Source organism: Mus caroli, unplaced genomic scaffold, assembly GCF_978045245.1.
Source record: "Mus caroli unplaced genomic scaffold, Mus_caroli_1 scaffold_1, whole genome shotgun sequence".
Taxonomy (NCBI): domain Eukaryota; kingdom Metazoa; phylum Chordata; class Mammalia; order Rodentia; family Muridae; genus Mus; species Mus caroli.
The window spans coordinates 82,633,905-82,921,112 of NW_028227256.1; the positions used below are offsets into that span (position 1 = coordinate 82,633,905).

At 47.1% G+C, this 287,208-nt stretch overlaps 5 protein-coding genes, 3 non-coding genes and 2 pseudogenes across 10 annotated transcripts; 4 read left to right on the plus strand and 6 right to left on the minus strand.

The window, feature by feature from the left end:
- Positions 1-262: 262 nt before the first annotated feature.
- Positions 263-127,815, plus strand: Armc9 (armadillo repeat containing 9). 3 transcript variants are annotated; one of them, XM_021162963.3, is made up of 25 exons: positions 263-347; positions 2,347-2,434; positions 4,054-4,182; positions 6,588-6,758; positions 8,615-8,770; positions 14,383-14,475; positions 16,324-16,348; positions 17,740-17,897; positions 21,015-21,113; positions 32,443-32,477; positions 35,723-35,834; positions 37,785-37,877; positions 41,068-41,158; positions 43,136-43,259; positions 45,056-45,195; positions 46,646-46,722; positions 49,273-49,347; positions 54,961-55,051; positions 61,154-61,209; positions 93,474-93,578; positions 101,125-101,240; positions 106,081-106,217; positions 110,895-111,021; positions 124,198-124,370; positions 125,499-127,815. In XM_021162963.3, the coding sequence occupies exons 2-25, from the start codon at positions 2,384-2,386 to the stop codon at positions 125,519-125,521; spliced, it is 2,457 nt and encodes an 818-aa protein (XP_021018622.1). In that variant the 5' UTR covers positions 263-347; positions 2,347-2,383; the 3' UTR covers positions 125,522-127,815. The 3 variants fall into 3 exon arrangements, with proteins under 3 accessions (XP_021018622.1, XP_021018629.1, XP_021018645.1); XM_021162970.3 differs by having other exon boundaries at positions 110,898-111,021; XM_021162986.3 differs by lacking the exons at positions 124,198-124,370; positions 125,499-127,815 and adding an exon at positions 118,177-118,508.
- A 26,170-nt stretch (positions 127,816-153,985) lies between these two features.
- On the plus strand, positions 153,986-158,095 carry B3gnt7 (UDP-GlcNAc:betaGal beta-1,3-N-acetylglucosaminyltransferase 7). The gene is made up of 2 exons (XM_021173258.2): positions 153,986-154,422; positions 155,891-158,095. The coding sequence occupies exons 1-2, from the start codon at positions 154,412-154,414 to the stop codon at positions 157,071-157,073; spliced, it is 1,194 nt and encodes a 397-aa protein (XP_021028917.1). The 5' UTR covers positions 153,986-154,411; the 3' UTR covers positions 157,074-158,095.
- A 13,969-nt stretch (positions 158,096-172,064) lies between these two features.
- LOC110305082 (large ribosomal subunit protein uL29 pseudogene) lies at positions 172,065-172,406 on the plus strand (annotated as a pseudogene).
- An 8,384-nt stretch (positions 172,407-180,790) lies between these two features.
- Positions 180,791-181,336, minus strand: LOC147006078 (large ribosomal subunit protein eL29 pseudogene; annotated as a pseudogene).
- A 17,596-nt stretch (positions 181,337-198,932) lies between these two features.
- On the minus strand, positions 198,933-208,097 carry Nucleolin (nucleolin multifunctional protein). Its single transcript, XM_021159647.3, has 14 exons — positions 207,876-208,097; positions 206,760-206,876; positions 205,637-206,132; positions 205,235-205,417; positions 205,052-205,138; positions 204,733-204,874; positions 203,705-203,829; positions 202,419-202,542; positions 201,805-201,959; positions 200,962-201,085; positions 200,641-200,762; positions 199,804-199,930; positions 199,249-199,472; positions 198,933-199,133 (listed from the first exon to the last, which is right to left on the minus strand). The coding sequence occupies exons 1-14, from the start codon at positions 207,891-207,893 to the stop codon at positions 199,057-199,059; spliced, it is 2,121 nt and encodes a 706-aa protein (XP_021015306.1). The 5' UTR covers positions 207,894-208,097; the 3' UTR covers positions 198,933-199,056.
- Positions 199,606-199,738, minus strand: LOC115032407 (small nucleolar RNA SNORA75). Its single transcript, XR_003838080.1, has one exon. It is a non-coding gene; the product is annotated as a small nucleolar RNA SNORA75 (small nucleolar RNA).
- On the minus strand, positions 200,434-200,513 carry LOC115032417 (small nucleolar RNA SNORD20). Its single transcript, XR_003838095.1, has one exon. It is a non-coding gene; the product is annotated as a small nucleolar RNA SNORD20 (small nucleolar RNA).
- LOC115032415 (small nucleolar RNA SNORD82) lies at positions 204,943-205,011 on the minus strand. The gene has a single exon (XR_003838091.1). It is a non-coding gene; the product is annotated as a small nucleolar RNA SNORD82 (small nucleolar RNA).
- A 21,379-nt stretch (positions 208,098-229,476) lies between the features above and the next one.
- On the minus strand, positions 229,477-232,553 carry Nmur1 (neuromedin U receptor 1). The gene is made up of 3 exons (XM_085833647.1): positions 232,524-232,553; positions 230,487-231,381; positions 229,477-229,865 (listed from the first exon to the last, which is right to left on the minus strand). Exons 1-3 carry the CDS (start codon positions 232,551-232,553, stop codon positions 229,477-229,479), a joined length of 1,314 nt encoding a protein of 437 aa, XP_085689773.1.
- Positions 232,554-269,148: 36,595 nt separating this feature from the next.
- On the plus strand, positions 269,149-272,171 carry Tex44 (testis expressed 44). Its single transcript, XM_085842517.1, has one exon. The coding sequence runs from the start codon at positions 270,328-270,330 to the stop codon at positions 272,098-272,100; it is 1,773 nt and encodes a 590-aa protein (XP_085698643.1). The 5' UTR covers positions 269,149-270,327; the 3' UTR covers positions 272,101-272,171.
- Positions 272,172-287,208: the final 15,037 nt, after the last annotated feature.

The following is a 287,208-nucleotide window of genomic DNA, read 5'->3' on the forward strand; positions in this document are numbered from 1 at the left end:
ACAAACCTAAATTCATACGGGAAAGACAAAAGTGTCTCTAATACTCCCTGGAAGACTCTGTCGTAGGTGGAAGTGTGGTGCTCGGATCTTACATAGGCAGATCTGAGTTATTGTTCGTCTGCAGTCTAGACTAAAATCACCCGCACGCCACACGCCTGTACGGCCTCACTTCCGGTACTCACCACGTAGTGGTACCGCCCACTCTCCCTCCCAGGATGCTCCGTGTCGTCTTCGCCCAGCAAGATTGGCCGAGTCGCCTCACGTGACTTCGGCTAGCGGTAGCGGTTGCCCGGGTGACGGCAGGCGAGCTGGCGGTCAGCAGGAGTGAGCGCAGAGCCCCGCAGCAGGTAAGCACGGCCCTCCTTGCGGCTGCACCCTTGACTCAGCCCTGCGATCTTCGCCTGGAGGGCTCACCGTGTCGAACCCGGTTCCTTCCTGGCCAGGGCCCGAGGCGGCCGCTTGAGCATCCCATTGCTTACCCCCTCAGGAGCCCCCGACTCCGCTCTGCTGCGGTGGGGTGGACTTGGAGTGGCCCCGGGCCTTCTCGCTGAGCATCGGCAGCAGGATCTCGTGGCCTGGGGCATTTAGGTCTCTCTCTGTCTCCCCATAGTTTTCATTAGTAGTCTTCCTTCCCAACGCCCAGGACACTCTCAGACTTCACTGAATCTAAATGGAAGCATGTTACTTTCAGGACAAATTCATCTTCTCCTTATCCAGCCAGCTGTAGGCCTGAATCTCTCGCAGATGGAGAGATGGCATCGTCACCGCATGCCAAAACACTACGAACAATTTACTTCTTTCTTCACAAGGTAGATCCTTAGCCCGGAGGTTGTTTGATCTAAGTTAACTGAACTAAGGAGACAGGACATCCATCCAACACAGAGGGTTCAAGGGTTGCTTTGAACTCTCAAGAGATATACACTTGCTGACCAAGCCTGATGACTTGGAACGCCAGGATCCACACTTCGGAAGGAGAGGCCCAACTCCTGCACATTCTCCTGCAATATCAGCATAGATTTAATCCTAGCTCTGGAGAGACTGTGAGTTTGCCCATGAGGTGGGGAACTGTGCTAGTTAGGGCTTCTCCTGCTGTGATGAAGTAGTATGACCAGAAACAGCATAGGGGAAGAAAGGGTTTATTTTGCTTAAGATTCCGCATCTTTGTTCATCAAAGGAAGTGAGGCAGGACAGGATCCGGGTCATGTGAGCCGATATGGATGCTAAGGCCATGGAGGAGTGCTGCTAACTGGCTGTCATCCTATGTACATCCTTATAGCCTCCATGAACTCAGAATTCCGGGCACCCTGCCACATTGCCTTAGTCTGTGTGGTTCCTACCTTCCCCTTTCTTCAAACCTTTACTCTGTTTCTAATGAGATGGTGACCTGGGCTTTCGCTTACATTCTCTTCCCTGAATCTCTTTCCATCCAGCTCCAGGCCTGTCTGGACCAGACTGTCTAACAGGCATCTTGGGGCTTAATGCCACACAACATGCTTGCCTTGAGTTATGAAGGGGATTCTGATGCAGGAGCATCAGTGAGAGGACATGGGAGTCAACCAGTGGGGAGTTCCTCTGGGAATCCACAGCACAGACGACTGGAGAGTAATGGGCCAGATGAGGTGTTTTCCCAAGTCTCTCTGAGTGGGTACCTTTAAGCAGAGACCTAACAAGATGTAGATGTTTGCAGAAAGAGCAATCAAATCAGACAGAACTGTGGATATGCAGGTCCCTGAGGGCAGGTATATTGTGGGCATCAGGGAGTTTCCGCTTGGCAGTGTGGTTCGAGTCAGCAGATGAGTGGAGAGCTACCAAGGGCTTAGAGAGATGGGCCTAAGGAGTCTGCTTCCATCTGTAGGTTCCCAGAAACACTTCCATGTGTGGGGGTCACAGGCATGTGTGCATGACACCCTTCCCTTCCGATTGCCAGCATTTCTGGTGGAGAGCCACATAAAGAATTTGATCGGACCTCTACTAAGGGGACTCAGATGAGTGTGCCAGATTCAGGCCTTGGCAGCCTGTTCCTTTCAGGACAAGCTAGAGGACAGTGCCCTGCCTCCCAGCTCCTGCCTTACCTCCTTGACTCTCGTGACCAGACCTTCTTTCTGCATCTTGTCTCCTCTTCCTCTGGGACTTTCATACACTAGTAATCCAGGCTTATCTCTGTGATTGAAGGACTGCTCATTAGTTATCTTAACGCTACCTGTACCTTTAAATCCCCCTGGTCATGTGACCTCCCATTGCCCCACAGTCACAGGTCCTGGGGATTACTGTGTCCACCACAGCCACCCACTTGTGATTTCACAGTGGCTTAAATTAACCTTCGTTTTTTGTTTTTTTGACTCGTAGAGGTTTCTGCTGTGAGAATTACCAGTAACCGTTCACCATGGGGGATGTCCTGGCTCATGAGTCTGAATTACTTGGATTAGTGAAAGAGGTACTTACATGAAACACAGTCACAGAAAAGCATTTTTTTTTAAAAGATTATTTGTGTGTTTATGTTTGTATGTCTGCTTGCATTGTGTGTGAGCGCCCACAGAGACCAGAGTGGGGCACTGTCTCTCCTGGAGCTGAAGTTGAAGGCATTTGTGAGTCACCCTCTGTGGGTCCTGGAATTGGAACTCAGATCCCCAAAACATGTATTTTAAAATGTAGTGGGACCGGAGTGATGGCTCAGAGGTTAAGATCACTGGCTGCCCTTCCAGAGGACCTAAGTTTGATTCTCAACACCTACATGGGGACTTAGAGCCTGGAGAGATGGTTCAGCGGTTAAGAGCACCTAGGGCTGATGGGGAGACCCAGGTTTGGTTCCCAGAACCCATGTAGGGTGGCTCATAACCTATAGCCTTGCCCCAGGAAATGGTTGACTTTTATCTGGAATCCGTGGGCACGTGCTTTCTATATGTACTTGACAAAAAGATGTACATCTATGGCTGGATGTTTCAACATGTGTATTGATTGACATTCTGATGTGATTGCTGATCAGGCTAATTAAGTACACCTATCCCATGTTTCCTCCCGTTCTTCTTTTCTTCCTCTGACTGTGTTAAGAATGCTCCTAGCAAATTCCAAATGTGCTTCACATTGTTGCTATCACAGTGTGATTAGCTATAGCCACCATATTGGCTGTTAGCTCACAGGCTTTACTCATTTTGCATAATTGAAATTTATCCTTTGGCCAAAACGTTGTCTCAGCTTCTGGCAACTGCCATTGTGCTGTCTGCTTCTGTAAGTGTGATTTTAGAGTCCACGTGTATGTATAGTGTTATCCCTCTCTGCCTGGGCTATTGCATGTTCATGCATCCATGTTACCAGGACAGGATTTCCTAAGGTTGTAATCTTAGTATGTAGCACATTTTCTTACCCACTCATCTGTTGATGGATATTTAGGTTCGTTTCATGTCTTGGGTGATTGAATAATGTTGTAGAAATACTTATGGGTGGATAGCATTTGTAGAAATACATTTTATTTTCTATATAGACCCAGAAATAAGATTGCTGGGTCATAGCCTAGTTCAGATTTTGTGTTGAATGACTTGTTATGCAATATATATTACACATATTATTATTATGAATTATTATTATTATTATTCTCCCTATCTTTACTTTTCTAAGGAACCCCCATTACTTTCCATCCATAGGCAGGTTGGTCTCCATTGTCACCAGCAGTATAGAAGGTTCCCTTCCCTCTGCTTCCTTTGTCACTGTTAGCACTTGTCTTTTTGAAGACTTATTTTATTTTATGATTTATGTGTTTGTGTGCATCTGTGTGCATTCACATGCACGTGCAGTGGACACCAGGGGGTTGGTTCTTCTGGCTGTGAGCCTCTTGATCCTGGCGCTGGGAGTCAGAGGTGATGGAAGAGCACCATGAGTTGACCCATCCCCAGGTCTTGTCTTCCTGATGGCAGACATTCTCATGGGTGTGGTTTTGAGCATATTCCTGTAGGTCTTTTGTATGCCTGCATTAGAGAGTATGTGTTCAGGGTATTTGACCTTTGTTTAATTACAGTATTTGGGTTTTATTTTTTTGTTCCTGAATTTCCTCTTTTTCAGTATTTAGATTTTGCTGAATTTGAAGACACCTTGAAGACATTTTCAAAAGAATGCAAAGTAAAAGGAAAGCCACTGTGTAAGACTGTCGGTGGGTCATTAAAGAAGGACTCCAAGCCGCTCGTGATCCAGGTAAGGCCTCGCCTGGCTTCAGCTGGGAAGACTCTGATGACAGTCAGAAAACTGCAAGTTCTTTCATGTTAGATCAAAATAGACCCAAAGCTATCAGAGGAATGCACTAAGAACCACAATGTATGTATCACATTAAGATGGTCACTATCAAAGAACAACAGAGAAGGCTGGAGAGAGGCCTCAGCAGTTAAGAGCACTGGCTCCTCTTCCAGAGGGCCCAGGTTCAATTCCCAGCACCCACATGGTGGCTCATAACGATCTGTAAGTCCTGTTTCAAGGGATCTGACACCCCCTTTTGGCTTCTGCAGGTACCAAACATGCACATGCGCATGGGGCCTAAACTTACATGTAGGCAAAACCCCCTCCAGTAATGTAAAAGTTTTCAGTTTTATCCATCTTTGCTAACATGTATTCTTTTCTGGTGTTTGTGTGTGTTCAATATTTATGCGTCTTGGTTATCCAGTCAATAGCTATAGATAATACTGTATATTATACTATAGCATACACCACTCTGTCATCATGCCCCACTGATAGAGTTCCCAGACAAGTAGCTTGGAGCATAAGAGGAGGATGGCGGCACACGCCCTGTCCGCAGGACTCAGGACTGAGGCAGGAAGATCGGGAAAGCAAGACAAGGGAATCCAGGCTCAGTGGGTAATAAGCACACTTGCTCCCAGCCCTCAGGACCTGAGTTTGAGTCCTGTGATCAGGAGTGGGAGAACCAACTCCCAAGGGCTGTCTTTTGACCTTTACATACACATTAAGGCACATGTGCCAACACACCACACACATGCACATACACTTACAGACACTGCCTTGCTAAATAGATGTAATTAGAAACTCAGACCACAAAAATGTGTGCAGTAGTAATTAAGCAAAATTTACTAACTGACGGTTGCCTTAAGCTGCCATTCTTAGGCCGCGTTCCAGCAGCACCCTGTGCTCTCCGAGATTAGTGCTGTGTATGCATTCTTACCTTGGTGACCCCGGCTAACAGGATCAGTGTGCAACCAGAGGTACAGTGGGTTGGTTTATGCACAGAGGTTATTTTAAAGCAGGGGCCATTTCCATGTACAGATGTAATGGTAAGGACATAGCAAATCTGTGGTTTCAGATTTACAAATGTAGAATCTAGAATAAACTGTAGATGGACCATTTGGTATGTAGAGTCTGCCAAGACATGTTTGAAAAAGTGTCATGACTCTAAGCCTTAAAATACCAGGTAAGTCTACACTCACCTCGTCCACACAGTCACGGAACTCTCGGCCTCCCCAGAGTGCCTGGCAGGGCTCTGAGGGGAGCTCGGCAGAGGGGAGCATGGGGCTGAGGCTAGCCCAGCAGCACAGCCCTGGGCGCAGTCACTTCACCATTGTATTCTTCCTTCACAAGAAAACGAGGTGCCTCTGACCAGGTTCCCCCAGACAACTGGGGGGCTGTGCATGGCTGCCTGTGCTTTGTTCTGGCAGCGCCCCCCCCACCCCCACCCAGTGGCTAACGGCTGCCCTCAGCTTTTCCAAGCTGGTTTGGAGGACGCAGAAACTCATTATTGGGCTCCCTTTAAAAAGTTGTGGGTTTGTATTAAGTGGATGGTAGCAGCTCGGGGTAAGGCAGTATTCTGAGACAGTTGTTCTCCACTGTGGAAGTTTGTAGCACTCAAAGGAGACTTGAATACATTCTCATGCCCATAAATCCTCCAGCCTCAGAACTCTGTTTTGAAGACCTTAGCATTTCATGCTCTCAGAGAGCCCAGGTTGGATGTTCAAAGGCTGGAAATCTAGGAGTTGTCACAGGGCTTGCCTACAGAACCTCTGGGAAAGAGTGTGTAGGTATCTAGCATTAGTGGGTGGTGAGTTTGGGGTGTTGGTAGAATAAGCATCCATCGTATTTAACTATAGAGTTTTTTTAAAGGCATTTTTTAATTAGATATTTTCGTTGTTTACATTTCAAATGCTATCCCCAAAACCCCTTATGCTCTCCCCCACACCCTGCTCCCTAACCCACCCACTCCCTCTTCCTGGCCCTGGCATTCCCCTGTACTGGGGCATATGATCTTTGCAATACCAAGGGCCTCTCCTCTCCAAGGGCCAGGCCATCCTCTGCTACATATGCAGCTAGAGACACGAGCTCTGGGGGTACTGTTTAGTTCATACTGTTGTTCCTCCTTTAGGGTTGCCAACCCCTTTAGCTCCTTGGGTACTTTCTCTAGCTCCTTCATTAGGGGCCCTGTTAGAGTTCTTTTTTTTTTCTTCTTTGGATTTTCAAGATAGGGTTTCTCTGTGTAGCCCTGGCTTTCCTGGAACTCGCTCTGTAGACCAGGCTGGCCTCGAACTCACAGAGATGCTCATGCCTCTGCCTCCCATCACCGTGCCTGGCTTTGACCTGAATCCTTATGTCTTCTTCCGCAGAGGGATTTGGTGGCAGCATTTGACAGTGGAGACCAGAAGGCGTTCTTTGACTTGTGGGAGGGGCACGTTCCTAGCTCCGTCAGAAACACTGACTCCCTGGCCCAGAAGCTGGAGTTCTACCTTCATATCCACTTTGCCATCTACCTTCTCAAGTACTGCAGAGGCAGGCCGGTAGGCTGCTTAGGGTTTGGGTTAGTCTAAGCTAGCTAACAGGCCTTCACGGAGTTCAAGGAAGCATGGGTGTAGGTTTGTGACCATTTTATCATGTTGCATTTTGTGCCCCGAGAAATGATTTTTGGCTTCATTCTCAGAAGATTATTTCCTAATTTATATGGAGATTTTGTCATTTCTGCCATCAAAGTTGTTTTCCTTTTAAATACCTCAGGTGTTTGAGTCTTGGAGACTCATCCGAGTAAGTTGGCTTTATCGGGTAACTCAGTGTGTCTGAGAGAAGACCTAGACCATACATTTCGATGCAAGTATTGGGGAAGTAGTGTGCCTGTGTGTAGAGAAGGCCTGTGGGCTTGAATTTAGCATCTGCTACCTTTCCCTAGGTCGGCTGGAGGTATGGATAGCGAGGCAGACAGCTGGAGTGCTGAGCCCACACGGTGGATGAGCCTCCAGTTACAGATGGAATAGCAGAGGACTGAGCTGGCATTAGATCACTCACTCATAGGAACACTGCCCTGTAGCAGTGAATTAGTTAAACAGCTTTGGCTCCTGGTGGGGGCTCTGGATTCAGGAATGAAAGACATACACACATGCCAGTTAAATTTGATAGGCCTTGATTGGCTCAATGGTTGGGCACTTTTAAACCTCCCCGCAGCTAGCAAACACTCCCTTCCAGTATATCTGAATTAACACCCTCCTAATCTGCCCTGTTACCTTCTGGGCAGCCCCCCACTCCTCCCACCCCCACAGGGCTGCTTTCCCTCTATACTACATTTCGGCCTTCTCACCCTCCTCTCCTTCACGGTGTAGTCTGTCCTACGCCCCTCTCATGGTGCTCCTCTCCTCCCCCCAACCCCCTCTCTGTCCTGAGCCAGGAATTCTAAAGTCCCTTCTCTGTTTGCCCTGCTCAGCCATTGGCTGCTGGCATCTTTATTTACCTATCGGAACCAACTGGTGGCAGGGTCCCTCAGTATCTTACGTGCAGACATTCCTATAAGCAGTTTTGGGGACCAAAATTCACATTATAATTTAAGCAGCATTAGGCCAAACCCACTTCACTGCTCTGAGTTCCTGTGGGAACTCATTGGAACGTCAGGGCCACAGTGGAGGGAGCAGAGCTGAGGGAGCCCCGACATGGCCATTCTTGGAAGGCCGCTCCTCTAAATGACATAGTGAGCAGGGCAGACTTCCTGTGCTGCTTGTTTTTGTTGTTGTTTTGTTCCACCTTATTTCTGTTTAAACCTTTTTCTATTTGATGTAATATGAAAGTCAGCCTTAACTATTTTCTAAGCCCAATGCTCAGGAGAGAACCTCATAGTACAGGCTGAGTGAGATGGGGAGAGGAAGGTGAGATCTGTGTGGTGGGGAAGAAAGTACCCAGAAAAATACCTGCGCTAAAGCCTCAGTGTCTTCTCAGGACCAGAGAGGAGGGACTCCCCAAACTGGGCTGTGCTTGGAACAGTGATAGAGGCACGCATGGTCCATCCTTAGTTTCTGTGTCAGGAAACTACAGAGATGTGTCATTCCCCTTTAGAAACATAGGAATGCAGACAGATGTTTGTGTCTGGAAAGCAGAAGTGATGGGCACATCTGATAGGCGAGGTGATTGTTTCCAACACTGAAAAGGATGTTTGTGGAGCTTTTTAAGGATGTGAGAAAATGGTACTAGTGATATAAAATACCAATTGGTCCTCTGGCATTCCTGTCCAAAGTGATGTTAGACACTGGAACAGTGTGCCTGTTGGGCCGGGTGGAGCTATGGGTGATGTGGCTGGGACCTAGGAGCCTCACAGACGGACGGGGTGAACAGGAGGACTGAGGCCAGAGACCCTGAGCACATGCCTTCCTTCTTCTAGGACAAACAGGAGCTAGATGAGAGGATTTCTTATTTCAAAACCTACCTGGAGACAAAAGGGGCAGCGCTAAGCCAGACTACGGAGTTTCTGCCCTTCTATGCCCTCCCCTTCGTGCCCAATCCGATGGTCCACCCCTCATTTAAAGAACTCTTCCAGGTAAGCAGCTGCCTGTGGAACTTGTCACAACCTGGGCCACATTGTTGTATTGGTGGTTTCTGGATGATGCTTTAAAAAAAACTAAGGGGGCTGGAGAGATGGCTCAGCGGTTAAGAGCACTGACTGCTCTTCCGAAGGTCCTGAGTTCAAATCCCAGCAACCACATGGTGGTTCACAACCATCCATAATGAGATCTGACCCCCCTCTTCTGGGGTGTCTGAAGACAGCTACAGTGTACTTAAGATATAATAATAAATAAATCTTTTTAAAAAACCCAAAAAACTGAGATTTGTTCTCACTATTATTTAATTATAATTCATATAGTTATCATAATTTATATAATATTATGCTGAATGGTTAGATAGCAATAGCATTTGACTTACTTTTTTAATCTTGTACTAGCTGTGGTTGTATTTCTTTTTTTTTTTTTTTTTTTTTTTGGTTTTTCGAGACAGGGTTTCTCTGTGTAGCCCTGGCTGTCCTGGCACTCACTTTGTAGACCAGGCTGGCCTCGAACTCAGAAATCCGCCTGCCTCTGCCTCCCGAGTGCTGGGATTAAAGGCGTGCGCCACCACGCCCGGCTGTGGTTGTATTTCTTGCTTATATATATATAAACCTGTAAGGGACATAGCAAGACATAGAAGCAGGCTAGTTAGACATTAGTAGTGGCTTGCAGAAGGAGATTGAGTTGTAGTTTCAGAATGGAAATAATGATGTATAATCTGTAGGACCTGAACCACATGTTGACATAATCCTCAGTAAGATGCACACACTTATGCACATTTGTACACACCCATGCACACATGTCAAATTGGGTTTTTCAAATATCATAAATAAAATTGACTTCGGGAAAGGTAAAGTTCTGTGGGTTTTAATGTGTGCATAGTTATAACCCCTGTCTCCACCATTAGGGAACGGAATTGTGGCAGTAGTCATTCCTGAGAGCTGCCTCGTGTCCTCCCTTTGCATTTTCCTCTTCCCCCACCTCTGTGCCAAGCAAACACATTTTACTTCAAATCAGTGTTCAGGTAGTTTGTTTTAACAGACTTTCCTTGTGCTGTAATTTGGTACATAATTGTTGTCATAAACACTAAGGCCTGCTAACTGACATTTTTTTAAAGATTTATTTATTTATTATATGTAAGTACACTGTAGCTGTCTTTAGACACCCCAGAAGAGGGCACCAGGTCTCATTACAGGTGGTTGTGAGCCACCATGTGGTTACTAGGGATTTGAACTCATGACCTTTGGATGATGCTTTTAACTGCTGAACCATCCCTCCAGCCCCTAACTGACTTTTTAAGATACATAGCAGTCATACTGCTTATACTTTATAAGAGTTGAAGATCTGATCCACTTATGTTTAAACCTAGCTAACGTGCATCTCTCTTACTTGCTGCTATTTTGGAGTAGCTTGCCTGTCTGTTGCAAGGTGATTTTTCTTTTCTTCTGGATTTGAGGTTGTATAATTTCATTTTAGTGTGTCCAGCATCAAATACCTGATTTACTTTGGGTTTATTGAGCTTCCTTGATTTGCTGCCTGTGTCTTGGAACAATTCTGGAAAATTCTGTTTATATTTTTTCGTGTCTTGCCTCTCTTCCGTTTTCTTTATTGTGTTCTCTGGACAACTGATCAGTTGGCCATGACTCTTTCCATTATGTCCTCCATGCCTTTATTTTTCCATTTTAAAAATTATGGTAAAGACACATGGGATAAAGTTCACTAATTTGGCCTTGAGCGAGGTTTTCTGTCCTCTGTCTGTATGAGGGTAGCCATACATTTCCTTGGTTTAGCCTCTGAGTATAAAACCTTAGATGCTTGCCTGGCTTGCTGTCCCGATTGAACAGTGGATTTTTCATCCGACTCTTTACTGAGGGTGGAGCCCTCTGGGTCGAGGGTTTTCCACTCTCAGGATTCTTACTCTTGTCATTTGTGGACTCTGCGGTTCCTTTCTTGTCACTCAGAGATTTTAAATGGCCCTCATTTTATCAGCGTGCTTTGTTTTTGTTTTCAGTTATTTTCATTTTTTTGTTTGTGTTTTGTTTGTTTGTTTTTTACATTATTTGTGTTACAGTATCAACTGGAAAGGAAATTTCTTTGTTGTTTTTATCCCCTTGAGACAAAGTCTATGTAGCCCTGGCTCCTGGATGTCCTGGAACTTGCTATATAGCACAGGCTGATCTTGAACTTATAGAGAGCCACCTGCTGCTTCTTCCTCCTTCTCCTCCTCTTTGTCATCTTTCTCCTCCTCCTCCTCCTCCTTCTTCTCTTCTTCCTCTTGCTCCTTCTTGTCCTCTTCCTCCTCCTCCTCTTCCTTTTTCTTCTTCTTGACAGGCTCTTACTGTGTCATGTCACCCTGGCTAACTTGGAACTCATCATGTAGAGTAGACTGGCCTTGAGCTCACAGAGAGCTCTGCCTTCCCAGTACTATGATTAAACTGTACATCATGGACTGGAGAGATGGCTTAGTGGTTAGGAGCCCATATTGTTCTTGCACAGGACCTGAGTTCAAGTCCCAGCATTCACATCAGACAGCTCACAATCACCTGGAACTCCAGCTTTAGGGAGCTAACATATCTTTCACTTCCTTGGGCACATACATAAATTTACATAAATAACAAAAAGAATGTAAAAAATGTGCATTACCAGTCCAGCTAGTCAGTTATTTAATTTTTAAAGATTTATTTATTTATTATATGTAAGTACACTGTAGCTGTCTTCAGACACTCCAGAAGAGGGCGCCAGATCTCGTTGCGGATGGTTGTGAGCCACCATGTGGTTGCTGGGACTTGAACTCCGGACCTTCAGAAGAGCAGTCGGGTGCTCTTACCCACTGAGCCATCTCACCAGCCCCCCAGTTTCTTTGTAATGATCATAATGTGTCTTCTGTAAACTCAGTTTGTCCGTGAACATCTTTTTGTAGAAATACTTAGGATGCTTATAATTACTTCAGAGAACATTCCTGAGTGCCTATTCATGCAGGAGACTAAGTTAAGTAAGCTTAGCTGGTAAAGATTTAGGGAGATAGAAGGCTAGCCTGGTGGTACAGACTGTAAACCCAGCTACTAGGGAGAATGAGGTGGGAAGTTTAAGGCCAACCTGGGCAATTTAATGAAATCCTATTATCTCAAAAATAAAGGAAGCCGGGAATGTAACTCAGTGGTGAGCCCTTGCTTAGCATGCAGAGCACCATAGGTTCAGTCACTGGGAGACTGGTCTGGGAGAATTGAAGTTTACAGGCTCTGCAAGGAAAACAGAGGAAGGTCATGGAGGTGAGCCCTGGCCCAGACCGCACATCCATAGTAATCCAGCAGTGTATCGTTCCAATGGTGATTTTGAAGGGTCAGAGCATTTAGTGCTCGGGAGACAGTCAAGCAGCCACAAGTTGACTTTAAAGTCTGTGTTCTGCACAGGAAGAGACGGATGAGTGGCTTTTCCCGGCTGTTCGTCAGAGCTGGCCCACTTCTCCTGGCTCCCCACACGTGTCTTCCAGACGTGTGGGATCAAGTGCTCATCAGAATCAGAAAGTCATCTTCTCAAAGCTGAAAACAGTAGAAACAAGAAGAGCAGTTAAGGGGAAATAGGGACTTCACGCCTGGAGAGTGTGTATTCCTGCCTGCCATGTTGGTTCCAGAACATTGTCAGAAGTAGCTGAGTGGAAAGTGCCTGTCTGTGGGCTATAGGAAATAGTAACTGACACCAGAACGGTTTCACTGGCTTACGGGTCCCAAGTACTTCTTTTGGTTTTGTGAGAGAGGGTCTCATGTAGCCCAGGCTGGCCTTGAACTTAACATACAGCTGAGATAACTTTGAATCCTCTTGCTTCTACCTAGTGAGTGCTGGGATTACAGGCATGCACCACCATGCCCAGTTTTATGCACTACTGAGAGTCACATCTCACATGTGTTGTATGCTAGATAAGTACTCTGAAGTCCTCTGCCACCTGAACCACGTTCTCAGCCCTTGTTTTGATCGTTTTTAAGAGATCTTGATTGGGGACTGGAGAAATGGCTCAGTTGTTAAGAACATTTGTTGTTTTACAGAGAATGTTTCAATTCCTAGCACCCAAATGCTGATTTACAACCATCCCTAACTCCAGTTTCAGGGCATCCGGTGCCCTCTTCTGACCTCCACAGCTACCAGGCCAGCACATGGTGCATATACATACACATACAGGCAAAAAATTCACACATCAAAAAAATTGGATAGCTGGGCGGTGGTGGTGCACGCCTTTAATCCCAGCACTTGGGAGGCAGAGGCAGGCAGATTTCTGAGTTCAAGGACAACCAAGGCTATACAGAGAAACCCTGTCTCAAAAAAAAAAAAAAATTGGATAAACCTAATTTAAAATAAATTTAAGTGGGAGTTATTTTTATTTGAAGAATAGAAATAAAATGATCTCAATAAAGTTCGTTATCAGCCTGAGTGCTCCTTTCAAGCCAGACATGGTGGTGCCTGCCTGTTTTCCCAGCACTCACGAGAATCAGAAGTTAATAAAAATGAAAAAAAGTGGGGGGTGGGGGTGAGGCTGGAGAGATGGCTCAGCAGTTAAGAGCACTGACTGCTCTTCCAGAGGTCCTGAGTTCAATTCCCAGCAACCACATGGTGGCTCACAACCATCTGTAATGGGTTCCAGTGCCCTCTTCTGGTGAGTCTGAAGACAGCTACAGTGTACTCATCATATATATATATATATATATAAATAAGTAAAAATTTAAAAAAAAGTCAGAAGTTCAAGGCCAGCCTGAGTAACATAGCAAAACCTCAGCACATATGAAAGTTAAAAAAAAAAAAATATATATATATATATATATATATATACACATACACACACACTTACATAATTTATTTATTTATTTATTTCTAGAAAATCTTTTTCTTTTTATTTATGTACACTGAGGCTGTCTTCAGACACACCAGGAGAGGGCATCAGATTCCATTACAGATGGTTGTGAGCCACCATGTGGTTGCAGGGAATTGAACTCAGGACCTCTGGAAGAACAGTTAGTGCTCTAAACCACTAAGCCATCTCTCCAGCCCCAATAATTATGTATTGCCATACTTTCTTTTTCACAATTTATATAAATTTTCTTTCTTAGTAGATGTTATTTAAGATAAGTAATTTATTTTCAAGGGTAGATTGAACTAAAATTGTGTCACAGTGCTTGCTGTGACATGAGGTCACAGCCTGTACCATGTCTTTCTTCTTGTCTAAATGAGGCCTAGAAGGGCTCCCTTTCTTTGGGGGTTGTCTAGCAACTTAAGGAATAATTGTCTACATCACGTCTGCCATGGTATGCGTGCCCAGAGTGCACTGAAATAATTTTGATATTCAGCCTAATATGGCTTCCTATCATACTTGTGTTTAAATCCATGAAATATTCCAGTCATATGCAAGCTATTTGACCTGCTGTGGATCCTTGGATCATTTATAGATGAATCAGTCACACATTGGAAAACCTGTTTTCCATCGTCTCCCAACCCTGGCAGGACACTGCATCTGTAACTGACAGGCTTATTTAACCTACGGCTACAGCTTTGGTGGTACCGTGGCTATTTAGTAAGCCGACATCTTCTTCACTTGTTTAATTTTATTTATTTTTTTCTCCAGGATTCTTGGACTCCAGAATTAAAGCTGAAGCTGGAAAAGTTTTTAGCTTTAATTTTTAAAGCCAATAACACACCAAAGCTTTTAACCATCTATGTATCCTTTTGAAGTGAGTGGGACCCCTGGGTGTTACAGCAGGGGCACTGACTGGCCTTGAGTGCTTTGCATTGTCAAGCTGTCAAATGAAGCATCCATGGAGGCTTTGCCATGACTGGAAAGGCCTTATGTGTGTGTGCATGTGTGCTATGTGTGTGTCTTAGTACAGATGTCTGCAGAGGCCAAAAGAAAGTGTCAGATACCCTGGAGTTGGAGTTTCAGGAGGTTGTTTAACCACTGAGCCATCTTTCCAGCCCTATCGTTTTTTGGTGTCACCAGCCTAGAAACTGTGTCTAGGCAGAGAAAACAGAAAAAAAAAAACAATCTGTCCTGTTGAAAAGATCTTCTTGGGGACGGGCATGGTGGTGCATGCCTTTAATCCCAGCACTTGGGAGGCAGAGGCAGGCAGATTTCTGAGTTCCAGGACAGCCTGGTCTACAAAGTGAGTTCCAGGACAGCCAGGGCTACAGAGAAACCCTGTCTCAAAAAAACCAAAAAAAAACCAAAAAAAAAAAAAAAAAGATCTTGGAAGAATTTTTCCTTTTCAGAAGGCTACTGAATAATCTGGAAGCCCTGAGGTCACAATGTTTGGACTTGTCATTCAGTTCCAGACTTCTTTTTTTTTTAAGATTTCTTTATTTTATTTATATGAGTACACTGCAGCTGTCTTCAGACACACCAGAGAGTGTATCAGATTCTATTACAAATGGTTGTGAGCCACTAACTATGTGGTTGCTGGGAATTGAACTCAGAACCCTTAGAAGAGCAGTCAGTGCTCTTAACCGCTGAGCCATCGCTCCAGCCCTCCAGACTTCTTCTTAAGCTTCTATGTTGTATCATTTACATACTATAATGTTTGCCTTTCATAAGTGTCAAACTCATTGAGTTTTAGAAATTGGACATTGTTATAATCTACTTCCACTGGGGACACTTGACAGTACAGAGGAACAGTGTCACAGCTATAAATGGGGACCATTCGAAGAATTGCAGTTACCCACCCATAGGAGACTGATTAGCCACCAGTTATTAGTCCAAAAGGCCATGTGTCTTTTCCTAGTGGACAGTCATCTACTCAAAGCTATTTCATGCTAGGCTAGAGGATCTGCACAAGGCCTGGGTTTGATTTCCCCAGCCCTGGAAGAAAATAAACAGAAAGGAAAGGAGAGAAAAAAGAGAACAAAGGTGACTTGTGCTGGTTGTGTAATTATGAATGTACAGAAAGTCACTGAGACATCACTCTATTTTATTTATTTATTTATTTTGGTTTTTCGAGACAGGGTTTCTCTGTATAGCCCTGGCTGTCCTGGAACTCACTTTGTAGACCAGGCTGGCCTCGAACTCAGAAATCTGCCTACCTCTGCCACCCGAGTGCTGGGATTAAAGACGTGTGCCACCATGCCCGGCGAGACATCACTTTAAATAGGCCCTGCACAGACTGTCCACATGGAGCTGTTAGCAGAGAAGGAAGAAATACGTGAGCAGGACAGACACATGGATGAAGGATCGGAAGCCAGGCAGCCCAGCTCCGGGTGCAGCCTGAGCCACCACCGGCCTCCCCAAGTCTGTGCCCTTGGGCTGAAGCTTTAGGACTGCAGTGACCACCTTAGAGCTATGAGCTCAGCATATTAGGAAGTTGGGGCAGACAGGCCAGTGTGGAGTCTGGGAGGTCTGTAGCACAAGGTTCTCACGGAGGTCACTGCTGGAGCAAGTGCTGGCCGGAACTGAGCAGCATGAGAAACTGCTCTCTGCTTCCCTGTCTTGAGCAGCCTCTTCCATCCGCCTCACAGCAGGAGACACCCTCCGAGCTCTGTGCCCCAGGCCATTTTCCTGAGCTGACTCCTTACCCAGAAGGAGAGTGGACCTAATAGCAAAGGTGAGCTGCCTTGACTACAGCTTTCATGAGATCAGCTTTTCCAGCTCAGCTTCTAAGCTGTGGGAGTGGAGATGGAGAGAGTTTGTGGTCTTGGAGAGATGAGGGCTTTCATAGTCTAAATATTCAGAGTGTCTTGTGACCCTGCTCGGTGTAGTTCCATGAGCCCACTCCTTAAGGATGGCTGGTGTGTCAGCATGTCCAGTATATGAGATAACAAAGAGATAGAAAAACAGAGAAACGGGGAACAGCCAAGTCACAGCCCAGAGACAAGGACCTGCCTTGGTTCAGTACAAGCACACAACCAGCATGGGGCAGGGGAATTATTTAATAGCGCAGCTTCCATTTTTATAACATTGAACATAATTCCAGCTTTGAGTGTTTACATAAAATAGCATTTTTTCCATGGGCAATAATTTTCACCTGAGCATTTTGTCTTTCAGTAAGGTAAGAACTGGTTGACACAGCCTCAGAGGCCTCAGTGGCCATGCCTTGCCGTGCTTGGTCTTGCCTTAGATGCTCTGTTTGGAAATGCCTTCAGTTGTTGGGAGATGTATTCTACCATGTGTTTTCTTTCATTGGTGGTATAGTTCCAAGTTGCTCTGGGGGTACTGGCTAGTTCATATTGATGCTCCTCTTATGGGGCTTCAGACCCCTTCAGCTCCCTGGGTACTTTCTCTGGCTCCTTCATTGGGGGCCTTGCTGCACCAGTATCTGATACCCAAACATAATTGGCACCCTGTTTTTTTCCTTTGAGGCAGTCTCACTTTGTAAACCAAGATGGACCTAAACTTAGAGATCTACTTGCCTCTGCCTCCCAAGTGCTGAGATTAAAAGCATTTGGCACCAGCATGCCTGGTAACAGATGACATCCTTAATCCTGATTGAGCATATGGAACTTGCCCTGCCACTTCTGAAAATACACTATCAACCCACAGTTCTATTGCTGCCGCTGTGTGCGTGGGTCACATTCATGTATCGATGGGCATCTAGGCGGGCTCCTTTTTTTATTTTGTTTTTGCTTGTTTTTGACTGAATGGAATAGTAGTAAACATGGATAAGCAGGTGTTTCTGTGGTGGGCCAGAGGCCTGGAGGTGTAGCTCACGAGTGGTATAGCTTAGTCATAGAGAGTTTTCAGGGAATCTCTATCCCATTTCCTATAATGGCTGCTCGAGTTCCCAGTCCACTAGCAGTGAATAAGGGTTCTTCTTCCCTTATCCTGGCCAGCGTTTGCTGTCAGACTCCTTTCTTCTGATGGTCACCACTTCTGTGGTGCTGGGACAGATTGTGGCCAAGGGCTGGGCAGCCTGGGACAAGAGCACGGTTATTTGGCTTCTGAGTTTGCTGCCGCTGCAGTCCTTGCGTTTGGCTTCAATGCCGACTCTCTTCCTAGAACTGCTGCAGCAGCTTCACCAGCAGCTGGTGGAGGCTGAGCGCCGGGCCATGACCTACCTGAAGCGGTACAATAAGATCCAAGCTGACTACCACAACCTCATCGGTGTCACAGCTGAGCTGGTGGACTCTCTGGAGGCCACAGTCAGTGGCAAGATGGTAAGGAACACACCCTTTGTGTAGAATTGTGTTCAGAGGAAGTGCATGGAGCCTGGACCACATTGCTGTGGGGCTCTCACCCTGTATTTCACAAGGCTGGTGTGCAGCATCCATGCTAACACTTGCAATGTTTTACCTGTCTTCCAAACACATGCTCTACCTTGCTGTCAGTTTCTGCCTTTGTTTTTATTGTTCTTTTGTTTGTTTGGTTGGTTGGTTTTTTAATGTTTTTTTTTTTTCTTTTAAAACTTTATATATGGGGGGCTAGAGAGATGATGGCTCAGTGGATAAGAACACTGACTGCTTTTACAGAGGTCCTGAGTTCAATTTCCAGCAACCACATGGTGGCCCACAACCATCTCTAATGGGCTCCAATGCCCTCTTCTGGTGTGTCTGAAGACAGAGTATACTCACATATATTAAATAAATAAATAAATAAATAAATAAATAAATAATTTTTTTTTATATGGGCCCTTCATAGTAGTGGTACATACCGTTTGTTTGTTTGTTTTTGTTTTTGTTTTTTCAAGACAGGGTTTCTCTGTGTAGCCTTGGCTGTCCTGGAACTCACTCTGTAGACTAGGCTGGCCTAGAACTCAAAAATCCGCCTGCCTCTGCCTCCCAAGTGCTGGATTTAAAGGCGTGCACCACTACGCCCGGCCGGTACATACCTTTAGTCCCATCACAGAAACACATAAAAATACATAAATCTAAAAAAAAAAAAAAGGCCAAAACATGAAAGATGCATTCTTTTTTATTTTCATTTAGATTGTACGTGTATATGTGTTTTGCACATGTGTGTTTATTCACCATTTCATGCCTGGTGCCCAAGGAGGAAGAACAGGGGCCTCAAATCCCATGGGGTTGGAGTCCAGGCACTTGTGAGCTCTCTGATGTGGGTGCTGGGATCTGAACTCAGATCCTCTGGGACAGAGAAGCAAGTGCTCTTAACCACCGAGCCACTTCTGCAGCCCACAGCTCGCCTAGAAATGTGAGCTTATGACAGAAAGTTGAAAGAAGGCAGAGGAAGACATAGTGCCTTCACCATGGTCTCACCCCTCCTTCAAGATTTATTTCATGTATGTGAGTACACTATCGCTGTCTTCAGACACACCAGAAGACGGCATCAGATCTCATTACAGATGGTTGTGAGCCACCATGTGGTTGCTGGAATTTAAACTCAGGACCTCTGAAAGAGCAGTCAGTGCTCTTAACTGCTGAGCCAACTCTCTGCCCCTTCATCCCCTTTTTTGATATTGATGCTAACATGTTCTCGTGTGTGATTGAGGTATATTTGTGTGCATACATGCAGTGTAGACTCCTGCACCCAGTGTTCCTGTGTATCACAGTGTGTTGATGGTCTTTGCCCACAACCATACCTCACTTCCTTTAGCACATTTGTAAAGAAAAGGCATTCGTGGATCCCACCTATCTCATGCTGCAAATGCTTGCTCAGGGTCCCGCCGTGAGGATGACCCATTCACAGATCTCCAGTGATGGAGCTGGAGACCTTTGCCTGCTGTGACAGTGCTGCAGTGAGGACTCTTACATAATCTGTATCGCTCCGAGTGCAGAAAAGATCCTGAACATGGATTGCTAAGTCACTGTTTTGACTTATGTTGTCAAATTACTCTCCTAAAAATTATCAGGATACCTGTTTCTTAACACTCAGCAACACCATCCATGGTTGAACTTTGTATGTAGGTGGATAGGGTTTAATTTCAGGCCTTGGGAGGCAGAAGCAGAAGGATTGTGAGTTCAAAGCCAGTCTGAGCCTTCATGGCAGGAAGTCAGCATCATGTCATGCACTTGACAGCTTATTGATCATGTCTGCATCCACTCCGCCAGCGATTCATCAGTATTGGGCCCGTTTGAGGCCTTATCCCTCCTTAGTGTAGGCTAGGCAGCTGGGCATCTTTCATCTCATAGACGGCTCAGGAATGGAAATGCAGGGGTAGGGCTACTGAGCTCCTCATGTCAGGAATCAAAAGCTGGATCCCTGATCTTCAGATTTGAGAGTGTCACTCTTGCCACGACATAAGGCTGCCCACTTACTCTATGCCCTGCATCTACAGAGAAGCTCGAGAAACCATTTAGCTTCCATGGCAATTGAACTGCACTGAGTGAAAGGCACAGATGGGGTAGCCTGTGATCATACCTGTAGTCACTTTTAAGCATGGTTTATTAATTTTTTTATGGGCTGTGCATCGGTTGTTTGCCTGCTTGTATTTAACAAGAGAGGGTTGGCTCGCCTGTGACTGGATTACAGACATTTGTGAGCTGTCCATGTGGGTGCTGGGAATTTAACTCTGTCCTGTGGAAGAGCAGTCAGAGCTCTTAACTGCTGGGCCACATCTCTTCAAACAAGTCAGTTATTTTTATTCTCCTAGGTCAGTCAGTGTGTGAACTCTACCCCAGAGCTCTGAGGGTTTGGTGGTTACTTTTCATTATTAACTTGACCTACTTTACAACCCTTTGGGAAGAGTGTCTCCGGGAGGGGTCGTCTGCATCAGGCTGGCCAACAGGCGCGTCTGAAAGAAGGGTGTTTTGAGTTAAGGTAGTTGATTGAGAAGACCCAGCCCACTGTGGGCAGCACCATTCCCCGGATCTGGATTTTGAACTGTGTAAAGTGCAGAGATTGAGCTAAGTAGTAAGCATGCAATTTGCATTCCCTCTGCCCTTGACTGGATGTGACTTGCTGCTTCAAGTTTCTATTAACCTTGACTTCCCCTCAGTGACAGGCTGTAGTGAGAGCTAAAGTAACCCTTTCTCCCTGGTTTTTCGAGACAGGGTATAGCCCTGGCTGTCCTGGAACTCACTTTGTAGACCAGGCTGGCCTCGAACTCAGAAATCCACCTGCCTCTGCCTCCCGAGTGCTGGGATTAAAGGCGTGCGCCACCACGCCCGGCTCCTACATTGCATTTTATAAGGTATTTTTTGTCACAGTAGCAGAAACTAGGACAAAGGGGACGATGCACTCTTTAGCATGGCCATCCATCCCATCAGTCTGTCTCCAGGAGATGCTGAGGTAGCTGCGGGCCTGCTACAGGAGCCGTAGATAGCAGAGGCCCTGTGGGCAGGCTGCATGGCTTTCACCTGATGCCCTCGTCCTTGCAGATCACCCCCGAGTACCTGCAGAGTGTCTGTGTCCGCCTCTTCAGTAACCAGATGCGGCAGAGCCTGGCACACAGCGTGGACTTCACGAGGCCTGGGACGGTGAGGTGCCATGAGAGACGGGGTATCCTGGGTTTGTCCCCCAAGACTTACAAGTGAAGTTATTAGAGAGAATGAAAGCCTGTGAGAAAGTGACATTCAGGAGCTAGAAGCTCCCAGAAGGAAAACAAAGCTATTTTTGAGGAGGTTGCAGCTGAGGTTAGCCCTTTGGGTGAGAAAGGAGAGGTGCTCTTTCATCTACCATGGCAGCTGCTCCTGTGCACTGAGGCCTGAGAGTCAGGAGGTACAAATCAAAACCTTGCTGTCTTTAAAAGAACTCTCGTGGTCTAGGGGGAGCACTCAGTACAGCGCTTGGTGTGCAGGCACCAGGACCTGAGTTTGCTCCCTAAGGCCTGGAATGTGTGACACCCCAGCGCGGGGAAGACACAAAGGCAGGTCCCTGAGGCTTGCCACCCAGACAGGCTAGCTTACTGTGAGCTGCAGGACAGGGAGAGAGGCCTTCTCTCCACAAAAGGTAGACAGTGCCTGAGGGTTAACAACCAGCTTTGTTCTCCAGCCTCTGCATGTACATGTCACATACATGACTATACTTACACATGCTTACACACATACAAGAGAGTTTGGGGTGAGAGATTGGGCTTAAGACAAGACTTTCCTTTTTAACTTTTTATGCAAATTAAAGGTTTAAAGAAAAATCACAAACATAGCAAGGAACATTGGCGTCTTCTTAACCAGCATGTATTTATTCTGTGATTCTGTGTGTGTGTGTGTGTGTGTGTGTGTGTGTGTATCTCCCCACCCCCATGTGTCTCCATACACAAACACAATAGGGTTTATAAAACATTTGTACATATTTGTCAGGCTGGTGTATATTTATTTTTGCTTTCCTGTTTTGTTGAGACAAGATCTCATGTAGATCAGACTGGCATTGAACTTCCTTAAACTCTGATGCTTCTACCGGCCAAGTGCTAGGATTACAGACATGGATACCACACCTGACTACAAAGTGTAGTTCTTTTCCTTTTCTTTTAGAGGTTTATTTTATTATTTTTAGTTCTGTGTAGCATGTCTGCATGTGGTTGTGTGCATATGAATGCATACAGGCCAGAGGTTTTGGATCTCCAGAGTTCTTGAGTTCTGGGAACAGAACTTGGGTCCTCTGGAAAAGCAGCAAGTACCCTTAACTGTTTGCCTTCGTCAGCCTCTCTCTCTCCTGTGATCCCAGCGTTAAAGAGGCTGAAGTAGGAAGGAGCAGGAAGTTAAAGCTTAGCTTGGACTCCACAGGGAACAGGAGACTGGCATGGGCTGAAAAGGGAGACCATATCTCCAAACCAAAGAGAGAGACAAGGTGAAGATTACTATTCTCTTACTAATCACATAATTATCAGCTCCAGTATGTCATCTTATCTAATTTGTCCACTCCACTTGTCAGCGGAACCTCTCCTGCTCGTCATAACCACTAACATAGGTCAGTGTTGTGTGCGTTGTCTGGACTCTGTAGCTCCTTTGCTCTGGACCGTTTCCCTGGTCTTTTCTTTGGCTCTCATTGTATTGGCACTCGGGGAAACTGTAGTCCTTTAGAAAAGCAGGCTACTCCCCTGACCTGTTTGCTGTTGCCTTGGGGGTGGGCTCAGGTTTGTATCCTGGGCTAAGTGTTTCCTGGGGAGTGACATGCTTTTCCTAGGACAGCACATCTAAGAGTACACAGTGTGGACTCAGGGATTCATAACCCTGGAAGGCTACCAGTGTCTCTAAGGACACCCTCAAATTTCAGGAGCCCACCTGCATCCTGGAGCTCAGACCTGCCTGAGCTTGGTCAGAAGCTGGGTGGGTGAGGTCCACTCTGGACAGAGTCCCTGACGATCCTCATAACTGGTGGATCAGTGCAACTTTGAAGTAGGATTCACACACATTAGAATCCTCATAAATAGGTTACCTGTAGTATTTTTTAAAATTTACACCATCCCTCATAATCAAGTAGGTTTAAAGCAGGTTATTGAAAGGCAAAGAAACATAAAATATAATAAAAACAAGACAAATAAAAGCCAGGGCAAGCCGGGCGTGGTGGCGCACACCTTTATTCCCAGCACTCGGGAGGCAGAGGCAGGCGGATTTCTGAGTTCGAGGCCAGCCTGGTCTACAAAGTGAGTGCCAGGACAGCCAGGGCTACACAGAGAAACCCTGTCTCGAAAAACCAAAACAAACAAACAAACAAACAAACAAAAACCAAAAAAAGCCAGGGCAAAGAACGGTCTGATAGAGCCTGTCATTGTCACTGTACCTCTGAACTGCTGACCCCAGGTTGTCCATAGCTTCCCAGCAGCCCATGGCAAAGAAGAGACTGTAGCTGCATGGCCTGTCATGCTGCTACAGCCAGAGGGCACAGTTAGGAAATTTTATTAGGTGATAATCTATGCATCTGAAACACTGTGACGTGTGCTGTCTGCACAGGCCAGAAAGCACAGTCAGAGATCAGCTCCTGAGACATCCCCCGCCCCCATTCTTGAAGGAGACTTTGTAGTACTTTTAATTTCTCTGTATGCCCTTTAAAATTAAAATAAGCCAGGCAGTGGTGGCGCACGCCTTTAATCCCAGCACTTGGGAGGCAGAGGCAGGCCGATTTCTGAGTTCGAGGCCAGCCTGGTCTACAGAGTGGACCAGAACAGCCAGGGCTATACAGAGAAACCCTGTCTCAGAAAACCAAAAAATAAAAAAAATAAAATAAAATAAAAAATGAGTTTTTCTAAGTATTTATACTTTATAATTTAAAAGCAAGTTAAATTTGTTTTTTACATAGCCCTGACTGTCCTGAAACTCATTAGGTGGCCTCAAGAGATCCACCTGCCTCTGTTTCCCAAGTGCTGGGATTAAAAGCATGTGCTACCACACCCAGCTAAAAGTTAATACCTATTAAAAGATCTATTCATTGTTTTAAAAAAGATTATTATATGTAAGTACATTGTAGCTGTCATCTGACACACCAGAAGAGGGCGTCAAATCTCATTATGGGTGGTTGTGAGCCACCATGTGGTTGCTGGGATTTGAACTCAGGACCTTCAGAAGAGCAGGCAGTACTCTTAGCTGCTGAGCCATCTCGCCGGCCTGATTTATTTATTTATTATGTATACAACGTTCTGCCTGCATGTAGGCCTGCAGGCCAGAAGAGACACCAGATCTCATTATGGATGGTTATGAGCCACCATGTGGTTGCTGGAAATTGAACTCAGGAGTTCTGGAAGAGGAGCCTTAACCTCTGAGCCATCTCTCCAGCCCCCAAATTTTAATATTTGTTTAATTAATTGTATGTATATGGTCATTTTCCCTGCATGTATTTTTGTGTACCTTGTGGATGCAGTACCCACAGAGACTAGAATAGGGTGCCAAGTTCCTAGGACTGGAGTTATAGACATTTTTAAGCCACTATGTGGTTGCTGATTAAATCCAGGTCTTCTGGAAGAGCGGCTGGTACTCTTAACTGGTGAGCCAGGCCTCAGATTCATCCGACGGACGGACGGATGGAAGGATAGATGGATGGATGGATGGATGGATGGATGGATGGATAGATAGATAGATAGATAGATAGATAGATAGATAGATAGATAGATAGATAGATAGATAGAAGGCTGGATGATAATCTAGCCACTGCTGCCAGCAGTTATCTGAATATTGAAGCATAGGGCTGTTTGCTTTCTGTTCTGTTCCCTGGAACAAGGATGTGGTCCCAGGTGGCAGATCAGTTATACTGTGCGTTTACTCAGGCACTGAAGAGCTGCTCCCCAGAGCTACTGGCCATGCTGGCTGCTCTGCACTCAGAGAAAAGCAGAGAATGGCTCTGTAGTCTGCCTTAGGACGTGGCCACAGGAGAGTTAGCATGTAGAAATCTTAGGAGCTGTCTGGGTTTAAAGATGTAAGCGTTAGCGATCTAGGTTTTAGGAATACACCTTCCTGTGAAGCCTGCACGATGAGGGGCTTCAAGCCAGGCCGTTGACCACCCACCTGAAGCCCACTCTGTTTGTAAAATTCACTGCACTGGTTTCCAGTCTGGATTGCTTCACACACACCTTTCTGGATTAGAATACAAGACAGAAGAACTGCTCAGAGGGTTTGCAGAGATCACCATCAACACTGGCAAAGCTCTCGTTGGAGAGCATGGGCTTCATTTGTGGAGAATGTCATCAGGAGTCATCATTTCTGGACAGCCTGCTAAGCCTGTATTGCTGCCTTTACCAGAGAACTACCACACGGGGGCAGCATAAACAACCAAGAGCTGGCTTTACTACAGAGCAGCCACATGGGGGCAGCATAGACAACCAAGAGCTGGCCTTACCACAGAGCAGCCACATGGGGGCAGCATAGATGAGCAGAAGTAACCTTTCTCTAGCAGGCTCTGTAGTTGACAGGAATGGGTGGGCAGGTGGAACACAGCAAGGTGTGCCCTGTCACATAAACTCAGTGAGTCATCCCTCTACTCAGAAAAGAGAAGCGCCATACTGGCAGAAGGCCTCACAGACTCCAGGAGAGGAGAGAGACTTTCCTGCCTGCCCTTGTCTGCTCATGCCCAGGCCACTGTGTCCAAAATGCTACCTTGTCAGAGCTGGCAGGTGGATGCAGTTGTTCCCAGGACTGGTGCTGGTGAGATTCTTGGTTTTGAGGTAGAGGATTCTCCTTGATGTTCTGTGACACTGAATCACGTGTGTCCTCTTGTCCTCATGTGGCTGGCCGAACTCTAGTTTCCCTCATCTTTGCCTTAAAGGGCCAGAACTGGGATAGGTAGGAATCAGAGTGTGTTATCGGCTGCCTAGTGAGAAGTCAGGGTTCTCCCCTGGGCACAGGAGAAAAGATGGTTTTCTAAGATTCTAGAAGAACATCCATGCCACATAATGGCCTTTTCATAGTAGCCAACAGTAGCCCCTGAGTACTGTGGTAATGGCATGGCACTATAGACAGTCTCACTCTGTAGACCAGGCTGGTCTGGAACTCAAAGATCTCCCTGCCGTTCCTCCCAAGTGCCCCCAAGGGATTAAAGGCTTGTGCCACCATGCCTGGCCTTCAATCTTTGTACAAAGACAAAAATGTGTAATTGCATCTTATAGACTGTATCCCTGTTGTCTTAAAAATATTTATTATTATCTTAATAATTATGCTTATGTGTGTGTGAATACAGTACCAAACATCATTGCTGGGGATTGAACTCAGATCTTCTTCCAGAGCAGAAAGTGCTCCTAAGCTCGGAGCTATCTCTCCACTCTCTGGGTCCCCATCGATACAGAATGCATGCCTAGTGCTCAGGTTACACAAGTCACCACCATGCAGTTAGAGGGAACCTGGTGCCAACTCATCCCTGAACGACCTGCTGAAGAGTCACTTTATCAATACAGATTAGGGCTATATGAACATTTGGCTTGGAAATCGCAATATAACAGTAAATTTGGCAGAACACAAACCTCTTCTTTCAACTCAGCTGCCTCCCATAGCTTCCCATCTGCCTGGGTTAAACACACATCCTCTAAACCTTTAAAAATGTGTACACTTAAGCTGCTCTACAGCTCACTCTTTAGCTTATTAGGACTTTTGTGGATGTTTTTATTGTTTTGAGACAGGATCCCAAGCTAGCCTCACACTTATCCTGTTTCAGCCGCTCCCCGTGCTGGGGTTCCATGCATGTACCCCCCTTGTCAAGCCTAACTACGCTTTTAAGGGCATTCTGTTCTTGTTAGTAAGTTTTTAGTTCATGTGCTGTGTAGAAGTAGTGGTGGTATTCAGTTTTTTGAAACAGAGTCTCTCTACATAGCCATGGCTATCATGGGACTCACTGTATAGACCAGGCTAGCCTTGAACTCACAAAGTTCTGCCTCCTGAGCACTGGGATTAAAGGTGTCCGGCACTTTGTAAAGTTTGAGGACAGTATCGTACATCCAGCCATTCCTCTCTGGGTGGAGAGGACTGGGTAGCCTGTGGCTGTGAAATTGCACGGCTCATCCTTTCTTTCTCTGCCATTTTACTCCAGATGATGAGTATACATGAGGCCAGGTGAGGGACAGTCCTTCCAAAGCTCTGCCTGGATAGGACTGTGTAAGAGGGTGACCGACTGGGTCAGAGATCCCTGGCCAATCCTCCAGTTGAAACTCGAGCCGTATTTCAAGTGAGTCTCAAGGCCCAGTAGTGACTCTCCAGGACTTAGGAGTCCATGAGACATTTTCATTTAAGTGCATCCTTACTTGGACAAACAGCACAACTGGGAACTAACCCTCTGTTTTCCCCATGTCTCCAGGTAAGGACGTGTTGGAAATGAGAGTTACTCTGTGATAGACCTCGAGGGGAAGCCACATCTGTGCTCTCCTTTGTTTTAGTCAAGTGTTGCAAAGGCTATAATGGTTGTCCCCCTTTTTCAGGGTGGTCTATTCAGTTGTTGAGGAATGGAGCCAGGCATGGCTCCTCTCCCTGTTTTGTGGCCCTTACTCTGGCAGAGCCTCAGCAACTGTAGTCATCTGCACTCCTGTGACTTCTCTAGGTCTTCACAGGATACCTGCAGTTGTCCACATGGCCATTCCACTTCAGGCTCAGTGTGGTGAGTCACCTGCTGAGATTCTGTCCCCTTGGTGCTGCCTCGCACACAGATGAATGTCCTGTACTCCCAACCACAAATCCATGGCAGTTCACACCGTTAGCCTTCAGTCAGTTGGTAGAACCTTTCCCTAGCTCCAGACACAGACTTCCTGACTCTTTCCACAGATCCCAGCAGGAACATTTGTGTGCCCACTATCCACTCTGCCCCGTTGCCTGTTGTGAAGAAAGATTCCTGGGAGTCAGCCAGAGCTTGGTCCTCCCTGTCACCCAGATGCAGTGGTCATCAGGAGCTGGCTGAGGGCTCTCTGCTGTGCTAGTTGCTGTGCGTTGCTGAGACTGTCTCTAGTTCTCTCCTGGCTGTGAGCCAGGGTCTCTCGGTGTCATGCTGGTCGCTCAGCTTTCTGGGTGTGTCTGTTGTTTATGTCTTTGTATCCTAGGAAGGATTCAGGTGTCTTAGAGGTAGCAGGTCCCATTTTACCTTTGCTCCACGACTGTCCTTACTTCAGGGTAAAGGGGTTCACTTTCTGTACATGCCCTCTCCTGGTTACAGAGTCACCCAGGGCTGTTCCCTCGGGTGCAGGTTGAGGCCTTGAATGTCCCACAGTGATTTGAACCTCTCTGGAAGTTTTCTTGGGAGGGTTCCATAGGTGCACTTTAGCACTGTGGAGGCCTGGCAAAAATGAGCCTGGCCTGAGGGGTTTGTCCGCCCCCTTATCCTCTGGGTGCCAGCCACTGAAGGTGTCGAGCCCCCAGCCTTTTTCTGCTCACACCTGGGCCAAGCACTTGTTCCCTCCGCCCTTTTTTGTGCTCACATTTTTCAAAAACAAATTGTTTGCAGACTAAACTTAGCCCAGAACAAGCAAACTCTGATATAGGAAGCGCACGGCCTAGTGAGATTCCTGGAGGGCCACGCTCCCTCCTGAGCTGCCCCTAGGAACACTCCTTGATGATCTTCAGGTCTCGATCACCAGCTGTCCCAGGCCTTGGAGCTGGCCTCAGGCAGCATCTGAGGGAAGCCTGAGCTCCAGGCCTTCCTGTGGCTGAAGAGCAGGAAAGGTGTGAAAGGTGTGGCATTGTCACCTTGACTTGTCAACAGAGCACCTTTGTCAGCCTAAGAATATCCCAGAGCTTTCACTGACCTGATCCAGTAGTTGACACCTCAGTTCATGGCTTAATCTACTGTGCCCTCCATCTGTCCCACCCAGCGTTCCCTCAGGGCATCCTCAGGTAAACTCAATGGCTGTGCACCTTTTATCTGTCTCAGCTGAACCCAGTTCTTTCTGGGCCTTGCTCTTTCAGTGTTAAGAAAGTATCCTGAAGAAAAAAAAAAGACTCTACTGTTCACTTCAGTGAAGGATGCTTTCTGGCCATGAAAGATTGTGTGCTCTCCCGTTTTCTCCCACTGGGCTGTTACTGGCCGCCTGTTGGGCTCTGCATGCACTCCACGTACTACAGTGCCCATGGCTGTGGATCACTGACTCAAATCAAGCAGCAGGAGCCGTGGTCATAACTGGCTCGAGAGCCTGCGGTGGACACCTTAGAGTGAAGCCTTGGGTTTAATCAGCAGCATCACACACACCAGGGGACATGGCTCATACCTACAGTCCAGCATTCAGGAGAACCAGAAACTCAAGGTCATGCTAGGTTCAGTAGTGACTTTGAAGCCAGCCTGGGCTACACAAGGACCCATATGTCAGAGTGGAGGCTGTCACACTGCAACGAGAGCTCCACTCAAGCAGCCCCCAGCACAGGGAGGAGCTTGGCACAGACAATCAGGGCAGGATACTGACCTGTTCTGCCTTCACTGGGGTCCCCACCCACAGTGACGCTCTCACTAGGCTCACAGGGGGGCACCACCTGTGTCCCATGGGTGGAAAGTGAAGTCTTGAGTCATTCAGCTAATGTCAGAAGACACTTGACTGCTCTGTGTTGGACTGGTTGGTGGTCGGCAAGCGGTAAGATGATTAGCAGGCCGGTGTGGCTGTGACCCTGGATGGGGCTGGGGCTCAGCTGGTGGAGTACATTCTTGTAACCTTGGTGCAATCCCCAGAACCACGTAAAACCAGGCATGGACACCTGCAGTCCCAGGACTCTAGCAGGTGAGGCAGGAAGATCATAAGTTTGAAGGCATACTTGTTTACATGTCAACTTGGGGTCCATCCTGGACTACATGAGACTCCTTTGCAGAAACAAAACAAAAGCAACCCAGAAAAATCACATAAGTCCTTGTATAGATGAGTTGCAACAACCGACAGTCTCTCAGACATCACCAGATGTTCTCTGGAAGCAGACTCACTCCCAGGTAGGAACTATTAGGGCAGCAGTTCTCAATGTGTGGATCATACATCAGACATTCTCCAACATCAGGTATTTATGGTTCACAGCAGTAGCAAAATTGCAGATATGAAGTTGTAATGAAATGATTTTATGGTTGGGGTTCAGGACACCCCAACACCAAGTTATCAGCACAAAGATTTATTTGCCCCAGAGGACAAAGGGCAGGGAATAAGACAAAGATAGGAGATAGAGGTTAAGGGAGAAGGGGAAAGGAACAAGGGAGTAGGGGGAGTGATATTTGTCCGAGATGGGGACAAAGGACTGCCTCTGGATAGTGAGGGGACAGATATGGCCCACAGCTTAATAAAGGTACAAGGGGAAACCCTGTGTTAGGATGAGGTGTTTAATTTTAATTAGGTATGAGCCAAGGGCAGGTTCTAACTCCTGGACTTCAGTACTTCTTTGATAGCTAAACCTTGGTAGTCAGCCTCAGAAGGAGGAGGCCTGAGGGAAGAGTGAATTTTATTGGGGGAATTAGGAATGAGTTGATATTACTGATTTTTTTTGCATTTAATGTGTATAGTAACATTGTAACAGCTCCTTGTTCTCACTTGACCCCAGTTGGCTTACTGCCTTCCCGCCCTGCTGTCCTTATTTATTTAATTTTATTTTATTTAATTTTATTTATTTTTGGTTTTTCGAGACAGGGTTTCTCTGTATAGCCCTGGCTGTCCTGGAACTCACTTTGTAGACCAGGCTGACCTGGAACTCAGAAATTCACCTGCCTCTGCCTCCTGAGTGCTGGGATTAAAGGTGTGCGCCACCACACCCGGCTTCCTGCTGTCTTTAATGTGTGGGGTGAGTTGTTAGGTGAGTTTTCTCTAGATGGCATCTCAAACCTGTTTCCAAACAGCTCAGTTAGTTATTAATAATAATAAGTCATTTATTTAGTCAAAACCCCAAAGGATTAAAACTGCTAACAGTATAGCTGCGTAGTAGACTGCTGACCTAGCGCTTGCAAGGACCTGGGTTCAGATCCCAGCACTGCAAAAACTATTATAGTCAGTCATGAGGCATTTAGAAGTGAGATGTGGGGCTGGAGAGATGGCTCAGTGGTTAGGAGCACCGACTGCTCTTCCGAAGGTCCTGAGTTCAAATCCCAGCAACCACATGGTGGCTCACAACCATCCATAATGAGATCTGATGCCCTCTTCTGGTGCATCTGAAGACAGCTACAGAGCTACAGTGTACTTAGATATAATAATAAATAAATCTTTAAAAAAAAAGTGAGATGTGGCGGGGCTATGGGGGTGCATGTCTTTGATCCAAGCTCTCAGGAGGCAGAGGCAGGTAGATCTCCAAGTTTGAGGCCAGCCTGGTCTACAGAATGACCAGGACAGCCAGGATTACATAAAGATGCCCTGTCTGAGGAGTGGGATGGGGGTGGGGAGGGACAAACAAAAAAGAAACGGAGCTCAAATCTGGGATCAGTGGGCTGTAAACTTGGCTGAGGGAAGCTGTCAGAACCAGGGTCATTGGCAAGACCACTTCCTCAGTGTCTGTGGGCTTTAGAGGAACTCGTGCAACAGTCTCATGCTGATTGGGTGTCTCTAGATGCCCAGTCTTGGGACATGAGAATGACATATTTTCAGAAACTCCCAAAGGAGAGAGTTCCTCTGTGTCCCTTACTGGCAGGAATTGGTGACACTTGATAGGCGTGTCTCCTTTCTTTCCTCTGCTTAAGTTTTCTCCCCTTGTCCTTTTAAGGTAGTTTCAAACAGCCTCAGCCATAAATAAAATGTCCACACCTAACAGATAGAAATAAACAAAACACACAAGCAAATAGAATCAGCAGGAATCCTCAATACCAGTCCAGTCCGTTCTCAGTGTCTGTCACATTTGGTGATTGTTGTCAGACGCGTGCCTCGTCTAGTTTGATTATTCCTCTGTATTCCTCCTATTTAACTCGGCAGTGCTCTCAGTGACAAAACATGAGGACATACACACACACTCCACACACACACACACACACACACACCACACAGGTCACGTGAGGCAGGGTGCCTGTCTGTAAAGGAGGTGACAAGCCGGCCTGCGCAGGGTGATGGGGTGAGGAGAAAGGGAATCGTCGTTTTTTTTCTTTAAACACCTGTGGAGTGGCATGTTTGGCTTGGCACAAAATGGCATTACCTTGTACTTAAAGAGAAATAGTTTACTAGGAAAAAAGAATGTAAAAATCCAAACCGCTTTTCTTCTTCATGGTGTCTAAAATTTGATGGCTAGGTGTGGCTAGGAGATCCCAGTGGTTTTCATCCAGTTTGACTAAGAGTCTCAATAGACCAAGGACAGCTGACTGACACAGGCCTAGTGGTGCATTCGTTCCAAGTAGTAGCTTTAAAATCATATATACCTTTGGAGGACACTGACCACATTGCAAATGGCTACTTATGTGCCGTTAGAGGGCTTGGGCTGATGCTCGGCTGTCAGCTTTTAACTCAGTCTGTTTGTTCCCCCCCCCCCCCCCAAGGCCTCAACCATGTTACGAGCCTCCTTGGCACCTGAGTAAGTAATCATTTTTCGGAATTTTCATTAATTGTGTTCTAAAGTTGTGTTTACTTTTATGTGCATGAGCGTTTTGCCTGTCTGTCTGCCTGTCTGTCTGTCTATACATAACCTGCATGTCTGGTGCCTGCAGAGGCCAGGAGAAGGCATTAGATCCCCTGGAACTGGTGTTACAGATGGTTGGGAGATACCATGTGGGGGCTGGGAACCAAACCCAGGTCTCCTGGAAGAGCGGCCAATGGAGCCATCTCTCCAGTTCCCTCCTTGTATCTCTATGTAAAACTGGAATTCAAAATAGGTTTACTAAACATTTCACTACATGTGAACATGAAAGGAAATACCAAGGATTATCAATTGTGCTGAACCAGAATCATCATTTAGCATCGATTCTTGTAGGGTGGCATGAAATAGCAAAAACAAACAAATAAACAAAAAACCCACAAAAAACAAGAACAAAAAACTGTTGGCTTAGTCCTGTGGTATTCTCTAGAAATGAATTCTATCTGTCATTCCACTGTCAGCAGACATTGAAGTGTTTTAAGTCCTGTATCTTCTGCTGGCCTACACTGAGATCACATCCTCAGGATAGCTTTGCCTATCCCCAGCTTCCCTGTTGAGATGAGTTAGGCTGTCACCATAGAGGTGTGTAACATGCATACCTCACCAGCTGTGTTGCAGGAGTGAGGAAGTGGAAGCCTGACCATGGTTAGTGCTCTGGCTTAAGCACTAGAGTAGGTTCTGGCTAACCTCTAAGCCAGCGAGCATACTCACCAGTCATCAGTGAGATGACTCAAGCAGAGGCAGCCACAACCTGCTTGCCCCCTTCCTGAGTCTCCCATGGTCTTGCCACTTAGTGGCAGTATTTCGTGATTCACAAGCACGCTAGCCTGGTTAAAATCCCACCTCTAGAGCCAGCTGTTGAGGTTGGACACTTCCTGTGCCACTGTACCTCTGCTTCTTTACCATGAAACAAGACGAGTGGAGTAACTACTGCAGGCTTGTGAGGAAGACGATGAGTATGCTGTGGGGACTGTATGTTACACTGATGGACAGTGGGTGTGAGCACTCAGGGTGTTGGCTAGCATTCTTAGTGACGTAAGGGCAGGGTCACCTGCAGAAAACGAGGGGTGGGTTTGTGGAGGGTGTTAAGAGGACAGGGGAGGAGGCATGAACCAATTCCTTGATCAGTGGACGAATACTGGGCCCCATGGTAATACTCCTTGGGGGGACTCATCCCCTTCCTTCTGGAGGAAGCCCCAGTTGTGGAACAGAGCCAAACGGGGCTTTGCAATTGCAGTAATCCTCTGGAGAACAAGGACTCATTTACACTTTACATTTTTAAAATTAGTACTTTTTTATTGCATGGCCCAGGCTGGCCTAGAATTTACAACTTAGTCCAGGCTAGCCTTGAACTTGTAGTAAGACTCCTGTCTCAGCCTCCAAGTTAGCTGCCATACCCAGCTTGTTATAATAAACATGAGATGTAAAAAGCTACTTAAGAATTCTCTTTTGAAATGCATTTACTTTTGTGTATGTTCCAGCTTACGCATGTATATCCATGCAGAGGCCAGAAGAGGGTATTGGGTCCTGTCAGTATTCTTTGTAATGTGGGTCAATCAAAGAAAGAGGGGTGCTGCGGAATGTAATCCAGGCTCTAAGGCAGCAGGAATGGAACCTTGGTCAGCCATGCAAAGATATTTTTATTGTTAAACAAAAGCTGTTTGGGGGGCGGGGTTGGGATGTAAAACAAGTTCCTCATCCCAGAGTCCCTAATCTAATCTGTTTTTCCTGAAGGAAAACCTCAGGCCTCTGCAACTTTAGTCCCATTGTGTAGTGTTTGCAGTGCTTAACAATACAAGACCTTCCAGGTGTGCCAGTACTGTCCCCTGACCAAGGTCATGCAAAGACTGAAAAGCTCCTTCAGAAAAACAAGTCCATAGATAACAGAAAACAATCGCTGATTTCTACAATGATTTCTTCAAGGTCGAGGCACTTCCAGAAAACTACTGTCACTGATGTCTACCCTAGTCACTGATGTCTACCCTAGTCACTGATGTCTACCCTAGTCAGTCACTGATGTCTACCCTAGTCACTGATGTCTACCGTAGTCACTGATGTCTACCCTAGTCACTGATGTCTACCCTAGTCAGTCACTGATGTCTACCGTAGTCACTGATGTCTACCCTAGTCAGTCACTGATGTCTACCCTAGTCAGTCACTGATGTCTACCCTAGTCACTGATGTCTACCCTAGTCACTGATGTCTACCCTAGTCACTGATGTCTACCCTAGTCAGTTACTGATGTCTACTCTAGTCAGTCACTGATGTCTACCCTAGTCACTGATGTCTACCCTAGTCACTGATGTCTACCCTAGTCACTGATGTCTACCCTAGTCAGTCACTGATGTCTACCCTAGTCACTGATGTCTACCCTAGTCAGTCACTGATGTCTACCCTAGTCAGTCACTGATGTCTACCCTAGTCACTGATGTCTACCCTAGTCACTGATGTCTACCCTAGTCACTGATGTCTACCCTAGTCACTGATGTCTACCCTAGTCACTGATGTCTACCCTAGTCAGTCACTGATGTCTACCCTAGTCAGTCACTGATGTCTACCCTGGAGAAAGTGAAAAGCAACTGTTTCCTTCTGAGGTTTACCCTAGAGTGATTCTACTAGCATTCCTATGACAGGGTTCCCAGAAATTGGAGTTACAGATGGTTGTGAGCCACCATATTAGTGCTAGGAATGGAACCTGTATCCTCTGTAAGAGCAACAAGTACCTATAACGGCTGAGCCATGTCTCTATCCAGTCAGCATGGGTTTAGGGAGTTGGACTTACGTGACTGACACAGCTATAATCACTGTACTTGGGAGGCAGAGGTGGAGGGTCAGCCTGGGCCACACAGTGAGACTCTGTTTGAACACAGAAACTAAAACAAAACCTAGTATGTAATTTTTTTCTTATTATGTAAGTAATTCATGCTTATTACAGAAAATTTGCATACCACTGAAATCTAAGAAGAATTAAATTTAGCTACATAAATACATCTAGCATTTCAGGCAGAGCTGATCTGGGTGACACAGGAATTCTGGGAGCTGAGTTGGGTGGCAGTTGGGCCACTTCAGGATCCTTCAGTCTAAGCAGGTGTCCTGACTGATTGTCGCTCAGGAGATGTAATGGCATGCCCGCCCTTTGCCCCTTTCTTCTCTTTGACCTTGCCGTGGTGCTGGGTGCTTCGCAGGAAGCTGAAGGATGTCCCGTTACTGCCCTCCCTGGATTATGAGAAGCTGAAGAAGGATTTGATCTGGGGGAGTGACCGCTTGAAAGCCTTCTTGTTGCAGGCTCTGCGCTGGGTAGGTACCTTCCCCTTGAAGTTAAAAACAAAAGGCAGAGAGGCCAAGCCAACACTGCTTTTCTTGACTGGCGACCTGGTAACTTGGCTGGAGTCACGTAACCCCTGTACTAAAAATCCCTTCCTGCTACCTGCCAACACCAAGACCTGAGGTCAAAAGCTGCTCACTGGCTCCAGCCAGGTGTGGGAGCACGAGCCTTTACTCCAGCTTACAGAAGGCAGAGGGAGCTAGAGATCTGTAAATTCAGGACCAGCCTGCTCTACACAGCAGGAGCTAGACCAGCCAGGGCTACATCATAAGGCCCTTCCCCCAACCCCAGCAAGAAAATCAGCTCCTGAAACAAGCCTTGGTCTTACTGTGTGACACATTCTATACTGTTGTCAAATGATGTCACCTTCATGTGTGATGTGGCAGCCACCCCTTGCCATCCAGCCCCTGCCTGGTCACATGCTGTATTCAACTTGGGGCCTGCATTTTAGTTAGAGTATGTAGGCAGGCCCAGCCAGTCACAACTCCAGAGAGCCCTGGGAACAGTTACTATTCAGTAGCCTCATCTGGGTTCCAATGCCTCCTCAGTCTGGGTTGACTGGTTGCAGCCTGGGTCAGTTTTCAAGCATTCCAGACCCCTTTGCATTTTCAAGTTATATGCCCAGAGTTCTCTGAACCACACTTTGAGAATCCTTTCTAACTCACCCCAGAGTAGTGTCAGGCTCCTTGGTGGATCCCCATAGTTCAGAGAACCCTGGGGCCAGAATTCTTCAAGCAGCCTAACTACCCTTGAGTAGAAATAGTCCTCACTGGTGCTTAGCATCTGGTGATGCATCCTAACCTGGCCTCATTGGGAACTATGAGGGATACTGGGGACCCAAGGGGAACCCTGCCATCTCTGCTTTGGTTTGTAAGGGCCTGTTGACCAGGTGGGTGGGCAGAGAGAGTGATCAACCAGGACTGCCCACCCTGGTCTGCTCATGTTACCACATCCACCCTGCTTGGCCACCCAGCTGTGATGCAGTCCATACACTCCCTGGGCTTCTTGCTGAGAAAGGGCTTCCCTTAGCGGAGGGAACTTTAATAATCAGATAATCAGGAAAGGATTGCTTTGCCTTTGTTTCTCTCCAGTTCCCATGCAGCCTCATGGCTCCATAGTCATTTCCCCAGGTGACATTCTAGGTAGTCCTTTAGCAGCCCCATCTTCTGTGGTGACCTGGTCAGTTAGCAGTTCCTCCCTCCCTCGGAAGGCCTTTCCTTCTTCCTGTCTGTGGTGTCTATTGGCTGTGGCCTGGCTTTTGCCAATGCTGCAAACCAGGATGTGTCAAGCACACCACATTGTCCTCAGGCAGAAGCCGATTCTGAACCACAGGGTGTTTATTTCCCTGGAAAAGCAATCACGTTTGCTCTTGTCAGGGACACAGCTTTCTCCTGTCCTAACACAGACTGCCGTGTGCAGCGTGGGCAAGGGCCAGGCCAGAGCCAGGAGACACAAAGACAGGAGGAAGGAGCTGTTAGCTGACCAGGTCACCACTGAAGAGGGATTGCTAAAGGACTGTGCCAAAAATGTCATGTGGGGGATTGCTGTGGAGCCACATACTTCCCTCCAAACCTTCTTCCTTATGGACATTACATGAATTCATATAGCAGCATAACAGATTGAATGCATTCCCAGATTCCAACCAGCTAGCCAACCTCTCTCCCATCTGTCTCCCCACCCTGTTGCTCATCTGCCCCTCTTGGATAGGGTCATTGGGAGTGTTCTACAGGCAGCCTGAGCCCACTCTTCGAACTAGAGTTTTCTCTGAACACTCCCTCCCCTCCCCACAGACACACACAGACATAGACACACACACATACATACACAACACCCTTTCTGCCCTGCTGCTTGATCATCTGCCTACTTTTTAGGGCCTAGTTCTTCCTGGGTAGGAATTTGTTGCTTCTGCTTTTTCTTTACAGCGCTTGACCACATCCCATCCGGGGGAGCAGAGGGAGACAGTCCTGCAAGCCTACATCAGCAATGACCTCTTGGATTGCCACAGCCACAACCAGGTGAGTAAGAGGCAGCCAGGCCTTGTGGTGGGGAGGCCCTTGGCAGACTCCAGGCTTGTCCACGTTCTGAGCTTGCCCGGCATTTCCTATTCAGCTACTTGAGGGTCTGTGTTCACCTCTTGACCTACTTCAGTTGAGGAGAAGATTCCCAAATAAGCCAGATGGCCTGATGCTCTCTCTGCCTCTTTTCTGTTAGTTTTCCTTTTCCCATTCCCCTCCTCCCACTTGAATGATGCTTCATCTTCAGAGTTTGTAGCTGGTGTTACAGTAGTGAGTTTTGTCAAATGCTATAATCTCTGTAGCCATGGAAGGATGTAATTCCTTCAAATCCACTGTTACTTGGTGTCTTGGTGTCTTGTTTTGGTGTTAGGGTCTCACAGTGTCCAGACTGGATTCAAATTTACTCTGAAGGCTGAAGATGACTTGACCTTCTGATCTTCCTTCATCTACAACTCCAAAGGCTGGCATTGGAGGCTTGTTGCCTGGGCCTGGCTTATATAATGGTGCTGGGGATGGAAGTCAGGGCTTCGCAGATACTCTACTAGACAAGAACCCTACCAACTGAGATCATCCCCAGCCCTGGTTTCTTTCTAGTTATTTAGTTATTTATCTATTTATTTTCTTGTTTCTTTTAAGAGGGAGTGGTTTAGAATTCTCTGAAATTAGCAAAGAACTTGAAGGGTGGGATGACTCCTCGGTAAGGCTGATGCTGGGTTACCGTGACTCCAAAGTGGATTGGCCTGTGCAGAGGGGAAACTGAGCTGTCTGGCTAATAATTTCTCTCTTAGTAATTCTCAAATTTAGGATGTGGCATTGCCAATCTGAAGGTCTCATTAAGATTTTACAATAGAGGGCCAGAGAGTTGGTTCAGCGGGTAAGAGCACTGACTGTTCTTCTGAAGGTCCTGAGTTCAGTTCCCAGCAACCACATGGTGGCTCACAACCATCTGTAATGAGATCTGACACCTTCTTCTGGGATGTCTGAAGACAGCTACAGTGTACTTACATTAAATAAATAAATAAATAAATAAATAAATAAATAAATAAATAAATAAATGTTTAAAAAAAGATTTTACAATAGACAGTGGCAGCGCCTAGCTTTAATCCCAGCATTTGAGAGGCAGAGGCAATTGAATCTCAACTTGAGGCCAGCCTCGTCTACAAAGAGAGCTCCAGGGAAGCCAGGGCTACATAGCAAGATCCTGTCTCAAAACAAAACAAACACCCCACCTTGAGCTGAAAAGATGGCTCAATTGTTACAGGTCAGGCTCATAACCAAAAATATAAGAAACAGTCACGTCCACAGAGAGAAAAGGATGCATGCTTGTGGTCAGCTCTGCCTCCTAACTCTCAGAGCACGGGGCCTCCTGTTCAGGAGCTGGGCCTGCCCACACTCAAAATGGGGATAATCCTCATAGGCTCCCAGAGGGCAGCCTGATCTGGAAGCACCGCACTGTAATAAAATAAATATTTTCCTTTTGCCAATCTCAGTTGTTGGATTTTTTCCCCTCCCCTCTACCTCTCCCTGAATCTCAGTTTTTTAAGAACAGACTGAGATGGGGCTAGGGGAAAGGTAGGTCAGTTGAGGTTCAATGCAAACATGGATTCCCAGTGCCCATGATAGAAAGAAGGCAGGCAGGCAACCTGGCTGGGTGCTGTGACATGTTCCTGTAATCCCAGTGCAGGGGAGGCAGGGATCCCTGGGGCTTGCTGGCCAGCCAGTCTACCAAATCAGTGTTTCGGGCTCCATGAGAGACCCTGTCCCTTAAGATAAGCTGAGGAGTGGTTGGTGAAGTCACCTCTGGGCTCCACATGAGTGCATTTGTGCAGTCTCTCGCGCACACACACAAAAAAACAAAATCCAAGGTTAAGAGTTAATGAGAGAGCGAGCTGTTTGAAAGGTTGTCCCCTGGGCTGTTGAAATGTCACTTCTGCAGTACATACTCACTGTGAACACTCTTCTGGCTGTGCCCTGGTGACCTGTAAGGTATCTGTACTGTTATGCTACAGTGGAAGTTTGCCTAAAGATGGTACAAGGACAGTTGGCATCTTGGGGGTGGCACGTGGCCCTTTCACTCAGCCTGGTTCAGTTGGAGTTCTCTCTATCAAGTACAGGCCACCATTCAGGAGCCTTGCGTCTCCAAACTTCTGTTGACTCTTCCTGGCTCATCTCTCCTGAACTGATGCTCTCTCTCCAACCTCCTCCTCTTCCTCTACTTCCCCATGCCCTCCTTTCTGAACACAGGTTTTTTTGAATACTCTTCTTCTAAGTTACATTCCAGCTACTGTTTTTTTTTGTTGTTGTTGTTGTTTTTAGATTTTGTGTCTGTGTGTGTGTCTGTGTGTGAATGTTTGCCTGATTGTACGTATGTGCACCATGTGATGCTATATCTGAGGTTAGAAGAGGGCATTGGATCCCCTGGAATTGAAGTTATTCATTGTTGATAGCTGGAATATGGGTCCTCTGCAAGAGCAGCAAGTGCTCTTAGCTGCTGAGCTATCCCTCAGCCTTGTTGCCATTGGTTTTTGAGAGTATTTCGCTATAGCCTAGGCTGACCTCAAACTGGAGATTGTCCTGCCTCTGCCTCCCAGGCACTGGGGTGACAGGCATGCACTTTCACTGTGACTTCCTGTCTGTGTTTTGGTAGCATCCTGCTGGTTTGGACCTGGTGTGCCCCAAGGCTGAGATACCCTATTAGGATAATACTCCCTCTCTGCCCCTGTGCTTCGAGGTCACAGAAATAGCATAATGCAATCTAGTCATTTTGTTTCTGTCTTCTCTTTGTCTGTCTGTACTGTCCCTGGCTTTGTCCCTAGCTCTTCACCTTTTGAGAAATAAGTGACAGAACTCAGGGGATTTGTCCTTGCCCAGACTGTCCTGTGATTTATCTCAGGGTCTAGAACTAATTAATTAGCTTTTCTCAGGGTCTTTAATCAAGTCTTCAGAATTTGTGTCTTTAAAAATAAATCCATTTACTATAGTCCTGGCATGTTTGACAGGGTCTGAATTAAAAGTGTGTTTCTCTCATCTGGAAAGCTATCAGCAATAGTAGCCACATGTGCCCTGCTGTTCTAGTTGCAGGGGATCTGTGTGGCTGTAGCCTGTTTTTCTTGTCAAACCAGGCAGAGGGGCATCTTTCACTTCTCCACTCCTGACCTCACTTTTTGTCTCTCATGGCTGTTCCCTGCAGAGGAGTGTGCTGCAGCTGCTGCACTCCAAGAGCGAGGCTGTGCGGCAGTACATGGCCAGGCTCATCAATGCCCTGGCATCCCTGGCTGAAGGTGAGATGATGTTTTCCTCTAAGCAGAGCAGTACTGGCAAAGCAACCTGGCGTCCCTGTAAAATGAATGTTTTCTAGTACTGCTTAAAATGGCCCAAGTCCCCCCATTTTATTTCTAACATATCTTGTGAAAATTAGTTCTTACGCCTGAGTATCTGTCAGAGCAGATTTTCTTGTCTTTGGAGTTTATTTTATAATACATAAGATTTTATATCTCGTATTTAAATTTTTTTAATTGTATGATAGGTAATACTATTTTGTTTTGTTTTGTTTTCTTTTGTTTTGTTTGTTTTTCGAGACAGGGTTTCTCTGTGTAGCCCTGGCTGTCCTGGAACTCACTTTGTAGACCAGGCTGGCCTGGAACTCAGAAATCCGCCTGCCTCTGCCTCCTGAGTGCTGGGATTAAAGACGTGCGCCACCATGCTCAGCTGTAATACTATTTTTTATAACTCCTACTTGCCAATATATGTTTGGTGAAACAAGTAAAGCTTATTCTAGCAAGCACTGGACCATTTCCTTCGGTCTTCAAAGGATTTGAAATTTTCAGAAATAATTAAACATTGTACCTGGTGGGAACACCAAGCACCATCTATCTCAATTCTGCCCAGCTATAGGCAGTAGGCATCTTTATTTACCAACCAGAAATAACTTGGGGGCAAGGTCACATAGCATCACTTGCATCTAATTGCAGACTCTCATCTCTGGTCTTGGGGGCCTGCACTTAGTATTACAGTACATATCGAAAGACCAAACCTCAACAAAGGGCCATTAGCAGGTGAAACAGCTCAGCTAGTGAAAGCTCTGGCTCATGCCTGGTGACCTGGATTGGATCCCTAGAACCCACTAACATGTCAGATGTGTATCCCAGCATTCCTAGGGTGAGATGGGAGGAGGAGACAGAATTGTTTGTAAGACAGCACTGTGCCAGAACAAGAGAGACACCCTGCTTCAAAATATGGTGGAAGGAATGACCTGACAGCTGAATTGTCCTACGTTCTCCATGTATATTATCCCTTGCCACTCACACTCCTCCATTCACAAATATATTCACTCAAACATTCCCAGGACAGTTTCCTTAAATTCTTACTTATTTGAGTTTGTTGTTTTGTTTTTGCATATTTGTTTGTTTTTCTAGACAGGGTCTCTCTGGGTAGCCCTGGCTGTTCTGGAACTCACTCTGTAGACCAGGTAAGCCTTGAGCTCACAGAGATCCACCTGCCTCTGCCTTCTGAGCACTGGGGAGTGTATGCCATCACACCCATCTGAATTTTTAATACGAATAAAAAGAGTTTTCAGGTTATAAATACATGATACTCAACAAGTTTATTTGATTCATTATTCCATTCATTTGGCAAAATTTATTATAAGCCATCGTATGCAAGCTTATGCACTGAGATCCATTCATCTAATCATCCTGTTTAAAATTAATATCAGTCAATGCAGAAACCTGCAGAAGGTTAGTAGTGGCTTTATACTTATTAAGGTGTCCCAGGTAGGGCCTCCACCTCCATCAGGTCCTGTGCATGTCTAAAAGGGACAGTGGAGTGTGGCAGAATCAGTTGTTGGCTAGCTCTCTGTGAAGGCCAGGGCCTCACAGCACAGCTCCATTCCTCTTCCTCCTTGGAGGGCCTTCAGGGTTAGATGTCACACACTGTGACAATGGTTTATGTCCAGCTTACAGGAAGAAAGGCTTTCTATAGGTTATTCTATCAGTCTATCATTGATTGAGTAAACTGTTCTGAGACAGGATTCCGTATGTATATACTGGCCTGGCCACAAACTTGCAGTCCTGCCTTGGTTCCCCCAGTACTGAGATTACAGGCATGCACCACTACACCTGACTCAGAAAAATACACTTTAATAGTTTCCTTAGAGCTTTCTTGTGTACCCTGTGTAGAGCTTTACTAGAAAGCAGACTTGGCACACATCAACTTAGTTCTTTACATCTTTCCTGTTTTCATCTCTGGCACATTACTAGGTCGCCTGTACCTGGCCCAGAACACAAAGGTACTGCGGATGCTGGAGGGAAGGCTCAAGGAGGAAGACAAGGATGTCATCACTCGTGAGAATGTCCTCGGGGCCTTGCAGAAGTTCAGCCTCAGGTGAGGACCACAACATTGGTCAGTCTCTGCCTTTGAGCTCAGGCTGGTGTGTGTGTGTGTGTGTGTGTGTGTGTGTGTGTGTGCCTCTGTGTGTGTGTTGTTGTTGTTGTTGAACCACCATTCACTTATTACTTAATTTTCATGACACTGTAGGATGCAAGTGGTATCTTTCTGCTAATACTTAGGAGAAGTTAGATGACTTTCTAGGCTACAGCTGGAAATTTCTTTCTAATCTAAGCTCTGCTGTTTAAGGCTGGTGGGGATTGAGGAAGGCATTACAGTGAATGTACCAGTACCTTCTTCTAGCTAGTATTGGGGCATTAGTGCCAGCCAGGTGCTTGGCTTAGGGGTAAACCCGCAGAGTGAAGTTGCTTCATGGGACCAATAGTTCTGTGGTAGTCTTGGTCTGGACCAGGCATGACTTGGAACTTAAGAGTCCCATGCTTTTTTTTTTTTTTTAAGTATTTTCTTTTCAAATATATGTTATTATGTGTATGAGTGTTTTGCCCGAATGTATGTATATGCGTGCCTGGTACCCTTGGAGGCACCAGTAACTGGAGTTCCAAATGACTGTAAGCTACCATGTGGTTGCTGGGAACTTAACCTGGGTCCTCTGGAAGAGCAGCATTGAGCTCTTAACCATTGGGCCCTCTCAACTCTTCATGTTCTTTTTGTATCAGATCTAGTGTGTGTCTTAGAGCAGCTTAGGTGTTCTAATGAGAGGCAGAGGCAGGGGAAGCTCTATGAGTTTGAGGCCAGCATGGTCTACATCGTGAGTCCCAGCCAGCCAAGGCTACAGAGTGGAACATTATTTCCAAAATAAAACTTTTATTTTATGAATATGACTGTTTTGCCTGTGCCTATATTTGTGCAACATGTGTGTGCCTGGTGTTACACATGTTAGAGGTCAGAAGAGGGCACCTGACCCCCTAAAACAGGAGTTACATACGGTTCTGAGCTGTGATGTAGGTCCTGAGAACTGAACCGAGATCTTCTGCAAAACCAACAAGTGCTTTTAACAGCTGAGCCGCCTCTGCAGCCCCCAGAGTCACCGTCACCAATGGAAAGCCAAGTTTTCACACATTTGCAGCCATCACAGCCTAACTGTAGAGCATATTTCCCATTTATTTACTTACATGTGTGTATTGTGGTGGTCAGAGGATGATTTGTAGGGATCCATTCTCTCCTTCCATCATGTGGGTCCCAGGGGTCAAACTCAGGTCATCTAGCTTGGCTGCAGGTGCCCCTACCCACAGGCCGTTTCACCAGTCCTAATTTTAGAGCGTTTCTATCACTACAGAACAAAAGTCTCCCACTAACTGTTGCCACTCTCTATTCCATTCCCAGCCCAAGACGGCAACCCATATCCTTCCTGTAGCTCTACCTGTCTTGTGCGTGTCCAGTTCAGGGAATCATGTAAGATTTAGAATCACGTGAGCCTCCCACCCTCAAACTGATTTTGTTTCAAAGTAATATTTCTGGGACCAGTTACCTGGATCATGTAAACCAAAGCTATTGATAATATCTACATATTTGAAGTAACAGTCTGCTAACTTTAGATATTGAAAAGGAAGTTTTCAAAGCGAGAGGCCTTCTTACTGCTCAGTCTCTCATGAAACTATTGTGTCCTTAAAGGGCAGAGAATTTGTATTGTCCCAGTTGAATGGGCTTCACAATAGGCTCTTCCCCAGAGTTTGTTTTTCATAGCTCCGTTTGATCCCATTTGCACCATGGACCACTCTTCCATAGAAAGTCCCTTGCCTGTTAATTCATCTAATAAGGTTGTTTCCTCTTAGGCGGCCACTGCAGACAGCGATGATTCGAGATGGCCTCATCTTCTGGCTGATCGACCTACTGAAGGACCCTGACTGCCTGTCTGACTACACATTGGAGTACTCTGTGGCTTTGCTCATGAACCTCTGCCTCCGCAGTGCAGGTGCCACAGCCCCCCAATAATCCATACACGCCCACATACACATGTCCTTGTACGGAGAACAGATGGCCAGAGATCTGCCCACATACCTACATTCCCAGTGAGCCCAGTAGAGCTTGCTTTCTGTCTCCCTCCTGGAAATCAGGACAGGGGTGCATAAAGCATTTTTAGCTAGATATGAAGCTAGCAGTCCCTTAAAGCCAACATACCATGTTAACCATGGAAAGAATATATATGCAGTTTTGTATGTATGCAGTGCCCTTCTGGTGAGAAAAGGAAATCCATTCACATCTTGTCTCATCTTGATTGCACTTCTCAAACATAAGAAGTTAAGAATTATGATCCCTGCCACTGAAGACAGAGGTGTGCTCCCAGCAGCCTCTGGGATTAAGTTGGTGGCAGGTTGCCTACTCATTATTCTCCATCTCCTGGAGATGGAGGTTCACATGGGCACCACAAACTGCTTCTCACCCATTGGGAACATAGCTCAGTTGGTAGAATGCTTGCCTAGCATGCACAATCCCCAGCACCACACTAGGCATGACGGTGCTGCCTCTAACCCCAGCACTCAGAAGGCAGAGACAGGTAGATGGGAAATTTAAAATCATCCTTGGCTGTACTACAACTTGGAGGCTGCTTGGGCTGTGTGAGATCTTGTCTCAAAAACAAAAGCAAACACAACCCCTCGCCCCCACAAACAACCTAAAATACTTATCTACTCAATGGAGATGGGAGTTTAGCTTCTGTTTACACACGTCAGCCCTCTCAGACACTATGTCACCTGCCATATGAGACACCTTAGAAGGTGTGCTTGGTCCAGCTGGGCTCTCTGCATCCCCTGGGGTCTGTGGGAAAGGAGGGCAAGAAGCCAGCTGGCTCAGCTGCTCGCCAGGTGTTCCCCACCTGCAGGGCTTCGTGCTCCAAGCAAGCACGTGCTGTTCACCGAGTGAGCGACCATTGCTCAGTCTTCTGCTCTAGGAACAGCCTGTGTGGAAGCCCCAGCTCTCAGCGTGCTCGTCGGATCCCCACCACCTTTTCCTGTCATCAGCTTGCTTGCAGTTTGGTGATACAGAATGGCCACACAGCCCGTCATACCCTGACTGTCGCCAAGGCCACTACCAGCTTCTGAGTTCTTGGGGTTTATGTGGGTTTACTTAATTCTTTGCTAATCATCTATTTTAGTTAGTTTGTTTGAGACTGGGTCTTTCTATGTAACCCTGACTGTCCTGGAGCTCCCTATGTAGACCAGGCTGGCTCCCAGTTCACAGAAATCCTCCTGCCTCTGCCTCCCTGGATTATAAGAACGCATCACCACCGAACCCACCAGCATAATAATCCACTTTAAAAAGGAGAGAACCGAGGCCTCAGAGTGACATAAGTGACCAGCTCAAGGTCACATATGGTTGGTGCTAACCTGTCTGACATGCATTTTATGTTGCTTTGCTTCCCACAGGAAAGAACATGTGTGCTAAGGTGGCAGGGCTCATGCTGAAAGTTCTTTCAGATCTCCTTGGACACGAAAACCATGAGGTACTCAGGCTGCTGGCCCTGTGATGGAATGGGGGACTGTAATGGTGACCTGGGTGCTCGTGACTTCTTATGCAAGAGGCTGACCTCTTATGCAAGAGGCTGGCTTTGGGCAATTGCTGCACTAGACATATATTTCTTCCTAGATTTGAGAGTCTTTTGCATGCGTGCATGCATTATGTGTGTGCGTGTGTGGATAAATTTACATGTGTGTGAGTGCAGGTGTGTGTGGGTGTTCACGAAGGCCTGATTTTGATGTTGGGTATCTTCCTTGATTGCTTTCCACTTCATTTCCTAAGGCAAGAACCATGAGAGTTCTCCTGTTCTACTAGTCTGGCAGCCCTGATGATCCCCAGTCTCTGCCTCCCAAGTGCTGGGATTTACATGAATACCATGCTCTGAACTCAGGGCATTCTGCTTCCATAGCGAGCATCTTATCTACTCTGAGCCATCTCCCAAGCCCTCCTCTGGCCATTTTTGTAAATGACTTACATCTTGTATAGTTTCTAACATTTCATGCCTCATTTTCTGGAGCTCTGCTCCCATTGAACTAGCCAGGTCCTTGTCCTGCCTTACTTTCTAGTATCATATATCCTGGCTGGATTCTTACACTTGTGTCCTCTGCTGTTCAATGTCTGTCTGTGGTTACTTGTGTCTTCAAAGTAGCTCTGATGGTATGTTTGGGTAAGCTTAATTTGCATAAAAGATATTACAACCTAGAGCTCATTTGTTGACAGCTGTCCCCTGGCATCTCGGGGCCATTTTTGTTGCTTCATGGGTCTCCTGTTCTCAGCTTCTCTACTGCAGCACTCCCTGGCTTACACCATGCCCTGGTACATATCTTATTTCTCCAGAGCAGGACTTTGATTGCTTTCAGCTCCACTACAACAGTTATCCTCAGTGACAGCTCCACAGTTGTCCTATGAAACCCTATACTGAGCTTCCATGGGATATGTGGCCCTCAGGGCTGCCAGCTCATAGCAAATGCAGGGCTCAGGTTGCCCTCCAGAATAACCCGATTACCACCACATTGTCTAGCTATTTTAAAATATATAGGACAACAAATTCACAATAGGTATTCACTGAATAGGTGCAGGTGATTCATCTCTCACTTCCTTTTGACAAATGTCTTTGCAGAAAACATAGCATCTTACAGTTAGCCCAGCCTGGCCAGAACCCTCTGGGTATCGAAGGCTGGCCTCAATCTTTTGATTCTCCTTGCCTCAGCCTTCAGAGTGCTGGGGCCTCAACCACAGTTAGACATGTCTTGACAGATGTGCCACGGGCCTCTTTCAGCAGACATGCTTGGCAGGACCCTTGGGTCAAGAGGAGCATTAGAAAGCCATGCATCTCTCCCCACTCCAAGCAGGCAGCTCTGGTCTAGTTCATTTCACATGCAGCTGCATCCCCACAGCTGCATCACCTGGCTGACACTGGCATCTTCAGCAGGTAGATATTAGATGGTCATGACAGTTCATGCTGGGCCCACTACATATTTCCCACTACAACAGCCAGAGAGTTTTTCACTACTTCAGTCCTGGCTTGATTGCTCTCTGAGACTCTTCTTCATTGTATTCAAGTCAGGCAGGTGAGTGCTACAGGAATCACATTCTTTCCCTGACTTAAAGAAATGCAAATGGCTTAGATCAAAGGAGTCAATTCTTGTCATCAGCTGCTGCCAGTGCATTTGCTTAAGAGCAATAGCGTCCTTGTCTAGTGTTCATAAAGCTCTGCCTTTACTCTCCAATGCAACATAAACCAGGTATAGTGTCCTGTAGGTTAGGACTTGGAGGTGGAGGCAGGAGAGTCAGAAGTTCAGGGTCATCATCGCTCTCATCATTTCAAGCTGAAGCAAACACGTCTCAGAAGGAAGAAAGAAAGAATACAAATACGTGTGTGTATGTTAGAAGCTGGAAGAGTGTTAGCTGTACCCTGTGTGAGGTAGCCCTGGTCTTGAAAGATGAGACCCAGAGCCATCAGGAGCAGATGCACATATTTGTCTGCAGCTAATATTTTTTGGAATATGGAAAAGAGGCTCTTGTCAAATCAAACAGGCAAGACGGCTCAGTGCCACAGTGATTGGATCACAGGACAAGCTTTAGAAGTGGGTCTGGTGTTAGAGACAGTGTATCCTCAGCTATGTCACTCTCGTCCAAGGACAGTAGCAGCCAGTGTGGGAAATCAAGGGCTCTTAGCAATAATGCTCAGCAAGCAAACTCGGGAGTAAAGAGCAGACTCCCTGGCGACTGCCGAGTTTCTGCTCTGAGTGACCAGGATGCTAGAAATCATGTCAGTCAATCAGTGACACACAGCAGGAAGGAGGCGGAGAGACAGGGTGGGGTTAGGTTTGGCTTCAGTTGCGGCGTCACACATGGAGGTGGCCAATGTTGAGAGGACAGTTGTTTCTAAACATGTGAATGTACATTCTGGGTTCTGAAGGATGGGATACCAATTCTCCCCTTACCTCGACTGTTCTTAAGTCTAACTTCTGAGAATTGAGTTGTATACTATTGGAAAACTCGCAAATGACGTCTCTTTTTGCTCCCCTTTAAGATCCAGCCGTATGTGAATGGAGCCCTGTACAGCATCCTCTCCATCCCGTCCATCCGAGAGGAGGCCAGAGCCATGGTAAGAAGATGTCGTAAGCTGGGCATGACAGGGCACGAATGCAGTCTCAGTACTTGAGAGGCTGAGGCAGGGGGATCACCATAAATTTGAGACCATTCTGAACTACATAGTGAGTTTGAGAACAGCCTGGCTCGTATGAGACCTTGTGAGACCTTGTCTCACAGAAAAGAAGAAGAAGAAGGAGGAGGAGGAGAAGAAGGAGGAGGAGGAGGAAGAGGAGGAGGAGGAGGAAGAAGAAGAAGAAGAAGAAGAAGAAGAAGAAGAAGAAGAAGAAGAAGAAGAAGAAGAAGAAGAAGAAGAAGAAGAAGAAGAAGGAAAAAAAAAAAAAAAGCCCTGAGCAGTTCACAGGGTCCTCCCAGGACCATGAGTCAGTCAGTACTCTGGGGAGAGGGCTACGTCCACTTCCTCCAGGGCAGATTCCTCAAAACTGGACATAAAGATCCACTTGTGGTTTTTCTCGAGAGAGGATCTGTTGCTTTCCTCGGAATCTCCCAAGGAAACGGTGAAAACTGTAAATGGTAAAAACCCAGTGTTGGGGAAGCTCTAGCAGGCTGATTTTTGTAATGTTGGAGGTGTTTCTTGGCAGCTTCTAAAACTGCCGTGCACCACAGTGACTGGGGAGAAGGGTTTTCCTTGCTTTGTTTCCATCTGTGCTTATATTAGAAGCTTGGCAACAGCGGCCGGGCAATGAGCGGCCGATGCTGAGAAGATAGTTGTTTCTAAAGCTGGCGGGCAAAACCACTACGCTTTGGCCTTTTTTCTGATGCCGTGTGAAACCAGAGTAGCTGTGTACATACTGAATTGTGGTGAAGGGATTAAATGTGTTCCACACTCAGAACACAGGAGACCACAAGAACATTCTGCCCATTGGTTTTGTTTGTTTATTTTTTTAAAAAGAGAATTACTAAATCTTTAGTTGTTTATCTAAAATCACATCAATAGTTAAACAAGACATGACTCATTTAAGAACAGTCTATATAAACACAGCCAACAATGGAACTAAATTGCTTTCCACATTAAAACTAACTAGTACTTGGGGGTGTCAGGATGCCTCCCTCAGTGGGTGAAGGCACCTGCCACCAAGCCTGACAACCTGAGTTCTATCCCAGAACCAGAATGGTAGACAAGAGCTAATTCCTGGGAGGGAGTTACCTCCTGGCTTCCACAGACATTCTGTGTACATGTACATGCACACAGTAGGTGCACCTACTGCTCTTTCTGGTACTGGGACAGGTACTTCCTCCTATTTAACCTGCTCAGAGGCCCCTGAAGGACTGACTATAGTTGTGTCCATTTCCCTACCAATGACTTGGGAGTAGACGTTTCTGCCTAGAGTCACACAACCAGGGGCACACCCATCCTCTGTTTGCTTCCAGATCTTTCCACACCTGTACTGCAGTATCTAACACCAGAAATTAAAACCTCTCCCCCTCTCCCTCCCTCTCTCTCTCTCCTGTTTCCCAAACTACCAGGGATGAAATTAATGTGGCTTTATTGACTTAAGAAAGCACTCTGCCACTAAGCCACGTCCCAGCACTAATACAGTCTGAGTCCAGTGAGAAATCTGGCCATATTAAATTGTCTCTTTTCACTCTGATACTGTCATCTCAACTGGGGCAAGCTGAGCATCCCTAACACAGAAAGTCCAGACTACAGGGGCCAGAGAAATGGCTCAGCAGTTCAGAATACTTGATCCTCTTCTTAAGGGTCCAGGTTCAGTTCCCATCACACACATTGGACAGCTCATACACACACATAACTCCAACTCCCTCTTCTGGCCTCTGGGCGCATCTGCACTCATGTGGCTGGCACACACATAAAAATTAAAATAAATCTGTAAAACCTGTGTATCATCTTAAATGTATACATGAGAAGAGAATCAATGATGAGTATAATTAATAACAAATTCCAATCAATTAAAAAGTGCAGAATCTAACATGCTTCAAAATTAGAAACTTTTAGAAATTTCATCCCCCGTAGTTTGGGGAACAGGAGAGAGAGAGGGAGTGGGGGAGGTTTTAATTTCTGGAGTTAGATACTGCAGCACAGGTGTGGAAAGATCTGGAAGCAAATCAGAAACAGACATGAAGCCATAGATGGAAAATTCACACCATGAAATAGTTTACCCACAAAACTGTTAAAAATGTTGTACAGTCAGGTAGGATCATACATGGTCCCAGCATTCAGCAGACAGAAGCAGGAGGATCGTAAGCCTGAGGCCAGTGTGGGCTCCACAGTGAGACTGTCTCAGGAATAACACCTGACTAAGTGTGTGTGTATCTGTATTGCATATTATGTAGTATAGATACAGTATGTAAATCATCACGAGGCTACATATTGAAAGTATGTGAAACCAAAACATAAATTAATTCTCTTTAGACCTGGATCCCATCCCTCAGATATCTTTCTTGTTATATGTATGCAGATATTCCAAAATCTAAAAATTCCAAACATTTCTGGTCTTGAGCACTCCCACTAAGGTAGACTTGGCCTTTGCACTGTGTACTCTAACTGTAGCTGGCTCAGTGCCTGACTTCTCTGCTTAGCACACTGTACCTCTAAAGCTTCTGAGTGGCGAGGAGTGAGTCCCTGTCACCCTTCCCAGCCCCATGTTTGTCCAGGGTTATCTGAGGTGCCAGGCCATTGGTTTGGGATGAAACACCAGGTTGTGTTGGTTATTTTTGGAGGCAGGGTCTCACTCTAGCCCAGGGCAGGCTGGAGCCCTTGGCCCTCCTGCCTTGGCTTCCTGAGTGCTAGGGTTACACGGTGGCATGTGCCACCACACCCAGAGAATACTGTTATTTTTTATGCCTTTTCATTTCTATAATTTAGATTAAACATTACCTACTATATGTGGTTTTAAAAAATATATGTGAGATTTTTCACTGGAGTGTTTGCTGTGTTTGCTGTGTCTGAGCAGTCCCCTGACTACACAGGGGCTGAGATATTTGCTTTCCACGTGCTAACTAAGCCAGGGATGTAAGAACAAGCATCAATTGAATTCAAGTGATCTATAAAGATATGGGCAGATCACAGAATTGCCTCTGCAAGAAAAGAGTTAGAACGAATTCTTTGTCTCTGGCTGTTCCTAAGCTCTCGGTAGCCATTGTGGTTACATGTGTTGGGATTGAGCACATGACAGTCTCCTAATGATAGAGAGCCCCTAACTCACCCTGGTGGGATGGAAGCTGGGAATAGACCACTGCATGGGACAAAGAGAGAACAGGTAGCCCTTCTGGCAACCAAGGACTAAGGCAGACTGTGGTTGGTGACTGTAGTTGGAGCCCAGTGTCTGACTGGCCCCACAGGAGCTGCCATGATCTCTCAGTCCTCTTTGAAGCACTCTGTCCTTGTCTCCAGGACACCCGTCAGCCTTTCCTCTCTTCCAGACTAGTCCTCAATGGTCTACACTCTCTACGCTTCCGTCCCAGCCTCCCATGGAATGCTGTCCTCCAGGGTTCTGGCTCAGCGCTCAGATCTCCTCACTGTACCCCCAGCGCCACCTCCTTTACTCCAGGGCTTCAGCTGAGCTCTTACCTGATTCACCCGTTCCTCCCAGACTCAGCAGTGCCATTTTACCACTCACTCACTCATTGTGCTATCTGCCGGACTAGATGCCATTTATTAGGTATAATTTGCAAAAGTGAAGTGCACAGCTCTTACATACAGTTGCATACAGGCCTTACATTTTGACAGACACAGACATCTGCATAAGTAGTACCAGTGATACATCTTGTCTTTGGGAGGCGTTGAGCAATTTGAGTGAGGTAGCATGGGACCTGACTCAGGGAGCTAGGATCACAATCCAAACTCCATCTGGTCAAGCTATATGGACTATCTTTGATTCCGTTACAGCTATTGCCTCTAGACCAGGTTATTTTACAAGAGACCATAGCTAGGCATGATGGCTCACATCTCTAATCCCAGCTCTTAGGAAACAGAGGCAGATAGATCTATATAGTGAGTTCCAGGCCAGCTAGGACTGCATAGTGAGACCTTGTCTCCAAAATAAACAAATCGATCAATCAATCAATCAATAAATAAATAAATAAAATTTTAAAATAAAATAAGGACCAGGACTGCATAGTAAGACCGTCTCTCCAAAATTAATTAATTACTTTAAAAATTAAAATAAATCAGGACCATATCAAGGACAGGAGTTCGGCATTTTAATGAGTGTTTTGCCTGCTGATGAGCCAGCCTCTCTGAATGCCAGTTGTTCTGTTTTGGGTTCATTTTTAGACGTGCTTCCCCTCTTGGTGCCAAGATAACCTTGTTTGATCCAGCACAGTGCATGCACACATTGCAGTGCTGTGGGGAAGGAGGAGAGAGAGATTACCCTGTGCCTACCTTAGTGTCTTACCTCCAGGTTTGCTTTAGTTCTCTTAAGAGTGGAAGGTTTTGGCATCATTGTGTCACAGTAGCACAGTGTAATAACTATCACTTTGAATGGCTTTTCTTTTAGTTTTATATGTGTGGATGCTTCACCTGCATGTATGTGTGTGTGCCACTTGTATGCCTCATGCCCAAGAAAGCAGGAGAAAGCACCAGATACCCTGGCTCTAGAGTGATAGACAACTGGGAGCTGCCATGCTGGCAATTAAACCTGGGTCCTCTGTGAGAGCAGTAAGGGCTCTGAACAGCCTAACTATGTCTCGAGCCCTATTGCTCTGTCTTCAAATTTTTAATTAGGCCAGATAAGGTGGCCTGTGCCTTTAATCTCAACATTGGGAGACAGAGGCAGGTGCATTTCTTTTACATTTAAGGCCAGTCTGGTATACATAGTGAATTTCAGCTACCTAGGGCTACATGGTAAGACCCTGCCCCCCCCAAACAAAAACCCACCCAGAAATGTAGTAGTTGTTTATTTGGGAGGTGGGGCAGCATGCACATACAGAAAAGACCCAGGCTAGGTTTTAGGCGTTGTTCTCCTGCCTTGTTTTGAGGCAGCGTCTCTTGTTTCTGCTGCTGTGCTTCCTACTGCAGCCTTACAGTCTTACTGCCTGTTGTCTCATGTAGGAGTGCTGGTACCACAGCTGTACTCTGCTGCACTTCACACGGCCTCCGGGGGCTGCATGCAGGGTATCGGGCTGGTGCTTTTCCATGCCAGGCTACCTCCCTGTCCCTCCGTCATGCTTTTTGATAGGATGGGCATTTCAGCTGTTTGAAGAAAGCTTCTATTTGTTCGAAACATGTGGTTCAGCTTTTCAAAGATCATAAATGACCCTAAAATTCAGAAGGCAGTGTGTATAAACTTAGGGGAAACGTGGGAAGGAAACCATCTCCCCAAAGTATGTGTTTCCCAAACTAAAGGCAGTGGTGTAAATGCCCCTGAGTGCCGGGATACAGGCATCTTGCGCTAGCTAAGGAGCTCTTCGGGTTCTTTCTAAGTGTATCATAATGTTATTAAGTCGAGGTAGTCAACCAAGAAGAAAACCATTTCACTGTGAATTTTAAAATGAATGTTTAATACCAAGTAGATAATTTTTATTTTTAAAAAAACGTTTCTGAAAATAAAAAAAAATACATTAGGTATTAGATGACACTACCTCACAGGAAGTATTCCTTCATATCTCCACCCTAACACGTTTCTTCTCTCCTCGCTGTGCCTAGGGAATGGAGGAGATCCTGCGATGCTTCATCAAAGAAGGCAATGCTGAAATGATCCGCCAGATAGAGTTTATCATCAAGCAGCTGAATTCTGGTCAGTTTTATCTTTGTCTCATCTTTTGACTTGGTCACATATGACAAAAAGATGTCCTGGCTTTCTCATGGACGGCTGTGAAACCTTGGGAGTCACTCAGGAGGCTTTTGAGTCAGATATGGGAGCGCACACTTGTGATCCCAGCACTAGAGAAGCTGAGCCAACATGAGTTCAGGGTCAGCCTAGGCCGTACAAAGAGTTTAAGGCTAGCCTAGACTACATAGCAAGACTCCATTTCAAAAAAGAAAAGAAACCTTTAAATAAAGCAGGGGAGCCAAGTTCAGCAAATGAAAGTTCAGTAGGACTGTTCGACCTGGACAAGGCCCCAGGTCTATATCTAGTGACACACACACAAACACACACACACATCCCCCACAGTGGGGAGATAGAGGGAGATAGCTCTATCACTGAAGTACTTGCCATACAAAATTAAAGACCTGAGTTCAATCACCAGCACCCGTGTAAGACAAGCCAGGCATGGTGACACACACTCGTAAGGGTTGGGAACAGGCAGATCCCTGAGGCTCACTGGCCAGTCAGCCTTGCTTAGGTCCGAGACACAGACACGGTCTCAGCAAGACAGACAGCTCCTATTGAATGACATGCAAGGTTGACCCTGGCCTCCACGTGCACACACACATACATGTGCGTGCGCATCCTCCCCCACGTGTGTAGCCAGTCAAGGCCAGATTGTCCAAGGTTAACATCTCTTATCACAATAGAGATCTCTTATCACAGGTGAGGTGTGTGGTCAACAAAGAGGAGTTGAGGCAATTACTGAAGGCTTCTCTACCCTTGTAAGATCTCTTTACGAGCCCCTCCTGTCCCCTCTTAAATCCTGCCCCACTGATAAGGGCAACTTTCCCAGGTCCTAAGGCCAGTTAGGGAAACAGGTGCCAGTCCTTCTAGCCCCATGTAGAAAATGTCACCACGTCACCATTCCAGAAAACCGTGTATGTGCCACCTGGCAGAAGGGAGGAGGCAGCTTGGTCCCTTTCTTCATAGTCTCCTCCATGGCCATGAAACACATCTGGCAAGAGAACCAGAGAAGCCCTGTGTGAGGGGTAGGGAAGCCCCTATCTCTTTCTGTGGACTCTTGACATAGGGGACCCTGGTACTCCCAGCATCTGGAGACCAAATTTATCACCCATCTCTCTGCATGTCTCCCCTGGCAGCCATTCAAGTGCACAGCTCCATTCAGCACACAACAAATGAGAGTGTCTTCATCTCTCCTCACAAGTGAGCCAGTCACCCAGCGCACCTGGGAAATGCCCACTGTGGCCATCTTCCACTCAAGGTTCCCAGTCTGGGCTTTGCCAAACTGACACAGTCACCATCCTGGGGACCAGGGGAGCTTTGAAATTCTCCCTAGGTGGAACACTAGTGAAGTCCAGAGGAAAATTTCAGCCTGGTACAGAAATATACAGAGTGTGCAGCCAACAACCACATTAGGGAGGTTTGTCCCTACTCAGGTTCAGAGCACGACTCCAGCCATCTATGAGGGTAGCCAGCACATACCAGCTCATCATGAGAGATAGGTCAGAGACACCAGCCAGGACACCAGGCAGGAACAAGGCAGAGCAGGTTCCTAGCTTCAGGCCCTGCTACTTACCAAGGGAGGGCCTTTGTGAGGCATGTGCTGGGTCAGGAGCAGTGGGGGAGATGGTTGTCCCAGGAGGAGGAGGAGCCGAGGCCTGTAAGGTTCTAGGTCATGGGGCTGGAGGGTTCTGGGTAGTTAGGATGCGTGAGCTAACAAGTTAAGATTATAGGGTTTGGGGATTGGAAACTGGACTGGGGAGTCAACGTAAAGAGTGCCCAACTGAGGGGCCTTAGGTAACATATGTGAACATAAGGAGTATGTAATTGGCGACAGTGGTAGTGTGCAGTGTGAAAGCATCTTCTCATGGCGGACTGGAGTGTGCTGTCCATGGGCAGAGAGAGGGTGTTGGATGATTAAAACTCACCCCAATTGCAAAGTGCAAGGCACTGTGTGGACAGCCAGCTTTCTGAGACAGTGGTGCAGGTCAGCAGGATGTGGACCTGTGCAAATAACACTGAAGGGACAGACTTTGTTGTCCCACTGGCTCTGGACCAGGGAAGTCAGTAGACTCACCCTTAGGATGAGGCTGTGTCAGCATGCATGTATATGCATGATGTATGTATGTATGTATGCATGATGTATGTATGTATGCATGATGTATGTACATATTATGTATTATATTATGCTTTACAAAAGAGGATTTATTAGCTTGGCTTACATAATTGGAAGCTAGGTTGTCTCCCAGTAATCATCCACCTGCTACAGAGGCAGAGAACTGGAATCCTCTGAACAAGAAAGACCCTAATCTAAGGCTAAAGGCCTAGAAACTTCCTAGAGCCATTGGTGTGAGTCCACACTGAGGAAGCTAGAGCAGTCATAGACACCTTTGCTTGGAAAGGATGGAGTTTGTACACGTGGCTGGCTTTTGCTCACCTTTACCCCGCCTGGGTCCCCAGCCTATTTGATGGGGCCACCGTGTTCAGGGAAGCTCTTCCATGCTCGGTTGCTGAGGTGCAGCCTCAGCATAAGGAGGGTCCTGATATGAGGGAGAATCGGAGCAGCACTGATTTCATTATGCTGGGAGACGTAGCGGATGCAAGCTGTCAGTTCAAGGGCTCTCTCCTTGCCCGAGGGTTCTCATCAGTCTTCTGACCTGAGAGCCTGAACCCAGTCTTTTATTTACTAAAGCTACGGCAGCAAGGCTTTGAGCATTGTTAATACTTTTTGTTTGTTTGTTTTGTTTTTTGGTTTTTCAAGACAGAGACAGGATTTCTCTGTATAGCCCTGGCTGTCCTGGAACTCACTTTGTAGACCAGGCTGGCCTCGAACTCAGAAATCCGACTGCCTCTGCCTCCCAAGTGCTGGGATTAAAGGGGTGCGCCACCACGCCCGGCTCAATACTTTTTTTAAAATCCTTAATTTTACATACATTTTATGAATTCTGGATCATTAGTCCCAACAGACACTAAACACAAAGCAAAAGCACATTTCCTTTTAGGCTTCTGCAGCGTGGTCTTCACAGGTAGCGGGCACAGCTCTTGTGGTTTCCTAGTACAGCCGACAGCAGTCTGTAGTAACTGTTTTCATGTAAAATCAAAAAGGTGATAGACTTAAAAAAGTTTTAAAACTTACACAAAGCAGGTATTGTCATCTCCCATCCTTCAAGTAGCTAGGAGAGCAAGTCCTAACTTGTTATATGCTTGTACATCATCTTTTAATTCTCTAATGCTTGTTTCCTACCCTAGCAATTCCATGGCCTTGTGTGCTCTCCTTCTGATACTATTTGTTTCTAGATTGTGTGCAAGCCTTCCTCCTGTAAGATAAACCCGTCCATCATTTGCTTGTTTTCTATAGACTCCTTCTTTTCCTAACCATGCCTTTTCTTCTTGAGACCATTTTAATTCTCTATCCCTGATGTCTCCAAGTTCACCCTGGCTAATTAATGCAGCAGCCATTGGACCACAGGGTACTTGTATCTCCTCATATAGTTCCAAATTCAAGGCCAACTCTCAAAATGAGCAATTTCTATAGAGGACCATGTAGGCTTTTATGGCCTCTGTGGTTATGTTGTCGAGATCCTTTCCCATGGCCCTAAAGACCAAGCAGAAGGCCCGTTCGTTCCTCACCCTCCCCAGCCTCATGACCACCTCCATTCCTCACTTTGAGAACCACAGCTGTTTCCTTTATCATGGCATGATTAGCTCTGAGGAATGGGGAAAGTGTATTCCCCAGAACAGAGACTGAAAGTGAAATAGAAGAGACCACAGATCAGCTTCAGGGCAACAGCAACAACCATCAGCACATGTGGGGGATCAATGGCCCAGCGATGCTACAGGGGCAGGAACTGTGTCACCTTCCCTTATGCAGCCATGCCAGACCCACACTCAGTTATTGTCTTACTGGCCAATTATCTCAGCCAGTGTCCTGCGTTAGTCACCTTTTGTTGCTGTGGTGAGTGAGATACCTGACAGAAGCATGTAAGGAGGGAGGGAGGGTTTGGTTTGCAGTTTGAAGAATCAGTCTTATCGCTGCAGCACCAGCTCGAGGGAGCTCAGCCCCGTTGCCCCTGCAGTCGGGAAGCAGAGAGAGGAACACTATTGCTCAGCTTGCCGTCTCTTGTCCTTTCGGGAATTCGGCCTGTGAAATAAGACTGCCCACATTTAAAGTGTGGCTTCCTACCCAGTTATTGCAATCTAGAAAATCCCCCACTAACCCGTCCAGAGATTTGTGTCCATGGTGATTCTAAATCTCATCAAAGTGACAGTCAAGATTGGCCATCAGTCTTCAGAGCCAGAAGTGAGCTTTGGTAATCTCCTAAGTAGCTCCTCATTCAGTTTGGTAATTAGCATCCCAGGGGCCTTCCCAGCCAGTCAGTAGCTATCTGTCCACTGGGAATAGGGTCTTCCACAGGGAGAGTGCTGCTGGAGTCTAGATGAAATGCTGAGGGAGAGACGATGGCTCAGAGAAGACTTTGTAGAGGAGAAAGTATCTCATATTTGGGCAATGTTGGCTATGTACCTGATCCAAGTGCCTTGTTCTGGTGTGCTGTAAAATCCTCTGAGTTATTCCCTTCCCTCCTCTCTCAAGCCCCAAGGATGTAGGCAGTATGATCCCCATTTGCCAAGTGAGGGAATGGCTCATTCTCTGATTCTGAGTACTATGGACTTGTGTATGTGTGCAGACTTCACTGAGCTAGTAATGAGCCTCAGCCTTTAAGAACACCCCTGCCGCAGCCTGTGTTCTACATAGACCTGCCACCTTAGGCTTGCTTACTCTAAGAGACCAGATAAGGGAGCTTGGAAAGCTTGGTTGTGCCCTCCAACCCCCAATGAAGAACTCACAGCATATGCATATACATACATACATGCGTACATACATACATACATATGCACACACATAAGCACACATGTACCACTGACAGTCTAAAGCACAGAGCCTTAGTGGAAAGGCAAGCCCTTGCATCTATGTGATAAATTTATTCCCCTACCTTGTGCTAGTGTCTGCCCCTGTTCCCTTTACATGAAGGCTAGGTCATAAGTCACATGGTGTGGAACTTTCTGACACCCTTAATCCCAAAAAAGTTCTGAGTTAGAAACCCTCTTTATTCAGGGGATGTTCTGTTCTTCCTTTCAAGTTCCGTCATGCTATCATGGTAGCTCTCTCTTCTAGTGCAGCTCTGTCCCAGTTTTGAAGGGAGTGCTCTTTCTCTCCCTTCAAAGCCCCATCATAGCATCTCTAGTGTAAAGCTATATCTCTCCTAGAGATTCTCCTTCACAAGACCTGCTCATGGTCCTTATGTGTCAGTCTGTCTGACTGTATCTGTCATTCCTGTTCCCCACCCCGCTATTAAAGCTCATCTAGAGTAGCCTCATGGGCGCTCCCTTCCCCAAATCTACATCTTTTTTTTTTGTTTGTTTTTGTTTTTGTTTTTGTTTTTCAAGACAGGGTTTCTCTGTGTAGCCCTGGCTGTCCTGGAACTCACTCTGAAGACCAGGCTGGCCTCGAACTCAGAAATTCGCCTGCCTCTGCCTGTGATTAAAGGCGTGCGCCACCACGCCTGGCTCCAAATCTACATCTTTTAGTTAGAACAACAGGGTTTAGAAAGCAGAACCACAGACAGGTCCCTGGGTCCTCTGTCCTCCACTTGTCACCTGTGATGAGGAGTGACTGTCAATGAAGCTGTCAAGAGGATGACGTGAAATCGCACTTGTTGTAGAAGCTAACAGGCTCCCTAGGAGTAAACGCTAGTTCATCTCCTGCCCTGCAGCTCCCTTCAATGTTGTGTTTATAAAAATATGAATAAATGTGTTCTGATAAAAAGAGTGTTTCTGCGGTGGCTAAGAATGGTGGCAAACTGTGCCTGATTCGGCCAAGAGAGTAACTGTGTGTGCCAGGGCGTGGTGAGGAGTGTGGAAGGAAGGGCAGTGGTCAGGGCAGCAGGGTGTCGGCCTGGGCTCAGCAGCGTGACTCTCCAGATGATGCTCGCATGAGTGCCCCAGCTGACGCTCGGTGACCAAGTAACAAGCTCTGTGGGTTTCTGATTAATTTATTTTTCTTCATAGAAGATTTACTGGATGGTGTTATTGAATCCGATGATGATGAAGATGAAGATGATGAAGTAAGTTAAAGGCTCTTGAGACAACACAGAAAGCTTTGCTATACTCTCCTGTGTCCCTTCTGAGTCCCGAACACTTGGGCAGAAGTGGAGTCCTCCTGCCTCTGTGCCTTTTCTTGAAGTTCTGGGGTTAGTGGGTGTGAGGTGGCTCTGTAACCCGCACATGAGGCCTCCTGTGCTCACCTTTCGTGGCCTCTCTCCAGGTGCCAGGCGTCTTCCAGCGCTCCAGCTTGAACTTTTTATGGTCAGAGCTGGGCTTTCCCACCTTAAGTCTCAGAACACCATTCCTTCAGTATTGACCTCAGCCGGCATGTAAGCCCAGCCCAGACTGGCACGTGAACCCAGACCTCGGGACACATGCACAGTTCACGGGTGCAGTGTTGTGCCTCCTCTAGATTCTAGAGGAAGATGGAAAGCAGTGCTTCTCTGTGAGTCTTTGCTCTGAAAGGTGGTGAGCCCTCAGCTGTCTCTGGTGACAGGAGACATGGTGCATAGGCTCATGATGAGATGCTCTGGAGGAAGGGGGCCTGGGGTGCTTTGGAGCTGACAGAACCAACCACTTTACAGTCCTGTGTTCATTCTTTTGTTTGTTTGTTTGTTTTGTTTTGTTTTGTTTTGTTTTTTACGAGACAGGGTTTCTCTGTGTAGCCCTGGCTGTCCTGGAACTCACTCTGTAGACCAGGCTGGCCTCGAACTCAGAAATCCGCCTGCCTCTGCCTCCCACTGTGTTCATTCTTTTGGTGTAGGTTTGCTGGCTATGACACACTGTCCCCTCATCTGTCATCCTCAGAAGTTAGTTGACATGCAGAGTCTCAGTGGGGTGGCCTTGAGGACAGTAACCTGAGGTCTGCAGGCAGGCCTCACGTGGCAAGCTTCTGTGTGACTTTACCTTCAGAACTAGAAAGGACAGACACATCATCCGTCATCCTATCATTCTTGTGGTGACAATGTGGCTTGTCTTCATTCTGTGCTTGGGGAACAGTTAGTGCAGATGGGAATACTAGAAGCGGCTTCTGTTTGGTATGGCACCCGCCCCATATATGGATGTGGGAAGAAGAATTTGTCGTTTCGGTTCTGTTCTGTCAGTTTAAAAAGTGCCCTGTAAAAGCCAAGTGTGTGTTCCCCACAGGCATGAATCCATGAGGCCATAGTTACTTAGGATCTGCCAGGTGACTAACTTCCCAACAGCCCAGTTCCCTGCCTGCCATTCCTTTCTTGGGCTGCAGGTGGCACTAGCAGGCACCCTTGCTTCTCTTCTGCCTGATTGGGGAAAGCAGCCCCAGATCTAGCCATCGTCCTCTCCACTGGGGACAGAGATCAGCCTCATGTCACAAGAAAACCTGCTGTGGTAAATCTTGGCTTAGCTGGGTCAACAGACTTTCTGTAAAGGGGAAGGTTGGTGGTGTGTTAGGCTGGGAGGGCCACATGGTCTCAGTTGGAGCCACTCAGTTCTGCCCTTTAACATACAGTGGCTGTTAGGAATCCTGGCTGTATTCCCCAACCATTTGTGGACACTAAAAGTTAGAAGACTATATAATTTTCATGTCATTTAATTTTGTTTCAAATATTTAAAAGCATAAAATTCATTCTTCTCCAACTAAACACAGCCACCTGCCTTCAAGGGCTGCCACCCCTTGGGTAGAGCTCAGCCATTGCCCTTCACTGGAGAAAGATGCAACCTTTGTGCTTGACCCTTGACCCTTTAACACAGATTGGAATTAATCATTTTATTCATTTTAACTTTTTGTCACCTTGTCCAAAAAAGGTTCCTCTCAAGTTCTGTTCTTCCCCCTTCCTGTGTCGTCTTTGGGGACTTCAGTGTTTCTCTGGTGTTTTGATGGTTTGTTTTATATTGTTTGGAGACCAGGGTCTTGCTCTGTAGGCAAGGCTACGCTTGATCATGTCTCCTCTTGTGTCAGCTTCCCAAGGGCTAGGATGGTCATGCATCCATGTGCTGCTTGTTCAGTTGTTTTGCCACTAGTCTGTTAGTTTTATATTGTAGTAAGAACTCGTTTGGTCCAAGCACGCTGGTCAATCACAGGGACTCGCATTTCCTTCCGACAATGTGGCAGTCGGCTACAGAACACACACGCGCTGAGATCTCTGGACCTGCTGTGGCTCCCAGGTTTTAATTTTCAGCAGTATCTTTGTCAGAGAGGGCATGTGCTGCCATGACACTGCAGTCAGGCCTGCAGAGGAGAGAGGTAACTTAGCTGATGCTTCCACATCACAGTTCCTGTCAAGGGTGTCAGGGTAGGTACTCTAAGTGGGATCCTGGAGGCAGAGACTAAAGCAGAAGCCATGGAGAGCTGTTCCTTGCCTTGCTCCTGTGGCTTGCTCAGTTGTTTTTATGCACTCCAGGATCTGCAGACTTGCCTATAGGCCAATGTGATGGAAACATTGTCTCAGTTGAAGTTCCTCTTTCTAGATAACTGTAGATTGTGTCAAGCAGACAAAAAAAGAAAAAAAAAAAAGAAAAAGGAAGAAAGAAAAGAAGAGAAAAGAAAAGCCAAGCCAAGCCTGGGGTGGGGGGTGGCACTTAAAGACATTTGTTACAATTTGTTACATTTGTTACAGTAACTAAGTATTGGACAATAAAAGGGCAGGATCAGGAGTAACATTGATGACTGGGGCAGCAGATCCTGGATGACCCTCAGTGAGTGACCTTCTCAGTGAACTGTGGGAGTCTAGCAGGGACCACCAAGGTCAGGTATCACTTTGTAACTGTTAACATTGCCAGGGAGGAAGAAGGTGGCAGATACTTCAATTCAAGGACCATGTCCAAGACTGCTGGGGGCACTGCTGCTGCTCCTTTCAGAGCGTGCTCTGAAGCACACAATCGTGCCTCTTACTTAGCAATGCAGGGATTTTTTTAGAATTTGACATTTAGACCCAATACAAAGGCTGAAGTCAGTGGCACTGTTTTTAGGCAGCTGCTTATTGATGTGGCTCTGCAGAGTGACCACACCTGATGAATTATGCAGCCTTGCCTAACACTGAGCTGAGAGCCACATTTGCAGCATTCTGCTTTCCTCACACACAGCAAGGTACCCAGATGCAAAATCTAGTTTTTCTTTCTAATGTCTAAAACTGCAACTGTTTATCTAATGTGGAAGAGGCTCAGTTATATTGAATATCCACCCATTTGTAACTAAAAACTAAAAATTACAGAGCTAGTGAGACATCTTCTGACGTATAGACCACGTAAGGAACACTGTAATAAAGACAAACATAGTTGGGTGTGGGATGCTAAAACTCAGGAAGGAAGCTGAGACAGGAGGATGTGGAGTTCAAAGCCAACATAGGCTACATAGCAATACCTTGTCTCAAAAAAATCATAAAGTTAATGTGAACAGTGCTTAAAACAAAGCAAACATATAAATCTACACGCCTGTGAGTTATAGGTACACTTATGTGCCCACACAGCAGAAAGGTGTGGAAAGCTACACCCTTCTTATTGACATTAGGAACTGCAAAGGGGAAGAAGAATGAGGAAGTGTGGGTGGGATGGAGCGAGGCCTGGGTCTCAGACTGTCCAGCACGGAGAGAAGGGAGGACAGAACAGGGCATGTGGTAGAGCAGAAGTCAACGGCATCTTGGGGTACTAGATTAAATGGGGCAAAGGCCACACGCCAGTGAACTGAAGAGCAGGCAGGCCACAGGAAAGTGCTCAGTATATTCTTCACACACTGTGGATGCAGGCAGGCAAGGGGGAGGATGAAGGTCGTTTGGTTTAGTTTAAGATGGAAAAAAACAAAACCAAACATCCACCAGCAGCTGTCAGGAGACTGGGGCTAGATACAGGTAGGGAGAGGAAGACCTCGGCCCACTGTTCTCGTTTTCTTCCTCCTCCTCTTCCTCCTCTTTTTTCTTCTTCTATGAAGGCAGAAAGGGTTCATCTACATCCCTAGACCAGGCCAGCCTCCAACTCACTGAGATCTGCCTGCCTCTGCCTCCTGAGTGCAGGGATTGGTGTGCTACCACACCCAGTTCTCACTGTCTTCTAAATTGCATCCTAGGGGCTGGGCCTGTGTCTCCCGTGGTTTGATTACCTTACACAGAGACCCTGGCTCAGTACTCAGCACCACAGAAGCTAAGCATTGCTTGGTGCTGTGCACCTGTAATCACAGCCCTCAGGAGGCAGAGGCAGATGCAGACACCAAGCACCCCAGTAACATAGTGAGTTTAGTGGTGGCCTAGAGTGCTTAAGACCCTGTGGAAAAAGAGCAATGGTGAATGGGGATAACTTGCTTCTTAGATTCTTTTGGCCCCTAAGGTTCCAGCCCCATTTACCTCTCTAGAGAACTAAAAGCAGCATTAGATCAGCTTGGACATGCATTCAGGAGAGTGGGCAATGCCAAGCAGTGGCTGGGCAAGGTTCAGGTGCTCCCATCTAGTGCATGGAGAAGTGTGTGGTGTCCTGTGCTTTATTTTTATGATTAACATGGGCATAATGTTATTCAAGGGCTGGTAGATCTCAAGGGCCAGAAGCCTGGTTCTAATGTCTTCACTCCCAAGGAGGTTTCCTCAGTACATGCTTAGATGGACTTACACATGGCTTTAAATGGAAATAAATGTCTTCCTGCAGTACTTGAGAAGATTGATTTTAAAACAAATGCTTTCTTCCTCTTAGCAAACTAGGTTTTAGTGCCGGGGCAGTCAGCCACGCACATTTACTTGTGGGATCTATGTAAATAACCCACGGCTTCCTTCCGTCTTATGTTCTCTCTTTATGTATTGAACAAATAGTTAAGGACCTTGAAGTAATCATGTTCTAGGAAATACAGAGGGATTAAAAAAAGATTCCATGAGAATGTGTGGTAGATCTGTGGTTTACGATCCCTCCACAGAGGAGATGGTGATGATCCTGAGCCAGAAGTTACTACAGGACAGCATTATCACATGGCAGCTTCTGCTCCAGCGCCTCTCTCAAGTTCCTGCCTGTGTTCTGCCCTGTGGTCATTATTGTTCCATTCTCACACATGAGCAGACACATAGGAAAAGGTCACTCTCCAAGTTCATGAAGTTAGTACGTGAGCAGTAGAGCTAGGATTCTTACCTAAGTCACCGTGAAGTGACAGAGCATAGCCCGGGGGCCTCTAATCAGACACACATAGATAGACAGCACATAGTAGAAAATAAACAAGCAGTCACAGGTCCATGAAGGGGAAGGAAATGGAAAGAGCTATAGTGGGAAGGGAGGGTTCGAGAATCCTGGAAGACAGAGGCTGGGTGGAGAGGAAGTACAGTGGGCTGAAGGCAGGCACACAGCGAGGACAGGGCTAATGAGCGTGTGCTTGATTCTCCACCAGCCCCCGCCCAGGAAAGCGTGCTGTTGCCCAGGTGTATGTGGGCGTTCTCAGAAACATACATAGGCACACACACACATATGTTCCTCTCTGTATGTTTTGGTGATCATTCATTTTGCAGATCAAGATCTAATGTAAACATTCAGATGTGCGTGTATGTACAGCGTGGCCTTTCCCTTTGTTAATATTCTTTGGAAGTCCTTCTGAGTCATCCGTGCAGCGAGCTGATGTGTCTGTCGCAATGAGGTGGACTTCAAGATGTGCTAGAGAAAGTATAAGCATCTCATTTGCTGGAGCTTTTATTATATGGGCTCTTGCTTGCTAGGTGAAGGTGTATGGGTTTTGTTTTCTGGGAGGGGAGGGAGTTAATTACAACAGATTTCTCCAGATTGATTTTTTTTTTTTTAGACAGGATCTCATGGTGTCCAGGCTGGCCTTGAACTTTGTAATTACCTGAAGGTGACCTTGAACTATCATTTCTTTGCCTTCTGCCTCCTAGCTGCTGAGTCTGCAGCTGTTGTGTCATTGTGTCCCTTTATGTTTTGGTTTTGTGCAAATTTCCTTCTTTTTTTAAAGAATTTTTGGGGGCTTTTATATTTCTTAAGACAGCTCTGTAATTTGTGGTTTTTAGAATTTTTTCCCATTCCATCCTAAATTATGTAATTGGCTCAGATATTGTTGCTCCTATCATTTCCTGTGACCTTTTTTGTTTCTGTCGGTTCTGTAGTGATGTCCCATTTGATAATGTGAGGCATCTCTCTTCTTGGTGTGTCATGCTAATGGCTTCATCAGTCTTGTTCATCTATTCTGAGAGCCAGTTTTTTTGTTTTGTTAGTTTTCTCCATTGTGTTTCCATTTTCTCTATCTCTTTCTCATTTTTAATTTCCTTCCTTCTGCTAGCATTGACTTGACATGCTTTCTTGTTTTCTGGTTCCTAGAGTATAAAGTTTCATGGACTTGGGGTCTTTATAACTGGACAGTTACAGCTGTGTTTCCCTCTGAGCACAGCATCTACAGTGGTTTGGTGTATTTGTCTCTAAGAATTTTCTAGTTTTATTTGTGATTCCTTCTTTGACCCATTGATTATTTAAGAATATTTTTTATAAAGCCCATCCTAAGAATTGGACCTAGTTCAGGGAATTAGCTCCTAGGGTCCTGCCATCCAGGGTGTGGTGCCCTCTTCCTCACCTATCTGTCTGTTCTCTGTGTGTCCTGAACCTCCTGAGTCATATGCACACCATGCATACCCTGGTGTGACATTACTGCCCTTTAGGTCCAAAGCAAAGGAGCCAATTGACCATGGCTTGAAACCTCAGAGCCAGAAAAAAGCTTGGCTCTTTTAGCCTTACTCTCTCAGGTGTTTGTCACAGACAAAAGTAAGGACAGGTCTATGTGTCATCGTCTCCCTCCCCACTGTCTGTGGTATCACCTGTCCCTGCTGTTCACTTTCTGTGCAAATGTCAGAAGTCTGATTGTTCCCGGATTCACCATGAGCGTCAACAGATGCAGGCAGAATGTTAAATATTCCACTCGAGTTTTGTTGCCAAGTGTTGAGGAGCACAGATGATCAGTCAGCCTCTGTTGACCCTGAGTATCTCCAGAGTGACCTGGGCACACATCTTTTTTTCTGTTGACTGTTGATTCCAATGCTGTTTGCAGCTCTGTCCTGGGTTCAGAGGCTGCTGTCATGGCCTCTGTCTCCTTTCCTGATAAACTTCCCCCATCAGTGCAGTGCAGTGCAGTGGGGTCACCACACAAGGTGTTTGTGTGTCTTTTAAAGAGTTTAGCACATTTTGTTTCCATTCTTTCTTTTTAAAATCTGAATAATTGTTTTCCAAATTATTTTTTTGTAAAGATTTATTTATTATTATACATAAGTACACTGTAGTTGTCTTCAGATGCACCAGAAGAAGGCATCGGATCTCATTATGGGTGGTTGTGAGCCACCATGTGGTTGCTGGAATTTGAACTCAGGACCTTCGGAAGAGCAGTCGGTGCTCTTACCCACTGAGCCATCTTACCAGCCCCCAAATTATTTTCTAACTTAAATGATATTGTAATTCTGTTCAAACATCTTCTGATGCCAATGGTTATAATAGAAATCTGGGAAAGAGGCCAGAACATATGGTGGTGTACACCTTTAATTCTAGTACTCAGAAGGCAGAGGCCAGCAGACCTCTGTGAACTTGAGACCAGCCTAGCCTACACAGTGAGTGCCAGGCCATCCAGAGCTATACAGCAAGACCCTGTCTCCAAATAAATAAATAATAAATAGGCCGGGCGTGGTGGCACACACCTTTAACCCCAGCACTTGGGAGGCAGAGGCAGGCAGATTTCTGAGTTTGAGGTCAGCCTGATCTACATAGAGAAACCCTGTCTCGAAAAACCAAAAAAAAAAATAAAAAAATTTAAAAAATAAATAAATAAAATAACACTTGGGAAAGGTAGCATTCATTATATTTTCAGGGATCTCTAGGGGTGTATGCAGGTATGTACAAGTTGGGGGATGTGAGTAGGGGTGCGTGTGGGGGGGTATGTATGTATGTATGTGTAGTTGTGTATATGTATGTAGAGGAATGTGTAGGTATGTGTGTGGGTTTGTAGGTATGTGTGGGGGTCTGTATATGTGTGTAGGTGTGTGTAGGTGTCAGTATATGTGTATAGATAGAAGTGGGGGATGAGGGGAAGTGTGTACATGTGTGGTAGGGATTGTGTAGGCATCTGTACAGGTGTGTATGTGTGTTTAGGTGTGTGTAGGTGTGGGTGTGTAGGGGTGTAGATAGGTGTGGGTGTGGGTGTAGATATATACATGTGTGTGTAGGTATGTGTACAGGTGTATACTTGTGTATGCACATGTGCCTGGCTACATAAGTGTACAGGTGTATATGTGTAGGTGTGTGTGTGTGCACATATAAAATAAGATCGCACTGAAACTTGGGACACACCTGACTAGGCGAGGCTGATGACCAGTGACCCTTATGGGGTTCCCCCGCCTCCATATTCCCGGTGCTGAGATTACGAGCGTGTTCCACCACACCTGACTGTGCTGTGTGAGCTCTGAGGGTTGAGCTTGTGCCCTAACACTTGTGCAGTAGACACTTGACTAAGCTATCTCTCCTACCCATGATTTCCATTGAAATTATTTTTAGATTTATTTATTTATGTGCATAAATGTTTTGCCTGCATGTGTGTATGTGCACCACATGCATACCCAATATTCCAGGAGTTCAGAAGAGGGTTCAGATCCCCTGCGAGTGGAATTCTGGGTGGCTGTGAGCCACCCAGATGGTATACTGACAACTGAACGGTGATCTCGGGTTGTCTGCAAGAGCAACAGTGCTCTTAGAGCAGTCAGTGCTCTAACCTGTTGAGCCATCTTTCCAGCCATGCCGTATTTCCATTTTTATTTTACAGCTACCTGGAGTATTTAGATAAATTCCCTCCTATAAATCAGCACCTCCACCCCAATTCCATGCTCCTAAAAGCTTGGGAATTTGAACAAATCAATGTTAAATCTGTGATGTGTGCCTGGGTGTTGCATCCTATGCATACAGGGCATCTCCATTGTTTGAAGGTCTTGTATTCTGTCCTTCAAGTTCCAGTCCTTAAACACCTGGTTCAGCGGGGTGGTGTTGTGCATACCCTTAATCCCTCCGAAGGCAGAGGCGAAGAATCTCTGTGGTCTACAAAGCTAGTCCAGGACAGCCAGGGCTGGTTACACTGAGAAGCCCTGTCTCAAAAAAACAAAATCAATCAGTCAGTCAATCAATAAATCAATAAATAAATCTCTACCCAGTCCATATGACTGTGTCACTGCTGACTCACTTCTTTCATGCTTCAAAACCAAACATAAATAAGTTCAGATGTGTGTCATTTAAGTATAATGGCCAAATTAATTGTATTAGCGTTATTATAACTTACCCAGTGAAGTTAAATCAGAATTAAATACACAGAACCTAGAAAGCCTCAAGCTGACAAGATGGCTCAGCTGGTAAAAGTACTTATGGTACAAGCCCAAGATGGGGCTAAGTGAGATAGAGAAAGCAAGTCAAAGATGCATAAACAATTGAAACTAAGGCCGAGCTTGCAAGAAGGCACAGTGAGTCAAGGTGTTTGTCTACAGGCCTGTGACCTGAATTTAATCTTCAGAAGCCACGGAAAGGGTGGAAGGAGGGAACTCTACAAAGTTGTCTCTCACCTCCACAATGTACATCATGGTATGTGTGCCAACAACAACAACAATAATAGTGCTGGTTAATTTTATTTAAAGATGGCTGTCAAGATGGCCCACCAGATAAAAGCCCTTGCCCCACACAGCCTGGTGGCTGGGTTTAGATCTCCAGAGTTCATATAAAGGTAGAAAAACAGAACTGACTTTCACATGAGCTCTGTGCACCAACATACACAAATGTCACACACATACAATAGTAATTATTTTAAACAAAAAAGACTAAGGTGAGGCTGGAGAAGTGGCTTATTGGTTGAGAGCATACACTGCTCTTGCAAAGGACCTGAGTTCAGTCCCTTCTACCTACAAAGAGCAGCTCACAACTGCCGTTAGCCCCAAGGACCCAGTACCCTTTTCTGGACCTGAGTTCAGTCCCTTCTACCTACAAAGAGCAGCTCACAACTGCTGTTAGTCCCAAGGACCCAGTACCCTTTTCTGGACTCCTTGGGTATTCACATGAGAACAAACCCACACACAAAACCACACATACACACATAAATGAAATAAAATCTTTTAAAAATTTTTTTCTGTCAGTGGTGGCACATAGCTTTGATCCCAGCACTCAGCTCTTGAGGAGGCGGAGGCGGAGGCAAGAGGATCTCTTGAGTTCAAGTTTTCTGTGAGCTACACAGAAAAACCCTGTCTCAAAAAAACAAAAAACAAAACAACAAAAACAAAATCTCTTGTGGGGGGAAAAATGCCATCTTCCAGAGATGAAGAACTCAGACAAGGTGACAATAAAAAATGACAGATACCCACATGGACCTATGAGTTGGCATAGTGACAGTGCAGAAGTTTTAGTGTCTTTGAGTCCTTCCTTCCTTCCTGTCACAGCCATAACCTGGAGGGATGTCCACACATGTGGCACTCTAGAACATCGTGCCCCTAGAAGGAAGGCAGACATCAACTCCTTTGGTGGTTCCTCTGAAGAGGCACCTGGGATGATCTTGGTGCTCCTATCTCCTGCTTAGAGTTCTGTTCTCGAAAACTCTGTCAGGTTTTGCTAGGGAAGCAGCTCCCTTCCATTCATCCTGTGCTCTGAGCCCTGTCATAGACCTAGTGATGAACCATGCTGTTTCTTCTCTTAGGGAATACAGAGCCCTTCCTCATTATTAAAGATGCCCGTACCCTGGCCTACCTTGCTAGATATGGAGGCTGAAGAGATAAGATTATAAGAAAAATTGTACGCTTTGCTAATTTAACAACACATTTTTTTTTTTTTTTTGCCCACCGGTTACACAATCAAACTTCTAGAGAGCCAAGCACTCACTGTCTCCAATGTTGCCTCTTGCTGGGGAAGCCAGCAAATTCACATCTCTCTTTTTCCATGACTCCTCTCCTCCAGGTCCGTGAGCATGAGCACACACTCCTGGGGAAAGGGGACCATGCTGGGCATTAGGGAAGGGTAGATCAGTGAGTAGAACTATGGCTAACCCTCCTGCAATCTTGGTGACCTCAGAGCCATGAGCATATGGCCAACAGCAGCACGGAAAAGCTAGACAATCCACAAAGCACTATGAGATCTTTATTCTTTTTAAATTTGTTGTGCATCATTACTTAGAGAAGAACTTGCATTGTCCTCTTGAGATATATTTCACCGACATACAACCCCTAGGTAACCTCCAAAGCAAGGCCAGGCCGGGTGGTTTTTATAATCTTTCTGTATGTGCAGGCTTCAGTAATGGATGACGAGGGGCAAAGGATGCAGGACGGTGCCTGGGCGCCTCAAGGTCTTGGTGTCTGCTAATCGTTGTCTCCATCACCACCATCATTGTTTCTAACCTGCCATGCTGGGCTCTGCAGAAGCACATGTGGTGTGGTGTTTCTGCAACCTATCCTCAGCACAGGTACCACAGAGAAGCCTTGATAAGGATGTGGTCTCCAAGCATTTAACGTTCCACATGATAATAGAAAACTGTAAGGTTCTGTAAAGCTACAGATTTGGAGACACACGCTACTGTAGGCTGAGGATGTAGCATGGCAGGTAGAGTGACTGTCAAGTATACACAAGGTCCCAGCACTGCATAGACCAGTCATGGAGGTACACACCTATAATCCCAGCTCATAGTGAGGTTAATGCTAGCCTTATCTACATGAGACCATGCCTACAAAAAAGAAAGAAAAAGAAAACTTGTTTTGTCCTCTTGGTACCCAAAAGGTAGAGACATGCCGTGACACAGGGGACCATGCAGAAGAGGGAAGAGCCTTGACTGTAGTTCCATTAGCAAAGCCAACTTAGGGTTGTTTGACTCATTCTAGGCAATTGAGTTGCTATGATAAAACATCATGACCAAAAGCAACTTACAAAGGGAAAGGTTTATTTTGTCTTTCACCTTGTAGTCCACAATCCAGGAAAATCTCAAGACAGGAATGTGGAGGCAGGAGCTGATACAGAGGCCATGTGGAAACACTGCTTACAGGCTTGCTCTCTATGGCTTGCTCAGCCTGCTTTCTTCAAGACCACCTACCCAGGGATGGCACTACCTACAGTAGGCTAGCCTTCTATATCAATCACTAATCACTAAAGTGCCTACAGACAGGCCTACAAATGGAGGTGTTTTCTTAATACATCTAAGTTTAGGCCAAGTCAACAAAAAATAACAGCACACCACAGTAGGTAGGTAGTTTCCAGGAATAAAGAAAAGAGCTGGGGTGTGTTCTGTTTTGTTCCGTTTCCAGGTAGTTTAGGCATTGGCTAGCCGGGAGGGGCGAGGTTTGCAGTTCCCCAGACATGAGAGCATTTAGTAGAGGCCATGCAAACATGGTCACTCTGTGACTCACACAGCCTACCCCTCTGAATGCTCCATCCTCACCTCCATGCAGGGCTTCCAGATCCTCTCCTGTTTATCCCACATTCTCCACCACCGCTGCCAGAGCCTGTACACTTATTACCATGGCAACTGGTCACAGTTCATCTTTCAAGACAGGATTTCTCTGTGTAACACTGGCTGTCCTGGAACTGACTCTAGACCAGGCTGGCCTTGAACTCAGAAATCCACCTGCCTCTGCTTCCCATATATTTCAAAAATAACTTTTTTCTCTGTGTAGCCCTGGCTGTCCTGGAACTCACTCTGTAGACCAGGCTGGCCTCAAACTCAGAAATCCGCCTGCCTCTGCCTCCCAAGTGCTGGGATTAAAGGTGTGCACCACCACACCAGGCTCAAAAATAGCTTTTATCAAAGGCTAAAGGAAGAACTTAGCATTTCCTTAGAGAAGGCTGGAGCTCCCCGCCTGATCTAAGTGGCTGGGAACACAGCTTCCAAGAGGACACCAGAAGGGCCAGTTGCAGTAAAGCATCCACAAAGTCAGGACCCACTCGGATCAGGACAGGAGGGAAGGAGTGAAGCATGCCGGTGTGGCTTCAGAGGGCAAGTTTCCTGAAGCCCCAGCCAGCTCAGTCTGTGTGTGTTCATGCACAAGTGTGTGCGCTCAAGGAGAGCAGAAGAGTTCCACTGGATTGCGTGGAACTGGAGTCAGGGATAGTTGTTAACCATCTTGCAGGTGCTGGGAATGAACCTGTGTCCCCTGGAAGAACAGCCAGTACCTTTAACCGATACAGTAAGCTAACTCTCTAACCCCAAGGGTGGAATAATTTTAAATGGGAACTACACCTTCCAGTCTAGCTAGAAGAGGAAATTAAGGGCCAGTTCCCTCCCAGTGGTCTGCACTCCAGGGCAGAGACAGTTGGGGACTCAGTCTCAGTTCCCCTCCAACATTTTCACCCATGCACAACCTGCAAGATTGTTCACTCACCTGAAGTTTCTTGAGGACATGTGTCCATAGAGCCAACTGTTAGACTTTCTCCATGAATCACGTCCACTGATTGTCACCTGCTGTGGCCAGCTTCCTTGGCATGGGGTAGCCTATGCTTTCAACTTCCCAATACTTAGCAAAGTAACACCTGTCCCATGTCTGTCTTACTCATGGGGCTTTGTCACTACCCTGTCAAGTCCTTAAAGACGCCATTGTTCCCCAGCTAAGGCTTTTGCCCCTTTCTGTACCCTTGAATTTCTGAGTTCATGTATTTATGCAGCACAGCTCCTGGGCTCCCAGACTATGACTGGGATGAACAGCCCAGCACACTGACTCATGGCCTTCATTTCCACTCTGGTTTCCATGGCAATAGACATCAGATGGCTCAAAACAAGGTGAGAGCCCGAAGGCACCTCAGGCTCCCTAGGCATTTACAGACCATATTCATGTCTGATATCATTTCTGTAGAAACCAGGAAAGCCCAATCAATGCTTTAAATGTTTTCTTTCTCTTATCTAAAGTTTTAAAGTAGTGAATGGGCTCTTCCCATTGCACAGATATTTGGGGATAATAGTACAGTCCGTGTGTGAATTACATTTATCATCCTAAAGTAAATTTTATTTATTCTTTGACAAGTCCATACATGTAAACAACATGATCATACCTACCCCCAGCTTACCTCCAGGTTCCCTAACATGTTCTCTTCCTTCCCACATCATGTTTGTCTGTCTGTCTTGTCTTTCTCTCCTTCCCCACTCCTCAAGTGAGTCCAGTTAAAGCTGCCTGCTGGAATGTTGGCGACCATGTTGGCTTGACCGTGTGCAGGTAACAGCTGTGGTGAGCTTATGAGCACCAAGGCTTCGTCGTGTGTGGAAGACATTTTACAGCCTGCCTCCTCATCCTCTGCCTCTTACAAGTCTCTCCTCCCCTTCCTCTCAGATGGTCCTTGAACCTTAGTTAGGGGTGGAGGATGATGAGATGTCCAGTTTAGGGCTCACAGTCACTTACTTACTCTAATAACTTTGACTTGTTCAGTCTCTGCATTAGCTGCTGACCATGGCAGAGGGAAGCATCTCTGGCCAAGGTTGAGGACGGGACTGACATACATACTTGGAAGACAGTTTGACAGCAGTTGTAGGTCCCATGCCCCCTGCTCTTCCTCCACTACCTCTCGTAGGCCTGTGACCTGAAGCATGGGCTTTTGACCAGAGTTACAGTATCAGGCTTGAATTCCCGCCTATGCAGCAGGCCTCAGATCCTACCCAACAGTGTTTGATGCCCCCATCACTTCTGTGCCACTGTTGTGTCAGCGAGCAGTCTTGCCTGACAGGTGGGTACCATAGCACACAGGGTTCTCCCTTGGGTAACACTCTTGGTGACTTTGCCCCAGCAGCTTCTGGCACTAGGGAAGGAAGCAAGCCTGCAGGAGGGAGTTTGGGGGTCAGTTCTCGTTTGGTTCTCTGTCTTGCAACCAAAGGGCATTGTGATTTTAGCAGTGGGGTCACACCACCACATACTGGTGAGTTGCCAGGACCATGGCTACAGCTCATGTTGTTTGAGGGCTCTCAGAACGCAGAAGTTATCCCATCAGCCAGGTTTCCATTAATAAACCATGTCTACCAGGGTGAAGCCTTGCCCATCCATGCAAGGTACCTGTTTTCAAACTCCTTTATTTGTTTATATATTATATGCATATGAGGTTTTGCCTGCATCTACTTATGCATACCATATCCGTGTAGTATCTACAGAGGCCAAAAGATGGTCCCGGGAGTATAGATGATTGTGAACTCTGCATCAGTGCCGGGAGCCAAACCAAGGTGCTCTGCAAGAATCTTAAGTTGTTAACCACTGAGCACAGCCCCACCCCTTCTTTGTTGGTTGGTTGTTTTCATTGTCTTATGTGTACAGATGCTTTGTCTACATGTATGTCTGTGTACCATATGCATGAGGTACCCACAGAGCCTAGAAGAAGATATCATATCCCCCGGAACTGAAGTAACAGATGGTTCAGAGGCACCATAATATATGGGTGCTGGGAATTGAAACTGGGATCCTCTGGAAGAGCAGCCAGTGCTCTTAACACCTAAGCCATCTCTCCAGCTTCATTTTCCAGTATCTTGTCACACTCATGTACACAGTATCTGTAGAGGGGAATTACATGACCAAGCTTCTATTAGTAGAAGCTGCCAAGCCCTGGTGTGAGCTAAGCGAGCTAGGCAGTACTCTGGGGGGAAAGCAGAGCTGAACAGAGAAACCCATAGGGACGCAGTGTCAAGGGGGATGGTGCTGTGAGGAGCAATAGAGAGGGAAGGACATGGGGAGCCGTGCTGTGGGCAGGGGAAGAATGGATGGCCAGGCATTCAGTATTCAGTAGAATACTGAAGCAGGAGAATACCGGTGTGTTGCCTTAGAGTAGTGAGAGGTGGGAAAGGCGTGGAACATAGAGCCTGATTACATAGCATCTTGAGAAGAGCATCATGGGCGGCAGTTGTTGTTTAAAGGCTTATCTTTATTTTTGTGTGAATGGCTGTTTTGCCTGCTTGCCTGCATATACACCACATGTATTCCTGTTGCCCCAAGGGACCAGAGAGATCGCTAGATCTCCCACAACAGCAGTTACAGACAGTTGTGAGCTGTTACGTGGGTGGTGGAAGGCAAGCCCATATTCTCTGCAAGAGCAAAAAATACTCTTAACTGACTAGCCATCTCTACAGCCCCGGAAATCATCATTTATTCTAAAAGAGGAAGGAAGCTGAAAAATATCAACTTTACTGATTTACAAAGAAAGTTAAAACTGACTACCACAAACTAGAGTTGCGCTTTCCCAGTATGTGCCGCATTTGCCAAGTGCCCTGTGTCAGCTGTGGAGCTGTCTGTGAGTGGCTTGCCTGTCCCTGTGCTCCTCGGACTGCTCAAGAGCCTGTGACTTTTCTGCTTGTTGTGACCATCTTCAGACAGGACAAGGGCCCGTGACTCACTGTCTGAAAGCACTTGCAACTTCCCTTTCATTTCCTCTTCTGTCCACATCCTGGCCTAAGCCTGTCTTCACTCTGTTCTGATTCCCAACATCTGCCTTCCCAGCCTGCCATGCATATGGACCCCAGACCATCTTCTCAGACGGAATGAGCCATGCAGGCATGCGATCACTTACTGCTTAACTGAAGGAACAGTCTGTTTGAAAGTTTTAGATAACTTTTATTTATTTGTATAGGTATGTGTATTTTGTCTTCATGTATGTCTATGCACCATGTGTACAATGCACATGGAGGTCAGAAGAGAATGTCATATCCCCTGGGACTGGAGTTACAGATGGCTGTGAGCCACCATGTCGGTTCTAGGAATTGAACCCAGGTCCTGAAGGAGCAGTCAGTGCTCCTAACCACTGAGCCATCTCTCTTGTACTTTCGTCTGTTTTTAAGATTTATTTTTATTATTTGTAATTATGCATGTGTATAGGCATGTGCACATTATGTGGGTGCCGGTAGAGAAGTGGGCTTACAGGCAGTCATGAGCTGCCTGACATGCGTGCTGGGCATCAAACTCAGGCCCTCTGACAAAAGCTCTGGAATGTTCTTCCGTGCTCTACCCATGCTGGTAAATGCTGAGCCATCCCTCCAGCCCCGACAGATCATTCTAAACTTTGCAGGAAGTACAAGGCTCATTCAGTGGACAACTGTGTTTCTGCTCTGTCCCTCTTCCCTACTGGCCCTTGTCTCCCCAGAATTGACTGCTTCTGTAACACGGAGCTATAAACTCTGTATGATTCTGTACTTTCAAGATTTTAATTTTGTACTAAATTTATCTATTGATTATGGGGAGAGGGTGGTACATATGCCACAGCATTCAAGTGGAGGTCAGGAGACAGCCTGCAGGAATCACTTCTCTCATTGCACCATGTGGGTCTCAGGGATTGAACTCAGGTCTTTGGCCTTGGTGGCAAGCATCCCTACCCACTGAGCCGTCTTACCAGCCCTTATGATATCTTTTGTTCATTCATTCATTCATTCATTATGGATATATTATGTGCCTCTGTGTGTGTGTGCGTGTGTGCACGCGCATGTGTGCCTGGTAACTTTAGAGGTCAGAAGAGGGCATCCAATCCTCTGAATTGTTATGAGTCACCATATGGCTGCTAACTAGACGCTGAAACTGGGTTTTCATGCAGAATCAACAGATGCTTATAAACACTGAGCCATTTCTCTAGCCCAGGTCATGACATCTTTATATTCCTTTGTACACCACTGTTTTGTGGTTTGCTGTTTGGTTTGCTAGAGATGGAGCCTGGAGCCTTGTCCTCTCAAGTGTTCTGCCCTGAAGCTGCACCTCAGCCCTCGTTTACCTTTACATGTGGCCTGAGCGGTGCACGTTACTTGCCTGCTTGCTGTTTCCACTCAGCACTTGGATTCAACCTAGATTTATACGCCATGACTTGCTGTGGTAGCCCATCCATATCTGCAATGTGGTTTTCTGTTGGGAGAAAGAAGCACAGGGGTCTGGGAGGTCGCTCAGAGGAAAAGTGCTATTTCGTGAGCATGAGGGCCTGAGTTTGATCCCAAGAATCCATGTGAAAAAGCTGAAGGCAGACTCTCATACACCTAACCCTGCCACAGGGGGATGGCTGGAGGGATGACAGGAAGACTCCTGGACTCCCTGCCCAGCCAGTGTAGACTACTTGACAAGCTTAGACCAGTGAGAAGGTGACCCTGTCTCAGAACCCAAGGCACACAATGCCTGAGGGAGCACACCTGAAGTTTACCTGTAGCTCAAATGCACACCTGCACACCAGTACACCTGAATCTATGCAGACACTCACACACATGCACCAGAAACAACGGTCCATCAGCTTCTCTTTCTGTTTCCAGGTTTTGCTGTGTGTGTGTGTTTGTTTCTGTGTGTACCTGTGTGGTTTGTGTGATGTGTGTTGTGTGTGTATGTGTCTGTATCTATATCTATCTATCTATATATATATCTATATATAGGTATATATATATGTCTGTTTGTGTGTGTTTGTCGGTATATGTGTATCTATGTGTGGTATGTGTGATATGATGTGTGTGTCAGTATATGTGTATCTGTTTGTCAGGTTGCTGTCTGATGTGTGTGATGTGTGTGTGTGTGTGTGTGTGATATCTGGTTGTGTGATGTGTATTTGTGTGATGTAATATAGGTCACATCTACACATGAAGTCACTGGCTTGGGTATGATAGTTTCATCCTTACTGGATCCCTCCACATTCTCTCTGACAAGGCTGGACTCTACCCTTTGACATGACTCCTCTATAAACACTGCTGTGTGCTACTGCACCCAGTAAGCTCTCAGGTTGCTCTCTGTTAGTCAAAGCAACCCAGTGAGACCCTCATCTGCCCCATTCGTTCACATGTATTATTAGCTTTGTTTTACATCTGTAAGGCAGGAGTAGAAATCATGAGCAATCTCCTTTTAGACAGTGCACCGATGTGTAGACCATAATGTACACAATGCTTGTTCCCTTCCCTTCTCTCTTATTATATATTGTGTCTCCTCCTCCTCCTGGAGCTCTGCAGAGCTCTAATCTAGAAGGCTCGGCCCCTTGGGACAGAGTTGAAGCCACAGTTACTGTTTGGAGCTCTGATAGACATGTTCTTAGCAGATCAGCTTGTGGCTTCAGGTTTCTGGGGTCTTAGATCTTGTCTTGTGTCATTTGACCAACAGGTCTGTCTCTCACCCCAAGTCCAGGGCAGTAGGGAATATGTGGACCAAGCACAAGAGAGAGCCCTCTGTACCCACTGAAACCCTAGAGAAGGGCAGGCCCATGGTCAATGTACTGCATGTAAAGTCAGTGGGTAGCAAATCTAAATAAATACAGAGCAAGGCATCTCATCTCTGCCTGCGTCCTGCTTGCCATCTGCCATCTGCCATCTGTGAGGCTCACCTCACTCAGCACCAGCGCTCCTGTCTGTGAAGTCTCTTTTCTAAGTGTCTGTGAGGAGGCCATGTCACTGTCGTCATGCTGTAGCTACTAAAACTTTACAGAGGAAAGACTTATTTTAGCTCATGGTCTCAGAGGGTTCTATCCACCATTGGTTGGTTCCAGGCTCTATCTGTTCAGAGCACATAGTGTTACAGAACGGCATGGCAGGCACACGAGCCTGTCACCTCACGGCAGAGGAGAAGCAAAGAGCAGTGAAGAGGCTAGAACGGGACAGAGCCTCCAGAGGCAACACCCCATAAGGTACTTCCTCCAACCAGCTCCCATCCTTGCCCCCCAAATAGGCCACTAGCTAGGGACTCCGCATTCAGCACATGAGCTTGTGGAGATACTTAATTTTCAGAGTACCACACTGCACATAAAGTGCCAGCCTAGGGTACATGAGCAGATGCAGACCATAGTCTGTTCATTCTAAGTCAGAGGGAGCCAAGTGGGAGACCGGGGTGGAGCCAGGCATGGGAAGCAGCCAGATAAAATGTTTAGGCTCTTTCATAGGTTAAAGGTAAGTCAGGGACTAGGGATGGGGCTCAGCAGAGAAAGTGCTTGCTGTGCAAGCCTGAGGACCAGAATTCAGGTCTCAAAAATCCATGTTAAAGCCAGGTAGATGTAACAGCCTGCCTGGAATTACAGTGCTTGGGAGGTGAAGATGGTACTAGGGACAAACGGGCTGTGTAGCCTAGCAGTCAGTGAGTCAGGAGACCCTGCCTAACTATATAAAGTACAAAGTAATCAAAGATACACATGTACACACATATGTGCAAGCATGCAGATGTATGCATACTACACATGTTCACCAGTGAAAGGGAGAAAGGGGGAGGCAGAGACAAAAGGAGCCATGGGGCTGGAGTCTAGCTGGCCCGAGGGGAGATTTACTTATGTACTTATGTCAGCCAGGAAGGTTTTCCTCTTCTTCTTTTTTTAAAATTAATTATTTATTTATTTCTGTGATAACTTTGAAGTTCATCTGAATATTATTTTAGAACTCACAGTATATCAAAGAATAGTTCTTAAGTTATGACGTTCATGATGACTGAAAAGGACATACCCTCCCAACGTGAGAAGTGTTTCCATTCTAAGGTGGCAGTTTTTCATACCTTGCCCTACTCCATGCTGTGGGGCAGGAAACCTCCTGACTTGATGTCTGGGGCCTTTATTCCCTCAGTCCCTCAATACCAGTGCCAGGCAGCTGGCTGGGGGTTCTTCATTCCACTCAGTTAGAAACTGTGGCTAGGATAAATACAGTTTGTGAATGTGCTGGCAAGCTGGCTTGGCAGGTAGAAGTGCTTGTTGCCAGGGCTAACAGCCTGAGTTCTGTGTTGGGACTCATGGAGTGTAAGGAAAGAAAGGGATTGTGGTTAGGCAAGGCGAAGCTTCAAGTGCTGGCCTTGAACCTCGGGTTTCCTTTTGCGCTGGTCAGCAGGCTGCAGGCAGGCAGGCGGGACGGGCAGGGCTCTGGTATAGGATCCTCAGCTCTTCTGTGTTACAGTTCTTTTGCAGGCCTAGGAAGCTGGCTTTCCTTGGCCCTTGGTGGAGGCTACCATTGTAGCTTCTAGGCAGACCAAGGTATAATGATTTCCCAGCCCTAGTCCATATGTAGCCAGTGTTAGAGCTACTGTATAGGTCCATGAAGCTGGGACCTCTTTACTCTTAACCTGCCAGTGACAAGGCTCTTGACCTGGAGTCCAAAGAGCCCTGGCCCTGGAGATGTGACAGCCCCCTGCAACTTCTCCCTGGCTTCTTACAGCCTCTTCTTGCATTTCAGCTCTCTGTCCTCTGTCATTTCTCTTGTGCCACCTCGTGCCCCAGACTCCCAACTCGTCACCTGCAGCTGCCTCCCGTCATAGCTCAGTGTGCTGACCCCTCAGCTGCCAACGCACCGTTCTGCCCTGTTTGCTGTTTTTCTTGATGACAGAAGCTGTCACTAAGCCTAATGTTGCAATGCCAGTGGAGACAGCACAGGAGTATGTCCTGGCTAGCTCACTAAGGGAGCCCTAACAGCCTGGCCAGAGCTTGTATTCAGCACCTTGTGCTAGGCCACTGTAAGGAAGTGTTCCCCTCTGGCCTGGGTGGAAATAAGTGCAGGGTCCTCAGGAAGTCCTTGAGACTTCTAGCAGCCCATGGTGGGGGTGGAACAGTGTTTTCACGGGGGTTGCATATCAGATATTTATATCATGATTGATAACAATATCAAGATTCCAGTTGTGAAGAAGCAATGAAAATAATTTTATGGTTGAGGATCACAGTATGAGGAAGTATTAAAGGTTGGCGGCATTAGGAAGGTTGAGAACCTCTGCTCTAGTACCAGCTGCCTGGACCAGCGCTAGCTGAGGCCACACCTTCAGGAGCTGGGCAGTTCAGTGTGATCATCCTGTAGTTTCTTGGAGTATCTGAGGAGTGACCCAGACAACGGGTACCGCATTAGTAAAATCTGCTTGGCTCTCTAGATGATCTGACACCGAGGGAGAATTTAATAGCCATCTAGGGAGTCATATTGCCTGTTCTCCACAGTCTTTGCTCTTTACAGGAAAATAATATGTAAGTACTTACAGTAAGCCTGTAAAGAATTTCTGATTGCCATGGAAGTGATTTCCCCCTGCTCGGGGGGAGCATTGTCTTTCTGTTTGAGGAGCTGAGATTGATGATGCTGCCCCGTACACGTCTGTCTGCACTTTGTGTGGGTTACACGGAGCTGTTCTAAGGCAGGCTCCTCTGACCTCATGGAAGCTTTTATGGTAGTCACTTCTGGTCCCGTCAAGCTTCCGAGTTACCCCTGATTCTGTATAGTAAATATATTCCTAGAACTCAGTTCTCCTATGGCATCATTAATAGCATCTCCATATTTCTTGCCATTTTTTGCTTAGAATTCAGTGCGGGGAGTTAGGAGGAGGATAAGCAGTTTGAACACCTGAAGCAGACTTGAAGTCAGAAATGTGAGGTTTCTACTGTGGCTGCTTACTAAACCGGTCCAGTTATCTCACTGGCCACCGTGAGGCTGGAAGCATTTTTGTAAATGAGGAAGTTAATGTAGCAACCAGGCGCCACTGTAAGCCCAGGCGTGGGCACAGGCTCAGAAGACAGCTACTCCAAGTAGACACAAGGCTCTTTGCGCTGGGGACACTGCAGATCCCAGCTCAGAGCCTGCTCACCTTGGTCCACCCTGCAGACTCTCCCATGTGGAGGGCTTTCCTGTGTGTTTACAAAGAGTGGGGTTTACGGCTCAGCCTGCTGAAAAGCTGTCTCAAGTTCAGACGCTCGTCAAACTCTTAATTCTTTCAGACAGCCAGCACACTAGAGGCTCTCACTTGTCTTACGGGAAACCACTTGGGTCCATTCTGCTGCCTGCACTCTATCTGGAAGAATCTGAGTTTTCAAATGCATTGAGTGGTCAGCCTCAGTTCTGTCTCCAGGCCAGCTGCTTAGTCTGGTTAGTCTGGAGTATTATGTATCTAAAGCCTCCAGTTAGGAACCTTGTAGTGTCACAAGATCATGGACCACTACGGAAGCCTCCTCTTAGAGCATCGAAATTCATCTCAGCTCAAGGGATTTTTTTTTTTTTAAGGTATTCTTAATTCTTGGAATAATTGTTATCAGTGTGCTCCTGTAACCTCATACATTCTCCTCCAGCATAGAAAGGCAGTAATTTTAGTAAAATTCCTCTAACAATGCTATTTAAGACCCACCCTAAAGAAGCATTTCCTTATTCAGCGGGCCTTTCCTTCCCAAAGTGGATTTTTAAGCATTCTCTCTTTCCTGTGGCTTTCACGAGTCTCTCAGAGACGCTCACCAGGTAACCGGTCCACCTGGATACATCTGGCAGTGAACTCACTCACGTTCCCAGGAAGAAGCCGCAACTGTGTGAAAGGTTTTACAAGGTTGATTAACTGATTAGACCTTTGTGGTTGTGAAGAGTTGGAATGTTGCAGATCCAGAGCAAAATGATCTGCTTCTTAGCCTCCTTCATCGCTATTCACTGCCCATCTGTGTGTCTGGTATAACATTATACCTAACAGGTAAATTCTATCGGAAGCTCTAGCCCCGGCCAACCCCCAAGATAAGAATGTCACCAGATAGTGGCTGAGACCTATGGCAGGGTTTTCCTGAATCTCTGTAACCCATCTATATATATTTAAAAAATGCCTTGATCTATGACTTTGTTCTGTTTTACAAGTATAAAGTCTCATGCCTGTGTCACAGCATGAGATCTGGGACATGTGATTGCCTGAGCACTTCACTCTTATCTCAAAAGTAAAACCCTTATCCCTCTGAGATGAGGTCGGTGCTTGCCATCCACAGGACACTGAAGTGTGGCTGCCCAGGACTTGAGTGGCACCAGCACCGCTCTTCCCTTCTAAATGCTGATGAACCACATGTGGAGCAGCATGTGATAGCTCTCACACACCCAAGCCATCCCTCTCACTGCCTGCCATATGTGCCTGGTTCATAAGATCCACACTCCAGCTAGTTTCCATCCACTTGACAGTCAAAAAAAAAAAAAAAAAAAAAAGGAGCGTGTGCTGCTTTCAAGCTGTTTCTTGTACGGGCTCTAGGTCTCCGAGCCTGTGGTAGGTTCTTCTGTAGCCTGCAGACTCTGGCTCCTCTGCCACCACTAGCTTCTAGAACATGCCAGAACTGTGGTCAGCTCTGGGTTTGTTAGCTTGTAAATGGAAAATAGATTTTTTTTCATACAATATATTTCCTTCCCTCCCTCTGTTCTCCCCAGCTCCTCCCCACCTCCATTCCCATTCCAGATCCACCCCCTTTCTGTCTTTCCTTAGAAAATGAGTATCTGCTGGGCAGTGGTGGCGCATACCTTTAATCCCAGCACTCACTCAGGAGGCAGAGGCAGGCAGATTTCTGAGTTTGAGGCCAGCCTGGTCTACAGAGTGAGTTCCAGGACAGCCAGGGCTACACAGAGAAACCCTGTCTCAAAAAACCAAAAAAAGAAAAAAGAAAGAAAAGAAGAAAATGGTTATCTAAGATAATAGTAAAATAAAATAAAATGTAACAAAAAAAAACCATCAGAATAGAATACAACCAAACAAGAAAAAGCCAGAGAAAATGCATATGGGAATACCATAAACCACAAACTCAGCAGCCACAGCATCTGTGCCAAGGACCTGCCAGGTTACAAACAACAACAAAAATGTGCTCTGACATAACACTGAGACAAAGAACCCCAAAATGCCATTGAGGTCTGTCTGTGTTGGACAAGGGATCTACCCTTAAGAGCCCTTTGTGTTTCTCCAGTGAGACGCCCTTAGAGAAAAAACACTTTTTCTTTTGCAAGTGGCTGTCCACTGGCGATAGCTTCTGAGTTAGGGATCAGGACTTGTGTCCGTTTCACATTTCAGTTCTTGGACTCCACCTGGTCAGTCCCATGCAGGCCTCATGCATGACGCTGCGGTCTCTGTCACTTAACACATGCATCCACTTGTTGTGTCTAGAAGGCCTTGTGTCCTTGGCCTCCTCCACCCTCTCTGGCTCCATGGCTCTTCCCACCTCCTTATCTGGCAGGGTTCCCTGAGCCCTGAGGGCGAGCATTTGATGGAGAAGAGGACATCCCTTTTCAGGCTGAGTGTTCCAAGGTGTTTTGCTCTGCGTCTGTTCAGGGTGTGGTCTCTGTGTTTGTCTTACATGCTGTGGGGGCAGCTTCTCTGAGCAGGGCATGGATTGTAATCTGTCTTTCTGGGTCTGAGTTACCTCACTCAAGATGAATTTTTTTCTCTAGTTCTATCCACTTACCCTCAGATTTTATTTTTCAATAGCCGAGTAATGTTCCATTATGTAAATGTACCGTATTTTCTCTACTCATCCCTTGTGGGACATCTAGGTTGTTTCCAGTTTCTGGCTGTTATGAATGAAGCAGCATGAACATGGCTGAACAAGTGTCTCTGTAGTAGGATGGAGCATCCTTTGTGTATATGCCCAGGAGTGTTAGAGCTGGATCTCAAGGTAGATCAATTCCCAGATTTCTGAAGAACTGCCACACTGCATTCCCAGCAGCAATGGATGAGAGTCCCCTTACTCCACCTCCTCACCAGCATGAGATGCCATTTGTTTGATTAACCCTGACTATTCTGTCGGTCGGTGTCAGATGAAATCTCAAAGTAGTTTTGATTTGTATTTCCCTGATGGCTAAGGATGTTGAACTCTTAAGTGTTTTTCAGCCATTTGAGTTTCCTCTTTTGAGAATTCTCTCTATAGATCCATACCCCACTTATTTATTTATTTGGTTGGTTGGTTGGGTTCTGGTTTTTCAAGACAGGGTTTCTCTGTGTAGCTGTGGGTGTCCTGGAAGTTACTCTGTAAACCTGGCTGGCCTCGAACTCACAGAGATTTGTTTGTGTTTGCCTTCCAAGTACTGGGATTAAAGGCTTGTGCCAGCACTGCCTGGCTATGCCCCGTTTTTTAATTGAGTTATTTGTTTTCTTGGTGTCCAGTTTTTTGAGGTCTTTGTAACATTTGTGGATATTAGCTCCCTGTGGGATGTGCAGTTGGTAAAACCCTTTTCCCATTATGTAGGCTCAGCTCTAGCATTGGCAGGCTGCTTTCTAGTGAGTACCACTGGTTCTGCTAAGCTGCTTCCCCCTCTCTGATGGGCAGGTACTTCTCAGAAGCCCTGCCAGGGACTGCTCTGGAGCTATACAGCTCCCCCAGCTTTTTGGAAGCAAAGGACTTAAGAAGTATCCTCAGTTAATAAGTCAGGGTTTTAAAGGAGGCAGCCAGGTGATCCCATTTACCAGATGTATAAATTGAGGCATCTACAAGAATCGTGTCTTCCTGAATTAAAACCTCAACATGGAACTGTAAACCAAGAACATTTTGCATGAACATTATGTTCCTAAGAACACAAATAGTATTTGATTTCATGTTGTAGTGGAAAAACTGAGGCAGGAAAACCTCTTCTCTGCCTTGTAAATCATCCATGGGCCCCTGGTTCTTTCTCTTATCGCATGCTCATATCATTAAGCTACAACTTAAGATAACTCACCTTGTGTACATATTAGTCACCAAATGCAGAAACTGGCCTGCTCTAGAAGGTTGGAGAAACTAACAATTAGCAAAGTCTAATTATAAAACACAGGGCTGGGAATGTAGCTTGGTTGGTGGAATACTTGTGTAGTGTGCACACAGCCATGGGTTCAAACCCCAACACCACATAAGCCAGGCACGGTAGTGGACACCTGTGATCCTAGCACATCCCTCCATGGAGGCAAGAGGATCAAGGCCAATGTGGACTACATGAAACTTTGTCTTTAAAGGGGGCAGGGCAGGAGGAGGCTGGAGAGATGGCTCAGTGAGAGTGCATATTGATTGCTCTTACACAGTACCAGAGTTGAATGTCCAGTTCTTGGTCGGTTCAGTGCAGTTCCCAACCACAAGTAACTCCAGCTCAAGGAGGCGCCACAGGCACCCACACTCTCATGAACATATAGATGTGTGCATGCACACAGGCATGTACACACACGCACACAATTCAAGTTTTTAAAGTACTTTCAATCTTTAAAAAAGCTTTTAACTTGTTCATTTAAAAAGCCAAAACTGACTAAATATTTAAGTGACTCTTCCTAGCTTGCTTTGCAATCATTTGCAATGAAGGAGTGCTGTTGGCAAGTTTGGGTACGTATAGGTTGATTTGCAAGTGAATGGGTGTTACATATGTTCTTGTTGTCCTGGGTAAAGCAATACTTCTGCAGGTATTGGCTGAGGTCAGCCCCGGAGTTTCTTTCTCTTTGAAATGGAATGTGGACTTTTGTTGTTTCTTAGTGTTTCATTTTCCCTCTTGGCGGGGAAGTGGTGTGTTACCAATCCCTCATGAAACTATGATTCACATGCCCATTTCCAGCCGGGGCCTCCAAGGCCTGTTCCCTGGAGAGGAGGCGAAATTGTACCTGGCTCAGATGCCTGCCCCTCACTAGACCGCAGAGCTCGCTGCCTCGTTCCCAAGGAGCCGTCACTTTCCTAAACAATCACGGAATGTACACATGCTATTTGATCCCTAAGGTGTTGCTATTTTGGTAAATTCAGCTCCAAGCCAAGCAGCAGCATAAATCCTACCCCTCCCAGAGGTGACCTCGGGCTAGGGGCTCATAGATAGCATTACCTTTGGGGAACTCCGAGTGAAATTTCAGGATGACAGGTCCTCTGGTGCCTATACCTGCCCCTGCTGTGAAGAATGTATCTGGGCCTGGGCTTAGCTTACAGCAGTGACGAAAAACTGTTTTCTGGGTTGGACAAACATGGATTCTCAACCTGTTAGTAGACAAAAACAGGAAAAAAAAAGAATGAGCCTGTGGATTCCAAGCTATAGTCTTGGCTTCCCTTCTTCACTCACTGCCGTGTGGAGCCATTGCAGATCCCAGGTCCTTAAGAGACCCAGGCAGTCCCCACTGTGCATCCCCAGAAACAGGCTTTCTGGCAGGGCATTGTGGACTAAATTAGAAAAGTCTGGACTGAAAGGACCTGCCCCCTGAAGGCCAGAAACAAGGGGAGAGTCACTGTGAGCCCTGTACTCTCCAGGCCCAAGTTCCCTCCTCCTCAGGCAAACAGGCAGCTTAGAGGACTCCCTAGTGAGTCACAGGAGGTAAGGAACAAAGTGCTAAGGAAATTTGAGGTGACCTCCTTAATGGTCCTCAAATAAATGGGCATCCACTCAGTTCTTTCTCGTGGAAGCTGATGGGGTGGTAGCCACTCAGCAGCCCACACGTGACCAAAGCAGTGCTCACGGCAAGATCTGGAACCTGTCTCAGTGCTGCTTCCGGCCTGCCTGCTCTTCTGTCAGCTCATCCCTAGCTGACAGTTCTAGTAATGGCAGACATCACTGGCTGCACAGCACACACAGTTCAGGACAAGCGGCCCAGCCTTAGAATCACACATGACCCTCCATCTGCTTTAGGAGCTGATTTACCAAGTAATGTGATCCATGGAAGACCAGGATGCTCCCAGTGTCAGTCACTGACAGAGAGAGGTGGTTTAAGGATGGGAAGATTTGCTTTGGCTCACAGATTCAGAGTTTCCATTGCTCTGGGCTGAGGTGCAGCAGAATAGCATCCCAGTGGGAGGGGGTGGCAGAGGCTGCATCCCTCAAGCCTTCCAAGAAAGAGAGCAAGGAAGGACCAGAGCAAAGCCTCGCCCCAGTGACCTCCTTCCAACTAGGCCCTGCTTTCTAAAGTTCCCAGAGCCTCTCCAAATACCATCTCCAGCACACAGTCCAGGCCTTCAGTCCGTGAGTGTATAGGGACCAACAACAACCCAAAATGGCTTTATTTGAGCATAGGGACCCACATTTTCAGAACAGTGCTTCTTTTTCTTGTTGGAAAGTTGAGGGGAACCAAGTCCAGCTGTTAGGCTGTTGAATGTATAAGGAATCAATGGTGGATGGATTGGTCTCTCTCAGGGAGCATTGTCACAGGGGCCCAGATTCCAGGAGGCTTAGCACTCCCCCTCAAGACTACACCACACTGGCTTCCCCTTGCCCTGCTCACTCTCAGAGCCAGCCAGCTCCTTCATATGCAGCTGATGCCGGTCTAAGCTGATTCATAGAGCTCTTGGCCATTTAACCTATACGGGATTCTCTGACGTAGAAGCAGCTCTTGGCAGGAAATGAAAAAGGGTGCCACACACTCGCCCTGTTCCTTTGTGTGTCCAGATTCTGTGAGGATTCAGCCAATCAGAAATACTCATGGGGAAATTTTGCATTTTATACTGAACACATAAAGACAATTTCTTTCCTTATCCCTAGGCAGTATAGTTACTGTTTACCATACTCTTACAATATTCTTTTGTCAAAAATTGGTTGGAAGCTAACCAGGTTCAATGACGTGCACTTGGTAATCCCAGCTGTTTGGAAGGATCGCTTGAGCCCAAGGGTTCAAGACTATCTATGCTGGGCAACGTGGGAAGATTCCAGACTCAAACAAACAAACAAAAAGAACCAGTAGAAGACTTGTGTAGGTCTGTTTCAGAGTCTCTTCTGATTTGTTAATTCTTTCTGTCCCTCTGCCAGCAACACACACTGTGGACTACTCTGGCTGTACAGTAACTCTGGCAGTCAGAGTCCTCCCCTCATGTTCTACTTCTTCAAAATTGTCTCAGCCTGTGGTTCATCTGTTCTTCCGTTTGCTGGCACTTGAAGATACGGCACGTGGCCACCACACCTGCTAAGAATGAAATCTTGGTTGATTTTTTTTTTTTTGGTCTATTTATTTGTTTGTTGCTGTGTGAGACAGGGTCTCACTATATAGCCCTGAACGGCCTGGAACTCACTATGTATCCCAGGCTGGCCTTGAACTCATGAAGGAACCATCTACCTTCCTGCTGGGCATTTATTTGAAAGTCATTAAACAAACTTTAAGAATTTCAAGGCTCACAGTTACAACTGGACAGACCTTGCTAGAAGGATGGGCTTGTGCCATTACCACTCACTGCTGGCCTCTGACACTACCCTAGCAGTGTGATAGTAAGTACGTAACTTACTAGTACATGGGAGTGGCAGCCTCTGCCCCACCTGATGTCTACTCACTGGGTAGTGGGGAACCTCTGCACTTCCCGACACAGATGAAATGCCCTCTGCTTGGCTTTCTCTGATACACCTCCTAGAGATATAGGAGCTTCATCAAAGTCTTGGAGGGCAGACGGCCTGGAGTCAGAGGCCCTCGCTGGCATGGTTGGATGCACTGGTCACATAATGTTTCCTAAGGTTTTTCTAAAACATGTCCGACCTCCTAGTGTCCCCTTTTTGCCCCTTGCCTAGAGGGAGCAGGCTTCAGAGGATTTTGTCTTCACCACTGTCATTCCAGTTGCTGGCTTCTTTAGCACCAAGGCTGACAGGTCTGGGGGTCTCCTGGACTCCTAACTCGTCCACTTTCTCTCCATTTCCTAGGGTCTTGTGTGCTATTTTATGTTGTGTTCAGGGTTTTAGTTGTACTTGACAACACTCTTGTTGGTGTGGTGTGGGTGTGGTGTGGGTGTGGGTGTGGGTGTGGGGGTGTGTCCCAGCAGGGGTATATCCATAGCCTCTCCCAGAAATAAAACCACCTTCTCTTTTTGCTGAGTCTGTGCTGTGTTATGTGTCTAATCCTTGAAATTCTTGTCACTGGCTGCTGCCCTAACTGTTGCTCTGCATTGAGTTCCTTCACCAAATCCAAGCCCGAGTCAGCCATAGGCAGTTTTTAGGTGCCTTGTTTGCCCAGTCCTGGGGCTTTTCATCTTCTTGCACTCCAGTGACACCTTCTCTTGCACTTGCCAGTGTAGTCTCCTTTGCCACAGGTTGACTTGTGAAGGTGGTGGACCTCAGAGTCACAATGCTGTGTGTGCATTTTACTGCAGCATTTTCCAAACAATAATGTTCCCTTGTTATCGTGTGTGTGTGTGTGTGTGTGTGTGTGTGTGTGTGTGTGTGTGTGTGTTGGAGCACACATGTGATGTACAGAGGCAGTGGATGCCTTTCATCACTCTACTCTGCATTCCTTTGAGACAGAGTCTCTCCCTAAACCTGGAGCTCCTTTTTCATCTAGGATAGTAGCCAGCAAGCCCTCTCAATCCTCTTGACTCTACTATCTTCCCTCCTGCAATACTGGATTATAGACAAGCGAGATTCTAATGACGCAGCTCTACATAGGTGCTCAGATCTGAACACAGCTACTCGTGGTTGCACAGCGAGCGGTCAACCACTACGCCATCACTCAGGCCCGTTATCTTATTTCAATGACTGAGACCAAAGTGCTGAGTCTTCTTTCGCCCTGTGAACACTAGGGAAGAACAAGCGTCTCGTGTACTGCCTCTCAGCCCCACTAAGACTTGTGTGTGTGGAAGCTCTTATGAGTTGTCTGTGATCCAATTGCTTAGCCTCTCACCTGCTCCTCTGACTGCCTCACGGCCCCACAAGACCTATGTATGTGAAAGTGTTTACCAGCTGACTGTGATCTCACTGGTGGCCTTTCACATGGTTCCTTGACCTCTCAGAGAGACAGAGATATCCTGGCTATGACAACTGCCAAGGGGCCCTTTAGACATCGTCCTGTCTATAGCTATCTATGGAAGCACTTCCTGGGAGCCTAGCTTCCTCAGGGCTTGTCCGGAAACAGAACTTTTAGATGCCTGATATAATTGTCATCTCAGGCTTATCGCCCCAGTCTGCTAACTTAGGCCTAGTCCTGGAGTTCTGTAACCTCCATACAATCTTATCTAGGCCTAGAATATTTTCAGCCTCTGAGACTTCGTACTGAATAAGCTCACCCCTTCCTAGTTTTTTTCTGAGCTCTGGATGACCGATTCAACCCAGCCATGCTGGCTATAACTCCTCTCCACTCTGATTCAATCCGGCTTCTCTTTCAACCTCTCCTGTATTGCTCTGCTTGGCCTCAGACTAACTCTAGCAATCTGTTCTAACCTTCTGGCTCCTTCTCATTCTCTGGCTTGTTCTGTCTCCACCTATGTCTAGCTTGTTCTCTTTTTAACCTGTACAATTGTCCTAGTAAAACTGCTTGCCTGCTTCTGTCTGCACTGCTCTCTTAAGCAGCTTCCCTTCCTCTCTCTTCTCAGGAGAGTTGGGCATGTCCTATTCTGTCAGATCTTTCTCTGATTCATCACTCTGTCTGCCACACAGATTAGATATCACTTTCAAACATGGGTGCTTCCTTCTATAAACTAACTTTACCTTCTTTGTTTGGGATTAAAGGTGTGTACTAAGGGCATGTATGTATTCCAGCTACAGGGATTAAAGGTATGTGCTAATCTAAGTACTGAGCCACACCATGACTAGAAAGGGTTTTTTCAGTAAATAGCACAATCTCAGGGTTCACAATGTGATCAAATATCCTGTAACAGTTGTCAGCTGTGCCCCCCTCACTTTTTTAGAGGGATTGTGAGCAGGGGATAGGTGGCTTCTGAGACCTGGTGGGACTTTATGCTGGCCTGAGACTTATTTCACGGCAACTGCCTGCTCACTCTGGGGAGATCGTGGCTGAGTGAGTGTCTAGAATTCTCACTCCTGTCTTCTTTGAAACAGGAGGATCATGACATCATGGAAGCTGACCTGGACAAAGATGAACTGATCCAGCCCCAGCTCGGAGAACTCTCAGGCGAGAAGCTTCTAACTACAGAGTACTTGGGAGTAAGTACACAAGCCAGAGGTGTCCTGAACAGGAGGGGCAGATGGACAGGCATAACAGAATGCCTTCAGTGACACAATTTCAGAGGAGCTTAGGCTTATGAAAAGAACCTTGTTAGCTGGTTGCTCTCAGTGGCCCTGAAGTGCCTTGGAGACCTGTCAGAGATGGATAGACCTGCTGATGTATGGAAGTGGAGCTGGGAGAAGTAGGTACAAATGAGCCTCCCAGGAACCTCTACATTGTCTTCAGTGTCATCCATGGTAACGGGCATCACCAGCCAAACCTTTTCGTTTCCACATGTTACATCAGTTTAGAAGCTTTCAACACATATGTAGTGGCTGAAGTTTAGTGGACAGGGAGAGAATAGACTGAGAACCAAGGTTCTCCTGCATGTTGGGCATGGGAGAAGGAAGAGGGACCCTTAAGGAGAGAAATCAAAAAGTGGAGCGGACTGCAAATAACCTGAAGAATGCAGTGTTTTGGAAGCAGACGAGTGGCCAATGGTGTCATCGCCTACCGTAGGGCAGAAGCTGCCCTCTGAGAGATCTTTGGTAGCTCTGGTGCTTAGCCAGCTCCAGGAGCCACTGGTCAGTGACCAGCAGGCTAAATAGGAAGGAATCAGGCGGGCTGGTGAGATGGCTCAGTGGGTAGTGGGTAAGAGCACCCGACTGCTCTTCCAAAGGTCCAGAGTTCAAATCCCAGCAACCACATGGTGGCTCACAACCATCCGTAATGATATCTGACGCCCTCTTCTGGTGTGTCTGAAGACAGCTACAGTGTACTTACATATAATAAATAAATAAATAAATAAATAAATAAATAAATGGAATCAGGCTAGGGATATAGAGCATGCTCTTAGCACACATGGGACCCTAGGCTGAACTGCCAGCTCCAAATACAAATAGGAGAATAGTCAACTAGGAACTAGTCCCCATGAGAAGGAATCTGCTGCTCTACCCACAAATGATGGCAGTGCAGGGCCACGGTGTCCCAGGTGCCAGAAAGCCTATGCATAGGCAGATAGGATGCTAACGGGTAAGCATTCAGAAGGGAGGAGCAGTTTCCAGGAATATGAACCAATCTAAACTGAAGCCCTGTGCTGGCTGGCAGAACATGCTGTTATCTTTCCAACAAGCTGTTGGTGCTTTGAAAGTAATGGTTTATAGTGCCAGTTGTGTGGCTTCTGAAGTCTCCAAATAGGTGAGCTGGAGAGGATTCCTTGAGGGGACAAGTAAAGCCAGAGGCTCAGGAAGGGGAAATGGTGTGGTCAAATGGCCTGATCCTCGGCTGGAGCAAGCAGAAGCAGAAAGCACCCACCCATGCCCACTCCCACCCCCGCTGGGCCCTCATGCCCTCATCAGGAGCTCGTCTCCATGGTAACCTGTTCTCATCTCTTCCCCATCATGTGAAGAATCTCTCCCAAGGACTGCACGGCAGTGTACACCAATAGAACCTGAGGTTGAGGGACAGCCAGAGGCCACCTCATGGAGCTCTGAGTCATGGCAGGGACGTGGGTTTCAAGCTTCATAAGTGCTGGGAAACTGTAGGGGTGCAGATAGGAGATGGACTCGGTTGATTTGTATGTCACCAGGCAGGGATGTGCTTCTTTGGTTGTGTGCCTACCTAGCATGCATGAGGCCCTGGGCTCTGTTCTAAGCACTGCATATTTGTTATCCCAGCACAAAGGAGGCGGAGGCAGGAAGACCTAAAGTTCAAAGTCATCTTAACTACATGTGAATTTCAGGCCTGCTTAGATGCTATCTCAAAAATATTTTAATAAACTATAAATAGGTAAATAAAACATATCAACTTAGATTTACACTCTGGCTGCTTTGGAAAAAAAAGACTTGGGAGAAGAAAGAAAAGAGAGCAGTTGGCGACTGAAGGAGAGAGGGCTAGCCTCTCTCTCCCAGTTAGGAAAGGTCTGCTGAGCAGCGCCCACTATTGTCTCCAGAATGTATCATGTACCAGAGGAGCTGGCTATGGGGCTCTGTTCCCACTCTTCGCTGCAGCAGTGCTAGGTAGAGGTCAGGAAGGGGCTCCAAGTTGCTGGCGGCAGTTCTGAAGTATTACTAGAGTTCTGTTTTCCTCGGGGAACGTGCTGGCTTCTCTGCTGGGCTGCATGATAAAACATGGTTCTTCAGAGCATTTGCAGGACCCTCTTCAGAAGCAGGTGACCGGGAAAATAGAAGAGGCCACTGGCCAGGGCTCCTGTAGGGCAGGGCAGAGCACCTAAGTCTGTGCTTCTAACTCCATAGCACCCAAATGCCAGCACAGAGATTAACTGTGACTTGGTCAGACATAAACCTAAAACGAGCCCTCAGTTAATTTTTTTGGCCACTCTACATAGTATACTGCTTTGGATAGGATCTTATGTAGATATAGTAACAGTTTGTAACAATAAAACCCAAGGCAGTGTATTCTGGGACTGCTGGTTTGGGTGAACTTACTGGGGGGATGCCAAAGACTGCTTCCAATTAGTAAACCCAGGTGACGGGCACTCAGAAACGGTTTCATTTCACCATAACCCACACTCAGAACCTCCACAATGCCTGCATGTCCCTTTCACTGTAGAGGGAATGGTTTGGGGTCCAACAGAAAAGTTCCACACACTCTTGCTTATCTCCTTGGTATCCATTACCAGTGTGTGAGCAGTGCGCAGTCAGAATGAGGACAGAAAGAATTGCTTATATAGAGGTGAGGACCGAGGGCATCCATTTCCCATGGCTGCCGAACAAAGGACCACACACTGGCTGGCTTAAAACAGAAATGCATTCTGCCACGGGCTCAGAGGGCAGAGGTCCAAACTCCAGTTTTGACGGGGCTGGGGCGCCTCCGTGCTCTGAAGGAGGAGCCTGCCTTGATTCTTCCAGCTCTTGGTGGCTCTAGGTGATCCTTGGCTTATGCCCACTTCACTCTGACCACTGCCTCCATCTTTGATGGACTTCTCTCTTTATGTCCTTGCCTCTCTCTCATAGAGGCACTCATCACTAGACTTAGGGCTCCCCTCAGTCACCCAGGATGACCTGTTCATTTCAAAGATCCTTAATTATATTTGCAAAGACTGTTTTTGCAAATAAAGTCCTGTTGACAGGTATCAGGGTCGGAGTGTGTGTGTTTTGAGAACTCTTTTGAGCCTCAGTACAGTTCAGCATCTCCTCATAGAAACACCTTTATTTTATTAAATCACACACACAGCTCAGTGTGGAGCTGAGCCACACATGCATTGCTAGTACTTCCACCATTCAAAATGTCCCTTTGCCCTTTGCCACCCAGATCTGTGACCTGAAATTACCAGCCTGATGGGGTTTGCCTTTCACAATCATGATGCATAAAAGAACTTAATGTCACGTCTCATAACTGCCTGTGCCAAATGAGGAAAACTAGCTGTATTAGTGACTTGTACTATGACCAAGTAGCTGACAAACACAGCTAAAGGAAGGAAAGGTTTATGTTGGCTTACGGTACAGGAAATATGGTTCATCTTGGCACAAGGGGAAAATATAGTAACTGCCACCACCTGGTCCATGGTACAGGAACTCGTGGCATAGCTCGTTCATGTTGTTGCCATCAGGAAAGGCCTGGAAGGGCGTTGTCCCTGGGTATCTGCTCTGCTAAGCCACAATGCTGCCTGTTTGCCCCCAGAGAGCTGTGTATCAGAGCACACAGTACCTCTGTACCCAAGAGGTAGGTCATGGCAAATGCTGAAGAGGAGAGTAAGTTACTCTTTCAAGCTTACAAGAGAATATCAGTGGTCACATTTAGCAGGCTGCTTGCCCATAATTCTGGTGAAGAAAGAGAATTCTATACAGACATACCTTATGTCTTAGTGACTCTTCAATTGCTGTGAAGAGATACCATAACCAAAGATACTTATAAAGGAGAGCATCTAACTGGGGGCTTGTTTACAGTTTCACCATGCCAGGGAGCCTGGCAACAGGCAGGCAGGCATAGTGCTGGAGCAATATCTGAGAACTTACATTCTGACCTGCATTCAGGAGGCAGAGAGAGACTTTGGAAACCTCCAAGCCCACCAACTAATGACCTTTTACTTCCTTTATCAGCCACTTATGCCCAACCTTTGCATTGCAGCTAATATCCTATCGATTGCTCAGTGAAACTGAGAGTGTGTAGCACTTTATCAGCCACTTATGCCCAACCTCTGCATTGCAGCTAATATCCTGTCGATTGCTCAGTGAAACTGAGAGTGTGTAGCACAGATCTCTAGTCTCCAGGAAGGGACCCTAAAGCCAAGAATGCAGTGAAGATAATGTCTGATTCCCATAGGAAAGCCCTCATCGTTGATAAAGACTGTGTCTGGACCAATAGAAAAGTCCTGTTAGCCCTCCCACCTGTTGACAGACAGACAGACAGACAGAGACTGTAAAGACATTCAGTCATGACTTAACTCTCTGTGACTATAAAAGGTCATGTCGCTCCTTCAGGATGACTTGAATCCATGGTCCTGAACCATGGTCATTCATGGTCAGAATAAATTATTTCCTTTAAAGCAGGGTTGTTGTTTTCCATTCACAAGCTGTGATTGTTTTTTTGACATCTACATTAGGATGAATTTGTAATGTTTTCTACTAAGAGATAAACAATGACAAGAAATATTTAACAAGGTATGTTTGGACAGAATTCTCTTAGCCCATGAAGTCCCAACGAGGAATGTCTCTTCTGATAAGGAAGGTCAGCTTTCACATGAAGTTTTTATCACTTGTTTCTATGAAGAAAAGCAGAGAGGTCAGAGGACATTCTTGCATCTGCTCTTTCTCAAGTGTCTTTAGCTCAAAATAACCCGTATGCCAAAGTGGCCTGTGTAAGAGTGATACTCGACCACCCTCACCTATGAGACTTACAGGCATTCATGTTTCCTTGCACAGGAAGTTGACATGGACAGACAGCAGCATCAACCAATCCCATGCAGGCAAAAGTCCTTCCTCTTGCAGATGTCGGCAAAGGCAGCCTTGTGAACACAGCACTAGGACCTCCCCTAAAGCCTTGAAGCCCAGGCTTCCTTGGCTCTGCACCTTTGCCTCCATGTCATCACTTACGTGGTGGTTGTCTCATCTGTCGGTCATGAGATGACTGACAGCTACTGCCTCAAATCTGTAGTAAAGTCAAGGGCCAGACACACAAGCCAGCTACACCCACCCCCAACAGCACTGTCCTTAAAACTCACTCTGGTGTCCTCCATTTCTAATGAGTCAAAACAAGAATCGTGACCCCAAGCTGCAAGAGAGTCTGAGCCGATGAATTGTTTTTAACTAGACACATTACTACCATGTCAATGGTCTGTTGTTGAAGAAGTGAATAGTAGTCAGCTAACAGGGTCTGTCACTTCCAAGTTGTTTTTTTATGTATACAGAGATGATGGATAGATGGATAAATGGATGGACGGACAGACAGACATTACATTTATTTATGCAGAGAGAGGTGGTATTTGTGTAGGCACATGCATATCACCGTGTACACACACATGGCGGTCAGGGGACAACTTGTGAGAGTCATTTCTATCCTTCCACCATGTAGATCATCGGGATCCAACTCAGGCTGCCAAGCTTGTCACTAGCTGCCTTTTCCCACTGGCCAGCCTGCCCGCCCTGAAGTACATCTAGATTTTCTTACAGGCATGATGGCACACACATCTTAGAACTGAGGACGCTGAGGCAGGAGGAGTGCAAGTTTAAGGAGAGCCTAAACTACATAGATCTTGCCCCTCCCCAGCCCACCCCCAAACACAAATGAGAGTTGAGGGGTGTAGCTCAGTGGTAGAGCACTTACCTGGCTTGTACTCAGTCAGGATTTCCTGTCTAGCAATGTAAAAAGAGAGGGACAGAAAGAAGACAAAAGCGCAGGGGCGCACTGTTTAGCTTTAGTTGAGCACTGTGGTTACTATTGTTCTGCTTCTGTTGTTGCTGTGAATTTTTTGATGCAAGCTCTCACCATACAGCCCAGGCTGGCCTAGCACTTGAGATCCTCCAGCCTTGGCCTCCCTGGTGCTGCGACTTCAGGCATGCAACAGCACACCTGGCCTGATCGGCCTTTACCACTGAGTAAACTGTGTAAGCCGAGTGCTGCATTATTGTTTAGCATGGCTAAAAACACACTTGGCATCAGGAGAACCTTCCTTCTCGCAGACCCTCCATCTGTAATCCAGATGGAAGCTGTTCTTTTGGGCACAAAGTAGAGCCACGCCCTTCGTTACTCCCTCCGAAGCTTCTCAGGCATCTGCCTGGAATTCAACTTGAAGGGCCCTGCCTAGTGGGTGGGCAGAGCCCAGGCAAGGCCACTGGAAGTCCCTCAGGTGTCTCTCAAGCCCAGCAGGTAGGAGGGAAACTCTGGCTTATAGAAATAGCTAATGAGTGGTCACTCTGAGTGCCAGATGCCTTGCTGGGTCCTATTTTCAAACATCTGAAAAGCAATTGTAAGTGATGTGTTAGTTGTCCCCTGTAGGAGGCACTGCAAGGCACAAGCTCCACGCAGCAGAGAGCCAGCAGTACCTCAGACTCTACTGGAAGGAGCCCTCGTGGCACTGACCCTTTCTCCAGTAGCTTAACCACTGGCTTTGTTTCAGTCTCACTAAGTACCCCAGGCTAGCTATAAACTTGATTCACATCCCAGGAGAAGGCTCCTTGGGAAGGCCCAACTTCTAACTAGCCTAGCAGAGGTCTCTGCCTCCCTCCCAGATACTAAAATACAGGCATGCCCCACTACACCAGGCTGGAATGTTGGCTTTTTTCTCCTCCTCCTCCTCTTCCTCCTCTTCCTGCTCTTTCTCCTCCTCTTTAAGTACCCCCATTTATTTTTTTAGATTTCTTTATTATTTGATATTCTTTATTATTACTAGGTATGGTGTATGTGTGTGTGTGCACACATGTGCTTATATGTGTGTTCATATGTGTGTGTGCATGTGGCAGTTACAAGTTGACAGCACATATCATTTGTCCACTTCCATCGATCTCCACCTAACACAGGATCTCTCACCAGACATGGAGCTCTGGAATCTGGCTGTTACCCCAGGCTTCCCCTGTCTGTACTTCCCAAGCTAAAATTACAAGCAAGACATCATGTCTGCCCATCTTTTATATAGGTTCTAGGGATCTGAACTGTGTCCTTGCACCAACCCAAACCTCCCCCCCCACCTTTGTTTGTTTGTGGGTTTTTGTTATTTGGCTTGGAGGCTTTTTGTGTGTTTGGTTTTTTGTTTTCTGTTTTTTTATTTGAGGTAGGGTTTCTCTTTGTAGGATTAGCTACCCTGAAACTAACACTGTAGACCAGGTGGGCCTTGAACTCAGAACTCAGAGATCTACTTGTCTCTGCCTCCCAAGTGCTGGGATTAAAGACTTTCACTGCTACCACCTGGCTTTGCTTTGTTTTGTTTTTAGACAAGAGTTTCATGTAGCCAGGCTGTGTAACTGAATTCTGATCTTCCTGCCTCCTAAGTGCTAGGAATACAGGTGCCCTTGAACCTGGTTTAAATAGCATCTTGTCCCTGGGCTCTTAGGGACCCACTGTCTCAAACCTGTTTCCTCCTTCCACCAGATCATGACCAACACTGGGAAGGCACGGAGGAAAGGGCTGGCCAGTGTGCAGTGGAGTGGGGATGAGCCCCTTCGTCGGCCAGTCACCCCTGGTGGCCACAGGACAGGGTGCCCAGTGTAAGTTCGGGATACAGGAGGCGGGAGTCTATTTTTCTTAAACTTTGCTTTGATTAATTTCTGTGTAATATGCATTAATGCATAATAAAGCATTCATACTGAAAAGCATTCTCTTTATTGTTTATCTCGTGAGGATTTTTGGAGGGAAAACAGTTGAGGTCCCATCTCTCCAATACACACTTGGGTTCCTTCCAGAAGGAGAAGGTGGGGATCTGAAATTCCCAGGCCACTTCCAAAGGCTGGTGTTGGCCAGAGTCATTTCAAAGGAAAGTTATCGAGCAATGGTGGGCTTACCTAGTTTGAAATCCTACCCTGTTGCTCATTCCTGTTGCTTATCCCCACAGGCTAGGACTGGAGTGTCACAGCTCTATTTTAGATGAAGTTCTCAAAGCAACTATGTGGCCTGGGGCATGCGTGAAGCCCTGGGTTCTATCCCCAGCACAGAAAAAAAAAAAAAAAAAAAAAGGAGGGAAAGCAGCCAGGCACAGTTCATTCTCTGTAGCCTGGCTTCTACCTCTTGACAGAAAAATAAAACTTCATTCAGCTTACCTGGGCTGAGCTGCCAGTCAAGAGTCCCTTCTGGGATCTTCATGACCCGTGTTTTCCTGTTTAGGGAAAACTATAAACAAGCATGTGTGAACAGGAGGTCATAGAGAGCTGGCTGAAAGCCTCCCATTACCCTCTCAGAGAGTTGTGGCCGTACCATAGTTTAACGGCCACACCATGTTTTCATTAGTGCCTGTCGCTGGACAGTTTGATTCTTTCCCATTTTACTGTGTTACCACTTTATGATAAACAAGGAAGCACTTAGCAGCCAATAGGATGGAAATACCTGTCTTTGTGAGCTCTGTGCCACAGCTGCCAGGAACACTAACGTCCAGCATCAGCTCTTGCCAAGTTTTGGCACACATCTGGAATCTGCGGTACAATACTCCAGAGCCCCCACCATAGATCAGTGCTCAGAGATCTGTTTAATTAGCCTCCTTGTGCTTCTTTGTCTAGGTTTTTATTCTTAATTATTGATACCCAATTTACTATACTGTCCTTTACCCTCTCACACATAACCAGTACTTTCAACCTGCAGGAAAACTGAGAGGAAAACCACACTAAGGAGATGGACCTCAGCATAGACCTCCTACAGACAGCTGTGGCAGCTGCCCTCATGCAGTCAGTGCCGTGTGCCGTGCACTGAAATGTCACGCTGTACCTATAAATATATGCAAACACTGTGATGATTAACAAGAAATGTATTTTTAAAAGAACAACCACGTTACCATGCCTGTAAGTTAACAGTAGCGTGAACTGCGTCAGCAAGCCGTTCTTGCCATTACATCTGTGGGGTTCTTTGTCTTGATCTTAAAAATCATGAAGGATGAGTATTAGTGAACCTAGTTTATAAACGTGATCCATTTGGGATAGAAGCAGGAAGAGGAACTAGAAAATTTCCATTGGACAAGCAAAGAAGGAAACAAATCTTTTTAATTTTTAGAAAAGAATTAAAACCCTGGCTTCACAGCCAGACAAGCATGAGGTAAGGACATTCTAATCAGAAGTGACCATGAATCTAACAAATTTAACACCTCACCAAGCGGCAGTGTTCACCTTGGGCCAGATGACCTGCTCTGTGGGAGACCCTTGAGCATGCTTTTTTAGCATGTAGGCTCAGCGGGCTCCCCTGCTGGAGGTCATATGTGGGAGGTCTTTGGCCAGGCTGGACCTGCCCACGCATGTGCACACATCCTGAATCCATTGTCCTACCCTCCATGAAGCAATGACTGCCCCCAAGTCCCTCTGCCAAGGTAGATTCAATAAAAAATTTTTTGAGACAGTTCCATTTTGTAGTCCAGGCTGTGCTCAAACTCACTATCCTCCTGCCTCAGCTTCCTCAGTGATGGGATTACAAGTTCACCTCCAAGTTCAACATTGTTTTCATTTCTTTGACCAAATGGGGTGTAAACTCAGTCCTAGGGACCCAAAAAAAAAAATAAGTGAGATGCGATTCAGAAGCACTGTAACAAGAAGAGGCAGGACATGGTAAGAAGGTGACAATATGCAGAAACCCCCAGCCTCCTGAGGGCCATGAATGACTGGTCAGAATTCCTACCTCTGCTTCTTGGATTTATACTCAGGGAACTTGATTCTCAGTTCACAACCACCAGCCCCTGTGTAACCCTGCCTTGCTTCCAGATAACCCCAGAGTCTTAGCACTCCTGGGGATTCTTGGTGAATGTGGGTTTCACAGATTCAAGAAGCTGGCGCTCTCTGGGTCAGTATGTGCAGGGGTATTTGTTACTACAGTGATTATGAAAAAAATATCTTCATGCCAAATATAGAAGGCTGGCTTCCAAAGTTATGGTAATCAGCACAAACAGTATTGGAAATGTGTAGCAGAATTAAGAATGGTTAGTGACATGGCAAGATCTTGACAATGTAACAGTGCATAGCTGGATGGAAATATACAGTGCATAGCCAGACTGGACTGGCCATTGGTTCCAGGCTCTTTTGTATATATTCGCCACCACCCCTTCCTTGAGACAAAAGCCAGGTGTGGTGGTTTATGCCTTTTTTGGAGACAGTTTCACTGTGCAGCCCTGGCTGTCCTGGAACTTCTATATAGACCAGACGGATCTTGAACTCACAGAGATCCGACTGTCTCTGCCTTCCTAGGGCTGGAATGAATGACATGCAGCACAATGACACAGGGTCTTATGGAGCTCAGACTGGCCTGGAACTGCTATTAACAGAGGATGCTTCACCTGGCAGTTCCCTTGCCTCCACCTTCCAAGTGCGTACCCACTTGCCTGGTTAATGCAGTGCTGGGGATCAAACCCAGTGCTTGCCGAATGCCAGGAGCCACATCCCCAGCCGCCTGTTTGCATTTTTAAAAAACACTGAAAAGACACCCCAGTTAAGTGGTCACCTGTGGGTACTATGGTGGGGACCATCTTATACAACCTTTGTATTATCTAAATTTTCATGATAAACTCTGGTTTTCTTGTCTAGAACAGAAAGCCTAAGGTAAACATGGGTACAAAACTCTACCCTCTCTCAGCCTTGCCATGGCTGTGCCTCCCAGACCTGACTCCTGTCCACACAGACCTAACTAACCCTTCTGGATGCTGGAGGCCCTCTGCTCTCATCTCTGCACCTAATGCTCCCAGTGCTCTGTCTTCTACTCCTCCAACTGCTCCTTCCTTTAGCCTCTCTGTACACTTGAGCATGTGGACCCCTCTGCCCGCGTCCACCAGCCTGGATTTCCTCCACAGCGCTGCATGCTCAGCCAGTGACTTCCAGGACCACGGGTGACTTAACCATTCCCAACACTTGGCACCTTTGGGGCCCACTGAGCCCTTGCAGGTACTAACCCAGCCCCTTCCCAGCGGCTGTCCACCCCTGTCCCTGCCACAGTGGACTGATCGGCCATTCCCGTTTCCTCCTAGATGCTATGCTCTGGGCAGAGTCTGTAGCCCTGATCTGAGGTCTTCACCCCCATCCTACTCCCTGATGGCACCCCAGCCCAGCTTGCACATAGTAGACGTGCCTCATAGCACCCCAGGCATCTAGGATCAGCATGAAGGTCAGCCACTGCCTAGGGGACTGACATTAACCCCTCCAACCCCCACAACAGGCCAGCCAGATCCCCACCCTTCACCGTTGCCCCTGCCTTCTGCCCTCTGGGCCTTTGTCTCTTGGCTTCCCATCCATCATTCCCTCTTGCCACCCTGTACCCATCATGACTAATGGAAGGATTCTTCTAGCACAGAATATCATTTCTCTCTCCCATGGGTCTCAATAACTATCTTTTCTCGTTCCTCTTTACCTTGCCTATAATCCCTCTGCTTCTTTCCCCCTTTAGCCCCCAGAAAACCTCAGCACAGCTAGATACTGAGTGGCTTACACACACACACACACATATATACACATATACACAGACTTCCTCAGACCTGTCCAGGCTGACCCACAGAGCCTCGAGTGCTTGCCTGTCTCAGGGACAGCTCTCCCAGTCCCATCTCTTGCCAAATCTGAGTATGGTGCGGCCAGTCTGGACCAGAACCTACCATCTGTTTCCACCAACATGGGGCCAGCACAGCAACACGAATCACTCCGTTAGAAGTTGCCTCTGCTTGCCTGCCTCTGTTCAGGGCTGGCATGATAGGATATCACAGTCAGCCTCATCCTTGGAGAAGAGGTTTGTGTCTTGTTTGATGGACACATCAGGGACCCTATGCAACCCACAGCTCTTAAGATTTCCTGATGTGTTAGCAGGTGGGAGGAGGTCCAGCTATCACCTCCCAGGGGGTTTAGCCAGATGGTGTCATCCCAGCACTTGGGAGAGGCAGGCAGGAAGATCCGAAGTTCAAGATCATTTTCAGCCACTGCATTCAAGGCCAGCCTGGGCTACATGATCCTATTTAAAATAAAAAATAAAAAAAAACAAAAACAAAAAAATACAAAAAAGCAGGCAGATTAAATAGTGCCTCAGCAGGTAAAGGTGCTTGCTTGCCACCAAGCCTGATGATCTAAGTTTAATCGCCAGGTTCTCCCATGATGGACTGCTCCAAGTTATCTTCTGACCTCCATATGTGTGATGTGGTGCACACATGCACGCACACACACATACATTAAATAAATAAATAAATAAATAAATAAATAAATAAATGTGACTTTTTTAACTTAAAAAGGCAAAACTAAACAAAAATGTCCATTTCCCAAAAGAATCTCAGGCACAGCCACTTCCTGCATCTTCTTGTAGTGCTACTCAGCAGTCAGCTATCAGTCAGTTATCTGTATTTATTGTTTGTTTTTTTAATGTTTTTTTTTTTTTCTTTTTTCTCTGCAGGCTAGGAGACCATCTCATTTCTCCCCAGAATGCCCAACAAGCCAGAAACGGCTGCTCGAGGGCCATGCCAGTCGCTCATCCAGATGACTACAAAGAGGGCAAGCCTGGTGTTGCTAGGTGTGGCACGTCCTCTTCATGTAAGAATGCTGTGGGTGCCAAGCCGGTCCTGAGCTCACGGGCTCAAGAATCCAAGAGATGAAACAGCAGACTGCAGGTGCATGCCTGCTCCTGGGAAGCCCTCTGGCCTCAGCCACAGTCCTGGATCCCAGAAGTCCACAGGCCTCCAGTCATGCTGCCAGATCTGGTGTCCTGCCCATCCTCCAAATCTCATTGAAACAATGTGTCTACCACTCACAGCTGGCAGCTCCCGGAACTAGGTTTTAATACAAGACCTCAGAGTAGCTATCTCAGCTTGCTCTCTGGCTCAGCCCACTTTCCATGACTATAGCAAAATGCCTGCCCCAGAGTGCTTTATTTTGTGTGTGCCAGGGTGTCTTTCTCTATCATTCTCCATCTTATTTTTTAAGACAGGGTCTCTCACTGATCTTGGAGCCCACTGACTCAGCTAGACTGGCCAGCAAGCCTCGGAGAACGTTCTGTTCCGACCTCCCTGGTACTGGGATTGCAGGTGGACACCACCGTGCCCTGGTTTTTATGTGGGTGCTAGAGACTGAACTCAGTCCCCGTGCGCTTTACCAAGTGAACTATCTCCAAAGCCCCTGGAGCTAGGTACTTTATTTAGTTTACAGTTTAGGAATCAGGAAATCTAAGACCCAGTGATCCCATTACTTCAACCACTAGTGAGGGCCTCTTGGCCCTCATTCTGTGTCATGGCATGGTAAATGGCACCACTTACATGCAAGTGATCCAGAGCCTATGGCAAGACAAGAAGCCAGCAGCCAGGGAGGGCCAGGCTTGCTCTTTGAGTTTATGGCAATTCCTTTTTGAGAGAATGATGAGATTCCCACAATAACTACATCAACACCTTCCCCTAGGAGGTAACGCCTCGTTGACCTAATCACCTTGCCCTAGACCCCACCTCTACAGGTCTCACCACCTCCACACTGCCAAACGAACCCTAGGGGGACATTCCCTACCTTATCTCAACCAGCCCAATATAGGCCTCTGACCAAGTTTCAGTATCTCAGAGTCTCATGCTGAGAGTTCCGGCCGGCCGTGTGTTAGAAGGTTCAGTGACATCAGAATGTGCAATGGGGCACACAGACAGCCCTGGGGTCAAAATGTGCTTTGACGCATCCGGTCAGTGGCGCTTAAACAGAAACTGGTGGGGCATAAAAGTATTTTTTTTTTAGCTACCATAGGAGAAAAAGAGCATTTTGAAACAGAAGCCTACAGAGTATTTCTTTTTTAATTTTCAAAAGGAAATTGAAAGGATTGTGAGCAAGCCAGATAAGACTCTAATCTCCATTCAAATAGGAAAAGCCACAAAGTAGCAAAGCAGATCTCAGGAAGAGAAACAGCAGCTCTGCAGTGGTTCAAGTCAAAGGCTCACATGCCCGGATTCTGAGGGACCAGCTAGTCACTGACCCAGGAAGGGCTCTGTGACCTGGGGGAGAGGAATGCTCAAGGGTCCTTTAAGTTATGGGGAACTTCAGAGCTTTTGCCAAGGCATTGGTTATTTGGCCTATGTCTGCAGTTGTAAGTCCCACTAAGTATACCTTCACCCTGAGGTATTAGCTTGACCATCCAGTGATGTCCACTGGTTCTGCTGATCCAAAGGATGAGGGTCTCTTTGGATGTACTTTGTTTTGCAGTCCTCGTACACACCCGGCAAGTGCTTTACCACTGAGCCACACCCCCAGCGCCTGGTCCTAGCTCTCGGATAGATGCCAAACCTTAGCCTGCTCCAAGGGCTGGGACAGTATTCCAAGTGTCAGCTCCTTACCTTGTCCCTATTCACTCAGCCAGCCTGCGTCCCAGGCTCCCCTCTGGCTTCCACTTCCGCTTCCGTGTAGGCTTCGTCTCCTTCGTCATCGGCTAGCCGGGCCTCTGGGCTGCTTCGTTGGGGCATTTGCTCTGTTTTTGGTGTAGACCCCACCTTTCCTCTACTACCCTTCAACCTGGCCCATCTGTAGTCACCTGGCCTTTGAGCACACTAATGCCAGTCCATCTGTTGGCCTGCTGCAGCTCTCATCAACCCGGGCCTGACGCACTGATGGCTCAAGCTCCCTGACCCCATCCTGTCCATTGCTTTGTCTATTCCCACTGGACATTAATTGGCCTGAGGAAAGTTCTTCCCCAGTTACCAGGTCATAACTTGAGTGTCAACCACACACTGGTTAGGCCCAGTGTGGTGGCACACCCTGGTCATCCTAGTACTCAGGCAGAGGTAGGATGGCTGCTGCAAGTTCCATACTAGCCTACATAACGAATGAGTATCAGGTCCAGCTATGGCTACATCCTGAGAATCTTACCTTTAAAACACAAGTGAGCAGATGCCAGCTCTCTCTGAAGTGGACTTGCCACAGAGGAGGTACACCGTCACTTAGGTGAGCTCCCAGAGTCCACAGTGTAGCATGTGATGGGGGAATTGAAGGGAAAGGTCGGCTGCTGTAGTTGCCTCAATAAAATACCTTGGCAAAAGCAACTTAAGGCTAAAAGGGGGTTTGCTTGGCTCACAATTTCTGATTGTAAATCACCATTGTAAGAGAGTCAATGAAGGGCTGGAGAGATGGCTCAGTGGTTAAGAGCACTGACTGCTCTTCCGAAGGTCCTGAGTTCAAATCCCAGCAACCACATGGTGGCTCTCAACCATCCGTAATGAGATCTAACACCCTTTTCTGGTGCATCTGAAGACAGCTACAGTGTACTTAGATATGATAATAAATAAATCTTTAAAAAAAAAAAGTCAAGGAAGAGGAACTGGAAGAAGCTAGTCATACAGTATGCATACACACTAATCTTCAGTTTGTTTTCTGCACTCTAATACAATCCAGGGTACCCCGCCCAGGGAATGGTTCCACCCAGAGTGGGAGAGTCTTCCTGTCAATCAGGGATTCTCTCACGCATGCCCACAGGCAACCTGATCTAGACACACCCATATTGGGACTCCCTGCCCATGTGATTGTAGACTATGTCCAATTGGTAACTAAAGCTAACCATCAGAGCCAGGCGATAGTGATGCACACCTTTGATGTCAACACTCAGGAGGCAGTGGCAGGCAGATCTCTTAAGTTCCAAGTCAGCCTGGTCTATATAGTGAGTTCTAGGCCTTAGAGAACCTATCTCAACCACCACCACCACCACCACAAAAACCTGGACTGGCTTAGATGGTTAGATTCCCGGCACTCACAGGGTGGCTACAACCCCCTATAAAGTCCAGTTCCAGGGAATCGGATGCCTTCTGAACTATAAAGGCATACACAAGCACACACATATACCTATAAAAAATTTTTAAAAAAGTAAAAAATAATGAACAACAAAGATCGACTATCACAGGAAGGATGGACTAAGAGCCTCAGCAGGGACTCACCCATGTCCTCTCTGCTGCTGTCATTATGCTGTCCCTGTAGCCTGACCCCAGGAAGCCCGGATCCTGGAGGTCTTTCCTGCCCTCGTGATACCCTTGGAAAACTGTGAGTGGAAGTATTCTGGTGCAGAACCTGCACCTGGTGTGTGTCTATTCGGGCTTACTCAGTGTGCAAAGCCTTTGTCTCCCTAAGTTCCAGCACACTGATCAGAGAGCACAGACACACCCAGCCATGGTCTCTTGGAGAAGAGGCAGAAGCAGAAAATTCCAGGCCCAGAGAGACTATAGACCAAATTACCTTTTACGTGCCATATCAGAGATGGTTTTCTTGCTTGGGTCAATAAAAAAAGTCTCTTGCTCTGAATTTGAGGGGAAATACAGAGCATGTTCCTTTATATTTAATATAAAGAAGAGAAAATCTAAAAATTAAAAACATTGACTAGGTGGTGGCAAACACCTTTAATCCCAGCACTGAGAGGCAGAGGCAGGGGGATCTGTGTAGGCCAGCCTGGTCTACAGGACAAGTTCCAGGACACCCAGGGCTACACAGACAAACCATGTTGTCATGGAGAGAGAAAGAAAGTGGGGGAGAGGGAGAGAGGGAGGGAGGGAGAAATTGACTAGTTATACCTCAGGATGAGGACGGAGGTGTTTTCTATGTGGAGACTAGAAAGACTGGACCAGCTGAAAAGAAGCTGGACTAGAAGAAGCAAGCCCACTTCCTGTCAAATTGCCACCCTGACAGTAACCAGGCCAGAGAATGGGTATATGACTTTGAAACAGAGACAACATGGGCCCATGTCCAGGCCTCCACAGAAGCTCTGTATAATGTCGTGATGCCCTGGCAGCCTGAATGTGGCCATGACCACTTGCTAGCCCTCTGAGCACGCTGAGGCCTCAGCCTGATGGTGGCTCCTCAGGCACATGAGTACCCTGTTCCATTTCTATAAATATAAAACCACCAGATTTAGCAATTTCAAGTACAGGAGACCTGGTTTTATTTGTTTTTAGTAAACAACTATGCTTCCCAGCTTTGAGGAGAGCCCAGGGAAACAGTCCTGTGACGATTGGCTTCCCCAGAGGCAGACTGAGAGGGGACTGAGGGATGCACAGGAAGGGGCAGAGGTTCCCACACTGTGCCCCCACACCCACCCGTCTTGAGGATCCCAAGATGTGGGGTCAGTAAGCCCAAGCCCATGATGACCAGGGCCCGGAAGCCGGCATGCACGAGTCTGGGGTTGTGCCTGTCTTGCCTGTGCACCCCAAGAAAGATATCCTTGGAGACTCCAGGGCAGGTGTGTACTGGGCTCTGTCTTCTCCCCAGCAGTTATGGATCACAAGCCAAGAGAGTGTTCACCAGCTGGACATCAGGAGTTTCACTTGGTTCCCACAGCAGCCCTCGGTTGGCCAAGAGAGATGACCCAGGACCCAAGCAGTGGACACATCACCAGGTAGGATGTCATGAGCCTGGTATTCCTCTTAGACATCAGGTCCCCAGGATCAACCCCCACAGGCTGGATATACGGTATCTTTTTTTTTTTTTTTTTTTTTCTTCAAATGTTTTTAGAGACGGGATTTCTTTGTGTAGCTCTGGATGTCCCAGCACTCACTCTGTAGACCAGGCTGGCCTCAAACTTACAGAGATCTGCCTGCCTGTACCTCCCAAGTGCTGATACATGGAATTTTAAAATTGAGGGCTCATGTGTGTCAACAAGTGAAAGAGGCTCCTCTGGGGTCTGACACAAGGCAAATATGCCCAGTGGGAATATCTGATGACCCGTCAGTGTGTCAGAGATCAGGGACAGTCAGGACCTCCTACCTGAGAGCCAGCATTGTCAGCCCAGAAAAAGATGTTCATGCTGTTGGTTTTGGTTTTGGTCTGGGTTCGGTTTGGATTTGTTTGGCTTAGTTTGGTTAGATTTGATTTTGAGACAGGCTCTAACTGTGTACCCTTGGTCAGCCTGACCATGACTCACGCCCACAGAGCTCTACCTGCCACTGAGGACATGGTTTTAAGAATTGTTAAGACGCCAAACCTGATGGTGAACACCTATAATTGGAGCCCACAGGAAGCTGAGGCAGGAGAATCAGGAGTTTGATGCCAACCTGGGCCACATAAAAAGATTTGGTCAGGAAAAAGGAAAGGGGAGGGGAGGGAGGGAGAGAGGAAAAAAGGGAGGGAGGGAGAAAGGAAGGAAAGGAAAGTCGCTGGGAGTGTTTCGGGGTGCAGCAGGCTCTTACAGGTGAGATAGACGGGAGAGAGATCAAACATGACGTTAGCAAACGGTTCAGGAATAAGGTCAGAGGCCACAGACAGAAGCTGGACCCTGGGACCAAAGAAGTTGTTTCATTCCTCTATTGCTGCTTCCTTTCACAACCTCAAAGCACCCCTCTGAAGGCCTTGCCAGCCACTTCAGACCTGAGGAAACCTCAGGGAGGGACCTACCTTGTCCCTTTCCTGCCCTCCAGGCCTCCTGGCCACACATAACCTACAGACAGAGCAACTTCAAGAGGGGGCATTCAGTCTCTAGCACTGAAATAAAGCTAAGTGGGTTGGGTAGGCATGGGCTCTCAAACTCCACTGGAGGAATGAGGCTGAGGCCTCATGGGCCGTCCTAAAAGACTGGGAGGTGCTGCCATCCACGCCTTCAATGAGCACCCTAGTGTCTGCTGGACCCCCTACCTCCAGTGGCATCTCGAGTAAACAGAAGCGCCTCTCTTGTGGTATCTGCAGTGCATGGCTCTACCTCTATGGCCAGTCTGCCATGGCCCTCCTGCCTGCTCTTAGAGGAGCTTGTCCACCAGCTCAGGGCCTCCTTGGCTCTGGGTTTCCTATAGTGAGGGTAGGATCAAAATTAAGGAACTTAGGGGGACAGTCCCAGTCTTAGGGGGACAGTCCTTGCTCACACACTAGCTGGGTCCTCTCCTGCTGTTCAGCCAAATCTGCCCCTCCTGTGCTGGGGCCTCTTTCTTCCTGTAAATGCTGAACTCATTTCCGAAGCTTACCACTCAGGACAGCCCTTTCCCCTAAAATAGCCATTCTCACAGTGGCGGGCCTCCACAAGGCTCTCCTGGAAACGCCCCTCACTACACCCAGCTGGCCTCTGAGCTTCCGCTGGGCACAGATGCCCCATGGAGTTGCCCTCATTATGCGAGTCACAGAATTCAGCTCTTTCTAGATGTGGGGGGTTCTATACAAGATAGGATAGGGTAGGAAGAGGGAAGTGAACACTGTCCCTTCTTCCCCTCCCCTCTGACCATTCCAGGAATATTATTTCCCTCCCAACCCCTTCTTTGCTGGCCTGGCCTCTCAGCTCAACCCCCTTGTGGATCTCAACAAAGCACCCTTCCCTCCTACCTAACCACAAACACAGGTCACACCCCTGACCACAGGCTTCAGGCAGCTACAGTCCTTCTTCCAGTGTCAAGGGGCCAGATGTGCTGTCAGATGACCACAGCTGACTGCCACCATCCTCAGAGATAGCTCAGATGGGTGGCTGCCACTGTGTCCCCATTCCTGGCTGTCAGAAGGCATTTTTGGATGAATACATAGGAGACAGGAAAGCAGGGCTGGCAGAGAGCATTTGTCTCTGTCTTTGGGATAGGGACAGTACCTCACCCCAGAAGAGGGGAGTGTCCAGGAAGCTACAGCCCTGGAGACACTGGATGCTGATGCTGCTCCACTGGCCCAAATGGGCCAGGAGCATCTGGACACAGTTGCCACACAGGCTCCTTCCCAATACCTTCCAAGACCTAGGCTTGCTAACATATTGCTTTGGGAGGAGCCAGAAATAAAGTTCAAAGCTCACTGTCCCTTCTTCCACTGTCTCTTCCTCTTCCATAGAAAAATTTTCCTTTTTTCCTAAGGAAAAAAAAAATCAAACTACATAATTTGCTTGTATATGTGCATAACGTGGGGTTAGGACGTGTGTCAGGCACAGGACACGTGTGAAAGTCAGAGGACAACTTTGTGGAGTTGGCTCTTGCCTTCTCCCATTGTGTAGTTTCTGGGGATTGAACTCAGGTCACCAATCTTGAGCAACAAGCATCTTTCCCTGCTGAGGCATCTCACCAGGCCCATCTTCTTTCTACAAGCTCCTTCAAATTCCCAGCCTTAAGTCACTGAGGAAACACTGATGACTTTAAAATATAAAATGCATTTATTATACTAGGCTACAAGTTCAAGGCCAGCCTGGGCTACATAGCAAGAACCTGCTCCTAAGTTCAAAAATGGAACCGATAAGATGGGTCCCTGAGTCTAGGCACCTGCTGCCCAACCTGAGTTCCACCCCCCAGACCCACATGGTAGGAGTGAATGTTTCCACACGCTGGCCTCCATGCATGGGCTGCAGTGTATTCACACCTACACACATGCACACAAAATAAATGAAATGTTTTAAAAGATATATTAAGCATGAAGAATGCACTGGGAGAGGTATCACCCCAATTAACACCCAGTCCCAACAAAGGGGGCTTGCTTGTTCCTTGAATTGTTTACTGGCTGCTTCCTGGCTGGCTGCACCTAAGAAGATCCCCTTGATTGCCTCTCGCCTTCCCATCACCTTTAGACCTGCCACCACGGGTTGACATGGTGAGTCTCGGAAAGTAACAGTAGCTGAGTGGGAGGGGGGATTCTGCAGATGCAGAATTCATGTCTAATCTTGGGCCCAGAACCTTTCTTATGTAGACAGGAAATGAGTGTTTTACAAATATATCTTAAACATCCCTAATCTAAAAGTCTGAAATCCAAAATGCTGCGAAATTTTAAATTTTTGAAAACTGGCTTTATAGTTAAGTAGAACTTGATTCTTTATTTCTTTTATATTTTTTTTATTTTTGGAGTGGAGTCAGGGCCTTATTCTTGTATGCATGCTTGCCCCTGTGGGCCATGAAGTTAATATCAGCTAGCCTCCTTGTTTGGTTTCCACTTTATATGCTGATTCAGGGTCTCAGTTAAGCCCAGAGCTCTCCCATTCAGGTGGTCTAGCCAGCTGGTTCACTTCAGGGATTTCCATCTCTGTCTCCTCCATACAGAGCTTGGTTGAGAGTGGGTCACCATGACTACCTGGCATTTATGTTTATGTGGCTCCTAGGGATTCAAACTCTAGTCACACTTAAATAATGGGCACTTCCCCTGATAAGCAGTCTCCTAGCCCCCTGTTTAGTTTTTTGAGATGGGGTCTTACTGTGTAGCCCTGACTACCTGAGATCTTACTATGTAGCCCAGGCTAGCTTTGATATCGAGAATTCTGATGCTTCAGTCTCCCAAGGGCTGGGATAGAGATGTGCAAATCACCCACATCTGGCTTATTCTTAAGAAAAAAATTAGAGCTGGGCACTTGGGAGGCAGAGGCAGGTGGATTTCTGAGTTCAAGGCCAGTCTGGTCTACAAAGTGAGTTCCAGGACAGCCAGGGCTATACAGAGAAACCCTGTCTCAAAAAAAAAAAAAAAAAAGAAAAGAAAGAAAAGAAGAAAAAGACAAAGAAAAAGAAAGAGAGAAAAAGAAAAAGGAAGAAGAAGAAGAAGAAGAAGAAGAAGAAGAAGAAGAAGAAGAAGAAGAAGAAGAAGAAGAAGAAGAAGAAGAAGAAGAAGAAGAAAAAGAAAAAGAAAAAGAAAAAGAAAAAGAAAAAGAGGGCTGGTGAGATGGCTCAGCAGGTAAGGGCTATTCTTCCAAAGGTCCGTAGTTCAAATCCCAGCAACCACATGGTGGCTCACAACCATCCGTAACAAGATCTGACTCCCTCTTCTGGTGTGTCTGAAGACAGCTACAGTGTACTTACATGTAATAAATAAATAAATCTTTAAAAAAAAAAAAGAAAGAAAAAGAAAAGAGAAAGAGAGAGAAAGAGAAAGAGAAAGAGAAAGAGAAAGAGAAAAAAGAGAAAGAAGAAAAAATTAAGAGCCGTTTGAAGCAGGATGGAACCATTTATGCTTTGCAAATAGCGTGGCCGGTCATCCCAGTACTTAGGAGGCAGAGACAGGAAGACCAAGAGAGCCAGGCATAGGGCTGGAGATAGTTCAGTGGGTAGGACTACGCCACAATAGAGACCTGAGTTTGGGTTCCCAGCTCCCCTGTAAAAGGCAGGTGTGGCTTTGTACACCTGTTAACTCCATGCTGGGGAGGAGGGAGGAGAAGACAGGATTGCTGGGACTTGCTAGCCGGCCATTGTAGCCAAGAACAAAAACAAAACTAATAACAAAAACTGTGAGCTCCAGATCACTGAGAGACCCAGTATCTGGAGGATAAAGTGGAAAAGATAGAACAGGAAACATACTCTCATCTTCTGGTCTCCCAGTGGGAATGCACCTGCATGTATCCGTGAACATATACTCTGTGTACGCACCTGCAAATGCACACACACACACACACACACACACACGCATGCACGCATACGCGTGCCCACAGTACAAAAGTTCCAGGTTAGCTCAAATTACATAGCTACACTCGGTATTTTTTGTGTTTTGGTTTTGCTATTTGTATAGTTCTTTGCTTTGAGGCAGAGTCTCACTGTTTATCCCAGGCAAGCCTCAAGCTCCAGCTGCCCTCCTGCCCCAGCCTCCCCAGTGCTGGCATTATAGGCACTTTTCATTAGGCCTGGAAAGACCCCATCTTTAAAAACTATAAAATTACATTCAGATTATATTTATTTATATAATGCACACATGAAGCATAATGATTCTTTGTTTTTTGTTTTGTTTTATTTTTTGAGACAGGGTTTCACTAAGTAGCTCTGGTTAGCCTAAAACTCACTATGAAGACCCAGGCTGACCTCGAACTCATTGAGAGCTGCCTGTTCCTGCCCATCTAGTGCTGGGATTATAGGTGTACGCCATCATCCCTGGTGGCATAAATGAAATTTTGCAATAAGATGTGGTCCTGGGACCGGGGAGATGGCGCAGTAACTCAAAGCACTTGCTGCTTATGACATCGAGCCACAGTGCTCCTCTCAAGGGGAATAGAGTCTATTACAGAGTCAAACATGAGTGGCCATGGCCAAGAAACTCAGACCGCGGCCACCCAAATTCAGTGTACCAACGAGGTAATAGTCTGATTGTGCTTTTTATAGTAACAGAACACAGAAAGTCCTAAACCAAGGCACTTTTCAAATACATTGATGGAAACGTATAGGAAGTGGTTACCGTAGACAGGGTGCCTCTGCTGCAGGTTTCTGCTGCAATGCAGTGACTCTGCCCTGTAGTGGGTGAGAATGAGAATGTGGTCAATACATACCAAAAAGTTGTATCCATTTGTCTAGGATACTAGAGCAGATGTGGATTGGGCAAGAAATGGCTGTGTCCGGGGCTGAAGATCCCAAGAGAAACTGGGTTAGACCTGCACTACTCTAACCTCTCCACAGCCACTGACATTCTAAGCTGCCATGGAGAGCATTCAGTAGAAGGTGCAAGCTTTCCTCCTGGGGACTTTCTGCTGCTCTAGCAGAAGACCTGGCTTTAGTTTGAAGCACCCACCTCAAGCAGTTCACTACCATATATATAACCCAGCTCCAGGGACTCGAACAGGTTCTTCTGACCTCTGAGGCCAGGCACACATGTGGTACACATACATACATACATACATACATGCCCTCACACATGCACATAAAGAAGAGAGAGTTGGATCCTACATGGACAGACATAGTGATGCACATCTTTGCTCCCAGCACTCAGGAAGCAGAAGCAGGTGGATCTGTGAGTTCAAGGTCAGCCTGGTCTACATAGTGAGACCCCACCTCAGAAAAAAGCCTCAGATCCTGTTCCCAATATATTTCATTATTCCTATGCATATATTCCAAAATGTTTTAAAATTAAATCCAAAATACTTCTATCCCAAGCATTTCAGATAAAAGACACACATTCGGGCTGGTGAGATGGCTCAGTGGGTAAGAGCACCCGACTGCTCTTCCGAAGGTCCAGAGTTCAAATCCCAGCAACCACATGGTGGCTCACAACCATCTGTAACAAGATCTGGCGCCCTCTTCTGGAGTGTCTGAAGACAGCTACAGTGTACTTACATATAATAAATAAATTAAAAAAAAAAAAAAAGACACATTCTTTCCTGGAACTCACTCTGTAGACCAGGCTAGCCTTGAACTCACAGAAATCCACCTGCCTCTGCCTCTCGAGTGCTAGGATTAAAGGCGTGCACCACCATGCCCAGTTGCTGCAGTTTTTTTAAGTATGAGAAGAGAGTTTCTTTTTTTTTTTAAGATTTATTTATTATTATACATAAGTACACTGTAGCTGTCTTCAGACACTCCAGAAGAGGGTGTCAGATCTCATTACATTGTGAGCCACCATGTAGTTGCTGGGATTTGAACTCAAGACCTTTGGAGGAGCAGTCAGTGCTCTTAACTGCTGAGCCATCTCTCGAGTTTCTGTGCCCCTTCCCTCATGTGCCTCTCCAGATAACATGGCCGTTCAAGATACAGTATTTAGTACATCCAGCTAAAAGCGACACTTTGGAATCAGAGACCGAGGATAGCAGAAGAGGAGAGCCCAGTATCTTGGGAGCACACATGTGGATTGTTGGTGGCCATCAGACACCTGCCTTCACTCAGTGTGCTTTCTTCTCTCCTGTTCCCCACCTATCTCCACCACTGTCTAGGTCTCATTATTCTCAGGACGAAGTGTCTGTAGCAGCAACCAAGAGCCGGTTCCAAACCTACTGAGCAGAGAACAGCCCCTAAGCGCCTCCTTTGTGCCTGCATAAGGAGAGGACACGGGATCCTCTGCTGGGGTGCTCAGCTGCTGGGGTGACTCAGCAGCATTCCAATTACAAGTGAAGATGCAATCTCTCTGGTGTCTTGTATTGCTCTTCTCTGCCAGCACAATGTCCCCATTGATAAACAGCACCCTAATAAATTCCTGCCTATCTTCGGGGCACCTCCCAATGAACACATACGTCCTACTGCCATGTGTTCCCGAAGCAAATGACTTTCTGTAAGTCCTGGGTGAGTGCCCTCCTGGACTTCCTTTCTCCTGCCTATTCTAATGTGCCCTAGTCCGACTGTTCTCTCTCCACCCAGGGCCACTTCCTGGCTCCAGCTCTAGGCAGTTAGCTCACCATGGGGGCGGGGGGAGCCCAGAGGCTGCTCTGCATCTGGCAGTGCCCTTTCCATCACCCCTACAGAAGTTGAGGACAACTCCTTGCCAACACACCCTCCTCTTGCAGCACCAACCAAGACTCGGAGAGCTTTGGCGGAAGGGGGAGGGGGTGGGGTCTTGGGTGCTACCAAGGGCTGCCTCCCTGATGCTCCAGCAGGCCTTCAGTCCTCCTCTGCTAGTAGGAAGGGCCAGCCAGAGGGAGCTCCTGCCTGAGGAATCTTTCCCTGACCCAGGAAGGTGGTGAGCTACTTAGCAGAGTTCCAATGGCTGTCGTACAATGTGAGTCAAAGCTCTTCCAAAAGACATTACACCTATCTAGACAGAGAGAGAGTTAAGCTGTGGACTCTTGTGAAGGTGGGGCCTGCAGGAAAGCCAGGGAGGGAGCAAGTTCAGTCCAAAGGCTTCCTGCTCACCTCCTTACTTTTACTGGCATAAGGTAATCTCTTGTTGTTCAGGCTCCCAGGCAGTTAGTTAGCTAAGTCCCAGCCGATAAGTTCCAATTTGATTCAGTCTGGGTATCTGCTTTAATCCCACTATACTGGGGAAACCCAAATCCTATCCTCAAGCCCAATTGACACGGAGAGACAGCCATCTCCTCTGACTCCCCCTGCGGAAGGCCAGTGTCCTCTCCTGTTGCCGGGAGGAGGGCACAGCTCCCTGCACCCTGATGTCAGGGCCCCTCTCTCCCTTCTCCATGTCTTCTGCCTATCACCTCTGCTGAGCCCTGGCTCCACTTACGTGACTCACAGCGTCAATACTGGCCAGCCTCTGCAGCCGTTGAGGACTGGCTCCAGACTAAATGCCTGGACTGGCCAGTCTGCCTCCGGACTTGACTGAGGACAGGCCCAGGAGTACAGCACCAGCTGTGCCTCTGCCATTGCAGGACTTGTGTGGCTCACAAGGGCAATTTTCACTTCTTTCTGTGTTGTTGACCTGGGTAACTCTGCTTGCTTCATAGTCATACCTTCTCTAAGTGAGACTACACCTTCAGATGGTTGACACACTGGACATGTGTGTGTATTTTACCGCAATTTAAACATTAAGTGGTGTGGGGGTTGGAGAGATGGCTCAGCGGTTAAGAGCACTGACTGCTCTTCCAGAGGTCCTGAGTTCAATTCCCAGCAACCACATGGTGGCTTGCAACCATCTGTGATGGGACCCCATGCCCTGTTCTGAAGACAGCTACAGTGTACTCACATATATTCAATAAATAAATAAATCTTTTTTTAAAAATTAAGTGTTGTGCCAGCAACAAAATAACAAAATCAGAATATATATATGTACATGTATATGTATATATACACACATACATATACACACACATATACATATACACACACACACACATATAGTATCTAAATAGATATATAAGTATTAGGTAGGTAGATAAACAAGATCCTGTCTCAAGATATATAGGTAGACAGCCAGACAGTTATAGAGGTAAAAATAAACTTAAAAAAAAAAAAAATAAGGCCACAGTTTCCTCCTAAGAAACTCCAAGATTGTAACCCTCGTTTATGGGATGCCTATGCCTGGGACTCCGATGCAGCCTCAATGTTCTTTAAACTTTTTTAAAGACAGGGTCTCACTATTGTAACCTTGGTTGACCTGGAACTTGATATGTAGACCAGGCTGACCTCAAACTCACAAAGATCTGCTTGTGTCTGTCTCGAGTGCTGAGACCAAAGGCAGGTGCCACCACGGCTGGCTGTCTTTATTATTTTTAATTATATGTGTATATGTGCGACTGTGCATGTAAGAATTCAGATGCCCACCCTATAGTTGGAACAACATGATCAACTAACTAGTACCCTGGAGCTCTTGTCTCTAGCTGCATATATATCGAAAGATGGCCTAGTCGGCCATCAATGGAAAGAGAGGCCCATTGGACTTGCAAACTTTATATGCCCCAATATAGGGGAATGCCAGGGCCAAAAGAATGGGAATGGGTGGGTAGGGAAGTGGGGGGAGCTATGGGGGACTTTTGGGATAGCATTGGAAATGTAATTGAGGAAAATATGTAATAAAAAATATTAAAAATTAAAAAAAAAAGAGAAGGCAACTGAGAAAGAAAATAAAAAAAAAAAAAGAAAAAGCACACCTCAGAATGGGTAAGAGATATTATATTATTTTATAAAATATATTATTTTCCAGGTAATATAAGGCTCACAGCCTATTGTGTGTTTGCTAATAAAGTTCACTATAAACAAACTCTTAAAAAAAAAAAAAAAAGAATTCAGATGCCCAAAAAAGCTAGAGGTGTCAGATCCCCGTGGAGCTGGAGCGGCAGGTAGTTATAAACTTCCTGATGTGGTGCTGACAACTGAACCCAAGACCTCTGCAAGAGGTGCTCTTAACCTCAGGGCCACCTCCCAGCCTCCATGTTTAACCATTTTACAGATGGAGCAGCTTATTCATGCTCAGTCACCAGCCCAAGAAGGGCAGAGCAGGCCCTGAGGCTCTCTAGGAAGAATGTCTCCAGCTTTCTATGGTCATGAGTTTCACATCTCAACAGGGAACATATCCACCACTGCTATTGGGGGTGGGGGTGATGGGTCCCACGGTCTCTTCCCATATCTATACTAGTTTAAGAGCCCCCATTTGCAAGCTCAAACCCATCTGGATACACAAACCATGTGTACCTCACACTCTAAGGCATGCACTTAGGACAGAGAAGACTGCGGTTGGTGAGCTGTGTGTAAGCCGGTATGGAGTGAGCTCGTTTAATGGTGACGTTGAGTTTGATAGTCCCCGGTCTTCACTACTTTAAGACACAGGAAAAAGGACACTTTTTGTAAATAGTGAGAGCCGGGCTCTCAAGATGAGAAAACAGAGTTCAGTGTGTGTGTGTGTGTGTGTGTGTGTGTGTGTGTGTGTGTGTGTGTCACTATTTGTGACTGCAAGACAGGATGGGCTGGGAGCGCTCTGCCCAGCCCCAGGCCATTTCTGGGAGACAGTGGAACCCAGACCCCAGAGTGCTGATCTGACGACACTGAGCTGTGGGGAATTAGTGGGAGACAGCTGGGAAGCGACTGTTCTCCGCTCCTGGCGTCACTGCCTGCCGATGAGCTCAGGAAGCTTCCTGAACTTTGGACCTTCAGTCTACATCTGCTAAAAAGGAACACCTGCGTAGCAGGGCTCTTTGAGGATTCAACGTCACAGTATCAGCAAGACTTTCCTGACTACCACTCCTAAAATTAGCTCCCTTGTGCTGTGGAAGCAAATCTCTACACTGGGAGAAGCTGGACAACCTGGCTATGTCTGCCTTCTCATTGTGGGTAGAAATTGGACGCCACCCCCTTCAAAGTGTAGGTGTGTTAGAGCATTGTGTACTTCTCTGCCCGAGAAGACTGTCTCCTCAGCTTTACCTGTTTCTAGGGGCTGCCTGTCTTCCTTAGCCCAGTAAGGACACACTCGTGGATCTAGATGGACCAGTCCTTACTCTAGCCTCAAGGTTATGGCGACCCAACCTGGCTGACTACAGCTGCTTTGTCTTAACCACTCTTGGCTGCTAGGTGACCCTGGTAGGCATTCCCAACCCTTCAGAATAAACAACCATTACAATAGCCAGCCATACCTGCACTGTCAGCCACCGATGCGGAGACCTTTATTTTTTCACATGTATCTACTCGTGTGCATGCATGTGCGAGAGTGCTTGTGTGTCCCTCTCCCTTCTCCCCAGCCCCATTTTAAAATCTATTTTGAGACACTTGTGCCTTCCAGACCATTGAGACACAATGGTCCCCAAAGAATTAGTAGTTCCCCCGAAGGAGATTCTGACAACCTTCAGACCACCTTGCAAGAGAGACCAGAGCCGACAGGGGAGTGGTGATGGGCAGGACCACTCCTTGACCAGAACTGCTTAACTATGTAAACCTCTTGCCCTCTGTTTAAAACTAAACCACATCAGGACCCTGTGGACAGGCTCAGGGTTTTGGGTGTCCACTGGTCCTTTTTATTTGTTCCCATATTATGACCATATTGAGTAAATCTTTCTTTGCTTTTCACTATTGCTCCTACCTTTAATAGCCCTACTAAGGACTACTGACCATGCTTAGCTTGTTAGGGCTGTGTCTTAGTCAGGGTTTCTATTCCTGCACAAACATCATGACCAAGAAGCAAGTTGGGGAGGAAAGGGTTTATTCAGCTTACACTTCCATACTGCTGTTCATCACCAAAGGAAGTCAGGACTGACTGGAACTCAAGCAGGTCAGGAAGCAGGAGCTGAAGCAGAGGCCATGGAGGGATGTTCTTTACTGGCTTGCTCAGCCTGCTCTCTTATAGAACCAAGACTACCAGCCCAGAGATGGCACCACCCACAAGGAGACCTCCCTGCTTGGTCACTAATTGAGAAAATGCCTTACAGTTGGATCTCATGGAGGCATTTCCTCAACTAAAGCTCCTTTCTCTGTGATAACTCCAGCTTGTGTCAAGTTGACACAAAACTAGCCAGTACAAGCTGCCAGGACCCACGTTCTGACCGGACAACTCTGATAGCACTCCTACAACACTGTAGTCCCGGAATCAGGAGCCTGTGATCCAGACCCTTTGGGGGCTATGGTTCTGCTTCTGACAGCTCTCTGATGGTACAGTCCAAACTGTCACCACCAGTGGGCAGGTGAGATGGCCACATGGATAAAGGCCTGCCAGGCCTGATGACCTGCATTTTATCCCCAGGATTGTAGAAGAGATGGTCGATGGTGTTCTATGTCATGTGCTCTCTCCCCCCAAATAAATAAATAATATAAACATTTTGGTGGGGCCTGGTAGTGCATCTATGCCTTTAATCCCAGCACTGGAGAAGCAGAGCCAGGAGAACCTCAGTGAGTTCCAGGTCATCCCAGTCTACATGGCACGTTCCAGGGCAGCCAGGGCTGTATAGTAAGACCCTGTCTCAAATAAACTGCAGGGATCCTCCCAGGCCCCTCCCTTTCCCCGCCCTGTTAACCCCTTAGGTGTTCCTTCTTCCTCGTTGCTCTCTCTTCCCCTGTGAATGACCACCACATTGTCAGAGGCCCCAGAGACAGTAGCTACCCTTCTCTCACAAGTCCTATCCTGACTGTAGGAGCTGGAGAGATGGCTCAGTGGTTAAGAATATATATATTGTTCTTTCACGGGACCTAATCAAATCCCTGCACCCACATTAGGCAGCTTACAACTGATTGTAACTCCAACTCCAGGGGATGCCCCTGCCCTCAGGCACATATATGCACATAAGCACACACACACACACACACACACACATCTATGTAAATAAATAACACTAAAGATATTTAAAATGTTAAAAAAAAAAAAGGCCTGGTGTGGTGACACATGCCTTTAATCCCAGCACTCTGGAGGCAGAGACAGGAGACCTCTGTGAGTTCAAAGCCAGCCTGGTCTATAGAGTGAGTTTCAGGACAGCCAGGGATGTTACACAGAGAAACCCTATCTAAGAAAAACATAAAATAAATTAAATAAATAATACAAAAAAACAAAAAGGCTGTGATTCTAGATTGTATGGTTTTTTTTTTTCTCCCAGGGAATTCGTACCAGCCCTTACCTGCAAGCCCCGGGTACCCAGTACTCCAGAGACCGTGGAGCAGAACCCACTCAAGGCAAAAGCATTGTCTCTGGCCCCTCAGTTCTCCTCAAGTGGCCCCCAACAGGCCAGCCGCCCGGCTTCCACTGCATCCTCCACAAGGGGCCTGCACAGTAAGTCAGCCTGCACCTTGCTGGGATTCTCAGAGGAAGCTTGTGCTTAGAAGCTCTGCGGTACTATACTTGGGTCTGTGAACTGTTAGTGCCAGGCAAATGGGAAAGGGACATTTCCCTTCTCTACGCAACCAGGGCCCTTCCCGATGCTCCCTTTGTCCCGGGGACCTGTCCTTTCCTGTTTATTCATTGCTCTTAGGTCAGCCACTAGTGTATACGCTGGTAGTGTAACACCCTGAGGGTCTTGTCTCTTAGAAATAAGATTCCCACAAGGGGTGGGGGGAGTTGCAAAGGCCAACTGACCTGGCTCAACTGTGTAAGATTGGTGTAGAACTGAGATCCACCTCCTGGTGGGAGGCCTCTGCTCAAACCCAGCCTCTCCATCTTCCTCAGCATCTTTCAGCCTCAGCCCATTGACTGATCTCCACCCCAGCTGGTGGATCTTTCCCAAGGGCTTTCCTAACAACAAGGAGAACAAAAGTCTAGAGCAAAGATGTCAAGCAGTACCAAGTGGCCAGCTCTGGTACAGACACCTCCTGTCTCTGGCCATCCCTGGCCAGGCCCTGGCATTCTGTCCAGGTAATGGGCCATGGCTGAGCTACCACGGGCTCTCTCTATCCCCTCTGGATAAATGGTAAAGCAGAGGTTCAGGTCAGGCTCCTTCCTCCCAAACTCAGAGGCAGTGCCATGGGGCCATGAGAACACCTAGCCAGGAGGAGAGCAGTCAGGCCTCTCTGACCCTGTCGAGTTTCAGGCCACACAGGGTTAGGGAGCCTCAGTTAATAATAATCACAATAATAACAGCAGCCCATAGCTGATAACTGGCCACACTCCACATCCAATGGCATCACATAGCCCAAGCCTGGAGTACAGTCTCTGAGCGGTAGATTTGATATGTCCGATGAACTCAGCAAACAGTAAGTTATTGCCAGGAGGCACGCTGAACAAACCGACCAGGCGGCCTGCTTCCTGTGAGGAAAGACCTGGGCGGGCCAAAGAGCCAGGACCTGGGAGAAAAAGTTCTCATTACTCTGTTTGGCAGATTGAAAGAAGGAACTGTACAGGATAGAGGGGTTCTGTGCAGAAACCACTTGGCACCGGCATGTTGCTCTGGCTTCTCTCCTACAGGCAGCCAGTCCATCAGGAAATGAAGATGGCTTCCTTCCCAAGCTGTGACCATCACGTTGTCCAAGGACCCACTGGCTTCCTGGTCTCCACCAGCCAGCAGGTGCAGGTGATGGATGTGAAGAGACACTTGTCTCCAAGATCCTGGGTAGCCGAGGATCCCAGGCATGCCAGCCCTCCAGGCTGCCCAGGCATCATCTCCTCAGACCGAGCCATTGGAAGGTCTGGGGGAGGCCTTGACTGCCCTCCTGGTGAGAGGAGGTTCCCTTGTCACAGTTAGCACCCACAGAAGAAAACGGGGTAGCCTTTGAGAGGGATGGCAAATTCCAGATTCAGCTTCCCTGGCCTTCATAGATTCCAAGCTAGACACGAAGCCACACCAGTGAGCCAGTGTCACTCAGACCAAGAATATATGCCACAGGAGTCTTCTCAGGTGCCTGGCCAGTACCTGGTGAAAGGTGGCCTTGCCTCTTAACAAGTGGTTCTCAGCTTGTGGGTCTCAAACGACAGGACTGTAGATCAGATATCCAGCATATCAATATTTATGTTACAATTCAGTAAAATTACAGTTATGAAGAAACAATGAAAATAATTTGATTTGGGGTTGGAGGTCACTACAACACAGGGAACTCTATTAAAGGGTCACAGCCTTAGGAAGGTTGAGAATCACTGCTATAAACCTTGCTAAAGGTTATAAATTTGCAGGTGATAGGGGTATGGGGATAGAGGGGAATGTGCTCACACTGCTCGTATACAAAGTTCTAAAAATAATAAATATGAAGACAAGAATATGCTGCAGACCCACAGATGCAGCTCATGGGGAACAGCACTTGTGCAGAGTGCACAGAGCCCTGGGCTGCATCTTTAGTCCCACAGAAACCATGTGCTATGCTGCTCACCTCTCTGAATGAGAGCTGAATGCATGAGGCAGGTCATCCTGTGCTACATGTGAGTGTGCGGCCAGCCTGGGCTACGTGACACCTGTCTTTTAAAAGAATACGGTGTGATCTAATGTATAGAGCAGACTACATTTCCTCAGTTGTCTGGGGTTTCGTTGTTTTTTGGGTTTTTTTTGTTTTTGTTTTTTTAAATTTCATTTTATGTGTATGAGTGCTTTGTCTGCATCTGTGTGCGTGCTTGTATGTGCCTGATGCCCATGGAGGCCAGATGTGTGCTTGTGTGTGCCTGACGCCCATGGAGGCCAGAAGACGGTCTTGGAATCTCTTGCACTGACGTTATAGGCAGTTGAGAGCTGAGAGCAGAACGCAGGTCTTCTGTAAGAGCAGCAAATGCTCTTAACCACTGAGCCGTCTCTCCAGCTCTTCTTCATACAGTTTTAAAGACCTTAGAAAGATGAGGAACTTAACCTGTCCACCTCCCAACCCTTGGCAATCACATCTCCATCACTCCAGAAACATGTGCCTCCCTCTCTGCTCTTGTGAAAGAAGACTGGGCGCTAAGGGCCTGAAGCCCCCTCTGACCTCCTAGCTCCACCTATGGACCTGTGCTGTGTCCACACTTACACACAAAGTAAGTGTGCCTGAACTCTAATACAGCAATGTGTAGAATACATCAAAGGGCTCTGGAACGGAGTGGCTCTGTGATGAAATCTGGGGATGAGCTGCAAAGGAGGGTCATGAAGAAGGCACTCCGCCCACCAGCCAACGCCCCCAGGATTCCACAGGTGCCAGTGCCTGGCACAGCCCTTCCCTGCCTGGTGTGGGAGCAGCGGACACCTAGGCTGGGGAGAGTCATCTTTTCAGGCCCCTGGAATGAAAGCAAGAGCAGTCTCTCCCTCAAGCCCACAACTGAGCTGAAGTCAGACTTCTGTCTGGTCATCTGGGGAGAAGAAAAGTTAGTGGTGTAGAGGGACGAGGGGAACCTGGCACCCAGGCTCAGCACACTGACATCATCAAGCAAGGTGTGAGTTGCTCTCTGGGGAATTAAGTATCACCCAGGCTTTGTACTGCACTCCTACAAGGGCTGTTCCAAGCTCACATTCCAAAACCGAAACTAGGAATAGACCTGTTTTTAACAGGGTTGCCCTGTGTAAGTAACCCAGGCTGGCCTGGAACTTGTTATAGTACAAGCTGTCTTCAAACTCCAGATTCACCTGCCACATGCCTTTAAAAAAAATACTGTCAACTAGGAGCTAGAGAGATGACTCCGAGGTAAAGAGTGTGTGCTGCACCTGCAGAGGAGTTCAGAGCCAGCACTGCTGTTCAGTCACAGACATCCATACATATGATAGAAAATAAAATAAATCTTTTTGACTACTTTTTAAAATAAATAATCTAAGTGTCTTGAGTGTCTTCTGTTGGTTCTGCTGAAATTAGGTATGAACCAGTCTACAGGGGGAAAAAAATCAAAAACAACTTTTGGGTTGTTTGGTTTTTTTTGTTTTTTTTTTTTTTTTTTTTTTTGGAGACAGTTTTTCAGTGTGACCCTGGCTGTCTTGGAATGCACTTTATAGACCAGGCTAACATCAAACTCAGAGATCAGCCTGCCGCCTCTGCCTCTGCCTCTTTGGCTCTGCCTCTCTGCCTCTCTCTCTGCCTCTCTCTCTCTCTCTGCCCCTCTCTCTCTGCCCCTCTCTCTCTCTGCCCCCCCTCTCTCTGCCCCTCTCTCTCTCTCTCTCTGCCCCTCTCTCTCTCTGTCCCCCTCTCTGCCCCTCTGCGCCTCTGCACCTCTGCCTCTGCCTCTTCAGTGCTGACATGCCCAGAACCACTGCCCAGCCAAATAAAATGTTTTAATTTCACTTTCGTTATTATTATGCAAATATGTTTTCTGGGAATGAGTGTAGCTGCCCTGAGGTCAAAAGTGGTCAGAGGTCAAATCTATGGAGTCACTTCTCTCCTCCTACCTTTATGATCCGGGGATTGAACTCAGGTCATCAAGCTTGTAAAACCAGCTCTTATCAGCTGAGTTATCTCTCCAGCCAAGCAAGATATCTCAAAGAGTCACCTGGAGGTCTAAGCCAGGAATGGTGGCACACACCTATAATCCCTGCTCTTAGAGACAGAGGCAGATGGACCCCTGTGAAGTCAAGGCCAGTCTAGTCTACATGGGGAATTCCAGGCTATCCAGAGCTACATCGTAAGACCCTGTTTAAAAGTAATCTGTAGAGGTCTGATCACTTGACTCTGAAAATTTTCTAATGAAACTGACTGAGAGAAGCATTAGAGAAATGTTCTGACTTCTGAAAGACTGTGAGCCCTCAGGTGGATTGTGTGAGTCTCTATCCTGGAAGCTGAGCCTAGCTCTGTTGTCCCACAGTGGGGTTCTTCTCAACAGAAGAAAGTTCTCTTTCAGAACAGAAGTTCTTGATCTGTCTCTTTTTTTACCCCAAGACAGACAGAGGTGGTGTGTATGTGTGAGTGTGTGTGTGTGTGTGTGTGAGTGTGTGTGTGTGTATGTGTGTGAGTGTGTGTGTGTGTGAGTGTGTGTGTGTGTGTGTGTGAGTGTGAGTGTGTGTGTGTGTGTGTGTGTGTGTGTGTGTGTGTGTGTGTGTGTGTGTGTGAGATCCTGGCTGTTCCAGAACTTACTAAGTAGATCAGACTGAACTTGATCTTGGAGATCTGCCTGCTTCTGCCTCCTGAGTGCTGGGATGAAAGGTGTGCAGGACCACTGACCAACTTGATCTCTTTTTTTTAAATTCAAAGTGATATGGAAGTATCAGGAAATAGCTTGAATAGACAGGAAGAAGTCTATCTGCCAATGAGTCAAGCAGCAAGAATCAGAACTAACTAAACCCACAAATGAATCCTAGGCACTCAGTAGGACAGACAGTCCCTGGCTACCTAGACAGCACCCTGAGATTCTCCCTCAAAAAAAGAAGAAAAAAGGAAAGGAGAAGAAGAAAAATTGTAAAAATTTTGTTTGTTTGTTTGTTTTTATTTTGAGATATGGTGCCACTGTGTAGTCCTGGCTAGCCTAGTGCTTCCTATGTAGACCAAGCTGGCCTCCAACTTAGACATGCTCCTGACTCTGCCTCTTCAGTGCTAGGATTAAAAGTGTCATTATTTTTTAAAAGTTTGTGCCCAGCTCAAACTTTTTAATAAATAAATAAAAGCAGGTTGGATCCTGCACTTGTATGGCACTACTTGCTTGCCTATCCCTAATCCTGGTCTTTGTTACAATAAAACTTTACTTATAAAATAAGCAGCTACCACATGGGCCAGTTTCCTTATTTGACTTTTTAAAATACTGCATTAAGTATTTATCTTGATCCCTGAGGTCTCAGGTTCTTGCTCAAATCTTGAGTGAATGTAAATGTCTTACTTCCCTTTATCCTGACTCAGGATCTGGGGGGGGAGGGACTCCTGCAGGGCCTCCCAGTGCCCCGACAGCATGCTCTATGGCCCAGGTGGCTGCACCCTACTCGTCTGACCATTTACCCTCACTCCGTCATCTCCAATGTATTTAGTGTTACTCTCAGCCTTTGCATAGAACAAAACATTTCCCACCACCATTTCTTAGCTTTACAGATGTGTAGGTCAGCAACCCTGGGGCTGCGTTCTGATCAGCCTCAGAACTTAGCTGGTCTACTGAATTGTACATTGCAGTCAGTGACCTTTAGATGACTGAGCCCTCAATTCTCCTCCTGTGAGTTTCTAGGGAGGAGGAAGAGGAAGAGAAAGAAGTGGCTGGGTGTGCTCGCAGTAATCTCAGGTTTCCCTGCCGCATGAAGTCAAACTCAAGTACTCTTTAAGTCTCCCCTGGTTTCACTCTTCTCCCATGGACCAAAGCAGGTCACATGCTCAAAGCCTAAGTCAGTATGAGAGGCCACAGATCCAGGCTGCTGACTGAACAGAGAGCATTACTGACCAGCCACCACATAGAAAGTGCAGCCCGCACACCTAACCCTTCTGACAGAACCTGTCAGGGTCGTTTGCCCACCATGCTGCTGCCTCCCTGTTTTCATTCAGCTGAAGAACTGTATCTTCTGGGCTACTGTGTGGGAACATGGAAACACTACCCTACTCCCACAAGTTGCTGTTCATCTTCTAGAAAGTATTCCTGGTCTGAGAGAGAGAGAAACAGACAGACAGACAGACTAGGAGGCTGCTATCCATAAAGTCCTATGAGCATGAGGATAAGTCCACTCCCCAGAACCCAGGTAGGAATACCAGGAGTCATGGCAGCACACATGTGATCCCAGTGCAGAGGGGTTAGACTTGCTCATCTTGCTTGGCGAGGTCCAGACCAGTGAGAGACTTGTCAGAAGAAGAAGAAAGAAGAAAGAAGAAAGAAGGAGGAGGAAGGAAGAAGAAGGAAGAAGAAGGAAGAAGAAGGAAGAAGAAGGAGGGGGAGGAGGAGGAGGAGGAGGAGGAGAAGGAGAAGGGGAAGGGGAAGGGGAAGGGGAAGGGGAAGAGGAAGAGGAAGAAGAGGAGGAAAGAGAGAAAGAAGGAGAGAGCTTGGTGGCTCATGCCTTAATCTCAGCACTGGGTTGGCAGAGGCAGGAGGGACTCTGTGACCAAGACCCAACCTGGTCTACAAAGCAAGTTTCAGGACAGCCAGGGCTACATAGAAAGATCCTGTCCCAAGCAAAATATCAGTATGTACAGAGAACAGTAAACAACACTGGAAGTTATTGACTAGCCTACATGTATGTACATACCATATGCACTTATACTCACACATTTAAACATGTATGCACCTACACATACAGACAGGGGTGGCGCTGGTAAAGAAGACAGGCTCCAGGAGCTGAGAGATGGTTCAGCACTTGCAAATTCCAGAGGACCTAAACTAGGTTCCCACATCAGGAGGCTCACGGTAGCCTATACTCGATGTCCAAGGGACCCAGTACCTTCTTTTGACCTCCATAGACCCCATTCTCTCTCACACACACACACACACACACACACACACACACACACACACAAACACACAAATGCATACACATAATAAAACCTTTTTTTTTAAAGATGAGAGTTTCCAGGGAGATGGGGAGAGGGGTACAGGGGGGCTGTCGCCACAATTAGAACTAGAGACAGGGATGGCTGCCTTTGAGAGTACTTTCCTTACAGGGTTAGCCAGAGGTCCTCAGTACCAGAGCAGACCAAGGCTGCTGGTTGGATGAGAGCTTTGAGCTCTGAGGGCCTGGGGTGGGATTGGCAGGGAAGTTGTAGTAAAGACCATGGATTCAGAACCCTGAGGGTACCTGGGAGCACAGAGCCCACCAGGACCTGGGCAGGGAACAGCGTTAGACTGGAGTGTGTTTGCAAGAGCGTCTTCCTAAATTACCAGGAGTTCTGTGAGCTGGCTTTAACATAGCTCTTACCAGGACTTAAAAGCATGTTATATAACTCAATGCATCCTATTAAAAAACAAGGAGGGGCTGGAGAGCTGGCTCAGTAGTCATGAGCACTCGCAACTCTCGCAGAGGACCTGGTTTTCATTGCTAGCATCTGCATAGTGTCTCATAACCATCCAAAACTCCAGTTCCAGGGGATCCAACACCCTCTTCTGAGCTCTGTGGGCACTGGGCACACACATGCATACGTGTAGACAAAACACTCATACATATAAATCTAAAAAATAATAATAAAAAAATGGACTGAGGATGTAGCCCTGGGTCCGATCTTTAGCACTATAAAAACAGGCGTGACAGCACATACCTGTAATCTCAGCACTTACAGTAGAAGCAGGAGAATCAAAAGTTAAAGATCATCTTCAGCTGAGGGCTTCCTTGGGTTGACTTGGATGTTCCTGCAACACCTTCCTGCTGGCACACTGCCACGCTCACACTTCTGAAGTCTGGTGTCCCAGGCTTCCACCATGAGTCATCGCTTCTTGGGAAAGGAGAGTGTTCATCTGATATGCAATTGGATCCTTGGGACTTCTGTTATGATTCTTGGCTTAGAGAGGAGAGAACAGACTAAAAAAGCAGCAACCAGAAGATGCCCTCAGACTAGCAGCTTCCCAACTAGCCTGAAGCCTGGCAGCAGCAATGTCTTCAAAGACTGAAGGGTCCCAGTGACATAGATCTGAAGGAACAGGGTGGAGACGCAGGTTTGGTGGTGGAAGGGAAGTGTCCTAGTCACTGCTCTACCGCTATAGAGACACCATGATCACAGCAGCTCTTAAAAAGCATTTGATTGAGGCTGGCTTACAGTTCAGAGGTTTGGTCCATTATCATGGCAGGGAGCATGAAGAGAACACTAAGTACTACTTAGTGAGAGGAGAGGAGAGGAGGGGAGGGGAGGGGAGGGGAGGGGAGGGAAGGGGAGGGGAGGGGAGGGATGGGGGAGGGAGAGAGGGAGAGGAAGACAGGTCTGGCATGGATTTTTGAAACCTCAAAGCCCACCCCCTAGCGACACACTTCCTTCAACAAGGCCACAATCACTCCAACAAGGACACACCTCCTAATCCTCTAATCCTTTCCAATAGTGCTACTCCCTAGTAACTAAGCATTCAAATATGTGCGCTTAGGGGAGCCAGGATAAAATGTCTTCTTAGCTACAAACAAAATAACAACAAACCAAAAAACAAAACAAAACAAAACAAAACACCAAAGGCAGCCGGGCATGGTGGTGCATGCCTTTAATCCCAGCACTCGGGAGGCAGATTCAAGAAAGATTTCTGAGTTCGAGGCCAGCCTGGTCTACAAAGTGAGTTCCAGGACAGCCAGTTCTATACAGAGAAACCCTGTCTCGAAAAACCAACCAAACAAACAAACAAAAGACAAAAACACCAAAGGCAAAAGCCACCAAAGAAGCCAAAGGACCAAGACACCATCTGGTCCAAAAGTGGTAAGAGAAAGGGACTCCTGGGCGTAAGGCTTGAGTAATGGCTAGGAATTGGCATCCCTTTTGCTCCTGACCTAGGACCTTACCTAGGAACTGTATCACACAGCATATGCCCCCCCAGGAAGAGGGCTATGTCCAGAGTACCAATGGCAAGACACATGGTGACTGTGGGCACTGTCAGCTGAGGCCAAGGTTGGGTCGTGTGACTCCATCTGAGGCTCAGGGTTCAGACTGACTGCGCAGAGTGCAACAAACCTCGACAGAGTAACAGTAACAGCACCCTGCCACAGAAACAGGGAAAGTGACAGTGTCATGAGCATACTGTACTAGAAACAGACAAAGCCATTTGTGTCTTTCCACTGTGTCAGAATTCACTGAGTATCAATAAATTCATGTGGTTTATTGGTTTCCTACCTGGGTAGCCTGGGAAAATGCACCTTTTTTTTTTCTCTGTATAGCCCTGGATTTCCTGGAACTTACTCTATAGCCCAAGCTGGCCTTGAACTCACAAAGATCTATCTCTATCTCCTGAGTGCTAGGATTAAAGATGTGTGCCACCATCTGGCTCTTTATTCCACTCTTATTACTGATACTAACTTTTCATAGCAGACACTACGTAGCAGACCGTCAATATAGTTTTCTACATATATACATATATACATGGATTGTGGGGTAAATACAAGCCAAAGAGGCTGCAGTACAATTCAAGCTGGTTCGAAGTGGGTTGAGAGTCTGTGTTGGTAAGGTAATAATAAACCAGACAGACCAGTGCCAGGAGAAAGCTGCAGGTGGAAACTGGAGAGCTAGAGTCAGCTTTGAGAGCAAAACGACAGAGTTCTGCTGTGAGCTAAAAAAGGCTGGACCAGGTCTGGAGGAGGAATGGGTCGTGTCTGGGCCCAGATGGGAGAACTTGTAGACAGACAGGCAGGTATGTAAGCAGGGAACCTAGCCAAGTCAGAGAGTCCTTGGTCCTTGACACACATACCAGGTATTGGATGTCAGCCAGTGTTGGCCATATTATAAAGTCCAAGCGAAGGAGCTGCACCCCGTTCCTCTCTCCATTGGGTCTGTTGGGTCTTTGTTGGGCCATTTCCCTGATTTTAATATGCACAATTTCAGTTCTTTTCAGGAGTGCTCACTTTCTATTCCCAGGAACGCAGCACTCATCAGTTCCTGCTGGAGGGATGGATGGGCCTAACAGCTCCTGGGACCACCTGGGGTTGCCTGTTTCCTTCTCTCTCAAAACAATCAGAATCTGGCTGTAAAGTAGAATCTTTCAGGCACAGCTTGAAAAATCCTGTTATATTCCATATGGAGTAACTTGGAGTATGGCATAGCTTGACCTCAGCAGCTGGGCAGGGCCCAAATTCCTCTGCAGCCACCACCGAGGCAGCACGGAGGGAATGTTTGCCGTTCCAGTGGCTAGAGTCCAGAGAAGAATGGAGGGAGAGGCCATCTCCACACAGTGCCTTCAAAGAGAATCACTTGGACATCCGGCCCAGATGTACAATGGTGGGAGGAGAGCTCACATATTATGTGACCATTCTGTCCCTCCAGAGGCTGCAAATGGTCAATATGAAGACAAGGATGGGAGGGACGATGGGACCCAAGGCACCATGCCATTCTGTGGAACTGGCCGTTCAGGTTGTCCCGACATGAGCTGAGATCCCAAGATTCCAGAGCAGTCTGAAATCAGGGTGTTCCAGTAGTCATGGTGTTGCCTGAGAACTGTCAACATCAGTCACAGCCTGCCCTGGGGGTTGACTAAGTCGGAGAGGACCCTGCTTTCTGTTTGTTTGTTTGTTTGTTTGTTTTGTATATTCATTGACTGAAGTGTGCACATGTGATCTGCACAACATATATATGGAGGTTTTCAAGAGTTAGTTCTCTCCTTCCACCACGTGGGTCCTAGGGATTAAATTCAGGTTGCCAGACCTGACAGCAGGTGCCTTATCCACGGACCCATCTTGCCTGCCACACTTTCACCCTTGGTGGCAGATGACAGCTGCAGACGCCATGTTTCAAACTCTGAAGGAAGCCACAGGAAGAAGAAAAATAGCCACTCTTCAGAAAGCGACTGTGGTTGCCACTGCTTGTAATAACCCTGACCTGTTCCTGTTCTGCCTCTGCTGCACTGAGCCCTTTTCTTCCTGATTTAAAAAAAAAATTTTTTTTTAATTGGGTGTTGCTTGTTGGTAACGAAAGGATGTGGAACGAAAGCAGCGGTCCAGGTCACTAAGACATTGGTTGCTGCTCAAGCATCACCAGCCACGGTGTTCTCCATCATTCTTACAAACCCACCTTAAATCACACAGTCTGCCATTCTTATTCAAACTTGGTGACATTTGGCTGGAAGGCCAGTTAGTTGGGTCGTCACCAAAAATCCCAGCTGATTTTTTTTTTATGTCAGCAAACACATCTCCCACAAAGTTCAAATACACACTTGTCCTTCATTGTCATGAAAGCAACTTTCCCCCTTCACTTTGACTTAAAAATTAGAGAGGGTACCCTCCTACCCCACAACCATCAAAACTATCACAAGACAAGAATGGGAACAATATGGCCAGTGGTTAGAGAATCCAAGCGTGGCAGGGCCAGGCCATGGTCCACCTGACATTCATGCTTTGTTGATGGATGAGAGTTTCTGATGATGCCCAGGACTCCTGCTGAGTTTTTGTTGGTAATGTTTCTGTTTGTTTGGTTTTTGTGTGTGTGGTTTTTCGGGGTTTTTTTTGTTTGTTTGTTTGGTTGGTTGGTTGGTTTTTTTTTTTTTTTTTTTGGTTTGGTTTGGTTTGATTTGTTTTTTCAAGACAGGATTTTTCTGTGTAGCCCTGGATGTCCCGGAACTCACTCTGTAGACCAGTCTGGCCTCAAACTCAGAAATCCGTCCACCTCTGCCTCTCAAGTGCTGGAATTAAAGGCATGCACCACCAGGCTCCGTTTGTTTTAAAGCAGGCTCTCACTAGGTAGCCCAGGCTGGCCTTGAACTCATGAAGGAACCCACCTACCTTCCTGCTGGGCATTTATTTGAAAGACACAAGTGGCCAAATAAAGGTGACTAAGAATTCAAGGCTCACAGTTGCAATTGAACAGACCTTGCCCGATCACTCAGTCTAGCCCAGGATGAGCCACACGGTCACGCTTTTCCTGCCTGGTAGTTTGTACAAGCAAGTACTGCTAGAATGGTAGGCTCCATGATTAGTGGCCCAAGGTGGGGACAGGCTGATGCGGAAATGCCTCTGCTGGGGCTTATGTTCCTCTGAGGTAGCCTTGTTGCAAGGCCCTGCTCCTCCACCCTCTCCCTGGTTGGTTTACAAGGATCAGACCCTGAAGCAAGTCACCTCAGCACCCCTTGAGACAGACTCAACACCGAACCTTGAACCTTACAGCAATGGAGTTCACTACATGAGGAGGGGGTGCTGTCGGAGCCTGGCCCATGCTCAAAGCTGAAGTGTGTGTGTGTGTGTGTGTGTGTGTGTGTGTGTGTGTAATATTATTCCTGGCTGGCCTGGAACTTGCCTTGTAGACTAGGCTGGCTTCAAACTTACGTAGATTCACCTGCCTCTACCTCCTGAGTGCTAGAAGGAGACTAAAGGTGTGCACCACCACACCCGGCCATTAGTATATACATTTTAAATTATAGTTTCATTGATTTTGCATGCATGTTATGTGTATAGCCAGAAGTGTGCCTTGGTACACGTGTGAGGGTCCAAGAGAAGAAAACCAACGGGAGTGGGCTCGACTCTTCGGCCACGCAGGTCAGCTCGGTGACAAGCTCCTTTACCTTCTTAACCGTCTTGACAGCCATGTCGCTACATCGTAACTAATAAGTAGAAACTGCACAAGCACGGGGCACAGTGTGGCATTCAGTACACATAAACGACGTCTACCCAGCAGATTTTACGCTGGCAGGGGGTAGCTGGTCCAGCTCCTTTGAAATATTCAGTGAAGTCTGTAACTGTAGTCATCCTATTAACTATGTTCTCCCTAGCCAACCATAGCTGAACCACCCACCATCCCTCTAAACATGCTCTTTTCCAAAGCTTTATCATCTGGGACAATTAACTCTGTGTTTAAAGTCCAACTATGATAACCAGGAAAAAAGTCATTACTACAATCAATGTAGGCCATCAGGTCACACACAGGGACCAACGTCATTCCCGAGGGCTTTTCATGCTCTCTCCTGACCTCCTCCTTCTGCCTCTCACCCTATGGCAAGCAACTCATCTTTGTCACTATGAATTTGTCTGCATTTTCTAGAGTTTTGTGCATATAATCACAGAACATGTGCTGCTGCTCCTCCTCCTCCTCTTTTTTATTTTATTTTATTTTTTTAAGACGGGATTTCTGTGTGTAGCTCTAGCTATCCCAAATTAAATTTTCTCTATAAACCAGGCTGGCCTCAAGCTCAGAGATTCTGCTTCTGTCCCCCACCCCCACCCCCGCCCTCCTCACCGCCCCCGCCACGCCCCTTCCTCCCCCATCCCTACCTCCTGAGTACTGGGTGTAAACCACCACTCCCTGGTGCTTTTTTTCTTTTTTCACTCATGATAATTCTTTTGAGATCCTTGGTATAGCATGAATTGATAATTGGTCCCTTATTATTGCTTAGCATACACTGCACAGGTATACTGCAATGGTGTAGAGTCGTGTGTCATTCCAGGAAAAGGGAGCATTAGGCAATTTCATCATTGCCTGAACATTAAGAAATGTGTTTACAGCCGGGCATGGTGGCGCACGCCTTTAATCCCAGCACTCGGGAGGCAGAGGCAGGCGGATTTCTGAGTTCGAGGCCAGCCTGGTCTACAAAGTGAGTGCCAGGACAGCCAGGGCTACACAGAGAAACCCTGTCTCGAAAAACCAAAAAAAAAAAAAAAAGAAATGTGTTTACACAAACCAAGACAATCATAATCACTAAGCCAGAACCCCCCCCCCAGCCCCAGCCCCACCCCCACCCCCACTGAACTAGCAGATTCCTTGTTGACTAAAATATCAGGGTGACCATCGCTGGCTGCTACAAAAAAAAAACAAAACAAAACAAACAAACAAAAACCTTGTCAGGCTTGGTGGCCAACAACTATAATCCCAACAGAGGACCAAGAGTTTGAGACCAGCCTGGGCTACCTAGGGAATCTAAGGCTAGACCAGACTACAATATCAAAACTCTGACTCAAAAATAAAGTATGGCCTGGAGGCACACACCTGTAAACTCAGTTACAAAGGAGGCCAAGGCAAGAGATCAGTGTAAACTCCATAATAAATTCCAGGCCAGCCAAGGCTACATAAAAAGAGCCTGTCTCAAGTGAGTAAGACGGCCAGCAGGTCCTGTCACCAAGGCTGACAACCTAAGTTCCATCCCTAGAACCTGCGAGGTCAGAGGAGAAGCCAGCTCCAAGCTCTACACAAACACCTCCGCACACGCGCCTACCACACACAGTTTCCACAAACACCTCCGCACACGCTCCCACCACACACAGTTTCCACAAACACCTCCGCACAGGAGCCCACCACACAGTTTCCACAAACACCTCCGCACACGCGCCCACCACACACAGTTTCCACAAACACCTCCGCACACGCGCCCACCACACACAGTTTCTACAAACACCTCCGCACACGCGCCCACCACACACAGTTTCCACAAACATTCCGCACACGCGCCCACCACACAGTTTCCACAAACACCTCCGCACACGCGCCCACCACACACAGTTTCCACAAACACCTCCGCACACGCGCCCACCACACACAGTTTCCACAAACATTCCGCACACGCGCCCACCACACACAGTTTCCACAAACACCTCCGCACACGCGCCCACCACACACAGTTTCCACAAACACCTCCGCACACGAGCCCACCACACACAGTTTCCACAAACATTCCGCACACGAGCCCACCACACACAGTTTCCACAAACATTCCGCACACGCGTCCACCACACACAGTTTCCACAAACATTCCGCACACGCGCCCACCACACACAGTTTCCACAAACATTCCGCACACGCGCCCACCACACACAGTTTCCACAAACACCTCCGCACACGCGCCCACCACACACAGTTTCCTCAAACACCTCCGCACACGCGCCCACCACACACAGTTTCCACAAACACCTCCGCACACGCGCCCACCACACACAGTTTCCACAAACACCTCCGCACACGCGCCCACCACACACAGTTTCCACAAACACCTCCGCACACGCGCCCACCACACAGTTTCCACAAACATTCCGCACAGGAGCCCACCACACACAGTTTCCAGATGTGTACCGAGTCACATTCCCACTAGGACTGTATGAGCCATCCAGCCGCCACACAGCACATTTAACTCAGTCGCCTCTCAGGTCTACACTACATCGGCTTTAACTCACATCGCCTCCCTAGTGGTGAACAATGTTGAGTGGATGCCATCTGTGTATAGCTGCTCTGTTCCCGTTGAAGGGTCCATTGACACTTTTCCTCTTTTGGATTTTACCTAACACTGGTTGTCATCCAAGGATGGCCTCAATTTAACTCAGGACGCAGGCCTGAGTTTCCACTCCTCCTCCCTTAACCTCCCAAGTCCTGGGCTTACAGTCAACACCATGAGGGAGCTGGTTACAGGCCCCAGAACTTCATGCACCGTAGGCAGACATTTTACCAACAGATCCACATCTCTAGCCATTCAAATATTTTTTTCCCATTTTTTTTTACTTACTTTGTTGGTCAATTTTATTATTTTATTGGGTTTTTAAAATTGGGCTAGTGAAATGGCTCAGCAGGTAAGAGCACTGACTGCTCTTCCGAAGGTCCTGAGTTCAAATCCCAGCAACCACATGGTGGTGGCTCACAACCACCCATAATGAGATCTGACACCCTCTTCTGGAATGTCTGAAGTCAGCTACAGTGAACTTATGTATAATAATAAATAAATCTTTTTTAAAAATTAGGATCATACATAAGTGTTCTTTATTCCTTTCTAAGATTGGGCATTGGATTCCCCAGAGCTAGAAATATAGATGATTATGACCCACTTGACATGGATGCTAAGAGCTGTACTCTCTCTCTTTTTTAAAAGATATTTTCTTTACATTTCAAATGTTATCCCCTTTCCTAGTTTCCCCTCCAAAAACCCCCATCCCCTCCCCCTGCTCCCCAACCTACTCCTGCTTCCTGGCCTAGGCATTTCCCCTATACTGGGGCATCAAGCCTTCACAGGACCAAGGGCCTCTCCTCCCATTGATGACCAAATAGGCCATCCTCTGCCACATATGCAGCTAGAGCCACGAGGCTCTCCCTGTGCTTTCTTTGATTGGTGATTTAGTCCCAGGGAGCTCTGGTGTTAAAGGGAGCTCTGAGGGTACTTGTTAGTTCATATTGTTGTTCCTCCTAGGGGCTCCTAGGTCCCTCCTAGGGGGCTGTTCCTCCTAGTTCCTCCTCTGAACTCTTAACAGCAAGTGCTCTTAACTTCTGAACCATCTTTTCAGCTCCTTTGGACCTTTCTCTAGCTCCTTCATTGGGGAACCTGTGTGCCGTCTAATGGATGGCTGTGAGTATCCACTTCTGTATTAGTCAGGTACTGGCAGAGCCTCTAGGGAGACAGCTATATCAAGCTCCTGTCAGCAAGCACTTGGTGGCATCTGCAATAGTGTCTGGGTTTAATGGTTGTATATGGGATGGATCCCCAGGTGGGGCAGTTTCTGGATGGCCTTTCCTTCAGTTTCTGCTCCACACTTCGTCTCTGTAACTCCTGGTCCTCTGAACTCTTAACAGCAAGTGCTCTTAACTTCTGAACCATCTTTTCAGACTTGTTTGTTCTTGATCATAACAGTCAGAATTGTGTTTCTCTCTCTCTCTCTCTCTCTCTCTCTCTCTCTCTCTCTCTCTCTCTCTCTCTCTCTCTCTCTCTCTGCCAGGCTGGCCTCAAACCCACAGCACTTTGCCTACCTCTGCCTCTTGAGTGCTGGGGCTAGAGGTGTGGCCATCACACCCAGACAAAATTATCCTTTAGAAGTGTCTTCTCCAAGACCAGACTGCACTGGCCTTCTCATTTTAACTAAGATGCTTTTCAGAGCTGAACTTCTAGATTTCAATGGAATCCAGTTCATCAGGGTGTTTTGGGTACCATATCCAAGAAATGTTCATTTCCCTCCTGTGCCTGGCACCAAGTCTGTATGCCCTCCTTGCTCAGTCAGTGGGTGTGAATAACAGAGCAAGGGATGAAGCAGGAAGCAGGAAAGAGACATGGATGAACAGGGATTACAGGGTCTCTGGGGAAGATCCCAGAGGGATTCCTCCTTTTTTTTTTTTTTCTTTTTTCATTTGAACCCAGGGCTTGTATATATGAGACACATGCTCTACCAATGGAGTCACATCCCCAAACCCACACTGCTTCTTAAGAGGCTCTTAAGAGACAAAAGCTAGTTCGGCCTTATGATCCCACAAGTAGGTTAGAGGCAGACTTCAGATTCCAGAGGGAGCCCTGGGGGAAGACTGTGAGAAGCAAGGGAAAGCGGGGTGCTCTGAACCTCTGATCTCCTGTCAGGAAGTAAAAGATGACATCTCTCTGCTTTATATAGTCCTCTACCTCTCCCCTCCGATTCTTCATTTCCAGATTTATTTTTAACTCTGTGTATATGTATGTGTACTATAACACTAAAAGTAATGTGTGTGTATGTATATGTATATAATATTATGCATGTGTATGTATGTATGGGGATGTGCACAGGAACGGAGGTGACTGCAACAGTCAGAAGAGGGTGTCAGGTCCCTGGAGCTGGGGTTACAAGTGGTTGTGAGCCTCCTGACATGGGCTGGGAACCAAACCCTGGCCCTCTTCCATAACCAACTATACTCTTAGTAGCTCAGCTATCTCTCCAGCACCCCCCCCCAATTTTTCTTTCAAACAGGGTCTCATGTAGTACAGGCTAGCCTCACATTCACTTCCTTGAACTAATCTTCCCCCCCACCAGCTAAGGGCTGGGATGGTGCCAACCTATAGCCCCTCCCCTTCCATCTTTCTCCCCCCTCCCCTCTTCCCTTTTCACCTGTTTGTAAACTTTGTCTCTTCTCTGTGAGCTCTCAGCTCATGTCTGTCCTAGGGTCTTCCTGGCTTCTCCTGTGACCTTGCAAAAAATAGTCCAGGATTCTATATGTAGTGAGCTAGCTTTAGTCTTTTGTGTTCTGTTGTTACCTGTATTCCCCTTACAAATGGCTTCCTGTGTCTTAACCAAACCACCAGAGAATATTCGCAGATGTTTGTTTGTTTTCGAGACAGGATTTCTATGTATAGCTTTGGCTGTCCTGGAACTCACTCTGTAGACCAGGCTGGCCTCGAACTCAGAAATCCACCTGCCTCTGCCTCCCAAGTGCTGGAATTAAAGGCATGTGCCACCCACTGCCCAGCCTTCACAGAGACTTTTAATGCTTCCTTCTTCAGTGACCTCAGACCTGCTAGGGAGGACCGAGGGTTCACCCTGGCAAGGAAGATGGGATTTCTGATAAAGCGTCCTCAGATCTTTGAAGGTTCAAAGGTCCTAGAGGGATTTTTGCTGTCCTTAAGTTCTGGGTATTTTGTTGCCACCCAATATGCCAGAGCAGGCTAAGACAGACAGGTAAGGAAACAGTTTACAATAGCACCATCATCTTGAAATCCTGAGTGGGGGTTTATCAAAGCACAGATGACAAATTCTTGGCTCCTGGAACCAAACCAGGAGAGAGAGGCTCAGCATGGGGCATGTTCCAAGTTCCTCATGCAGCATATCCATTGATTACAACATGTAGCTTAAAACAGCACGCCTCTTTGAATCTCTCTCTCTCTCTCTCTCTCTCTCTCTCTCTCTCTCTCTCTCTCTCTCTCTCTTCCCCCTCCCCCCATACACAGCACTGGTTATAATCTTATATTATCAGAGCAATTGACTCTCTGAATCAGATTTTATATGATTGAAATCAAAGAGTCAACCCTGAGGGTTACTAGGCTGGTCACCCTCTTGGGTGTGACAACTGAAACTCTAAGGCCTCAGTTCCTCCAGACCGTTGTGCAGGGCAGGGTTCCTGAATTCTTCCAGGTATCCACAGAAGTCATCCTGGGTTCCTTGTGACCTCTCTGGTCCAGTCTAGGTGTACCTACCTTCAGGAAAGAGAGAGGCCACGGTCCTCACCTGCTCTGGCCTCTGTCTTTCTACTCTTTTGTTTGTTTGTTTGGTTGTTTTTTTGTTTTTTTGAGACAGGGTTTCTCTGTGCAGTCCTGGCTGTCCTGGAACTCACTCTGTAGATCAGGCTAGCCTCGAACTCAGAAATCCACCTGACTCTGCCTCCCAAGTGCTGGGATTAAAGGCGTGCGCCATCACGGCGGCCGGTTCCTGATCTTTTTAATTTTTAAAAAATGTTTACGCATATGAGGGTTTGCTTGCATATATGTTGTGCACCATGTACATATCTGATACTTATAGAAGCCAGAAGAGGCCGTTGATCCTCTGGAACCGGAGTTACAGACTGTTGTGAGCCACTATGTGGGTGCTGAGAACTGAACCCAGGTCTTCTTCAAGAACATCCAGTGCTCTTAACTGCTGAGCCATCTCTCCAGTCCCAAGGTTCATAATTTTAATGTAGGCCTCTTGCCAGTAGGCTAACATAGGGTCAGGTTCTGGGTCCTAGGTGAACATCTTTGCTTGTGGCCACAGGGCTTCTGGTACAGGAGTCAAGCCCTGCTCTACCTATTCTCTCTCCTTTTTGTGTATGCTGTTTCATTCTGTCCCCTGCAGCCAAGAGCCAGGAATATAAGAGATCTTCTTCCAGGATATTGAGTTGCATAATCAGTGAGTAAAGGTACTTGCTGCCAAGGCTAAGACATGAGTAGGTCCCAAGAGTTCATATGGTAAAAGGAGAGAATGAATTCTTACTGGTTGTTCTCTGACCCCATAGCATTCTATGGTACATGTCCACATACACACACAACACACACAAACACACTTATAAATGTAACAAAAAAGTTTTGTTTTGTTTGTCTTTTAAGACAGGTTTATTTGTGTAGCTCTGGCTGTCCTGGGACTCACTCTATAGACCAGGCTGGCCTCAAACTCACAGAGATCCACCTCCTTCTTCCTGAGTACTGGGATTAAAGGCATGCACCACTACCACCTAGAACAAAATGTTGTTTTAAATTATACTTATCAGGGCTGGAGAGATGGCTCAGTGGTTAAGAGCTCTGACTTCTCTCCAGAGGTCCTGAGTTCAAATCTCACAACCATCTGTAACAGGATCCGATGCCCTCTTCTGGTGTGTCTGAAGACAGCTACAGTGTGTGTGTGTGTGTGTGTGTGTGTGTGTGTGTGTGTGTATAGTAAATAAATAAGTCTTTTAAGAAAAATTGTACTTATCAGAGAACAGTCCACTTTAAACACCCAAGGCTGAGCCCTGGCTGTCCATCACGCTAAGCACGCACACTCTGGGCAGGAAAGGCAGAAATGCCAGTCAAGACCCCTGCAACTCCAGCCAGACCCAGAAGCCCAGAGGCCAGTGCTGAGACTACAGGCTCTGTTAGGTACTAGGTACAAGGTACAAAGCCTGAGGTTTGGAGCCATCGTCACAAGGTACCATCTGTGGCCTCTTCTCCAGGTGTGTGGAGGTTGCTCTTTCACACTTCACCACAATTCTATCAAATGAAATCACTGAGATCTTTCCAGACTATTGGCCTGGGATACAGTTATATACATTACCTTGCTCTAAGTCTCATTGTATTTCTCTGTAAGATGGAAATCAGAATAATCTTTGCCCGGCCTGCCTAGTTAAGGGTTTTATGGGAAGGAGATAGGAGGCTAGAATATGGAGAGGATTCTGTGTGTGTGTGTGTGTGTGTGTGTGTGTGTGTGGTGTGTGTGGTGGGAGAGACAGACAGACAGACAGACAGACCAAGAGACACCTAGCATAAGCACACTGTAGAGCCTAAAAGGCATGCATCTCTGGGTACTTCAACTCTCCAGCCCACCCCTCATCTCTCTGGCTAGATATTTGGCTGGCTGTCATGGGAACAAGGCCGTCCAGAATGCACCTGGTCCGGGCTCTGGTCTGAAAAGGCAGCCATTCAAGGTTGGCTTGGCCAGGAGCCTTGTGATGAGAGATGGGGGCCCTGTGCTCTGGAGGGAAGGAGGCCCATGTGGCCTCAGTGTGGAGCTGAGCTGTCAGCCTGGGGGGGTGGTAGGCTGGTTAGGAGGGGGAGGGGTCTCAAAGGGAAGACTGAGCTAGTGTTTAAGGCCTAGGACTGAAAGGCGGCTGTTGTGCCCCATGCTAGCTGCCTGGCAGGCAGGCTTGTGACTCATCGGTGGCCAGAGGAGGGTGCAGCCTGGGCCCAGCTGGCCATGACAGGGGGCTCACTGCCCACCTGCATGTGAATGTATGTCGGTATAAGTTGGAACATGTATGTTAGTGCTGAGGCTACCTATGTGCCTGGGCTTTTAGGACCCCTGGCAGTAGCCACATCCTGTCCTCTTCTGACTGTGGCTGTGGCAAGTCTGCCCTCCTCCCAGTCAGGGTCTTTTGAAGTGGCCAACATCCCCGCCCTCCATCCTATGCTTCCCTGCCGGGTGCTGCCCAGCAGAAAGGGCTGTCCTCAGTCTCTAATTGTACCCTCTGTGGTAGGACAAAGAGGGGAGGGACAGATAGCTTGTTAAAGTGATGCTAGCCATTCTAAGCCGATTTGTAAAGGCCATCAGGAATTCATTCCATTTCGAAGGAAGGCAGGGTACTGGGGAACCACAGGGAGGCAGGCTTAAAGGTTCATGGGTAGAACCAGGGGTCCTGGAGCAGGAGTTGAGGACCTGGGGGTGATAGAAGAGGCTACACAGGACCTATTGGGTCCCAAGCCTATTCCCAAGGGCCTGCCAGGCAAGGTTTCATTGTAACAAAACAGCTGGTCACAGACAAGTGTATATTTATGGGTAAGCAAGTTTCCCAGAACTTTGTGTGTATGTGTATGTGCTCAAGTGTGTGCCTACCCATGAGTAGTTTTCTACATGTCTCTGAATATTTGTGTATTCATGTGTAGCTTGATCTTACTGTACATGTGAGTGTCTGACTACATGTGTTGACAGTCTGTGTCATATGCACATTTATGTGTTTTTTTTTTTTTAAGATTTATTTATTATGTGTAAGTACACTGTAGCTGTCCTCAGATACTCCAGAAGAGGGCATCAGATTTCGTTATAGATGGTTGTGAGCCACCATGCAGTTGCTGGGATTTGAACTCGGGACCTTCGGAAGAGCAGTCGGCGCTCTTAACCACTGAGCCATCTCGCCAGCCCCCTATGTGGTTTTATATATGTCAGTGTGTGATGGTGCATTTGTGTATCTGCCTGTGTGAGAGAGAATGTTTGTGTGTATGTGCGCCCTACCTAGAGGAGCTGGGGTTCAGCTCCAAGACTCAGGCCATACCAGGAACCTACCACCCATCAGCCCTCCACTCCTTCCTGGCCCTCCCTGTCAGGTTTTTTTCTGCTTTGCTGCCCCTGGATCCTTTAAGCTCTGTCCCCTGAGTGGCAGACCAGCTCCACTTCCACTTAACTGCCACCCCATACCCACAAAGCCATGGGTGGCCTTGGCTGCCCACACACTAGCCGGCTTGTGCTCGAGCACTGGAAGGGACCAGAAAGCTGCTCAGCTCCAGAGCTACTGTGTCCATCTTCTCCTGGCCCAGGGTTCCTCCCCAACCCAGAAAGAGGTGTCTAGACAGCATGAAGCAGCTGTCCACACTGCACTGCCCTCCTTCTTCCTGGGCTCTGCATCTGAGAAGTTTGTCTTACAGGCTAGCCAGCGAGTCCTGGAGGCTTGGCCTAAGTGACACACATGGCTGGGACATCTCCAAAGTTTCTGAGTGAACCTCTGACTGAGCAGAGTTTTTAAGATTGGCAGAATCAGAGCTGGGTGTGATGGTGCACGCCTTTAATCCCAGCACTTGGGAGGCAGAGGCAGGTAGATGAATTTCTGAGTTCGAGGCCATCCTGGTCTACAGAGTGAGTTCCAGGATAGCCAAGGCTACACAGAGAAACCCTGTCACGGGTCAGCGGTGGCGATGCACGCCTTTTGTTCCAGCTCTTGGGAGGCAGAGAGAGACAAGGGGAACTCTGAGTTCCAAGCCAGCCTGGTCTACAGAGTGAGATCCAGGACAGCCAGAGAAACCCTGTCCTCAAAAATCTACCCTCTGGAAGGGGGAGGCAGTCTTCTTTGAAGGCTCTACCCACCTCAGCTGTTCCCAGGGGCTGCCAATTTCAGGATCTCGTGCCATGCATAGAATGGAAATTATGACCCAGAACTGGCCAATGATGCTACCCTAACCCTGGGATGTGCTCACTGGCCTAGGGTGGGACACATGACACTACCGAGAGAAACCAGAATCCCTCCCTGGGATTTTATATGAGGAAGTGGAAGTGGGGTGAAGTGATAAGTGCCTAAGGGCATCTTCTTGTAAAAGGACAGGATGGCCATAAAGTCACAAAGTGTTGGTGGTATTTCTATTATATATGTTAACAAGTTACTTTTGCTTCAGCTACTTAAGACTTGGGACTTACTATCACTTAAAGCCACTGCTGGCCAGAGGTGGCACACATCCTTTAATCCCAGCACTTGGGAGGCAAAGGCAGGCAGATTTCTGAGTTCAAGGCCTGGTCTATAGAGTGAGGATTGAATTCCAGGACAGCCAGGGTTATACAGAGAAACCCTGTCTTGAAAAGCCAAAAATAAATAAAAAATAATAAAAAAAAATAATAGTAAGGTCTGAAGAATCCTGGATTATTTCTTGCCTGAGCCACATGCTTGGTCTTCAAGATGCCAGAGCTACTTTGCCTGGCTCACAACATCCTTCATGGTCCCTTCTTGGCCCTCTCAGATCCCACCTAGATGTCTTACTGCCAGTGTCCACTCTCAAACTCCACTGTCTCTACCACCACCTACTTCCTCAGCTCCCTGGCCCCAGTCTCTTCCACAGCTACTTCCCTGTCTGTCTGCCTCTCCCCAGCCTCACAGGAAGGCTTGTCTCTCTTCAGGTCCTTACTCAAAGCTGGCCAGCAGGGCTCGGGAGTGCACCAGGAAAATGGCTGGAAAACCAGAGCGCTGCTCTCTTCCTCTAAGGCTTCCCAAGGAGCTCGCCTCCGTCTGGCCTTGGGACCAGCACTGGGAAACCCTGTCTGTCACTCAGTTCTGTCACCTCCTTGATTGCTGAGGCTTAGCTCCATGAGGACAATCCAAGGTCACCTTGGGTTCCCTAGAGCTGGCACAAGTTGCCTCACTTCCTCCATTCCTGACTCCTTCCCCTGTGATCTACATTTCTTTGGAGTCTAGTCTTCCTTTGGGTCCTGTGCACACACACACATGCTCTGTCAGAACCATAGAGGACCATGTTTTATTGAATAACAAATTCTCAGAGTGAAGAAGTTTCACTGAGGGCAATTCATTAGCTTGTTCCACTCTCCTCCCTAGCCTTGGCTGAGGAAAACACAGATTCTTTCATTCCAACCTTAATTACTAATATTAATTAACTCAGGTCATACATTACAGACCTCCTAGCAAATCTATGTATATGGGTATAGTTGTAAGCTACAGAATTGCCACTAAAGTTTAAGATGTCTCAGCAGGCCTGGGTCCTCCCTTTAAGTCAGAGGCCAAGAAGGAGGCAAGGAGTTGGACTTTAAAGCATGGGGCGTCCTCCATTTAGATCTAGTTGAGACTCTTGGAAGATAAAGCTCTGAAGGAGTTTCAAAGCAGCCTAAGAGACAGAAGCTGATAGGAACACAAAGAGAGTTGGGCTGGGGGTAGAGAGGTGAGATAGTAACGCACCAGGCTGGAGAGGCGCAGGAGCTGCCACTGACAGTTACCACCACAGAGCCTGGCTGCTGGCAGAGCAGAGTTGAGCCTCAACGTTGAGTCTTGCATCAGGGGTGAGGATCTAGACCAGTCCAGAAGGATGGACAGATGGATGGCAGGTCCAGATGGACAGGCAGATGGAAAGATAGCAGTTCAAGGAGGGTGTGTCAACATCAGGGAGTAAGCCAAACTGAAGGCCCTGAACAGTCAGAAATTCTGTCAGTCCACTGACATAAAACCCAGATGATCAGGTGACAGACAGGTCAGTGGGACCAAAGCCCATGGCAGGGTTGGGGGCCTGTCCCTTCGTGGGGTCCAGGTGGCAGTGTTCCACCGTTTCCTCTGTCTGTTGTGTGCCTTAAGTCCTCAGGCCTCATTTTCCTGAGAGGACTGTGCTCATGCGCTCACATGGTCCCAATTTACTTTGATAAATATAAAGGGCGACACCCTTCCTACTTATAGGAATAAGTTATTTATCTGCCTGCATCTCATGTACGGCAGCATTTGTACTCAAAATGAAGCCAAAAGCTTCTTGTAAAATAGTGCCTCTCAGGGCAAGGTGCAGCCTGTAAAATACTGCTATATACAATATGGAGGGACTTAGGGCAGAGACTGTCTGCTCTCAACACATTAGCTAAAGGAAATCCCAAGAATTCAACTAGACTCGTATGTGTAAGATACCCCAGGCTCCAAGGATTCTCCCTGCTCTCCCCTGCTCTCCCATCTCCTCCTTGCTCCTTCTTGGGCCCCTGACTTACAGAGAGGACCTCTGTCTGTAAGATGGTTCAGCAGTTGTATCTTACCTGTCAGCCTTATGTCATATATAGACACACATACCCACACACCACATACATACATACACACATACATACACATACAATATATACATACATATATACATAAACACACATACATACACAATAAATATATAAGTGTACATTTAACATTGAAATAATAAAGGGGAGCCAGCCTCCAAGGAAATATGTCCCCTCTGTTCATCCCTTAGTATTCCCCGGCTCCAGATCCTGCCTCCTGTGCCTCCATGTGGGGGAGACCGCTTACCTGTGGGGACTCTGCCAGTGCTGACTTGAATGGCATCCCTGGATTCTCCCTGACCCCTTCAGCACCACCCTGGACTGTGTCAGGTTCTCAGTATTGGACTCCTATGAGGACCAGAGGTTCCACTCTCACACTTTTGTTTGTTTCTTTCTTTGTTTTTGCTAGACAGGGTTTCTCTGTGTAGGTAGCCCTGGCTGTCCTGGAACTCACTCTGTAGACCAGTATGGCCTCAAACTCAGAAATCTGCCTGCCTCTGCCTCCCAAGTGCTGGGATTAAAGGCTCAGTATGTGGGCACACTGTAACTGTCTTCAGACACACCAGAAGAAGGTATCAGATGCCCCTTACAGATGGTTGTGAGCCACCATGTGGTTGCTGGGAATTGAACCCGGGTCCTCTGGAAGAACAGTCACTGCTCTTAACCACTGAGCCATCTCTCCAGCCCTCACTCTCAACACTTTCTCATCAGATATCATCTCAGACCCAGACTTACCCACTGCAAACTTCTAGAACAAAATGCAAAGCAGGCGTCCTACCACAGTTCTGAGCTTGGAGAAACTCCTTTCAAGGTCTGCATAGGAAAACATGTCAGGACAATTCTCAAGGTCACCCTGACCAACAGCTAGCCCTGAAGTCACAAAGGACACATCATAGAAAGTTCCGGACTAGGGTAGTGCTCCACAGAGCTGGTCTGGCATGGACAGAGGAGCCATGCAATTTTTTTTCTTGTCAGGCAACTCTTTTCCTACCAGCCAATGACCTCTTGACTGCCCCTGCGCTGCCTCACTGGCCTCCAGCTGTGAGTGTAGACAGCTAAATTTGAAGCCCCAGCTGTGGCTACCCCTAGAGTGTAACACTCACTAAAACGAATTCACATGCCCTCAACAGCTCCAGGCTGAATTAAAGTGACTGCAGCTGACGGGGCTTGTTAGTCCTTCGGCCACTAGCTCCAAGTCTCTGCCCATGGCAGACTCTCTCCAAGGTGCCCATGGTTCTTTACTTTCTACTTCCCTGTTCTTTCTGACCCAGGGCAGCCTCTACATTGTCCCGCAACAATACCTACCCAATATGCCCTCTCATGGGTCAGTTCTCCCTCCATCTTAAGTCTCTGCAGGCCTAATGGGGAGGGAGAGGTCACAGGGAGAGGGAAATGGGAGCTGGGGAGAGCAAGTTATCCAAAGAAGGAGTAGGGAAGGAGAAAAGGGTGTTTCTTGGTGTACTTCTATATGCCAGGTCACTGAGCACCCCTTCTGGGGCAGCAAGAGAACGGTTCAGAAAGTGACTTGCTGGTTTAGGGACTCTATTCAATCCCTTCTCCCACCCACACCAATGCTTCCTGGAACTGCAGTCTCCTCCCACTGAGCTCTCACCACAGCATGGGGGGCAGTGGCAGAGTCCACTGGCAGACTGGCTTTGCTTAGCCACTCCAGTTGTTCCGAGACAGTCCCTAGCCGGCTGCTATGCCCTCGTGGCTGGACAGGTGGAGGGGGTCAGACTAAGGAAGCCCAATGGTGGGGGTGGGGAGTCACTGTGGTTCTGAGTAGCAATGGGGACCTGTGGCTCAGTGAAAGCAGAAGAGGGTGACACTGGAAAGTGACCAGAGCCTGGGGAACACACACGCACACACACGTGCTAGGACTCATGTACTTCATTGTTACACATTTCCCCATTCTGAATTCACAGACCAAAAGATCTTTGACAAACTGACCAGTTCAACTGAAAAACCCAAGGTGACCTTGGGCAGTTCCCCCGCTTCCCTTGCTTCCCTGTTCCCTTGTGGTCCCAGGATCCCCTGGGATAGGTCAAATATTAGTGATCATAATATCAAAAGCACCCACCTGTCATAAGGCTCAGCGTGTAGGGGACACTGGTGTGTCTGCTTCCTCTGCGTCATCTCACATAACTCTGCATTGGCAGGAAATTGAGGTCTCAAGAGGACAAGCCATCTGCCCCCCAGTAGCAGCCAGGAAGTGGGGAAAACTGGCCCAACCCCCAACCCTCTGGCACTCAGCTCTCAATTCACAAGCCCTTACCAGAAACACCTGTGTCCACCTTCATCTACACCTGGAGAAATGCCACACTGGGGTGAAGGGTGAATCAGAGGCCAAGAGGGCTGGTTTCCCGCAAGGCACCTTGTGGAGAGCTGAGACAGGGCACCTGCTCTTTCCCAAAGTCACACTTACAGGGCAAAAAGAGAGACGCCCAAAGCCCAGGCGGTACCAGCTGTGTTGGCACATCTGCAACCCCCATCGTTCAGAAGGCTAAGTGATCTGGAGTTCAAGGCCACCCTGAACTGCATGCCAAGACCCTGACTCAAAACAAACCACAATACCCTGGGTGGAGTAACAGAGACAGGGATAGGTAGCCAGTACCAAGCTAAGACAACCAGGACTGAAGACTGAGGACCGGTGACCTGGGACTAGTGGGACTGCAGTGACTCCTAGGGGCAGGCAGCCAGGCCAGTGAGACTTACACTTCAGGCCAGGGCTTCTTGAGGACTTAAAAAGGGCATTGTCCCGGGATTCTCCTCTAAATTTTTCATCTGGGGCTGGTGAGATGGCTCAGTGGGTAGGAGCACCCGACTGCTCTTCCGAAGGTCCAAAGTTCAAATCCCAGCAACCACATGGTAGCTCACAACCATCCATAATGAGATCTGACTCCCTCTTCTGGAATGTCTGAGGACAGCTACAGTGTACTTACATATGATAAATAAATAAATTTATAAATTTTTTTTTCATCTGAAGGCCCTTCATCATTTCCGACTGGAGCTTACAAATTCCAGAAAATTCCACTATTTGTTTAAGCACACACCCCAGCCTAAGGAACGCTAAGGGAAGGACAAAAGTAATCTTCACCCTTAGGACTCCCTGGGACTTTCTGGTCTCCCTGTATTCCCTGGGAGAGGGACAGCATTGCAGAAAGGTATTGAGTTCCCCAGTCCTACTATCTGATAGAAATGCCTGAGCAGGGACTCAGGGACCACCTCCTGAGCCAGGCAGACCTTCTGGGTTTGAATAGTAAGGTTGTGACTTAATCTAAGGGTGTGCGTCCCTGACTCTAACTCCTGGTAAGCTAGAAACAAACCATAGCTCACGTCTCCAGAACCAAGTGAGCCATTGATGCCGGGGACCTAGAACCAGGCTTGACAGATAGGAAGTGCTGGACGTTAGAAATGTAAAACGTTTCCATTTCAGTCCTGTGGGTATTTTTGAAGCGACCCCAGACATCTGGATGACAGAAGGACCAGTAAGTAGCCTTATCTGCCAGAAATGTTCCCAAGTCACCCAGAGGAGGCATCAAGGTGTCCCCTCCCTCCCTGTACTGTGATTGTGTGTAGCCCACTCCCAAGAGAAAATGGTGCTCACACCGCAGAATAATAAAAACCTGGAGACAAAAAAAAAAAAGTGGGGGTGCGGTTAAGTGAAGGATTTGTTGGCAATACAAGAAGGAGGTTTTTGTTTGTTTTGAGACAAGAGTCTCATTAGGGAGACCTTGCTGGCCAGGAACTCACCATGTAGATCAGGCTGGCCTAAAACTCGCAGAAATCCACCCTCTGGGATTAAAAGCACGTGTGAACACTCTAGCAAAAGAATGGACTTTTTGCAGAGGATAATAAGCCTTCTCACTGGGGGATGGTAGTGCAGAAAGAGTGGTAAACCCAGAGCTGGATTGACCTGAGCTGGCTTGGGGTCTAACACAGGCAACCCAGCATGATCTCCTCTTGAGACCGCCGACCAGGCCTAAGCGAGCCTGGGAAGAAGAAAAGTAGAGAGGGCAGAGATAAGGAAGCTTTAGGGAAACAGCCTTTATTCGCCTCCCTCCACTCTACACACCCAGGGCTACTCCAAAAGGAAGCAACCAGGCCGCTAGGCTCCGGGTGGGCGTGGAGGTGGGCGGCGTCCGACGTCCCCACGTGTCCCGAAGGAGGAGAGGCAGGCGACCCCGTGAAGGCCCAGCAGCGGGGAAGTCGCCGCCTCAGGATGTTGGCGTTCCTCAAGGTCTCTGAGATTCTGGCTCTTCCCTTCGCGATCCCGCGGGGCGTGCCTCTGAGGTGGCCAGGGCTGAACGGAGTTGCTGTCCCCACCGTGAGCCGGGGCACGAAGGGTTAACCTACCTGGGCCGCCGCCCCTGCGGCCCCTCCTCCAGCCTCAGGGAAAAAGAAAGTCTCAGCGGGGGCGCGGCTCGGCCTCGTCCCGCCGTCCCCCGCCGCAGCGCCCAGAGCTGTGATCCGTGCGCCCCGCTCAGCTGCCCTGGACCGGGCCGCCATGTCTCTATGGTGAGTCGGGGTCCCGGTGGGGCGCAGAGTACCTCCGAGCTTCACCTCCTCCCGGGGCCGCAGACCGCAAGGGATGCACGCTAGGTGTCCTGGGACCGACCCCAGTTTCCCCGGGCAGCGAGGGTGGCGGGAGATGCGGAGCAGGGCGCGCCGCCGGAGCGGCAGGTGGGATGTGGGAGATGCGGGGCGCACGCTTGGCTCCCTGGCCAAGACTCTGGCAGCCTGTATGCAAGGTCTCTCTAGCCTTGGGGTTTCACTAGCAGACACACACACCCGACCCCTCCGGTCCCTCTTCCCTCCTGTGGCCTCTTCTCCGGACCACCTCGACCCTTCTCCTTCCCCGGCTTTGCTCTTACTAATGGAGAGGACGGGTATGTGCGAGCCAGGGCCCTGAGGCTGGTTCTTACCCGGACTCCGGAGCTGCGACGTGGAGCTTCTTTAGAACCCCGAGGACTGGAGGACTGGGTTGAGACTCCTCTTACTTCCATTCCCAGCCGGGCACCTCCAGTCATTTCTGTCTTTCTCCATCCAACCTGGTTACCAGGAAGTCTTGGGGCTCTTGAGGAAAGCTCGCTGAATGTGGATAGGAGGACTCAACATTCACTCACCCTGCGCCTCCGCAGGCTTAAAACCTGGGGTTATCTCTTACGTGCTTCGTTGCCCCCTGGCTCTTGTACCTCCCAGACTTGGAGGTGAGAGCCATCTCTCTGCTGGCCCAGTCCTGGAAGGCCATGAGTCTCCCAGTGTGAGCTAAGGAGGAAAGGTTCTTGGGGAAGGAGGTACAGGCAGGATCATTCTTGAGAAGAGCTAGGATTTCTGCCTCTGAAAAGGGTGTGCTGGGGGGGTTACTTGACCAGATAGGGGCCCTGGAAAGTGGGTTTTCTTCCTCATTGCTTCGTGTGGAGTATAAAGGTAGGGATAAGGAGTCGTGATGGGATCTGTCCACTTCCCTTTGAGACCTCCCATTTAGAGCAAGAAAGGCTCTTTTCTGTTGAATCAGTGGGGGGGCTACTAACCCACTCCCCACTGCATCCCACAAGGAGACTCCCCAAAAGCTGCAATAAGGATACTGTCTTTTTCCCTTAGAGTGACTGGTTCAAAGTGATACTGCTGTCCACATATGTATGTGAACTAAAAATAAAAAAACAGAGCTCAGGGGATGGATAGTGGTCTCTTTTCCTGGCAAAATGACAGCATTTCACTGGGTTCGTGCCTGGTACTTTATCCTGTGTTCTGTCCCATTTGGGGGGAACTTGAGGGGTTAAATGGCCCCCTTCCCAAAATTGTTGGGTTTGGGACCCCAGTAGCTGAATACACAGTGCTTCTTGAGTTGGGCAGTTAGCATGAGAAAAGAAGCAGGATCCTCTGACCTTCCAGGAAGTAGAGTCCACTGGCCCATCTGTGGGCCCCTAATCCTCAGGAGGAGTATGAGTGCCAGCTCACCTTCCTCTCTGCTGCTCCCCTTTAGGAAGAAAACCCTCTACAGGAGTGTATGCCTGGCTCTGGCCCTCCTTGTGGCTGTCACCGTTTTCCAGCGCAGTGTGACCCCTGGTCAATTCCTTCAGGATCCTTTACCACCCACTCTGGGGCCAGCCAAAACTGGAAATCTGGTCAACCCCAACAGCTTCTGGAAGAGTTCAAAGGATGTAGCGGCTCCCACTCCCACGGTTCCTCAGGGACCCCAGGTCTGGGATGTGATCACCACTAACTGCTCTATCAACATCAACATGACCCATCAGCCCTGGTTCCAGAGTCTGGAGCCACACTTCCGACAGTTTCTAGCCTATCGGCATTGCCGGTATTTCCCCATGTTGCTGAACCACCCAGAGAAGTGTGCTGGCGATGTCTATATGCTGGTGGTTGTCAAGTCGGTCATCACACAGCACGACCGCCGAGAGGTCATTCGTCAGACCTGGGGCCACGAATGGGAGTCAGCGGGTCTGGGCAGGGGTGCAGTGCGGACTCTCTTCCTGCTCGGCACGGCCTCCAAGCAAGAGGAGCGAACCCACTATCAGCAGCTGCTGGCCTATGAGGACCGTCTCTATGGTGACATCCTACAGTGGGACTTCCTTGACAGCTTCTTCAACCTGACCCTCAAGGAGATCCACTTCCTCAAGTGGCTCGACATTTACTGTCCCAACGTCCCCTTCATTTTCAAAGGGGATGATGATGTCTTTGTCAACCCCACCAACCTGCTCGAGTTTCTCTCTGACCGGCAGCCCCAGGAAAACCTATTTGTAGGTGATGTTCTGAAACATGCTCGGCCCATCCGCAGAAAAGATAACAAATACTACATCCCTGCCGTCATGTATGGTAAGGCCACCTATCCGCCCTATGCTGGTGGAGGGGGTTTCCTCATGTCTGGCAGCTTAGCTCGGCAACTCCACCATGCCTGTGACACACTGGAACTCTTCCCTATTGATGACGTCTTCCTGGGCATGTGCTTGGAGGTGTTGGGAGTGAAGCCCACAGGCCACGAGGGCTTCAAGACCTTTGGCATCTCTCGGGTCCGAAGCAGCCGGATGAACAAGGAACCGTGCTTCTACCGGGCCATGCTTGTGGTCCACAAGCTGCTCCCTGCTGAGCTGCTGGCCATGTGGGATCTGGTGCATAGCAATCTTACCTGTTCTATCAAGTTCCAGGTGCTCTAAGGTTGCTGAGCCCCCAGTGCGTTTGTCCTCGGGGGATACATGGCATTGTCTTTGGTCCCCTGCAGGAGGTGAAGGGTTTGGGCCCTCTGTGCCCCTAGGTGTGGTGAGGTACAGAGAGCCAGAGAGGAACTCCCAGAAATTCCCAGAAAGAGGTCCAGGAATAGCCAGAACGTCCCTGACTGGAGAACCTGGATCTCTCCCAGTCTGGGCCTCTAGCCTGACCTCTCTAGCCTGGTAGGAGGCCCTGGTGGCCTCTAAAGGAACAAATGCTCAGGTACCTGAGCTAGACCTGGCCCCAGTGGGTCTGTGGCTGCCTCTTGTCCTCACAGGGAAGCCCCTTTCCTGTGAAATGCCTCTGGCTCCCTGAGGGTCAAGCAGCCTTTGTGGGAGCTCAGGCCTGTGCAGGTCCACAGGTGTCCCCCGCTCCACATCTCTGGACCTCCTAAGATAGGAGCTCTCTCTCCATAGGCCCTCAGCACAGCCCCAGGCTTGCCTGGTGTCAGCTGCCGAGGCATGGCTCCTGGCTCTGACTTCTCTTGCCCAGAAGCCTGACTGGCCGCTCTGACTACCTCAGCACTCCTCTAAACCTCAGTGTGGGCTAGTGCCCCACCTTATGCCCCTGACACAGAGCAAAAGAGCAGTGCTCCTGCATCCTGCCCCACCCCACCCCCACCCCTCCCCCACAAGGCACAGTGATCCTTGAGCACAGCCCAAGCCAGGTCTCACCTTTGGCACCTCACCAATACTGACTCCCTGGCCAGAAACTGGCCGGTTGGGCCCTAGATGTAGACATTCTTCTATTACTGTGAAATTTTATTTATGAAGAATTGGAAGGAGGCGGCTCCAGGCCTTGGGAGGTGTACCTCTTTCCTGTACACTTTCCTTCATCAGTTAGCATCTTTACCACTCACCCCCTGCCTTTCAAGCTCTCCCCCACTGACACCCCTACTTTTCTGGGGCCTGCCCAGATATTTTCCCCTGTGAAAGAATACCACCTCCCACCTCTGGCTGGGGTCACCTGGAAAAGATGGAGCCATCTTCTCTATTTTCTCAATAAAACAACTGGTTGTTGAAGGTGTCTGAACTAGCAGCTTCCTTGGTCTTGGCTAATGGGTGTGTAAGACCTCTAGAGGGGCCTTAGAGGAAGTGGAGAGCTGTGGTGGTGCAAGAAGCCTGTGAGGCTCTAATACTCAGGTGACCACATGGCCAGCTGAGGCCTTGGCCTAAGTATCAATTAGCAAAAGGCAAGAGTTCAGGCCCAAGGCTAGTATTCTAGTGGATGCCCTTAGGCAGAGTACACAGAGGCTCACAGGCTCCCTGATGTCCTTTGGAAAGCATTGAAGTAGACTTGGCTGGAAGGAGAGCCCGCCACATGCAGGACTTTTGCCAAAGCTACTGCTTCCAGAGAAGGGAGAGCGGTTACTGCCAGGCCAGGATCTTCTGAGATGGTAGTGAACAGGCCAGCTGTGTCCAGCTCAGAGCGCTCCACCATGGACCCAGTGGCTCTGATCCAAGTCCTAGGGTTGGAAAGGACAGGGCTGCCACCATTTCTCCCTAGCACAGGTCTTCCCACACCTCTTTTTGTTAGCTGGCTATATTATGTGTAGAGCTTAGTGCAAAACGCATGCCTAGTTCCTAGAAGTTAAAAACTTTTAAGATTGCAACAGTGCAGAGCCCTTTAGAGGAGCCAGCCCCCAGAACAGCAGCAGGAGAGCTAGAAGGGCCAGACAGAGGCTCAGGACTATGTGTGTAGCTGCATCTAAGGACCAGGGAGAGACATGATTTAATCAAAGGTCAAGGGAGAGAGATGGATGCTTGGTTGTGCAGCTAGGTGGCAGGCGGGCCTGAATCTCAAGCCTCGGAGGTTTAGGGAAGTGTCTGGAGCTGACCCTAAGAATGGGGCAACAGATCAGTAGTTCTGAAGCTACTACTTTGGCTTCCTTTGTCTTTGGCTTGGGTCCTGTGGACTGGGAACTCAGTGAAATTCGCCCCTGTACTGTGGGTCTTGATAACTAGTGATATTATTGAGACTCGGGCCAATCACTTCTTCCTGAGCCTTGCCTACTGAGCCAGGGTGTGTGAGGTTTTTGCTTCACTTGCCCAAGGCTGGGCAGGCAGGCCACAGTAACTCAGCAGAAGGAAGGCCAAGGAGCCCCTCAGGGGCATGCTGTCATGCTTTCCATCCCCCTGCACCAGCCCTGACTGAGCCTTGTACCTGATGCTTAAAGGACTAGGGGTATTTCCCCGAGGTAGACTGGAATGTGGGGAGGAGCCACTATGGGGTGGGGGTAGGGAGGGGAGACAAAGGGGAGGTTCCCTGCTGAGTTTGCTCTTTGGTCTGGAAGTGGTGGAAACACACCAGACCCAGAGATACTCAGGCAAGGCTTCTCTGTTAAGACACAGCTCCAGCCAAGAGCAGGGTTAGGCCAGTGGTTCCTAGAACAAAGGAAAGCGGTTACTCTTACAATTAAAAAAAACAAAAAACAAAACTCCAACCATCCCATCCAGGTTATCTGATGGAAGGAAGGGATTCAGAACCAAAATGGGTATTGTCTAGTCTTGACTGGTTTGTGTCCCCGTCCTCCCTGCAAGAGTAACAGATTGTAGAAAGCTCTGGTCCTGACTGGTCAGGGGCTAAGCAGTGTCATGCAGTTCACTAAGCAGCTTTGACTCTCGGGGTTGGGTATATTCTCTGGAGATCGCCTTTATCCTACATCTGAGAGAATGAATGATTGCGGTTCTCCGCTCAAGGCTATGTGCGGGCCCTGGGTCACTGTTTGAATCTTCGGATAGAGGACCAATCAAACAGGCTAACGTCAGATGGGCCTGTCTCTTTTAGGTGGCCCCTTCTGTTTCAAGTTAGGGTGCTCTCTGCAGGCTCTGAACTATCAGAACACAGCAGGGTTCACATCCTGCTAGTCCAAGCAGGACAGGACTCTCTTCCCCAAACTATACTGTGAGATGCTGTTCAAACTGTCCCAGCTGCTGCAGCCCCTGCAGGACCCCCTCTCAGTTGCCATTGACTCTTTCCAGTTTGCCTAAGAATTTGAGTTCCCAGCCTTCTCTATCCAGGCTGTCTCTAGAAAGACACTTATTGCTGGGATTACTTAAGGAAACAGGCATAAAGATAAAGGCCTTTCCTGGAAGATTCTGGCATTTTCACCCTTGTCTTGTTTCCTAGTTGAGAGGTGTGGCCCATCACCAAGGTTGCATGACAAAAGACAACAAGACAAGTCTTAACAGGTTCCTTCCCGAGGCCAATCTCTATTACCCCATGCTGGACTTGATCTCACAATGACTCCACACCTCCTGGTAGCTGGTATTACAGGTGTTAGATAGAGACTGGTGGAGGCTATGTGAAAAAGGAAAGGAAGCAAGCAGAATTGTCCCCCTAGAGGCCAACCACTGCGGAAGCAAGACTGTGTGAGCATGGCCTGGGGGCCTTGGGGGTTTATGAGCTTGTAAAGTGGGGTTGGGATGGAAAGGTCTGGCTGTAGGTCAGTTCCCCCCACCCATCCCCAGTCTCAAAATGGTAGATACCAGCCGGTGGGTATGTGGATCACCTGATCCAAAGCTTCCACAGGTGTTGTGTCGACTCTGCTGTCCAAGTCTGAGAGACTGTCCCACCGGAGGCTTCTGGGTAATTAACCCTTCAACAGGCAAGTTCTACCGTGCCAAACCCGTGCAGTGCTGAGGTAAAGCCAAGGTTTCTTGCAGGCTTAGGCAAGCACTCTACCAACTGAGCTGTCTCTCCAGCTCTCTAAAAGTTTTCCAGTCAGGCTGGAGAGGTGACGCAGTGGTTAAGAGCACTGACTGCTCTTCCTGAGGTCCTGAGTTCAATTCCCAGCAGCCACAAGGTGGTTCACAACCATCTGTAATGAGATCTGATGCCCTCTTCTGGTGTGTGTCTGAAGACAGCGACAGTGTACTCATATAAATAAAAATAAATACATCTTTAAAAAGGAAAAAGTTTTCCAGTAATCAAAAAGTTTCTGAAGGGGTAGAACTCAAAAAACCAGGGAAGGCTGTTTTAATGACCTAATCAGACTGAATGGGGAGACCGAGCAAGTCCTGTCTGCTTGGACTTCTCGCACAACGACCTGTCTTGAGTTAGGACTCCTACTCCCAGACGAAGATTAGGCTCCTCTGTGGTGAGTCTCTCAAGTAGAAGGGGACAAAGTGAACTTTCTAAGTCTTATGGTTTCCTTTGGGTTTCCTTTTCTTCTCCTTTAGTTCAGGGTGACAAAGGGCTGGCACTTACTATCTTCGGGTGGACATTAGTAACAGTAACAACTGCGGAGGAGGGTAGTCACTAGGTCCTGCGCTGGGAACATTTTGCATGTATAATCTATATTACTTTGTCTTTAGTAAAAACAGGTTTACGTTTCCATGTAAACTCTTTTATGTACCCTTGTCAGGGTTGGTGGTGGGGGAACCCATACACACCCTCTTGGCTCTTACTCCCAAATATCTCAGCAGGCACTTCCAACTGTTAGCTCTCGCTCCACACCGGGGCGCTACTGAGCGGACCTGCGCAGTTCGGGGGCTTCTCAGGCCACGCAAGCTGCGGTGAAGCCTGAACTTCAGGCATCTAAGTATCTGCCTCGGTAACACTCAACATGACAGCCATCCTTTACCAAAGAGCAGTTGGCTGTGGGGGACCTGGGTCCAGGGCCTCTGGATGAATTCCATAAACAACCTCAGGCTCTGTTATAAAGTGGCAACTTTTAGGTTTGGGATAACAATCGGTGTGTGTGCTGCGAGGAGGGTTTGCTTACTAGGAACAGAAGGCTTCAACAGCAAGAAGTTCCTGTCCTCAGCTACCAGCTCTGTATTCAAAGGGGACTTGAAAGGAGGCAAAAGGCCATCCCAATGTTACCCAGAGCTGGGCGGCCTCCTCCAGCATATTTGCATAACTAAAGGAGACCACTTAAGGAATCCTGGCTTTCACAAAGGAAACCTGTTCCTAGGTGTAGTACCGGGGAGTCGGGGAAGCTTCTGGAATTCCGTTCAACACTATATTCAAAGGAAGAAATGGAGGTCTCCGAAGGATCCCACAGCTATTGTGTGACAGGGATTGACTGGAGCCCTATGCTCCCAACCCCCACTCCATATCATCTCCCCCGGCATCCCTCCCCTCCGTGTTCCTTACAAACAACGTAGTGGTAAATGTGTTTGCTTCTCTATAAAAGCCTCCAGCGCGCCAAAAACTGTTAGATCCAATGAGTGACAATTGGAGTGGCATTTGGAGAATCTCAGAAGCATAGCATCATAATTATTTAAATATTTTGATGCAAGGGTTTTCTGTTCCCACAAAGCCCTGGCACTTACTGAAATGTCTACTCCAAGTCACATTTACTTCTGAAGTCTCTTCCTACGCGTTTTGTTTAAAAAAAAAAAAAAGTTTATTTCTGGGAGGGGTCGTGTCAGCACGGAGATCAGAGGACAGCTTGCAGGAATAAATTCTTGCCTTTCAGTAAAGTGGGACCTGGGGCTAGAACTCATGTGTCAGGTTAGGTGGGAAGTGCCTTTACTGTCTTTACTGTGGGGGAACAGTGGGGGAACACTGAGGTTGACTTCTCTCCCTTCGGTGGACAAACCAGTTTTCCTCTGTTTGCAATTCAATTCTTCAGCTCTGTGGGGGAAAAAAAAAAAAATGCGGGCTGCTGAACTGCTCCTTTAGCTGCGGGACTATTCTGCCTCGAACCAGTAACTGTTTTCTTATTTAAACAAACACCTAAGCTTGGGAGTGGGTGGAAAGCAACTTTTGCATAAATTTCGGATACAAAACTGGAACTGTAGGAAGCTAGGAGATGGTTAATTCTAAATCAGTAGGTAGTTAAGGAGAGAGAGCTCAGACTGACCTCTGAGTGCTTCCACTATAGATGGGGCTGGGCCCTTGCACAAAAGAAGCCCCCTCCTTTCTGTAGCTTTTTTTAGTATTTATTTATTTATTTATTTATTTATTTATTTATTTTTGGTTTTTCGAGACAGGGTTTCTCTGTATAGCCCTGGCTGTCCTGGAACTCATTCTGTAGAAGAGGCTGGCCTCAAACTCAGAAATCTACCTGCCTCTGCCTCCCGAGTGCTGGGATTAAAGGCATGTGCCACCACGCCCAGTTTTTTCTTTTTTTTTAATTTTTTTTCACTCCTGCAGGCCTCTGAACTAACTACCTACCAACCAGAAGGATAACTCCCTGCCCCATTCCCTGGCCAGCCACAGATAACCCAAAGGGTGGGTTTAGCTAAACTAACTCCTTACCCCTCCCAACTGCTGGTCTCAGATAACCCTCAGGGTGGGCTTGGCCAGCTTTTGAAAGTCCCCACCCCTGTCTTAATCAAGTCCTTGCAGACTTTTAAACCGACCCAATGGGCTAAATGTATCATGCCCAGTCCAACTTAAAGGGAACCCAGCCCTGCACCACACCCTATTAGAAAATATATAAGCCAAGGTGTGGTAGGGCACTCATGCCCAGTCCAACTTAAAGGGAACCCAGCCCTGCACCACACCCTATTAGAAAATATATGGGCTGGTGAGATGGCTCAGTGGGTAAGAGCACCCGACTGCTCTTCCGAAGGTCCAGAGTTCAAATCCCAGCAACCACATGGTGGCTCACAACCATCCGTAACGAGATCTGGCGCCCTCTTCTGGAGTGTCTGAAGACAGCTACAGTGTACTTACATATAATAAATAAATCTTTAAAAAAAAAAAAAAAAGATATACTCATTTTTAGCCGGGCGTGGTGGCGCACGCCTTTAATCCCAGCACTCGGGAGGCAGAGGCAGGCGGATTTCTGAGTTCTAGGCCAGCCTGGTCTACAAAGTGAGTTCCAGGACAGCCAGGGCTATACAGAGAAACCCTGTCTCGAAAAACCAAAAAAACAAAAAAACAAAAAAAAAAAAGAAAATATATAAGCCAAGGTGTGGTAGGACACTAGCCAAAGGCCTTCTACCTGCATTCAGAAAGTAGAAGCAGCTGTATCTCTGTGCTTTCAAAAAAAGCTAGTCTGGTCTAAGTAGGGAGTTCCAGACCAGGCAAGGCTACATAGACTTTGTGTCAAGAAAAACAAACAAACAAAAACCCAATACACACAGAGAGAAATAGAGAAACTAACTACCTCAGAACAGAGAAAGCTACCCTTTTTCTCTGACACCTCCCGCCCCCAGTCGCCCTTGTTAGGCACACATGGGGTTCTGCCTCTGCAATAAAATTTGTGAAGATGGGTGCTGGAAAGATGGCTCAGCAGTTAAGAGCACTGACCACTCTTCCGAAGGTCCTGAGTTTAAATCCTAGCAACCACATGATGGTTCACAACCATCTGTAATGAGATCTGACACCCTCTTCTGGAGTGTCTGGAAACAGGTACAGTGTACTTACATATAATAATAATAATAATAATAATAATAATAATAATAATAATAAGCCGGACGTGGTGGCGCACACCTTTAATCCCAGCACTCAGGTAGCAGAGGCAGGCGGATTTCTGAGTTCGAGGCCAGCCTGGTCTACAAAGTGAATTCCAGGACAGCCAGGGCTATACAGAGAAACCCTGTCTTCAAAAACAAAAACAAACAAACAGACAAAAATAATAATAAATTGTGAAGATGGGCTGCAACTTTCTTTTTTTTTTTTTTTTTTTTTTTTTTTTTTTTTTTTTGGTTTTACGAGACAGGGTTTCTCTGTATAGCCCTGGCTGTCCTGGAGCTCACTTTGTAGACCAGGCTGGCCTCGAACTCAGAAATCCGCCTGCCTCTGCCTCCCGAGTGCTGGGATTAAAGGCGTGCGCCACCACGCCCGGCTGGGCTGCAACTTTCTTGTCCAGTAATTCTTTACCAGATAGAAAAATGTACTGGAGAAAGGAGAACTAGCAGGCAACATAAACTTGGAAGTACATTTTACATTCTCTATAGGGCCTTCAAGGTAAGCCAAGTATTGTATATATCTAGTCTCTTTGGTGTGGTCTGAATCTCCCTAGGGGCTTGGAGAAAATACTTGACCAGGCCATAAACTGAGCGAGAGAAGAGCCGGGCAGTGGTGGCTCACACCTGTAATCCCAGTACTTGGGAGGCTGAGGCAGGCAGATTTCTGAGTTCGAGGCCAGCCTGGTCTACAGAGTGAATTCCAGGACAGCAAGGACTTCGCAGAGAAACCCTGTCTCAAAAAAACAAAAACAAAACAAAACAAACAAACAAACAAAGGAGCCGGAGAATTGGGAGTGGGCTTGACACTAGCCAAAGGCCTTGAGACTCCCAAGAGCCTGGTGCTAGCAGCACCCGACCCTGGCAGCACTGAGGGACAGGGGTTTACTGACCCATGCAGAACAGAAGGTGACCTAACCCGAATGGTCCTGCGCTCTGGATTTCTCCGGCACAGTCCAGCCGACTGGAATGTCCAGAATTCCTTCCCAGTCTTGGGTTCTGCAGGCCCAGCGCTTGAAGTCACCGGCAGGAGGGAGCCCCAGGTGGTCAACATCTGAGACCTTGCTGAGGACAGATGGAGTGCCCTGAGCACCTGTTGGATCCGGGGGAGGAGGCTTGTCGCGGCGGGCGAGTGCGCTTACAGAGGGATTGACTTTGTGCTGGGCGCCAGAGGAGTGAATGGCCTGCAGTGGTCAACACACCTCCGGGGCAGGCTGAGGGAGGGGTTCCCTATGTCCCCAAGGAGCAAGGAGACCTCCATAAACCAGGAAAAAAGCGGGGAGCGCCCCCTGCCGACCTCCTCGACACCAGGCGCTAGAGAACTGATACCTTGGACCATTAAGTGCAATCTGAAATTTAGCATCACTTGAACATTATTAATGTTTTGGGAGAGCGTTGTGTTGGCTTTACACCAGACAGGTATCGGAAAGTGACGTCTGCAGTGAGTACGAAGGGTTCTTACTCTTTGCATACCCGGATGTATAAAGCTCTCCATTGACCCAGTTTGTAATGCAAAAGCTCAGGCTCCAGCAATTCCAGCAAGGCTACCACCTGCTACAAAATACCAGTTAAAGAGTTATGGTGTCCATGGAGGCCCAAGCTTGGAATCTTGACACTTGGAAAGTTGAGGCAAAAGGATCCCACACAAGTTTGAGGGCAGCTACAAAAACAAAACAAACAAACAAACAGATTTACTCAGTGTGGCCACATTGGGAAGAATAAATAAAAAGATCCAGTGAGTATTGGCCTGAGCCAGGTTTAAAGAGAAAAAGCTGAGAGAGAGAGAGAGAGAGAGAGAGAGAGAGAGAGAGAGAGAGAGAGGCAAAAGCTATTCATGTTAAGCAGGCCTGGTGAATCTGGTGAATCTGTGGTCTGGCTGATCACTGTCTCCGTTCTGGTTGTACAAGGTGGTTCTGGACTCCATCCATCACGGCTTGAGGGGCTCAGCCTGGGTCATAGAGGATGAGCAGATGAGCACTTGTGCCTCAGGCTGCAGCATGCCTTGCTATAAAATCACCCTTGTCTCAGAACTGGTTTGTTCCCCAAGCTTTGATCTTCCGGCAGAATTAGAATAACAACTTATCTCTGTGCCTTCAGCCAAAGGAAACACACACAGGGAAAGCAGAGATGCCAGGCTCCATCCTGCTTTAGGTACTCTGTGGTTACACAGAGAATCCTTGTCTCGAAAAACAAAGTCAAAAAGATACAAGAAAGAAAAGAAACTGAGATCTATGTAGACTATCGGTTTAAGGGGTGTTCTACGGTTCCTGGTTTATTATATGTCACTTTTAAGAAATAGGTTTTAAAACTTTTTTTAATTAGGGGTTATAGAGATGGCTCAACTGTTAAGATCACTGGCTGCTCTTGTAGACCACCTAGTTTCAATACCCCACACCCACATGGCCACTCACTCTCTTGTAACTCCAGTTCCAGGGGATCTGATGTCCTCTTTGGTGTCCAGGAGCACAGACAGACATTCAAGAACACACCTATACATATACAATAAGTTACATCTTTAAAAAAATATTAGATGGGGCTGGTGAGATGGCTCAGTGGGTAAGAGCACCCAACTGCTTTTCCAAAGGTCCAGAGTTCAAATCCCAGCAACCACATGGTGACTCACAACCATCCGCAACGAGATCTGGCGCCCTCTTCTGGAATGTCTGAAGACAGCTACAGTGTACTTACGTATAATAAATAAATAAATCTTTAAAAAAAATATTAGAGTTATTCATTTTATGTGGGAATGTTTTGCCTGCATATATGTATGTCCACCACATGCATTCTTAGTGCCCTCAGAGGTCAGAAGAGGGCACCCGCTGGAACTGAAGTTATGGGTGGTCTTGACCTATCCTATGGGAGCTGGGAATCAAACCTGGGGCTTCTATAAGAGCAGCAAGTGTTCTTAAGCCCTGAACCATCTCTCTAGCCTCTGAAGAAAGTTTTTTTTTTTTTAATTGCTGAGTATGGTTATAGACACCTGCAATCCCAGCATTCAGAAGGTAGAGAAACATTAGGAGTTCAAGACCAGCTTCAGCTACATGGTTAACTCAAGATTACCCTAGGGGCTCCAGGACAGCCAGGGCTGTTACACGTAGACAGTTGGGGGGCACAGATCACACTGGGGATACTGGAGAGATGGCTCAGCAGTTAATAGTGCCGGATGCTCTTCCAAAAGCCCCAGGTTCAGTATCCAGCAACCATATGGTGGCTTATATCTGTAACTCCAGTTCCAGGGGATCCAATGCCCTCTCCTGGCCTCTGCCACCAAGCACTTGCATACACAGACACATCTTTAGGTGGATGTAGTGGTGAATGTCTTTTATTTCAGTGCTTGGGAAGCAGAGAAAGGCAAATGTCTTATGAGTTTGAGGCCAGTCTGGTCTACAAAGAGTTCTAGGCCAGGGCTACAGTGTAAGACCACTTGAGTTTGGAGCCCCCAGACCCACAAAAAGTTGACACGGTAGTGGGTCTGTAATCCTAATACTCCAAGAAAGGAAGCAGAGATCATTAAGCATGGGGGACAGCTAGCCTGGTATATAGGACAGAGAAGCAAAGACCTAGCCTAGTCTCAAACAAAGTACAAAGTGAAGATGATAAACAACCAAGGTTGTGCTTTGCTTTACACACACACACACACACACACACAACACACACATACAACACACACACACACCATGGCATGCACATGCTGTGTGTACACAAACACACACACACACACACACCATGGCATGCACATGCTGTGTGTACACAAACACACACACACACACACACACACACACACACACACCATGGCATGCACATGCTGTGTGTACACAAACACACACACACACACACACACACACCATGGCATGCACATGCTGTATGTACACAAAAACACACACACATGATGTGTGTGTTTTTTGCATATAAAATCTTAGCATATATGCACATTTGAAAGAAAGAAAACATCAAGTGTACCCAAGTCAGAACTTGAATAGGCCCAACCCCACATCACAATAAGCTAGAAATTACCCACAGAAGTAAATCAAATAGCAAGGACAATGATGACAGCCACCTTAGTTTCCTTTTTAAATAGCCACGAGACCAAGAGAAAATTAAAAAAAATGATAATGGTCAATTGTTTTGAACTCAGGTACATTACATGATTACATGTTAGGTGATAATAGCAATGTGCACCACACTATTCTTTGGGCCTTTGGTTCCCAGTTTTTAGTCGTGAAATTCCACAGCCTTAAATCCATTCAGTATTCTAAGAAGAGGCAATCCAAATATGGAAATTAATGGTGCTAGCATTTCAGAAAATGAACGTGTAAAGGCTAAGAAAAGAAATTCAGTGGATATTGAAATCAGCCTGTGCCCAGTCCTAAATTATAGTGTAAAATAGTAAAATCTATATGAGGCTTGCAATGGTGTGTCGGTGAGTAAAGCACTTACTGAGCTGCCTGAGGACCTGGGTTCAAATCCTACTCCCACAGAAAGCTGGACACAATAGTGGGTCTGTAATGGCAACATTCCTTCAACGCAGAGCACAGTACTGCGCATGGCCCTGAGAGAGTCCATTCTGCAAGCAGTTTTTGGCTCCATTTTGAATGTAAATACAGAGGCAGAATGACCTTGTACCTGGGTGGACAGCTGAGCAATGTCGCTTGTCTGTCACCACCTGTGAAACACAAACATGTAAAAAACATATTCCTAAATCAAAAGGATTCCACCCTATAAACTTATCAAAGTAAATTGGGATCATCATAGGCAAAGTAAAATTATACCAGAAAGAACTAGAAAGCTACTTCTGCCCAGCACCCACATGGCAGCTCACGACTCTGTAACTCCAGTTCCAGGGCATCTCTGGTCTCCCCAGGAACCAGGCTGCACATGATGCACATACATGCATGCAGGAAAACGACTCATTTGCATATAAATACTTAAAAACACACATATCAAAAAGTCAGGCCTAAGAACTTAGCAAACACATTAGACTAAAGAAGGGAGCAAGCCTGTTTCCTGGACCCCGTGAGGAGGAAGGCACTGAAGGTATCAGTTGGACAAACCTGTCATCTGACCACCCAGTGTGTGTATCAAGGGCAGAGAACTCAAGACTGTCCCCAAGGCTTGGTCAGCTTGGTCCCCACTGCTGATTATGCCTACTCTCGTGGTTGTCTGTCTATCCATTCTCTTCCCTCCCCAGGTCTGTCTGGACCTACTTGATTCTCCACAGCCTCCACAGCTTCTACCATCCCACACATCACTTTGTGGGATCCACTTCACCCACTTCACAGGTTCAGCTCAAACCTGTGGCCTCCTGGTTTGAGTCTGCTACTGTGTCTCCAGTGGCCCTCCAGCTTGGTTCTTCCTTCATTTCCCACAGAGGCTTTTATCATGTCTACCAGCTTTTGTTTCTGCCTCTCAGGAAGGCCTTTCTAAATGCCGCCACCTTTGTAATCCTTTGTAACCATTGTGTGTGTGTGTGCGTGTGTGTGTGTGTACTATGTACATGTATATTATATGTATATTGTATGTATATGTGTGTATATGTATATGTGTGTTGTATATTATGTATGTGTGTATGTGTATATGTGTAGATATGTGTATATGTATATATGTGTGTTGTATATGTATATATGTGTATTATATGTGTATATATGTGTATTGTATATGCATGTATGTGTATATGTGTATATGAGTATATGTGTGTTTGTGTGTATATGTATATATGCGTATTGCAGATATGTATATATGTATATATATGCTTAGTGAGAGAGAGATGTTTACTGTGATGTGTTATTACTAGTAACTGAGACTAGAGGCAAGGAATCTGTATTGGTCAATGGGCAGCTATCAAGGAAACAGGACTACTGAGCAAGTCACCAGTACAGCTTGGAGAGATCATTGTTATTCAACCTCCCTGGCACTGTGGAACCACACACATATATGTATCTGTTGCTGACACAGTGATTCTGGCAGGCTTTGCTTTTTTGTTTTTATTTTTTTATTTTTCAGTGCCAGGGATCAAAAGCATAAACTTTTACATGCTGTGCAAGTATTCTATCACAAGTTAAGTCCAAAAATAAAACTGATGATGATGGAGGCTGGAGAGATGGCTCAGCTGGTTAAGAGCACTGACTGTTCTTCTAGAGGTCCTGAGTTCAAATCTCAGCAACCACATGGTGGCTCACAACCATCTGTAATGGAATCCAATGCTTTCTTCTGGTGTGTCTGAAGACAGCTACAGTGTACTCACAAACATAAAAAATAAATAAAATGAAAAAAAAAGATGATGATGATGAAGATGATGGTGGCGGCAATGGGGGTGGGGGCAGCAGTGGCAGTGGCGATGATGGTGGCAGTGGTGGTGGTGGCGGTGGCTGGAGAGATAGCTCAGCAGTTAAGAAGCAGGCACTTCTCTTCCCGAGGACCTGAGCTGTCTTCCTGTGGTCCTCTCTTCTCCCCGGGCTCGTTGGCCACTGGCCCACAAGAACAAAGAGAGCAGAGTCAATGAACAGGGTTTCAGATGGCCCACAGGTATGATGGAATGGCAGACTTATCTCCAGGCTCAGCTTCAGAGAGAGAGTACAACTTATTCAGAGCGAACCAAGGGCTATGGAATTTTGGGAAGAGAGCAGGTGTTTCCAGGGACGGTGAGTATCATTGGCTACATCTTATGGTACCTCATGTGCATGGAGAGACATTCCAGGAATCTCAGGTGCTGGCTGGACAGGTTCTTATCCGAAGAAAGGAAGCTGGACCTGTAATCTCACCAAGGCTGTGTGACATTCCTCGGGTAGAGGGTGTGAGGTCTGGGATCCCCTAGGTGAGAAGAAGCCTCGCTGACACTGATGAAGAAGTCTGCCATTTTGCACCTAGCTCAGGGCTTCCCAGTAATGTCAGCCTTCGCCCTTAGCAGCTTAGCAGCGGGACTTCCTGACACTTCCCAGAAACCAAGCCTAGCTCACAACCACCTGTAACTCCAGCTCCAGGAGGACCTGACATCTCACACACAGAGACACGTACACATACGTGTAATTAAAATGAAAAAATAATAATTGGGCATAAAAAGCATTGAACTCTCCAGACATATACCAAATTTAACAAATGAGGACGAAAGACAAATATAATTACATGAGGCTGAAGCGATGGCTCAGTGGTTCAGAACACGTACCTTGCAGAAGACCTGAGCTCCCTTCCCAGCACAGACATCAGGTAGTCATTAATATTTGTAACTCCAGCTCCAGGGGATGCCGCTAACCCCAGGCTCACGTGTATATGCAGATAAACAGACACACACACACACCCCCCACATATACACATAGATAAATAATATTTTTAAAAAAATACTGTGTTGATGAAGTTAAGACAGATTAAAGGGTCTAGAGAGATGACTCAGCGGTTAAGAGTACTGACTGCTCTTCCAAAGGTCCTGAGTTCAAGTCCCAGCAACCATCTGTGATGAGATGCAGTGCCCTCTTCTGGAGTGTCTGAAGACAGCTACAGTGTACTCATATAAATAAAATAAATCTTTAAAAAAAAAAAAAAAAAAGGCTCTCTTGAGCCACGTGGCCTAAGCCCGTGAACAACGCAGAAATGGCCAAGATTAAGGCTCGGGACCAGCGCGGAAAGAAGGAGGAGCTGTTGGATGATCTTAAGGTGGAATTGTCCCAGCTTTGGATTGAGACAGGCGGCGCCTCGAAGCTCTCCGAGATACGAGTCGTTTGCAAATCCATCGTCTGAGTCCTCACTGTCCTTAACCAGACTCAAAAAGAAAACCTCAGGAAATTCTACAAGGATAAGAAGTACAGGCCCCTGGACCTGCGACCCAAGAAGACTAGAGCCATGTGCCGCCAGCTCACCAAACACGAGGAGACCAAGCAGCAGCAGCGGCTGTACCCACTGCGCAAGTATGCAGTCAAAGCCTGAGACGACAGTGACAATAAAGTGCAAGACTGACTGGCAAAAAAAAAAGGGGGGTGGGCAGAGTAAAGTGTGAAATTATTTGAATCATAACTCATATGAAGATGTGAATAGAGTTTTAAGTACCATAAAGACAAAAGAGATTGATTCCAAAAGAAAACCTATTGTTCTCTGAAGTAAGGATGGATTGGAACAAGTTATCAAGTTATCAAAGGGACAACTTTGGAAAGTCTCCAGTGACTTTAGGGCTTAAAAATCTTTCAAATTCCCAAGAGATTTCATCCAGTCCATGGCTACCATGAAAAAAAAAAAAGAAAGCTACAAATTCATTCTCTTTCCCTCTTCCTCTTCCTCTCTCCCTCCCCCTCTCCGTGTAAAACCCAGCGCTTGTTTTAATTCAGTTCTGAAGTTTGTTACAACCCCAAGCCCTATAAGAGAGTATAGCTAAGTAAATTACTAACTCCCCCCCCCCATCTGATCCTGAGTGCTTGATTTATCACTGGTCCCCAAATTCTACTAATCAATAGTCTCTCCCTGGTAAGGGCAGAATCGATTCTCTCTTTGTAAATGACCTCTGGGCCCCCCCACCCAGCCAGGGGCTCATCTCTGTGCAGTTATCATGTCTGCATAACACACTATTTTCATGCCAGGGAGTGGTGGCACATGCTTTTAATCCCAGTACTTGGGAAGGAAAGGCAGGAGGGTCTCTGAGTTTGAGGCCAGCCTGGTCTACAGAGTGAGTTCCAGGACAGCCAGGGCTACACAGAGAAACCCTGTCTTGAAAACCTACCACAATTTCACCTCAAAGGGGAGTAAGAACTAGTTTATTCTGAAGCCAAATATGCATGAGCCTGGGACAGGAACACAGATTCCCTCTGTTCTATGTTTTAATGAGGGAGCAATTTCTAAGAAGCTTTTCTAGAGACAGACCAGGCTATAAACCTACACACTTAACATCAGGTAGGTGGATCAGAACAGAGTGAGGGATAGCTCCACATCAGGCAGACGTTATCCAGTTAACCTTCTCACTAGTGGGAGCCAGGTGTCTATACACTACAGACCGGATGTTAGCTCACTTATGCAAGAGGGTAATAAATAACTATTAATAAACTAAATAGCACTAAATGAATTACAGTTAGACTCTGGACCTGCAACGTTCCAACCTTTGCACAGTCATTGAATTTCTTTTTTTTTTCCTTTCTTTTCTTTTAAGAATTATTTATCTATTATATATTTGAATACACTGTAGCTGTCTTCAGACACACCAGAAAGGGCATCAGATCCCATTACAGATGGTTGTGAGCCACCATGTGGTTGCTGGGTTTTGAACTCAGGACCTGTGAAAGAGCAGTCAGTGCTCTTAACCGCCGAGCCATCTCTCCAGCCCCTGAAATTCTAATCAATGAATGCACAGTCTCTGTTGTGCCAAGACCTTTGCTGAGCACCCACTATGGCTGGACGCCACTGTCCTCGAACCCAGATGATGGCTTCGTATAACCCACTGCTCCTAAGGGCCCCCCCCCCCCAGGCCTTGGGAGACCTGCTGCATTCTGCTGGGGCTGACTCACACCAGCGGCCTCCCAACGCCGTCTACTTTGTTATCCCTCCATCCCTTACTCCCCACACCCCAGCCTCTCCCCTGTACCCTCATATCAGTACCTAAGTGGGAGCAGCTCCCCTCTCCCAGCTGGGAAGTATAATCTGCAGTAGTTGCTTGGGTCTCTCACAGGAATATGAATCTCCCCATTTTAGCATAAATTCTGTTCAGGTTGTACTTGTTCCCTAACAGAAGCCAAACTAGCTCAAAGGTAGAAGTCTTCTTTTTTTGTTTTTTTCAAGGCAGGGTTTCTCTGTGTAACCCTGGCTGTCCTGGAACTCACTCTGTAGACCAGGCTGGCCTCGAACTCAGAAATCTGCCTGCCTCTGCTTCCAAGTGCTGGGATCAAAGGCACGTGCCACCACTGCTGGCAGTGACTCTTCAGTCTTCTAAAGAGTCACCAAAACCTCTCAGACTTTAGCATGTCCAATACAGGTGTCTAGATAGCTGCTCTTTTCCTGTCTGGGCATCTCTTCTCGGAAGCAGCTTGAGACCCTTCAAGCTGACTTCGCCTGTGGAGAAGATGATTTCGGCAGCAGCAGCTGGGCGTGCTCTTTCAGCTGGTGGCCACCAGAGGAGCTGAAGCCCAGCTAGCAGTGCTTGCCGAACAAACAGAAAAGCCTGGGCTCAGTTCTTACCACTGGACAAGCCTATTTTTCCAACTTGAAAGGAGATTAAAGAAGATAAAATAGATAAAGGAGAATGTAAGGTCATCAATGACTACACAGGGAGTCCTAGACCAGCTTGGGCTAGAGACCCTACCTTTAAAAAGTCCTAGGGGCTGGGGAGATGCTCTGGCGATTAAAATAGATTCTGACTGCTTCTGCAGTGGATCCAAGGGCTAAAGAAATGTTCTCTTGAGCATAAGTAAGTGATTTGATCATATGACAAAGACCCTCTCAAAAATTAGAAGGAGTAAATACTACATGGGTGCCTTTATATAAAATCCCAGAAGATGAAAATTAATCTCTAGTAAAGAAAGCAGGGGGCTGGTGAGATGGCTCAGTAGGTAAAAGCACCCGAATGCTCTTCCAAAGGTCCTTAGTTCAAATCCCAGCAACCACATGGTGGCTCACAACCATCCGTAACAAGATCTGACTCCCTCTTCTGGTGTATCTGAAGACAGCTACAGTGTACTTACATGTAATAAATAAATAAATCTAAAAAAAAAAAAAAAGAAGAAAGCAGATGGGTAGGCAATGAGAAAGGAAGGGCTGAGGGCCTGGCACATGGGGTGACATTTCTATAATCTCCAAGAATTCACAGGCTTTGTTTCTCCAAGGTAGGCTTTGCATTTGCACACTCTGGTCGCTTGTATTTACCGTTATCTCACTTGTGAGACCCATAAATACCATTTCCAGTTCAGTATTCTGTGTGGATATCACTTGGCTGGTCCTGTTGAATGGCTGTGCAGTCTCCTCTGAAGTGACTTTATATCTTCATCAAAAAAATCATTTGATGGGCAGCTGAAATGGCTTAGCTGATAAAGGCACTTACCACCCAGCCTGATCACCTGAGTTCAAATCCCTGGAATCCATGTATGTGTTAAGAGAGAACTGATTCCCCCAAATTATTCACAGGTCTCCACACATATCCCGTGGCATGTACACACACACATACACACACACACACACACATGCAGGGTGGGGGGAGAGAGTAAAAATAGATAGATAGATAGATAGATAGATAGATAGATAGATAGATAGATAGATGTAACTTGAAATGTTTATAAGGCAGAGGCAGGTGGATTTCTGAGTTCAAGGCCAGCCTGGACTACAAAGTGAGTTCCAGGACAGCCAGGGCTACACAGAGAAACCCTGTCTCGAAAACCAAAAAAAAAAAAAAAAAAGTTTATATTAGTTGATGGGGCATCAAAATAGCTCAGCAGGTAAGGTGCTTGGCACCTAATCTGAAGACCTGAGTTCTATCTCCAGGACCTATATTGTGAAAAAAGAGATCTGATCCCTGAAGGTTGTCCTCTGACCTCCTTCACACAAGTACACACATGCACACACACACACACACACACAAGTAAATATGTATAAATAAAATAAATAAAATGATAAAATGTAAAAACAAACAAAAAGGACCAAGTTTGGTGATAGTTTGGTGATGTGCGCTAGTCAGCCCAGCACTCAGGAGGTAGAGGCGGAGCACTCGGGATGTCACAGTCATCCTTAGCTACATAGGGAGTCCAAGCATCTGTGACACAGGAAACCTTGTCTCAAAAAAGAGAAAAATCAAAAATCAGTGGCTCAGTGGTTGTGTGTACTTGCCTCCAATTCTGACAACCTGAGTTCAAGGCCCAGAACTCAGAACTCACATAAAAATAGGAGGAGAGCCGGGCGGTGGGGGCACACACCTTTAATCCCAGCACTTGGGAGGCAGAGGCAGGCGGATTTCTGAGTTTGAGGCCAGCCTGGTCTACAGAGTGAGTTCCAGGGCAGCCAGAGCTACACAGAGAAACCCTGTCTCGAAAAAAAAAAAAAAAAAAAAAAAAGTCGGGGGAGGCGATAACCAGCTCCACAAAGCTATCAGTGTGCCATCTGATATCCACACTGGCACCATGGCACGCCAGCTGCTGCATTATGTACACAGTAATACATGTAACTGAACTTCAAAGATCGGTTGAGAGGCTGAGAGCTCAGGTCAGTAGAAGAATGCTTGCCTAGTGTGCAGGAGGGCCTGAGGCGTGACTATAAGTCAGGCGTGACAGCGTATGCCTGTAATCCCAGCACACCAGAGGCTGAAGCAGGAGAATTACCAGGAGAGTTAAACCACCCTGGGCTACATAGAACCAAGTACCAGGTCAGCCAGCTTAGCAAGATGCCTAAATAACAAAAAACTCAATTGGTATATGTAATTTATATGTATATGTATATGTGTGTGTATATATATATATATGTGTGTGTGTGTGTGTGTGTGTGTATATGACTGCTATATTTAATTTGTATATCTTTACACCAGTATGCATTTCTTTGATAACTCTATAAAATTACCTAAATCCTCATTTATTATTATTATTATTATTAGTAGTAGTAGTAGTAGTAGTATTTTTAAAGAAGGAAGCTCGTGTATCCAGGCTGGCCTAGAACTAATGAAGACCCACTTGCCTCTGCCTGCTGAGCACTGGAACTAAAACTTCACACCTCCACATCACTTCTTCTTTAGCTTTTGTGGGGCTTCATGGTATAAGTGTGCTTCACTCACGTGGAAATGTGTCCAGATGGTGAAGGCAGGATACATGGAGGAACCCAGCAAGACCTGTCTGCTAAGATTCCTTAGTGTTCTCCCTAGAGGGCATGAGAACAGAATCTCTCCTACGTTTTGCTATCAGATAAGAGAGATCCCAGCATTTAAGATTAGAGTTTTTATTATCCACCCTAGTGAAAAAAAAAAAAAAATCCTGTTTTTCCCATCCAGCTGCAGTGAGAAGAACAGACTCGGTGGCGCCAGACTCCAGCCTTCTTGTCCCTTAGTCTGTCTGCATAGCCTCAGGAGTAGGAACTGCTGAGGAAGTATGTCACATTTTTATAATATGAAAGTTTGGAAACGCTCCACACCAGAAGACATCGAGGAAAGAAAGAAGGCTATCGGTGTTGTCTCCAGCCTGCCAAAAGGCACACAGACCTTGAAGAAGACAGAGAAGTCTCAGTTAAAGATGTTAGTGTTGGGGTTGGAGAGTTGCCTCAGCAGTTAGGAGCATGGCTGCTCTCCCAGGAGACTCCGGTTCAATTCCCAGCACCTACATGGCAGCTCACGGCTGTTCAGAACTCCAAGTTGCAGGGAATCCAACATCCTCACACAGACATAGATGCAGTCAAAACATCAATGCATATTTTTAAAAGTCATTAAAAATAAAAGGACATTGGTGCTGCCACAACTGATCATTCCAAGCATTTTGTGGGAAGGCTTTCTGTAAAAGATCGTTGTGCTGTTTTGTATGATTTGAGCTTCGAAACCATGGAGGATAGCAAAAGATCGGCAGGGTTTTCTTGTAGGCACACCTCTGAAAGGCAAGATGATCTATGAGCGCCATAAAGACACCATCAAAAGGAAATGTCAAGGCATAAAGCACAAATATCAGGCAGATAGGTCAGGATATTTCAACCTAATTTGTATTGCTAAAAAGCCAGGTGCATCCTCAATTGTAGCTTTGTTTGTTTGTTTGTTTGTTTGTTTGTTTGTTTTTGAGACAGGATTTCTCTGTGTAGCCCTGGCTGTCCTGGAACTCACTCTGTAGACCAGGCTGGCCTCGAACTCAGAAATCTACCTGCCTCTGCCTCCCAAGTGCTGGGATCAAAGGCACGCGCCACCACGCCCGACTCAATTGTAACTTTTTTTTTTTTTAGATTTATTTATTTATTTATTTTATGTAAGTACACTGTAGCTGTCTTCAGACACTCCAGAAGAGGGAGTCAGATCTTGTTGCGGATGGTTGTGAGCCACCATGTGGTTGCTGGGATTTGAACTCCGGAACTTCGGAAGAACAGTCGGGTGCTCTTACCCACTGAGTCATCTCACCAGCCCCCCAATTGTAACTTTTGAAGGATGCCCGTGTAAGTCACCAGTCGGGACCACAGAATTGGTTGTTTTGTTAGTTTGGTTTTCGAGACAACATTTCTCTGTGTAGCCCTGGCTGTCCTGGAACTCACTCTGTTAGACCAGGCTGGCCTCAAACTCAGAAACCTGCTTGCCTCTGCCTCTCAAGTGCTGGGATTAAAGGCATGTGCCACCACTACCCGGTGGGACCACAGAATTGAAAGCTGCCCTGTCTCACGCTATTCTTGCTCTATATAAATAAAACAAATATTTTAGTCCAGGATCTCACTGAGGAGGTATTGACTTGTCATTTTTTAAGAGTAAACTAAAAATTTTACAGGACATAGGTAAACACTGCCAGGCCTAAATCTAACCTCTCGGGGGCTGGAGAAATGGCTCAGTGGTTAACAGCACTGGCTGCTCTTGCAGAGGTCCTGAGTTCAAATCCCAGCAACCACATGGTGGCTCACAACCATCTGTAATGGGATCGGATGCTCTCTTCTGGTATGTCTGAAGAAAGCTACAGTGTACTCATATAAATAAAATAAATAAATAAATCTTTAAATCTAACCTCTCACATTTCATTGATGTAGAATTAATTTATTATTGGCCAAATGCCTATTTTGATGAGATGACTTGTAGAGATTTTTGTTAAGCCCAAGATTTTTTTTAAATGTATCTTTATTTTATGTGCATTGGTATTTTGCCAGCATGTATGTCTGTGTGAGGGTCTTAGATCCCCCTGAAACTGGAGTTACAGACAGTTGTGAGCTGCCGTGTGGATGCTGGGAATTGAACCTGGAACCTCTGGAAGAGCAGCCAGTGCTCTAAACCACTGAGCCATCTCTCCAGCCCTAACTTTGTGTGTGGTGTGTGTGTGTGTGTGTGTGTGTGTGCAGTATGTCAGACAACTTGCTAGAGTCTGTTCCCTCCTTCCACCATGTAGGTAGCATGGATCAGATTTATCAGGAAGCAACTTAACCTCACAACCATTTCACTCACCAGCTCTTTTTTTTTTTTTTTTTTTTTTTTTTTTTTTTTTTTTTAGTCAGAGTCTCTCTGTGTAGCCCTGGCTGTCCAGGAACTCACTATGTAGATGAGGCTGCCTCAGACTCACAGAGAGGTCTACCTGCTTCTTGTCTTCTGAGTACTGAGATTGAAGGTGTGCACCACTACACCCAGCTAAACTTTCTATTTTCCTCAAGATAGGGTTTCTCTGTATAGCTTTGGCTGTCCTAGAACTTGCTCTGTAGAGCAGCCTGTTCTCAAACTCAGAGATCTGCCTGCCTCTGCCTCCTGAGTGCTGGGGTTAGAGCCTCCTGGCTTAAACTCAGGATTTAAAAAAATATATTGTGCCGGGCGGTGGTGGCGCACGCCTTTAATCCCAGCACTTGGGAGGCAGAGGCAGGCGGATTTCTGAGTTCGAGGCCAGCCTGGTCTACAAAGTGAGTTCCAGGACAGCCAGGGCTATACAGAGAAATCCTGTCTCGAAAAACCAAAAAATAAAAATAAAAATAAATAAAATAAAATAAAAAAAATATATATATTTATTTTATGTAGAAGAGTACACTGTAGCTGTCTTCAGACACACCAGAAAGGACATCAGACCCTACTACAGAGAGTTGCTGGGAACTGAACTCGGGACCTCTGGAAGAGCAGTCAGTGCTCTTAACCACTAAGCCATCTCTCTAGCCCTAAATTCTGGATTTTTTTTTAAATAACATAGTTCAAAAACCACTAGAGGGCGACGTGGGGAGAGTGAGCACATCTTTGCTAACCTCCGTGGTTATATTGCTCCCTTTGCTTAAAGAAGGGACTGTGGGGGCTGCAGAGACAGCTCTGCAGTTGAGAGCAGTAGCCGCTCCTAGAGAGGACCTGGGTTTGATTCCAGCACCCACATGGCGGCTCACCGCTGTCTGTAACTCCAGCTCCAGGAGTTCTGACACCTTCACACAGAAACACATTGCAGGCAAAATACAAACGCACATAAAATAAATATAAATAATTTAAAAAGAAGGGGCTGTGATCTGTTTATAATATTAGGCTAACTTCTCTATTCTATGTTAATGTAAAAACAAAATAATGAGATTGAATTCCCTATACCATGTAACAACACTAATATACACCTATCAGCGGTTAGCCAGACCTTTTTTTTTTTTTTTTTTTTTTTCAGATCTTGCCTGAGTTTATTTGTAAGAACAGCATAGGACATTGGTCATCTGCAAATAGTGTGTGGGGAGGTGCATCACAGCAGTCCGTCTGTCTTCACACTGGCAGGAGCCTTTTCTATGGGGCCTTCACAGGGGCCTGGGCACCTTTGGGGGCCTGAGCACCTTTGGGAGCCTGGGCTGGAGCTGAAGCCTGGGCCTTAGCTGGAGCTTTGACCCCTGCCTTGGTTTGAACCTTAGGCTTCAGTTGGCAGAGCCTCTGACCCTTGGCCATGTAGCTTTGAATCTGCTTCCCAAGCTTAGGGTGAGCGATGAAAGCCATCTGCTTGAGTTTGGGGCCTTTTGGCATCTTGGGCTTGATGGCCTGAGGCTTCACCAGGGCCTTGATGGCCTCTGCGTGCGCGCACACTCACTGCCTTTGCATTGTTGGCCTGCATCTTCTTCAGGCCTTTCTTGTTGTGCTTCTTGGCAAAGTGCATGTTTCTCAGGAACTTGCGGTCAACCCCCTTAAGAGATTCGTATCTTTGCGACCGGGGTTTCTTGATGCCATTTCTGTGCCATTTGCGGGCCTGGTTGTGTGTGGTGTGGTTCTTCGACTTGGCCATGTCTGCACGGTAACACGCGGCTCCCGCAGCCTAAGCCAGACCTTTAACTCTGCAATATGCCTTATCAGATCACCAGGGAGCTATGTCCAGACTGCCACATGGAAGCAGGCCGTTCTTCATTAACAGTGAAGAGCTGCAGTTTCTCTGCAGGAAAGGAGACTGCATGCCCAGACACAGTGGCTGTGAGAGTTTTATCGGGCGGAAAGGAGGTAGGCAGTTCCATCTGTGTATCTGTGTCCTGAGGGTACGGACAGGAAATGGCAGCAGATGTTCTTAACCTTACGTTGACTCTCTTGTCGGGACTTTCTCTACTCATAAGCACTTGCATACGTTCTTATCAGTGTGTGGGCTCTCTTGTCAGGAGATTCTCAACTCCTCTAAGGCTCTTTGGTTTAGGTCACTGATCTTTCAGTAACCAATTAATTATCATTGTTTTTGTTTGTTTGTTTGTTTGTTTGTTTTTTGAGACAGGGTTTCTCTGTGTATCCTGGACCATCCTGGAACTCAGTCTTTGGACCAGGCTGGCCTCTTATTTACAGATTCACCTGTCTCTAGTGCTGGGACTAAGGAGCGTACCACCACCCCACAACTAATCCATTGTTAATGAAAATAATAAAATAGTATATTGATAAGCAAGGATCTTGAAAGTCAAGATCTTTACTTTTTGTCTCCTTGGGAGCTATTCGGTACCCAATACATAGGAGTACGATTGCTCTGGGGCCTGGTAGAACACAGCTGTTAGCCAACTATGTGTGTGAAATGGGAGGGGTGGGGGGATTGACTGGTGTTAACCTTCCAGGGGTGACATTGACAGCATAGAGATGCACAAACAGGTGAACTTAGAAGAAGCAATGGGGCCTGGAGAGATGGCTCAACAGGTAAGAGCACTGACTGCTCTTCCGAAGGTCCTGAGTTCAAATCCTAACAACCTCATGGTGGCTCACAACCACCCGTAATGAGATCTGATACCCTCTTCTGGTGTGTCTGAGGACAGTGTACTTATGTATAATAATAAATAAATCTTTGGGCTGGAGCAAGCAGGGACTGGTGGAGCAGAGTTGAGGCTCACAACCACCTGTACAGCTGCAGTGTACTCACACACATAAAAAATAAATAAATCTGAAGAAGAGGAGGAGGAGAAGAAGAAGCAGCAGCAGCAATGATGGCTTAATGTAAAGAAGGAAGCCTTGGGGGTGGAGCTGGAGAGGTACCTCACTAGTGTACAGCATTTCACTGATCTTGCAGACTAGATTTGATTCCTAGCATCCATATGGTGGCTCAGTACTGTCTGCAGGGGATCTGATGGCCTTTCTGACTTCTAAAGGTTCCTATGTGCATATGAATTCAGACACACACACACACACACACACACACACACACACACACACACACAGAGAAAGAGGGGGGGGGGATAAATAGATAGGTTTGGTTTGGTTTGGTTTTTAGTTTTTCAGTCCTGACTGTCCTGGAACTCACTCTGTAGACCAGGCTGGTTTCAAACTCAAAGAGATCTGCTTGCTTCTGCCTCCTGAGTGTTGGGATTAAAAGTATGCGCCATCTCAGGGTAATAGACAATTCTTAAAAAGATATCTTAGTTTCCATGAGCTGCCTTAGGGAAAAAACTTTTTTTAAAAATAACAAATTGGAGCCGGGCGTGGTGGCGCACGCCTTTAATCCCAGCACTCGGGAGGCAGAGGCAGGCGGATTTCTGAGTTCGAGGCCAGCCTGGTCTACAGAGTGAGTTCCAGGACAGCCAAGGCTACACAGAGAAACCCTGCCTCGAAAAACCAAACCAAACCAAACCAAACCAAACCAAACCAAAAACAAACAAACAAAAATAACAAATTGGGGTTTTTTTCTTTTATTTATTTTTTAGTACAGAATAGTTTATTTAGGGCATGGGGAAGGGAGATAAGAATGTAGCAGAGGGAGCTGGAGAGATGGCTCCATGGTTAAGAGCTCTGACTGCACTGCCGAAGGTCCTGAGTTCAAATCCCAGCAACCACATGGTGGTTCACAACCATCTGAATGAGCTCTGATGCCCTCTTCTGGTGTGTCTGAAGACAGTTACAATGTACTTACATATAATAATAAATAAATCTTAAAAAAAAAAAAAGAGTGTAGCAGAGGCCGAGAAAGGCAGAGAGAAGGAGAGAGTAGAGAAGTAGTGGCCAGCTATGGAGAGGGGGGGAAGGGAGTGGGGAGCAAAAGAGCAAGATGATAAGAGCAGGGTTTTTTTCTTTTAATATTTATTTATCGTGAGGAGGTGTGTTCAAGGACACACCCATGCACATTCATGCCACAGGTGCAAGTAGAGGTCAGAGGACAACTTATAGGAGTCAGTTGTCTTCTACCATGTGGGCGCCAGGGATCAAATCTAGGCTGTCAGGTTTAACAACAAGCACTTTATCTACCGATTCATCTCACTGGCCTGAGAATTAACATCTTAATAACGCTAAATTCCCCAATCCATCTACGAGCAATGTATAAAATGCACGTGTGTATGTGTGTACCACGTTACTATGTCTTTCTGCAACTGTCAGTCTCCTCGGTGCTGGTACATCTTTTGCCACATTCGTTTGTATCTCGAGGTTTCAATGATGAGAGGCCTTTCTATGAGCCGAGTGCATTTGGCCACAGAACCACACTTCCCAACCTTTGGGAAGCGATTTTAAGCGATGTGTTTGTGTGTTTTTTTTTTCTTTCTTGATGGATTTTACATTTTTCAAACTTCTGATTGTTCATTGCTAGTATTTAAAAAAACAACTACAAAGCTGGAGAGATGGCATGCTGGCTGCTCTTGCAGAGGACCTGGGTTTGGCTCCCAGAGTCCACATTGGACAGCTCACACCCACTGTATCTCCAGCTCCAGGTGATCTAATGCTTGCTTGTAGCCTCCACAGACACTCATTGTATACACTCAGCCATACACACAAATAAAAGTGAAGGCAGTATTTTGCTTTTAGCATAGATGTAGCTATATATAGAATATATATATATATATATATATATATATATATATATATATATATATATATATATATCTGGCTGTCCTGGAACTCTCTATGTAGACCTGGCTGGCCTCCTTAAACTCACAGAGATCCCCCTGCCTCTGCCTCCCAAGTGCTGGGATTAAAGGGGTAGCCACATTCTCAGTCCTCCAAATTCTTTTTAAAGTTTTTAGGAATAATTTTATAAAGCTCTTTGAATTTATTTTTATTATTACTTTATGGGTATGGGTGTTTTGTCTGCATGTCTATCTATCTGTGCACCATGTGTGTGCTTGGTGCCAGAGGTTCCAGCAGAGGAGGTCAATCTCCCTGGACTCGGAGTTACAGGTGGATTGTGAGCCCCATGCGGAAGCTGGGAACCAAACCTGGGTCCCCTGAAAATACTGCTGAGGCAACTCCCTGAAGCCCTTGAAATACACACACACACACACACACACACACACACACTCCATATCTAAAAGAATAAGTAATGAAAGCCAGATAAGGTTTGAAAAGGAAAGAAGCTACCAGCTAAATGTGATATGACTGTAAAACATCCCTTACAGGTGCAGACCTTTAAGCACTTGATCCCCAGTTGGTGGCACCGTGTGGGAAGCTTGAGAGGTGTGTGCACTTGCTGGAGGAAGCGCCTCCCTAGGTGGCTTTGAGGCTTTATAGTCTTACTCTTCCACCCCTCCTCTAACACACACACACACACTTTCTCTGCGTCTCTGCCCCGTCTCTGTCTGTCTCTGTCTCCTCCCCACTCCCCGTCTCTCTCATCTCTCTGCTTCCTGACCTGCTGCTGCATCTGCTGCTTGGTTGTACACATCTCTGCCGTGATGGGCTCTTATGCCCCTAGAACTATGTGCTAAATAAACTCTTTCTCCCATAAGTTGCCTTAGTCACAGCGTTTGTCACATCGAAAGGAAAAACTGAACTAGGTTTTATGAGACTGACAGTCCACGCAAGTGGAAGCCAGCGTAAGTCAGTTACATTTACATGGTCTGCTAGAGCAATGCACGGTCAGATTCGTGATGTTCAATAGCTCAGCCATCAGTCCCGAGAGCATCAGGACCGTCATGCACAACAAAGAGAGAACTGTCGATTCCTGGAAACGCTCATGTTGCTCATGTTAGGAGTGATTCTAAAAAATGGGTGCTTATCTGGAAAATAGGAAAATGAGCATATAACAAAGTAAACTCCAGATAAAGAATTAATCATAATAACAGTACTGGAATCTCAAAATAATAGGACCCACATGTAGATGGTTATGCATCTGTGTACTCTGCATAAAGCAACAGTGATAATCACAAAACACAAGGCACCAAACAAAAATATGTTCACATCTCAACCTCTGGGGCTTCTGGAGCCTACCACACCAAAGAGGGGACGTGAAGTCAGGGCGTTGGCATTTCTTCTAGACTTTGCTCCAGAGTTACCTGGCAACAGCCAGGTATGCCTGACTCACTACACACACACACACACACACGCACACGCACACGCACACGCACACACACACACACACACACACACACACACACTGCTTGCCCCTCTTCTCTCTCTTGCTCTTGCTCCTCTTGCCCTCCCCCCCCCCATTCTCCTCCCACCTCTCTCTCCATGTGCTTGTTTGTGGCCAGCCTCTACTCCCCTCTCTCCCTCAAACCCCCTCCCTCTCCCTTTCTCAGCATGGGCATGCAGAGGCACCCCCTTCCCCCAACACCATACTGCACCTCCACCAAACATATCTCTGGCTTCTTTTTTCTTTTTATAAAACACAACACAGGGAACTGGAGGGTGTGGAACAATTGGAAGTGGGAGAGACCCAGGGCAAGGAAAAGAGGACTCCTCAGACTCTGATATTTAAGTTAAGATGCCCTGTCCTTTCAGCTGATCCTGGAAGAGGCTTCACGCTCCTGTGGCCTTTGATCAGTGGCCAAGATGAACAACTTGGCACAGAGAAAACCAGGCCCTTGGATATGAAAAAGATGAAAAGAATGAAATCCCCCAGGGCAGAAAATGTTCAAAGATGTACCAAAGAAGACGTGGAAGCAGAATAATAAAGTAATTCAATAGCCGGAGAAAAATCAGCCAGTTTATGAGGAAATCTGGGTGAAGCCAAGTCATCCAGCATGCTAATGTTTTCTAGATAAAGCAGTGTCTGTCTGAGATGATTAATCCTTTTTTAAACGATTTAATTAGTTATTTAATTCATAAATAGGGTCTCAACTATGTAGCCCTGACTGGCCTTGAACCCACAACGATCTACCTACCTTTGCCTTTCAAGTGCTGGGATTAAAGGTGTGCCAGCAGAGGATGTGGGGACCCCCGAGACTGTAGTTACAGATGGTTGTGAACCATATGTGTGTTGGAAATAAAACCTGGATTCTCTGGAAAAATAGCCATCTCTCTAATCGCTGGTTTTCCTTCCTTTCTTCCTTTAATTTATTTTTATTTTACCTGCATTGGTATTTTGCCTGCATGTATGTCTGTGGGAGGGTGTCAGATCTTGGAGTCACAGACAATTGTAAGCCATTGCCATGTGGGTGATAGAAATTGAACCTGGGCCAGGCGGTGCTGGCACACACCTTTAATCTCAGCACTTGGGAGGCAGAGGCAGGCAGATTTCTGAGTTCGAGGCCAGCCTGGTCTACAAAGTGAGTTCCAGGACTGCCAGGGCTATACAGAGAAACCCTGTCTCGAAAAACCAAAATAACAAAAAACAACAACAACAAGAAAAGAAATTGAACCTGGATCCTCTGGAAGAGTAGGTAGTGCTCTTAACAGCTGAGCCATCTCTCCAGCCCCTCTTTCTTTCTTTTTGAGACAGGGTCTTACCATGTAACTTTGTCTGGCTTTGAATTTGCTATGTAACCAGACTGGCCTCAATTTCAAAGAGATCCACTTGTTTCTGCCTCCTGAGTGCTGGAATTAATGGTGCAATCATCATGCCCAGTTTATCATCATCATCATCATCATCATCCACAGTAGTAGTAGTAACTATGTGTGTGTGCATGTGAGTGCGTGTGCGCCATATACAGTGCATTGTAGAGAGTAAGGAGCATCTTTTGAGCACTTCTACTTTTTTTGTTTGTTTGTTTTTGGTTCCTGGAGACAAAGTTTCTCTGTGTAGCCCTGGCTGTCCTGAACTCACTCTGTAGACCAGGCTGGCCTTTAACTCAAAGATCTGCCTGCCTCTGCCTCCCAAGTGCTGGAACTGGGCTGGGATTGAAGGCACGCACCACCACCACCCTGCAGCTTCCACCACCTAAGGCCCAGTCTCTGCCTCTGCGCTGTGTGCTCCAGGCTGACTGGTCCCAGCTCTGGGCCATGCTCACAGCTTCACCCCTCATCTCTCAGGAGGTTCTGGGATTGCAGATATGTGTCACCTGATCCAGCTTTTTTCTACCCCACATGGGTTCTGGGGATTGAACTTGGGTTGGCAAGCTCTCGAAGCTGGCACTTTTACCCCTGAGCCATGATGCCATCTTCCCAGTCCAGAATTCACTTTTTTCCCTCTGTTCCCCTGACTTCAAAGCAAACACCATCATCCAGGTTGACAGGAATTGTTTTGTCCCTTGGGAAGGATTCTGCTCTCAAAACCTTCACAGGCTTTTGTTGTTGTTGTTGTTGTTTTTCAAGACAGGGTTTCTCTGTAAAGCCCTGCTGTCCTGGAACTCACTTTGTAGACCAGGCTGGCCTCAAACTTAGAAATCCGCCTGCCGGGCTGGTGAGATGGCTCAGTGGGTAAGAGCACCCGACTGCTCTTCCAAAGGTCCAGAGTTCAAATCCCAGCAACCACATGGTGGCTAACAACCATCTGTAACGAGATCTGGCGCCCTCTTCTCCTCTTCTGGAGTGTCTGAAGACAGCTACAGTGTACCTACATATAATAAATAAATAAATTTAAAAAAAAAAAAAAAAAAAAGAAATCCGCCTGCCTCTGCCTCCTGAGTGCTGGGATTAAAGGTGTGCGCCACCACTCCGGGTTTCACAGGCTTTCTTAGATTCTATGAGCCACCCTTCTGGTCTCCAGGGCTGTTAAGACTAACTGTGAGAATGAATGAATGAATGAATGAATACACAGTTAAGTCCCTGTGCTCAAGCCAAGAACTCTCTGCTAAACCCATTAACTTTGCACTGTGAGGACCTGCTGTCTGGCTCCACTCTGCCTCTTTGGAAGACTATTTCCTTCTTTGGGAATACAATTTATTTTTCTTCAGGATCGTTTGCCTCTGTGTGTGTGTGTGTGTGTGTGTGTGTGTGTGTGTGTGTGTGTAATCCAGGGCATGCTGGGCATGTGCATGAAGCGTTTCCAGCTCTGGTCATTTGCTCTTTACTTAATTTCATCATGCCCACCATGCAAAATTACAGAGGAGTGCTGAGGCTGAACATCAGTTGAGGGAGTTTGTCTAGCAAGCCTGAAGTTATGCATAAGCCCTGTGAACGGGGCTTGGTGACACACATCTGTTCAAGGCCTTGGTCTCTGCCTTCTACAAAATAAATAGATACCCTTACCCCCTTATACTCTAGTCTAAATTCTGACCATAAATGTAAGTGCTATTACAAGATTGGGAGGGAGAGTGGAAACCAACTAGCCATACACTGGGATGAACAGAGAAAACTACTGCTATCCGTCCCTGGTGTTTAATGAGCAGTTGAGAGCTTAGCAGGTTTCTGTAGTTCCAGGTCGCCCCCTAGTGGTCATTTGCTTTATAACCTCATCAGTAAGATCTCCCCATTGGTCTTTTTCACCTAGAACCTCCCTGACTTTTTTCTGCAAATCTATAAACCCTTGAATCAATTCTCTTCCTATTCAAATACCTAGAGAGACAAGGTCCTTCCTGTGGGTGAAGTGTGGGGTCCCAGTAGCCCCAAGGTTCCTGTCTCCAGGCCAAATTGAGAAGTTGTCACTGAGGTAACCAGGTATGATGGTTGATTCTGAGTGTCTTGACTGGATTGATGGGATGCCTAGATAATAGGCAAATTCATTTGGGTTGTGTGTAAGAGTGCTTCTGTAGGACCCTGGCTTATGAGTCTCATTGTAGAGCCCAGGCCATGCTTCTGCCTCTCCCTTCCAAGTGACTAAATTTAACAGGTGTGCACAATCATACCCAATTTATGTCTGTCTGTGTTTAAAGACACCTTGCTAGGGTGGGAGGGGTAAAAATAAACTTACTGAGTATACTTTATTGGTTCCTTAGCATTGAACTTATGGCCAGAAACACCATGCTGAATTTTCCCTGGAAGTCATAGCACAACTTTTTTGCATTAGTAACCCAACTCAGCTCTTTAGAATTGCATGTGGGGACCACATTCAACAGGGAGATTATCAATAAAAAGTACAACCTGTGAGCTGAAGAGAGGGCTCAGCGGCTAAGAGCACTGGCTGCTCTTCCAGAGGCCCTGAGTTCAATTCCCAGCAACCACATGGTGGCTCACAACCATCTGTAATGAGATCCAATGCCCTCTTCTGGTGTGAAGACAGGTACAGTGTACTTATATACATAAAATAAGTAAATATTTTTTTAAAAAAAAGTACAGCCGGGCATGGTGGCGCACGCCTTTAATCCCAGCACTCGGGAGGCAAAGGCAGGCGGATTTCTGAGTTCGGGGCCAGCCTGGTCTACAAAGTGAGTTCCAGGACAGCCAGGGCTATACAGAGAAACCCTGTCTCCAAAAACAAAAACAAAAACAAAAATAAAAACAAAACAAAGTACAACCTGAAAAAAAATGGGGACTAGAATTAAAAAAAAATAACTATTTATAGTATGAGAAAGGGAAACAGTAACAGATCACTGTTGATAAACCAAAGATTTCGCCAGTCTGTATGCCTTTAAATGTCATATAGATGCCTGTAAGTGGCATATACATATACACATATACATACATACATAATACATATACATACATACACACACTGTATGTGTGCAGGTACCCCTGGAGGCCAGAGGAGGATGTCAGAATTCCTGGAACCGGAGTTAACAGGCAGCTGTGAGCCAACATGTACATCCTGGAAATTGAACCTAGGTCCTCTAAAGAACAGCAAGTGCTCTTAACTACTGTGCCATCTCTCTAGCCTCTCAAGTACTGAGTCACAAATTTTTTTTTTTTAAATTTATTTAATCTTTATTTAGCTGTCTTCAGACAGAAGAGGGCGTTGGATCCCATTACACTTGGTCATGAACCACCATGTGGTTGGTGCTGGTAATTGAACTCAGGTTAAGAGCATCCCTTGAGTCACACACACACACACACACACAAAAATTGTTTTTTTCGAGATAGGGTTTCTCTGTGTAGTCCTGGCTGTCCTGGAACTCACTCTTTAGACCAGGCTGGCCTCGAACTCAGAAATCCGCCTGCCTCTGCCTCCCAAGTGCTGGGATTAAAGGCGTGCGCCACCACGCCCGCCGAGTCACAAATTTTAACAAATAGAAAAATTTGCAAATATGAAGTCTATGAATAATGAGGACCGAGTTATGTTTGTGCTTTGCATCTAGAATGTTCCACAAGCTCACATGGGAAAGGCTTGGTTCCCCAGTTCCTGGTACTGTAAGGGGCCTTGGTGGAACCTTTCAGAGGAGGAGCCTTGCTAGAGAAGAGTGGGGAGGGGCATGCTCATGCTCTTTCCTTGAAGGCTTTAACAAGGTAAGAGGACCCTAGCCCTTTTCTGTCTCACTGAATCTTGTGTTTTGGTAGGGTCTTGAGCATGCTAGGTAAGTACTCCTCCACTAAAATATACCCACTGCCCTTAGACTGTATATAGTATATCATGTTTTTTTGCAAGTTATTGGCTTGTGTGATTGTGGAGGCTGACAAACCTAAATTCTACATGGGGTATGGCATTCTGCGGGAGCTGAAGTTCATGTGCAGAAATATATTACTGTTCTCACTGCCCCCTCTCCTGGCTGAGAAAGTCAGTGAAAGTGACAAGGAACTGGAGATGTTTTCAGCATATTAGCTGTTCAAATCATTGAAAAGTCCTGGGACCCCAATAACCAATGGGGGTTTTGCATCCTGGTTTTTACCCAGTTCTGGCATGAGACTTTCCCTAAACACAGGTACTGGGAATTGACCCTAGGACTTTGTTGGTAAGCTATGTCCCTAACCTTTAAATTTTTTTCTTGAGCTTCACTAAGTTGTTCAGATTGGCTTTCAACTCACTCTGTAGCCCAGATAGGCCTTTAACTAATGATTCTCCTGTCTCAGTCTGCTAAGTAGTTGAGATTATAGGACTGCCTGCCCAACCAAATCCAGCATTAGAGCCAGACTTTCTTCTGTGTGTATGCATATGTGTGTATGGGAGTACGTGCTTATGAAGGACACAGATTGCATCAAGTGCCTTCCTCAATCATGCTCTACCTTAATTTTGAGACAAGGTCTCTCACTGAACCTGGAGTTTACTAAGTCAGCAAGGCTAGCCCAGCCAGCAAAGCCCAGGATTTTGGCATGAGCTATCACTACATGTAGCTTTTTTATTTGTGCGCTGGGGATCTGATGTATGTACGTAGATGCATGCATGACCAGCACTTTACTAAGCCCAGGACTAGAAGTTGTTCAGAATGTCTTCAGTTGGTTGAGGCCTTTCAACCAACTGATTTAGGTTTATAGGGCCATTTACGATTCAGCTCCTTTACTCCTCTCCACAGCAGAAACTAGATTCACTGCAGAAGACTGTTGTCTAGGTAGACTAACATCTCAAAAGGCCATTAAAGTCCTTGAAAGAAACTATACATGCTTTCCTATCACACTACAGTACAGGAGTTGAAACAATGAAGATGTTCTGGAATTCATTCTGTAGACCAGGTTGGCTATGAACTCAAGAGATCCACTTGCCTCTGCCTCCAGAGTGCTAAGATTGCAGGCATGCACCATCACTGCCTGGCTGAGTTTTAAGTCTAGGTCAGATACAAGTGGAGTACTCCTTTATTAATTCCAGTACCTAGGAGGCAGGGGCAGGTGGAGTGGGAATTCAGACCAGCCCTTGCCTACAAACATAAAACGGGGGCGGGGTGGTGGTGGATGACAGGTAAGGCAAATTAAATCCTAAGGACTGAAGGACATGAAAGAGAACAGCACAGGCACGAAATCTATGGAGTTTTTGGTTAGAGCAGAAAACACTGGAAGTAGTTCTCAGCGATGTGCTATAGGAGTGATTAGCATGAGCTTGCTGTGGAACACTGCTGAATGACTGTCCATACCTCTTCATGGTACTTCTGATCTTCCTGCCTCCATTATGAGTGCTGTGTTGCTGTGTTTACAAATGGTCACCACCACACAGAGCTGTATTGATTTTGTTTTGCTTTTGTTGGTAATGGAATCCTTGTGGCCATTAGGAAGGCATTCTACCAACTGAGCTGTGTGTCAACAGCCTGCCTTGTTTTTTTCTGGTGCCTAAAGATTTTCCACTCTCAAAAGTCTGCCTTTGTAGTTACCTTCCCAATCTACAAAAGCCAAGGTTTTTTGAAAGTGTTTTGTCAATTTTCCTTGGAAAGAGAAACTTCATTGTCTCTACCAACCAAGATGCAATTTTGCCACATTGCTTTAAAGGAAGCTCTCGTGTCATCACCCAAGGTTGTGTGTGCAGCACTTCCTGTTTATCTCTAGAGTTTTGTCACCATTGAAAGCCACCAATTTACCCACACATTGTCTCTCAGGTGTTGTATTTATAAACCTTGAAAGGGGAAACTGTGCTTAAATGTTCCTTTTTGGGTCCCTGAATCTTTTTTTTTTTTTCCAAACGGTCAGCAACAGCCATTTTTCCTGAAGGGAAAAGCAAACACCCAGATCTAGACATGTTTGCTAGATAGAGGTTTATCCTTCCCATAGTTTGCCTTGTGGATGTGAACTATTCCGAAGTTTACATTACTGTATGAGTGACATGCATGTTCAGGTACATGCTTGCTACAGAGAGGCCAAACCTGTTGGTTCTCTCCTTCAGCTTTTTCATGTTCTAGAGATCAAACACAGGCTGTCAGGTTTGGTGGCAGGCACCTTTACTAATTGAGCTCACTTGGCCCCCTTTGCAGATATTTTTAACCAACAAATGCAGTTTCTTCCTAATTAATGTCCAAAAGTTACCATTATGATGCCCCTAGAAAAATTGCAATCTTTCTTTGATATGGGAAAAGAAACTAGAGATGGCACCCTTCCAAATGATTAGACACTGGGAGTGTTATGATAGAATAGAGAGACAAAAGATTCTCTATCAAAATTGCTTTACCAGGCGGTGGCAGCGCACATCTTTAATCCCAGCACTTGGGAGGCAGAAACAGGCAGATCTCTGAGTTCGAGGCCAGCCTGGTCTACAAAGTGAGTTCCAGGACAGCCAGGGCTACACAGAGAAACCCTGACTCAAAAAACCAAAATAAATAAAATTTACAAAGAAATCTGGGGCTGGTGTATGGCTCAGCAAAGGTCCAGAGTTCAAATCTCAGCCACCACGCCCAGCTTAAGGTGGGCTTTTGTAGTTCAGCTAGTCCTTTCTGGAAATGCCAAACCACATTGTCAACTGAACTGGATCTAGAAGGAAATAGGACACGCTTCTAAGCATATCTGTAGGAAATTAGATCAGGTTAATTTCTGGCTATGCCTATGAGATTATCTTGAATCACCTCAGGTATGTACAACCATCCCTAGGTTGGAGTTCTAGTCTGCATGGAAAGCTAGCTGAATACAAGCATCCATCACCGTTTCCTAACTATAGATGCAATGTGACCAGCTGCTTCAAGCTCCTGGCATCATGTTGTCCTTGTCCCTGTCATGATGGACTATATTCTGGAACTGTGAATCAAAATAAACCCCTTTTCTTTAAATTGCGTTGGTCGGGTATTATGTCATAGCAACATGTAGAGTAAATCCCTAATGCCCTAGACATTTATCAATCTGATCAAGTTTATAACTGACATTAACAGCTACAAATCCACTCTCTTGCTCTAGACCTTTGATGCCAGCACTCAGAAGGCAGAGGTGAATGAATCTGGCAATTAAAGGCCAGCTGGTCTAAATAGTAAGTTCTAGGATAGCCAAAGCTACATAGTGAGAGAGACCCTGTCTCAAAAAACAGAAATCTGACAGAAATGTAAAGGAAAAAAACAAAAAGCCAAAACCAAGAAAAACTGCAATCACCTAATTATATGTACAAACCAAGGTCTAATTCCAAACACCATAAAAATAACTACCAGATAGAACTGAGGCACATGCTCTCAAAGTCAGTGTTTAGTCTGGCGCTCCACAGGTATGCAAAGACTAGCCGGATTTCTGGGCAACAGAGGGGTACTGAGGAGAGGCTGAAGAATGAGTCTGGAAATTTGGGGGGACCCTGAACAGGAACAGTAAATTTCACATAAAAATCGCTTCCAACTTTTCCTAAATTTTTCATTTTCCTCTTCATTTTTATGTATATGGGTGTTTTGCTAGCACCCAAGAAGAGTGCCCAAGAAAGCAGAAAAGGACCTTGGGTCCCTGAAACTAGTTTCAGTCTCGCAGCATCTGGATGCTGGGAACTGAACTGGGGTCCTCTGCATGTGAACAGCCAGTGTTTAATCACTGAAATTCCTCACTTTACACTTGGTTGGCTCAAGAAAATACACAGCTGGTATTCTTAGGATAAACACATTACCTGGCTTTAAAGTAAATCTCATCATAGTCTATGAAAAACAGAAACTCAGATTTTGCTAGCTACTTAACACTGACAACGTACAAGATGGTACTTAAGGGAAGAAGATGTTAGAAGGGTTACAGCTTAGATATAGGACTAAAAGAATGCCAGAACAAAGCTGGGCGTGGTGGCACACACACCTTTAATCCCAGGAGACAGAGGCAGATGGATTTCTAAGTTCGAGGCCAGCCTGGTCTACAGAGTGAGTTCCAGGACAGCTAGGGCTACACAGAGAAACCCTGTCTCAAGAAAAAAAAAAAAAAAAAAAAAAAGAATGCCAGAACTTAATGTACTTGAATTAGCAAGATTAAACGTCTTAAGTTCCAACATATGGCTAGCCTCTAAATACGGGTCAATGTCCCGTTTAGACATGCAATGAAAGAGAGACAACTCTCCATAATCCAAACCAGTACTCAACCATGACTCGTGTTAAAACGACAAAAGGGGCGACCTGAGGACACTGGTCACTCTTCCAGGGGACCCAGGTTCAATTTCCAGTACCCACATAGCAGCTCAACTATTTGTAACATGGTGGACCTGACTCCTCACACACATACATAAAGACCAAATACGAATGCACATAAAAAAATATTTACAAATGACTTCAATGATTGTAGATGTATAGGAATTTGCAGGAAAAGAATTTAAATGAAAAACGGGGGCCTTCATAAACTGGAAACCTAGAAGAGGAAGAAAACACTTGAAGGGCTAGAGAGATGACTCAGCTGTTAAAGAGTCCAGAAAACGCAAGTTTGATTCACAGTACGCACATGGTGGCTCACAAGTACTTGAAGGCTGGAGAGATGGCTTAGTAGTTCAGAGCACTGACTGCTCTTCCAGAGGTCATGAGTTCAATCCCCAGTAATCACATGGTGGCTCTCAATAATCTGTAATGGGATTCTATGCCCTCTTCTGGTGGGTGTGTCTGAAGACAGCTACTGTGTACTCATATACATAAAATAAAAATAAATCTTAAAAAAAAAAAAAAGGTTGGAAGATCCACCCTCTTCTGGCCTCCTGTGGCATTGCATGCACATGAAGAAATACACAGACACTACACCCATACACATAAAATACATTTTTAAAAAAAAAAAAACTAAAGATACCTGAAAGCTTCCCTAAAGGGCCTAACAGAAGAATCAGTGAACTAGAATCCAATAGAATGTATCCAAATTAATATCCAAAGAGAAAAAAACATGGGAAAAAATTAGTTTCAATGCCAGTATCAGGTTATCTAAGAGTCCAGTAGAGAATAAGACTGAAAGGCCGCATTTGAAAAATAACAGGTGAGAATTCAATTAGAACCCAAGTACTGTGGTTGTATATACTTGCAGTCTCAGCACTAGGAGCTGAAGCAAAGTATCAATTTCAAAGACAATCAGGGATACACAATAAAACCTTACTCAAAATAAAATAAGTACTTCCCTCCCCAATAAACCCATAGTTTTTTTCTCTGTGTAGCCCTGGCTGTCCTGGAACTTACTCTGTAGACCCAGCTGGCCTCAAACTCCACCTGCCTCTGCCTCTGGGATTAAAGGCGTGTGTCACCACTGCCCAGCCAGAATTGTTTTTTCAAAGGATTAAAATGGGCCGCAGCCTATCATCCTCCTGATAGTAATGTTTCTATAATGGAGCCTGACATGGTGGCACAGGCCTTTAATGCAGCACTCAAGAGGCAGACTTGAGGTCAGCCTAGTCTACTTATCAAGTTCCATGATGGCCACAGAGCTAGAGACCCTGTCTCAAAAACAAAACAAAGATGGTGGCCTTTAAGATTTACCAGTGAGAACCTGATGACCAGGACCCCTGAAACCTAGATAAAGCCACTGAAATGGCATGCATTGCTAATCCCATTCATATTGCCAGAAGTACTTGAAAGCTTGTATGAGGCCCAGAAGAAATCAAGAGACCCTGCTTCAAAAGGTAGATCCCACAAGAACACACAGGTTAAGTGGCCTAAAAGTCCTCACTGTTGAGTATTTCTTGGACAGTTCCATCATCTCCATCACTTAGCATTTAGTAGGCACTTAGTGGAGGACAGTAACCAAAACTTGTTTTTTCTTTACTAGGACCTTGAGAGCCCTTTTATTCTATGGCAAAGGGCTTGACGAACTGAACAAAATTAGCCTGTTATAGATGGTAATCCTAAGGCTTAGAAGAGTACTCCTCTTCCATTTCCCCTTCCTTTCTCAAGACCTACACCCTTAGCATCTGCCTATGTTGAACAGGTTCAGGGAGACTGAACTGAAAACTACATTAGCTAACTCCAATTACTAACATCTGTAGGAAATAAGCCACATTGACGGGGTAGTGTATATATAGTCAAAAGCATGTGATAAATGGTCAAGAGTGAATCTTTCAAATGAGAAAAGCTTTGCTGCTTTTTAAAGACCTCTACACGCTACTCTAACACCAGAATGAATTTTGTATTTATCTATTAGGTGAAGGCAGATTAACTGTCTTCCCTCCACCCTTTCTTCAGTTCTCATGTTGCCACTTGCTGGAATAAAAAAGGGAAGCTAACAACCATTTCCAGAAGGGTTTGCTGCTTTTCTAAAATGTCTGCCAAGTCCCTCCAATTTAGGGAGAGCTATTCAACTGTAAATCTTCTGATGACTCTATAGGTTAACTATGTCCTCAATCCACAAAGAAATGTCTGTTGTACCTTTCCTTTGTTACTGTAGTCTTGAGGTCTTCTGTGTAGCACTGGCTATTCTGGAACTCCTTAGCCTCAAATTGGTCTGCCTTCCAGGATTAAAGACAGCTGAGTGCCTTCAGCTAGGAGGCTAACATAATCAAGGGTTCCACTCCCCACAGCAAAAGAACCCACCAAACTGTTCCCTGCTACACAAATCTAATGCCCATGCCATCCTCAGTTTTAGACAGGCCCAAGACTGCAATGGTCATACCACATACTCAAGCCAGACATGTTCTAAGAGCAACCCTATACAGAGGGTCTTTGGTTGAGAATAGCTGACTGATCTTTCTTGAAAATCAGTTTGTTGGGAATGGGACTTGGAAAAACACCTACAGAAAAGTTTCTATTAAGGTTATCTAGGCACCCATGCCTTATACCAAAAAAAAAAAAAAAAGGTACATCCTTGATAGATCACTGAAAAATTCTACTAAGTACACAGGCCAAGGGCCACTGTATTATCCCTAGTTATACTGGACCTCTATGACAAACTTCCTGTTAAGTCAAAAAGGCCACTGTACTGTTTCCTCTGTTGCAACCTACAAACCTTGTTTCCCAAAGCTTCTCAAATTTGACAGGTTTTGTTGTTCTTTTTTCAAGATAAGAGTTTCTATGTATCCCTCACTGTCCAACAACTCAGTTCTGCAGACCCAACTGACATTGAAGTCATAGACTGCTTTAGCCTCCTATGGGATTGGATTATGTCACTCCCAGCTTGCTGCTGAGATAAAACTTTTTGGTTGTCTGTGATTTTTTTTCCTTGTTTTTTCAAGACAGATTTTTTTTCTCTAATAAACAGCCCTGGCTGTTCTGGAACTCTCTGTACACCAGGCTAGCCTCAAACTCAGATCTACTAGCCTATCCCTTCCAAGTGCTGGGGTTAAAGGCATGTGAAACCATCCTGGCTATGTGAAATTTTCAACCCATTGAAAGGGCACCATTCCTTGCCCAGGGCATTTCGGATTGCACTGTACTGTTTGTTCTTATTATGCTGGGAATAGAATTACATACCACACAAGCTCTTGTATGGCATTTCCAGCACTGATCCCATGTGCTCTATCAACCACTTTTCCAGTACACACCCTTCTAAGATACAAATTAAATCTTCCAGATCAGAACCATGATGAAGCTGTTCCCCACCAATTTCCACATTTGTAGCTGAAATTCTTGAAAGCAGTAGGAACACAACTGAAATTCCCACTGGGCAGAGTTGGTCTTGCCAAGCTCTTAAGCAACAATCCAAATGTAACCTCTAGGAAGTATTAAGTCTGGCAACAGAGTTTAGGATCTTTACTGTCTTGGAATGTCCTTAGAAGGCTCTGTCATTGAACAGGTAACAGAGTAAAAACCCCAGAGTCCTTTCTTTAAAATGAAGAGGGAAAGAATGGGATGGAAGGAACTATTCAAACTTCGTCTTCTTTCCTTGTGGCTTGAAGTCTCCCCCTCCTCCTCTGCCGCCTCGGAAGCCTCCTCTACCTATAGGAAGGAAAAACATGAAAGGAAAAACAATTAGGAACTGACCTTCCCATTTAAGGTGGTTGGTTAGGACACAGGTTTAGGAATCAGTTTCCAGTTCCTTTCCCTTCCTTACCTCCAAAGCCTCCCCGGCCTCTTCCTCCAAATCCGCCTCTTCCACCTCTGCCACCACCTCTGCCTCCAAAACCTCCTCGGCCTCCACCTCGACCACCAAAGCCACCTTCACCCTTAGGTTTGGCCCAGTCCAAGGTAACTTTGTTTCCGTCAATTTCTCCATCTTCCATGGCCTCCTTGGCAGCTTTGGCATCTTCCTCACTATTAAAGTCTACAAAACCAAACCTAAAACACAGGAAAAAAAAAAACAAAACCTCACCCATTAAGTAAACACATTTTAAAGTAACACAGTAAGTACCAAGTCACCCAAGTAGAGTGACCGCAAAGTACTCTTCAGGTCAAGAAAATCACCAGTCTCTCATGTCTCACACAACAGCCAAATATACTTCTGCAAAAACAGAAGATAAGTGCCAGTTCTGTGAATTCTCTCTTCTTCTCGTGCGAATCCATAATCTATCATTGGTTGACAGAAAGGAGCTCAATGAGAAGATACTGCAGACCCAAGTTCTCCATGCAGAATTCACTAAAAAGCAGCAACACTACTATGCCTTCTTACCCTTTGGAAGAACCAGTTTCCCGATCAGTGACTATTCTTGCACGAACAGAGCCCTCAAATGATTCTTTTAAGGTCTCTTCAGTGGTATCTTCAGACAGACCTTTGACAAACAGAGTTTTGGATGGTTCTGAAAGAGAAAATGAACCCTTGGTGAATACTGCCACATTCAGCTTAAGTAGATTCCTTTTTTAAATGTATTTTTATGTGCATTAGTGTTTTGTCTGTAATCTATGTCAGATCTTAAGAATTACAGACAAGGTTGTGTAGTGGTGGCGCACACCTTTAATCCCAGCACCGCAGAGGCAGGCGGATTTCTGAGTTTGAGGCCAGCCTGGTGTACAGAGTGAGTTCCAGGACAGCCAGGACTACACAGAGAAACCCTGTCTCGATAAACCAAAAAAGTTACAAGATAGGTGCCATGTGGGTGCTGGGATTTGAACCCAGGTCCTCTCAGTGCTCAACCACTGAGCCTTCTCTTACACTGATTTTGAATGTTTTTTTTTTTTCTTTTACCAGAAAAAGCAGTTAACACAAGAAATTAAGGTTTAAAAAAAAAAAAGACTACACTGGATCAAACATATTTAAGCGTACTCAGAGGGCAATCAAGGTTGCTGCTTTGAATTGACATAGCTGGATCAGAACTTGACTATCTAGAGGAATTTTCTTGAGATTTCATCAATTATTTCTCAGGTAATCAGTCATCATATCCAGTTGTCATTTTCTCAGCAACATAAAGACAGCCCCAAATGAGCATATAGGCACATTAAAAAAAAAAAAAAAAAAAAAATCAAAAAAATAATGACCCAACCCCAAGTCATATCATGTCAAAGGACTTACGACTTCTCGAATTGGATCCTTGCAACTCCAGCCTGATTGTTCTGCCCTCAATTTCCATTTTATTACAGGAATTTAAAGCTTCTTTAGCATCTTCAAATGAAGCAAATTCTATAAATGCATACCTGAAGGTTGAAAGTCAGTTCTCAGAATAAAGCTTAGAAACACAAGGCATCAGCATGTAATATTCACTATCAATATTTACTGCCCTTTGTATAGCTAAAACTTTAGGGTTTGTCTTTTTTTTAAGCTAACAGGACAGTCTTACTCTTATCTGTAAGATTATGTATGTCCAGCCCACATCTAACGTAAAAATTATTTTACCCTTTAGGTTTGCCATGTGGGTTCTGGGGCACTTTGATAAAAGTTGCTTTCTCAAATACTTCCTCAAGAGTTTCTTTTGTTGCACTGTAGGAAAGGTTACTTAAAACCAAAGTCTTTGATTCACCTGCAAGTACAAAGATAACACATTAGCAAGGTATGTTAGAGTATGTCTGTGTATACTAAAACACTCAGTAAGTGGGTCACCTATAAAACATGTCTCTAACCTAATCCCCAAGGTTAGGTTAACTGGAATGTTAACTGAAACAATGGCACTTCAACCATGGACCATATACCATAATTCTAGAACCACCATAGTGTATATCCATTATATACAGTAATGCCTTCTTGTTCCTTTCATTTTCATTCTAACTAGATAACTTGTTCTTTCTTGTCTTACAATATTTTCTAAAATAGTTTAAGTCATTTAAAGTAGAAAACACCCAACAAAAGTTTTATTTGCTTACTATACTCCAAAGGAAATGATTTCAAATTGCTTTCATTCATGAAGACTAAATATCAGCTTTATGAACAAAGGTGAACTAATTGTAGCTAATCAAGTTCTTTTTTTAAAAAAGATTTATTTATTTATTTATTTATTTATTTATTTATTATATGTTAAGTACACTGTAGCTGTCTTCAGACACTCCAGAAGAGGGAGTCAGATCTCCTTACGGATGGTTGTGAGCCACCATGTGGTTGCTGGGATTTGAACTCTGGACCTTCGGAAGAGCAGTCAGGTGCTCTTACCCACTGAGCCATCTCTCCAGCCCGCTAATCAAGTTATTAAAATACAAAGATACAAATGATTCCTGTTCGCACTATACAATTAACCCTTTAACTTACCACTCCAAGTGCTGGTCTTTCCAGTTCTCTCTTGCCTTTGTCCTTTCTCTCCAGTATAGTAGAGTGAAACAGATCGTCCATCAATTTCTGCCCCCTGCTTTTCTTCCAAATTTTTCTCTGCATCAGCCTCAGACTTAAATTCAATATAAGCAATCCTGAAAGAGTACAAGTACAATTCAGTTACTACGTTAGACAAAATATTACTCAAGCATCAGCTATGAAGGACTTAGTCACATGTGCTCTTACTGTTCTTTTACTATATATTAGCTCATCTTCATCACTTTAAACTGGCCTCTTATGTGAGGAGGAAAAAGCCGACATAATAGACTGAACTGCCTAGAATCAATTTCTCTCATAAAATAGGGAAGGATAGTAGTACGTGTGGCAAAAGATGCCAATTTGTATTGAGCCTGTAAAATTGATCACAGCTTCAAAACCCATCAGTTGAGCATTTTTAATGTCAGAACTTGGGAGGTAGAGGCCAGAGGAGCAGATACTCAATTTTCTGGTTATGAAGTTTGAAGCAGCACAGACTAGAGACTGTCAAGGACAGAAGAGGGGAATAAGACACTAAACTGTTAATAAAACTTAGCACGCAAAGACACAAGACATACCCTTTACTTTTCCCATCCTGGCTGACTAATCTGATCTCCACGGCATCTTCAAACACTTCTTTTAATTCATCCTCAGTGATGTTGAAAGAGAGATTTTTGGCCAGAAGTGTTCTTGCAGCTCGAACTATGTTGGAAAAAGATTTAATTAAGTACATCAATTTACAAGTCACAAGAGAATAAAGCAAATAATTCCTATAAAGTACAAGGATATATGCTTAAAAAAAAAAGATGGTATAAGGGATGGAGAGAGATGGCTCAATGGTTACTAACCATTTGCATGAAGAGTACCCACGTTCAACTGTCACCTGATGACTCACAAACACCTGTCCAGTTTCAGATGAGGCTGATGGACACCAGACTTATCTACTTGTTTACATGCATATCATGTTCCTTAGACCATATGTATTAAGTTGTATATGAAACAAGTCTATTTAGACTTAGTTTCCATCTCTAAGATAGCTCATCACTCATATGGTTCATTCTACATCAAAAGCATATATCCAGTAAGCATATGACAGACTGCAGATTGAGCACACAGCAACCTTGTAAAATGAGCAAAAGGGGACAGAGGATACGTAGCAGTTTTAAGAGTGCTTGCCTAGCAGGGCAGTGGTGACTCATGTCTTTAATCCCAGCACTTGGGAGGCAGAGGCAGGCTTGGGAAGCAGGCGAATTTCTGAGTTCACGGCCAGCCTGGTCTCCAGGACAGCCAGGGCTATACAGAAAAACCCTGTCTTAAGAAAACAAACAACCCCCCCCCCCAAACAACAAACTTGCCCAGCATCCGAAAAGCTCAGGTTCAATTTTCAGCACAACTAAATAAGAAACAAACACTTAAAATCCAAATTCTGAAACTCAAAAATAGGGATCAAGAATTCATTTAAGAGATCTGTAAGCTTCAAGCATGCCACGATACACATGTGGTCAGAGGATAAGCTAAAACTCTCTTTTTTTTGAGCCAGGGTTTCTCTGTGTAGCCCTAGCTGTCCTGGAACTCACTTTGTAGACCAGGCTGGCCTTGAACTCAGAAATCTGTCTGCCTCTGCCTCCAAAGTTTCTTCTCTCTTCATGTGGCTTCTAGAGATCAACCATTTTGCAGCAAGCATCTTTACTCACTAAGCTATTCATCCTGTCAGCCCTGACATTATATATCCCAGGAATCAAACCTGTCAACAAGCACGTGACCCATGACATCTCATTGGTTCACAATGAGAATGAATCTAAGGAAGGGGCACCAGACTGCCGGAAGTCTGTTAGTATCCAGTCACCCAGACCCCTTTACATACCTTTCTTACTATCTCTTCCTTTTGGTTTTTCTAGTTTAATTTCATTGCCAAACACTTTTAAACCAGTGAGCTCCAAGGCCTTTTCTAGGTCTTCAGCAGACTCAAAGTCCACATATCCAAATTTCCTTGAAGATGGAAAAAACAAGATTACAGGCATGAGAAGGTGATCTACATTTATACCACGTGGTACACACATACAGAGAGCATCTACAGCACTAACAAAAATAAAACTAGATCATCCTTATCTTCCATAAAACCAAGTCCAAAGACTGGAGAGATGGCTCAGCGGGTAAGCACATTGACTGCTCTTCTGAAGGTCCCAGCAACCACATGGTGGCTCACAACCACCCATAATGAGATCTGATGCCCTCTTCTGATGCATCTGAAGTCAGCTACAGTGTACTTATGTATAACAAATAAATCTTTGGGCCAGAGCAAGCAGGGACTGAGCGAGAGTGGAGCGAGCAGAGATCCTAAAAATGCAATTCCCAACCACCACATGAAGGCTCAAAACCATCTGTACAGCTACAGTGCTCATATACATAAAATAAACAAATCTTAAAAAAAAAAAAAAGTCCAAGTACCAAGACATTACAACAAATTCACCTTGATTTCTTCATTTAGTATATTGTAAGTAACAGCAGTAGCTGGCATGGACCCCGCTAAAAGTATAGAGAATACTTTTAGCTAAAAGCACTATGACTATGCAGATCCATAGTTGTAGATTACTGTACAAAAAATTCTTTGTGTGTTTAATATCTTTTCTTCTTTAAATTTTATTTTATCTTTAATTTACTTTCCACTTTCGTATTCCATTCCTTGTACCCCCACCAACATTCTTAATTCCTATTGACATCACCAAGTCAAACACAGGAACTTCAAATTGCAGGCCCTATGACTCAATGATTTAGTTCATTACTATAGTCTTTCTTACTGCAGTTCCTTAACTGTACTTAAGGGCAGAGAAGAATACAACTGGAAAGTAAAAATTCTAGCTGATACACATGTAACATTCAATAAAAACTTACCTATTTGTACCAGTTCTGACATCCACAACAGCAAGATCATTTTTAGCAAAAAGTTCACTGATGGCAAACTTTAATTCACTAACAGACTTGTTTGGATTAAGGTTTCCAATGAACAGATTGAAAGGTGTAGTTGGTTCTGAGCCTGCACACACAAAAAAATGAACTGTCAGTCCACTTAAGCACACAACAAATTCCATCATAAACTATAAAGCACATCAGCTATTGCATTTCAACCCCATGGTTCAGTATTAAGTCCCTTTGTCATTCATCACTTGTGCTAGTGCTACTCTGATCTGTTTCCCCAGTTTTGCAGGCTTACCTTCTACTTTCTGTTTCTTGGCTTCAGGGGCTTCTTTCTGCTTGGTCATCTCCTTCTTCCGTTTTCCAGGTGCTGCTTTAACAGGTTCTAGATGTTTTAAAATGCCACTCATGAGTAAGCAGACACTAGCATTTCCAGTAAGCATTACTTAGGCCAGCATACTTTAAAAGTTAATTTGGTTACCTTCCTCCTCTTCTTCCTCATCATCATCTTCATCCTCTTCTTCCTCGTCATCCTCATCCTCGTCATCTTCATCTTCTTCCTCCTCATCATCCTCAGCCACACTCTTGGCTTTCACAGGAACAACTTTTGCAGGAGTTTTCTTTCCTTTGGCTGTTGTGATCTCCATAACTTCTTCCTCAGAGTCTGGAAGAAAGATGGCAAATCAGGCAAATGTATTTGCTACCTACCAATCCAGACAACATAAATGCTACAAATACTTAAAAAAAAAAAAAAAACACTTAGCAAATGAAAACCTATTAAGCAATGGAAAGAACTAAGAGCGCAAAATGAGTTTCTAATCTAATCATGAAACAGTGAGGGAATGTACATGCAGTACTCTAAATATCCTAAGATCTAACTCACCATCTTCCTCCTCTTCGTCATCATCCTCATCATCATCATCCTCATCATCATCTTCCTCATCCTCTGAGGCAGGAGCGGCAGGAGCTGCTTTTGCTGGCTTCACTCCTTTTACTATTGGTGGCTCAAACTCATCTTCTTCCTCATCATCTTCATCCTCATCACTATCTTCTTCATCCTCTTCATCTTCATCCTCATCACTGTCTTCCTTCTTGGCATTCTTACCGTTCTTAGCCCCCTTAGCTGGAGTGACAGCTCCCTTCTTACCAGGAGTTGGTACCAATGCTTTTGCTTGTGCAGCTCCCTTCTTACCCGGTGTTGGAACGACTTTGGCTGGTGTAATGTTTTTCTTAGCTGGTGTGGCTACTGCCTTTTTGCCTGGGGTCACAGCTGCTTTCTTAGCTGGTGTGGGAACTGCAGCCTTTTTTGTTTGTGAAACAACCACCTTCTTTGCAGGGGTTGTGGTAGCCTTTTTGCCTTTTTTCTGAGGGATGACAACCTTGAAAGCAAACAAATCATAAGCATTCCTTTATATCCAATGCTACATTAAGATACAGATACTAACTTTGAGCACAAGAAAAAGGACATTAGATAGATAGGCTTTAAAAAAAAAATCAAGAACTGGAGAGATGGCTCAAAAGTTAAGCGCACGTGTTACTCTTGTAACATGTAACATGCACATGTGGCTTTAACTCCAGTTCCAGGGGATCCAAATACATTCTAGGATGAGGGTACCAAGAATGCTTAATGGGTGTGCGCGCACACACAAAGACAACATTAAACCCTGAAATAAGGAGACATGGCTTTCAACACTTAAAAAAAAAAAAAAAAAAACAACTGGACTCAGCACCTGAGCTTTTGTAAGAAATCTGATTGAGCATGGCCTTAACAACTGTCTTGAGACAAGGTTTCACTATGTACTACTCCCTGGTTGCCTGGAACTCAAAATTCTGTCCCCTGTGTGCCGACTGTCTTGAAAAAAAAAAAAAAAAAAGAAAGGAAGAAAGAAAGAAGAAAATTAAGAAACGGGCTTGCCATTCAACCATTTACTACATATCCTGTATTTCTAAGACTTCCAGACATTCAATTCTACCGGTTTTATTGCTGCAGTCAAATAGCTTCTTACCTCCTCTTCTCCACTGCTGTCATCTTCATCTTCTGACATTTCTTCATCTTCGCTATCCTCTTCCACGTCCTTTGGAGGAGGAGCCATTTTCTTGGACTCACCGTGGGTTTTGCCGGCCTACAAACGCACACAAAAATTAGACGCATTTTCAGTCACTTTGCCTTTGGCCACCACCACCTTCTTTCTTACTAAAGGACACAAGCATAAAGACTTCCTCTTGGCCAGGTATGGCATTCTCCTGGCAGATTTTTCTGCAAACCGCACATAATTTCTTTCCTTCTCACAGATAACTGAGCAGACAGAACTCTACACCAAGAAACAGCCACAGGTTATAAAGTCTCCTAGTCGTGGCCCTCTATTTTCTGGCACCTTCCACAAAAAAAAGGAAAAAAATCCCAGTCAAAGGGATCCCTCTAAGTTACTGGCCGGGGAAGGGGGTATTTCGAAAGCACCTCTTAAAGCAGCACCTTGTAACCCAACTGCTTCCCACTTTCTCACGCTTCCAGCCCCACCACGTGGAGTCACCAAGCGGGTCACCACGCCGCCACCTCAGGGGCCCACCACGTGTCCATCCCGGTCACCGTCAGAGACGGCAGATCGCCGGGCCACCCATCCATCCCCACGCTGCCGTCCCCTTTTCCGGGGTACTACAGACACTCCCCCACTGCCCCGGGTCGCGCGACACGTGCGGGGCGCCGCAAACCACGTGGCGGGCCGCGCACCAGAGCACGTGCGCGGGGAGGCGGGGCCCCGGGGCCGCTCGCCGCCTAAGGTTGGCCCTCTCTTCTCACGCCGTGCCCCAGGCCTGAGCCCCTCTCCGCGCTCAGCTCTTCCGATCTCTCCTCACACCGTCCCCTCCCGCCCGTTGCATTCGACCTCTCGATATCGCCCTCCCGGAAACCTGCCTCCGCTCTCTCATCCCCCCTAAGTCAGAGGCCAAGCACCGCGAGACCTCCCGCTAGTCGCGCGAGACTTTCCCCCCCAGCATGGCGCCCTCGAACGCGCCCGGGATTGCGCGCAGGCCCTCCTCCCCTCCGCGACGGACGGGCGGGCGCGCGCGCGTCCCTCCGAAAGCAGGGGCCTAGTCGTCCGCGTCGGCGCGCCAAGGCCTCTTACCTTTGCGAGCTTCACCATGGTGGCGGATTACGGCGGCGGCGCGTGTGGAAAGCGATCAGCTCGGAAGAGCTCAGCGGAAGCCACACGAAGGCGACTGCAGTAGCGGGTACTGACGACTCTGGAGCACGTACAACCGCCTGCCAGCTACAGCTAGCGTCTGAGGCAAAAGACTGAGCCTGCCCAGTAATCGCCTCTGGAAAGGCGACGAAGGGGTCCTCGTGACTTCGCCTCCACCAACCAGAGCTCGCGTCCGTCCCCCGAGCCAACCGCGAGCCTTAACCCGGGGCAGGGTGAGGCGGGCCTAAGGCGTGGCGAGGGCGGGGCTCTTAGGGGCGGGGCCTGACGTCCGCTCCTGAGGGCGGGACTCGTTTGGGCCCAGGCGGACGTTGACTGGTCAGTGTGCAGGTCCTTTGAATGCTCCTGAGCGCCCGGCTCTCCCCACGCCTGCGCAGTGGGACGGGCGAGTTTGGCGCGGCTTGTGTGTGAGGCGCGGTAGGTGGCGGCGTGGCCCGGGTTCCCTCAGGTGTTCCAAGGCAGCGTGGACGGCGATGCTCAGGTGGTCTATGCGTCTCTCGGGGCTTTCCCCGGCACCGCGTGGTCCTGCTGAAGAAGAACGCCGGAAGGCCTAGGGTTCCCTCGGGCTGATGAGCGGGCCTCGGCCTGCTCTCCGCGGAGTCGCGTACGGCCTCTTGGCTATGGTGGTCTGATGCGAGTCCCCGCTTTCCTGAGAGCTCCTAATAAAAGCAGTTGTGCGTGTGTGTGTGTGTGTGTGCACAAGCGGTCCATGTAATGTCGGTGATCTCTCGCGGTAGGTATAACTCCAGGTTCAGAGAGGTGACTTCCTGGTGTGGTGGGGAAAAGTACTCGGCCCGCCTGTGACCACACTCACAGGTTCCCTCCATGGCGGGGGGAACGAGAGAGTTGTCTGGCGTTGCTTTAAATGAATTGCAACCAACTGGTCCCAAGCGTAGCACACAGACGCCCTTCATCAGCTAACAACATCCAGTAGAAATGACCTGTGGAGTTTTCGTCCGGACTTGAGATAGGACCTCATTCTTTACTGTCCTAGAGCACACTGTGTAGACCAGGTTAGCCTCGACCTGTGTTGGCACGCCTGGCCCGACCTAGGAGATGTTATTTTATGAGACAGGTTTTCTCTGTGTATTCCTGGCTACCCTGGGACTCACGCTGTAGTCCAGGCTGGCCTTGAACTCGGAGATCCCCCTGCCTCTCTAGTGCTGTGATTAAAGTCATGCCATCATACCTGACTTCAACCTCGGGAGATTTTTTTTTTAATTTATTTAATTTATTATATGTAAGTACACTGTAGCTTTCCTCAGATACTCCAGAAGAGGGCATTAGATTTCGTTACGGATGGTTGTGAGCCACCATGTGGTTGCTGGGATTTGAACTCAGGACCTTCGGAAGAGCAGTCGGCGCTCTTAACCACTGAGCCATCTCGGGAGATTTTAATGCAAGTGGTATGTGTTGAGTCCCCAAGTTTTTTTATCTGAACCCGGGCCTTTGGAGATAAGTAGAAATAGTCACTGTGTGATGCTTACTTACTAAGGCCTTCTCAACGCGGTGGAAAACAGCCACAGCTACACACCAGTGCGCTCTCGTCAGGGCCGGAGATGGCGAGCCCGTGTTGTGGTGTGGGGGCATTGTCTTTATAGCGAGACCGGTCACACCTTGTACTGTATATTATGGAACCAAGGGAGACTCTTGGGTAGAGAGGTAGGAAGGGCGGTGTGAGGAAGACTCTAGATATTTCCAAGCAGAGCAAGCTAAAGGCATTCGGGAGGAGACAAGAAGATGAGCTGTGAGTGTGAAATGACTTGGGTGACATGGCTTCCTTTGTCAATCCAATCTATCTGTATGGGCAATCCTCAGCCCTCTTGTGTACCGTGCCACTAAGAGACCTCTGCTTACACCCAAGGTTAGTTACACTCTCAGATATTATCAGTTGCCTAGTACTTTTCTTGGCCATTTATTGTTCATTTGCCCCTTTCCCAGACAGCACAGACTGTTGTCTGTTTTATTCTTGGTACCTAAAGCATTGCCTGGCATATGATAGTGTTGGAAATTACTTGCTAACTGGAGTGAACAGAAGTTTGAGTGCACCAGCAGCAGGGACAGCTAGCACGATTTGGTGTTTCTGTGGAATCAACACCTAATCCATGTGTGATGCTTATACAAATTATAATTGAATATAACCATGTCATATTGGATCCCCAATATCCCTGTAGAAAGCATGGGGTGGCAGCATATAACTAACAACTCCAGCACTGGGGGTTACAGGGAGCAACGACAAGAGAATCCCTGGCATCTGCTAACCAGACTGTCTAGCCATGAAAGATGACCCTGCTCAAAAAATAAGATAGAGGTGGTGTGAGGATGTTAGTGCCTGCCTGGTATGCGCAAAACCAAGATCAATAACTGTCCAGTTATTATACAAATAGAGCCAAGTACCAGGTTCTATTTCAGCTCTTTAGAAATTTTAAATTCATAAATGTATTCAAAATAGGCTAAAAGCACCGCTGCTCACAGACATGAGGGCATAGTGCAGCAGTTCTCAACATGTGGGTCTCAACCCCTTTGAGGTCAATGACCCTTTTATAGGGATCAGATATCCTGCAAACATCGCAATTCATAGCAGCAAAATTAGTTATGAAGTAACAAACTAATTTTATGGTTGGGGGTTATACCACAACATGAGAAACTGTATTAAAGGGTCACAGTCTTATGAAGGCTGAGAACCACTGGCGTTGAGTTAACTTGGCCAGTTACAGAGCTAATAGGAGATTGGATGTGTATGTATGTGGGGGAAGGTATGCCTGAGTTCAAAAGTAGAGGCAACAGGTTAATCTGGGGTGTCTTTTTCTATCACTACCTTTTTTTTTTTTAACAGACAATCTCATGTATCCCAGAGTGTCCTTGAACTTCTGATTCTTTTGCCTCTCCCAAGTGCTTGTATTTCAAGCGTGTGCTACTACTTATGGTTTATGTTGATCCGGAGATTAATCTTGACTTTGTGCATGCCAGGCAGGCACTAACCAACTTCCCCAGCCCTTCTCTATGTTATGTTTTGAGCAGGATCTCTTACTGAATCTCACCTTTTATGGTTAGATAGGCTGGGTAGCATATGCCAGAGATCTTCCTGTCTCTGCCCCCCACCCCAAGTACTGGGGTTACAGTTATTGTGCTGCCAACCCCATGCTCTTTACAGGGATATCAGGGATCTGAACTTGAGTCCTCATACTTTCAATGCAAGCACTTTATCTGCAGAGTCATCTTCCTATCTTAAGGAGAGAGGGCTTAGAGACCAAGAGGCAAAGAATAACAATCTCTAAGTCAGTTCCCCACGTTAAAGGTCCTACCGTTTATTTAAATGTGCTTCTCTCTTAGTTGTAGCATCTGACAACACAACTCAGCTATTTTTTTTTCTTTCTGACATGGTCTTGTTAGGTAGCCCAGGTTGGCCTGGTCTACTGATGGTTTTCTGTGTCAACTTGACAAAAGCTAGATCCATCGGAGAGAAAGGATCCTCCACTGAGGAAATGCCTCCCTGAGATCCATCTGTAAAGGATTTTCTCAATTAGTGATCAGTGTGGGTTGTGCCATCCCTGGTTCTATACTTAAGGCACCTGGAAATTGTGTTTCTGCCTCTGCCTTCTGACCATTGGCATTACAGGTGTGTTTCTCTGCACCTGGATTCCAGCAAGTACTAATTGAAAAAATCAGTTATAAATATACCACATAAGGTACAAAAAAAAAAGTTAGGCATGGTAGCTCGTACCTATAATCACAGCATTTGAAAGGATAATGCAGGAGGATTATCATTAATTTGAAGCCTGAATTAACAACCTGAGTGACTGAGTTCCAGACCAGGCTGGGTTACAAAACAAGACCCACTGAGAAGACAGTTAGGGCTGAAAGAGAGGTACTAGACGGACAGAAGAGAGAACGGAGCCAAGTCAAGGTCAACTCTGATCAAAGCTCAATTTTACTAAATCAGCACGCAGTTATGAAGGAGAGGAAGGGGGGCCGATTCCCGCCAAATAGTCCCGGGGACCAGTAGCAGGGTGACCACGTGGATGGCTCCGAACAACAAAGCGGCAGGTTCCAGCAGTGGGCGTGGCAGAACGATTGAGCAGGCAAGCTCCATCCAGGTGTAAACAGTGGGACCCTAAGGCTGGGGGAGGGGAGGCTACAAGACCCTATATGAATGAATGAGTGAGTGAGTGAGAGATTCAAAACAACCAAGCACAGTGACATATGTGACATAATCCCAGTGATGCTGAAGAATTTCTAGTACAGAGCCAACCTGGTCTGAACCACAAGACCTTGTATTGAAGGAGAAGGAAAAAGAGAAACACCCTGCCCCTCCTTCTAGTTTCTTTGTCTAAATAGTAAGGATAATAGTACCATCATTTGTGTGTAGTGGGTATTACAGAAGATGACAATTTTTTATTTTGAGGACACATATGCCCTGGGAGAAAATGACTGTTAGGCCCATAGCAAAGGAGCCAATAGATGGCCAGAGAGGAATTGAGGCAGGCAGATGTGAGAAAAGGTTTTTCTTCTTTCAATGTTTTATTCTAAACTCTAGGCTGGTCTACAACCGACCCAGTGTAGCCTTGACTTCCTGCCACAGACTCCCTAGTGGGGAAGAAATCTTGAGTTAAGGGCCACTCCCTGAACAAGGGAACAAAGAAATGGATGGTTTTCTTGTAGCAGTGTACATAGATAGCCACATGTAAATTGTGGAAGGCAAAACTTACTGTCAGCTGGTTCAGTTGCCCAATTAATGAGTGAAACATGGGCATGAAGATAGCCCGGTGTGTTGGCATCTTGGGAGAATAAACTGTCTTTGAAAGGGAAGGAAGTCCAGGTAGATAGGTAGGCACAGAGAGGCAGGGAAAGAGAGATGCTGTCTTAAACTCCAAAGAAGGCCAGTGCAGGTGTTAGATGCCTTTAATTCTAGCACTCTGAGATCTGTGGGAGTTTGAGGCCAACCTGGTGTACATGGAACATGGACCCGGTCTCAAAAACAAATAGCTTGCCAAGTAAGCATCAGAGAAAGGCAGTTGGCTTCAAGAATTGACTGATCTGAAAAACATGGGCTGGAGAGATGGCTCAGCAGTTAAGAGCACTGACTGCTCTTCCAGAGGCCCAGCAACCATGTGGTGGCTCACAACCATCAGTAATGGGATCTGATGCCCTCTACTGGTATGTCTGAAGACAACAACAGTGTACTCATATACATATAAATAAATCTTTAAAAAGGGGGCGAGGGGTGGCCTGGAGAGATGGCTCTGCAGTTAGGAGCTCTGCCTGCTCTTCTAATGGTCCTGAGGTCAATCCCCAGCAACCACATGGTGGCTCACAACCATCCGTAATGAGATCTGACGCCCTCTTCTGGTATGTCCGAAGACAGCCACAGTGTACTTACATATAATAAATAAATCTTGGGGCTGGGGCGAGCAGAGGTCCTAAGTTCAATTTCCAGCAACCACATAATGGCTCACAACCAATAAATTTTTTTTTTTTTTTTTGGTTTTTCGAGACAGGGTTTCTCTGTATAGCCCTGGAACTCACTTTGTAGACCAGGCTGGCCTCGAACTCAGAAATCCTCCTGCCTCTACTTCCCGAGTGCTGGGAATAAAGGTGTGCGCCACCATGCCTGGCACAACCAATAAATCTTAAAGAAAAAGAAAAAAAGAAAGAAAGAAAAAAAAAAGACGAAATGCTTCCGTGGGGACATCTTTGTAAGAACCATTATGGCATATAATGAGTAGGTCATTGTGAAGTTCTGTCCCATTTACACACATAGTCTTGAACCTCAGTGATTTCTATTAAATGGATGTGATAATTACTAATTTTTTCTTTCTTTTATTTATTTATTTTGGGGGGGGGAGTATGCCCTGGAACTCACTTTGTAGACCAGGCTGGCCTCAAACTCAGAAATCCTCTTGCCTCTACCTCCCGAGTGCTGGGAATAAAGGTGTGCGCCACCATGCCTGACACAGAGGAGGCTAATGACTGGACTGTAAAAAAATAAAAGTGATAAAACAAAACAATATATATATATATATATATACATACATATATATATGCCTAAAATAATATATTAAGTTGTTTTGAAGTGTGGAAACAAGATGACTTGTTTCCCAGTTAGCCACAAATACAAATCTTCTTGCCACATGAGTAGCTGGATTTAAAGGTATTTGAAAGTGCGCCAGGCTAGACCTAAAGATTTAGACAGGTGAGTCACTGTGAGTTCAAGGACAATTCAGTCAATTTAGGAAATTCCAAGTCAACTAAGTCTACCATAGTTTGACAATCTAAAATTAAAACAAAAAATTAGGCAGGCCTTTTTTAGATGTGCTGTTTCTGATCCATTGTCAGCGCTGTATCGCTGTATTTCAATCCTTATGGTGCCATAAAACATTGTATTTAATTATGATTTATTTGCATGTGTGTGCATGTGTGTGAGTGAACATGTGTATGCCTCTGCGTGTGTGTATGCCTGTGTGTGTGTGTTGCCGGGGGAGGGTTGTGCACCTGTGCATTTAGAGGCAAAAGATAACCAGAGATCGCATCCTCAGCAATACCATTCACCTCCTTTAGCACAGGATCTCTCACTGGCCTGAGCTCACCAATCAGGCAAGGCTGGGAAGCCAGTGAGCACCAGACTCCTGTCTTGGCTTCCCCACTTTTTGTACTTGGGAGCCTGTACCACCACACTCAGCATTTTTATGTGGTTGTCTTAGTTAGGGTTTCATTGCTATGAAGAGACACCATGACCAAGGCAACTCTTGTAAAGGACAACATTTAAGTAGGGCTGGCTTACACTTTCAGAGGTTCAGTCCATTATCATCATGGTAATGGTGGGCAGACACAGTGCTGGAGAAGAACCTGAGAGTTGTACATCTCCATCCAAAGGCAGCCAGGACACTGACTCCTCCGCTCTGGGTGGAGCTTAAGCAAAGGAGGAGACCTCCAAAGCCCACCCCCACAGTGACGCACTTCCTCTGGTAAAGCCAAACCTTCCTGACAGTGTCACTCCTAATAGACCAAGCATATTCAAACTGCCAGAGTGTATTTTGGGGATTGAACTCCTGCCCTCATGCTTATAAGACTGAGCCACCCCACCCACATCTGAAAAATTAAATTTTTTTTCCTTTTTTTTATTTTATTTTATTTTTTTTATTTTTCAAGACAGGGTTTCTCGGGGCTGGTGAGATGGCTCAGTGGGTAAGAGCACCCGACTGCTCTTCCGAAGGTCCAGAGTTCTAATCCCAGCAACCACATGGTGGCTCACAACCATCCGTAACGAGATCTGGCGCCCTCTTCTGGAGTGTCTGAAGACAGCTACAGTGTACTTACATGTAATAAATAAATAAATCTTTAAAAAAAAAAAAAAAAGACAGGGTTTCTCTGTATATAGCCCTGGCTGTCCTGGAACTCATTTTGTAGACTAGGCTGGCCTCGAACTCAGAAATCCACCTGCCTCTGCCTCCTGAGTGCTGGGTGCCATCACGCCTGGCTTTTTTCTTTCTTTCTTTCTTTCTTTCTTTCTTTCTTTCTTTCTTTCTTTCTTTCTTTCTTTCTTTCTTTTTCCTAAAAATTAAAATATTTAATTTTGTTTTTGTTTTTCTTTTTTTTTTTTAAAGATTTATTTATCATATGTAAGTACACTGTAGCTGTTTTCAGACAGTCCAGAAGAGGGCGCCAGATCTTGTTAGGGATGGTTGTGAGCCACCATGTGGTTGCTGGGATTAGAACTCTGGACCTTCAGAAGAGCAGTCGGGTGCTCTTACCCACTGAGCCATCTCACCAGCCCTGTTTTTGTTTTTCTAGACAGGGTTTCTCTACATAGCCCTGGCTGACCTGGAATTCACTCTGTGGAACAGGCTGGTCTTGAACTCAGAGATCTGCCTGCTTCTGCCTCTGAATGCTAGAATTAAAGGCATGTACCATCACTACTTGACATTAAATTTTTATTTATTATTGTGTATATGCTTGGTATTTATGCATGATGTGTGTGTGTGTGTGTGTGTGAAGATATGTGCATTAATAACAATGAGGACGTCATAGGACACCTTTTTGTAGTCAGTTCTCTCCTTCCACTTTTGCATGGTTCTAGGACTTGAACTCAGGTCCCCAAGCTTGGCAGCAAACACCTTTACCCACTAAGCCATCTCACAGGTCCCTTTTTTTTTTTTTTAACTTTTACAGAGTTTCACTATGTAGCCCCAGCTGACCAGGAACTCATTATGTAGACTAGGCTGGCCTCAAAGCTCCACCTACCTGGGGCCTCCCAAGTTCTGGGATTAAAGGTCTGTATCACCACATCTGGGTCATGTGATTATAGTTTTTTTTTAATTTTTAATATTTTTATTACATATTTTCCTCAATTACATTTCCAATGTTATCCCAAAAGTCCCCCATAGCGCCCCCCACTTCCCTACCCACCCATTCCCATTCTTTTGGCCCTGGCATTCCCCTATATTGGGGCATATAAAGTTTGCAAGTCCAATGGGCCTCTCTTTCCATTGATGGCCGACTAGACCATCTTTCGATACATATGCATCTAGAGACAAGAGCTCCGGGGTTCTGGTTAGTACATCATGTTGTTCCAACAATAGGGTTGCAGATCCCTTTAGCTCCTTGGGTACTTTCTCTAGATTCTCCATTGGGAGCCCTGTGATACATCCAATAGCTGACTGTGAACATCCACTCCTGTGTTTGCTAGGCCCCGGCATCATCTCACAAGAGACGTGATTATAGTTTTGATATTCCAATTCTGACATTGATCACTAAAGGTGGCTATTGCCTCAATTTCTCCTTTGAAATGTTCTTTTGCTTTGTAGCATCTACTGCTCTGTGAGGCAAATGAGACTATGTTACTAGATGTATTCCTTGTCAAAATTTAACATTTTTCATGAAAAAAGGAGGAGGAAGGAGAGAAGATTGGGTCATTTGGCAATTTATGGTCCCTCTTACTGCTGGCCGGTGCAGTAGCTGCAGGGGTCCAGCAGGTGTCAGCGCCGAGGCACATCTGGGTCTGGAACAGTGGCTCTGGTGCTGCCCTGAGATGTCATGCGCTGCTGAAGAGGAGCCAAGTATCTTTGTTTTATGGCTCCAGGTGGCAGATCTCATCCTGCCTCAAGATCTGCTGTCCTTGTCACTACCGAGACATCTCTCCTTTGTGTCGTGGGTTCCATCTTCCCTGACCACACTGTCTCCAGTACCTCCACTGTGGAGAAGCCAGAAGCAGAAAGGAACTCCCACAAGCAGAAGACAAAAGCCTACATACTGAGGAGGAACAGTCCACACAAGAAAGAAGGACTCCACTTGGAAAGGAAGAAGATCCTCATCTACGAGGAAGCCAAGATCTAACTTAGCAGAGAGGGGACTGACTGAGACCTGGGTGCAGATGGCCCTGGTGTCTGATGGAGAGACAGACTGGGACTTGAGAGATGGATGGAGACCTGGCACGTGTGCAGCTGGACTCTAGGCTATTCTTGTGGAAAAAAAGGCAGACATGGAGGGCCAAGTGGTCAAGAACTGATGGTAGGGTGCCCATACGGGTACCTCCTGTGCTTCCTCAGATTGGTCATTTCCTGGGTATGATTGGAACTATTTCCACTTCTCAGAGAAAGAGAGAAATACAGAAGCTCCAGGGCCTCAGAGAAGGCTCATTGTATAACAATCTGAGCTTGATTCTTGGAATTCACATGGGAGAGGATTGACCACCACAGGCATGTTGTGTTAGGCATGTGCTCACTAAACCTCAAATACACGTTAGGGAATGAGGAGCGTCCCCTGCCCCCAGGTTTCTGCTTCAGTTTCATACCTTGGCTTTCCACCATGATGGGCCGTAACCTGTGAGCTACATAGACCCTTTTCTTTCCAAGTTGCTTTTGGCCAGCATTTTATCACACTAATACAAACTAACTGTGACAGTTTCTCAGCTGTTTACTGTGGTGGTTCCAGTGAGAAATGTCCCTCATAGTCTCCGACTTGGAACACTTGGTTTCTAAGTGATGACAGTTTGGGGAGGCTTGGGATGTGGGGCCTTGCTGGAGGAAGTATGCAGGGGTACGGTAGGCTTTCAGAGTTAAAAAGTCTTGCCTCTTGTTTGCTCTCTATGCTCTGGGCTTAGGTTAAGGATGTCAGGTTTCTGTTTTCTTCTTCTTCTGGTGCCTTGGCAGCCACTTGCTGCCGTGCCTTCTGACGTGAAGGACTCGTTCCTGGAACCACAGGCCCAAATAAACTCTCCTATTAGTTTCCTTGGTCATGGTGTTTTCTCACAGCAACAGAGAAGTAACTGTTGGAACACAGGCCAAGTCTGTATATGAAGATTTCTGTGTTAGGAGAGGTCTTAGTGTTTGTAAGAAAACAAGCCAAAAGTCTTGTGATCCCAGTTTCTTCAGAACATGGAGTTGTTCTTGGAATGTGTTCTCATGCCCCTCCCAGATGTAAATAGGGGTGAATTTACCTCAGACTGTTCACTACAACTGGCTATTGTCATTTGTTTATATGCCTTTATGAAAAAAACATGTTTGGGGTGGCTTGCCCACCATGGGCAGCTTCGTTCTCGTGATTGGACATTTTACTTATGTGACTCTTTTCAACCCTCAGAGTATAAATTGTCTGATACTCTAAATAAAGCTGGCTACTGCAGGAGACTTTAGTCTGCCTTATTTATCAACTCCACTCTCCCAGGTCCCACTGCTTCTAGAGAAGTAAACAATAATACATCACCTTGCAAAGTTGCTAACTCTCTCGGAGACTCAGCGTCCCTTGTCTGTAAAATGCAAAGAGTGAAGTCTGGGCTGGAGAGATGGCTCAGCGGTTAAGAGCACTGACTACTCTTCCAGAGGTCCTGAGTTCAATTCCCAGCAACTACATGGTGGCTCACAACCGTCTGTAATGAATGGGATCCGATGCCCTCTTCTGGTGCCTGAAGAGGGATCCGATGCCCTCTTCTGGTGCCTGAAGACAGTGACGGTCCCATTCTCTCCTTCCACCATGTGGGTTCCTGACTGAACTTGAGTCACCAGGCTTGGTGGCAAGGGCCTTTCCTTGCTGAGCCATCTCACTGGCTCCCTTTCCTTGATTTCTGAAGATTCTACAGTAAGCTGCATATTTGTTCTGGCTTGTTTCTTTGAGTCAACATCTTGCTACATAGCCCAAGTTGCCCTGAAGCTCACAGCCTCCATGTTTCTGACTGCTGAGATTACAGGAGAGTGGGCATTTGCCTTCATGCTGAACCTTACAACAAGTTTTTATTACTTTAATAATTAAACTAGTTTTTAAAAAAAGATTTCTTTTTATATGTGTGTGTGTGAGTACATATACAGGTGTACCCAGGCATCCTCAGACCCGCTGGAAGTGGGGTTATGGGCAGTAGAGAGAATCTCTTGTGTACTGTATCACTTATCAATAAAAAAGCTGTTGGCCTATTTGCTTAGGTAGGAAATGGGAGGTGGGAATTCAAACAGGGAGAGGGAATTCTGGGATAGAGTCAGGCGCAGGAGAGATTCATCTGAACTCTGATGGAGATAGTCACATGAACCGAGGAGAGGTAACTAGCCGTGTGGTAGGATGTAGAATAGAATAAACAGGGTAAGTGGGTTATGAGCCAGCAGGAATGAGCCAAAGCTTTTGACCTAGGCACTTATTCACAAATAATTCAGTTCTACCTGGAGTTGTTATTTTGGGAACTTGGGGGAGATTGGAAAAGCCCCACAGTTACAATGGGCAGTTGTGAGCCCCGACTCCCCCATGAGAGCACTGGGAACTAAACTTGTATTCTCCGCAAGTGCTCTTGACTGCTACGCCATCTCACCAGACCCTCAAGCTAGTTTTCTTTGGGGGGATTTTTTGTTACTGTTTTGTTTGTGTCAGTCTTATTCTGTAGCCCTAGACTGTCCCCAGACCAACAGTGATCATCAAGCTGCCCGAGGACTGGGATTATAGTGTCTTAGTCACTGTTCTATTGCTGTAAAGAGACACCATGGCCATGACCATGACCACCACAGCAACTCTTACAAAGGAAAGCGTTTAATTGGAGGCTTGCTTACAGTGTTAGAGGCTTTGTCCATTATCTCATAGTGGGGAGTGTGGGAGCAGCCATGGCAGACATAGTGCTGGAGAAGTAGTTGAAAGCTACATCCCCATCTGAGGCAGAGAGGGAGGGAGAGAGAGGCAGGCTGAGACTGGCTGGGCCTGTCTGGCTTGGGCTTTTGAAACCTCAAAGCCCATCCCCAGTGACACAACTCCTTCTACAAGGCCACTCCTCTTAATCTTTTCAGACAGTTCCATTGGCTGGTGACTGAGCATTCAAATGTATGGATCTTTGGGGGTGTGTGTGGGGGGGACATTTGTATTCAAACCACAATAGGGGTGAGCCCCTTTTGGGCCACAGAGTTTCTGAGACCATCCTGACATCTGTGGGCCATACCCCCAAAAGAATACTCCTGGACTCTAACACACACTGACACCGTGCTGTGTCTGCCCTACAGGTGACTGTGATGCCAAAGCTGTCCCCACTCCTGTCTGTCAGTAGGCCAGCTACACCCAGCTACAAGCCAGCAATGTTTCAAAAGACATGTGTAAATCCAAACTGAGGCCCAGAGGGTAGCAAGACTGCAGTGCCAGCCCTAGCCAAGGAGGATTAATTACTCAGCGGTGGCAGGCCTGTCAACCTTAGAGATGACCTTACTAGATGACTAAACACACAGTTCCACTAGATTCCTTTGTTCCTATTCCTGGTTCAAAGGTGCCTTTGGGGCTGGAGAGATGGCTCAGTGCTTAGGTGTCCTAGCTACTCTTCCAGAGGACCTGGGCTCAAGTCTTCACCAACCATCAGTAACATCAGTCCCAAGGCCTCTGAGGATACCAGGCATGCCAGCCACACCCATGGTGCCCAGACATACATGCAGACAAATACCCCAGGGCCAGAAATTACAAAACGGTTGGAAGTATAACCGGACCTCATTATGTATGATATAAAGTGTGAAAATCACATGAATAGTGGCAAAGACTGTATCCCACATCCGTGCCATACAACTCACAACCTGGGAACCAAAATAACCATTCGGCCTCAGCCCTCAGACTGGACATCTAAAATCTGACATCCCTTGCTCGTGCCTGCATTCCTGGTGGCAACACTCCAGAGGGTACTCACCCCCGAATCCTTGAACCAGGGGCAACCTTGAGTCTTTCTGCATTCCATGAGAGAAACTAGCAGTTCACAGATGTGAGTGCTTCCAAACATGGCAGGAGCTAGGCAAGATGGTTCCCGAGATATCTGTAGTTCTGAAAGTCTCCAGGGCTGGCAGATTTAGCTGTCTGTGTAGCGCTGCACTGAAGTCTCCCAGTTTGCCACTACTGCTCCCCACTGGCTGGCGTGATCCATATTCATTGAGAAGGACGAACTGAACAATAGCAGTTCATTTTCATAAGGTCTGAAATCAGAGAACCTTTCCTGGAATCCGGTCTTCAGCTCCTTTGTTCTGGGAATGTAGCTGTGGCCATGGCTTTCGTTTTCAGAGCCTAATTTAAGCATGGAGAAGTGGGCCAGACAGAGTCCTTGTCAAAGACAAGACAAAGACAGTTCTGCCCGGAATGAGCGAACTGAATCATATGTATAACTGTCATGGATACCCTGCCAAGAATTATCGAGTATATTTAAACGGCTTGTGATAGCAACCAAAAAGGCCAATTATTTGGCCTTAACTTAAACATGACCCAGACATGGGGTTCCCTGAAGAGGACATGAACAAGCCAGTTTCGCCCAATGGTTCAAAACCTGCTTCAGTACCGTATCACAATTTGGCTGCCATATCGTTCAATTAACTCCCTGAACAAAGCTCTGAACCGTGGTACGGGGAGGTGGTGTGTGTGTCTGTGTGTGTCCAGGTTATGGTGTGGGGCTAGCCAGGGCTATTGGCTATGTAGTTAGAGATGACCCCGAGAGCCTGATTCTCCTGTCTCCACCTCCATAACGTGACCCAGGTAGGTTTCCAACACAATGATTCCAGGCCAGTGGTACCACACACAGACTAAACCCCACCTTTGATTCTAATATGGCAATAAACTGCTTCATACCTCCCATGGCCAAATCGCCATCAAGCTAACACCTACTAATTTTAACCAGTCCACATTAAGCTTTTTAAAACTTTCTCAACCTAAAAGAATAAAACCTCTCCTGATGTCGTGCTCACCATAGATACAACATCCAAAAGTTCCCCAGGAACATCAAAGCTTTTGTCATCAAGAGGCCAGGAGATGGCTCGTTGAGTAGAGACATTTGACACCAAGTCTGATGACTTCAGTTTGATCCCTTTGGACCTTTCACTGTTCCGTTGACGCCTCCCCTCCCACTCCTTCCATGCACGTGCTTGCTGACCTCCATCACTGAAGCTGTCAGCTTGCTTAGTCTAACTTCAAAGGCACCACTTTTCTTGGTTAATTGTATTTGGATGCTGGGAAGATGGCCCAGGTGTTAAGAGTGTACACTCCTCACCTCTGGAGGCTCACAACCACCGTAACGCCAGCTCCAGAGGGACCTAGTACCTCAGGCTTCCATCGACACCCACCCCCACACACACATAATTAAAAATAATAGCTTTAGATCACCTCTCTCTCTCTCCCTTTCTCTCTCCCAGTGTGTGTGTGTGTGTGTGTGTGTGTGTGTGTGTGTGTGTGTGTATATACTTGCTGCAGCACACATGTGGCGATCAGAGGATATCATATAGGAGGTGGCTCTCTCTTTGTTGCAGCAAGTGAGACCTGCCGGTGGCAGTGATCGCTTTCACTGGCTGCCAGGCTTCTTAGTCTGAAACGATTCTCCTCCCACCCATCTCCCTCTTCCTGGCAACGGTTAAGATTTACATCTTATCTGCTCTGTTGCTTGACTTTTAAATGCTAGTAAAATGCTCCTTGGTTTTAACTGTACTTTATTAACAAGACTAAGAACCAACATAAGAGAGCTCCAAATCCAGGGTAAAGCCACCACATCAGCCTGCTTTTCACGTTCACGTGGAATGCTTTACTTATACTGGAAAATATTAAAAACTGGCATAAAAACATGACAATTTTTTGGTGCTTTAGTGTGGTTAAATATAGCACCTTCTGGTTTTGCAACAACCTAGAAATAGAAATTCCTCACCCTCAAAAAAGCTTGTATCTAGGAACAGTGTTTTAAAATACAGAACACTACTACCAACTCTTTAAGTGGAATAAAGACTTCATACCAACACAAAAGTAGCAATGTAGCACCCCCCCCCCCCCGCAGCTCAAATACCTCAGCTCTCCAGCCTCAGTAATGGTGGAGCAACAATTCATTACTACACACAGGCCACTGGCAACTCAAGCCACAACCAGGAACTCCTGCTGCCGAAGCTGGTCTGCACATTCCTGTCCCCAGTGACTTTTCTCCTGTAATGCCATTGCTGAGACTGCAACACACACACTCTAGAGCCACATGAGCCGGTAGGATGTGGCAGGCCAGCCCAGGGCTACATGCCAGCCGGCTCCTTCATGCCCTTCCCGGATACCACTCAACACCCGAGGCCCAGATGCTAACAGTTTTAACCATAAGGAAACGTAGCAGCCAAGGAGTGTGTCTAGGGTTGTCCCCTCAGTCCTTTACATTGCTGTCTGGTTCCCGCAAAATTACACCGCTTGTATTGCTTACCTCAGGGGGGGGATGGGGATCAAGGCTCAGGCCCAGGGTCTGCATGGACTCTGGTTGGTCCAGTTACAGGGGGCCTGTCACTTTTCAGGTCATCTGTCCTGGAGGAGCTGGCCCTGCTGCACCCATCCTACTGGCTCTTGGAGGTGGGGGTTGGGTGGGGGGAGGTCCTGACAGTGGCTTTACAGGAGGAAAGTCACTGGGGACAGGAATGCATGGGCTGACTTAGGCAGCAGGAGTTACCAGTTGTGGCTTGGGTTGCCTTGATAAGCTTGGACAGCAATCCAGAACTGTTGGGTATGAAATCAGCCATTTGTGGTGCTGCTGAAAAGGGGAAGACTGGAGAATCAGGAATTCATCATCACCCTTGGCTTCACTGAGACTTTGACAGCAATGGGAAACATGAGGCCTTGTCTCAAAAGAGTGTGTGTGTGTGTGTGTTTTAAGGGTGAGGAAAAGTGTACCAAGGTAAGGAGCCCTAGACTGCCCCTGTGCACATATGTATAATGTACATGTGTGTATGGTGTGTATGTATCTTATATATGTGTGCATGTGGAGGCCTAAGGTTCATACCAGGAATTATCCTGGATTCTTCTTGTATCTTCTCTATTGAAGCAGAGTCTCAATCGAAACCAGAGCTTGAGGGACTAGAGCGATGGCTCAGTAGTTAAGAACACTGACTGCAATTCCAGAGGTCCTGAGTTCAGTTCCCAGCAACCACATGGTGGCTCACAACCATCTGTAATAGAACCCTCTTCTGCTGTGTGTGAAGAGAGCTGCAGTGTACTCATATAATAAAATAAAGGAATCTTTAAAAACAAACAAGCAGAAAACCAGAGCTTGAAGATATGACCAACCTTACTAGCTGACTTGTGCGGGGATATCCTACCTGTGCCTTCTGAGGTTGGAATTCCAGCCTGAGGCCCCTCCCCCACCCCACTCCCATCCCACCCTCTACACCTCACCCCCTACACTCTCTGCACACACACCTGGCATCTACACAGGTTTCTGTGAATCTGAACTTTAAACAGCAAGAACTCTCAAGCCACCTCCTCAGCCCTCACCAAACACTCACCTAACTTTTATTTATTTTATTTTATTATTATTATTTTTTTTTTCTTTCAAGACAGGGTTTCTCTGTGTAGCCTTGGCTGTCCTGGAACTCACCCTGCAGACCAGGCTAGCCTCGAACTCAGAAATCTGCCCGCCTCTGCCTCCCAAGTGCTGTTATTAAAGGCTTGAGCCACCACTGCCCGGCTCACCTAACTTCCTTTACAAGACAATAGTGTGGCCACAGGCCAGAAGGCAAGTGGAGGAGAGGTCTCTAAGCAGCAGAAGTGCTTGGAGACCGCGGGATCATCCACACGGCCTCTATCGTCACACACGGTAGTGCAGGGGTGCCATGCCGATGGACCAGATTCTATGAGAAAGAGATGTTACAACACACATCCCATACACGCCATATCCTTTCAGAAAAGTTGGCTCCTAGCCCACGGAGCTCAAAGCGCTACTTTACACTGCACAGGAGCAGCAGCGCCCCCTAGGGGCACGACAGGGCCGATGCTTCTGGTTGTCCCCTGTGAGTGCCCTAGGTAGGAATCGCTGCTGCCCTCTCCATCCTAGCCCATTTTCTCAAGGACCGAGCTTGGCTGCTATTCCAGGAGCCACCGGTGGCCTATGACTTATGGAACCTGGCCACTGAGAGCCTGAGGACACCCTCGATAGATGTGGCAAGTTCACAGCAAGGAGTACATTATACCTCACGTCTTCCTATGTGCCCGTCTTTCTATGTTCCTTGTGCTTCTCTGGTGGAACAGCCCTTCACACACACACACACACACACACACACACACACACACACACACACACACACACGGACTCCACCCCTCAGGAACACTGTTCCTTGTGACACTGAACAGAGGTCTCTTGGAGTCCAGAGGTGGTCTCTGAGAAAAGTTCTGACATCTATCCATGGGCTGGCTACCCAGTGCTTGTGACAGGCGGCCCTTGAGAACTCAACTTGAAATAGCAACTTTCCACAGGCCCCTTTGTTCCCAGAATCCCCCTTGTCTCGCCCACCACTCTCCAAGGGTGCTTAGGACCTCACGCTGTGTGTACCCTGTCACCACACATCCAGGAGTTTCCCTGAGGAAACTCCCTTCCTACAGGGAACTTTTCTCTCAGCTCCGTGGTCCACTGTAGCCTCCATGAGGTTCTCTCTGCTTTCAGAGTATCTCCTCCTTCCCCCCCCTAGCCTCTGCTGACTGCTCGTGGGCCCTGTGCCTTCCCTCTTTGCTTAGCCAGAGTCTGTGCAATAGTAGATCAAACAGAGAGTGTGGCTTTTCTTCCCTGGTTTGGTCAGCTCTTCTGAGCTCAGAGTACAGGAGGGGGCAGAGCCTTCTTGGGCCAACATCTAGGAACTCCTCCCACTGTAACTTGTATGAGACTCAGGGGGCTTAGTCAGGCTGGCCAAGAATGTCATAGTGGAGCCTGTGGGTCAAATGGGTTGCAACCTTGAGTTTGGATACAGCGTCTTCTGTGGAAAAAGCAGAAAAGACTTGTTTAGAGATGGTGGGAACAACCGGATAAAACACTTAAAGAAGGAAATATGTCATAGTATATTCAGTAGAGCAAAGTGATGGGAAAAAATGTGATAAAATATACACAGTAAGTTTACCATTTAAATGGGTGGTTCAGTGTTGGGATGGCTCAGTTTGACTGGATTTGAAATTACCTAAGAGGCACACTTCAGAGCATCTCTGTCCAGAGGTGTTCTAGAGTTTAAGCACCTTTGGAGAGTGGTGGGCGGGACAAGGGGGATTCTGGGAACAAAGGGGCCTGTGGAAAGATGCTATTTAAAGCTGACTTCTCAAGGGCCTCCTGTCACTGATTCTGAATGTGGACTGTACCACCATAGACAGGGTGTCTTAGTTAGGGTTTCCACTGCTGTGAAGAGACACCACGACCAAGGCAACTCTTATAACAACATTTAATTGGGGCTGGCTTACAGGTTCTAAGGTTCAAGTCTGTTATTATCATGGTGGGAAGAAGCATGGCAGCATCCAGCCTGGCATGATGCTGGGGGAGCTGAGAGTTCTACATCTTGTTCCAAAGGCAAATAGGAGAAGATTAACTTCCAGGCAGCTAGGAGGAAGGTCTCTCAAAGCCCACAACCACAGTGACACACTTTTTCCAACAAGGCCACACCTCCTAAAAATGTCACTCAGTGATGTCACTTATCACGGGTGACTGTGACCCCAGGCATTGTCCCATAAGTTCTGAGGATTAACTGGGTCCTTACACTCATAAGGCAAGCGCTTTATGGACTGAGCCATCACTCCAGTCCCCATCCCTTTCTTTTCTCCACATTTGTTTACTTGTATTTTCCAGATTTTTCTACAGAGTAGATTTAATATTTGTATAATTGAGTAAACAACATATCTGCAGCTGTTGTGATTGGACTATTAACCCTCCTAAGGCTCGTGTGTTGACTGTTTGGTTCCCAGAGCAACAGTGTCCACTGCTGCTATGTCTGGAAGTGGGGATTTGAGAAGGTGATTGGATCATAAGCACGCTATTGATGGATTCATATGTTCATAGGATTATTGGGGGTGTGTGTGTGACAGAAACTTGTAAAGGTGACACGATAAGGCTACATGACAGGAAGTAGGTCACTGAGGGTATGCCTTGGGAGGAAACAAAAAGCATATTTTTTTCTGCAGTGTTTCACTGTTTCCTGACTACCCTGAGGCAAAGCATGGTGGCACACACCTTTTAATCCCAGCACTCCGGAGGCAGAGGCAGGCAGATCTCTATGAGTTCGAGGCCAGCCTGGTTTACAGAGAGAGTTCCAGGATGGCCAGGGCTACACAGAGAAACCCTGTCTTGAAAACAGAGAGAGAGAGAGAGAGAGAGAGAGAGAGAGACAGAGAGAGAGAGAGAGAGAGAGAGAGAGAAAGCCAGTTGACTGTAGACTGAAAACATGAGCCAAAAAAAAAAAAATCTTGTTTATTTGTTTCTCAGTGGGAGTTTTATTGTGTAGCCCAGGCTAGTTCTAGCTTTCAACTCCTGATCTTCCAGTCCTCACTTCCCAGGTGATTGCAGCTGTGTGCCACCGTGCCCAACTCCCTGCCCTTAAGTTGTCTCTGTCATGTAAAACTGAATCATGAAATAGCCCTCTACCATCTCCTCCCCTGGACACCTGGTGCCCTGAGAAGCCCAGGACACCAGTTAGCAGGCTGTCTGCAGGGTCACGGGGCAGTCCCTAGCTGTGGACACCAGGTCTCTCAGGACAAGACCCAGCAACTTGCAGCAGGACACAGTTCATCCATTAATGGGGTCTTTCCTCAGCACCAGGTTGTCCCTGGAACTCAGGGTGGCATGAAATGTCAGGGAAATACTGCCCTTGACTACCTAGTCCCCTTAGCAGAGCTTCATGTCCTCATTTGATTTTCATTGCTATGATAAAACACTGACCAAAGCCACCTTGGGGATGAAAGGGTTTATTCAGCTTATAGTCCATCATCAAGGGAAACCAAGGCAGGAACCTGGAGACAGGAACCTGGAGACAGGAACTGGAGCAGAAGCCCCAGGGGAAATCTGGCTTACTGGCTTGCTCAGCTTATTTTCTTAGTGGCACTACCCTCTGTGGGTTGGGCCCTGTGACATCAGTCATTAATCATGAAAATGTCCCACAGATCAGTCCGATGGATGTAATTCCTCGACTGATGTTCCCTCTCTCAGGTGACTCTAGTTTCTGTCAAGCTGACAAAGACTAACCAACACCCTGTCTCTGCACAGCCGTGTATGGTCCTTAAGTCAGCTCCTGCTGCTTCTTCCAGATCTCCTCTGGCTAACAGGATCTAGCATGTGTTCCCCCAGGGCAGCCAGGGTAGCCTGTCTGCAGGTGAGAAAGGCAGTAGGTGGCCGGCCAGGAGTGCACTGCGCATAGATTCACCCTATCTGTTTCAGGACAAGCAAAGGACCTGCCCTTGACAGCTTGGAGCAGGACCATGAGAAGATCAGAGAGAAAGCAGGTTTTGGGAGTGGTACAGATAATCTGAAACCAGTGGTTGACTTTGTTGTACACACAGATGAAAACACAGCAAGCTCCCTTCAAAACGTGGCTTGGGCAAGCAAGCACACCTTTTATTTTTGCAAGCAAGGAACCAAAGCCTCTTAGAAAGCCAGGGTGATTTGCTTGTTGCCACAAGGCAACATGGTGTGACAAAGGCTGAGGTCAGGTCCAGGTCCCCTGGATCCCTGGGAACCCCTACCACCTGGCAGCTTGATCAGGCCCAGATCTCGGTGCAGAATGAGAGCCAGGAACTGTCAGGGTGTGAAGTCGGTCTCAAGTACAGAACAGGGGCTGGGGAGGGGCAGAGAGAGTCTATGGAAGTTACCAGGATGACAGGTGGGTCCCAATGGAAGCATGTATGAACTTGAGAGGAAGGAGGGATCCCCAGAGGAATAGTAGCTGAGCCCCAGGTAACTAGGTAACTGTGACAGTTCTGTGGAGAAGAATTTAGGGGTACGGGGTCTGGAGGGACATACAGCATGTATTTGGTTCAGCGTGGGTCTTTCTAATACATGGGTGTGTGCTATGTGCATGTGGTGGATGCCGTCAGAAGCCAAGAGAGTGTCGGATGGCCTGTTGTCATGAGGGTGCCGAGACCTGAACTCAGGTCCTCTGGAAGAACAGCAAACATTCTTAACTGCTGAGCCAGTGTTTCAGGCCTTCAATGGGGGCAATTGGGGTTCAATTCTCTTTTTCTTACTGTTTCCCTCAACACTCAACTATGTGGGCAGGGCAAAAACCACTTTTGTAGCTCCCCAGAATTTCTGAGGCCCTCTGGCCCTGTGGGTAAGGCTCCTTCCAGATTTTATTTAGGAGGGGTCTGTCTCTTGCTGACACCCTGGATCCTCATTCACAGCCAGGGGTTCGTCCCTGCTGTTCCTGTGGCCCACATCACACAGGGTGCTGCCTGTGGTCAACCTGATGTGGTTATGGGAGCCATGATAGGGTTGGTGGCGATGACAGCACTGGGTTCCAAGGCCCAGGGCTTGCAGGAAGGTCTCTCGGAAGCGAGTAGACATGAGGCTGTAGAGCACCGGGTTGGCTGCTGAGCCGAGATAGAAGAAGATGCCAGAGGCAATGTGGACACACTGGTAGGCCAGGTGCAGGCCTTCCGTTGAGTGTCCATACACTAGGCTCCACATGATACGGTCCGCATGGAATGGAGCCCAGCAGATGCCGAATACCACAACCAGTGCAACTGCAAGAACAGAGAAGACAAGATTTGATCTGCGTCATGTTTACAGTTTGCATCTACAGCTCACTATCTTCCGGTCCTAGAAAAGCAGGCAGGAGAGTCAGGCAGTGGTGCACACCTTTAATCCTAGTACTTTGGAGGCAGAGGAAGGTGAATCTCTGAGTTCAAGGTCAGCCTGGTCTACACAGCAAGTTCTAGAACAGCCAGAGCTACACAAAGAAATTCCTTCTCTCTTTTTTTCCCCTTTCCCTTTTCTGTCTTTCTCCGGCCCGGCTCCCTCCACCCCAAGCCCCACTTGCTCCGGTCCCTGCTTAGTCTGGCCCATAGGGGTTTTGTTTTTTTATTATTATTATTATTATTATTATTATTATTATTATTATTATTATTATTATTGTTAGTTTCTCATTATAGATGGTTGTGAGTCACCATGTGGTTGCTGGGATTTGAACTCATGACCTCCGGGAGAGCAGTTAGTGCTCTTAACTGCTGAGCCATCTCACCAGCCCTGAAACTCTTTATCAAAACAAAAACAACAACAAGCAAGCAAGCAAACAATACCCTGGAAGCTCAATTCCTTCTCCAGACTGGAGGAGGCTCAGCTTTCTCCTCAACAATGACACTTACACAGCATCTTGGTCACCTGTCTCCGTCCCCTATCTTGCAGCTGAATCCTTCGGTGGGAGGTCTCCTGGGCTGCTGCGGTTTTCCTGCCCTTGACCTCCACTTGGAGCAACATCCTCTCTCTCCGCAGCCGCAGCCCAATGAGCAGATACAGCACACTGATGGTGACCATGGGCAGACAGAAGAAGAGCAGTGCGGTAGTCAGTACCACCAACTTGTAGAAGTCCATGGAACGCACCAGCGAACACATAGCTGAGTCGGGCACCGGCCCCCGGCAGGGCACAGTTAGTTGACTGAGGCCATGCAGGCTGGTGTTGGGCAGAGAGAAGAGAGTAGCGAGGGCCCAGATGGCCCCCACCATACGGCGCACATGGGCCCGTGTCATCACAGACTTGGCTTGGAGTGGGTGCACCACGGCCACATAACGCTCCACACTCAGGGCTGTGACATTGAGCACTGAAGCTAGGCAGACGGTCTCTAAGAGCAGTATTCGGAAGTAGCAGGCACTTGCACCCAGCTGGAACGGGTAATTTTGCTGCATCTCATATAGCTCCAGGGGCAAGCCCACCAGGAGCACCAGCATATCGGACACGGCGAGGCTGAAGAGGTAGAAGTTGGTGGGCGTGCGCATAGTCTTGTTGCGCAGGATGACTGTGCAGGTCAGCCCGTTGCCCAGAGTGCCCACCACGAAGATCAGCAAGTACGTGATACAGATGGGGACAAACTGTTTCATCTGCTGTGGCCCCAAATACTTCAGCCGCAGGGCCTCATCGGTAAGGTTCAGGTCCTCAGGTTGATAGGGCCACTTGAACTCACTGATATTGCAGACCAGGGGGCTCCTTGAAGCATTTGGGGAGAGCGCTCCAGGAAAGATGGAACAATTGAGGCAGGGAGGAGTCTGTAAGATAGAAGCAGGAGATACCCAGAAGTCATTTAGGTAATCCCAGCTCTGTCCTAAGTTATCACCCTGAAGGTGCCACACCGTAGAGGACGGATTAGTCACACGCCACTGGGAAAGCAAAGCGTCTGTCACCCACTAAAGTGCATTTCAGCTACAGAGTATCCGAAGTGCAAACCTTGAAAATAATAAAGTTGGCCGGGCAGTGGTAGTGCGCAGCTTTAATCCCAACACGAAGGAAGCTGAGGCAGGCAGGTCTCATGTGAGTTTGAGGCTAGCCTGGGCTACAGAGCAAGTTCCAGGACAGTTAGAACTACAGAGAGAGACACTGTCTGAAAAACAAATAAAAAACAAACAAAAACAAACAACAAAAAACCAATCATCAACAACAACAATGAAGAGTTATCCTCTATCCTCTACACACATGCAAACAGTGTATATGCACAAGTGCACAAGTACACACACACACACACACACACACACACACACACACATGAAATCATTTTTAAATGATAAGATTGGCCCTTTACGATCTACTGAAATCTTTGAAGAAATGACAGGCTTTTCCAAGAACGCTTGGCTATCTCCTTCGGCTGTCTCCCTTTCAAGACGGACTTCAGGAGAGCCACTTGATGTGGACCTCAGAAAAGTGGGTGCAACTGCAGTATTGCTTGGTCTTTAAAGAGCCGGGGCTCCTAAAGCAACTGCCAGGGCAGACCTGACCTCCCCAACTCCAGGTGCAAGATCCCGGTATTTAATCCACAAAAAGCATTGACACAGGGCAGACCTGACATACAGAACGCTGTGCGTGACCTTGGTGAGAAGAGAAAGCCACTGTAGGGGTTAAGTGAAGGAGTGAAAAAGCTAAAAAACTGTACTCTGACCCAAATTTGATTCTGTTTTCTGTCACCTGAATCATTCCCAGTCTAAATATTTTATATTCTTTGTACCTACTAGACCTGGGGTTCTCACTACTCAGAACTCTCACGGAGAGGAGCTGGGGATGGGCAGGTGACAGCCCAGGTTCAAGAGAGCAGCGCTGAGACGACAGTCATCAGAAAAATGACAGAAATAAACTGACTGACTGAGAGGTCTCTCCCACAACCCCCAAATGCCTCACAGAGTTTTTCCACCCATCTCACTCTGAGAGCCGCGCCTGTCAGGGCCCGCATCCCGCTCACCTACCATTCCTTCTGCCCAGGAGGTCCTGTGCGCCCTGGCTCCCACTGATAGATAGATGCTGAGCTGAAGGAGACCTGACAGAGGCTGCCCTCCCCGCCTTCCTGGTTGCTTCGCCTGCTGTTCACAAAACCGCCACTAGGGGGAAACGCTGACCCCGGAGCTTGGAGTACTTAGGACCACTCCCAAAGGACCCTACCTGCATCCAAACCATACTAGCTAGCTGTTGGAATCACCCGGAGCTGAGAGTGTCTTCTTTTTCTGGACAACAATCATCATTTTACAGGTGAGAAGAAAAAAAAAAGAGCCGGAGAGAGGAAGTCCGTGAGACTTGGGTCTAAAATGCTGTCCCCACCAACCTGCAGCGCGCCGACTGAGCAGGACTTGTTCCGTGTCCTGCAATTCTTTCTGACCCACATTTTCAGGCAACCTTCTTACGCACCCCTTAAGCCCCTGAAAGTCAGCAGTCTAAAGAGTCTCATCCCCGTGACTCCACTTGTACACTCACAGGATAGCAATCCCCCCAATACACACAGTCTCTCATAAGGGGTTTCCAGCCCCGGGGTCCAAGCACTAGTCTCCTCCAAGGAAATCACCCTCTCTCTTTTCAGCACCTCCTCCCACACCGATTCTTTCCCTGAGCATTGTCCGGACCCACTTCTTCACTCAAAAGAGCACACAAAAGCCAAGTCAGGTGTCATAGCCCACACTCACCATCTGCATTTCTGTCTTCAGTGTCTTCCCCTCAGCTTCCCAGTATCTCCTCACCATGAAATTGCCTCCTCTGCCCCGCACCCCTCAATCCCTGGCTTCTTAAGAACTTCATTTATAAACAGTCCTGGCTTAGAAGATTGTTGGGAACTCTGGGGCACTTATTTTTCAGAGCCCTTGGGAGAAAGAATTTTGAAAGCTTCCTATTCCGCTGCAGATGGACCAAGTAGGGTTAGATTGGTCATGAAAAGGCTCAGTGTCACTCAAAACCAGATTGCTATAGCCTCACAGGCTGTGAAGAATGCTTCTTTTGTTTTATTTCAAGATTTATTTATTATAATATGTAAGCCCACTGCTGCTGTCTTCAGACACACCAGAAGAGGGAGTCAGATCTCACTATGGATAGTTGTGAGCCAACGTGTGGTTGCTGGGATTTGAACTCGGGACCTTCGGAAGAGCAGTCAGTGCTCTTAACCACTGAGCCATCTCACCAGCCCCCAGTGAAGAGCACTTCTTACTGTGCTCCCATCTCTGGAACACACACACACACATACACACACCCCATTGCACACGCCCCCTGTGGGCCTTTTGAAAATGTTCAAACCTCATAAAGGATGGGGAATGACATGGTTCCCTATAGAATGACTTACAGAAGACAGATGGCCTATACCAGTCACTGTCCCTTGCGCTGGCTGTGTCATTTGCTCAGCATCTGCAGCCACCATGCTAAAGGACAGCTCTGAAAAGGAGGACCCTTAGTTCTCATGGTTGTAGCCTCTATTCATCCTTTGTCCAGAGTGTCCTTGGTCAGGATCTGAGCTTGAGAACACATGGCAATGTGTTCCATCAGAGCCAGTAGTACCTGCTCCTGCCTGCTCTGTCCTGAGGCAGCCTCTCTGGATTTTGTGGGTGTGTCTATCCATTTCCTGAGTGTGGCGGTTGGGGGCTGTCCTAGACCAGGGTCCAGATCTTCAGGACAGCACTGTGTCAAGTCCTGGTGCATGGGTAGGACTCCTGGAGCTGAAGTGAGTGCATTGCTCATAGCCTTCCATCCCCTCCTGAGAACCGCAGGGGGCGGGGCAGCTTCCTCAGCAGGAGTCCAGAGTAGAACCCATCTCCTCAGCCTCCTGCTGACCTCTGTCCTGTTCCTAACCCTAACCGCTTATGAGAATTAAAGAAGGCAGGTAAGCCTGGTGGTGTTGGCCCAGGCTTTTAGTCCCAGCACTCAGGATGCAGAGGCAGGCAGATCTCTAGGTTTGAGGCCAGCCTGGTCTACATAAGTTCCAAGACAGCCAGGACTACACAGAGAACCATATCTTCAAAAATGGGTGGGGGAGGGGGAAAGAGGGTCAGGATAGGACACATGACTAAACAAATGGACAAAACAGAACCTGCATCCCTCTAGAGCTGGAGGGACAGGAAGTGCTGTCTTTCTTTCCCTTAGGGCTCAGTGTGTGCACTAGGCCCAACCCTACTTGATGGGGGAGGACACGTGGCCTCTCACGCTGGGACAAGCAGAAAATGCCAGGATCTCTGTGCTCCTGGAACTATATTTCATGGTACTCTGGGCCTGGAGCCAGCTCTAAAAGGCTACCCACAAGGCTCTCCTGGCACCTACTTATCCAGGGCAATATGGCTGACCCTTTGGTCCAAGTCTTCTCAAGCAGCAGAGCCAGGCATCTGCATCCTGGAAGCCCCTTTTGGGGTTTTTCCCATACAAGTTCTCAAAGTTACAATCCAGGTCAGATTCTGAAATAAAATCCCACACCTCCTCCCTTCCTCCTCTCATTCCCTCCCTCCCTCCCTCTACCCCCTTACTCTCACCCCTCCCTCTTTACCCCCACCCCTATCCCTCTACTCTCACCCCACTTCCCTACCTACCCCCCAGACCAGGCCTTAGATCTTGCTTGACCACAGGGATTTTCTGTGTCTGACTTAATGCTTCATTTTCTCTCCTAACTTTTTATATTATGTCCAGATAAAAGTCATATCCTGGCTCTGAACTCTCGTCGGGTGAGGAACACCGGCCCGGGGCTTCTGGAGTGAAAGAAAACAGTTGCCCTATCGGATCGGATCCTATCTCCAGGTATCAGATAGGCCAGAGCCAAACAGCCATGCAAGACTGTAGATGTCCTTGCTGCCCAGGAGCTTCAAGGTGTCATCAAAGACACCCAAGTCAGAGGAAGTGGTAGACAGCTATGGCGGCATCATGGATCCAATAGGTGTGTTGTCTGTTTTTGTTTGTTTAGTGTGTGTGTGTGTGTGTGTGTGTGAGAGAGAGAGAGAGAGAGAGAGAGTGGGGGGGGAGAGGGAGAGGGAGAGGGAGAGGGAGAGGGAGAGAGTTGTGGGAGGAGGGGGGCTCTTCCTGACAGGTTTGTGAGGTAGATGAGACCATTTTTTCAAAAAGGCTCAGGAGAAACCCAGGAAAGCACACCCCTTGAAGGAACAGAGGAAATGTCTTCTCAGATGTTCAAACTGAGAAGGAACCATTCACAAAGCCATGCCTGAGCTACACCTGAGAACCGGGATGCTGAACCCTCTACTGGTCCGTTTGGACCCACCACGGCCACGGTAGCAGACTCATGAGCAGTTTGGTTTAAGTTGCAGGTGGCAGTTACTCCGTCATCCCAGCTTCCCCGAAGACGAAGTGTGTACATTGGTTTCTCGTGGTGATGATGGTGGTGGTGGGTGAGGTCGGTTTGGTTTTGAGACAGGGGTCTCAGGTAATCCCAGCTGACCTCCAACTCACTATGTATCCAGAGTGTATGCTACCATGTCCAGTTTGTGTGGTGTTGGGCTCAACCGAAGATACTGTGCATTTTAAGCAAGCACTCCACCTACTAAGTTGCACACCCAGCCAGGGTAATGCAGGCCGGCAGTTGGAGCACTCAAGAGAACCATGGAGATCTCCCTGCCAACCTTAACACTAAGGGCTGAAGATGGGATTTGAATTTAATGTTTCTTTTCTTTTCTTTTCTTTTAAGATTTATTTATTTTATTTATGAGTACACTGTAGCAGTCTTTAGACCCACCAGAAGAGGGCATCACAGATGGTTGTGAACCACCATGTGGTTCCTGGGAGTTGAACTCACAACCTCTGAAAGAACAGTCAGTGCTCTTAACCGCTGAGCCATCTCTCCAGCCCTTAATGTTTACTTTCTAAAGCGATTCTGAACTCTCTTCAATTCTGACTCAAATCTCCCATTTCTAAAGTGACATTTTATTTTCTTTTTTTTGTTGTTTGCTTGCTTGTTTGTTTTGAACAGGGTTTCTCTATGTAGCCCTGCTTGTCCTAGTACTATCTAGGTAGGGAAGGCTGGCTTCAAACTTGTAGAGATCAACCTGCCACTGCCTCCCTAGTGATGGGATTAAAGACATTTATCACCACACTTGGCAGGAAGTGACTTTTAATATCTAAAAATGCTTTTTAGATTTATTTATTTTATGTGTATGAGTGCTTTGTCTTCATGTATGCATGAATCTAATATCTACAGAGGCCAGAAAAGGGCATCACATTCCTGAACTGGACTTACAGATGTTTCAGAGCCACTCTAGAACTGCTGACAATGTACCCAGATTCTCTGCAACAGTACCAAGTGCTCTAACCACTGGGCCCTCTCCAGCCCCTATCTTTCTTTCTTTTCTCCACTTTTTAATGCCAGGAGCTGAGCGCAGGGCCTTGTGTTTACTAGAAAGCACTCTACTAACCAACCTAGCGCCAAGGCTTTTCAGGCTCCTGTACAGTCCACTCTGGCCTTGAACTTATGATCTTCCTGCCTCTGTCTCCCCAAAGCTAGAGTGAGAAGCACAAGCCAACTTGCCTGTCAAATTGTGTAAGAACCCAGCCTTTAAAAATAAAGGAAAGAAAAAAGAAAAAAGAAAGGAAGGAAGGGATATAAAGGGGGAGGAAAGAGAGAGAGAGAGAGAGAGAGAGAGCAGGAAAGAAGAGAGAAGAGAAGCGAAGGGAAGGGGAGGGGAGGAGAGGAGAGGAGAGGAGGGGAGGGGAGGGGAGGGGAGGGGAGGGGAGGGGAGGGGAGGGGAGAGGGGAGGGGAGGGGAGGGGAGGGGAGAGGGGAGGGGAGGGGAGGGGAGGGGAGGGGAGGGGAGGGGAGAGGGGAGGGGAGGGGAGGGGAGGGGAGGGGAGGGGAGGGGAGGGGAGGGGAGGGGAGGGGAGGGGAGGGGAGGGGAGGGGAGGGGAGGGGAGGGGAGGGGAGGGGAGGGGAGAGGAGAGGAGAGGAGAGGAGAGGAGAGGAGAGGAGAGAGGAGAAAATTCTGCATGCCTCTTTGCCCATTTCCCCCAGAACTGCCCCTCCTGAGTGTTGTTCCTGACTCTTCTTCCATGGGCTAGCCTGGTACTTTCTCTCTTGGCCCAGAGGCAGCTCCTGTGTGGAGATAAGCCGGACCCACTTAGTATCTTTCCCATGGAGCCGGGATAGGAAGTTAATTTTCTTCAGCATGCAGTCTTGGCTTTAAAGTCTATGAGTTATTGTCCACAGGCATGCTGCTTAGACTTCCTGTGCCACAGACTCCTCATAAAAAAAAGTTGGGTGACAAAAGGCTCTAGCTCTAGACTGTGACTGAGTGTAGACCAGTCATTTCAAAACTGGCAGATACGCATCAGCACATATCTCAAAAATCTTGGTACATTTCCTGAACACAAGGGACGTGATTGTAGGGAGGGTTGTTGTTTTGTTTCATTTAACCGGGGTCTCATTGTGTAGCCTGGGCTGGCCTGGAGCTTGTTATGTAGGCCAGGCTAGCTTGAACTCACAGAGATCTGCCTCTGGTCTCCTAGTGTTGGGATCAAAAGCTCTTGCCACCACACCAGGCAGGAAGTGCGTTTTAATATTTCTCTTCCAAGGCAAGAAAAGAACCCAGAGGTTTTCTTCTCTGTTTCCAAAGAAGATTGATGTGGGAAGAGGGATCTGGAAGGAGACAGTGACGATCAGGGAGGCTGGAGGATGGGAGCCCACTCCCCATCCACATGTAGGCCAAAGGCTACCCTTGACTTGTCTGGATGGTGTCTCTGTGCTTATAGAAAGTTCTCAAGTGTGTTTATTTGGAGACGCCATAAACAGAGAAGGAACCCATGGCTGCTTCAAGAGGCCTTTGTTAGGTCAGAAGGATTCTAGGTCAAACCCATATTCACCCCTCCCATACCGGCAATGAGAAAGAATCCCAACCTCACAGGGATCAAGACCTTAAAAGGGCTTCAGCTTCTACTGTTCCAGGTGCCATTCATCGCCTGAGCAGAAGGAGACTCGTCCCCAGCAAGGCTGTGCAGGGAGAGACAGCAGATCTGGCAAGAGCAGATCTGGAAAGAGCAGGGACTGGCATGTGGACAGGCCATGTGGTGTTCCTTCCCCTCTTGGACTTCCTTGGACTCCCCTTCACAGGGTTGATGGGAATTTGCCATGATCAATGTGTGGCTCACAGGCCAGACCTGGCTCCTCTGTGGAGCCTGTTGTGTCTTTAGGGAGTCACAGTCTGAAGTGAATAGGACTCCGTCCTGCAAGGAGAGGAGGCTGTTTTGTTTTCAGTTAAAAGGGGTGTCAGGGGCCAGTGAAATGCCTCAGTGGGTCAGAGCATTTGCGTTCAGACCTGACAACCTGAGTTGGATCCTTGGAAGGTAGAACAAGACCCTGAAGCTTAGGTGGAACCCCACAACCTTCTGGGACAAGAGAGTAAAGAGGCAGCTTGGGCCATGGCCTTACAGCAGTGCCTTCAGCCCTGAGGCTATGGTAGCTGGTTCCTCTGTGTTTTTGACACATAGGCTACGCTGAACTGAAGCACATGACGCGAAACTTCCCACTATCCTGAAAAAAATTACAAAAAGAAAGCTCTCTCCTTTGTTTGGGGAATTGGTCAGGAAACTCCCCCCAGGAAGAGTTGCTGAAGCTCCTATGCACGTGCGCGCGTGTGCACACACACACACACACACACACACACACACACATACACACACAAACTGTATCTTTGTCTCTCAACCTGGCTTGCGGTAGATTCTGAGGCTCCCAGATCAGGTCTCCATTCATGTAGGGCATAACCTTAACCCACTGAGTTATCCGTCCAGCCTTTTATTCTCAGTTGATTTTTTTGTTTTGTTTTTAAGATTTATTTTTATGTGCATAGGTATTTTTGTCTGCATGTATTTCTGTGTATCACGTGAATGTCGTGTATGTCGTACCCGAGGAGGCCAGAAGAGGGCGTCAGATCCTCACAAGAGATAGTTGAGAGCGGTCATAGGGGTTTTGGGAATTGAACCTGGGTCCTCTGGGAGAGCAGCCAGTACTCTGTTGAGCTGTCTCTTCAGCTATTGCTACTTTTGATCCAGTACTTGTCCAGGGTTTTGTTTGTTTGTTGAGACAGGGTCTCACTATGTGGCTAGCCTGGAACTCACTACATCATCTAGGATGGCCTAAAGAGCCTTCTGCCTCTCTGCTACTTCCTGGGTGCTTGGATTAAAGGCATGCATGACCATGCCCAACTCTCTCCAGGTTTTAAAGCATAGCCTCTCCTTCCCTTTAAGGCCCCACTGTGTTTAGATTCTCCAAATATTAGTGTTCCTGTCAAATGCTTTCCTTCCACTTCAAGGACCAATCATGGCCACAAGACCTTTCATTCTTTCTAAAAAACCCTGATTTCTGAAAGGAATTCTGAACTGTGGGTCAGCTTTATTTCCAGACCAACCACAGCTGCCCTCGTTTTATCATCCAAACAACCTCTTTATACATGGCATGTACGCTCCCACCTTACACACACACACACACACACACACACACACACACACACACGTCAATATCTGTTCCTTCTGTAATACATAAGCAGATATGGTTATGTTCTGGGGCCAGTCTCACTGTGTAGCTCACTAGCCTGGAACTCAGGATCTGCCTGTCTCAGCCTTCCCAGCACCGAAAGGTTTACGGGTATCCGCTATAGGAATGAAAGTTCCTAGAAAATAACAGAAACAAAAGCAACACACCGTCCCCTGTAGGTGACCTAATGCTTTTGAGACCATTAGGTGAGTCCTTCGGAATGTGCCCAGTCCCAACCAAAACACCGAGCCTGCCGTCAGGTAGCAGCTGAGGCCTGCAGCTGAAATCCCCCTGCTTTCTGTGGCTCAGCTACTTGATGTTTCAAACCCTGTATTTGGAAAATGTCTTGATTTGTGATCCTTTGTTCCATTCTACAAAAGCTTCATCAAATTGTCACCATTCTGGGACCTAGATTATGGTGACCGCATCTCCTTTGAGATGAGGATTGTGATGTGTTGTGTTGGTTTTGAAGATCTGTTTTATTTTAAATGATGTGTGTGTCTACATAGGTGTCTGCTAGGTGTGTGCTAGTGCCCATTGGGACCTGAAAGGGGTTCTGGATTCTTTTAAAATATGTCTTCCCAATGAGAAATCATTCCAAGTACTTAGAGATTAATAAAGAAAAAGCTCTTTAATGATAGTACAATGGCCAGCTCTGGGTAATACACAAATGGGAACCAGCCTTGGACAGAAATCCCCTGCTTAAACAACTTCACGGCCCCAAGTTACACTTGGAGCAATTAACCATATTTTACAGGAACAGGCATTAAGGTTTGGTTGTTCCTGAAAATGGGGAGATTTACAATGTAAAACATTGTCAAGGTCACCCCAATCAGATTCTCTGTGTGTGTGTGTGTGTGTGTGTGTGTGTGTGTGTGTGTGTGTGTGTGTGTATGCGCGCACGCGCACACGCCTTTTCCAGGGCAGCTGTTACCAGGGTTATCCTGCCTGCCTGGCAGAATTAGGAGTGGCGTGGTTTCATCAAGGTTTGTCAGCCATGCTGTCTTCCCTGAACCGCCAGACAGAAGCATGCTCCTTTAGCCAAATTTTACGTTTATGTAGCTTAATATTCTCTAAACAAGTTTACTGGAAAATCCTTTGTAGCGGCCAGTGACTGCTTTCATTTTCTCCTTCCTCCAGGAGCTCCTGGCGCTGGAGTTATAAACATCTGTGAACTGAGCTCGGTCTTGTCCCAGAGTGGTAAGTGCTTTAGTCGCTGAGGCACCTCTCCAGCCAGGAAATGGCGTTTCTGTGGACACCGGGCTTCAGTTTCCTGCTGCTCACCTGTCCAGGCCAAGGCATCATCTCTGGATCCTACTACTAGACAGGTTCAGGCCTGGTTCGAACAGGATGATAAACTAAGACACAGAGATCACTTACCGTGCTACGACCGTGTGGCACCGTGAGATCCAGGATGAGAAGCAAGGGACCCCACAACAGTTTGTATCCTTATTGCTTCCCTTCTCTCTGCCTGGCATCTTTGTTCCATAGTGACCGCCCATGGCCCAGGTAGATGCACCATTAGCCCAGGCTGAGAACTGGCCCTAACTGAACGCTTTAAAGGACGGGTAGCAGAATACCCTCCTGCATCAAAACTCTTGAGTCCCCTGTTGTCCCCTTTGTCCTATGTGAGCCACAAGATTTCCCCTGGGGCCTCATTGGTGTCAGGCATAAAGTAGGGAAGGCCATTCTTGCTCAGCTCAACCTCTGTGTGACGGGCACTTTATTCCCACAGACACCTGGGAACACACAGTCCCTTTAATGAGAAACACATTACATAAACACTTTGTAAGAAGTACAAACACAATTCTGTCCCAGACCATCTGAGGGCAAGCGGCTGGCCTGAAGCCCAGGCTACCTAAGTACTTAAGTGTATGTTGCCTGCCATCAGGGTACTGAGCGGATACCGCCGTCCATCAGGGTACTTCCTCCTCTGAGCGGATACAGCCATCAACATCAGAACGTCATTGAGGAACCCTCCTAACCACGGACCCTCTCAAGTTCCTCCACTGGAGCCTACCTGAAGTGAACCTTGGATCTACCATAGTCTTTTGTCATTTTGAAACTTTCTATTAAAAATGTTCGCAAATGTACAGGGGTTTTGTATGCCCACACTTGCTCTAAAATAATAACTCGGAGACATGACAATTTTATTAATCAGCCTCTTGCACTATACTGGGAAGATCCTTAGCTATGCTAACCCTGATCTAACCTGATTAGGCTCCCTACTACTCAGCCACGTGCCCCACTACTTGGCATCTTGATCTTTTTCCCTGGTCCATGTGTCCTCTCTTGGTGACTTGCTCTCCTGCTTGCTACCTAGGACCCTCGGAAGTCCCACCTTTTTGTCTTCTACCCAGATATTGGCTGATCCCCTCCTTATTAACTAATCCGGGGTGATAGAAAACAATTTTTACACAACATTAAGACAGGAGATGCTTGGCAGTGCCAGCTTCCAGACTGCAGATCTCTGGGCACAGTAATCAACATCTGAATACATAGTGCACAAAACCATCCCCCAACGGGTGTGTGTGTGTGTGTGTGTGTGTGTGTGTGTGTGTGCTCGCGAGTGTGCACTCACGCTCATGTGTGCAGGTGCCTGAAGAGGACAGGATGGCATTTGGATCCCTTAGAGCTGGATTGCACACAATTGTGAACTGTCTGAAACAGTGCTGGAACCTAGCTGGGCGTGGTTAATCCCAGCACTTGGGAGGCAGAGGCAGGCGGACTTCTGAGTTCGAGGCCAGCCTGGTCTACAAAGTGAGTTCCAGGACAGCCAGGGCTATACAGAGAAACCCTGTCTCGAAAAATATATATATATATGTTGCTCTTAACCGGAGCCATCCCTCCAGCCCCTCCCCATTTCTCCTCCTTACTTCCCTGTATTCTGACCCTGTTGCTGTGGTTAGGGAGAGGAAGAAACACAAGATAACATTGTGTCATGCCCGGCACCACACAGCAAGTTCCATTTATAATTTTGTTTTGAACAGGGCCTCACCATGTAGCCCAGGCTGGCCTTCAGCTCTTAACTATCCCTCCAAGGGCTGGAATTCCAGGCATGCTATAATCTTGGTGAATTAACAATTGTTATTGTTAAGGCCTAGGTAAAATGGTAAGGTCTAGGTAACTGTTACCTGTCTAGCTGCCATTTTGTGTGCTGTTACTAATATTATAAGGAAACTTTCTCATATGTTGTTACTGCTGTTACTAGAAAACTTTCACATGCCCAAGTTGATTGGATATTGTTCTGTTCTGTGCTTTGGTGTTCTTGGAAACCAATGATAATAGAAGTCAGAACTGCTTCTATAGTTAGCCACGGTAAGCCTGGACCCAATTCAACCACCCAGCAGGACTTCCTATACCTGTGTATGAGCTTTTATGGTTTCTTGCCTTTATAAACTGCCCCTTGGATGGACCCCAACATCAGAGAGACACCAGCACCAATATAAGAAGCTATTTGGAACAAGACTTCCATTTTGAATAGAAGTCAAATAAAGTTTAAGCTCCTAAGACTTCCCTAGGACCCGACATCCTACTTGGCAGAAAGAGACATGTAAGTTAAGACATGAATGTTGAGCAAGGCAAGTCCCCTGCCACAGTTGAATACCCCCAACCAGTGGGAGCAGGATAGACGGACAACAAAGACTGCTCCTAAGATAGCCCTCTATCCATAAGTCCTAATTGATGAAATAACTTGGCATGGATGTTTGTGGATTTCAAGGCTTAAAAGCTCTGTAGGATCCTGGTTCATGGTTGCAGCCAGCTCCCAAGTCTGTCCTGTGGCCCCGATCCATTCATTAGTCCGGGGCGAATTTGCAATAAATTATCTCTGCCTGACTAAGATCGGTGTTCTTGTGGTTCGTGGGTGACTCGGGGACCCCAGCAGTTATGTTAGTAAGATGGTGATTCTAATCTGCCATCTCCTCATCTGCTAACTGACATGACAATTATAAGAATGCAATGTTGGAATGCAGCCTGCCTAGGTCTCCTCAGACACTGATGGGCAGTGAGATCTTATTTGTGAGTTCCAGCAAATCTGGCGGCTGCATCTTGCTGTGAACTTCCACTTGTATCAAGTGGGCTCTTCTTCTCTTCAGAGACCCCCATCTCTTGTGGTGGAGTCTGGGCTCTCCTGAGAGGCCTTGCTGCTGCCTCTGCCTGCCCATCTAAGATGCAAGTAACCCCTCTAATATCTTTGTTATTCCCCCACAAACCATCGTAATGTCCTCTTGAACCCTGGGCTGCACCCCAAACCTAGCACAACACATTAAGCACTTTGGGAAGTTATGGTGGGTCCAGTTTGGGGTTCACTAAGAAAGATGCAGAGATCTGTATGGAATTAGGCTATTAGCCTGTTTGCTGGGGCAGTCTCTTAGCGACCCAGGTAGATCCACCAGGCCTCCCTGCCCAGCTCCTTCTGCCTCCTTCTCTCAGTCCCTGCTCAAGCCACCAGTGCTTTATTTATTACACGCCACACCCCTTTCTCATGTGAAAAAAATCTATTAGCATAGTGGGAGCAGTTCTTCAGTTTACTCTTTCAGAGCCATCTACAGCAGGACACATCCAGTCATATCTTAGTTTTGCCTTTTGGCCATTGAGGGCAATGTGACCTTCCAGATGGCAGCTTGCTTTTTTTTTTTTTTTAAGATTTATTTTATGTATATAAGTACACACTGTAGCTGTACAGATTGGTTGTGAGCCTTCATCTGGTTGTTGGGAATTGAATTTAGGACCTCTGCTCACTCCAGCCAACCCCATTCGCTCTGATCAACCCTGCTTGCTCAGGCCCAAAGATTTATTTATTATTATAAATAAGTACACTGTAGCTGTCTTCAGACCCACCAGAAGAGGGCGTCAGATCTCGTTACAGGTGGTTGTGAACCACCTTGTGACTGCTGGGATTTGAAGTCAAGACTTTCAGAAGAGCAGTCAGTGCTCTTACCCGCTGAGCCATCTCACCAGCCCAGCAGCTTGCTTTTTAACAGGATAATCTCAGAGAGTTCTCTTTTTGGGCAGGTGAGGAAGTGACAGACATTTACATATCCTGCCAGTACCTGGCACTGCCAGGCAAGGTAATTAACAACTGAGAATCTGGGGATACAATTTCATAGCCAGGTGATACAATATATGTGTAGGTTATCCCAGCCACTAAGTGTTTATCGTCATGTGGAGTCAGGATTGCGTGTTCCATTTAAGACAATAACTAATTACTGTGGCTGAGCTCAGTGACTCACACGTGGCAATTCCAGACTATCAGAGGCTGAAAATGGAGGCCACTCTGGTTTACAAAACACTGCAGGGCAGTGGCGGTGCATGTCTTTAATCCTAGGACTTGGGAGGCAGAGGCAGGCTGATCTCTATAAATTCGAGGCTAGCTTGGTCTACAGATCGAGTTCTAGGATAGCCAGAGATACACAAAGAAAAGCTGTCTTGAAAAACAAAAGAAGCAGAAACAAACAAACAAACAAACAAAAAAAAAACACATAAAAAATGCCAAGAGATAGAGGCCTGGTGGACATTTTCTCTTGCCAGTCCCCCTACCAGCTCACCAGTCTAGGCAGGTCAGATAAACACAAGGCCAGATCTCGTTGACCTAAACTTTGAGTCTACTAGCTTCCCTTTCTTGGTCTAAACTGACCAATCCTAAATAAGAAGAAGGGAAACCCATTCCAGATCTATCTAAGACCCTTAAAACACCCAGCCTCAAGGAGACACCTAACTTTGATTTTCCAATTCTCTCTCTCTCTCTCTCTCACACACACACACACACACACATTTAAAAATATTTTTTTTTCATTTTTTGAAGAGAAGAGAAAAGCCATTATGATGTGTATAGGAAGCGCCCTCTAAGGGGTCGGTGCTTGGGAGCAGAAGGCCCCAAGTGACAAGTTAGCTATGATCGAGATTTCTGATTTAAGCATTGGAGACTTACAACTTGTTACCAGGCTGTCTGGGAGGAATAAAGATGTTCTAAAGACCCCTGTGGCCCTCCCTTTGACTACTGAATCCTGAGACAGTGGACAGAAGAAGTCAGATCTCCCCCGCCACAGGAATTTTTCCTTGTGAAAAAAGTCTGAAAGCAGGGAAAGCAGAGAAGCGACTTGTGTGCAGGGGAAATTTACTGTGACCAGAGACTGGAGGCTGGGACTGTGATGTTTTGGGGTAGGCACCTTACCTAGGACTGATTAGTTACGCATTTGTGCATAGCTTTTGCCCTCTATCTAGACCCTACCTTCAGGTTCAGACCTCAAAGATGGACTGGAGAGGAGGGGCACTGGATCTCTTTGTCCTTCTTCCTAGTGTGGCCACATCAAAACTTTCTGCTTTTTATTATTTGACTCTTTTTTTTTTTTCTTCTGGGGCTAGGTAGCTAAATCTGGCTTGTTAGAATACCATATTTAACCCTTAGTCCTTAATGGTGCTGCTGGAAGCTTGTGGAAACATCCCGACGTGGAGATTCGCCAGAGAAACCAGGTCACTTTCTCTTGTCGCAGATGTCTTCCGTTGTCTCACTCTGCTTCCTGGCCACCTTGTGGGGTCCGTTTCCATGATGCTCTGGCTTCCGGCAGCAGAGAGGCCAAGTGGCCATGGACATGAACCAGGAGCCAAAATATGGTTTTTTTCTTCCTTTTTTTTTAAGATTTATTTATTGATTATATGTAAGTACACTGTACACTATCTTCAGACACTCCAGAAGACAGAGTCAGATCTCGTTACAGATGGTTGTGAGCCACCATGTGGTTGCTGGGATTTGAACTCTGGACCTTCGGAAGAGCAGTCGGGTGCTCTTACCCACTGAGCCATCTCACCAGCCCTTTTCTTCCTTTTAAATGATCACTTTTGGGTGTGTTAGAAACAAAGAAGGAACAACCTTGGCAGCATGAAAAGGAAGATGTAGAAGAACAGGCCAAAAGCTGCTCAGAAGGACAATTCTTTTGCTGTTGGTTTGTGGATTTAAAATAATAATAATAATAATAGTAATACTAATAATGTCTCGTGTAGTCTTGGCTGGCCAGAAACTCACTATGTAGATCAGGTTGGACTTGAACTCTCTAGAAATCCACCTGTCTCTGCCTCCAGAGTGCTATGATTAAGGGCATCTACCCCATGTCCCGCTGACAATACTTTTTGTAAAGGAAATGCCCCAAGAACCAAACAGGTCTAGTAGAGCTCAGTTTTACAATCTGATGTGATTGGCAAATCCTGGAAAGGGGCGTGGGAAGTTTGTTGGGCTAACTAACTACCCTTGCTAGAACCAACAATACTCACAGTTTCTCACCTGGACTTGTCACAGCAACAAGTGACTCACAGGATTATTTATGTTGACTTTCAAAGTGTCCCAGGTTTGCCAGTGGGAACTCTTTCAAACTGGCTTCCCCACTCTTCTGTATGACCTTATCACAAATCTTTCCGGCTAGGTGTGGCGGTGAGTACCTGTAATCTCAGCACTTGGGAGATAGAGGCAGGAGGATCAGGGGTTCCAGGCTAGTCCCAGATATACATCAAGTTCAGGGCTAGCCTAGGCTACATGAAACTCTGTTTTCAAAACAAAACAAAACAAAACGAAACAAAACAAAAACACTATATTGTGGCACAATAAAGGGGGAAAATATTGGTGATTGTACAGAGTTGAAGGAAAGAAAGCCAGGAACATTTTTTGTGAATCCTGAGCAAGCCTACTGCTGGTGACCTGTGCCAGGACATATCACCTGGGAGATTAATTTATACCCCAAAAGGTGCCAGGTCTTGTTCCTCACCCACTTCCCTGACTCTTGCCTGGGAATCAGAGAGCCTGGCTTCAAGTTCCTGCTGGTTTCAGGAACACCCCCATCCTCAGAGATAGCACAGGCTTTTGGGGAGATAGAAAAAGATCCATAAAGGAGGTGGTCTCTAGCATGAGAACCAATCCCACCTCCACCCTCAACCCCAGCTTCCAGTGACCTCTAAAGTAGCTGTGGGGCATAAAGTGTGGGGGCGGGGGCTCAAAAAGTTCTTTCTGACCATGGTTTTCCATTGCTGAGGGTGCCTAGGAAACAGAGTATACGGTAGGTTAGAGAATGTCAGGTGACTAAAAATGTGGGGGTTGACAAGAATCTAGGAAAACAATTTACTGTAGTTCTGGGAACCAAGTTACTTTGGGGAAATTGTCATTGTCTAACCAAAATACATATATAAAAACAGTTACCCATACTTTTGAATATGCTAAAAACCACTGAATGGGGCTGGAGAGATGGCTCAGCAGTTAAGAGCACTTGCTACCCTTAGAGAGGACCTGGGTTCAGTTCTCAGCACCCATACTGCTACAGTGCCTTACATGCCACTCTAACTCTAGTTCCAGGGACTCTGGCGCCCTCTTCTGGCTACAGCAGGCACTGCATGTACATGGTGCAGTCAAACACTCGACATTAATAACAAGTAAATCTTTGTTGTTGTTGTTGTTGTTGTTGTTGTTGTTTTTCGAGACAGGGTTTCTCTGTATATCCCTGGCTGTCCTGGAACTCACTCTGTAGACTAGGCTGGCCTCGAACTCAGAAATCCACCTGCCTCTGCCTCCCAAGTGCTAGGATTAAAGGTGTGCGCCACCACTGCCCGGCGTAAATCTTTTTTAAAATGAAAAAGAAACACTGGGGATGTAGTGTAGTGTTAAGAACTTGCCTGGTGTGCTTCCAACATCCAGCACAGCAAGAAGAAAAACCAACAACAACAAAGGGGTAAATGGGTGATGCTAGGCTTGGTGGTTTGGGACCCATCATTGCATTATTTAGGATGCAGAGATAGGAAAGTAATGAGTTCAAGAACATCCTGGGATACATAGTTTAGACCAACCTGAGCTACGAGAGAGTCCCTGTCAAGAACATCAAGGGGCTGGAGAGATGGCTCAGTGATTAAGAGGTCTTGAGTTCAATTCCCAGCAACCTCATGGTGGCTCACAATCATCTGTAACAATTCTGGCCTATCTGAAGACAGCTTGTAAGACCCCCGAAACTGGGGAGACCTCCGCTCAAGTCCCGAGATGAGCTGGCACCCCAATAACTCGAGAGAAAACCACACCTGATGCAAAACTGCAAGAGGCTTTATTGTCAGCTAGCTGAGGACGAACTCCTTTCACCATGCAGGGCAGGGCGGGGGGGGGGGGGGTGTTCGACCTTGAGCGGTAACAGTAGGGGGCTTTTTAAGGAAAAAGTGAGGAATTTGGAGAAGTTGGGAGGAGTTGGGAGGAGAGTTGGGAGGAGTTGAGAGGAGAGTTGGGAGAAGTTTGGCTACAGCTCATCTCTGGTGGGTGTACTTGGTAAAATTACAAGGCATGAGGAGTGAGGAGTGAGTTGTAGCTCTTCTTTGTGGAGTTTATCTCCGTGTCTTTGGCACAGGGAGATAGGCTAGGACCTGGCAAGGTCTTTTTACAATTATCACATCTCTAGTTGTAAGGTATAGAAACAAAAAGGCTTTTTGCTGGCTATAGAGAACAAAGAGCTTCTTTCTGGCTTTACTTTTAGAGATCAGGGAAAACAAGCTTGGGGGAAATGCTTTAAGTCGGGGTCACAAGCTATAGTATGCTCATATACATTAAATAAATAAAATATTTTTTAAAAAAAGAACAACAACAAAAATTTTGTTGTATACTTTACATGGAAGAGCTGGACAGCATGTGAATTCTGTGTCAACAAAACTGGTCTTAAAAATAGATTCCTTCCACCACAGCTTCCTCCCTCTTCTCTGGGTCAGCTCTGAGTCATGTTCTGCACAGTGAAGTTCTTGCCACTTCATCTTCTGCTGGGCCTCACTTCCTCGAGCTCCCCCACACTTCCTGGGGAATAAATACCTTCCTCCTTATATGCAGGTCTGCACGCTCCTTGGGTTGGGAGTCAACACGCCCTTTGGGGTGGGCTTGTGTGTGTGCACTGTGCATGTATACACCTGCTCAAACAGATACCAGAGGTCAAGATGGAGTGTCTTCTTCCAGTCACTGTATCTTTCTAGACCGGTTCTCCTCACTGAACTCCCAATGTTCATCAGTTGGCTAGACTACCTGGCCGGTAAGCTCTGGGAAACAGCCTACGTCCTCCAGCACTAAGGCTGCCGATGCTGAAGGTGTATCCCACCACACATGTTTACATGGATACTAGGAATCTGAATTAATGTTTGCGAGGCAGGCACTCTACCTGCAGACACTTTACCTGCTGGACCATCTCTCAGCCCAGAGGAATGTTCCCATCCAAGAAGAGGGCTTGGATCAAGGTCAAAGACCTGAGGGGCTGGTCTCAGCTACTGCCGTGTAGCTGGCATCAGGCCAATGTGATTTGCCTTTGTCAAGCCTGAGAACAGTGACAGGGACTGTGAAATAACCAAGCCCTGTCAGTGACCTTTACCCCAGAGCTCATTACGCCTTTGGCTCGGTTTTTGGCTGTCCTTGCGGCAGAGACTTCCTGTGAGCACACAAACAGAGCCGGATGAGACGATGCACAGTGTGGGGCCTCGTAGGGCGGTCTGTGGGAGACTGAGCCTCCTCCCCTTCATCTTTTCAAAAATATTGTCTCATGTAGCCCAAGCTGACCTTGAACTTGCTGTGGAGCTGAGACTGGTCTTGAACACCCAAGTGCTAAGATTATAGGCATGCACCACCAGGCCTGGCTTCATTTTGAGCATAGTTAGAAAAACACTACATAGCAAAAGCAAACCAGGGGCGCCCTGCTGGCCCCAAGAAAAGGTGGAGGACCAGAGTTCAGTCCCAGCGCTCATACGGAGGTTCACAAACATAGGTCAGTCTAGTTCTGGGGGACTCAGCATCCACTTCCGACCTCCTTGGGCACCAAGCATTCCTTGGGCACCAAGCATGTATGTGGTGCACATGCATACATGTAAACCAAATACTTACACATAAAATAAAATAAATCTAATTTTAAAAATAAAATTAAAAAAAAAGACCGTCTTGGGCTAGCTAGCAAGATAGCTCAGCAGGTAGGCACAAGCTGGAAAGCTGACAACTCAACTCCCATCACTGTGACCCGCAAGCTGGAAGAAGAGAACTGACTCCCACAGACTGTCCTCTGACCTGCACATGCACATGCTACCGCTCAATAAATCAATAAGTGCCATTAAGAATAATTAAGAAGCCGGGCGTGGTGGCGCACGCCTTTAATCCCAGCACTCGGGAGGCAGAGGCAGGCGGATTTCTGAGTTCGAGGCCAGCCTGGTCTACAAAGTGAGTGCCAGGACAGCCAGGGCTACACAGAGAAACCCTGTCTCGAAAAACCAAAAAAAAAAAAAGAAAGAAAGACTGGGCAGTGGTGGTGCACATCTTTAACCATAGCACTTGGAAGGCTGAGGGAAGTGGATCTCTGTGAGTTTGAGACCAGCCTGGTCCATTCTGGAACAGCCAGGCCTACCCAGAGAAACTCTTGTCTTGAAAGTCAACAAAGAAAAAAAAGAAAGAAAGGGAACATTGGTGGCCCATTTTGTGTACTTTACTGACAGGTTTGCTTCTAAGAGGGTTCAGAGCCAGGCTTTAAAGCCTTGTCATAACTCAAATGCTAATCCAAGTCGATGTTTGCCATAATTATATATGTACGAGATGTGGCTGGCATCTGCAGTGCACTGAGACTGTAGGTAAGAGAGATTGCTTTTATGTGTGGGTGGACCTTACCCACTCAGCTGAAGAAGACCTTATGAACAAAACCTAAGGCCTCCCTAGAGGCAAAGGAAGTCTTCAGTGGCTCTCCCGCCAGGGGTCTCCCTGCACATTTCACACCTGCCAGCCCCACAATGACAAGAGTCACTCCCACGGACTAGCTTACGTGCATATGTAGAGATGTGCACCTACTGTCTACATTGTGAAGGAGGAATGGCGAATCGCTATGAGCTCTGCCTTTCTGCAATACCCTGGGCAGCACATCTACCCTTCGGAGGGCAGAGTGTGCAAGGGGCTGGCTGGGGTGTGTCAGGATCGGAGTCCACCATACGGGGGTGGGGGTAAGCAGGGGTGGAGTGTCAGTCTCTCTCCTGAAATCTCCTGAGGTCACAGGGCAGCGGGGTGGGAATTTTGTTGCCATCTGTCCCAGAAAATGTATTCTCCCCAAACTGTAGTAGAACCAAAAATAGGCCCTGCAAAGCTCTTCCAAAACAACACTAAAAGTGGAAAATTGCAATCACTCACAGGATTCTGAAGGCAAGTCCTAAAACCAGCTCTCCATTAATCAGCTCAGATCTTATCACTGCTGATGGGAATTCTCCAGGAGCCCTTCGCACAAGCCCAGAAATATCTAGTCTACAGCCTGGGCCTGCTCCCTTGCTCTCCTCCTGGCTATGCTCCTGCCTCAGGGAGAATGGGCCCATCTCATTCCCTTATGCTTTAATCTCAGGGCTTCTGTAGGGAGCAGCTAATACATATTCATATATACACACATGCATAAATACACATACTAATACATACTCATATATACATGCATAAATACATATACATATGATTGAGTGTGTAGATTAATAATAGATAAATAAATAATAGATAAATGATAGATAGATAGTTAGATAGATATATTGATAGATAGATGACTCATCAATCCTAAAGCTCACCAATCCCATTTGACTCAGTACCCATCAGACCCTGGGCCAAGCTATGGTGCCCATTAGTGGTTGGCAAAATGCCTTGTTTAGCCTAGGGACCCAGCTGTCCCAGCATCCCAGCTGGAATGGGTGAAGTGGGCACCTTATATGAATCTCAGCAGAGAACCTGTCCCTCCACAAGGTGAATTTAAACTGGGCCATTGTGGACTGCTGTCTAACTGGGCTATGAAAGCAGAAGAATATTCCAGAACACCAGGGTAACAGGGAAAAGCCACGAGGCAGCTGCTGCCAGAACCCACAGGATGCCAAAAAATTATTGCTGAGTCCAGTTGAGAGTGGAACTGCCCTAGCTGAGGTAGACAGGAAGCTGGCTCTGACAGGAGCAGACAGGTCCCTGCTGGCCCAGGCCAAAAAGAAAGAAGCAGTTTCTGCTTGGGGGATGGGGGAGTGGGAAGCATTACAGATTTACTGTATTCCTTAAACCTCCTGCCTGCCTTTCTTTCTTTCTTTCTTTCTTTTTCTTTCTTTCTTTCTTTCTTTCTTTCTTTCTTTCTTTCTTTCTTTCTTTCTTCTTTCTTTCTTTCTCTCTTTCTTTTCTTTCTTTCTTTCTTCTTTCTTTCTCTCTTTCTTTTCTTTCTTTCTTTCTTTCTTTCTTTCTTTCTTTCTTTCTTTCTTTCTTTCTTCTTCCTTCATTCTTCCCTCCCTCCCTCCCTCCCTCTCTCTCTCTTTCTTCCCCCCCCCTTTTTTTTTTTTTTTTTTTTTTTGAGACAGGATTTTTCTGTGTAGCCCTAGCTGTCCTGGAACTCACTCTGCAAACCAGACTGGCCTCGAACTCAGAAATCCACCTGCCTCTACCTCCCAAGCGTAGGATAAAAGGTGTGCACCACCACTGTCCGGCTCTCTTTTTCTTTTAGATTCATTTATTTTGATGTTTTATGTTTATGTGTGTTTTGCCTTCATGTATGTAGGTACATACACCCTACATGCATGTGTATGTATGTATATATATATATATATATATATATATATATATATATATATACGCACATACATACACACATATGCATATGACATCACATATGCACAATGTGCATGCCTGGTTGCCAGGGAAGTCAGAAGGTGTTGGATCCCCTGGGACCTATAGTTACAGAAGACAGACTGCCACGTAGGGCTGGAAATGGGTCAGTGTGGCAAGAGAAGAGAGAGCTCTTACCAGCTGAGCCACAACTCCAGCCCCATTTTTGTTTTGTTTTTTTAACTATGTACATGTATTGCCTTAAAACCACAAGACAAAGCAAGACAGTGCCAGTGTCTGGCCTGGGAAACTTGGGCAGTGAGCGGTGGGTGCCTCTCTCCCTCTTTGCTCACTGACAGATCCCCCTTGGTTTATTTCCTGCTGTTCGTATCCAGATGAAGCTCTACAGTCCCAACCAGAAGAAGCCACAAGAAAATAAGTGGCATTTTTTGAGGAAATCATCTAAGAGAGAGACAGCTGACAGGAGTCATCTTCACCCTTAGCTGTACTTTGCTACCTAATTTCTGAAGAGGGTTGTGATGGGTGGAGGGTCTCACAGCCCTAAAGACTGGGGATGCAGCTCGGGGGTAGAACATATGAGCTGAGAAGGTATGAACCCTCTGATTTAATCCTCAGCACTGTAATAAAGGTGTGAGTGTGTGTGTGTGTGTGCATGTGTGTGTGTATACATGCGTGAGCACATGCGCACATACATGTGGATGTATGGAACTCTAAGAAAGTATGTATGCATAGGGCAATAAGTCTCTGGTGATTCTTAGGAGCTTCTAGGCCAGCCCTGGACATAATACAAAGTTCCTGTCTAGGGGGCTCTGCAGGGAATCAGAGACACTATCGTTTTTATTTTATTATTATTATTTTCATGTGTATATGTGTATGATGTATGTGTTTGGGCATGCACATACTTCTGTGCGCATGAGGAGGTCAGAGGACAGCTTTGTGGTCCTTTCCTCCTCCTGAAACCTTTATATCAGTGGCTAAGATTGTATAGCAAGTGCCATTACATGCTAAGTCACCAAAGTAGCCCCAAGAACAGTACCTTTGTCATCAATGTCAGTTATGGACTGGTGATCTTGCTAGAGTTCTGGGGAGGTTGGCACTGACAGCTGAGCCTGGAAATTGCACTAGTTGCTTCTGCTAGTGGGTCATGTGCTCCTAACTGGTCCTCGGAAGACAAGGAAATACAGCAAAGCAACTGGAGAGACAGACACGGCCACTCTTCCCAACACCTGGCATAAAAATATGAAATATCTTTATAGTTCATTAAATAATGCAATGAAATAATATAATAATATAACTCCAGTTCCAGGAGATCTGACATCCTTTCCAGGCCTCTTTAGGCTCCAGCCACACACACAGTGCACTGACAGTCACATATGCAAAGAATCCACACTCATGAAATAAAAAGTTTTAGTCTTTTGTTTGTTTTTCAAAACAGGGTTTCTCTGTGTAAGCCCTGGCTGTCCTGGAATTAGCTCTGCAAACCAGGCTGGCCTTGAAATCAGAAATCTACCTGCCTCTGCCTCCTGGGTGCTAGAATTAAAGGTATGCACCACCAACTGGACAAAAACTTTAAAAATCTTAATAATAACATAATAAAATCTTAGCTGGGTAATGGTGGTGAGCGCTCTGGATGCAGAAGTAGGTAGATCTGAGTTCAAGACCAGCCTGGTGTAGAGGAAGAGTTTCGAGACAGCCAAGGCTATAGTTGTCTTTTGCTACTCTGTGGGTTCTCTTTTCTTCCACCCTTCTCCACCCTTCTCCCACCCTTTCAACCTCTAACACTAGATAAGAGAGAAGAAAGGATGGAGAGGCAAGGAAAGAGGTCCCTGAATATAGTCTGGGGTCAGAAAGGGGCAATGCTATCATTAGACTACTTCCTGCTGATTTGGAGCATCAGGTTCCTGGGGTAAGTTTGATCTTAGCTGCCAGGATATCTAATTTCTTCTTCTTGCTTCTTCTTTTTTTTTTTTTTTTTTTTTTTTTTTTTGGTTTTTCGAGACAGGGTTTCTCTGTATAGCCCTGGCTGTCCTGGCACTCACTTTGTAGACCAGGCTGGCCTCGAACTCAGAAATCCGCCTGCCTCTGCCTCCCGAGTGCTGGGATTAAAGGCGTGCGCCACCACACCCGGCTTGTCTCCAGAATTCTAAATGTCACCCAAACGCAGAAAATATCAGCAGTTGGCAAATCACGCCCCTGCTGGAGCATAGGCAAATCACAGTCAGCTGCTGTGGACATCTGAAGCAGCCCATAACCCATATCTGGGATTAAAACAAAACCATATTCTTGTTATATTTCTGTGTTTCTTTAAAGAAACCCAAACCCCAAAAGTGTCACTATACAGTGCTATACAGAGAAACCCTGTCTTGAAACACCAAAATGACAATAATAAAATCTTTTAAAAAGAAAAAAAAAAAGAACTTAGAACATGTCAATATCAACCACCCTCATCCTCTGTGGTAGTATCTTCTGGAAACTATAAAGTACTTAAGATAGGGCCCCGTGTGTAGTAAACACTAACATACTATTTGGTGTTATAAGTAGTTACACTATATTTTCTTTTCTTTTCTTTTCTTTTCTTTTCTTTTCTTTTCTTTTCTTTGTTTTTGTTTTGGTTTTGGTTTGGTTTGGTTTTTTGGTTTTTTGGTTTTTCGAGACAGGGTTTCTCTGTATAGCCCTGGCTGTCCTGGATCTCACTTTGTAGACCAGGCTGTCCTGGAACTCACAAATCTGCCTGCCTCTGCCTCCCCAGTGCTGGGATTAAAGGCATGCGCCACCACGCCCAGCTCTATATTTTCTTTTTAAAGATTTATTTTATTTTATATGTCTGAGTGGGTTCCTTGTTTCTTGCTTTGGGTTTTTTGTTTGTTTTGGTTGGTTGGTTTTTTTTTTTTCAGACTGTTTTGTTTGGGGGGGTTTTGGTGTTTGTTTGTTTGTTTGTTTTTGGTGTTTCAAGAGAGCTTTGTATGGCTGTTCTGATCTGGGCCATTAGAGCTCTATCCCTTAGGAAGCTGATCTTTCTATCCCTCTCTTATTGCTTTTTCTCATTCTTGACCCTTTGTGAGCCCAGCTCCAGTGAGGCTACTCTGCCTGGGATCTTCTCCCTGCTGTAACATTGGAACCCATGGCCTTGAAGGCCAACATTTGGATACAAATCCCAAGAGCAGCTGTCTCCTCACCTTGTGCTAAACTGTCATCACTTACTGTCTCTGCTGTCCTATCATCCAGCCACTTCCTGCCAGTAGTTTAGACTTGAAGTCTTCAAAAATTATTTTATTCTCACCAGCATCCTCAACACAGATATAATCTTATTTTCTGGTCTTATTGTGCACGACTTAGTAATTTGTCAGACACCATCTTTTCCGTTACATGCATATAACTTTGTCTCCATGGCCACAGATAGATATCCGGGACGATATCTATCTATCATATCACTGCTATGAGTTAAGCTGCTGAGTCTCCAAAATTACAAGCTGAAGACCTTGAGCTTTAATGGGGTGGTGGTGGCTCGCACCTTTAATCTCAGCACTCGGGAGGCAGAGGCAGGCCAATCTCTGAGTAAGAGGCCAGCCTGGTCTACAGAGAAAGTTCCAGGACAGCCTGTACTACATAGAAAACAAAACAAAAAACAAAAACAAAGCTTAGGTCATGACTGGGGCTAGGATCTTTGAATCGATAACTAAGGCAAAATGAGGTCATCAGATTAAGTGGAAATTTAATATAATGAAGCCTTTAACACACGCTCTGGACAGAAACCCAGTGAAGATGCAGGGAGAAGGCTGCAGGCTACCAGGCAAGCAGGGAACTCACAGGAAAGCCAGCCTGTTTATGTCTCCGTCTTGGACTTCTTTCAGAACTGTGAGACATAAGTCCTCTCATGCACCCTACCATCCACAGTCACCCTACCTGCCCACTGGACCCCTGATGTCAGCCTCCTGGCCACAAGTGAGATTCAGCAGGTAGCTTCCCTCTGATTGCAGTGCTTTCTGGCCATCTGCATGAACTGCGACTCCCCAGCGCAGCCCTGCCTCTGTCAGCCTGTCAGTCCCAGTGCCCTAAACAAAGCAGTTTCCATCCAGCACCTCAACGCTCACCCTCACTTTCCAAAGGAAGTGCCACAAAGGCTTCCTACTCATCCAGGCCATCCTTCCAGCCCAGTCCTTCCTAGGGCTTCTCAGGGGCAGGGCTCCATCAGTTTCTGCACAAAGAGCAGTGTTGTCACCCTGTTGCTGAGATCTTAGACCAGCTGCACAGTTCTCCTGTACCCCAGTCTCATTCCAGCACAGGATCTCTTTTTCCCTAAAGAGCCCCTGGATTTGTTTTCCAGAAAGCTGAAGACTTGGGAGGACTTGGAGGGTTCTCTGAGGAAATGGGAGAGGGGAGGGTGACGAATCAAAGTGGGGTGAGGTCCCCCTATTAGAAATGGGAAAGGAAGCGGGGGCGTGAGGGGTGGCATACACCTTTAATCCCAGCACTTGGGAGGCAGAGGCAGTCAGATCTGGGCATTCAAGGCCAGCCTGGTCTTCAGGGAGAGTTCCAGGACAGCCAGGGCTACACATAGAAACTCTGTCTCAAAAAATAACAGCAGGAATAGATAGATAGATGCTTGCCACTGAGCTTGATCATGTGAGTTTGGCCCCTGGGATCCACATGGTCCGAGAGAACTGACTCATGCAAGGTGTCTTCTCACCGCTACCCACCCCAATAATATCTGGTGCATAGGCATGTGTACACACACAACCGCAATAGATAAAATAGAAAAGGAAAATCAAGACATTCTCATTGGCTACTGGCCCTAGGCTGACCTCAGACAACCCCCGGCCAAGTTAGGATTAGGGAAATCTTCTGGGACAACAGGAACACACCTCTCCCCTCCCTCAGAGGGGCAGAGAGCAACCTCCTTGGCTGGGATCCATAGCTGTCCCAGAGGTTTGCCTGCCGGTGGAGTTAGGGCTATGGGTACCAACCGAGAAGACCATGGAAGGTCATAGGGTTAAAAACAATGCTTTAAACAAAGAGAAAAGAAAGTAAATGGGTCAAGTTAAACTACACTAACTGCTATCAACCATCAGCCCATGCTCTCTCTTCCAGTACCTTCGAGGAGTTTATCTGCAAGCCGAGTTCTGTGTGGCTTCACCACCACATCCTGGTTTCTAACACAGTGGTTCTTAGGTGGTTCATCAGGGAAGTCCCAGGAACCAAGACCCTATAATGACCCAACAGACATCAGAGGAAATGGCCCAGAAGCAAAGAAGGCTACTCATCCTTGAGCTGAACAGAGGGAGACAATGTCCATGCTCCATTGAGGGGTTGGAGTGTGGGGAGGGCAGTTTGCCTAATCCTTATTAGGAGAGGTCCTAACGGCATCCTGTCTGCTTCACCTCCCCAATCTGAGGCTTCTTCCCAAAGCCATGCACTGTGTTAGCCCCTGACCCTCCTCCCTCTGACTCCCCTTCCTCTTCTTCCTTCACCACAGGCTCAGCTGAGCTCACAGGTCAACTGCTGCCCGCAGGCTGACTCCACCCGCTGTGATGGAATGCTAACAGCCCACAGGTGACGCCTGCACCTAGCTATGCTGTAGACTGGTGGTGGTGATGCGAAAAGGACAAAGGGTAACATCCCCCACTAGATTCTGACTGTGGCCAGTAGGCAGAGAGGCCACCCCCAAACCCCCGCAGTCACTGTAGTGTCTTCCTGCCTCTAAGGCAGAGTGCCAGCTGTCAATCTTGAGGTTCATCAGTGCTGCTCAACAATTGGTCAGTGAGGCTGGGGTGGGAGCTGAGAACCTGCATCTCCAACAACTTCCAAGGTGACGCTGACTCAGTGGAGGAACGTGCTGAAAACACCTGGTACAGTCCTTTCTAGTGGGTAACTTGTTCCCCCCCCACCCCCCGCCAGCTCAAGTCTGCCCCCTGCTGGCAAGTGGCCTTTTCACCCAAAAAACTGCTTTCCAGTCTAAATTTCCTCTCTAGTGGAGAATGGGTGTCTCGTGAAGCAGTCTTAAAGATTGAGCTTAGCCAGGCGGTGGTGATACACACCTTTTTTTTTTTTTTTTTTTTTTTTTGGTTTTTCGAGACAGGGTTTCTCTGTGTAGCCCCGGCTGTCCTGGCACTCACTTTGTAGACCAGGCTGGCCTCGAACTCAGAAATCCGCCTGCCTCTGCCTCCCGAGTGCTGGGATTAAAGGCGTGCGCCACCACGCCCGGCTCGATACCCACCTTTAATCCCAGCACTTGGGAGGCAGAAGCAGGTGGATTTCTGAGTTCGAGGCCAGCCTGGTCTACAGAGTGAGTTCCAGGACAGCCGGGGCTACACAGAGAAACCCTGTCTGGAAAACACAAAAAGAAAAAAGAAAAAGAAAAAGAAAAAGAAAGCAGCAAGTGTTAACTACTGAGCCTCTCTAGCTCCGTATCTTTTTGGGGGCGTGGGGGACTGGGGGATTTCGAGCCAGGGTTTCTCTGTATAGCCCTGGCTGTCCTGGAACTCACTCTGTAGACCAGGCTGGCCTTGAACTCAGAAATCTGCCTGCCTCTGCCTCCCGAGTGCTGGGATTAAAGGCGTGTGCCACCATATCCAACTGACCTTCAATATTTCTAATACAATATTGATGGGACCCCAAACTAAAAAGTGTCCAAGCCACTGGGGTTACTAATGACCTATGTTCTATTACCACGAGACACTTTGTGCAGTGACTGTGCTTTTGAGTTCAGGGTGAACGAGGTACAGAGCCCAAAGCTCACACTCATCCTGCACTGTGGATCTGGGGCTCAGACAATCCTGATGGGTTATCCACCCGCAGAAGTCAGTGCTGAGCGCTCCTGAAATACCACAGAACTAACAGTAGGGGGCAGCAGAGAGCTGCACCAGCCCAGGTTAGGCTCCTTCTGATGTCATTTGTTCAGTGTAATTTTTTTTTTTTTTTTTTTTTGAGAGTCGGGCACTTGAGACAGGGTTTCTCTGTGTAGTCCTGGCTGTCCTGGAACTCACTCTGTAGATCATACTGGCTCTGAACTCAGAGATCTGCCTGCTTCTGCTTCCAAAGTGCTGGGACTAAAGGTGTGCGTCCCACACTTGGCTTTGGCTGTTTTGTTTTTATTTACATTTTTTTAAGAGTGAAAGGCTAACATAAGCCTTTTGGGAACTGCCACATTGTCATCTGAGATCCAGACATACCTGCCGTTCTACATTTTTGTTTTGTTTTGTTTAGTATTTGCATACAAATTACATATCTGGGGTGGGACGCAAGCTAAAAATGAAATTAACTTTTGGTTCCTGTCTACCTTTTACACACAATACTTTGAGAAAACTTAATTTTAACTGTGGCCCATCATGTGAGGTCAGGCCTGGAGTTTCTTATTATTGACATAGTGTCAGGCCTCAAACAATCTTGGATTTTATGTCTGAGAACAGTTCTAGTTTCATTTCCTGCTGGGATAAAACCCTGAGTGAAACAGTCTGGGGGTGGAGAGGGTTGACTTCATCTTATAGTTACATCCACCACTGAAGGAAGCCAGGACGGAACAAAACAGGATCTTGGGGGCGTGGGGTGGGGGTGTGGGGGGAAGCTGGACATGGTGACGCACATATTTAATCCCAGCACACAGGGGCAGAGGCAGGTAGATCTCTGTGATTTTGAAGCTAGCCCAGTCTACACAACAAATTCCAGGCCAGCCAAGGCTACATAGTGAAACCTTGTCTCTAGAACCAAAAGCAGAACAGAGAAAGAAATCACTAAAGGAACTAGAGCAACTCTGGTGCTCATTCAAAGACCTACGCTTAGCTGGCTCAGGAAACCCTGCCGTTCAGAATTGGCCCTCCTCTACCAATTGACAATCCTCTACAGACATGCCCATGGGCCAATCTGATCTGGGCAAGCCATCACCTGAGACTCTTTTCTCAGATGACTTAGGCTGTGTCAGGTTGACAGGGCTAACTGGGACAGGGATATTCCACTTGTGACATGTTGTGGTTGTTGATAAAAGCTGTGTTAAGGAGCCCAGGGGCTTGGGCATCCTAGGTAATCGCTCTGCCAGGGAACCACGCCCAAGCCCCATCAGTTTGTGTTTAGGTTGGGCTTGGCTGAAATCGTCTTTGGGCTTCACCTGCTCCCACACAAGGCTGCAGTAAGCTGGGTGGAGCGAGTTGGTCCAGGTCCCAGTATTCACATGAATCTACTTGTGGCCTGGGTATGGGACAAACTGGGCCACATTTATGTCGCCACCAGGTGGTTCAGACTTCTTTCTGTAGCTGGCCCCCCAAAGGAGCAAGAACAGCCAAGGCCTGGGGCACCAATGCCTCAGAGCACCGCGTTGCTCTGGCCTGCTGACCTCCTGACCTAGGAACTTCATGGCTATGTGCTTATCCCATAAATGGGGAAAGCAGTCTTTTTCTTTGACACAGGGGACTTCAAAAAAGTGTCTACCACACAATCTCTCTTCTGTCCTGGCCAAGCACATCCTTGTACAGGGACAATGACAGACCCTTGCCAATGAATAGTTCACTGGCCTCTATGGCCCTGGGATGAAGTTCAAAAAAATTCAATGTATTTTTTGAAGATGCATCTGGGTAGTGGGTAGGGTTCCCACTAAATGAGGTGCTACAGATGGAACTGGAGCTCCCTAAAATAGTACACTCTAATGTGTTGAAGCCCTAATCCTCAACATCACTGTAATTAGTGGCAGGGCCTTTAAGGGGTAACTAAAGTAAATCCAATTTACTCATTAGAGTCGTTAGAAGATGTTATCTGAAGCTGTGCTGGAACATCTGTATAATCCCAGCGCTCAGGAGGCTGAGCCAGAAGGATCTGGATTTTTTTTAAAGATTTATTTATTATTATATCTAAGTACACTGTAGCTTACACACCAGAAAAGGGTGTCAGGTCTCATTATGGATGTTTGTGAGCCACCATGTGGTTGCTGGGATTTGAACTCAAGACCTTCGGAAGAACAGTCTGTGCTCTTAACCACTGAGCCATCTCTCCAGTCCCAGGATTTGGAATTTGAGGCCAGCCTGGGCTACACAGAACCTTGTCTCAGAATATCAAAACCAAGAAAGAAAGTAGAGGGGAGGGGGGTGGGTAGGAGGGAGAAGGAAGGAAAGAAGGAGAGTGGAGGGAGAAGAGGAGAGAGGGGATGAAGACGGACCAGCACAGACAGCAGACACCACATGAGGACACAGTAAAGAAGGTGACCTCCTGCAAACCCAAGCCCAACAGTTCCCTGACCTGGGACTCCCAGGCTCCAGACCTGTGAAGAAACAAGATGCCCAGGGCCAATGACAAGAACAGGAAGAGGAAGACTAGAAAGGATTGCAGGGAGGTGGCCTTTGAACGCCAGATGGAGGAGACTCTTGTCCCTAGTAGATCAGGGGGACCAGGCTTGGCTGATGGTCTAGGGTCTGTTGTTCTACATAGATTACTAATAGACCTTTGGGACTAGGAGAGAGCCCCAGGGCCCCATCTGTAGGTCTTGCCAACCTCCTGATCCTGGGAGACCTGTGCACTTCTACAAATACATATCTGGTCCATTGAGCTATGTGGTGACAAGATAACAAATGGCTTATTTTTAACTGGCACATACTTATTTGGGCACATGCCTACAACTCTGTGTGTGTGTGTGTGTGAGAGAGAGAGAGAGAGACAGAGAGAGACAGAGACAGAGAGACAGAGAGACTGGGGCACAATATATGGTGTTCTGCAAGCTCCTCACTGAATTTTTTAAAGATATATTTGTCGCTTTATGTGCATGAGTGTTTTGACTGAATGCATATATGCCCACCATGTACATGTCTCATGCTCACTAATTCAGAAGAAAACCTCAGATCCCCGTGACTAGAGTTATAAATGCTCATAAGCCGAGTGGAAGCAAACCCAGGTCCACTACAAAAAGCAACGAGTGTTCTTGTGCACTGTCATCGCTCCAGCCCCCTCTCCTTTAAAGAAAATCACATGTATGAGTTTATTTTGTATGGAAAGGACATGTCTGGAGATCAGAGAACAACATCTGGGAGTCAGTTCTCTCCTCTGCCTTCTCCAGGATTGAAGTCAGGTCACCAAGCCTGACAGCCAGTACCTTTACCTAATGAGCCTCATCTTTGAGAACCTGTCCGGTCGCATTGGTGATACTAAAGGACCTTTAGGAGTGACAGAGAAGGCGGCAGGAGGGACATTATAGATTCATCACAACTTCCACTATGGCTTCTCAATACTGGTCTGTCCAGTGTATTGGCCCCTTAAGCCTGCACATAGCCAGGCCATATGATGAGATTGGAACTACCCAGCTCCCTGGACGGTCAGCTTACTCCACACAGTGACTTGGGAGTGGCCCACCCAAGGCCCTGGAGATGGGGGCAACAAAGCTGAACCCTGAGCTGGAATGATGGGGGCGGGACTAGGGAGAGCTGAGGCTGCCTTTATTATAGAGAATGGGTGGGAGCTGCGCTTTCTCAGTCTGTCCCACTCTGTGGGCATGTGGGCAGTGCTCAGGATTTTATTTGCATCCAGGACCTGAGTTTCTGGGATATGTAAGAAGGAATTTATTTTGACTTGCAAATGCAATTTAGTGATTTAAATACTGTGTAAGCCTTGTTAAAAGGGCAAATGAATTATGGAAGTTTTGAAACAAAAGCTCCCAAAGACAGATCCTGTGCCATGACGAAATAAGTCTGAAACATTGGCTGCTCAGTGGCTGTTTGGTGGAATCTCCTAACTGTAGTTCCAATGCTTGGGAGGTGTTTTGTATGAGACAGGGTTTTTACTAGGTAGCCCAGGCCAGACTTGAACTTCTTGTGTGTGGCATATGGGATAAGAACCTTAAATGCCTGATCTTCCTGCCTCACTCAGCCTCCTGATCGCTAGAGTTCCAGACCTAGACCACCATACCTGGCTGTGAGTGGGGATTTATATAATTTAGTTAAAAGTCCCTTAAGGCAGAAATATCAAATGTTATTTTTCATAGTTTGTGATTTGTCTTAAAATGTTTAGATTGCAACAGTTCTCAACCTGTGGGGTTGAGAACCCCTTTGGGGGTGGAGTGACCCTTTCACAGGGGTCACATGTCAGATATCCTGCATATCAGATAGTTACATTACGATTCATAAGGGTAGCAAGATTACAGTTATAAAGTAGCAACGGAAATCACATTATGGTTGGGGGTTATCACCACAACACGAGGAGCTGTATTAAAGGGTCTCAGCGTTCGGAAGGTTGCTACTGCTTTAGAGCACTTTTGACTTATGTCCATTTCCCACCTTGGAGTTTCTTTGCCAGCTTTAACACTGAAAATTATTTCTCTCCCCGAATCAGTTGCCTGTAAACTTCTGTGTGGCCTTGGTCTCTCCTAGTGTCTCCCTCTGGAGTCCATCTGGAAGAGAAAGTGCTAGGCTAAGCCAGTGTTTCCCTGATGCTAAGCAATCACCTAGTACTGCTGTGTGCTGTCCTCGCTGTCCCCCTTCTCAGTGGCCCCAAGGGCAACCTCTGTTCTCTGCAGGAAACCTCCACTCTCCCAGCAGTCACACAAAGGCCTTGGCAAGCCTGGCATGGGCCACGCCCACTAAGGGCTTTTACCTTGGAGACCTAGACACAAACAACTTAAATCTCCCTTAGAAGGATTCTGGTTCTCTCCAAGCCCTGCCCGGCTACAGTTTATGCTCCCAGAACCTGGCCTTTTCCAGCTTCTCCTCTGTGGGCAGCAGCCTGAACCTCCTTCATTTCCTGGGAAGTGGGGCCTACACAACAAGCCCCTGCTCTAACCCAGCCCTGCCCTCCTAGCTCAGCCAACCCTTCCTAGAAGGTAGGCTCAGTAACTCAAGAATGCCTTTGGGGTCCCAGCCCCCACCCACGGGGCTCATTAGACTGTTTCTTCCAAATGAATTTGGTGTGTCTTCTAAGTGGAATTCCCACACCATCTGCTCCTGTTTTCTCCATTGCCTTGTTTCTCAAACAGTCAAGAAAGAGATCTTCAGGGAAGACTCAGGGCAAGTGTTGGCTCCTCAGAGCACCAATATTCAGAGAATCTGGCCCCAGGGACAGCCGGTCCCATAACTCAAGCTTCCAGGGACTTTATCAGGTATCCCCAAGGTGGCCTCAACAGTAGCCATGTGGGAGGTTTGTGCACTGGCCCCACCACCACCACACCCCTCAAGCTGAGTAAGAACATGGGGAAAATGCTGGCAGGGACCACGGTGCCTAAAAAAGCTCCAGATCTGGAGCCAGGAATTAAGGTGGAAAATACAGATCTGCACCCAGGAGTTAAGGTGGAAAATACAGAAGGGCCAAACTCCTAGGGCCTAATCAGGAGTTAACAGCCAGAGGAGGGGTATAAAGAGTGGGAGAGGGCTGGAGAGATGACTCCGTGGTTAAGAGCACTGAATGCTCTTCTAGAGGTCCTGAGTTCAATTCCCAGCAACCACATGGTGGCTCACAACCATCTGTAATGGGATCTGATGCCCTCTTCTGGTCTGTCCAAAGGTAGCAACAATGTACTCACATGCATGAAATAAGTAAGTAAATCTAAAAAAAAAAAAAAAAAAAAAAAAAAAATGGTGGAGAGCATAGCAAGATACTTTGGGTGGGTATAAGTGTGCCCTAACCATGCTCACACTGGCAGGCGGAAGCAGTGTGCCCGCCTGCTCTAACTTAGCTACAGGCCTGCAATAAGTTTATAAGATGAATCCTGCAGGTGTTAAGGCACAGGCTTGAAGTCTGCTTTTCTATTTTATCCTATTTTTTATCCTTTTCATTTGTTTGCTTCTTGGACACAGTAAGTCGTACAGCCCAGGCTAGCCTCCCGTTTGCTGCAGGCTTCCTGAGGTAGCTAGCTCCTTGGTTTGCTGAGATGGAGCAGGGTCTCTCAAGTAGCACAGGTTTTTCTCAAACTTCAAATGTAGTCAAGAATGACCTGGTACCCCTAATCTTCCTGCCTTCACCTTCCACATCCTGGGTGTCTTAGTCAGGGCTTCTATTCCTGGACAAAACATCATGACCAAGAAGCAAGTTGGGGAGGAAAGGGTTTATTCAGCTTACACTTCCACACTGCTGTTCATTACCAATGGAAGTCAGGACTGGAACTCAAGCAGGGCAAGTAGCAGGAGCTGATATAGAGGCCATGGAGGGATGTTCTTTACTGGCTTGCCTCACCTGGCTTGCTCAGCCTGCTTTCTTATAGAACCAAGACTACCAGCCCAGAGATGGTACCACCCACAAGGGGCCTTTCCCCCTTGCTCACTAATTGAGAAAATACCTTACAGTTGGATCTCATGAAGGCATCTCCCCAACTGAAGCTTTCTCTGTGATAACTCCAGCTGTGTCAAGTTGACACAAAACTAGCCAGTACACTGGGATTACAAGTTTGTGTGTCACCATGCCAGGCTGCACATAGATTTTTTTTTTAATTCGTGTGTGTGTGTGTGTGTGTGTGTGTGTGTGTGTGTTTATGAACTCATGGACCACGTAGGATGCAAGTGTTCTTAGAGGCAGAAGAAAGTACCAGATCTCCTCTCCTGGAGACTAGGTTACAGGTAGCTATGATCTGCTCTACTCGGATGCTGGGAACCAAACTCCAGTGCCCAGGAAAACCAGCATGTGCTCTTAACTGCTAAGCCATCCCTCCAGCCCCTTTCTCTCTCTCTTTCTCCCCTTTTCTTTCTTTCTCTCAAATACACTCCCCTCCCCAGCCTTTTCTTTCACATAGATATTTATAGCATTTGAAATGAAATGAGTCAGGGGATGTGGTCTAGTTGCTACTAGCCCTAGGTTTGACGGTCATAAACTGCACCACATAAAACCAGGCATTGAGGCTGGGGAGGTGGTTCAGTGGGTATCAGTGCTTGCTAAGGATGAGGACCTAAGTTTGAATCCCCAGCACCCTGATAAAAAGCAGGGCACTGCTGCATATGCACAACTGTGGTCCTGGCACAGTGAGGAAGAGGCAAGAGAGTCCCTGGAGCTTGTGGCTACAGCTCCAGGATCAGGGAGAGACCCTGCCTCAGGGTAGAATGACTCAGATCCTCCTATGGCCCCTGTGTGTACAAAGAAGTGTGTACTCACTGTTACACACCCCTGTGTGCAACACATCATATAACACACACACACATATCTCTTTGAAGAGTTTTTTATACAGTTCCACTTAGTTCCCCTGATGTGGGGCCTATCTCAGAAAATTAGGTGGAGGGAGCTGAGGAAAGCCGAGGGTCCAGGGAGGGTGAAGAGGGGGACACTGGAGGACAGGACACTCGACAGAAACAATTCAAGGGTAAGCTTGTTCTGGCTGGTGCTTTAGAGACATGTCGCCGGTGTATCATGACAGGTGGCATGGTGACAGTTGCTCACATCACAGCAAACAGGAAGCAGAGAGCATGGCTGGAACCCAGGGTAAGCATGACCTACAAAGACCCTGTGCCAGGGACCTAGTTCTGCCAGCCAAGCCCCACTTCCTTCAGGCTCCACAGACTTCAGAACGACCCTACAAGCTGAGGACTGGGTGCTCAAATACGTAGGCCTGTAAGGAACAGCCCTAATTTAAGCCATCACTTCAGAGAAGGAGCCAGGGACAGGGGACCAGGAGAGGCAGCATGGGAGACAGCACAGGAAGGATAGAGGGGGAAGTCTGTGTTCTGTGATGGAACTACTACAGTGTGACCCAGAGCCATTAGGTTGCATCTGCAGGCATGGTAAGTCAGTTACCATACTGGCCAGCATCCCTCCACCACAGACCATTGATTATCTTTTGTTGTTTTTAAAGAAAATTTCTTACTATGTAGCCTTGGCTGTCCCGGAGCTTGTTATGTAGACCAGGCTGGCCTCAAACTCACAGAGCCACCTGCCTCTGTCTCAGGAGTGCTGGGATTAAAAACTTCCACCATCACCACCTGGCCCAAGAGTATAATTGCATTTCTTCTCTCTCTCTCTCTCTCTCTCTCTCTCTCTCTCTCTCTCTCTCTCTCTCTCTCTCTCTCTCTCTCTCTCTCTCTCTCCCTCTCTCCCCCTCCCCCCTCCCTAAAACTGAGTTCTCCATGCTAATGAGGTACCTAGAGACCTGGAAGACTTAGCCAATAAGCTTCCCTTCCCAGACATTCCTCCCTGCAAAAGGTATTTAACCTCAGGTCCACTCCGAGAAGTGGGTACAGTACACATCCATTTTCCACCATGAACAGCCAATACACTGTTTAGAACCGTGGACTGTTTCAACAAGAGCCACAGTGGGGAGCCACGGGGAAGGCATTCAACTACAGAGCCGCAACTTAATTCTCCCATAGAACTGTGCTCTCAGCCACAACTGTCACCAAGCCTGCCTCCATCAAGCTAAGGACAATCACCCCGTGGGACAAGCCGGAGCCTCTCCCCCTTCCCCTCCCCCCACCCCAGGCTAAACACTGTCCCCAGCCCACAGCCTCTGTTTTCTGCTCTGCTGAAACTCCCAGCGGATGTCTAAGAGTCTGAGAACCCCATAGCCCAGGCCTCGTTGCAGGCCCAGGGACCCCTGAACCAGCTCCAGCTTTTTCCCACCCTGGAGGTGTCTCCGCGCTTCCCTACAGCCTGGCACCAGCCCCGGCAGCAGTAACAGTGGCGGTGGTATGGAATAAGGGCAGTCAAACTCCCAGCATTCCACTTCCCCAAGAGGCTGTGCCTAGCAGTGGGGCAGTCATGGACCCACAGCCTTGCCCCCAGGAAAGAAGATATAAACATAGACCCAGTTCTCCCTAGGGATGCTGGGATTCCTAGGGGCATCATCAGATGGTTGCATCTCCTCTTACCCCCAGGAGCAGGAACTACACCTAACCTGGCAACTAGGGTGAGCACAAACACACAAATAGAACCATCCACCCCAACGCTGGGGATGGGACCAGAGCATGCTAGGCAAGAGCTCTACACTCAGGCAAACCCCAGCTACCTTCTTTGTACAGTGGGGTTATCTGGGGACCAAGCTCTTCTTAGGATTGCCCTGGAGTCTGCACCCATTAGTGGTGCCCTGCCCTCCCAGCCCAGATGAGCAGGTAGATTGTCCTGTGTCAAAAGGTTAACTCTAGCACTAAGGATAGCCAGCCTAGATGCCGCCCAGGCCCTGGCCTCCACTATTCCTCTGCATTGCTAGAAAAATTACCAAAGAAAGACTGGCCTGAAAGAAAGAAATTGGGGTCCTGAAGTACCCCAATAGAATAGAGAGATGGTGGGAGGGATAACCTGGTATAACAAATGTCTGTAATCCTAGCTCTTGAGAGGCTAAGACAGGAAGATCAGAGTGGGAGACCAGCCTCAACTACATAACAAGAACACTGATCCCCTGTCCCCAAAATAAGTTTAAAACCCACTAATTCAAACTCAGCATTACCTTCCTGTATCATGCCCCAAAGTACAGTTCCCGAAACCACTCACAGCCCTGCGGCTGCATCTGCACCTACCTACGTATCTCCATCTTAAACCAAGACAGTTATCCTTCATTTCCTCTGTACCCACTACCCTGGCTATGCAACACCACCTATAGTCAGCTCGCCAGGACAGCCACTCAGCAGACTCAGGACATTCAGGACCCTTGCTCTACAAGTACCTGTGACATCATCAGCTGCCCACAACCTGCTGTGACCTCACCACCTGGACAACTGAGCCTAGCAGGGCCAAGCCACTCCTTCCCAACCACCATAAGTAGCAGGGGGCATAGATGACCGCTGAGCCCTTGGAAGACCCTGAAGCCAGCAGCAGTTCTACACATGATCTTCCCGAGGCCTCCTCAGACAACACAGCTGATGAAAACTCTGCAGATTTACCCGGAGAGTCCCAAGAACCAGACTCCCTGCCCGATGACGTCCCACCAGGAGACATCGACGAAGTGCTAGCTGAACATGATGTAGATCAAACCTCTGAGGCGAAAGCCATCACCACAGAGCAAAATGAAGAGCAGGACTTCATTCGGACTGATACCTTCATGAGACAAGATGAGGACCTGGTCTCCAAGCAGATTTCCACCATCACGGAGAAAAATGTAGACCAGGTGTCCATGCAGATTAACACAGTTTTTGAGCAGGATAAAGACCAGGCCTCCATACAGACGGCCACCTTGATGGGACAAGATGAAGACCAGGCATTTTTGCAGATTGCCACTTCTGTGGGACAGAATAAAGACCAGGCCTCCATACAGACGGCCACCTTGATGGGACAAGATGAAGACCAGGCATCTTTGCAGATTGCCACTTCTGTGGGACAGAATAAAGACCAGGCCTCCATACAGACGGCCACCTTGATGGGACAAGATGAAGACCAGGCATCTTTGCAGATTGCCACTTCGGTGGGACAGAATAAAGATCAGCCCTCCATACAGACTGCCACCTTGATGGGACAGGATGAAGACCAGGCATCTTTGCAGATTGCCACTTCTGTGGGACAGAATAAAGATCAGCCCTCCATGCAGATGGACACCTCCATAGGGCAAGATGTAGAGCCAGCCATCTCTACAGATACAGCAACTTCTGCAGTCAAAGATGAGAGCCCAGATACTCCACATCAGGGCCAGGACAATCCTGAAGAGACCACATCTCTGCTGCCCCAAGACCCAGGTATCCTGCAAGTGTTTGTGGGTTTCCAGAACCCAGTGTGGGACAGGCTAGCTGAAAACAACCGTACAAGTCGGAGCCGGACGGTTTCCCCGAGTGACTCCCAGACCCAGGAAAAGACACTGGGAAACCCGAATGTTCCAGAAGGGCAGCCAGATTTAGTTCCAAATGCTGACGTGCTATCTGCCCTGCCTGAACATGTCCAGACTTCAGTGGGAGCTACTGACCCACCCCCTTCCGATACCAGTAGTCCCGACCCAAAACCCACGCCTACCACCAACTCGGCCGAGCAGGAAGCTGAAGGGTTCAAGGTCTTGAACCCTGGGAGCAAAGCTAGATCGCCAGGGCCGACCAGTGAGGATTCAGCTGCTGACTCAGGTATCCCACCGGCTCCACCTGACCCAGGCTCCCCAGGTGGCAGCCCACCCCGCTCTCCAGATTCCTACCAGGTGGCCTTGGGCAGGAACCTTCTGGACCCCAATCTGTATAGACCTGATGTGGAGAACGACTACATGCGCTCCATGACCAGCCTGCTGGGTTGTGGAGAGGGCTCCATCAGCTCCCTCACAGACATCCTGGTGTGGTCAGACACAGCCACACGCATGGGTGTGGCTGTGGGTATTCTGGCCTCGGGCTGCAGCTCTCCAGCTGACCGGCTACAAGACGAGGGTCCCCGCCTGCGGACTGTCGCCAGCCTCTTGCGCAGCGCCAGGTCAGCTTTCTCCTCTGGGGTGATGTCTGGAACTGGATCAGCCCTGCGCTCTGTCACGCACCTGCTGGAGTCTGTGGAGAGACGGACTATGGAAGGCATCCGTTCAGCTATGCGCTACCTGGCCCATCATCTCACCTCACGCTGGGCTCGCACTGGCCCCAGTGGTGACTAGACCAGCAAGCCCCCTACTTCTTCCCCAACCCTGCACTAGATAACTGCCCCCTGCCTTTCAGTAAATAACCACAAGCGTTTATTTTCTAAGCTCTGCCCTTATCCATGCAGTGGGACAACAGGGTAAAAGGACCGACGGGGCCCACAGGTAAACCGAGAACATGTACCTGCCTGTTGCTCAGCCCCATGCCCAAGCTACCTATTGAGGTTTTGGAAGGTAAGAGAGGGTTTGGGGGTAGAGGGTACAATATCAGGCCTCACAAGAGGGACGCACACATACTTAGGCTGGCCCTAAGAGAACACAGCTGTCACTTAGGCTGTTGTGAAACACAAGTGACCTCCCTCCTCAGAATGGGCTTGTGGTCTAAATGCGATGGCGATTTAGGGGAAAGGGCCTGGGATAAGTACAAACATAAACTCTGGGAGATACGGGCAGAGCTTGTCTCATCAGGCAGCAGGATTACCAGGCTGTAGAACTGCATCATTCCAGGAAGACATAAACTGTGTTTAACTCTCCTGGCTTCTCCAGGGCAAGGCCTCTACATTTCTTCTTGTTTTTTGTTTTTTGTCTTTGTTTTACGGGTTCTTTGTTGTTGTTGTTGTTGTTTCTTTGAGACAGGGTCTCATTATATTGCCTTGCCTTGGCCTGGAGTTTGCTATACCAGGCTGGCCTTGAATTTACAGATATCCACCTGTCTCTGCCTCCCAAGTGCTGGAATTAAAGATGTGTGCCACCATGCCGGGCTACTTGTATATTACTGTAATTCCAAGGCCTGGAAGGTAAAGGCAGAAGAACTTCAGAAGTTCAAAGCCAGCCCAAGGGCTAGCAAAATGGCTCAGCAAGTATGGCTGGCAATCTGAGCTTAATCTCTAGACTCTCCAGTAGAAAGAGAGAACCAGCCCTTTCAAATTGCCACACACACACATACACACACACTAATAAATAAATTAAAAATGTATAAAAATAAATCCAAGCCAGGCGTGGTGGCGCACGCCTTTAATCCCAGCACTCGGGAGGCAGAGGCAGGCAGATTTCTGAGTTCGAGGCCAGCCTGGTCTACAGAGTGAGTTCCAGGACAGCCAGGGCTATAAAGAGAAACCCTGTCTCGAAAAGCCTAAATAAATAAATAAATCCAGCCCAGGTAAAGAAAAGAATAGGGCTTATAAGCTTGAGGACTTGAGTGGGGACTCTGCAGTAACAGAGTGTGGTTGTGAATGCTTGTAATTCCAGCGCTGGATGGAGATAGAAGGATCCCTGGGGCTTCTTAGGCAGGCCCCAGGCCAATGAGAGACCCTGTCTTAAAACCAAAATGAGCAGGTTGTGGTGGTCCACACCTTTAATCGCAGCACCCCGGAGGCAGAGACAGGCATCTCTCTGTGAGTTTGAGGTCAACCTGGTCTACACAGTAAATAGACTTTGTCAAAAGAAAATAAAAAGTAAGTTAGGGTTGGAGAGATGGCTCAATGGTCATGAACACTGGCTGCTCTTCCAGAGGATTTGGGTTCAATTCCTAGCACCCACATGACTGCTCATACCGTCTGTGACTCCAGTTACAGGGTTTCTGACACCCTTACATGGATATACAAGCAGCGAACTACCAATGAGCACAAAGTTAAAATTATATATTTAAAAAACAAGTCCTGAGGAATGACATGTGAAGTTCACCTCTGGCCTCCACCATATATGCACACGTGCCTGCACACACATACAAAGAAGAGCAGGAAGAAGAGGAGGAGAAGGGAGGAGGAGGGGGAGGGGGAAGAGGAGGAGGAGGAGGGGGAAGAAAAGGGAGAGGTGTGGGAGTGGGAGGGAGAGAAATGGGCTGGCTGGTGGTAGCACAGGACTTTAATCCCAGCACTAGAGAGGGCAGAGGCAAGTGGATCTCTGAGTTTGAGGCCAGCCTGGCCTACAGGTCCAGTTCTAAGACAGAACTAAAGAAACCCTGGCTTGACAAGTCAAAAAAAGAAAAATTGGAAGTTTGGGCTAGGAGTGTAGCACACGTCTGAATCCACACAAAAGCACAGAAATAATAAAGCTAAAATGAACATGGCTTTTTAAATAAACCTTTAATTATTGAACTGAAAGACTGCATCTCACCTCTTCAAAGGGTAGCCCTGTTTCTCAGGCCTGCTACACTTGAGCTTCTTGAGTTCTGAAGAATGCAGAATGCGCCCTCTGCTGGAGAAATGACAGAACTGCTCCACACCAGCAGAGTCCAGATCCAATCCTTGACACAAGAGAAACAGGGAAGCCAGAGATAGCCCAGTGTGGTGGTTTGACTATGCTTAGCCCAGGGAGTGGCACTATTAGGAGGTGTGGCCTTGTTGAAGGAAGTGTGTCACTTTGGGGGTGGGCTTTGAGACCCTTCTCTCAGCTGCCAGGAAGCTAGTCTTCTGTTTGCCTTCCAACAAGATGTAGGACTCTCAGCTCCTCCAGCGTCAAGCATGCCTTGACACTGCCATGTTTACCACCATGATGATAATGGACTGAACCTCAGAACCAGTAAGCCAGCCCCAATTAAATGTTGTCCTTTATAAGAGTTGCCTTGGGGCTGGAGAGATGGCTCAGCAGTTAAGAGCACTGGCATCTCTTCCCAAAGATCAGAGTTCAAGTCCCAGCACTCACATCATAGCTTAAAAACTATCTGTATCACCAGTCCTTTTCCGGACTCCTTAGGCACCAGGTACACATGTGGTACACACACACACACACACACACACACACACACACCTTAATCTTATATTAGAGACAAAGGGTCATAGACTCTCCAATAGGAGTCACGGCAGCCGAACAGCTTAGGTTGTCAGTGCTCAGAGACACAGACTGCTTTAGGCCAGAGTCTTTCAAACAGGCCTTCCAGGCCAAGATGTGGGATTTGGTGGAAGAGCCAGGATAAACCCAGTTCTAAAACCAAACAGAGAACAGTCTTGCTCTTAGGACAGGGTTTTCATATCTCCTGATTTAATTTTCTTCAACTGTAAGACAGATCTTGTACTGGCTAGTGTTATGACAACAAGACAGTCTACAGTCATCTGGGAGGAAGGAAATTCAATTGGGAAAACATCTCCATAAAAATCAGCTATAGGCAGGCCTGTAGAACATTTTCTTAATTGGTGATTGATGGGGAAGGGCCCAGTGCATTGTGGGTGGGGTCTCCCCTGGGCTGGTGGTCCTAGGTTCTATAAGAAAACAGGATAAACAAGCCACGGGAATCGAGCCAGTAAGTAGCGCCCTAGTCTCTGTATGTTCCTACTCCTGGGTTCCTGCTTTACTTGAGTTCTGGCTCTGACTTTCTTTAATAACAAACTTCTGATGTGGAAGTGTAGGACCAATAAACCCAGTGTCTCATCATGAAAGCAGGAACCCTAACTGAAGCAAACCTCCTCTTTACCTCACTGAGATACTGTGATTAATAACTGATAGTGCATCCTGGGAATCCCCACACTCAGGAGGCAAAGACAAAGAGATCAGAATCTCACAGCTCCCCTTGGCTATAACATAGTCACCCTGTTCAAGGCCACCCAAGTTCAAGGCCACCCTGGATTCCAGGAGAGTCTGCCTCAAAAACATCAAATCAGGAGCTGTAAGTTGGCTCTGTGGATAAAGGTGCTTGCCTAAAAAGCTGAATACCTGAGCTGAATCTCCAGACCCCACATAAAATAGCCACATGCAGTGGCACGTGTCTGTAATACTAGCTCTCCTGTGGAGGACACGGGGTGTGGACACAGAAGATCAGCCACTCAAAGGCCAGCTCACCTGGAGTACACAGCCCGACAGCAACAAGAGAGACCCTGCCTCAATATGGCAGAAGAAGAGAACACACTCAAATGTCTTCTGACTTCCACATATGTGACAAGCAAGTGCCAGCACTGAAACACACACACACACACACACACACACACACACGTGCATGCACAACAATAATATATAAAATGCATTTTTTTTGTTTCTTTTAAGATTTCACTTTTTTTTTTTTTTTTAGGTTTTTCAAACAGTGTAGCCCTGGCTGTCCTGGAACTCACTCTGCAGACCAGGCTGGCCTCAAACTCAGAGATCTGTCTGCCTCTGCCTCCCAAGTGCTGGGATTAAAAGCGTGCGCCACCACCACCTGGCTCGTAATTTAAATTTTTAATTTTAAGAAACATAGGCACACACAAAACCAAAACATCAAAAATCCAACACACTAAAATTACAATTTACCAGAAACTTAATCTCCAAAAATAAAGGTATTTAGAGTTGGGACTTTGGATATGTAACTGGGATTCAACAAGGCAATGGGAGTCTCATTGTCATTTATCTGTTGAGTGATGTCTCACTACAAAGCCCTGACTGAACAGAAACTGCTATGTACACCAGGCTGGCCTTGAACTTACAGACATCTGCCTGACTCTGCCTTCTGTGAGTTGGAATCAAGGGTGTGCGACACCACCAACTCCAGCCTTACGTTTGTCTCGCTTTGTTAAGAAAAGGAGCCTGAGCTAATAGGCTTGTCCTCAAGCTTAGGCCTCACATCACAGTGAAGCAAGCAGGCTCCATGGATGTGGACTCCCCAGAGTCTAGAACTGCACCTAGAACAGGTGTCTATTCTCTACAGATTTCCCTTGAAAGAACAGAAAACAAACTGAATCACTATTTAACAGTGGTGAACTCTAGGACTTAGGCAGCTGAGCAGGAGACACCAGAGTTCAAGACCAGCTTGATCTATGTAGCAAATTCCAGACCAACCTCGGCTCTAGGGAACTTTTATCTCAAGAGAACACACAAAACAAAACAAACCCAAAGTCAACTTTCTTCCTTCTTGCTGTGTATTTATCAGGATCCTTCAGTAGATGTGACCTTGGTGTCATATGATGTACTTTGGGCAAAAACAGGATTGGTGAGTTGTATTGATCTAGGACAGTAGGACATCTGGTGTCACCACCCTTCTCATGGGTTATATCTCTCCCTTCCCACCGTATTCTGCTTTTCCTGCAAGCAGCTACAAGGTGTATATGTATCCATGTCTATGTCCCCCACTGCAGACAGGTGGCATCTTACCCTTCACACCTCCTCATGAAATGATCCTCAGCAGACAAAAATCACCTTTCCCTAGCCGGGCAGTGGTGGCACACAGCTTTAATCCCAGCACTTGGGAGGCAGAGGCAGGCAGATTTCTGAGTTCAAGGACAGCCTGGTCTACAAAGTGAGTTCCAGGACAGCCAGGGCTACACACCAAAACCCTGTCTCGAACCCCCCCCCCCAAAATCACCTTTCTCACAAGCAGGACCAGGGCCATACATGGGACCAGATGTCGGTCCAAGGCCAGGTGCAGCCCACGCATGGACCCTAGAGCATGCCAGCCACACCACTTAAGCTTGTGAGTCCCTCCCACAGCTTGCCTTTGATAGTGTGCTTTGGAGACAGGACGTTTGGATCTTCTTCATCGCCCTGCCCAACTCCATGAACTAAAAAAAAAATATATTACTTTACATCTGAATTTTATATGTCAACCAATGAGGAAACAGGTTGTCTACCAACTTCTAGTATTAATACTTTCAAACTGCAGTTATAGGTGAGGAAAAATATCTCTCCACACATGAATTCAACCGGACTTGAACAAGACTAACTAGAAACAGGAGTGCCCCAGCCTGGGAGAGTAACTGGAAGGCTGGTGCCAAGAGGTTCTGGGTCTGTCACACCTGGACTTATGGTTTCAGGGTTTTGTATTCCTCCATGATGTGGAAGAGACACGGGGGGTGTGTGTGGGGGGGTGCATTATAAGTACAAAGTCCTGTTCCTCCACTTGTCTAACCCTGGAGCACCTGGCTTAGCTGCTGTGGAGGTGGGTGTTACTTGCACAAACGCTTTAAGTCAGGCTCAGGAGTGAAGGAAAAAACAAGACTTTGATAAATTGCACGGAGCAGGGCCCTGTGTCTCTTCCCCCGAGGCTGGTGGCCGATTGCCCGCATTTCCTGGGTGACCAGGGAGGAGGGAGAAGAAAAACACCCTGTGCTGTCTCCCCTTAGTAGAACGGGAGCCCGGACTGGGGCCTGGTGAGGAAGCGAGGCTGGAACAGAAACTGGGCAGTAAGATGGGGTGAGGACAACAAAGGCTCTGTCTGCGAGAAAAATATGAGTGCTGGGCGCATCGGGCCACAAAGAGCTTTCTCCGGCCGGGCCAGCCGAGGGCAAGGCTGTCTGGGCTGCAGCAGACCAGGGGGCACCGCTCCCCCCTCCCCAACCCCCAACCCAGCAAAACTCCCAAGTTGGAGCCAGGCCACCAGTGGCCCAGCAGCCCCGCCCAGGCCCCGCCCCGCCGTCTCCTTGACGACCGTGACCTCAACGCCGGGGCGGGGAAGCAGAGTCTGTTGCAGTTGCTACGCGACGACCGGGTGACGTCAGTCCATTGAGTTTAGTTCCCCAGGCAACTGGCCGGACAGCTGCTCCGGGAACTATTTGTGTCTGTCCCTAGAGGGGCGGCGGAGCCTCCGGGGTCTGGCGCAGCTGAGGAAGCGCTCTCTGGGACTCAGGCGGGCGGTGGCCGCGACACAGAGGCCCTTTCAGATGCGAGGCGGGGCGGGGCGGGTCTGCGCCCCCGTGGAGCGCCCCGCCTTGGCTCCCTGCACCCTGCTTTTCTCCCGCTGCCCGGGAGGCCCCTGGGCCGCCTGGCTTTGTCTTGTTTTTAAACGCTCTCCTGCGTAAAGCCTGGAAGAAAGAGGCTTCTGTTTGTGGCATCCCAGTCCACACGTCCACCTTGGCCAGGACCCAGTATTGGTGGTGCTCAGTAGGTGCCCAGCATTGACGTTCCCAGAAGGCAGTTTCTACCCTTTCCAAGCTGCCAGAATCAGAACCCTTTGTCAGTTTCTGGTATTCGGCTACTGGGCTCTGCCTGAGTGAGGCGTCTTGGTGAGCAGATGGGCTGACAGAGCTTGGAAACCTTCATGCGAAAATAAAACGATGGTCTAGAAAAGATTCACCATGTACGAAATAAACCCAGTTAGGGCCAATGCGGGTGAACTACAGTTTACCAAGTAAACTGAGGCAGATAGCATCAGTCAGAGGAGAAAGAATATGGTTCAAGTCTGGAGAGGAAGTGAGGAGTATGTCAGGGGCAGGAAAACAGGCATGCAAAAATACAGCAATGACCCCAATATGGGCGTTAAAGCCGGACAAAGCCTGTTGGTGCCAGGGGCTCTACATTCAGGTGCCGTGACTATTGTCTCTGGTTTAGGTTACACAGTAATCCAAGCCTCTCCGAGGCTCCTCCCTACCACTGGCAGCCTTTTCATCCAGGTCCCTCACCATCTGTCTTCAGGGACCAACCATCCCCAACCTCCAACCCCCACACCCCACACCCTCCACACCCTCAGCCTCATAGGCCTAGCTCTGACTTCCAGACTAGTTGTCTGCTGTTCAGTATGGTCCAGGAGCCGTCCTACTGGTTTCTGTAAACTCCCCGCATCTTGGCTTCTTGTCAACAGCCAGTAGCTGCTGTATGACATAGACGCACGAGGTTCTGAGAGCAGGAGGTGGCTGTCCTCTTTCACTGAAAGGCCTCTGGGCTGCCTTTCCAGGGCAGACTGATCTGCAGCTGGGACAGTTAGTCTGGGGTTATCTTTTTCCCTCTAGTTGGAGCTTCACCACGATCCTGGCTTCACACACACACAAGGGCACTGTTACTCCCATGTTACACAACTTGAGGCCTACCTGGGCCCATGCCCACCCTTAACAGTGTCACCCTGACAGTTTCTCAGAGATCACCCCTGACTCAGTATCCAGAGCTGAAGAACTGGACTATGTAATTTATGCAAAAGAAAAAATTCAAGGTTCCTTGTTCAGACAGACGATTAAGAATTTTAGGCGGTGGAAAAAAAAAGAATTTTATGAGAGCTGGGCAGTGGTGGTGCACGCCTTTAATCCCAGCACTCGGGAGGCAGAAGCAGAAGGATCTCTGAGTTTGAGGCCAGCCTGGTCTACAGAGAGAGTTCCAGGATGGCTAGGGATACATAGAGAAACCTTGTCTAGGAAAAAAAATAGTTTTAGGCAAGGTGTAATAGCATACATTTGTAGTCCCGTCGCAGGAGGCTAAGATAGAGAATCATTTGAACCCAGCAAACAGAGACTTAGCAAAAATAAAAGGGTAGGAATTAGCCCTGGGTTCAGTCTACAGCACTTCATAAAACCAGGCATGGTGGTGACACATGCTAGTATTTCCATCCCTTGAGAGATGGAAGCAGAAGGACCAGAAATTCAAGACCATCCTTGGCTACATGTTTATGTGGTTGTAGCTTCCTAAGGCCATCGTCCTCTTTCTGATTCATCTGACTCTTCCCTCTGGTCTTCTGCACATACCCTGGGGTGGGGGTGGGGGTGGGGCTCATCTTCCTCTCAGTCCGATCCTGGGTAGATCCCACATGATAGGCACTATCCTATGCTATCTGATTCCTCTGCAAGACTGAAGAGGGACTAACCTGCTAGAGCTGCTAGCCATAGATGGCTTAGGCTATCGGCTCCCTCTGGAGATAGCCGTAATGATGGAAAATGCCTTGCCTGAGGTCACACCTCCTTCATGGGTGTGCCCAGTGACTGCTGTTCAGGGGTATAGAAACATCCAGTCTCAATTCAGGACTATGAGAAAGGTCTGTGATGTCTCTGGTGCTTCCCATAGACTGTATCACAGTCCCGTCCTTCCTCCTCTGCCTGTCCCTGATACCTTCTTCTGCCCTCCAGGAAGACCAACCTCAGAAACACTCCCTACTGAGGCTCCCTTCTGGTTAGGTGTTGTACCTCTTTTTAGAGATGACCTCCTTGAAGCCTGATTACCTACCTAGACACTTCTGAGTACCTCTTGCCTTTTCAAATACCTATTCTGTAACAGTCACTGAACAGGCCTGCTATGTGCTGAGTACTAACTGTTCTAGGTGGGGAATAGTGAAGCATAGTAGGACAGGAACACGTCCAAGAGGAGTTCAGTACTGCAGAGGGGCATGGAAAAAGCATCCCAGAAGATAAGGCAGTAACAGGGAACCTTGAGAGTACTATTTAAAAACAAAACAAACCAAAACGAACCAAGATCAAACGGAATGAAGACACAGACTACTTGACCATGACTGAAAAACTAGCTGTTCCTGGCCAAGCTTGATTTAGGTAAAAGACATCACTGCAGCAACCTGCCCCCCCCCCCCACCACCACCACCAAAAAAAACAACGGGGGTGAGGGTGGGGTTAGGCACTGAACTTCTTGAAAATGTACAATGGGGCTGGTGAGATGGCTCAGTGGGTAAGAGCACCCGACTGCTCTTCCAAAGGTCCAGAGTTCAAATCCCAGCAACCACATGGTGGCTAACAACCATCCGTAACGAGATCTGGCGCCCTCTTCTGGAGTGTCTGAAGACAGCTACAGTGTACTTACATATAATAAATAAATCTTAAAAAAAAAAAAAAAGAAAGAAAATGTACAATGGCCAGCCTTTCAGAGGGGAAGAAAGGCATTGAATTTAAGGTTCAAAGGGTAAGTGGAGGATGAGCTTAATAATAAATGACGGAGGCAGGGCCAGACGACGCAAAGCCTTCAAGAACGGAGTTTTCCTTCTAAAGGAGGTGGGGACCAAATTCTGAGGGGAGTTGAGAACTATGTGATAGCTCTCCATGGGCCAAATATGAGACAGTAGGGTATTTTGTAACAGTGTTTCTCATAGCTCAGGCTAGCCTCAAAAATCACTATGTAGCCAAGGTTGACCTTCAACTTCTCGATCCTCCTGCCTCCACATCCTGAGTGCTAGGATCACGGGTGAGCACCGCCAGACATACTTTCAGCAGTTCTTGAACTCTTCCCACATGCTAGGCAAATACTCTTAGCGGGACGAGCCACACCCTCAGCCCCTGAGATGGTGATACTTAAAGCAGCAACGCTGAGGCAGAGAGACTGGATAGATCACTGTGTCCACACTGCTTGGCCCAAGAGTACATCCAGAAGCACTTCCGGTAGCGCTGGGTAGCGTGACCCTTGGTTTCAACCTCTGCTGCTTCGAGCTGAAATCTATACAGTCCAGTCCTTGGGCTGATTTAATGTCTGCATACTCCTGTGCTGAGTCACTGTCAACAGACCCATCAGCTGACATTTATGTTTCTGCAAGCCCAGAGCCGTGTCTCTCAAAGTGTGGTCTTCACAGATCCAGCAACCCTGCCTGGGAGACTCAACGTAACAAAGACTCTCAGCCTCCACCCAGATCACTGGATCAGGATCCTACCACTGAGAAGATCCCCAAGACTCTCCCATGCTTGCTTGATGAAAAGACAGCTCCGTGAGGCCGTGGAATCCACACGATCTCCTACACAAGAAAGAAAAATAAAAGGAAAAGCCAGGGGTGGGCAGGGTATGGTGGCTTGGTGGTGAACACTTTTAATCCCAGCACTGAGGGGAGGAGAGTTTGGGGGGAGGGAGGAGAGGTAGGTGGGTCTCTGTGAGTTTGAGGCTAGCCTAGTCTACATAGCAAATTCCACACCAACTTCAGACATCTATCTCAAAAGCAAGAAAGAGGTAGAGAGATGGGTCAGCAGTTAAGAGCACTGGCTGCTTTTCCAGGGGGCCTGTTTCCATTTACAGCATACATGATGGTTCGCAACTGTCTGAAACTCCATTTGTTTCATGGGATCTGATGCCCTCTTCTGGCCTCTGTGGGAGTCAGGTACCCATATGGTACACAGGCATAGACATGCAGACAAAACACCAATACACATAAAAAGGAAGGGGACCAGCCGGGCGTTGGTGGCGCACGCCTTTAATCCCAGCACTCGGGAGGCAGAGGCAGGTGGATTTCTGAGTTCGAGGCCAGCCTGGTCTACAGAGTGAGCGCCAGGACAGCCAGGGCTACATAGAGAAACCCTGTCTCGAAAAACCAAAAAAAAAAAAAAAAAAAAAAAAAAAAGGAAGGGGACCAAGGAGATGATTCAGTTGGTAAAAATCATTTGGCAACCTAAGTGTGATCTCCAGAACCCATAGAAAAAGCTGGATGTGGTGGCTTGAATCTGTAATTCCAGCCCTCCCGCTGGGAGATGGGAGGTGGTACAGTTATCTCTCATCAATGGAAAGCTCACGTCCAAAGGGCGGGGGCAAAAACAAGACAGACATTGCCTCAAAAGCAAGGTGGAAGCCCAGGTATGGTGGCACAGGCCTTTAATACTCAGAAGAGGCAAGAAGATCTCCAAGTTCCAGGCCAGCCAAGACTACAACAGACCCTGTCTCCAAGCAGCATCAGGGGCTCTCAAGGGCCCCAGAGAAAACCACCACCATCCAATAGATGTAGGAATTGGGGCAAAAGGCAAATCACCCTTGAGCTAAGCTAGAGCAAGATTTTGATTGGGAGTAGAAGATACATCTCAAGCTAAAACAAGGATGGGAAGGAAGAGGCAGACAGAGGACCAAAGGGCTGAGACAGAGTCCTTGGATCCAGTGAAAATCGGACTTAGAGGTTATAAGAAACACCAGGAGGCTCTACCAGGGACTGTCTGCCACAGCTGAATTAGGACAGGTGAGTCTTTTGAGAGAAGGACTTTGCCTCCTCCTAGGCTGAGGGACTCTGATCCAGTTATTTAGCTCTTGAAGCTTCCAGGTTGTGTCCTCTACAAAGTGTGGATAATGGCAGAGGTACCTAAAGAATCTTGGGATGAATCATTGAGATAGCACTCACTTAGTGGAGGGCTATTACAGAGTTACTGCGAGGAGCAACTAGGAAATGTTAACTGTGATGATTCTGTGTACTGTTGGATCTACCAGCAGGAAGCACTGAAGGCTTCCCTCCAAGGTGGAGAGTACCGCGGGCGGGCGGGCCGTGTTGTTGAGATGAATACCGCAGAAGTGCTGAGAATGGGCGGATGGCCAGAGGCCACGGGCAGATAGGAAACTATTTTATCCAGGCAAGCAGAGGAGGGCAGCTGTTTTTAGAACCAAAGGGATACAAGAATCCAGATAGCTCTGAGAGCTTTCTAGCCTGGGAGACTTATCTGAGAGAGATGGGCTATGGGAAGTGACTGGCTAGCTCACGGTGAGGTGGGGGCAGGGGCAGGAGCAGAATCAGGAGGAAAGGCTCAATCACAGAGGTGTTTGGGGGCTACAGGGAGATGTTCTCAGCGTGAAGCAGGGGTGGGGGAGGCAGAGGTTGGGCCTTGAGCGCACACAGTGGAATCAGCTGGCAAATCTCCCTCGAGAGTGGCAATCACCCTGAGTCTGACTCCGAAGTGACTCACCACTCACAGAAAGGAGGCATAATCACTTAGGCTAAACCCTACTGGGTGCTTTAGGTGTGTCTGACACTGTGGCAAGCCATTACAAGCATAGTGTTCAAAAGCCCTAGATACTGTTACCATCTAAATCTCATACAGTAGACTGGAGAAGTCAGAATCAATAAGGCTGACGTTAGTCCAGAACTTGAGCAGGTACAGAGATCTGGGCTTCCCTGTCCATTACGGCAGGCTCCGTTCTGATTGGCTGACGCCTGTCCTACTGGTTATTCAGTGTTTTGAACGTTGCCTTGGTTACACAGCTGGATAAAGGCGGTAGAATCCAAACCACCCCTGAACAAGACAAAATGATTCCCTGTCTTATTGCCGTCCCGCCCAGAGGCAGCAACCTTTGTAAATGGTAAAGCCCATTATAAATAGCAAGTTCACTGATCTTGGTGACGCTGCTCTGGGGAGCCAGCATTCTTTCGGTCTGCTCGAGAGAAAACCAAGACACAAGGGACGTGGTCAATGGAGCCCTGCTGTGCTTGAAGCCCTCCAGCATTCACGCATGAGGTTGGCCTTGGCCTGTCTTCAGGGACTGAGTAGACCCTACTATAACTGTCCAGCAGAGGGCGCTACTCCCCCAGCCTTTCCTTCTACTGGCCACACTAACCGCAACTCCACGCCAAACACATACACTCCCGCCCTTGCACACAAGAAACCGGAATGGAGGAGGAGGCCCCTAGGACTTTGAGGAGTGATCAGGGAAGAGCCATGGAAGTGAGAATTATTGATCCCTGTCCCAATGAGAGGTAAAGCAGGACCAAAGGAAAACTGACACCCGCTTTCAGTACCATAAACGCTGGACCCATTTTACTGATGAGTAATTTGAGACTGGACAAAATTAGTTTACACAGAGGAGGCACGAGAGCGCACCCACGCGAGACAGAGACAAAGACAGAGAGAAAGAGAGAGAGAATATGAGAATACGGGACACGCTAGGTCAGTTTCAAAGACGGGGGTGGGGGACTTTGGGGAGAGAACACCAAGAAGGTCAGTTTCAAAGATCACAAGTAAATACCAACTCTCTGGATCTGGTGGGGCCGGGTGCACCTGCCTGTTTCTGTGGTACTGGACCATGAACTGACCAAGACGGTCTTCCCAAGAGTGGAGTCTGACCGCAAAACAACTGCTGCCTCTTTTTGTTATTTGATAAGTTGGGGGGGGTGGTTTTTTTTGTTTTTAAGACAAGGTCTCTTGCAGCCTAAGCTAGGCTCAGGCTTTGTCAGGAAGGCTGGCTTTGAATTCCTCGATCCCCCTGAACCCCAAGGTCTGAGATAACGAGCTACTACCCAGTTGTTTTTTAATTAAATGTTTTGAAGCCCTGAGTTCCTGCTTCTATATCCTCTGCCTCCCAGGAACCACCCCCTCCTCCTCCTACACACAGACACACACACACACACAGACACAAACACACAAGCAGCTTCACTTAGGCAAATCATGGGTTTCTCTGCTTCTAGAAGCCGACTCTAGGCCACCATAGCCACGTGCTGTTGTGTGACCCTTTCTTCCTTCACTCCCCACCCCGCCCAGCGCCCTCATCCCATAATAGGCAGAGGCAGCAGCACAAATAAACAAGAGGACATATATGAACCGAGACCAGTCTCTGGCACCTCCCACCACCGAGTTCAGTTCCTCCATTAACCAAAAAAAAAAAAAAAAAAAAAAAAAAAATCCAAATTGGAAAAGGTTTGAGAGTCAACGGGTCCATCTTACACCAACACTTTTCTTTTCTATGGGAGAGGAGGGGTGGTTGTTGAGGCGCTGCCTCTCCAGATCTCAGCCAAATTTACAAGACCAGACTAGGCTGGGCAGCGGCCGGCACGAGAGGGAAACTCTAGCCCGGAGGCGGGAACTGGGCACGTCCCGCTGTGGGAGGCCCGAAGCCGGCATCTCTAAAATTGGGGGGGGGTGTACTAAAAATCGCTTCTTCAAAGGCTCCCCACCCCCGCCTCCCGCATCTCTGAGGTTCCTGTGTCTAGCCGTGGCGCCCTAACGAGCCTCTATTTCATTTCCTCCCTTCGGTCCAACCGTTTCCTTCCTTCTGCCCTGGGAGTTGTAGGCCGCTCGCGTGTCTGGGCGCACGTGCGTGTAAGTGATCATGTGCATACTAGAGCGTGTGCGGGCGCGTCGCGCCAGTGCGGGGCCGGTGCGCGCCCCTCACGTGGCCGCTGCGACCCGCTGCTGCGGTTTCGTCCACCCATCAAGAGGCCATGCGCAAGGCCCCGCATGTACCAGCCAGGTACACGATCGCGAGCCCGCGGTGCGTGGCGGTACCCGGAGCGTGGTGACTCCGAGGTCGAGTGACCCGTCCCGCATTTTTCGCGCTCCCGAGGTCTCCCCTTGTTCGCGGTAACTCTAACAGGGGGTGGCCCCGCCCGTGCGGCCGGCTAGAAGCTGTGGCTGCCAGGCGCGCCGCCCCCGCGCCGGCGCCCCGATGGGTTTTTCCATGACTGCATCCGGCCCCGGTCTCCTTTGTTCCCGCCGTCCCTGGCCTGCCCGCGCGCCGGGGTTTTTCCAGGGCTCAATTGGAGCATGGAGGAGCCGCCTCCGCGCTCCAGCTTAGATCCTCAGGACCCCTCTCCGAGAGCCGAGCTCGCTGAGTACACAGCTCTGTGCCCCATTCTTGTTCTGTCCCCAGGGTTTCTGGCCTCAGCCCTATGACTGAGTACAAAGTTGGCGATCATCCTGACCCGTGCGCCTCGCTCGTCTCGCCACTAGTTCCCCTGGGAGGCTGCAAGGACTCACAAAGGTTGAGGGTGCGCACCTGCCTCCGGGTTGGGAAGGGCTGACGCTGGGCCTTTAAGCCCAACGACTGCTGGAGGAACACGGGTGCTTATTGCACAGC

What these genes read in the sequence shown, in the direction of transcription:
- Armc9 (XM_021162963.3), top strand. Translation starts at nt 2,384, where the DNA reads ATGGGGGATGTCCTGGCTCATGAGTCTGAATTACTTGGATTAGTGAAA. An exon ending in CATTTAAAGAACTCTTCCAG is followed by an intron (nt 8,771 to 14,382) that starts GTAAGCAGCTGC and finishes TTTTTTCTCCAG; the next exon opens with GATTCTTGGACTCCAGAATT. An exon ending in CTCCACAAGGGGCCTGCACA is followed by an intron (nt 124,371 to 125,498) that starts GTAAGTCAGCCT and finishes TCTCTCCTACAG; the next exon opens with GCAGCCAGTCCATCAGGAAA.
- Nucleolin (XM_021159647.3), bottom strand. An exon ending in CAGGATGGGAAAAGTAAAGG is followed by an intron (nt 201,960 to 202,418) that starts GTATGTCTTGTG and finishes GTACTCTTTCAG; the next exon opens with GATTGCTTATATTGAATTTA. An exon ending in AGGATCCAATTCGAGAAGTC is followed by an intron (nt 199,931 to 200,640) that starts GTAAGTCCTTTG and finishes TTTCTCTTTCAG; the next exon opens with AACCATCCAAAACTCTGTTT.
- Nmur1 (XM_085833647.1), bottom strand. Translation starts at nt 232,553, where the DNA reads ATGCGGGCCCTGACAGGCGCGGCTCTCAGA. An exon ending in TGACAGGCGCGGCTCTCAGA is followed by an intron (nt 231,382 to 232,523) that starts GTGAGATGGGTG and finishes TCTATCTTACAG; the next exon opens with ACTCCTCCCTGCCTCAATTG. An exon ending in ACAGGTGACCAAGATGCTGT is followed by an intron (nt 229,866 to 230,486) that starts GTAAGTGTCATT and finishes CTGTTCTTGCAG; the next exon opens with TTGCACTGGTTGTGGTATTC.
- Tex44 (XM_085842517.1), top strand. Translation starts at nt 270,328, where the DNA reads ATGACCGCTGAGCCCTTGGAAGACCCTGAAGCCAGCAGCAGTTCTACA.